This window comes from Schistocerca americana, chromosome 1 (assembly GCF_021461395.2).
Source record: "Schistocerca americana isolate TAMUIC-IGC-003095 chromosome 1, iqSchAmer2.1, whole genome shotgun sequence".
Taxonomy (NCBI): domain Eukaryota; kingdom Metazoa; phylum Arthropoda; class Insecta; order Orthoptera; family Acrididae; genus Schistocerca; species Schistocerca americana.
This window is the reverse complement of record NC_060119.1, coordinates 1035767494-1036055587: the sequence shown is the minus strand read 5'-3', so window position 1 is coordinate 1036055587 and position 288094 is coordinate 1035767494. Positions and strand designations below refer to the sequence as shown.

At 41.7% G+C, this 288094-nt stretch overlaps 2 protein-coding genes across 7 annotated transcripts; one reads left to right on the top strand and one right to left on the bottom strand.

The window, feature by feature from the left end:
- Positions 1 to 121719: 121719 nt before the first annotated feature.
- LOC124616789 lies at positions 121720 to 247491 on the bottom strand. 6 transcript variants are annotated; one of them, XM_047145208.1, is made up of 8 exons: positions 247136 to 247490; positions 219265 to 219463; positions 194477 to 194668; positions 186212 to 186329; positions 162390 to 162538; positions 148004 to 148886; positions 132618 to 132729; positions 121720 to 122753 (listed from the first exon to the last, which is right to left on the bottom strand). In XM_047145208.1, the coding sequence occupies exons 1-8, from the start codon at positions 247167 to 247169 to the stop codon at positions 122566 to 122568; spliced, it is 1875 nt and encodes a 624-aa protein (XP_047001164.1). In that variant the 5' UTR covers positions 247170 to 247490; the 3' UTR covers positions 121720 to 122565. The 6 variants fall into 6 exon arrangements, with proteins under 6 accessions (XP_047001164.1, XP_047001168.1, XP_047001171.1 ...); XM_047145212.1 differs by having other exon boundaries at positions 162390 to 162535; positions 247136 to 247489; XM_047145215.1 differs by lacking the exon at positions 219265 to 219463 and adding an exon at positions 220843 to 220944 and having other exon boundaries at positions 247136 to 247487.
- A 69-nt stretch (positions 247492 to 247560) lies between these two features.
- LOC124616853 (GTP-binding protein SAR1b) lies at positions 247561 to 266664 on the top strand. Its single transcript, XM_047145217.1, has 6 exons — positions 247561 to 247713; positions 248079 to 248129; positions 252982 to 253101; positions 255148 to 255213; positions 265241 to 265476; positions 265581 to 266664. The coding sequence occupies exons 2-6, from the start codon at positions 248087 to 248089 to the stop codon at positions 265695 to 265697; spliced, it is 582 nt and encodes a 193-aa protein (XP_047001173.1). The 5' UTR covers positions 247561 to 247713; positions 248079 to 248086; the 3' UTR covers positions 265698 to 266664.
- The last annotated feature ends 21430 nt before the right edge of the window (positions 266665 to 288094 follow it).

Below are 288094 nucleotides of genomic sequence, written 5' to 3'. Positions count from 1 at the left end.
TTATTTTCATGTTATTTATGTTTACTATCTTCGATGGTGTCTTCATTCTGTTTTAGTTTTCCAGGCTTGATTAACTATGACTGTTCGCACATTGATATCTATATAAATAAAAAAAAATAAAAATAAAAATAAGAGAGCAGGAGACCTGCGTCCGAATCCAAATAAATACACAAGAACAAAATGAGCAACAAATAAAATATACTAAAGTATTATACCCTTTCCTTTCTCCTTTTATTTTTTAATAAAATGTTCAGAGGCATAAAAAAACTGGTAAGCGGGACGGAATGCAATGCAAAGGGGCCCGGGTTCGATTCCCGGCTGGGTCGGAGATTTTCTCCGCTCAGGGACTGGGTGTTGTGTTGTCCTAATCATCATCATATCATCCTCATCGACACGCAAGTCGCCGAAGTGGCGTCAAATCGAAAGACTTGCACCCGGCGAACGGTCTACCCGACGGGAGGCCCTAGCCACGCGGCATTTCATTTCATTTTTCCTTTTTCGTATGACAAGCTCCTGACTTCAAAAAGAATATAATAATTCCAATCCCAAAGAAAGCAGCTACTGACAGGTGTGAAAATTACCGAACTATCAGTTTAGTAAGTCACGGCTGCAAAATACCAACGCGAATTCTTTACAGACGAATGGAAAAACTAGTAGAAGCCGACCTCGGGGAAGATCAGTTTGGATTCCGTAGAAATGTTGGAACACGTGAGGCAATACTGACCCTACGACTTGAAATGTCTCTGTGAAGTCGTTTCATAAGACGCTTGTCGAATTCGGTACAACCTATTCATTTTACTACCTGATTTTAGCTCAATGTATGAATTCTTCCAGAATGACTGAGCACTCAAATAAGGCCCATTGATTATTATATGCGTGAATGAAGGTTCGCAGGAGAGCTTCTGTGTAGTTTGGAAAGTGGGAGGCGAGGTACTGGCACAAGTACAGCTGTGAGGACGGGGCGGGCGTGAGTCGTGCTTGGGAAGCTCAGTTGGTAGAGTACTTGCCCGCGAAAGGCAAAGGTCCCGAGTTAGAGTCTCGGTCCGGCACACAGTTTTAATCTACCAGGAAGTTTCTTTATTATATGTGTGTTTTAATGTGGGTTTCGGTTTTGTTTTGTGGGAATCGCTGAATTGGTCATCGTCTGCTGGCAGCAGACGATGTTGCTTCTCGTTCAAAGGATGACCAACTTAGGTTTCCAATACCTGGAACAGAGGGGCATACCCATCTTAGTCGAAGGCTGTGTCGAAGGCTGTTTTTGTGTGTGAGGTTGGTGACGGAGGGTTACCCCTCTGGTAGCTTCCGCTGCACGGGGAGCTAGGTAATCTCTAGAGAGAAAGGGGCACTCTTCGGTGAACACTTGGCGAGTATGGATCGTAGCTCTTAAGGGGGTTTCAGGTGATACGAATCAGGTTGAGTTAGGACTTCGTTATGTTTAACTGGTGAAATACTTAAGAACGTTAGCTTATCTGAAGCGTGTGAAGCGAGTTTTTTTAATGATTTTTAATATTATATTCGGTGGAAATTGCTTTTGTCTTTGTGAGTCGATTTTGTGCCACGTGTTTGGTAATCAATGACCGCGGCACCACAATAGTCTTTATTTTAACAGTTTGCTTGTTTAATGAGCTACAATTTCTGCAAGAATATCTGTTCTTTCGTGCGCTTTCTACAAAGCAGCACAACAATTTGAGTCACAATGCACCACGTGCTCTAGTTCGTCCGTTTGCAAGCATTAGACGCAGTTAGTATGTCAAATAATTATCTCACAGCTTTGTGTATTGGTTAAACCTCTGTCCAGAATAGAGCATGCGTAGAATCGTAATGCAAATCTCACTTAGATATTTTTATGGTATTAATGCAAAGGAGATGATAGTATAATTGTCTCCCATGCCCGTCTGCTCTGTTTCTTCTTGCTGTAGTTAAATTGTGCTCTGTTTCAGTCTCACGTAATTCTTCCTTAACTATTTCGAGTCAGGCACCAGTTATGTGTAGTTAGGATGAGCAACCAAATATTTAGTTACAATAAATAATTTACGTGAAAGACAAATTCTTTGGTGTCGAACTTACCCCCTTTCCATTCCTGAATTAATCAAGTTGTTCATGCACGACATGGAGTGCTATTTATCTGACTGCTTAAAGAAATTTGCGTACTTGTAATTAAATTATTAAAGTAATTAAACTAATAATTTTCCAGCTCTGTTTTTTCTAAATGGTTAGGAAGGGCTTGGGCTGGTGGCGACCCTGAATTTCCGAATTTTTATCATTATTTGTGAGAGAGAAGCCTATAAATGCGAGAGAAGCCTATAAATGCGAGATAACGTAAATGGCTCTACGAGAAACCATAAACATAGTAATACGTTACAGACTTATCTTAGAAGCTAGATTAAGGAAAGCCAAACCTACGTTTCTAGCATTTGTAGACTTGGAGAAAGCTTTTGACAATGTGACTGGAATACTCTCTTTCAAATTCTGAAGGTAGCAGGGATAAATGTATGGAGCAAGAGGCTATTTACAATTTGTACAGAAACCAGGTGGCAGTTATAAATTCGAGGGACATGAAAGGGAAGCAGTGGTTGGGAAGGGAGTGAGACAAGATTGTAGCAACTCCCCGATGTTATTCAATCTGTATATTGAGCAAGCAGTAAAGGAAACAAAAGAAACACTCGGAGTACGTATTAAAATCCATGGAGAAGAAAAACTTTGAGGTTCGCCGATGACATTGTAATACTGTCAGAGACAGCAAAGGACCTGGAAGAGCAGTTGAACGGAATGGACAGTCTCTTGAAAGGAGGATATAAGATGAACATCAACAAAATCAAAACGAGGATAATGGAATGTAGTCGAATTAAGTCGCGTGATGCTGTGGGAATTAGATTAGGAAATGAGACACTTAAAGTAGTAAAGGAGTTTTGCTATTTGGGGAGCAAGAAACTGATCATGGTCGAAGTAGAGAGGATATAAAATGCAGACTGGCAACGGCAAGGAAAGAGTTTCTGAAGAAGAGAAATTTGTTAACATCGAGTATAGATTTAAGTGTCAGGAAGTCGTTTCTAAAAGTATTCGTATGGAGTGTAGCCTTGTATGGAAGTGAAGCATGGACGATAAATAGTTTGGACAAGAAGAGAATAGAAGCTTTTGAAATGTGGTGCTACAGAAGAATGCCGAAGATTAGATGGGTAGATCACATAACTAATGAGAAGGTATTGAATAGGATTGGGGAGAGGAGGAGTTTGTGGCACAACTTGACTAGAAGAGGGGATCGGTTGGTAGGACACATTCTGAGGCATCAAGGGATCACCAATTTAGTATTGGAGGGCAGCGTGGGGAGGGTAAAAATCGTAGAGGGAGACCAAGAGATGAATACACTAAGCAGATTCAGAAGGATGTAGGTTGCAGTAGGTACTGGGAGATGAAGAAGCTTGCACAGGATAGAGTAGCATGGAGAGCTGCATCAAACCAGTATCTGGACTGAAGACCACAACAACAACAAATGACAAGCTCCTAGTCCAAGCCTTGAAGACCCAAGAGATGTCAACCACAGAGATGGGGAAAATCGACCGGTTAAAACCGATACTGGTATTTTAGTTCTGAATAACCGGTAACTTTCGGTATTTCTTTAGTCTCGGTTATAACAGTATTTTTTATTTTTTGGTAATAACTGGGTAAAAAAAGCCGTAATGTCAAGTAGCTATGCCTGTAGTGTCAAAATTTTTGGCTTTCAGATAAACCTTTTTTAAAAACGAGTAACTTTTAGTCGTAAAATTTCCATCGCTTTGAGTTTTTTAAATAACGATTCCGACAGAAACTAGCAACAAACACATGGTATAAGAACTGATATACCTAACCGGTTAGCGCCATGGTTACCGCACTGGACTCGCATTCGGGAGCAAGACGCTTCAAACCGGTGTCCGATCATCTTGATTTTAGTTTCTGGTGATTTTCCTAAATTGCTTCAGGCAAATGCCAGGATGGCTCCTTGTAAAGGGCAACATGCCCGCTTTTGCTCTCTTTATCCTTCCCCAATCCATTCTTGTGGTCCGTCTCTAATGACCTCGTTATCGACGGGACGTTATACATCAATCTCCTTTTCCTCCTCTTCCTTTTCCAAGAATTGGTACAGCATTGCTGAATCAATAATGTGCCTGTTACGATGAGGCAATGCCCATTCGATGGTACGCTTGTACATGCGGTGTGCGAGACTCGCCGCATCTGGTCTGTACGTTACTTTCACGCTGTCGTCGACGGACATTAGTTGTGTTACCTTCCCCAGTCTGGAAATATTTTGCGAAGTGAGGTATCAATGGAGTACAATGCTCCACTTGCTTTAGAAGATTAAGAACGGCTGGAGCTTACAACAAGCTTGCAACATGAGTAAAGAAAAAACTTAAAACTTAACAATTAATTCATTGTTTACAATAACAATCGGAAGTAGCTGATGTGTTGTCCACGTCTACATAATATCCACTTGTCTGCTTGTAGCCCTTGCAAACGGACAACTTAACACGAAAAATAGCGTTCTACAGCCTCAGTTTTCGCGTTTCAGCATTGACTATTCACAATACCCAAATACTGGTATGATCCTCGCTTACAACATGATTTTTTAGCAAAGTTTCAAAAAATTGAAGAATATCGGTGATTTTCTGTAATATTCAGCCACTTATCACTTTTCGAGAAAAGCAGTGAATGGTGAACGAACTTTCTTTTATTTGTCTGTATAATATTTTGATTCTATGTATCTTTAAACTGAGAGTCAAAATATTTGAATCGCTGCTCGATTCCTGCGTTTATTACAGAAAATAATGGAAATAATGCCCGCCCCGATAGCTGAATGGTCAGAGTGACGGACTGCCGCACTAAGGGGCCCGGGTTCGATTCCCGGCTTGGTCGGGGATTTTCTCCGCTCAGGGACTGGGTGTTGTGTTGTCTTCATCATCATTTCATCCCCATCCGGCGCACAGGTCGCCCAGTGTGGCGTAGAATGTAATATGACCTGCACCAAGGCGGCCGGACCTGCCCCGGAAGGGGCCTCCCGGCCAATGACGCCAAACGTTCATTTCCATTTCCATGGGAATAAAAAACCGAAAATCGGTTGTTTCAGAACCAGTTATTTTGTCCGGTTTAAACACTCAGGTTAAGGTGGCGTTAAAAATAACGATATAACCGAAAACTGGTCGTTTCAGAGATAACCGCCATTCCTAGTCGACCAGCTGCCGAGTCATCCTGTGCCTTGTGGTATCATGCCGACGCATGAGCCACGTGATCAGCGCTTCGTTCTTCCAACAGTTCTGCCGACTTACCAGACCGTGGAGCCGCTACTTTTCATGCATGTAATTCCTCATTTGGCATCACGAGTCTAAGTGCGCCCCGTACCAGTACTCCCATCAATTTAAACCCTTGCTAGTACTGGGGATCGAACCCGAGGTCTCTGCATGGCAGCCGCCTACGATGACCACTAACCTACGGAGGTGGACTACAATAATGTGACAAAAGTGATGGGATACCTCCTAAAATCGTGTCTGACCTCCCATTGCCCAGCACAGTGCAGCAACTCGACGTGGTATAGACTCAAACATATCCCTGGATGTCCCCATGGTACTCAAAACACGTCAGAACACTGTTGCAGAAGCAACGAAAAAAGCATGCCAAATTCAGAAGAACGCAAAATCCCGAAGACTGGCTAAGTTTCACGGAGGCTCGAAATTTAGTGCGGACGTCAATGCGAGCAGCTTTTAATAGTTTCCACAGTGAAACATTGTCTCAAATATGGTAGAAAACTCAAAGAGATTCTGGTCATATAGAAAGTACACCAGTGGCAAAAAACAGTCAATACCGTCACTGCGCGAAAGCGATGGAAATGTTACCGATGATGGTGTCACTAAAGCGGAGTTACTAAACACAGTTTTCCGTAATTTCTTCACGAAAGAAGACGAAGCAAATATTCCAGAATTCGAAACCAGAACTTCTGTTAGCATGAGTGACATAAAAGTAGATATCTTAGGTGTTGCGAAACAACTCAAATCACTTGGAAAAGAAAAATCTTGCGGTCCAGGTGGTATACCAATCAGGTTCCTTTCAGAGTATACAGACACAATAGCGCCTTTCTTAGCAATCATATACAACAGCTGAATTGACGAAAGGTCTGTTCCTAAAGGCTGGAAAGTAGCACAGGTCACACCAATATTCAAGAAAGGAAATGGGAGTAACCCATTGAACTACAGACCCATATCACTGACCTCAATTTCCAGTAGAAATTTGGAGCATATACTGTGCTCCAACGTTATGAATCACCTTGAAGAAAATGACTTACTGATACATAACCAACACGGATTCAGAAAAAATCGTTCTTGTGCAAGAAAGCTAACTCTTTATTCCCACGAAATAATGAGTGCTGTTGACAAGGGATCTCAGACCGATTCCATATTCCTAGATTTCCAGAAGGCTTTTGATACCGTTCCTCACAAGCGACTATTAATCAAATTATGTGCATATGGAGTATCGTCTCATTTGTGTAACTGGATCCGTGATTTCCTCTCAGAGGGGTCAGTGGTATCTGGCGTTCCGCAAGGTAGTGTCATGGGCCCGCTGCTGTTCCTGATTTACATAAATGATCTGTGATAATCTGAGCAGCCCCTTAGATTGTTTGAAGATGACACTATAATTTACCATCTAGTAAAATCATCAGACGATCAGTTCCAATTACAAAATGATCTAGAGAGAATATCTGTGTGTTGCGAAAAGTGGCAATTGGCACTAAACAAAGAATAGTGCATGTCATCCACATGGGTATTAAAAGAACTCCAATAAATTTTGGTTATACGATAAATTTCACAAATCTAAGGGCTGTCAATTCGACTAAATACCTAGGAACTACAATTAAGAGCAACTTAAATTGGAAAGACCACGTAGATAATATTGTGGGGAAGGCGAAACAAAGACCGTGCTTTGTTGGCAGAACACTTAGAAGATGCGACAAACTCACTAAAGAGACAGCCTACATTATACTTGTCCGTCTTCTGCTGGAATATTGCTGCGCGGTATGGGATCCTTACCAGGTAGGATTGACAGAGGACGTCGAAAAAGTGCAAAGAAGGGCAGCTCGTTTCGTGTTATCGCGCAATAGGGGTAAGAGTGTCACTGATATGATACGCGAGTTGGGGTGGCAGTCACTGAAACAAAGGCGGATTTCTTTGCGGCGAGATCTATTTACGAAATTTCAATCAACAACTTTCTCTTCCGAATGCGAAAACAATTTGTTGACACCCACCTAAGTAGGGAGAAATGATCATCATAATAAAAGAAGAGAAATCAGGGCTCGAACGGAAAGATTTAGGTATTCCTTTTTCCCACGCGCCCTTCGAGAGTGGAATGATGGAGAAGTAGTATGAAAATGGTTCGATGAACCCTCTACCAGGAACTTAAGTGTGAATTGCAGAGTAACCATGTAGATGTAGATGTAGATGTAGAAATATTGATCCATGCTGTACCTATAGCCGTCCATAATTGCGAAAGTGTTGCCTGTGCAGGTTTTTGTGCACGAAATGTCCTCTCAATTATGTCCCGTAAATCCTCGATAGGATTCATGTCGGGCGATTTGGGTGCCCAAATCACTCATTCGGATAGTCGAGAATGTTCTTCAAACAAATCGCAAACAATTGTGCCCGGTGACATGACATCGTTGTTTTGGAACATGAGGTCCATGAATGGCTGCAAATGAACTCCAAGTCAATGATCGATTCAGCTGGACCAGCGGACCCAGTCTAATCTATGTAAACACAGTCGACACCATTATGAAGCCACCGCCATCTCGCACAGTGTCTTGTTGACAGCTTGGATCCATGGCTTCATGGGGTCTGCACCACATTCAGGTCTTACCATCAGGTCTTACCAACTGAAATCGGGATTCATCTGACCAGGCCATGTTTTTCGAGTCGTTTGTGGCCTAACCGATATGATCACGAGTCCAGAAGAGGCGCTACAGGTGACGTCGTGCTGTTAGCACAGGCACTCGCATCAGTTCATCGTATGTCCCACATTGATTTCTGCAGTTATTTCATGCAGTGTTGCTTGTCTCTTAGCACTGACAAATGTACAGGCAGCTTCTCAACCATCTGACCACAAATAAAATATTATCAAGAAAACAGTTTGGATTTCTGAAGGGTTCTGATATCGAGAAGGCTATTTACACATACAGTGGAAATGTACTTAATTCATTAAATAACAAATTACAAGCAGCAGGTATTTTCTGTGATTTGTCTAAGGCATTAGATTGTGTGAACCACAACATCCTTTTAAATAAATTAGAGTTCTATGGTGTCACAGGCAGTGCTGCAAAATGGTTCAAGTCTTACCTCGCTAACGGGAAACAAAGGGTGTCAGTGCACGGGACTAGTGAATTAAGTCATCAGTCATCATCAGAATGGGAAGAAATTACATGTGGTGTCCCACAAGGATCCATCTTAGGGCCATTGCTTTTTCTTGTGTACATTAATGATCTCTCATCAGTTGCACTGCCAGAAGCAGAGTTCGTTTTGTTTGCAGATGACACAGGTATTGCAATAAATAGTATGTCAAGTGTAGTTCTAGAAAGATCTGCTAATGATATTTTCATGGGTAAATGATTTAAAGCCAACTCACTGACATTAAACTTCGAAAAGACTCGCTAGATGCAATTCAGAACCTGTAAGAGGTTTCCATCCAGCATATGCATAAAGTATGAAGTAGAGCAGATAGAAGAGGTTGACAGTCTTTAGTTCCTGGGATTCAACGTGATAATAAATTCAGTTGTGAGGAGCACACCACACAACTGCAGAAACGCCTTAACAAATCTGGATTTGTAATTCGAGTGTTAGCAGACATAGGCGACACAGAAAAAGCTTGCATACTTTGCCTACTTTCATTCCATAATGTCATATGGTATAATATTTTGGGGTAACTCTTCAAGTCAAACAAAAGTTTTCAGACCCCAAAAACGTGTAATACGTATTATTGGTGGAGTAAATTCACAGACGTCCTGTAGAAACCTCTTCAAAGAACTGGGTATACTAACTACTGCCTCTCAGTATATTTACTCTTTAATGAAATTTGTCCTAAATAATATATCTCTTTTTCCAGCTCAGTTCATACATACAATACCAGGAACAAAAATAAGCTGCACAAGGACTTAAAAGCACTTACTTTAGTTCAAAAGGGGTCCACTACTCACGAACACTCATCTTCTATAATTGGCCAGCAAACATAAAAAATTTAGTTACAAATAAAGATCAGTTTAAACGGATCCTGAAAGACTCACTAGTGGCCAACTCCTTCTACTCCATTGACGAATTTTTTAATAGAAACAAATGACGTATTGTATATACTCATACTATTAGTATTGTTATTTCAGCTTTAAAAAAATGATGTTTTGTATATACTCATACTATTAGTATTGTTATTTCAGCTTAAAAAAAAATAATTTGACATGTTCCACATTCACGAGGATCTCCTCAGCACGGATCTGTGGAACGAAAAACTAATCTAATCTAATCTACGCAAACGCCGCTATGCTCGTTGTCCTCGACCGACGTCCACTGCGTTGCCCATGGTGGGAGGTAATGTTTGCAATTTGGTATTCTCGGCACTCTTTTGACACTGTGGATCTCGGAATATTGATTTCTCTAAAGATTTCCGAAATGGAATGTTCCGTGCATCTAGCTCCAGCAACCAATCCACTTTCAAAGTCTGCTAATTCTCGTCGTGCGGCCATGATCACGTCAACACGTTTTCACATCAAACACCTGAGTACAAATGACAGCTCCGCCAGTGCATTGCCCTTAATGCATTGTCTACGCGTTACAAACGCCATCAATATATGTGCATAACGCTGTCCCATGATTTCTCTCACCTCAATGTGATCAGCCTTCCATCCTCCCGGCAGTTTTTCCCACTCTCCAGATCGCGCAGCCACTACTTCTCGTGCAATTGGCATCATGAGGCTCATACAGTTGGCATCGCCAGGCTAAGCGCACACGTATCAGTCCTTACACCAAGTAAAAACCCTTCATTGTACCAGAAATCGAACCCAGGTTCTCCACATGGCAGCCATCCATGCTGACCACTCAGCTAGGAGGCGGACTATTTATCGTATGGTTTAATTACTGGGTTGTTATAATTAAAGTCGACCTACCCACGGAGGTTTAGTGTCGGTTCAACTATCGTATGGCAGCAAAACCTGGTAGACACTCTGATGCATTACTGTGGAACCGATTTACGCTGGGAAAAAAATTGTTCGAATTTTGGCCACCAGGTGCAAATCTGGCGTTATACAGCATCTCGTCGACGTCTCCGGTGGTCATACTAAACAAAGTGTATAAACGACAGTTAATAATAAAATCCACTGCATCCGTTTCTCACTTGATTGACTTTTACTGCCCACATCCGGTTACTAAACCATTACATAGGGAAACACTTCTATACGTCTCCAGAATGAGATTTTCACTCTGCAGCGGAGTGTGCGCTGATATGAAACTTCCTGGCAGATTAAAACTGTGTGCCCGACCGAGACTCGAACTCGGGACCTTTGCCTTTCGCGGGCAAGTGCTCTACCAACTGAGCTACCGAAGTACGACTCACGTCCGGTACCCACAGCCTTACTTCTGCCAGTATCTCGTCTCCTACCTTCCAAACTTTACAGAAGCTCTTCTGCGAACCATGCAGAACTAGCGCTCCTGAAAGAAAGGATATAGCGGAGACATGGCTTAGCCACAGCCTGGGGGATGTTTCCAGAATGAGATTTTCACTCTGCAGCGGAGTGTGCGCTGATATGAAACTTCCTGGCAGATTAAAACTGTGTGCCCGACCGAGACTCGAACTCGGGACCTTTGCCTTTCGCGGGCAAGTGCTCTACCAACTGAGCTACCGAAGCACGACTCACGTCCGGTACCCACAGCCTTACTTCTGCCAGTATCTCGTCTCCTACCTTCCAAACTTTACAGAAGCTCTTCTGCGAACCATGCAGAACTAGCACTCCTGAAAGAAAGGATATAGCGGAGACATGGCTTAGCCACAGCCTGGGGGATGTTTCCAGAATGAGATTTTCACTCTGCAGCGGAGTGTGCGCTGATATGAAACTTCCTGGCAGATTAAAACTGTGTGCCCGACCGAGACTCGAACTCGGGACCTTTGCCTTTCGCGGGCAAGTGCTCTACCAACTGAGCTACCGAAGCACGACTCACGTCCGGTACCCACAGCCTTACTTCTGCCAGTATCTCGTCTCCTACCTTCCAAACTTTACAGAAGCTCTTCTGCGAACCATGCAGAACTAGCACTCCTGAAAGAAAGGATATAGCGGAGACATGGCTTAGCCACAGCCTGGGGGATGTTTCCAGAATGAGATTTTCACTCTGCAGCGGAGTGTGCGCTGATATGAAACTTCCTGGCAGATTAAAACTGTGTGCCCGACCGAGACTCGAACTCGGGACCTTTGCCTTTCGCGGGCAAGTGCTCTACCAACTGAGCTACCGAAGCACGACTCACGTCCGGTACCCACAGCCTTACTTCTGCCAGTATCGGTAGCTCAGTTGGTAGAGCACTTGCCCGCGAAAGGCAAAGGTCCCGAGTTCGAGTCTCGGTCGGGCACACAGTTTTAATCTGCCAGGAAGTTTCATATCAGCGCACACTCCGCTGCAGAGTGAAAATCTCATTCTGGAAACATCCCCCAGGCTGTGGCTAAACCATGTCTCCGCTATATCCTTTCTTTCAGGAGTGCTAGTTCTGCATGGTTCGCAGAAGAGCTTCTGTAAAGTTTGGAAGGTAGGAGACGAGATACTGGCAGAAGTAAGGCTGTGGGTACCGGACGTGAGTCGTGCTTCGGTAGCTCAGTTGGTAGAGCACTTGCCCGCGAAAGGCAAAGGTCCAGAGTTCGAGTCTCGGTCGGGCACACAGTTTTAATCTGCCAGGAAGTTTCACTTCTATACGTCTTTCTAGCATTCACAGCGACAGGTTTGCTCCCGGTGGCCAAAACTGGAACTAATTTGTTTTTCGCGTTATTCGGTTCTGCATGAACGCATTAGAATATCTACCATGTTTCGCTGCATACAATAATTAACAGTCCACACAGGTCTCTATGAGTAGCTGCAATTTCATTCTAACCACCTGGTACATTAACAAACATAAACTGAGAACCCATACATACTATAGAAATGTTTTTACGTATGTATGTACTACATACATACATTATCTTAGAAGAAAGGTAAGGAAAGGCAAACCTACGTTTCTACATTTGTAGACTTAGAGAAAGCTTTTGACAATGTTGATTGGAATACTCTCTTTCAAATTCTGAAGGTGGCAGGGGTAAAATGCAGAAAGCGAAAGGCTATTTACAATTTGCACAGAAAGCAGACGGCAGTTATAAGAGTCGAGGGGTATGAAAGGGAAGCAGTGGTTGGGAAGGGAGTGAGACAGGGTTGTAACCTCTCCCCGATGAAATTCAATCTGTATATTGAGCAAGCAATAAAGGAAACAAAAGAAAAGTTCGGAGTAGGTATTAAAATCCATGGAGAGAAATAAAAACTTGGAGGTTCGCCGATGACATTGTAATTCTGTCAGAGACAGCAAAGGACTTGGAAGAGCAGTTGAACGGAATGGATAGTGTCTTGAAAGGAGGATATAAGATGAACATCAACAAAAGCAAAACGAGGATAATGGAATGTAATCGAATTAAGTCGGGTGATGCTGAGGGAATTAGATTAGGAAATCAGACGCTGAAAGTAGGAAAGGAGTTTTGCTATTTGGGGAGCAAAATAATTGATCATGGTCGAAGTAGAGAGGATATAAAATGCAGACTGGCAATGGCAAGGAAAACGCTTCTGAAGAAGAGAAATTTGTTAACATCGAGTATAGATTTAAGTGTCAGGAAGTCGTTTCTGAAAGTATTTGTATGGAGTGTAGCCTTGTATGAAAGTGAAACATGGACGATAAATAGTTTGGACAAGAAGAGAATAGAAGATTTCGAAATGTGGTGCTACAGAAGAATGCCAAAGATTAGATGGGTAGATCACGTAACTAATGAGGAGGTATTGAATAGAATTGGGGAGAAGAGGAGTTGTGGCACAACTTGACTAGAAGAAGGGATCGGTTGGTAGGACATGTTCTGAGACATCGAGGGATCACTAATTTAGTATTGGAGGGCAGCGTGGAGGGTAAAAATCGTAGAGGGAGACCAAGAGATGAATACACTAAGCAGATTCAGAAGGATGTAGGCTGCAGTAGGTACTGGGAGATGAAGAAGCTTGCACAGGATAGAGTAGCATGGAGAGCTGCATCAAACCATTCTCAGGACTGAAGACCACAACAACAACAACATGTACTACATGTCCTCCTAAACCACTGGATCGACTTCAACCAAAATTGGCACACGTATCACTTACTGTCTGGAACGAACCACTGTGGCGGTAAGAACCACCTATATATCATAGGGGTGGGCTGAGGGTGAAAAAGAAGCATGGCTCACGATAGGCAAACCGCCAGAGCATATACATCCAGTATTTGACAATTATACCGCTTAGTGACTTGCAGCAAACTTTACACATAACTTCAAACCTTTATGAGACTTTTTCTCGCTGACACCCCACACAAAATTATAAAAAAAAGTTTACCACTCACTACATTTTTGCTGTTCAAGCACTAAAACTTCTGTGTCAGACATGACGTTTTAAGAGTAATTTATTCCTTTTTTACTACTAACTCTATCCGCAACAAATTTTGCAGACAGTATTCATATATAGCACTGAATGTACCTGTAAAAATAATCATTGTACGACACATAGTTCAGGAGGCAGAACGTCATAAACACTGACATGCGAGAAAAACCACCGCGTCATGACGGATGCCTTAATTAATTACTTCTTTACAACTAATTCTAGTCATTACACATTTCGCAGACAGTATCTGCATATACACTGAATGTACAAACAGAATTATACCACTGTACGACAAATGGTTCAAATGGCTCTGAGCACTATGGGACTTAATATCTGAGGTCATCAGTCCCCTAGAAGTTATAACTACTTAAACCTAACTAACCTAGGGACATCACACACATGCATGCCCGAGGCAGGATCCGAATCTGCGACCGTAGCGGTCGCGCTGTTCCAGACTGAAGCACCTAGAACCGCTCGGCCACTACGGCCGGCACTGTACAACACATAAGTCAGAAAATATGACGTCATGAATATTGAACACGAAAATGAAGCTTCAAGGCGAAATTCGCTACAGACACCGGTGAAAATGTGTAAGATATGAGTGAAATACACTTCTGGCCATTAAAATTGCTACACCATGAAGATGACGTGCTACAGACTCGAAATTTAACCGACAGGAAGAAGATGCTGTGATATGCAAATGATTAGCTTTTCAGAGCATTCTCACAATGTTGGCGCTGGTGGTGACATCGACAACGCGCTGACATGAGGAAAGTTTCCAACCGATTTCCCATACACAAACGGCAGTTGACCGGCGTTGCCTGGTGAAACGTTGTTGTGATGCCTCGTGTAAGGAGGAGAAATGCGTACCATCAAGTTTCCGACTTTGATAAAAGTCGGATTGTAGCCTATCGCAATTGTGGTTTATCGTATCGCGACATTGCTGCTCGGGTTGGTCGAGATCCAATGACTGTAAGCAGAATATGGAATCTGTGTGTTCAAGAGGGTAATACGGAGCGCCGTGCTGGATCCCAACGGCCTCGTATCACTAGCAGTCGAGATGACAGGTATCTTATCCACATGGCTGTAGCGGATCGTGCAGCCACGTCTCGATCCCAGAGTCAACAGATGGGAAAGTTTGCAAGACAACAACCATCTGCACGACCAGTTCGACGTCGTTTGCAGCAGCATGGACTGTCAGCTCGGAGACCATGGCTGCGGTTACCCTTGACGCTGCATCACAGACAGGAGCGCTTGCGATGGTGTACTCAAAGACGAACCTGGGTGCACGAATGGCAAAATGTCATTTTTTCGAATGAATCCAAGTTCTGTTTACAGCGTCACAATGGTCGCATTCGTGTTTGGCGACATCGTGGTGAACGCACATTGGAAGAATGTATTCGTATCACCTGGTGTGATGGTATGGGGTGCCATTGGTTACAAATCTCGTTCACCTCTTGTTCGCATTGACGGCACTTTGAACAGTGGACGTTACATTTCAGATGTGTTACGACCCGTGGCTCTACCCTTCATTCGATCGCTGCGAAACCCTACATTTCAGCAGGATAATGCACGACCATATGTTGCACGTTATGTACGGGCCTTTCTGGATGCAGAAAATGTTCGATTGCTGCCCTGGTCAGCACATTTTCCAGATCTCTCACCAATTGAAAACGTCTGGTCAATGGTGGCGAGCAACTGGCTCGTCACAATACGCCAGTCACTACTCTTGATGAACTGTGGTATCGTATTTAAGCTTCATGGGCAGCTGTACCTGTACACGCCGTCCAAGCTCTGTTTGACTCAATGCCCATGCGTATGAAGGCCGTTATTACGGCCAGAGGTGGTTGTTCTGGGTGCTGATTTCTCAGGATCTATGCAGCCAAATTGGTTGATTGGTTGTTTCGGGGAAGGAGACCAGACAGCGAGGTCATCGGTCTCATCGGATTAGGGAAGGACGGGGAAGGAAGTCGGCCGTGCCCTTTGAAAGGAACCATCCCGGCATTTGCCTGGAGCGATTTAGGGAAATCACGGAAAATCTAAATCAGGATGGCCGGACGCGGGATTGAACCGTCGTCCTCCCGAATGTGCAGCCAAATTGCGTGAAAATGTAACATGTCAGTTCTAGTATAATATATTTGTCCAATGAATACCCGTTTATCATCTGCATTTCTTCTAGGTGTTGCAATTTTAATGGCGAGTAGTGTACATGTACAAACTGGACAAAGGTGTGGGTGAAAAGCTTCTCCTAAAGGCTTTGATCGATTTCAGCCGAACTTGGCAAACATCTTACTTCCTGCCAGGAAAGAAATACTGTTGTGGTGAGAAACTCCGGCTCCCTTTGGGTGGTGGGAATGATAATGTGGTGATGGAAAGAGAAGGGAGAGGGAGGAAAAGGACATGCAGAGAGGAAAGAGGAGATGGAAAGTGAAAGGGAGGAGGAAATGGGGAGAGAGAGGGGAAAGGAAGAGAAGGAGGGAGAGGAGAGAGGAAGAGATGGACAGAGAGATGAAGGAGGAGGTGAAATGAGAGAAAGTAGAGGAGCTGATGGACAGAGAGGAGAGAGAAGCCGACGGACAGAATGAGGGCAAAGGAAGAAATAGACAAAGAGACGGGGGAGGAGCTGGTGGACAGAGAGGGAGGGAACAGCAGATGGATAGAGAGATGGTGAAGAACAGATGGACAGCACTTAAATGTGATTTGTAGAGTATCCATGTAGACAGAGAGAGCTGTGGGAGGTGATGGTCAGAGAGGCGAGGAGGAAATTGACAGAGAAGAGATGGGCAGAGAAAGGGAGATAGAAAGACATGGAATAAAAAGAGTTTGGAATAAATTCATATCCGGGCAACTCCGGGCACTCAGCCAGAAACATTCAAAAAGAATCATCTAGCGTACAAATACAGTTAAATGAACTACTACTCATACACAGAAACTCTTCAGGTTGACTCTCGGAGACTGTGCGTAAATACGCTTAACATTAATAAGCGACGATTTTCACCGAAGAAATATGAGGGAACAGTAAGAGTGGAAGACCAAGAACGAAGTGCTCGGATTAAAAAGGGTGTAAGTTAGGGGTGGTTCAATCAAAAAAATGGTTCAAATGGCTCTGAGCACTATGGGACTTAACATCTATGGTCATCAGTCCCCTAGAACTTAGAACTACTTAAACCTAACTAACCTAAGGACATCACACAACACCCAGCCATCACGAGGCAGAGAAAATCCCTGACCCCGCCGGGAATCAGGTGGTTCAATCTATACATTGAAAAAGCAATGACGGAAATAAAAGAAAGATTTAAGGGTGGGTTTAAAATTCAAGGTGAAAGATATCAGTGGTAAGTTCGCTGATGTGGAAGTGAAGAAGAATTACAGGATGTGCTGAAGTAATGAACAATCTAATGAGTACAGAAGAGTAACTCGAAGAAGACAAAGATAATGAGAAGTAGCAGAAATGAGAACAGTGAGAAACTTAACATCGGTGTTGGTCGATCACGAAGTAGATGAAGTTTTGGAATTCTACTACCTAAACAACAAAATAACCCATGACGGACGGAGCAAGGAGATAAAAAGCAGACTAGCGCTTGCAAAAAAGGCATTCCTGGTCAAGAGAAGTCTATTAGTCTCAATCATAAGACTTAATTTGAGGAAAAAATTTCTGAGAATGTATGTTTGGAGCACAGTATTGTATGGTAGTGAAACAAAAACTGCAGGGAAACCGGAACAGAAGAGAATCGAAGCGTATGAGATATGGTGCTACAGATGAATGTTGAAAATTCGGTGAACTGATAAGGTAAGTAATAAGAACATTGTCTACAGAATCGGCGAGGAAAAAAATATACGGAAAACACTGACAGGATGATGGGACATGTGTTAAGACATCACGGAGTACCTTCCATGGTACTACAGGGAGCTATAGGGAGTAAAAACTGTAGAGGAAGACAGAGACTGGAATACATCCAGCAAATAATTGAGGACATAGGTTGCAAGTGCTACCTAAAGTTTACTGTTTGTGCTAAGGTTCAAGTTCTGTAACACCTTTACAAAGAATATAAAAATAATGATAATATTTATGAGTAAAGTGATCCAAATATGGTTCCTATGTATTAAAAGCACGCAAAACTTTGAAAGTTGGTAATAAACTCGCAAAACACATAAGAACTTAAAAGATATAGTTTTCAAACGAAGACTGCAATTAAATGTAGTTTAACGTGAAATTCGTTTATTCCATGTTTCATAGCTCCTCAAAAAGCACTCTTATGCACCGAATCCATTTTTGTCCTTTGTTGTCCTGCGAATACAGTATATTGCACACTAGGCATTTTGCATCTTCACCGCCGTCACTTTCGTCACCAACATCTGTTTCATCAGAATTTGAATCGAAGTCTTCATTCAAGGGAAGAAACTTTTCTTTTCCTCCGGTTATCACAGCCTGCGTTCTTTCCTGCAGCTGATTCCTTCTTGTCTTGCTTCGTCTGATGTGACTCAACAATAACATTTTTGTGAGGTGAGCCTTTGATAAGGGTATCTGAAATTCGCAGGGTGGAAGTGCTTGGTTCAGTAGCAGGCATAGATCGAATTTCCTGAGCAGATATGCAATGACTGTCAGCTTCAGGACTGAGCTCTGTTTACATAAAAAATGCGTCGATGATATTTTCGCCCAAGGGAAAAATTCCGATGGGTGTGAACTCAGTGATGACTGTTGACGTATTTCCATTTCTTGTGTAAGCACAACCCACCAGAGCACCTATTTGATAATAAGTAACAAACCTATTTTCGTCCGTATCCGACCATCTTCCAAGTTTTTGGGCATAGTACGATTTTAGCGAGAACATAAAAGAAACGGCCAATGGTTGTATTTTATTAGGCTGGTGAGGCACGCAAACTATGGAAATACAACTATCACGGCCAAGCTGAATGATCTCGATGGTGTGGATGTGTGTCATGCGGCCATCTAAAATCAGCAGCACGGGGTCGTCGTTGGATGGTTTGACAGTGTTGAAGGGTTAGGACCATTTTGTGTACGACTCCAGATGTATCCACTAAGAAGGATGGGCTGCTTCGATTTTATCTGGAGGACTTCCGCCGAATAATTCACCCTTGAAGTTCTTACGTGGAAAAATCATCACAGGTGGAATAAACTGAGGGGCGGATATGCACGCTACAAGAGAACCGCATTCAGCCAAATTCAATCGGTGAACTTGAAGTTTGCCTTTTACAGCAACAATTTTCTGGCTTGATGCTGAACTGAAGCAAAGCCTGTTGCATCAGTAGTAACGATTTTCATGGGATTATGTTTTATTTTTGGAATCGAACAAAATTTGTCCACGTCCTCCTTTGCGAATCCCTGGATTCCAGCTTTAGAGAGCAGCTGTGATTTTCTGAAGCATATAACAGGATGGTGTCTCATGAATATTGCAAGCATTTCTTACCTGCAAGTCCTTATTGAGAATTAAAACGATGCTCAATATTATTTCTAATGCCTAGCTGAAAAGTCATTCTGTTAACGTTATCTGCATCTAAACCATGATCATTTCCCTCCATTGTATTATAGTACTTGATGAGCTGAGCCTCCATCTTGAGAGTGTTATAAGGTAGCGCAGCATTCAAAACGTCTGCAGATTCAGCATTTTGTGCCCACAGAGTCTTAAACATGTCCGCAATGTTGTTCTCGGTATCTAAATTTACATACCGCTTGTTTAACAAGCACATTTTCCTCCTGATCATCACTAATTGCACTGAACATTGCATTTTGATCCCAGTTTCGTCTTTCTACCACCTGAAAAAAGGAAGAGAAACTGCTTTAAGACACGCTAAGATATTTACTCAAATATGAACCCAGGGCCATACAGAGCCAACATATTAGGGAACTGTCTGCATTCCACATGGCGCTTAGTTGCCAAATGTACAGTTGATGTACAAAATAATCAAATCAAAGATAAAGCAAAGAATGCCAACTTTCTGTGATTAAAAACTGGTCTTCTAATATTCATATTTCACAGTGAAACACGTTCTGTAACTAAAAAGTTCCAAAAACTCAACTTTTCTCTGCAACGAAAAAACAAGATTCATGACTCTCACAGAGAAAACTTCTTGTTTCGCGCACTCTGGTTGACTTTCCAGCGCCCTCTGAAGACGTTCACGCTAATACTGCAGTTGTGCACCACTTGCTCGAGGGCTTAGAAAGGGTAGCTGTATTTGGATAAGGGGTCATATTTGGCTCCTTTACCTTGCTGAAAGTAGCAATAAAAAAAGCTAAAATCAGTTATTTGAGGAACTGATTATTCTGAGCGGTTTTAATAGTCAGTTTAAACCGGAGACGAAAAGAATCGATGTAACCGAAAACCGGCTATTTCAGCGATTACCGCCGTCGCTGCTTGCGATCACTACTGATTTCTGCCGACTGAGGACTGGATCGAGACAGGACGGAGGAGGAAGCACAAACAAAAAAATGAGGGAAGTATAACTGCTCCTTCCTCCTCGCATATTTCGTTAGTTTATATCGGTTCTTTTACTAAGAAGGGATGATATGAAAAAATGGCAATGATTTTTACCCTAAGATCACGTAGCAATTTTAGTGGTTGCATATTGGATTTCGGAATTAGTGATTGCCATCAAATTTATCTCGAGTGGGAGGATCAGTTATAAAGAAGCATCTAACTTAGGCAACGGGGTAAGCGCGTGGGACTGGCTGGAAGACCTGTAACCGTATTAAGAAAATATTAGCAGCTGTGTCATTACATGTTTAACAACGGGATGCCTTGACCGTGTTATCTGAAACTGAAATAATGACAGAATATTTTGAAGCCATCGGACTTTGAAATCCCTGAACTAAACGTTCGAGAAAACGTACACTACTGGTCATTAAAATTGCTACACCAAGAAGAAATGCAGATGATAAACGGGTATTCATTGGACAAATATATTATACTAGAACTGACATGTGATTACATTTTCACGCAATTTGGCTGCATAGATCCTGAGAAATCAGTACCCAGAACAACCAGCTCTGGCTGTAATTACGGCCTTGATACGCCCGAGCATTGGTCAAACAGAGTTTGGATGGCGTTTACATTTACAGCTGCACATGCAGCTTCAACACGATACCACTGTTCATCAAGAGTAGTGACTGGCGTATTGTGAGGAGCCAGTTGCTCGGCCACCATTGACCAGACGTTTTCAGTTGGTGAGAGATCTGGAGGATGTGCTGGCCAGAGCAGCAGTCGAACATTTTCTGTATCCAGAAAGGCCCGTACAGGACCTGAAACATGCGGTCGTGCATTATCCTTCTGAAATGTAGGGTTTCGCAGGGATCGAATGAAGGGTAGAGCCACGGGTCGTAACACATCTGAAATGTAACGTCCACTGTTCAAAGAGCCGTCAATGCGAACAAGAGGTGACCGAGACTTGTAACCAATGGCACCCCATACCATCACGTCGGGTGATACGCCAGTATGGCGATGACGAATACACGCTTCCAATGTGCGCTCACCGCGAAGTCGCCAAACACGGATGCGACCATCGTGATGCTGTAAGCAGAACCTGGATTCATCCGAAAAAATGACGTTTTGCCATTCGTGCTCTCAGGTTCGTCGTTGAGTACACTATCGCAGGCGCTCCTGTCTGTGATGCAGCGTCAAGGGTAACCACAGCCATGGTCTCCGAGCTGATAGTCCATGCTGCTGCAAACGTCGCCGAACTGTTCGTGCTGATGGTTGTTGTCTTGCAAACCTCCCCATCTGTTGGCTCAGGGATCGAGAAGTGGCTGCACGATCCGTTACAGTGATGCGGATAAGATACCTGTCATCTCGACTGCTAGTGATGCGAGGCCGTTGGGATCCAGCACGGCGTTCCGTATTACGCTCCCGATTCCATATTCTGCTAACAGTCATTTGATCTCGACAAATGCGAGCAGCAATGTCGCGATACGATAAACCGCAATCGCGATAGGCTACAATCCGACCTTTATCAAAGTCGGAAACGTGATGGTACGCATTTCTCCACCTTACACGAGGCATCACAACAACGTTCCACCAGGCAACGCCGGTCAACTGCTGTTTGTGTATGAGAAATCGGTTGGAAAGTTTCCTTATGTCAGCACGTTGTAGGTTCCGCCACCGGCTCCAACGTTGTGTGAATGCTCTGAAAAGCTAATCATTTGCATATCACAGCATCTTCTTCCTGTCGGTTAAATTTCGCGTCTGCAGCACGTCATCTTCGTGGTGTAGTAATTTTAATGGCCAGTAGTGTCGTTGTTAGATATTTTGGTCGTTCGATCTGCACTAACAGCACTGACAATTTCCGCTGGCCAAATGCATCTCTTTGTTGCTGGCATATGGCGATAGCCCCACAGAAAATTTAAAGCTGTAATAAGAAACAAGAATAATTTTTTAATATAGTGGTGATTAATGTTAACTAATTACTAGAACAACTGATTGAATTAACTTAAATATATTTTACGGTATTTACTTAAATGTTACAGATTACAAAAGGGTTACCGCACCTATAATGGAAAAGGCGTCTCGTCGTAACTAGACGTAAAAGAGAAGTGTGTCTCCCAAGTGAAAGCGAGGGAGACGTGGTTCTTAAACGCAGCTCATTCCTGTTCTATTGATATGGGGGTGTTACGAAACGATATGTAATTTACCTGCCGCTCTAGTAAGTGCCTTTGCTGCTCTCAGGTTACGATTGGTACAATCTGCTGCGTAAATAAAAAAGAATTCACGAATAACTCATTTGTGGCTGATTAATAATAATGCAGAAATTGTCAGTTACTGCGCCTATAAATAACACTCAGTCCATCCACGCTGAACCCTCGTATAAAGAAATGTGTGCTTTGGCATTGGACATCAGTCGCGTTGCTCATTACAGGGAGCCATAAGATCACTGGCAGTAGGCTTTACTTATGATAAACCAGGGAAATATCGCTCTTCCACCTAGGGCCACCATATCATAGTTGCGAGCTCTTCTGCTTAAATTATCAGGCTTTCGGACTTAACACATTCAGTCATGCCACCATTCTCTCCGTGCCACCAGTGTCCGAGAGAATGGTAGTCTCAGTTTCAGTGAAACCATGAAAAGCTAATTGATGATGGTCTGTCCGCTATCTGCTTGCTGACTTCGACGCCAAGACTCATTCAATACAAGCCACGCTATGGTCAGCCTTTGGAGCCTACTTGGACATTGCGAATTATGAGAAGACTGATGTTCTACCAGCCACCAACCTACTGAGGAGCATTCGTAGATGATCTGCAAGCTGTCAGCTCCACACTGTCCAGGCATGATGCGACCACACAGCCTCCTGGACATTCCGTGAGCATCTGCTGCAGTCTTGGTCATTCCATGGTGAAAGACCTTGGAGTGTCCTTCATAAAAGTCGTCCTGGACCGTGCAGTCAACTACATTCACCTAAGAACACAGCATGCTGGCTATTCATCAGAGCTCTGAGGTGTAGAGTCGCCATGTGCTGCAAAACCTCCAGCATCAGACAACGCCTGTTCAATTCCCCCGCTGTAGCCTGCACTCCATCATGACAGTCATTGTTCACTGACGTACAGCATCAGCATCACAGCTTGCTGATGAGGCGCGTCAGCAGTTCTCCCCATCGCATCGCTGAAGACCATGCATGGGTGATCCTATGAAGAAGCTATGTTACTTGCGTGTATTCATCCTGTCAGTAATACGTCATTTCCAATATCACTGCGTAACTGACGACTCTAGGTATAGTACTTGACGACTCCCACACCACCGCTCGGCTCCCTGACCCATAGTGTCCTTGGCCAACCTGGATCACTATATTTGGCTATTTGGCGACAGGAAGTGGTCGCCAGATACTCTGATGACCCTGCGTCTGGTGGCACCGGTAGCTGTCATTTCAATGGTTTTTAGGTATCATGTCTGCAACATCGACTGTCGTCTTCCAGTACTGGCACAATGTGGTGCGATGTTTGAAAGTTTTTCTTTATTGTTGGCCTCTTGATTGTACAAATCAAGAGGCCAACAATAAAGAAAAACTTTCAAACATCGCACCACATTGTGCCAGTACTGGAAGACGACAGTCGATGTTTTTGTTTCGCCATGGTAGTACGTAAGGACATTCGTTGTAACGTTAAAGTTACTCTTGGCGGGCCGCAGGAACCTGCAGATTTATCGCAGTTTGGAAGTAATTGTAAAGAGGCATTTCTAACGCCAGTGTGATGCAAGTTTTGTAACCTGTTAGGCGTGAGTTGCCATGTACCAGTTCTGTGGCAGCCAACTGCAGCCTCTGTAGGCGATTTGGACATTTGGCACAAGACTGTTTTAAGTCCCACTGGGCAATGATATGGTGAAACGATATTTGTTTGTGGTGTTACACCACAGTTTCAGGTTAAGCAAAATACCGGGCACACATGTTGTTACTATGGGTGATGTCGCCACTTTGACAGATCAAGCACACGCATCGTTAAATGTGAATTCCCAGCAAGAGCAGTATAATGAAGAGTTACGAGGCAGGATGAGGTTGTACAAGCTACTCAGCAATCTAAAAGTTAGCACAACAACGCCTTTCTTTGGAAAAATAATTGGAGATGTAATTATATTCATAAACTATTTTACCGTTGGAAGATATTCACTATAGGACGCAACACTGCACGAATAGAAGCGTAGACGAATGCTGCTTGGCATGCTTGGCGGAGGGCAAGGAACATAAGTTTCGACTAGACAGGGATGTGCACATGTCAGTCATCAGTTTGGACCTCACTGACAGGAGAAGAGTTAGGTCTCTGCACCGTAAGTTATCTGGGGTTTGTGACAATGATGCAGAGCCGTTAGGTATAACACTGCTCAGTTTTAGTCTTGAAATTAAAAATTTTTGTGATCATGTGGAAGTGCTACTGTACATAGGTGAAGGGTATTCAGCGATCATTGGGCTAGATTTTCTTGAAAGCATCATATTAAATCCATATTTTGCGAAATACAATAGAACTCAGTGTGGCTTCATTTTCATTGGGGTTATATTTGCAAGTGAGGAAAAGTCATAAAGCACACCTCTCATGAAGATGTTGCCACCTAAACTGCAAATATGTATGCTAAAGGTTGTTTCCCAAGATAGTACACTGACAGGCATTGGGAAGTTAGTATGGGTTTCCACTGACACCGATTTAGCATGTGAATCACTGTATCTGGCAGAGTCACTGATGGATAACGAAGAATTAGACAAAATGCATTACTTTGTGTGCAGAAGCGTAATATGTTTCAGCAGTATTAATAGTGAATTGATGGTTCCTAGAATCTTCGATAACCTCGGCATGGAAATGTTTAATCTGCCAAAAGGATTGGTAATGGAAATGCTGGACAAATTAGGACAGTGTCAGTACTTTACAGTGATGAAACTAAGAAGTGGGCACCAAAAGCTATAAGTAGCTGCGGAGGATAGACCAGAGACAGTTTACAGTTTTTAAGGAACCATGGGGTCATTACCAGTACCATAGGATGCCGTTTGGGCTAAAAAAAACGAGCCAGCCACATTTCAGAAGTTATTAGACAGAAGCCTAAAACATGTATGGTATATATGGATGACATTTCTTGAAATATATGCAGGAACATGTGAAACGTTTGGGAGGTATATACAACAGACTACAATCAATGCGTCTGACTCTCAGCATAAGTAAAAGCCAGTCTTATGCAGACACTGGTGAACTACCTTGGAAACGTGATTAGCAGGAAAAATATTCAAACCAATCGTCATCTAACAGCGGCAATCAAGAACTTTGAAATGCCCCAGACAACGAAGCAACTACAGTCATTTTTGGTCTTATACAGTTAGTATCGAAAGTTTGTAAAAAATTTGGACAGATCACAAATTGATTGAATTGGTCATTAAGGAAGGGTCTGAAATTCCAATGGTCAGTGGAATGCCAAACGACATTTGATTCTGATCCAGTACTGACCTTTCCTGATTTTAAGAGGAATGCATACTCTCATGCGATACCAGCAATGGGGTGGTTGGTTGTATTCTGAGCCAGAATATTATTCTGAGCCAGACTACCAATGGGCAGGAACATCCGGTAGCATATGCTTAAAGTCAGATGAACAATGATGATGAAGTCCCATATTCCTTGACAGCGTAGGGGAACGATGTGGGTCCTAGTAGAGGTGGTTTGCCATTGCCAGCCTCCGACCGTAATGGGAATGAATGATGATGATGAAGATGACACAACAACACCCAGTCATCTCGAGGCAGGTGAAAATCCCTGACCGCGCCGGAAATCGAACCTGGGACCCCGTGCTCGGGAAACGAGAATGCTACCGCGAGACCGCGAGCTGCGGACCAGATGAACAAAGCAGAGTGTAATTATTCCCCTACATAAAAGGAAATGCTAGCAGATATATACGGAATCACTTATTTTCATTGCTATATATATGTCCAGAAATTTAAGCTAATAACAGACCACCCAACATCGAATTGGTTGTCAGGGGAGAAAGATCCTTTGAGTAGATTAACTTGGTTGGCACTCAAACTCAGTGAGCTTTATTATGATGTTACTCATAAACCATGTAGAAAGTACACAAATGCAAATACATTGAGTAGAACAGGTATTGGATTGTACGCATTAAGGGAGTAGTGTAACCCAGTGGCAGAGAGAGAGTGCAGACATCTGGCAAAGACCGTCAGTCATTCAGCTAGCCATGAGGAAAACAGACACCAGATTGAGATTTATTTTGAAAGCGTGACCTCCTTTATTTAACTTTAACTTCAGAGTTATTAAGAGATTATGACCCTGGTTTTATGTCCTGAAATGTTACTCCTTTCTATTAGTATGACTCTCATTTAGTAAATGCAAATTGACTAAGATGGCTTCATTTTCAGAGTGCAATGACTTTTACAAAACGCAACAGAAGAAATAGGGTTAACCGAAGTTTACCAAGATAAAACTTAAATGATAGTCCTCGCTGCAGACCTCATGCATCTACTGACTGTGTCTGTAGAGAGGCTGTATCTTATAGATAGAACTTGTGCAAGACAAATGTTTTTGCCGTCTGTGCACTGCACTACCCTATGATCTGAAAAACCCTGAGCTTGTGCGGTAACATAAATTATCTCAATGATTCCAGCATAGGCCACAAAGTTCCACAGTGACTCAGAATTACCTATATATCTGAAAATACTTACATCATATTAAGGTGGGCATTGCTTAATTCAGGCTGCTTCATCCCACCTTTAAATGTAATTTCAAATAATGAGGTACATTTCGAAAATTTAGTTCTCGAGTGAACTTGAATGCATGTGGAGGTCTGGAACATGTGGGAAGATTAACCGAAGAAAGACCACAGGAGAGACTAATAAATTTCTAAGAATCCTAACTGTACTAAGATGCAATATATACCGATCAAAGTTCATGCAAGGAGTGACATGCTTCATGCAGAAACCCAATTCAACAGAGTATGTGATTAATATCCTCGCAGGATATGATAGACAAAAAGAAAATTACGAAACATTGCCACAAGCTCTGATGCCATCACTATAGTGCAGTGTTTCTCGTCATTGCCTAGTGGGCTGAGGAACGCCTGTTCAAAACCGACCACCATCACTTATTTGCTATTTCATATTTACCGTTTCTAGAATGTTCGTGAAATATCTTGTGTTTGTACGTCTGGCATATTTGATGGCTGTATAAGTATTAATTTTATACAACATTCGTTTTTTGTACAAATATCTACAGTCTCCTTCCAGGAAATCAGATCTATTCCAGCTGGACATTTCTCATGTGGATTTGATTGTGGTTTCGACGTGACACTGTTCGGTGGAGACGCCATATATCATCAAGGAATCTACATACATAAAAAAAAGTTTTGCATCACCCCGATTCCCAGTATTCCTCACGATAGACGTTGACTGTGGATATTGTATCACAGACACAATCCCTTTGACTACGGTATGTTGATGATTTTCACTTATGGACCGTCTGACAGCAACTGAATAAAACACAATTTTAGTGCCATACGCGTTTCGCCTTTATTTTCTGCAAGGCATCATCAGTGGCCTGTAATATGTACATATGTTAGCTATTTTATTTACATTTTTGTCATTGTGCCTATAGGTTATAAACAGTTCTGGTGGTTGGTATTTCCTATTAAGTAGTAATGTTTTGAACTGTACTTACAGGTTGCGTAGACAGTTTCTTACATATTACGCTCCTGTTGCATTTTTGGTCTTGTTCGTCTTCCTACGAGAGCCAATTTGCTGTTTTTTCTTCATTCCACAGCACTATGCACTGAACGCTTTTTTTAATGCAATGTTTTGGTTTCTGTTGCCGACTGTCAAATGTTTTTGCCAAAGATCGAATATTACTGCCAAACTTATGAGTGTAACTATCGAAGTATCTGTGGTCTGTTCGTGTATGCATTTGTATGCTTGTGTGTGTGTGTGTGTGTGTGTGTTTTGGTGTGATATATATATATATATATATATATATATATATATATATATATATATATATATATATATATATATATTGTGCTGTGTATGTGTGTCTGTATTTTGGTGTTTTGCATTTTTTTTTTTTTTTTTTTGGAGGGGGGGCTGTGTATGTGTGTGTGTATTTTGGTGTTATATACTTTTTTTATGTTATCATTTCCTTTATTAAGTGTAGTAAGGAGCCTGTGCTGATGTGTGTTTGTTCATTTATCACATGTTTGTTTTCTGCTATGGCTTTCTGGATGTGGAAGTTTTCTTGCATTTGTATAAGATGTTTGTCATGGTTGCTTATTCTCATTATTTTCATTTCTTGTTCCATGTTTGTAGGATGATGGTTGTAGTGTTTTAAATGCTCTGCAAATGTGGAATGGTTTGTTTCATACTTCCAACATCTGATATGTTCTTTGTATCTTGTTTCAAAATTCCTGCATGTCATGCCTATGTATACTGCATCACAACTTTGACATTCAAGTTTATATATTCCTGATTGTTGGAATTTGTCCCTCTTGGTAGCTGGCTGGCTTAGGTGTGATTGAAGGGTTTGCCCAGGCTTATATGCTATTTTGAAGCCCTGTCCCTTTAGGATGTTTGCAACTCTGTGTGTTAGTTTATGTGTGTAGGTCATGGTGTACCATCTGGTTCTTTTCTGTGTGGTGTTGTCTTTGTGTGTGTTTGTTGAGTGTGTTTGTAAGTTTTCAGCTTGTGAGTTCTTTTGTATTGTGGAAATGTTGTGTCTGTTTTTTATTTGTGTTTTTATTTTTTGATTGAGCCTGTGTACCACATGTGTGTCATACCCGTTGTTCCTAGCTATTTGTATGATCGTGTTCATTTCTTGTTCATAGTTTCTCTTACTGAGTGGGATTCTGTTTAATCTATGTAACATGTGTCTTAGTGCTGCAAATTTCTGGCTTTGGGGGTGGTTGGATGTGGAATGTATTATTGTGTCCGTGGCTGTTGGTTTTCTAAAGATGTTAAATGTATGTTTTCCATTTTCTTTTTTAATTGTAATGTCAAGAAAATTTATTTGATTTTCTTTTTCTTTTTCAAGTGTGAATTTTATGTTCTTATGAGCTTTGTTTATTTCTGAATGGAGTTCATCTATTTTTTCACTTGGCTCGTCTACCAAACAAATAATGTCATCCACGTATCTGTACCAATATATGATTTTGAAACTTTCATTTGTGGTTATCTTATCAAATATCTGATTTTCAAGGTGACTGATGAAAATGTTTGCTAGTGTTCCTGATATTGGGGATCCCATGGGCAGTCCATCAGTTTGTGGATAATATTCTTCCTCAAACTGAAAGTAGTTTTGTTCAGTTGTCAGTCTGAGCATATCTGTTATTTCTTTTATTGCGTCTGTGGTGAGGTTGCTGTGGGATGAGAGATTTTGTTCTATGATTTCTATTGTTTCTGTGATAGGGATGGAGGTATACATATTTTCTATATCGAATGAAATCAGTGATGCTGTGTGTGGTACCTGTATGTTATGTATATTTTCTATTAGGTTTCCTGTGTTTATCACTGTTCTGTTGTTCTCTACTTTGTAGTGTTTTGTAACTAACTTTTGGAGGTGTTTGGCTATGCGGTATGTTGGGGCTTTCTTGAAGTTGATAACAGGTCTCATTGGCATTCCGTCTTTATGTACTTTCGGTTGACTGCGGAGTGTTGGTGCTTGTGGGTTTTTCTGTGTTAAGTAGTATTTTTGTTTGTCTGTGAGTGTGTGTTCAATGTTTTTCAGTGTTTGTTTCACATTTGCCTGGAATCGTGTAGTTGGATCTGACTTCAGTTTTTGTATTGCGTTGGTGTTTATGTATTCCTTGGTTTTTGTGATGTATTGCTCTTTATCCATGAGTACTGTTACATTTCCCTTGTCTGCTCTTGTTATTAATACGTTGTTGTTTGTTAACTTTTGTTTTAACCTTTTCATAGTAGCTGCTTCTGTTTGGTTGTTCTTATTGTGTGTCTGCTGTGTTTGTTTTATTATGCCTTTTATTTCTTCTTTTACTAGTTCTCTTGTCAGTCCTATGTTTATTTCACAATTATTTTGTTGTTCTTCACGTGTAAGGATGTGTTCGGTTTCTACTATGAGATTTTCTATGTATTGATTGTTCACCTTGCTATTGGTGCAGTGTTTCAAACCTTTTTCCAAGAGCATTTTTTCGTTTTCGTGTAGTTCTGTCTCTGTTAGGTTAACTAAGCGTGGATGGAATGAGTGTTGGTGTTCATGTGGTTTCACATTTAAAATGTAAATGTATTTTTGCGTCTTTTCTACTGTTAGTTTCATTATCTTGTGTTTATGTTTGTTTTGTAAATGTTTCATTGCTATGTGTGTGTTGTGCTCAGTTTTTTCTACTAGTGCCATGAAAACTGCGGCGTTTCCTACGTTTTTTGCCAATTCTAGAGTGGAACGGTAGAGAGACAGCTTGAAGGTGGTTCATTGAACCCATCCATATACAATCATAAACTACGAGATCGAGTAACTCCGCCTACAGTCTCATGGCACCTGCCTCGCCGAAATACCTCGCCGCGCTAGGCCCGCTTTCATTCCAAATGCATTCTGTTCCTCTAAAAGTGTAGCGACCCTAATCGCTACGAAGCACCGCCGTCACAGCCCCACAACGCCTCGTGTTCCCAGACTTCGTTTGACGTTACGCAATACTCTCCAGCAGGGCTGGACGAGAGCCACCGTTCAGCGTTCGATTATTATTTAGTTAACATCAACTTCGCTCCTATAATAAAGCAAACATTTCCGACCACAATAAATGTCCTATTTTTCACGAAAACAGACAAAGTCCATTTTTATGAGGAAAAAATCTATATAAGAAACTTATCACATCTGCGAACACATTTACGTCTAAACCGATATTTCCACTCACGAATACAGATTTCCGTCATTTAGCAGATTCCAAATCATTTCCTATAATTTACAAAGTCAAATAACGTCTTTCTCGTATATAGACAACCATCAAACGTGTCTTTCACCTGCTAGATGCACACACCATAATCGACCGCCTCTCATCAAAATAAGAAGTCAAATGCGAAGAAGCAGTCGACCAAACAATTTACATGATAACCGAATAATGACCCAGCGCAAATACACAGCCATATGCAATCTTGTAACATTTCCAATTGATCACGAAAGCTCTCCAACACATACTAAGTATTAGTTCGTTATTCGGTCGTCTAGACGATTACACGGTTAAGTCAAATACATTCCCACATTGCAACAGCCCTCTCCATTTGGATGGCCCTCCGCCATTAGCGGGAACTTGAATCATTCCCACCACAGGCCACGCATAGACAGAATCATCCTACCAAAAACGAACACATGTATATTTGACCGCTGTACTTACAACTGAATGACATTCGACAATGAGCAAAGTATCTGAAATACACCCTGCGTACGGCTCTGGAAATAGAAATACCTGTACCATTCTTATCACTTGACATACTCTCTCCCTTGCTATCACAGTATTCCAAGTCTAATCCAAACCTTCCTTACCACTGGACATAGTTATCTCCTTTACACATCTCAGAACACAAACAAATACTTTATGAACCAGATGTTTCCAATTCAGAAAATTATTCTGCTAAGGAACGTGTTGTGAAACCGTAATTTTCAACCCCCTCAAGCCCAGATATTTGTCCAATATTTGTAAAGCATTCTCTCTCTATGCCATGTCAGAGGTTTGGTGAAATATCGACTGGGCTATGGGCGATGCTTGATTGAGAAGTCCTTTATTACAGCCACTAATGGATCATATTTCTAGCATTCTCTTATCTCGAAACGACTCACCTTTCTCGACCCAATCTGCTACAGTAAAATTCCAACCTCGTTTTAGGAAGGTTCCCAGGGCCCGCATTAGAGCCGAGTTAGCGTTCGAGTGTGGACCCACCGCGTGTTATATCCAGATCGATGTTGGGATGTGGAATCACAATATGGGTTTGAAGGTAGATCCGCCTGCGATCATCGGTGTGCGGCAGATCCACACTCGAACGCTAACTCTACTCTACTGTGGGTCCTGGGTGCCTTCTGTGACACATGCATATACACAGTCATACAGAAAACAGGGCAAACGTTCTCCAAATATGCGGATGACTGGATTCAATAGAGTACCGTGCTATAAAACGCCCCGCCCCCTCCCCCCCACAAACACACCCAATCAGTGTTGGCAGCTGTACTAAATTTAAAACCAATTTTAGAAAACATAACTAGAAGTTATTACACGATCGCATGGATAGAACTGACATAAAATAGATAGAATTGCGAAAATTGATTGGGAGGATAGGTATAAATTGACTGAATATAAATGCCGCAAAATTGAGCAAGTACTTGCATATCTTCTGGTTGGTGCAGAATAATTTGTACATGGGGACAAGTACGAGGCAGCAAGAGGAATCCAAGAAAACGTCGACATGGAAGCAAAGGGAATGAGGGAAGAAGTCAATTTTTGTCCGTTGATGTAGCATTATACTGTATGTCTATTGAGGTATTAGTGATACACGCGAGTTGACTACTGTATCTGACACTTTTCAGGAAGACACAGAACAGGGTAAAGTTTGAGTGTTTATGTCTGTTTTCGAGTGGTACAATTATTTTTCCAAACAGGATAACACAAGTTGTCAGTTTTTGCTGACTACTGCCGTTCTTGTGCAGTGCTGTACATATAGTTGTGTAATTAAAGCAGGATGAGTTGTATAGTTAGTTTTTGCGATTTTAAGCCGTCCTTATGCAGCACTGTGTATATAGTTGTGTATTTAGGACCGATCTTTGTGATTAGATTTATAATTGGGATGGATATTTGGGTCAGTTTCCCGAGAAAAATAAATAAAGTACGCTAACCTGACCTTCCTCTCCTGCATCTGGAGAGTTTCCATGCGTTAGGAAGGGTGCACTTAGGCTTTCCATCCAGTAGAATCAGGGAGTGGTTGATAAGTTGGGTTTTTTACTTGCAGCGAGTGTTAGTGCATTGAATTATTTTGTGGTGATTAAGCGTTGCGAGCATGTTTGCATACATTATTTCAGTGATCTACGAGTAAATTGCACGTCTGCATGGTATGTATTGGATTATTTTCGTAATTTAGAAGTTGGGTTGTTTGAGGGAGGAGACCAGACAGCGAGGTCATCAGTCTCATTGGATTAGGTAAGTCGGCCGTGCCCTTTCAAAGGAACAATCCCGGCATTTGCCTGGAGCGTTTTAGGGAAATCATGGAATACCTCAATCAGGATGGGGCCGAACGTGGGATTGAACCGTCGTCCTTCTGGATGCGAGTCCAGTGTGCCAGCCACTGCGCAATTTCGTAATTTAGGAGTTGTTTCCGTCTCGGCACATCAGTGTAATGTCTTATTATTTAGGAGTAGCTTCGAGGTCTGTAAGCTGTATATTGTGACTCTAAGCACAGGATGAGTGTTTTGCATCAGCGTAATAAATAAATTAGGTGAAATCCGTAGCTAAATAAATTGTTCAAAAAATAAATAAAGTACACTCCCTCCTCTCTCCAGCAGCCCAGAACAGGCTGATTCCTTTTTTCACACCAATTTTCCTCCCCTGCAGACCGTTGGCATGGTGAGTGTTTTGTATCCGCGTAATAAGTTAGGTGAGATCCGTAATTCGACATATGTAGGAAATGTGGTTGGATGACCTTGAAAAGTAGTTGAAACTAAGTATTTGGAAGCGAAGCGAACACCTTTTCTTGCCTATATGAACGTGCAGCCTGTAGTGGGGCCAACACCATACTAACGCCCCTCAGTAAAATTCATGCACATTTTCCAAGAGGATAGTAAACACATTTGATGGTGGTAGTGGCTCTAATTGTTTAAATAAAGACTTATGTCCTGTGCCTGGAATACAGCTATCGATATCTCAACCTATTGTGGTGGTAACATGAAACTAATGCTGTAGATACAAAATAAGTTTATAAAAATTTAAACAAATTATGTTCGAATTGAATGGAAACACCATACTAACTCCCATCAGCTGCAGGAGTAAGCTGTTAGAGCAAATTTCGTGAACATTCTCAAAGAGGTAGGCGAACACACTTGATGGTTGTAGTGGCTCTAATTGTTTAAATAAGGACTTACGTGCAGTGCAAGTAATACAGCTATCGATATCTCAGCCTCTTATGGCGGTAACACGACACCAATGTTGTAGGTAGATAATAAATTTAAACAAATTATATTCGAATTGAATGAGCAGGCTCTAGTGGAGGCAACACAATACTAACTTGCCTCAGCTGCAGGAATAAGCTCTTAGAGGAAAATTCGAAATTCGAAGAGGATGGCGAACACACTTGATGGTGGTACTGCCTCTAATTGTTTGAATAAAGACTTATGCCCAGTTCCTAGGAAGAGGTGACTTAGGTTAATGGAGGTAGTCCTTTCTTTCCCGCCATTTTCTTAGGTTAGTAGAGGTAGCGTAATTGAGCTATCTTCCCTCCAAAATTCAAACTTGCTACCAGGGGGGCGTGGCACTTTCTTAAGTTAGTAGAGGTAGTGCAATTGAGCTATCTTCCCACGAAAAGCCGCCGTATTGGGTAACAGTACTCGCATCATCAGCTGATGTCAATTGTGTCATCAGCTGACGTCACGTACTTGCGTCACGGCCGCCATCTTGGATAATGGTACTTGGAGTGACGCCAGCTCTTGGGGTGACAGCCGTCATCTTGTATAACGGTGCTCAGAGTGACGCTCTCCTTGCCCTAGTACTATAAAATAGTTTTCTTTTTTACTGAAACTGGTGTAAATACTTATTGCTGTCAGTTTGACTAAAGTCAGACTTATTAAATTTCCCACCTAAAACGAGTGCTAAATTCAGGTTCAAAATGGTCATTGTTGGCTGTCGACGATCTTGGCGTTGAATAATTACGTACATCGATAAAATGCATACAAAGGAAATTACCTTCTAAAAAGTTAATGGGAGCTTGAATAAAGATGCAGGCTCGACTTTCACGCGATAAAAGAGTTAACGATGAAGAGCTTATGGCGCTCAATCATTGCATCACCAAGCAAGTCACTTCCTACTGAAATTAAGCGGCCAGAAATATTTGCTTCATATAATTAAAAAAGGAAAACTGACGGCTTGATCATTTCACAAAACAAAACATATTTTTGAAACATCTTGGTCCAATTATCGAACAGTCCACAAGTGTACTGCCAATCCATAGTGATCAACAGGGACAATACAAGGTGATGGGATAGCGATATGCACATATGCAGATGATGGTAGTATAGCGTACACAAGGTACAAAGGCCAGTGCGTGGTAAAACTATCATTTGTACTCAGGTGATTCGTGTGAAAACATTTCTAACATGATTATGGTCACATGGCAGGAATTAGCAAATTTTAAATGCAGAATGGTAGCTGGAGTTAGACGCGTGGGACGTTCCTTTTGACAAATCGTTAGGCAATTCAATACTCCAAGATCCACAGTGTTAAGAGTGTGCAGAGAATACCAAATTTCAGGCATTACCTCTCACCACAGACAATCCAGTTGCTGGCGACCTTCATTTAACGAGCGAGAGCACTGCTACGGACAAGCAGCACTGAGCGAAATAACTACAGAATTCAATGTGGGTCATATGACGATCATATCAGTTAGAACAGTGCGGCGAAATTTGGCGTTTTTGGGCTGTGGCGGCAGACTACCGACATGAGCACCTTTGCTAACAGTAGATCTCCTACAGTTACTCTACTGGGCTCGTGAACATATTGATTGGATCCTACACACTGGACGACAGTGACCTGGTCAGAAGAGTCCCGATTTCAGTTGGTAAGAGCTGATGGTAGAGTTCGAGTTTAACACAGACTCCACGAAGCCATGGACCCAAGTTGTTAACAAAGCACTGTGCAAGTTGGTAGTGGCTCCATAAAGGTGTGGGCTGTGTTGACGTGGAATAGACTGGGTCCTACGGTCCAACTAAGCCGATCATTTGTGATATCTCCCAATAATGCCTGTGTTTTACTGCGCAGGCAAGAGACAGTTCTTACACTCTGCTTTTTCAGTATGCGCCCGAATTACCCCAATTATTTGCCGGTGTGTGGTATAAAGGCTATGACTACTTCTTCCTCCGTCATTTCTTCTGTGTCCACAGGTTGTACTATAATGATGGGATGAAGAGCGCGCTTAATCTGCCATCCGTTTTTTTGGAATACAGTTCTGAGATGTTCTAGTTCTGGTTGCGGACTATATGTGTCTAAGATGTTGCACACCCTGTGTAGTAGTGTTTTTAATTGCCCATTCCTCTACAAGAGTGGTGGCATCTATCTTTGTGCAAACACAGGTCAGCGTGCGGTTTTGTCCAATATACACTGGGGCCCAGGGTGCCATCAGCTCTTCTCTTGACCATGATGTTCAGGAAGGGTAATCTTCCTTCTTCTTTGGACTCCATAGTGAATTGATGCACGGACTTCAGATGTACAAGGAAGTCAAGGAGTTTATCCCTTCCATGGAGCCAGATGACAAAAGTGTCATCCACATAACGATGAAAGCAGCTGGGTTTCCACTTAGATGGTGTCAGGACCTCTCCCTCAAAGAGCTCCACACACAAATTCGCAACCACTTGTGAGTGGGCTGCCCATTGCGAGTCCCTCCTTTAGCACATGGTATTGTCGTTTAAATAGAAAATACATGGAGGTCAGGATGTACCATAAAAGGTTGAGGGCCATCTTGTCAAATTTCTGACCAATGAGTTCTAGTGACTTGCAGAGGCATCCAGGTGAATAACCAAACGTCATCAAAGCTCACCATGATATCTGAGTCCTCCAGCCTGAACTTGTTGAGGTGTTTCACAAAACCCACAGAACTGTGGATGTGTTGAAGGCATTTACCCACATAAGCACTTAGTATCTCTGTCAGGTATTTTGCCAGCAAATACAGGTGACACCGCTTAAAGCGACTTCGCTTTTAACGACGTATTGCCGGCCGGAGTGGCCGTGTGGTTCTAGGCGCTACAGTCTGGAACCGAGCGACCGCTACGGTCGTAGGTTCGAATCCTGCCTCGGGTATGGATGTGTGTGATGTCCTTAGGTTAGTTAGATTTAATTAGTTCTACGTTCTAGGCGACTGATGACCTCAGAAGTTAAGGCGTATAGTGCTCAGAGCCATTTGAACCATTTTTTAACGACGTATTGGCTGTAACAGCGAAATCTAATGCTCTCGTCTAAATGCTATGTAAACGATGTACGAGCATTTTAAAGATGGCTTAGTACATCGCTTATTGCGACTTATCTTATAAAACGACGTATTTTTATCAGATTTTCGGAGAACTGTATCGGCTATAGCTTCCAATGTTCATTTTTGTTTGTTATTTATTTGAAGTTTACTGTTGTCGAGAGTTTTCACAGCATAGGCGGTACGATAGTGAATTATTACCAACCCGCTGCATTCTGTACACACTGTTTTATTTCCACTTTGTACAACACATAGCGTCCATTCGACATGAAAGCACAGAGTGTACTAACTATGGCTCACAAAGAGAGTATGCACATCGTCCGTCAGTGGTATTGTTGTTCAGAGTCCCTACAAAGCCACCCCGTGAAGTGCAGAGCACACATGGAAGCATTATCACTGTGATGAATGATTGCTGTTGCTTATGAGAGTTCGTAATCCCTGAGGTGTCATGGAAGGCATCGTGATCAGCCGAACACCAAGGCGGGAAGTGGTGCTTTGTACCCACTGTCGTCAGCCATTGTGTGGGTGAAGCCGGTCATTCACGTTCTGCTGATGTAGGTGGCGATGACAAAAGTGGTGTGGAGTTGGTGGAGAGATATCCCAGGGTCCACAATGCCTTCAAAAGGTTGATGGCCAACGTTGTTGGTTTGCTATTGACTTTGATTCAGAAGGTGTTTTCACTGCAGCTGATGAATTAATATGGTCTCTTATAGGTGGGTGTTATTGCAGGTTGGACCGTGTCATAATACAGCGTGACGTATTGCGCCTGGTGTATGAAGGTAGTCAGTGCTGAGTGTGGCCATGGCGATGGGACGGCAATGTGCTGAATTCTTCTCCATACTGCTTGTAGTAGTTCGGGTAATGGTTGTGGCTTGTCGACCTTCGGTGGCACAAAAAGGTCCGCTGTTAGTTGCAGTCTCTCTATAAAGAACTTTGGCAAGCAATGCCTGTAGACCCTCTTTTGTGGGCGTGTGCATCCCTAGCAAGACCCAAGGGAGCACTTCTGCCCATTAGCCACTGTTATACATGAGCCTTGCTGTCATTGTTCTGTGCCACGTCTCGAGAAGACTATTACTCTGTGGGTGGTATGCTGTCATATGCCAGTGGTCGATGCCACACATGTTGCATAATGCTTCAAACAGAAAGGCCTCAAACTGTTGCCCTTGGTCCATCATTATCACGAGTGGGCAGTCGAACCGGGCAATCCATGTAGCTTTGGCTTTCGCCCTCATGTTGAGCACCAGTGTCATCTCAACCCATTTTGTCACATGATCAGTCATGGGAAGTATTTATTTTTATCCTAGTGATTCCGGTAAAGGGCAGACAAAGTGCAAACGAATGTGGCAAAATTGTTCCCACACAACTGTGAAGTAGTCTAGTGGCGGTTGCACGTGACGGTCGACTTTGCTTTGTTGACAGGCAGTGCACTAGTGTGTCCAAACTTTGCAGTCTCTTTTAACGTTTGGCCACACAAGCTTCATTGTGGGCTGTATTCCTGGATGGAAGAGATTGTGCAATGGTCGAAAAATGGCTTCGTAAAAGGATGCTGGAACCAGTAACCTCCGTTTCCCAAGTGACATATCGCAGACTAGAACTGTGTCCATCTCTGGTAGCTGACATTGTTCAGTCTTCAGACTGGTCGCTGGGTCAGAAGCCAGCGCCATAATCGATGACTCCAACGTCTGTTCCTGTACCATTTGGAGATAGTTCAGTTGAAGTGATATGCTATTTACCCCTGAAATGTAGTCGTCCACCACAATGTTATCCAGACGTCCATAGTAAAATGGGAAATATTTTCGAAGTATCTGAATCGTCTCGGAGTAACTCATGTCGACGGATGTCGAATCCCGTCTGTGACCAGTTTATGATATGTATAAATCTCAATCGGTCGCCCATTAATATCTTCATTGAAATAGCGGATGGCTCCGTAGATTGCTAAAAGTTGTCGGTCATATGCGGAATACTGCATTTTGGCTTTTAAGTACTTTTTGGAGATAAAACGAAGCAGCTGTACTTGCTCGGCGATGATTTATTTAAGTACAGCTCCTATTTGCTATATCACTGGCATTGTTAGCGATTGTAAGACGCACCAGGCACCCGATGGATTAAAGCCACTGCTGAAACTAAATTGTCGACTCAGCATGCGAAAGTCACTTGCATGTCTTCGGTCCACCAGCAATGTTCGAGATTGTTTGGTCCTTTTAATGCATCAGTGAAGGGAGTCTGGATGTTCACTGATGTGAGCTGTTTCTCTGATAAAATTTAGGATGCTGAGATACCGCTGGAGGTCGTAGAATGTTTTGTGGTCGCGGAAGAATTTGTAGGAGCGCCAACTGGTCATCCGTTGGACGTATTCATGAAGCAGAGATGGTGTATCCTAGAAATGTGACTTGTTTCAGTGAAGCTGTAGTTTGTCCTCATTGATGTCGACCCCCACTTCGTCTAACGCACCGAGAACTTGTTTGAAATGTCTGTCATGTGCTTCATTGTCTTTGGAGAACACTAATATATCGTCTACACAGGCATAGAAATTTGGGACGTTAAAAAGCACACTTTTGATAAAACGCAGCCACGTCTACATGGCCTGCCGGGGTGGCCGAGCGGTTCTAGGCGCTAGTCTGGAACCGCGCGACCGCTACGGTCGCAGGTTCGAAACCTGCCTCGGGCATGGATGTGTGTGATGTCCTTGGGTTGGTTAGGTTTAAGTAGTTCTAAGTTCTAGGGGACTGATGACCTCAGAAGTTAAGTCCCATAGTGCTCAGACCCATTTGAACCACGTCTACATGGCGTTTGAGTGCCTGTGACATTACCAAGAACTCAAACAAACCAAAAGGCGTGAGGATGGCAGTTTTTTGTATATCGTCCAGATGCATGGGAACCTGGTAGTATGCTTTGTTACAATCAATGATGGAACACACAGCAGCCCCTGCTAGTTTGTGGGTAAAGTCTTGAATGTTCAGTTCTGGGTAGGAATCAAGCACGGTTCGAGCATTAAATGTACCAAAATCACCGCACACGCGGAGCTATCAGTCTTTCTTCAGAACCACTTCTATTTATGAGTCCCACAGGATATCAGATTGTTAAAGCACACCACCCAACATCATTTAATCGACTACATTTTTTACAGTGTAGAGTTTTAGAGGATCTAGTCTACATGCCTTGTGTTGTACCACGAGTCCCAGTGTAGTAATAATCCTATGGACCATTATATTCCATATGGTACACGAATACACTACCGAGGGGACACTGGCACTTGCCAGGGAGGCAGGTGAGACAGAGAACAAAGTGCATATCTGTCCAACTTATCCATCCAGGTTGGCTATGAGCATGGTTCTGGTGCAGCCGACTAGGAAGCTGTGGGTCCCGAACATTGGCGTGTGCATTACTGTTTTAATGCATAGATTGTAGCGTGTGCTGTTTTGAACTCCTGTGTAAGTGACTGAAGGCATAGGCAAAATGAGTAGTTTTCTTCGTGTGCATCCAGGAGCTGTAAGTGGTTTATAGTCAGTTTGTCAAGTGCAGTGAAGGTTTTTTGCATTAGGTGGCAGTGGTGTGGGGGATGGATCAGTGGGCCTTCGGCAGTACATCCCAATGTTGTAGTAACAGTAGGTGTAGCCCCAATGATGATGTGTGTCGTAGTGATTCATTGTGCTGCAAGTCATGGAAAGTTTTAAGTGTCGCAAGAAGCCCACCATGAGGTTATGCATGATATCAGCTATGTAGAAAGTCTATGTGTGATGTACCCCATCAGCGAAAGTCACTGTTCTGGTCATACTGCCACATACCCATATGGGAATGTCATTGGTGCCCAAGAGGTGGAGGGTTCTGGGTGGATCATGCCAAGGTGAGGTGCTGCAGTAGTATACTGACATCAGGCACTGCGTCAGTCAGGAAGTGGGTGTTCTCTCTGACATCTGTGACGAACATGCATCCACCTCCTGTTGGGGTGATCATGGCAGGAAGGTGATTTGTTGTTGTGTGTTGGGCGAGTGCACCTATTCCTGGCCGCCAGTGGTGTTTGGGTGCCGGCACGGGGAACGGCATTTTTGTACCTTATCACTGAATTTTCAGTGGCACCATCACACACCGTCAGCAGTGTCAAGTTCAACTGTGGTTGTTCAGTGCGACGGCTGAACATTGATAGTGCTGGGGCGTTTCAGACGTCGTGTTGTAATGCGTTGTGGTGAACCGACACTGCAGTCTGGTGTGCTGTCTTGAGGCAGTTCATCTCGGTGGTGGTCATCGCAACACATGAGGACATATATTCTGTCACCCAGTGTAAGTCTTCTATCGGTTGCTGCTCGTGGGCTATCCGTGCTGTCTGGACCGTAGTCGGCAAGTTTTCAAGTGAGATGGTCCACAACGTGCGATCGTCAATGAGCTCTGTATCAGTTGAATGCCAGAGGTGGTGCCATAGCTGTGACAGAGTGCCATCGTCAAGGCATGCTTCATAGGAGATTGATATAGTTGTTCTTCCAGTCGGTGTGTGTCTTCTCAGAATCACTCGTTTCGCCATCTCATATTTATTGGAGGGCGGCGGTGACAGGATGACGTGACTCGCTAGTTCAGCATGCTTGCCTTAGCAAAAAAGCATTCAGCTGTAGCAAATGATAACAATGCATCGTCCGCGAAGAATGGCGGCAGCTTAACGTTCAGCCTGGTGAAGGAGCGTGGTATGCTGACAATTACATGCACGTAGCATGTTGCAGTTTGTAGTTGTTACGCTGTCTGCTGGATGGCGACTTTGGTGGGGGAAGGCAACATGGTGCCACGGTTGTTTGCCAGTTGCTGTTGTTCTGTCTTGGTATGGAATGCCATCTGAGATGAGTCTGTAGAAGCTTGAAATTCAAGACAATCGCCACGGCTGCCAGGAGAAATTATGCCGTTGAGATCGGCGATAGTGGCAGTCGCCGCCGGAAGGAGACGAGTTGACAATGTGGGGGAGGAAGGCCATTGTTGTTGTTTTGTGGCATGCTTTGGTGATGCAGTGGTCGGTCGAGTTGCGGTTTGTTACTTGAAATTTTCTATACAGTGAGGGCACTGCGTCGATGCATACGTGGAGCACTGATGTAGTGTTCCGATTGCCAGATCTGTTGAGTAACTATTGTTGCAAGTTCTCACTGTCAACACACAACATACACTAGTACTTTGAGGTTGATCAAGATTTACACTCTGTCCACTATGTCAGTAATCACTGTCACTTCACACAACGTCGAATATTCAGAGAGACGACGTTGTAGTAAGCGTGGCACGAGTGATCACGACCGCGAACGCAAATCCCATTTTTACGACTCGGATTCACCAATGCAAAGAGTTTTCACAGTCTACGCGATATGATAGTGAATTATCACAACCACGCTGTGTTCCGTACACACCATTTTATTTCCACTTAGTAGAATACACAGTATCCGTTCGATACGAAAGCACAAAGTGTACAAACTATGGGTCCTGAAGAGAATGTATACATTGTCTGTCAGCAGTATTATTGTTCGGACTCCCTACACTATCAATAATGTAATACTTATTTTCCAAGTCTCGTTTTCAGTAGACTGTTGGTTTCAAATCAGATGTTAAAATGGATACATCGCCAAATGCAAAATGTGTTCGCACAACTTAAATTCAAAAAGCAATCGAAGGTAGCTGTTTACCTTTGGTAATGCAGTATACTATAGTGAGCATTACTCTGTTGCATTTTAAAGTTAAGGTAACAGGTTAAAAACGAACCAACACTGTCTTTGCTGTGACTGTAGAAAAATAGAAAGTTAAACTTCAATATGTGTTAGTTGTTCAAAGTACACAAATGGAATATCAGTTTATTTGTTACTGATGTTTCGTGGTTATCTGTGTTAGCCTCTGAGAACTGTGGGACTTAACATCTGAGGTCATCAGTCCCCTAGAACGTAGAACTACTTAAACCTAACTAACCTAAGGACATCACACACATCCATGCCCGAGGCAGGATTCGAACCTGCGACCGTAGCGGTCGCGCGGTTCCAGACTAAAGCGCCTAGAACCCCTCGTCCACACCGGCCGGCCACTATCTGTATTAGATATTTTCAGTGTGGTAGGTTAGTGCAACACATTTGTACAACGTTTTAAAGAGAAGTATAGGCCTCCGTGTAATTATGTATATAATACTGTCTTTTCGTTTTGGTGCTGTTGATTAATTTTTATAATACAGTAACTGGAAGAAAGTTGTGTCATTCATCACTATTGTACTATACAGCACTTACAGTAAGTTTCAAGCTTGCTCAGCTACTACCTCATTCACTAACCAAGACCATGTTTGACATTACTGAACAGTTAACATTTTTGCTACTTGTTTCTACACTTATTAAATGTTTTCACATTTTGCTGGCATTTTATTGCTATACGTACTGAATGACCATGAAAAAACATTCCGCTTCAGTCCCTCTCCACAAATACTGTAGTGTAAATACTGTAGGTGAAATGGATTTCTGCTACTTTTTGAAGTGTCAGCTCTATGGTAGCCTAAAATTCACAAATACAAAATTTTTATCAAAAAACAAAGCAAAAACCCGATTTGTGCAACTATCGGCTGTAGGGACAGTAAACCCTCGGTCCCTTCGACGTCGTTATGACCGATTTCAACAGTATGATGTTGCTGAGAATGGGGCGTAATTGCACCTTTTCTTTTTGGAGCTTGGGGAATCCATAAAATCTTGGGGGTACAGGTCCTTGTGGCGACAAAATAACTTTGTCACTACCCACATGTTTACATTGGCCTTGGACATCGTCAGTGCAGTTGAACAGGTTCCCATGCGACTACCGCATGAAGCAGCAGAAGAAAGAAATGGTTCAAATGGCTCCAAGCACTAAGGGACTTAACACCTGAGGTCATCAGTCCCCTTGACTCAGAAGTACTTAAACCTAACAAACCTAAGGACATCACACATATCCATACCCAAGGCAGGATTCGAATCTGCGACCGTAGCAGCAGCGCGGTTCCGGACTGAAGCGCCTAGAACCACTCGGCCACAGCGGCCGGCGCAGTGGAAGAAGTGCATCATGAAATTTGTTATGTTCTGATGAGAACTGAAACTAATATGCAGTAAAATATTACCAGCAAAATCAGAGTGGCCATTTGGAACCTGAGAGCGCGCCTTGAGATGGTTATCTTGTATGCTGACAAAGGCAGTGCCACTGTTGTTCTCTCCCATAAGGACTACACTGAGAAGATTCAAAGCCTGCTTAATGATGACTCCTACATGAAGATCCACCAAGAATGCAGTAAACAAGACCAGGGCGCTTCTCAAAACATCGGAGTAACCGGAGGGGTCATCAAGAAATTGTCACCAGAAGTGTGTGTATCACTAAGACTTCATGGATTCCCCAAGGTCCTGAAAGATGCAATCTCGTTACATCCCACTGTGAGCAACATCAGAGCTTCTACATATTTGCTATCAAAATACTTGACAGACAGTGGCGGCGCTAGGCGAAAACTGAACGTCGCCGACGAATAGTCGGAAAGAAAATGTTAAATTAAATGACGTTGATTATAATAATTATACACAAACTTTATTATTATAATATACAGGGATTATTGCAATGACAAAAATTACATTAAACAAACACACATTAAAATAAATTAAACCTCCGACTTTTCGCCTCACTGAACTTTTTTTTTTTTTTTTTTAAGATTACGTCGTAGTTAGTGCCCGCCGTTGTTTCTGCATCTGTTGATAGTACTGACAACGCAGTTAGTCTTTCTTGGCACATTGTGCTTCTTAAGTATGTCTTAATCAATTTTAACTTTGAGGAACTTCTCTCGGGAGCATTATTCTGACTATTATGTGTAGATTTGGATATACTTCTTCCCAATTATTTTCTAGTGTGTACTGAATAAGTTGTTTTGCTTCTTTGTTTGGGTCCTGTAGGTTGGATTTTTAAAAGTTGGAGTCCCTCATTACATTAGATTAGATTAACTTTCATTCCAATTGATCCGTAGTGAGGAGGTCCTCCAGAATGTGGAACGTGGAACATGTCAGAAAAACAACAATACATGACAAATATTTACAACTAAAACAAATAAGCTTAACGTATCATTCCACAGGTCCCAAGAGGAATGATCGTCATTTTTTAATGAACACTATATGAAAGAGTCATTTTTCAAATTCTAATGCACTGAATTTAAAATAAAATTTTTTATTTATTTATAAGGTAATTAACATGTAATACAGCTACTATAATACTTATTTACAATGGACACATTACTGCACTGAAATGGTGCTGAAGTTAGATGGTGTACGCACACACACACACACACACACACACACACACACATATTTACAATGAACACATAACTGCACTGAAATCGTGCAGAAGTTATATATATATATATATATATATATATATATATATATATATATGTTGGTTTTACTGAGAAATTCGTCAGTGGAGTAGGAGTCGATTATTGTAGCTTCTAACATTGTGTTAAAAAGCTAATTCTGTACGGCATTTCAGCAGATTGTATAGGTTCATCAATTTGTTCATAACCGAACATTCGTTTTGTCTCTGCTATACTCAATTTCGTAACTACTTTTTCTACAAACAATGGAGCTTCGGCAACGCTTATTTCAAATCCTGTGTTACGGAATTCTTGAATACAGTCACAAAGTCAACGTAAAGTATCAATAGCGACTTTCGTTCACTTCAACCGATTGCCATAGTTTACTTATGTTGCTGACACGTAGTAAAATCTCATACCACACGTGTATTGCAACAATAAACTCAAAAGTTAACATTTCCTTCAAGACTGCTTCACAGTCGCTAAGAGCTTCAGAGTCATCAGTTCTATTTTTCAAGTCACTCACACTTTCGATGACATCATCAAATTGCAAAGATATCGCTTTTACTGCTCCTATTCTACTTTCCCATGTTTCAGACAGAGGTTTCAACGTCAGTTTCAATTAGATCGCAACGCCAGCTTTATTTTGTAAACAGCACATAAACTTTATTGATGAAGTCGTAAAACGTTTCAGCTGTTGTACAAGTGTTAGCGGTACCTAGCAAAAGCAAATTCTAACAATGGCATACGCATGGCGAGAAGAAAGCTCGTGGATTAATATTGATTATTCTTGTTCTAGCACCTGTATTAATGCAAACTATATTTGCACCGTTGTCATTCCCTGTCCTCGACAGCTTTGGATGTCTAGGTCGTTATTTCCAGTTCCGTTAAAATAACATATATTAAATACTCTCCCATTGTTTCTGTGACGGCAATAAACCCAATGAAATGTTTCTCTCTCTCTCCAGTTTAGGAATTACAAAATCTTTATATTATTGACATTTGTTCAACACGGCTCGAATCCCTGGTACAATTGAGCATGAAGGCATAATATTTTGCTTGTTTGACTCCGTTTATAATTTCGTTGATAACGGATTTGAACAGTAAGTAATTAGTTCATTTTGTATGTCGTGGCTCAGATAATGCTGACAAATCTGCTTTCGTTAATATCTTGCAATTTAAATACGTCTACAAAATTTCCACTGTTACCGCTACCCTTCAGGTAAAAGGATTCTCGATGCCCTCTAAACGCCAGATTGTGAGAAGCCAAATACAAGGTGTTTCAAAATGAATATATGAGTTTTAAGGCTTTGTAGCATTTATTACTTTTAACTTACAATTATAAATAACACATGAAATGAAAGAGCAACTATAACAGTTTTTCGTAAAAGTGTTCAATGTGAGCACCATCGTCACACATCGTGTCGATAGGAGAGTTTTTCCAAAACCTAGATCACTATGCCTACAGTAATTGTTGCAACAGTGCTGTTTCTTAAGTCGGACAGATCACCTGGTAGCGGAGACATATACACATCATCCTTTATGAACCCCCAAAGCAAAACTCGCATTGGGTAGATCATGTGTGAACATGAAGATCATATAAAACTAGCTCTGTCATCCGGCACCTTGCGGCCAATCCAGCGGTCGGGTACTACGTCGCTTAACCAGTCGCGTGCTGGGTTATGCCAGCGATATGGCGCCCCATTTTCCTGCTGACAAACACCAGTCACAGTTGTTTCACCGAAAAATTCGAGAGGAGTCTCGTTGCAACTGTACCATCTCGTGGGGATTTGCTTATCCCAAGATACACACTCTACGTGTGCTCACATTTCCAGTTAGGTGAAATGTCGATTCACCACTGAGGATGACCCAATCCAGAAAATCTTCATCTCATGCAGATTCGTTTGCTAAGCTGGCACGTAAACCGCAGAATGTAGGTTTTAGAGCTTGTAACAACTGCGAACGACAAGGACGAACTGATTTCTTGGGACTACGCATGATAGACTCTCATCCGTTCAAGATGTTTTTCATTCATTCTTGGTCGTTCCATACTCTTCCCTTTGCGCACGGGTATACAAACAAATGTTTGAGTTGCTCTTTCATTTGATGTGTTACGTATAAGTTGATTGTAATAAATGCTACCAAGCCTTAAAACCCGTATATTCATTTTGAAATAACCTGTAATTTATAATGTCGATCAATCTTTCAAACAAGTTATAACATTACATTTGTGATTCCCTAAACAGTCTCTCGTTTTCCTTAAGTATTGTTTTTCCGTATTTGATTCCTTTACAGAATTCAATCGATCTATCATGCACTCCATGTGTCCTTGACTTTGTTAATGCCTTTGCAATTTCCTACTCAGATCTTTCCAGTCACAACATCCTTCTTTTACCATCTGTGTCTGCAAATTTTAAAAAGGTCGACATGGAAAGCAATAAATTTTGTCTTGAGATATGGAGTAAGCTAACCATCTGTGATGTTGCCTTTCGCCGTTACTCAATTTTCTAGTAAAAGGAAATTTAGTAAAATGTTTTTTATTTGCATCTTTGGGGTAACTTTCATCAGGTTTCTCTAGGTTTTGTTGGGGATCATTTTGAATTAAATCATGATGCTTCGAATCTGTTACTGGAAATACCCACTTTCCTGGATCTAGTTCTTTAAATGACTCTCTTATATGAACGGTTTGCTCTTGATCATCATTTTTGAAGTTTTTATTTGGATCACAATCTCAGTTCACAGCAGTTTCACCCAACTCTGATGCTGTATCAGAAAGGGTAACAGATTCGATCGACCCTGAAGCTGGTTCTGTTTCAGAAACTAAAGACACTTGGATACGAGCTTCACCAGAGGCCTCTGCAGCAGTTACCCCTGAAGTTTTCTTTAAAAATTTCATCATACTCAAACTCATAGCTTAGTTGAATATAATCGTCTCACCCTTCCTTTTTCTTTTTGGTGCACCGTATTTTCATTTTCTCCCTATGTCTCTGTCTCTTGAGGGTCAAGAGACATGATGATCTAAAAAAAATTTTGTGGTAAGTAAGCTGATAAGTACATAGGGTACTTAAAGTGCTGGTACTCAGTGTCATAGTATAGAGCAAACAGGCTGTGCGATTATCATACATGGCAGAGTATTTTTATTTTATTTTATTCTGTCATGTATGATAGCAGCCAAATAAATACACCAAGAAATGTATTTGTATACAGACTACGATAGGGTGGAGTGCCTTTAGTATGTATGGCTGAAATTGGTACCACCACACTTTCACAGATAAAAGACTTGTTCACTTGTACTGGTTCAATAACTTGAAGAAAAGAAAAAAAAAAGCGAAGTGTCACTTGGTAGGATTGGTTTCAGAGAGCTGGCATTACTGGCCAAGATAATGTTCCTGTCTGTACTGTCTCTTCCACAGTGCATTATTGCATTTACTTGTTGGATCGAAGTGTCAGTTAGGAAAAACCATGCATACCAAGCGGGCTGTGAACATGGTATAAAGAAAAGCAAATGTATCCGTTTAACATGCATCTTTCTTTAATGTGTCGATCAGTGTTCTCTCTAAGTACATAATTTAATAATTTATTTTACAAAATTTTTTTAGTCTGTATGAACGACTTTACAACAAAACAAGTCTCCTTCGAGTTCCATGCATTACTGCCGTTCAGTGCGCATGCGCTGATTCGCGACAAGTATATCCCGGGCAAATCGTGTAGTGTTATAGGCCTACCAGAACAAGTCTGCAGTCCCAAACATGTACGCTTGGCGTGCTGCCGCATAGGTGTACACCTTAGGTGACCTTGTAATGGGGCGTAACTGTCATGATGTTGCCAGACGACCCTACACAAATACTGCTACATTCGTGCGGAAATAGAGACAGACAACTAAGTAGTTAAAATTTTAACAGCTTCAACAACTTTTATGCGAGGCCCCCACAGGCGCAAGGCCGTCAGAGATCGTCGACGCCCAATGCCGCCACTGATGACAGAGATAATAAGTTCCTATGTGGATAAATGCCCACATCACATCCGCACTTCTGCGGATTTTGTGAAACGCTTCAACAGTTTCAGGTTGAATGATTCAGGTATCATGGTGAGCTTTGATGACGTTTGGTTATTCATCAGGGAGCCTCTAAATGAGTCACTAGAACTCACTGGTCAGAACTTTGATGAGAAGACCACCGACCTTTTCAGGCATGTCCTAACCTCCACGTATTTTCTATTTACCCGAGATTGTTATGTGCAAATGGAGGGAGTTGCAATGGGCAGTCAATTGTCGCGAGTAGTTGGGAATTTTCGTGTAGATAGCTTTGAGGAAGAGGTCCTGATGTCATCCAAATGGAAACCCACCAGCTTTTATCTATATGGCTGACACAATCGTCATCTGGCCCCATCGAAGGGACCAACTCCTTCACTTCCTTGTACATCTGAACTCCATATATCCCAACATCAGTTCACTATGAAGTACAAAGAAGAGCGGCCACCAGTCTTGGAAGTCATGACAAGAGAAGAGTTGATGGCCCCCTGGACCATGGTGAGCGCCAGAAGAAAATGCACATTGTCCTATGTTTGCACGCAGATAGCTGCCACGACCCTTGCACAGGGATGGAATGGATTGGAAAACACGTGTACACAAAGTGCACAACATCTTAGGCACATATATTCTGTCCCCAGAATTAGAACATCTCAGAACTGTATTCCAAAGAAATGGATAGCAGATTAATCGCCCTCTTCACCCCGTCATTATAGTACAACCTGTGGACACGGAAGAAATCATGGAGGGAGAAGTAGCCATAGCCATAGTCCTTATATCATACACCAGCAAGCAGTTGGGGAAAGTCGGGTGCATACTGAAAAAGCACAGTGTAAGCACTGTCTTTTGCCTGTCCAGTAAAGCATGGACATTATTGGGAAGTGTCATAAATGACCTTGGTTTGCAGAAGGCTGGGGTATACTAGATTCTGTGACAATGTGGCAAGATGTATATTGGACAAACAGACACAACCAGAGATCAATGCTGAGAACACCAGCAGCTCACTCAACTAATGAATCCCAGCAAGTCGATAGTCACAGTGTTCTGTTTGTCAGAGGAACATGCAATGGAATATGAATGTACCAGCATTTTAGTGCAGACTTTCAAACACTGGAAAAGTTTTCTCTAGAGAAGCCATCAGAATTCGCACCATGGATAATCTTATCAATCCGTACTGTGGCTATAATCTCAGCAAGGCTTGGGAACTAGCACTGGGTCTAATTAAGAAGACACTCAGCAACCACAATGAGCCGGAGAGCAGGACGAACAAAGCAACCACATCAGAGCTACAACAGAAGCCAATGAATGTCTCTCCATGACTGCTGACTGACATGCATCCTTCAGTGTGGACCACAGAGGGAAAGGCTTGCAGTTGGTGCACTCTCAGGAGCTCGGTTTGTCAGTGCACCTGCCGATGGCAACTTGTCTGATCGCCAAAATATTGTGGCCTTTGGACACTATCGACAGGCAGTACATGCATGGAATGTTCGATCAGCAAATATGATGGAAGAATCTGGAGAATCATGTACTCGTCAATTATTATTGGTAAAACTTTACAATGGATGGGAAGAAACAAATGCCCTCATGTTGCTTTTTTGGTAGATGACATAATTACGTGTTTGTAAAACAAAGATTGGTACAGTGTCAGTAGTTCACAAATACAAATTTTCGGAAAGACTAACCCTCCTTGTAAGACAACTATAAGAAACCTATCATCTCAGCATAGGTATCATAAGTCCTTAAATCTCTTAATTGAAAAGACATATGGAATTATTACATAGGAGTCCATAAGCAGAACTATTACTTTGTGTTATCATTATAACCATGTCTCTCAAGGAGTATTCAGTCACACACAGGAGTTCACATTTGTGGTTTCATCAATTGATGTGTTATAACTAGCTGCAGGCTTGCTGCCTGACTAAATTCGAATGCTGTTGACTTGGTGCCTACTGATCATTGATTGCCACCTACTTTCAGAGCCCTTGGATTGAGCTAGTATCATCTAGCCATGGAGGTATCATTAACTGTGCGGATAAACACTGTTCCAGCTGCATCACCTGAGCATGCATCACCTTGCCTGGCTGCTGCTCGCTGTCCAGTAGGACACCACAATGCCGATATGACAACAAGCCATTGCTGAGCTAAGCACGCTTTGCCAACCAAGCCCAATCTGTGTCAGGGCATTAGCCACTATCCAGCACTACCAAAGCTGCTGTATTTTCATATGGAATAAAAAGAATATTTAACAATGCTATTTTTATGGCGTGACATAGGGCAATTTTCTGGTGTCTTCACACCAAGCCACTGCAGTCATACTTAGGTTGGTGAACTGCGTACCTTCCTGACTGCTAGCAGTGCATTTCCGCCATCCCCATTTGAGGTCATCCAGCCCAACTTCTACATTCTGGACTTGCATCTGGTTGGGAAACATATGAAATCCCCATCATACCATCCAGATTTAGGTTTTCAGTGAATTCCCTAAATTGTTGTGGGCAAATGTCATAGTGGCTTCTTTGAAAAGTGCACAGCCAATTTTCTTTTCCATCCTTTCCTAATCTGAGCTCTTGCTCTGTCCCCTATGGCCTCATTTTCAACAGAATGTTAAACTGTAACCTAACTTCTTTTTCCACATTCTGAACATTTATTGGTGATATCTTAATTGTAGAATGAACAGTACTGTTATTTTTTGTTGCTGATGTCAAAATTATGTATGATCTGTGGAGGTCTTCCACCAGGTAGTTTTATAACTGCTGCCAATCACTGGAGTGGTTGTAGTGGCAAACAGTACAATTTTTTGCCAGTATTCTACAGTTATGTGAATTAATAGGTTGGTCCAATCTTCCTATCAATATGGAGAGTAGTATAGCTGTGCTATTTCAAGTGCAGTCTGCACTGTTACCAAATTTTCTCCTCTTCTATGATGTCATGCAACATCGCCAAATAAATTTCTACCAGCTGCCACTCCATGCCCCTCTGACATCAAAGGCTAATTTCCCATGTATAAATGGGAGAAAATTCACAGATTTGTGGGAAATTCAAAGTAGCCAGTCGCCCTCCTACTGCCTCTAGGTGGGGGCAAACAATGCCAGGGCAGAAGATTTTTGGGGCTGGCAAAATTTTAAATTTTAATCTGGCTCCAAAAGGATGAACTAAATAAGACAGTGAAGGTTTTTCGTAAATGGAGAAGTATCAGAATAAATTAGAACTACAAATAATCTAGTGTCTTACCATAAATTCTTTTTGGGGTTGTGAAACAGGTGACAAAGAGCTGGAGTTGGTCACCTCGAGTGCATCTTTCAAAATTGCAAAGTTTGTTAATGGCAGTGCTGCGAACTCAATTTCTATCATGCACCTACACAACACTTGGCATTTATATGCATCGGCTTGAAATCCCCTGAAGAAACAAAAAACTTTATAATAAAGAAATAAAGATAAATGTCAGCAAATAATACTGCTATATAGCTACCTTAAACACTTATAGTAGTACAAAAACACTTCATAAGTATGAACTGGCCCTGACATGCCATAGTTTTTTCAACTCATCAGTTCTGATTAAGCAGCATTTACACGTGGGAAAATGGATGGCATCCCTCCCACACCACTCCCACTCCTGTGGATCTTCCATTAATGCCATTTACATCTCTTTCTTCTTGACAAACTCCTCTAAACTATTTTTTTTCTGCTTTTTCTGTAACTTAAGTTTTCCCTCATTTTCTTTCTTTCTCAGTGTTTAAGGGGCTCCGGAAAGGCTCAAAATCATGAAAAGTTCAACTTTTACTTTTTTGCGTTTTCTGAATCTGCAGACTATTACCTTTTAATAGATATATAATTTATTCAATTCCGAAGACTACAACTATTTTTAAATTTTTTTTTAAATGTGTTCTACATGGGCGTGACCCACTGTGGCGCTGTTAAACTGCTGTCAAATGGTGTTATTATTAACGTCCGTGTTCATCAGGTACATTTTAGTGATGTGAGATAAAGTATGTGTTGTGGCTAACCTGTGATGGTTCAATATATATCGCTGGTGTGATTGTCGATTGTTTCATGTTTATTTACTCTGTCTTTATCTCGAAAATATTCGTAATTAATTCTGTTTCTTGAGTCTCTGTTTTGTTGAAGTATAATAATGAGTAAAAATAAAGTTATTAGAAATCCTCTGAAGGCTTTTAAGAAAAGGAGAAATGTTGGAAAGCCAAAGGTATGTGTTATTACTGTAAACAATAAAGACGATAACCAAGTGAGTGAACCTAACCTCTCAAGTACACCTGCCCATAGCAGTCAAAGTGGGAAAGAAAATACTTCACAGAAGAAGCTTGGTTCAATGAGTGAAAACTATGAATGTTTTATGGGTGAATCGGATGTGAATGAAATATTTGATATGTCAGTTCTCAAAGGAATTTTTTCAAACTGTGTAAGATGTATTCATTGTGGTGAAGTTGGTCTGGAACTCTCCATAATAAAGCACGTAGGACTTGCTAGTGAAATACAACTGAAATGTGATAAGTGTTCATACATGACCACCTTTTGGAACAGCGTTGCAGTAACTGCAACTGAAGAAAATGGTAGCAAAATCTACGAACACAACAACGAGCGATGCTTGCTTTAGACAAGGAACGCCTTCGGGCTGCAGACAGGGCTGTAAAGAGTCTAGAAATACAAGCAAGAGTAAACAGGAGGAGGAACAAGAGGAAGCTGGAGGAGGAGTTTGCAGAGGATGAAGATAATCCATCCTATGGACCTGGAATGCACTAAAAAGTTAATCCAATCTTTGTCGCTCGATTCCCAAAACTTTTATTTTCTCATACTAATTACATGTTTTCTAAGGATCTTCCAAACATATTTGTTTCAAACTTTCAGTAAATGTTGCACAGTACCTTCTGCATAATTTAACACAGCCATTTTCCAAAAAACTGTATATTTTTGAATATATAAATAAAAAATTGCAAAAAAATGTTGTGAATTTTCATTACAATTGAAAAAAAAATCATCTTTAATAACTGAACTAAAATTTTGTAAAATCCCTGTGTTAAGTTGTAGCCCATATTCCAATAAATAATCTGTAAAAAGTTCAACTTCCTACCTCAAATACTTTGTGAGGAAAGATGTAATTTATAAGCGTTATTTTTACATTGCAAGTATAGGGCGTTCTGGAGCCCCTTAAGTCGTAATCAATAGACACTAAAACCATACAGAAAAAATCTAGCAAACCTTTTGTTTGGAACTGAAACAATTAAACTGCACTGCACAAGCTGTTTATCCGTTTTTGACATATTCAAACTGCTTGTATTACAATAACTTTCTTTACAATTTGGCCATTACTTTTCGCTACAATAAATGAAAGTACCGGTACTTTCAAAACTGCTTGTTTTGAGCCATAAGTCATGGTCATAATCATATTCATATTATGTCAGAAAGTAAGCCTTCTCAATATCTGACCACAGCTGTTCTTTCTTTAAGTGTTATGGATACACTTAATAGTTACTGGCTATGTATACACATTTTTCCAACAAATAAAGCATTTACATGTAAGTCACACAATGTCCTATGACCTTCCATCTTGTACAGCAGAAGCGTCGACGATACAGCCAACAATGCAGTAATCAGCTGTGCTGGTTGATACAGGTCTCATGTCGCAATTGTTGTCTAGGTACTGCCACTCCATCTCCACAGTGGTGTTGCAAACTCTCACCTTCTGGTTGCCAGCAGCCAACAGTTGGCAGTTTTGGTGTAGAGAAACAGTGTTTGTTAATGGACTACATCTAATAGTTCAATACTTGAAATGTATTCAAAAATTGCAAATACAATTATACATTATTACTAAAAAAAACATGAAAATTTGTGCTGGATCAGCCTTGAAACCGGATTTCCCGCTTTTTGTGAGTGGTCACCTTACCCATTTCAGCTATCTGAGCCCCCTCCAGGACCAATCCAAACTTCCATATGTTCTAGTGTCTTGTCACTTTATGTCATTTTGCACAGTGAGAAACAATATTTTACTCAACAGTTCGCCTGTGCTATGGCATGAAATACAAGTATTGCAGCGTCTGTATTTTACAGTGTCAGTGTAATTTGATGGAAATATTCTTCGGACATGCATGCCTGTCTGAAGGACATTTGCATTGAACTACAGTGGCACTCCAAAATAGACACACTACAATACCTGTATTTCATGCCATAGCAAAGGCAAACTGATGAGCAAAATATTGTCTCCCCCTGTGCAGGGATCACATAAAGAGTGAGCAGTCTGGGATGAGACACTAGAATATATGGAAGTTTTGATTGGTCCTGGACATGTCTTAGATGGCCAAAGTGGTTAAAGCAACCATTCATAATAAGCGCAGGAAATCCGGGTTCGAGACCATGTCCAGAAAAAAAGTTTCATGTGTATCTAATAAATGGTACAGCTGATGTATAATCGTATTCACAATTTGTGAATACATTTCAAGTGTTTAATGTGGCTGTAAACTATTGAAAGTATCTGTTCCTTCAGACATCCAGGCATTTTCGGTTAATGCGGGTTCTACTAATGTTGACATTTGTGATTTAAATGTAAGTCACATTTTCTTGGCTTTGTACCTATAACAGGTACATCTGGTTTGGGCTTACAGAGGTAGAATTAAAACAGTTAGAGAAAATTAAAATACTTATGGGGGATATGAGGGGCAATGCTATGACAATGGTTCTAATAAGAAAGGCAAGAACACAGGAATATAAAAGCAGATTTTAGATACAAATCATAAGATGTTTTATGTTTGCTGTCACAGCCACTCCCTACATCTAGTTATGAATGATGCAGCAAAGGCATTATAATATCCGGGTGCATTCTTTTTTTGTTATGGTGAGAAAAATTTATTATTTCTTTTTCGCATCTTTGGGACGTTGGGCAGTCTCGATTGCTCTTATATCTACCCTAATGTTGAAGCCACTGAGTACAACAAGATGGGAAAACAGGACTGATGCATTTGCCACTCTTAAGGATAACATAGGAGAGGCCTTTGATCCACCGGCTGAAAAAAGTGAAGACAAAATACAAACAGAATAGTTGCACATGAGGCTGGAAGTTTGGCAGACCTTATCCATAATTTTAGGTTCTTTTGTTCAGTGGCAATACATTATTCCGTATTAATTTTGTCAGCAAAAACCTACTTAGTACTGCCATAGATATATCGAAAGGTATTGACTTACTTGAAAAGACAACAGTTTTTTTCACAAACTACAAGGAAGACCTTAAATTCTAAGATTATCTACTACATGAAAAGGAACTGGCAACCCACTCAATATAGAACACCCAACAGTAAGTGTACAGTGCAAATACAAAAGATATGGAACAAGCAACAGTTCCAGTATGTGGGAGAAAATTGAAGATCCAGAAATCCAGCACAAAATACATTTTTACTTTAAAGTACTGGGAGTTGTACCATGTGCTCTCAGTGAGAGATTGTAACAGCTTGAAAGTCACAGTGAGCTTTTTGATTTTTTTATATGAAGTTACTGAAATTAAAGATGTATCACAGGATGTTCTAAGTGTCAGATGTTCCAAGCTGTGTGACAATTTTAGTAAATGGCAGGCTAAGGAGATCAATCTCGTCAATAGTAACAATGAATTTAAGTTGGTCTCGAGGTTGGTAAAGCCTGGCAACACACCACCTCAAACTTTGAAACTCATACATGAGTATGGCTTTGCATCTGACGTAAGTGTAGCCTTATGAATTCTGCTAATGCAAGGGGTGACAGTGGCAGCTGGAGAAAGAAGTTTTTCAAAGCCTAAACTGATTAAAAAGTATGTAAAGTCACAAATGGGCCAGACACAAATGTATGGTCTGGCAACAGCGTCAACTGAAGATGAGCTAGTTGAATGTGTGGATTTAAATGAGGTCATACAAGGGTTCACTGACACCAAAACAAAAAACAAAAAAAAGTATCAGTAATAAAAGGTAAGTGTTTAAATGTATGCTTATCATTAATTTTTGTTATTATTTATTTATGTATATCATACTTTTTCATTCATTTACTTAATAAATATTTGTTGTTCAAGAGATCTACATGTGTTTTGTCTAACAACTAAATAGGTTGCAAAATGTCATATGCCTTTGCAATGCCACTGTTGGAGATGCTATTTCACATACTACAGTCTGTTTACTTTGTCTTATTACCCGAAACCCACAGTTCTGCTTGGATTTTGTTGACTTAATTTGCAATGTTTCATGCCTTTTGCAGCTTCTGCTAATGTACGCAATCTACCACTGTTCAGCACTGCAGTGAACAGGTATGCATTTGTTTCTTTGTTTTTGTCGTGTGCTATGAATAAATACCACATATAAAGACAAACATCTATGCAAATATGTGTTTTCATGAAACCTGTCTCTCCCATGCATCATTTAAACCAGAGTAAGCATTTGGTATGAAGCACAAAATGTGAGCGTTGGAAATACTGTGAGAACTATACTTGCCTCTATTCTCCATTTGTTACTCTCCCTGTGGCAATCATGATGCTTCTCTCTCCACACCATGTGCCCCCCTCTGCTCAGGGAATGATAAAAATTGGACAGATTTTAGTTATATACTCTGCAAGCTACATAACTTAATTCTGGAGTTAAAACTCAAAAAGTATTACACTGTAAACATATAATTTCTGTATCCCTGACTGGTGCCCTATCCTGGCTCTGATCTTAATGACGTATTCAAATCAAAAAATATGAATAAGTATGTATGTGAAAAGAAGACATCATGGATGAATGACATTGTGAAAAAGTTTGAATATTTTTGAAAATGCATGGAGGGTGGGGGGGGGGGGGCAGGGGGGGGGGGATTGGCGTTTGAAATTTTGAGATGGGATGGCAAAATCCCTGAAGCTGGCCCTACTACAACACACATCCTCCATGTTTTACCTGCACATACTTTGGTGCCAGTCTGTTTGATACTTACAATTAATCATGACTACACATTTTGCTTTGTCTAACAAGAAGAAAAAAAATATGAGTCAATTCACAAAGTAATTGCACAGAATTTTCCTGCTGCATGGCACCTGTTGGTCCATGGAAACATGTGGCCCATGATTGTAGCCATTTCCATACATGTATTAATGGAAATGGAAATGAAGTCCCATGCTTCTTTACAGAGCATAGGGGAACGATGCGGGAGACCCGCACCGTTTTACTAGGCAAGGTCCTAATGGAGGTGGTTTGCCGTTGCCTTCCTCCGACCGTAATGGGAATGAATGATGATGATGAAGACGACACAACAACACCCAGTCATCTCGAGGCAGGAAAAATTCCTGACCCCGCCGGGAATCGAACCCGGGACCCCGCGCTCGAGAAGCGAGAACGCTACCGCGAGACCATGAGGGGCGGACATACATGTATTAAAGACATGTGCAAAATTCTCTCACCTGTACTGGGTGAATGCCATATACATCATAAAAATTATGTGAATGAAAGTTTATGAAAAACATAATGAAATGAAAGTAGGTGTTTGTGTTGAGTCAACTGTTACACCTCAAAGTGTGTTCGTATGATGCTTTATAGCCAGTGCAGAATGTAAATACAACTCCTGGTCTAATGGTGTACAGTTCAACACACAACATGCACGACATCCCCACCTGCAACGTGTTAGCTCATCCTACATATAATACATATGTGATATGTCTAGCATCGTTCTATGTTTGGTTATTAGCTAATGAGCAGTGCACAGACAAACTAAGTAAATGTGAATTCTTTTATACCTGAAACAAATGTCAAATTGTGTGTTTCCATTGTGCTGGAGGCTTGAAAGGTCACCATAGTGTGAGTCTCATCCATGGTGATCCATGCTCTCTGGGTTTCCAAGTATTTCTTTGTGATTCTTGTGAAGAGTATAGATTTTATAGATACTGCATGTCAGAACAATACATATTAATTAGAACAAGGTATGCAGCCAATATTAAACTTGCTCTACTGGTTGTTAGTCCTAAAGCATCAAGTGCACAATCACTGAACAGCATGTGACTATGAGGGTTATTGACAGCATTCACATGTCTAAAATTTGTTCCTCGAAGAGGTGGGAGCGCTACACTTTCTATGCAGAAACTTTGCTAATTGTGTTAAATGTAAGCCTTTGATTTTGTTATGTGCTGCAAGCTGGAATCCTATTTTACATAGAGTAAGAGCATTTTTGTCTAAATAAATTCAGTATCAGTGATAGTTGGCCATTACAAAAGTTTAGGTGCATTATTTTCATTTGTCATTTTGTCTATTCTAATAGTGAACTACTAAGTCCAAAAACAACTGAAAAATATACGAACTGCTCTCTGACACTGAAAAAGTTGAATTAAGTTTCACCTCATGAAAAAATGTGTGAAGTCTCTTCAATATAATGACAACTGGACTGTAAATAAAAATGTATGAACTACTGACACTGTCTCTCCAACAATCAAACCATTAAGCTTCATTGAACATATGTAAGGTGGATTGTAATTTATTATAACTGGTAAAAATATTATTTATTATAATATATGTATATACATTATATACTTTTATACATTGTTGATGTACATTTTTTCACTTTGTTAACTGCAGAAAATACATCATAGTCTTTAAAACATTGCCACTCTTTTTTTTCTGCATCAACTCCATTCATCACTCTGCAATGTTTTCCAAAGAACTGGTTTATGCGTGCCTTAAATTCAGCTTGTATTGCATTCAAACCAATTGGAGCACTAATAGACTTAGGTATGCCAACTGTAAACTCTGCTTGTGTGGAATTTCTGTTTATAGGAATAACACTAACAGACTTGGGTATAACACACTTACCTCCCCTTATACACTTGTCTAACTCCTGCCCACGAACTTTACTTTCCAACACATACTTTCAACATCATCGAAGAGTACTTCATCATGTGGTCACCATAGTGTGTCTTATCCATGGTGATCCATATTGCAGTATACAAACCGCGCAGGTTTATGACATTTGGTTGCTTCAGATATAAGCACTGTGCTAACTTTGATACATCACACTCAAACATGAATGCATTGATGCTGCTGAGAATATCAATGCCTTGAGAGAATAGTTGTTGTCAGTTGTCATGCAGTCCTCGACATTTATCAGCTTGCAGCACAGGTGAGCCAACTCCACATCGGTGAACTGTACTGCTGTACCTTGCCAGACTTTCTCCACCTTTACCATAGCTTAAAAGTCTTTGTTGGGTGCTAAAGTGACATTAACAAGTTTCATTCACTGCCAGTCAGTTGGAGTAGTTCTGAACAGCAACAGCATTCTGAAATGACTTTGCTGCAACTCAGTGAATAGTTTACATGTTGGATACAGTGGAAACTCAAAGTCTGGAAACAATTTTGTGTCCTGCTTTGATATATCATACGCTGCATCAGGCAGCTTCCTAGGAAACAGTTCTGCATGGTAATTTGATTCCCATTCCAACATGTCTGGAGCTGCAGCATGTTGTGTGTTCTGTATGTTTACTTGATTTCTGCTGTTGTTCAAATGTATGTGTATCTGGTATGCTTGATCTATGTTAGTTAGCTGTTGTTCCGATGATGAAGTAAATAAATACCATGAAAACACACACACACACACACACACACACACAATGAATAATAATGTGTGTGTGTGTGTGTGTTAGTGGTGCTCAACAACAAGGTTATCAGCACCCATACAAAATTAGTAGAAACAAATGTGGTTAAAATGGAGAATATGTAAGAAAAGAGATAAAAAGCAACCTCAGATAAAACTGCACTCAATCTCTCCTGATCCCACTCATGATCACCAGCACAATCACACTAGCTCACTTTAGGGAACACTTGACAAACTCATTATTCAAGGTAATTTTTGGGAAACATATTAAAAGGTATTTCAGAAGACTATCTGTCCATACCACCAACAGTGAATCCATAGACATTCCGAAGTCGCCTCCAGCTAATATGGCATGATTTGGGTACTGTCTCACTACTGAGCATACGCTTTCTTTGAATGATTCTAAAACTATTAAGGCAGAATCAGGTGGATGATGAAAACATCTGTTAATTACCCTAGGCCTGCTCTCCCACATGCAAATAATTTCAGAGTCAGACTCAACACTGACCTCAATAAACACAATATTTTTCCCAGCAGTGAACACTCCCTCTCCTATGGTGTCTAATCTGTCTTTTCCATACAGTTCCATGCCTCATTAAATATTTTGGAGCTTTCTGCTTCGGGTTTCAGCTAGCTATTAGTTCCAAGAATAATTTGAGTGTGACAAATTTCCCAGAGGGCAGTGAGTCAGAAACTTTGTTATGAATATTTCACCAATTTCTTGCTAAAATTTTGATAGTCAAACTGCCTCTACTTTGTACATGATACGATTTTGCTCTGTGCATATCAATTGGCAAGCATTCTTCAGAGGACCTCAAACTACTGCCTAGCCTAAACAAAAAACCATGTGCACTCCACAAGTACTCTGGTATGCGAGTAATTGCTTCCTTCATGTAGTGTACACCTGACCTATCAATGAAAGTCCCACAATGCTCCATCCCATAATGCAGGTCCGATATCTGCAACCAAGACCATAACGGAATCAACAGAGCTTTTGGTTGAGACCCTCCTCTCTGCTCTAAATTAAAAGACCTCAATCAATTCTGGGAGTGCTACTGCAAATTATGAGCTCTGCTTGCATCATGTACACAAGGCCAGCAGTCATCATTTTTGCCAGCCATCCACATGAACTGAGGATGGCCTCAGAAACCAAGTGATAGGCGACACAGTTGCTGACGTGAGCCACAACTTGCAGACGACTGCACCCTGCACACTCAATAGCCAACTGAAGGACCCCAATCAACTCTGGGTACAATGCTGCAAATTGTCAGCTCTGCTTGCACCCCTTGAGCGAGGTCTTCACTGTTTCTGCCAGTCACCTGTGGGAACTGAGGATGGCCTCAGAGCCCGAGTGACAGGTGTCAATGATGCCACCATGAGCAACAATTTGCAGACTGCTGCACCCTGGATAGTAACAGGCTAGGTCCTCCATACTCTGATGAGGCCTCAGGCAGACACACTAGATGCACATTGGATTTATTTTCCAGCCCTAAAGGGTAACATTGGCACTCCCGATAACTAATAAAACTCTTCCCCCCGCATGCCTGCTTGGCTATTGCTAAAGGAGAGACCACCTGTCCATTCACAGAGTGAATGGGCAAGGACAGATGGCCAATCTCCACATTGACTTTCTGCCCCAAGCAACACAAACCACGTAACAACCCACCACTCATTCTGCAGCAAGTGCAAATTCCTCATGTTAGGTATAGTGGAAGGTTCCTTGACAGCAGAGTCCTTGAGAAAAACAAGTGACACCTGAGGTGTCCCGTGCAGTGCACCAGGTTCTCCATTGCTACGGCTCCCTGAGATAGCAGACAGCTGACTGCGGCGATAAGCATCTTCAACTATTCGCAAATTGCAGCCAGCTCCCCTTACATCTACATGCAGCATGCACACATCCATCCATCCTACCACTAACTTAAGAATTAAACTATGGAAACAAACAGAAAAAGCTAAATATGTAGCTTTCTAATCTCCTGGTCCTTCAGCAATGGAAGTTGGCCGCTGACTGAGTCAATGGTCACTAGCCAGCCAAAACATACAAACAAAGGACTACTGCACTACAGACTGTGTGAATGTACATGTACCATCACGAAAATGCAATACTACCCTTCTCAAATACAAGTATATGCAATGAATTTAAGAATTAAACTACTCAAGCACAAAAAAAAACACACACACACACACACACAGAATTTATGAATTAAGCTATAAACGCAAACAGAAAAGCTAAATATGTGACTTCCTAGTCTCCTGGTGCTTCACCAATGAAGGCTGATGACTGACTGACCTGTAATCAGTGGTTACCAGCCATTCAAGACATACAAACAAATGACTATTGTGCTACAGACTGTGCCAATGTACATGTTACAATTGTTAAAATGCAATATTAAAACTCTCAAATATGAGGGTTGAATGAAAAGTAATGCTTCCACCTTCATTAATTGGGTTTGGAAAGGAATATTTTAATAAATCAAATGCAGAAATAATCCTTAGAATGTGATCTTTAATTACCAATATTCACTTTTCCACATAATCACCAGCCAACTGGATACATTTCTGCCAATGATGAAAATGTTTTCTGAAGCCGTCACGGAGGAAGTCAACACAGTGTTTCCACAACCACATCCTCACAGTTCTCTCTGCGTCTTCATCAGAAGCATAATGATGACATGCAGATCATCTTTCATTATCTGGAAAAGATGGAAGTCAGACGGTGCTAACTCTGGACTATATGGTGGATGCCATTCAGTTTCTGAAGTTCTGCTGAAGTGGCACGTGAAGTGTGCGGTTTGGCATTTTGCAATAATGTGACCCACATGTTCTTGTGAACTGCCAATTGTGCTTGCAGTTTCTCTCTGAACAATATGACAATCATCCTGAATCAATCTGTCAATATTTTTCTTGTGAAACTCGGTGGATGCTGTCGCAAGAGTCCAACTCTTTGTTTGTCACGCAGGTAAGATGTTCCCGCCTCAACATCTTTAAACTTACTCACCCAATGATGCACAGTACTCACATCAACACAATCACCATAAACTGCTTTCATTCTCTGATGAATCTCCTTTGGTGTGACACCTTCTGGTGTCAAGAATGCAATGACTGCACATTGCTTAAATCGCATTGACCGACCATCTGCGTAGGGTTCCATACTTGACACTGTAACAACACAACAGTTCAATGCTAAGGCTTCCCACCAACTGGAGTTGTAGAGATGAGGCTACGGAACAAGCCAGTACGTGCCGCATACCAATGCTACCAACTGTTGAAGAGCTACAAAGGTGGAGACATTACTTTTCAGTCAACCCTCACACTAAAATATGGAATGAACTTACGAATTAAACTATTAGAACACACAAAAACACAATTTCAAAGGTAGTTTCATGAATACATGTAAATTAATTTTTTTTGATATTGTACTACAAACACCATTCATTTTTTGTTTTCATTTCTAACAGAAAATTGGCAAAATGAATATCTGTGCAATGGCAGATTTGTCAGTTGTCTTTTTACAAATCAGCCTTAAAAATGTATGTGTATTTCAAACCAAACAGAACAAAATGTATTATATAATTGTTAAAATAATTAAGGAGCCAATAAGCATTTAAAACTGGGATTGCACAGAGTGGGGAAGGGGAGGGGGAGGGGGGGATTTGAGGCAGATGCACAGTGTACAAAGAAAAGTTCCCAGATCTTCCTTACCCACAAAATAGCAAGTGAAGCTTCTCAGAATGATGAACAGCGACCCCTGTGATCCCATATCTATTGTATTCAATTAATACATGGATGAGGGCACAAATCAGTTACTTAGCTTAAGGAATTAAAATAATGCTTAAGAGAGTATCCCACATATAAGCACACACAGGGCAGGGAAAATAAAACTGGCCCTGAATATATTTATAAGACTTACATAGAACAGACTCTAGTTAATATACAGGAGAACTGCCCATCACAGAAAATGTTGGGAACAGTGCTTTCAATGCACTACTCAGTTAATGTCACATATCTGTGCATATGCATCTCCCACATACTTTGTCCTGAGTATTTCACTGTGTCATTACTTTTGAATGAGTCAGATGAGCAGATGTGTTTAGGGACCAGTGGAATGCAGCACAAAAATGATAACTCATGATAAAAAACATGTTCTTTGTCAAGTGTAATGCTAATGTGTGAGGAACTGTTTGTAAAAAGAGTTTAAGATTTGAACTGTTTTGACAAAACCTCAAGCAAAATCCTGCATTGCAAAACTTAGTGGCAAAATGGCTTGGGACAGGGTCTGTAGTGAATGTGAACTGTAACCATCCAAAAAGTGTCTGAACTCCAGAAAATATTGCTTGAATGAAGAAAAGACTTGAACAAAGTCTGACAAAATCTTAACACCATTTATCTGTGTAAGTAGGAATTACGAAACCATTGAGCAAAACACTATTAAAAATTATCTGCTTCTGTATCCTCACAAATGTAATGCCACACACAAGTTACTGTATCCAGTTGAACTTTTAAACGTTGAGTTCTTCTGGTGACTTCTAAGTGATGTAGAATAAGAACTTACGAACTCTCAGTTTTTCATTTCTTTAGATGTGACGTTTTTCAGCCTGTCAGGGTACGTGAACCCACTGAACACGTACTGTTATGCATTAGAAAATATTTATCTTAGTGTAAATATTTTCCAGGACAGGTCTATATGGATCACCTTGTGTAATGAGTGCATATTTAAAATGTAAAGTTTCAGATGTTACATTGCAATGGAATAGTAAATATAGGTATATAACATTTTATGTGGCTGTACAGTGTGATCCTATGTCATTATTGTAAATTTATATTTGTTGTAACTAAGCCCTGATACAATGTCAAAAGATAAAGTACACAGGCAAAGAGTGAGTGAATGAATGAATAAATAAATCTATATAAAAATAGCCTCTTTCAAAACAATAAATTAGGCTGCAGACTAATATACTATACATAAACTCAGGCCAAGAAGTATTAAAACTTTAGATACATAAAATTACTGGCAGTAAATGTTTCAAGGGGAATTTCAGAACCAGAACCAAATATTAAAAAACATTCTCAAACAGGGAAATGAGACAAAACATTATGACCATCTGCTTAATAGTGTCTTAGTTTCTCTTTGAAATGCAATACAGCAGTAATTCTAACAATGGAAAATGCAGGATGGAATAAAAGGATAGGTTGCTACTCACCATATAACAGATGTTGAGTCGCAGACAGGCACAACAATAAGATTAAACATGTAAGCTTTCCATCAGAAGGCCTTCTTCTGAAATAGACAACATAAAAACACATACTCATGCAAAAAAAAAAGCTTACACACACACACACACACACACACACACACACACACACACACACGACCACTGTGTCTGGCTGCTGAGGCCAGACTGTGAGCAACTGCGCATGATGGTAGAAGCAGTCTGGGTGGGGGGGTAAGGAGAGGCTGGGGCAGGAAGGGGAAGGAAGAGCAGGGTAAGTATGAAGGAAGGTAAAGTGCTGTTTATCAGAGCATGCAAGGATGAGATGGAGAGAGGGTAGGGCAGATAGGTACAGTCAGGAGGTTAGATGGAGGCCAGGATGGGAGTGGGAAAGGAGAGAAGTAAAAAGAAAGTGGGTGCACTTGTCGAATAGAAGGCTGTGGAATGGAGACAGAAGGGATAGGTGAGTGACGGTCAATGACTAACGTAGGTTGAGACCTGGAGGGTAACAGCAACATAGGATAAACATCAGTGAGAGACCTCACCTGTGCAATTCAGAAAAGCTGGTGCTGGCGGCAAGGATCAGACAGCACAGGCTGTGCAGCAATCATTAAAATGAACCCTACCTTCTGGCCAAAAACTTATGTGTTTAGTAGTATTTTAGTTGTGCCTGTCTGTGATTCAAAATCTCCACTACTTTCTGAATTGTGCAGTTGGGAACTCTCCCTGTAATTCATCCTGTGTTGACAGTAATTCTGTATGATATGGCTTCCACAAGTCCTTATTAGGTTTCTGGAGGAACAAGGCACCAGACATCTATGTACAGGTCACAAAATTCCCAAAAATTACTGGCTGATGGTTTGTGCTCTGAAGCTGGTACCTGAGACTGCCATAGATGTGTTCTATTGGGTTCAGATCAGGTGAATTCAGTGACCAAGACATCAGGGGAATTGCACCATCATGCTCATGGCCTTGTGAAATGGACAGTTACCCTGCTGAGACTTGTGGCTGCCCTTGGGGAATACAGCAAGTATAAAGGGCTCCAGGTGGTCTGCAGTACTGCTCACACTCCGCAACTTTCATAGTGCCTTTTATTACTACCCTGTATTCTGCAGAAGCCCGTGTGAATATCCTCTATAGCATAATATTCCCTCCCACTGCCCCTGTCCCAGTAGCCTGTGTCCACAGTATAATGCGTGTTTTGAGTAGCTGTTTGACTGGATAACAGTGTACAGGAACATGATCATGACGTAAAACGAAATGTGACTAATCCTATCAGATGATACGAATTCACAATCCAATTCTGATGGTCCCATGCCTACTGCACATTGCCACTGGGTTAACACTGGAAGACCCTGGAGTCATGTGTTGCAGAGCCTCGTGTTCTACAAAGGTTGTGAATGGAGCTTGAAACTACTTGTGCCTGCACCAGTATTGTACTTTGTCAGATCTGCCTATGATCACTGCCTCCACATTACAGGATGAGGCATGGATATCCTTCAGCAACTTTCCATAGGTGCTCAAAGCAGCAGCATAGGAGCATCCAACCAACTCTATAGTTTCCGAGATGCTCATTCCTAGATGCTGAGCCACAACAATCTGCTCTTTGTCAGTCTCTTATGTCAGTGGATTTCCACATTTGGAGCCCATGTCATCAATAGAATGATTCCCCATTTCTCTCTGCTCAGCTTGTATACTCTCTTTTCCACATCATGTGCCTGCAACGCCACCCAACAACACGAGATGGCATTCAGTCTGGCAGTGGGCAGTGGTCATAATGTTTTGGCGCATCAATGTAAGTTACATATCCAATAACAATGTTGATCAGAATCTACTCCAAACAAAAAACAAACTTTTTCGTTTGGGCATCCCAAAAGACTTGGGTATACGAGGCTCAGTTTACAGTAAACCATTGTTGTTGTGGTCTTCAGTCCTGAGACTGATTTGATGCAGCTCTCCATGCTAATCTATCCTGTGCAAGCTTCTTCATCTCCCAGTACCTACTGCAACCTACATCCTGAATCTGCTTAGTGTATTGATCTCTTGGTCTCCCTCTATGATTTTTACCCTCCACGCTGTCCTCCAATGCTAAATTTGTGATCCCTTGATGCCTCAAAACATGTCCTACCAACCGATCCCTTCTTCTAGTCAAGTTGTGCCACAAACTTCTCTTCTCCCCAATCCTATTCAATACCTCCTCATTAGTTACGTGATCTACCCACCTTATCTTCAGCATTCTTCTGTAGCACCACATTTCGAAAGCTTCTATTCTCTTCTTGTCCAAACTGGTTATCGTCCATGTTTCACTTCCATACATGGCTACACTCCATATAAATACTTTCAGAATCGACTTCCTGACACTTAAATCTATACTCGATGTTAACAAATTTCTCTTCTTCAGAAACTTGCCATTGCCAGTCTACATTTTATATCCTCTCTACTTCGACCATCATCAGTTATTTTACTCCCTAAATAGCAAAACTCCTTTACTACTTTAAGTGTCTCATTTCCTAATCTAATCCCCTCAGCATCACCCGATTTAATTTGACTACATTCCATTATCCTCGTTTTGCTTTTGTTGATGTTCATCTTATATCCTCCTTTCAAGACACTGTCCATTCCGTTCAACTGCTCTTCCAAGTCCTTTGCTGTCTCTGACAGAATTACAATGTCATCGGCGAACCTCAAAGTTTTTATTTCTTCTCCATGGATTTTAATACCTACTCTGAATTTTTCTTCTGTTTCCTTTACTGCTTGCTCAATATACAGATTGAATAACATCGGGGAGAGGCTACAACCCTGTCTCACTCCTTTCCCAACCACTGCTTCCCTTTCATGCCCCTCGACTCTTATAACTGCCATCTGGTTTCTGTACAAATTGTAAATAGCCTTTCGCTCCCTGTATTTTACCCCTGCCACCTTCAGAATTTGAAAGAGAGTATTCCAGTTAACGTTGTCAAAAGCTTTCTCTAAGTCTACAAATGCTAGAAACGTAGGTTGCCTTTTCTTAATCTTTCATCTAAGATAAGTCGTAAGGTTAGTATTGCCTCACGTGTTCCAACATTTCTACGGAATCCAAACTGAAGTAAACCATTATTATTCCTTATTTATCCCACCTTTCCTTTGTATTTACTAAAATTCAATTTAATGTTAAACATGTATACATTAGTGAGCAACTAGTACATATTTATGTTGGAGGGTGTAACTCCTCATTTTGCAATGACATAGTAGTGTGATGTGGACCACATAAAATACCATAAATTCCAGGAAACCTTCATAAATCAATGATATCTCAGCAGTTCTCTGAGACTGAACACCAAAATTGCACATATTCCTCAAAATTGCATCTGTATGTGTTTAATGCCACTGTAAAATAATTCAGAAGTGATGATGTGATGCACTGTCTCACAAAATATACAAATCTCTTACAGGGTACTAATTGAGATCAAACTGGTGCCCTCCATTCTCCTGTGAATTCCTGTGTCTTTCATCTATGAAGAGTAACAGCAGATTTATGTAAGGGTATAATTTGTTTAATAATACCACAAAAAGGACATAAATTTACCAAGCTTTCAAGAGAAATTCAACAACTTGTGTACATTTTCAACAAATTGATACATTGTATTGGTGTATATGAACACAGGCCATTGGTCTAGGGGCCCTTCTTACTTGCTTTGGGCACCCATTGGCAGGATTCTTGCACTAATATCAGTGCCCTCAAACATGCAACCAACTGAGGTGTTTGTGTAGTATGGTCTTCTCAGTATCCATAACAGAGAAAATTTTCTTTATGGTGTAGCTGCTAACGTTTCACAGAGCTAAAGATCACCATGCATTTGGCCTCAAGAATCTGGCCACAGCTACTATACACCTTTTGGATGTCTGGCCAGTTGCAAGGTCAGAACTAAGTCTGACAGTTGCACATTGTACCAAAGCACTCAATTTAGGACAAAAGAAATGCACTTTGACATGACAACTACTGGAAATTCCATCACTCACCAGTGTATATTGTTACTAATAAATACGTAAAAAAAAATGTTGAAGATAAACTTATACAAATACAGTGGTTTCAACTGTGGTGACACATTCCTCAATGTAGCTCCTGCCACTCATTTTCCTTAGCAGATGACACAAAAGCTTCAGCAGAAGTCATGTGGCTGACACCAAATATTAAATGTGTAGCAAGTGCCTTGGCAGCATAGATTCTCTCCCTGCCTGCCTTTTTGTGGCTCACACACTACTTATGGACAACAAGCAAGTGATTCTGGATGCTACTGCTGAGTGATATGTAGTATTTAATCACACAACAGAAAACTTAACAACTTGCCATACAGTGCTACTAGGCAGGCGCACGAGCAGCCAGAAGACTACATACCAGTAAGTCAGCCTCGTGTGACTATGCAGCATGAGCATTGCAAGCTATTTGAGTAAACAGTGAGAACCAGTGAACCCACCCTCTGTAACTATGCCTTTGTTTCAGCTCATTAATGGTGTTTTTTTTCCTGGCTGAGACATGGTAGCTTGGCCATAATACATGTGTCTTCTCCTAAATTTTGTATAACTCTCACCAACACTGTGGGTTGCATGCCCACATGTTAATTCATTAAATATCCCCTGTGGTAGATGTACCTCGTTCAGTAAATATGTCATGCCTGTCATTGCATTTAGTTTCATTTTCCTCCTTTCCTAGGATATGCTCATCCTTCAGCAAATCTGCTTATAGGATATTTCTAGCTCTGCTAGTGAGTAGAAAACCATTTCTTACACTGATGACCCCAGTGAATGGCCTACATTCAGTGAAAGCAACCCCTCCCCCCTGCTGCATGCTCCACACATGTCATGTCTTGCGTCTTGCTTGTTGACGTACATGGGGTGCTGTTAGTCAGCACTGACAAAGTTTCACTTCCATTCACTTCCCAAGCCAAGGCTAAGCACCATGGCCAACCGCCAACCACCCTTCTCACCCCATATCTGTACTCATCTGTGTCATGCTTCTGCTGATGTCATGTGCGCAGCACACCACCAAGCCACTGACCTGCTCCACTGACTCGACTGCATAGTACGGCCCGCAATTCAATGCTTCTATACCTGAAGCACTAATTATGGATGTGATGGCAACACCAATGTACCATGCCCTTTCAGTAAGGTTCCAGCTGATCGCCAACAACCTCTCACTCCTCCACAACTCCTGACCTGCAAGCACAAATGGCTGGGTTTCAGGTGTTTATCACTCACTGTACAGAACTCACAGGGGGCACCACTGCTCAGATGCAGGCCACCCCTTCAAAACTCCATACAGGCCGAGCCTCCACCCATCTGCTGTTGTTCAATGCTCATGACCTCGTGCTGCAGTTTTCATCCACTGAAGGAATATTTGCAGGTTTCCACATTATCAGTGACTCTGTAAAGTTTACATTAGTGGTCTTGCAACTCGAGCCTACAGATGCTGTGGAGGCTTGTGACATCACATCAAACCAACCACAGACCAACCACAGCCCAACCATTTTGGCACAGTGGAAGACCATTTTATACCACAACTAGGATCATCCAAGTTGCAGCACACATGCACTGTTTTCATCTGAAGAATGTACTGACACGTACTGAGTACATCATAATGCCCGAACAGCTAATATCCCTGAAATGGCTAAAACATCTGCTGCCACAATCTGGCCACGCACGATGATGCGAACACTGGTGCGGTGGTCATTTTAGAGGACAGAGACTTCAACATGCTTGACCCCTCACTAACCACTTCCACCATCACCCAGAGCCTCCACGCATGCCCATATTCACTGACCATGGCCCAGGACCGCAGCAGTCATTTGCAGGGCTGTCCAAACATGCAGCAAACCCAGGCACTTCTCCCTTCCCCACAGGCACGGCTCCATTAGTGACTCACATGAATGGCAAACTCGTACACCCATCCACCCATGCATCAGGCCTGATTCAGTCATGCAACACCCAAGAGCACTGTGGGTATGACATGTGACTTTTGTGCCACATGTACACCTGATGGACGCCAGTCTGATAGCCGCTAGTGCAAATATCCATGCATGCACACCCATCTCCCCCCAGCCACCTGGTGACTACCACAACTTTCAGGACCACGGTGGTCTCTGCTGGCACCATGAACGTTTTGGCAGCAATCCTGCAAATTGTCATGCAGCATGCCCATGGGACCCAAACGTCAGTGCCGACCAGCAGTAAGTAACCATGACTGCAACATGATCTTGCAGAACTGGTTTGTACATGACAACAGCAACATTTCCTTCTCTGTGGTGTATGTAGTCAATGCCAGATCTGACATATCCTGTTTTCCTCATAAGCTGTTACCAGTTTCCAGCTGCCATCCACATTCCCCCTTACCCCTCACTGCAGCTAATGGCTCAGTCATTGTCACCTGCTGCTCCCACAACCAATCTGTTGACCTAGGCCACAATCAAGATTTCCCATGGACTTTCTCCACTGTCAACATCACAGATCCAATCCTTGGTGCCAGTTTAATTTGCCACTACAGCCTGCTCCTTGACCTGGCGAATTGCTGTATTTTTTATGGCACATCCCACAATCACATCCCCTGCAAATCCTGCGTAGCCCTCACTTTGCTGTCAAGCAGCTATCCTATTCTGCCTCTTTTGCTGACCTCCTCATGGAACTCCCTCTCCTCATCTGTTCTTCCAGCACCCTCCAGGAGGAGCACCATGATACTATGAGGTGCACTACATAGTGATGAAGCTGGACCCTGAGGTTTCCTGCCACCTGCCATTGGGGATGGTGGTTATCACTGAAACAACGGGTTTTCGGTTATATCGGTATTTTCCAATGGCAGATGAACCTGACAGTTAAAACTCCTCAAAATAACCAATTTATAAGATAACTGATTTTCAGTTTTTTATTCCCATTATTTCCAGTAATAAATATATAACTCAAACAAAGTTTAAAAATTTTGACTCCCTCACTTTCAAGATACATGAAATCAAAATATTAAATTAAATAAGCAAATGAAAGAAAACTCAGGCCATACACTGTTTGTTGCTTTTTTCAAAAATGGTTAGTGGTCAGATACAACAACAAATCACCAGTATGCTACTGCTGATTCCAATTCTTTGAAACTGTGCTCAAAAATCAAGTTGTAATCATGGATCATACCACTATTTGGGCAATATGAATAGTCAGTGCTAAAGATGAAAGCTGAGTTTGAAGAACTCTATTTTGTCACGCTAATTTGTCTGTTTTCAATGGCTACAAGAAGATAGAGACATACTATGTAAGCACAGGCTGCAGGTCAGCTACTTTCTACTTTTATTTTAAACTATTAATGAATTATGTAAGTCTGCAAGCCTTTGAGGCCACTGTCACTGAAGCTAAAATCTTCTGGGTTGTTAGGTCACATTATACTTTTTATAAACAATCAACACTTTGATCCCTCTGCTTGGATCTTCTTCAGGATGTTTTCAATTATCTTGTCACTGATGACAGCAATATTATAGACACTTAGAAAACAGGAGAACTCCTTGCAGAGAAAGCAAATGAAACTCTCAAGGAAGCTTATGATTGGTCAATAAGCAATAAAGTGACATTGAACATAAAGAAAATTAATGCTGTGAATTTCAGTTTGAAGAGGAAAAATGACAATGTTAAATTAGCCCTTTAATTGGTCTGGATGTGTTAACACGCATGCCTTTGTACCTGTCCCTGTGTGCGTAGACACATTCAGAGTACTAGATAGAAGGACTGGTGGCGCGCGTAAACACGTTCAGAGCACACAGGGACAGGTACAAAGGCACGCACGTTAACACGTCCAGAGCAGTTAAAGGGTTAAATGTAGTTGGCACCTCTCTAAACTGTGTAACAAATGCAAAATTTCTAGGAATGAATATTGATTCTCATTTGAAGTGGTGTGAACACACAAAGGTACTTGCAAACAGAATGTCATCAGTCTGTTATGCCCTTAGAATCATATCATCAGTGTGTAACATGCAGTGTCTTTTAGTTACATACTATTCATACGTACACTCAGTTCTTAGCTATAGCATTCTTTTTTGGGGAACAAATGCACAAAATATGAACACAATTTTCACACTCCAGAAAAGATCCATAAGAATTGCAACCAAAAATAGTAGTAAAACTCATTGTAAAGATCTGTTTGAAACACTGGAGATTTTACTGCTCCATGTGAATACATTTACCAGTCAGTTGTACATATCAAAAATGACATTGGTAATTACTGCACAAACAGTTCTGTCCATGACCATGGAACAAGAGCTGGACTGAACTAACATTTACCAAGAAAAAGACACATGATGTCATCACCATTCCCACGAGCATATAGCACATGGAAGTGCCAACATAAATACCTTGTCCTTAACAAATAACCAATTGCTGAATGCTGATTGCCAACTGCACAGCAGTCTCAGCCCTTGTCAGCTGCAGCTGTACACTGACAGTGGAGTCTATGGAGGTTGACCCTCGGCACGCCTAGCTACCAATCATCTACGGAATCACATGTATGGCTTGAAGGATGCTGCTGCTGCCAGCTGCACTGCCAGCTTCCGACGCAAGGCTGATGGGGCACAGAGGCCACCATCACCCTGGAGATCTGCTGGGGGCTTGACCTGCCTGACCTGGAGACTGTCCATCATCTGCCTTCAAGTGTGTGTGCATCACTACTGCTCATCCTGTTGCTATGGTAGACACTGATGCTGTTGGCTTCTGTTCCCCAAAGGGGGGCTGAGAGCTGACCCCTGCGAGCCGGTGAATAGTTCAGGTGGACCTGGAGCGAGACTCCTGAGTGCAAATCTTCCATGTCCACAAGAAAACTTTGGAGACTGATATGCAGAACTGAAGGCTGTTGGATTCCACAGTCGATAGCTGTCCATGACACAGGAGCTGGCACCCAATGCTTCGCTGTGCTGGGGATACTGCACGACGAGCGCAAGCCGGCCTTCCAACATTGAAGAGGCACTACTCCACTGGCCCAGCTTCAGTGCAGTGCTTTGGAAGACAATCCTGTATTACTACCTAAAAATTGTGTTATTGTCAATTATGTTTCTTTGGTGCTCTGCAGCATAACTGGTATCTCATCATTGCCCAGCTTCGGTGCAGTGCTTTGGAAGACAATACTGTACTACTACCTAAAAAATGTGTTATTGTCAATTATGTTTCTTTGGTGCTCTGCAGCATAACTGGTATCTCATCATTGCCCAGCTTCGGTGCAGTGCTTTGGAAGACAATTACTACTACCTAAAAAATGTGTTATTGTCAATTATGTTTGTTTGGTGCTCTGCAGCATGACTAGTATCTCATCACTGCATCTTGCCCCGCTCTCACCCAATGACTGTACAAGTCTGGGACCAGATCCCTACAGTACTATTTTGTTTCCAATAATATCAGAAGGCCTTTGGAATATTATGGCTGTGGACCTTTTTAGTTCACTGCCTTGTGACTACAGAGGAATGGCATGCATTTTTGTGATAGTTGAATGTTGGTGTATATTGGTGAAACTATATCCTTTGAAAAGGACTACTCCAAATATTGTAAAACATAAATTGAGGGTCATTATTTAAAGAATATAGGTAAACCAACATTTTATTGCTGTAGAACGAGATGACAAAAGTCATCAGATAACACATAAACCGATGGTGGTAGTATAGTGTATAGAAGGCAATTCACTATAATTATAGTCACACAATGGGAATTAACAGCCTCTGAATGCAGAATGGTAGTTAGAGCTAGACGCATGTAATGTTCCCTTTTGGAGATCATTAGGGAATTCAATATTCCACAATCCACAGTGTCAACAGCATGCCGAAAGTACCAAATTTCTGGTATTACCTCTCACCATGTACAGCGCAGTGCCCAATGGCCTTCACTTAACAGCTGAGGCCAGCAGTGTTGGCATGGAGTTGTCGGTGCTAACAGAAAGCAACACGGAGTTTTTTTTTTTTTAATAAAAATACAAAATAAAAAAAATAAAAACACATAAATCAATGTAGGATTTATGACGAGCGTATTCATTAGGGTGGTGCAGTGAAACCTGGTATTAATGGGCTATGGCAGCAGATGACCGACACCAGTGTCTTTGCTAACAACATGACATTGCCTGCAGTGCATCTCCTGGACTCATGACCATTATCAGTTGGACCCTACATGACTGGTAAACCACTACCTCATCAGATGTCCCGATTTCAATTGGTAAGAGATGATGACAGGGTTCAAGCACAGGTCACACAAAGCCATAGACCCCAGTTATCAACAAGGCACTATGCAAGTTGGTGGTGGGTCTATAATGGTGTGGAATGTGTTTAGAAGGAATGGAGTGGGTCCTCTGGTCCAGCTGACCCAAACACTGACTGTTTCAGCTACTTGGAGACCACTTGCAGTTCTTGTATTAAAAACCACAGGCACAGTACAGGCAGTGATAAAGTAATTGAAACATTCTATCAGTTATATGATGGAGCCTTTGAAGTTATCAGTATATGAAAATCCAAGGTTACGGTGCTAGCCAATCTCACTACTGGAAAGGTCAAGGGAATGTTTAGCACACAAGATATATGATAGAAACAATCTCGAAATTTTGGTCACTGAAGTAACGTTATCATCTCTGGAATGTGGTTGGGTACTTGGATGCAATAAATGTTTGACAAGTAATGATTTGGGAGTGCATTTTTTGGGAAAGTTTCACAGGTAATGATAATGTGATTGAATTTGTACAATTTTTAATAGTTTAATAGTGGCTAGTTTCACTTAGTATGAACAGTCAACTTATTCTCATTTTTGCCATGCCTAGAGAATTTCTTATTCTCATTTTTGCTACACCTAACAAATTTAAGAATGGACTAAATGTACGGTTAAACAGTCAGTCTACCTTTGTAGTCTGGTTTGGATAATGGATCGGAGCCACCATGCACCTTGCATCACTCTCCATAGGCTTTCCATAAAAGGGTAGTCAAGCAGTAATAGTTGACTGCAACAGACGCAGCAACAGATAAGTAAACCACTTTTGTGACATTTACGAGTTTCTAACCAGGTGTGAATTTTATTATATCAATGGTGTGCTTTAATAGTTTAGTTTCTTGAGTTTCTGCGTGTAAATTTAAAATCTAATAGCCAAAGTTCTCACATTTTCATTTGCGTCAGAAAGTAAACCGATTTTGTGATATGTTACAAGTTCCCTAACAAGGGCAAATTATTTAGTTTCACCCGAGTGCTTCGGTAGTTAGGTTTTTGAATATCTGTGATTACTTCACACAGTTCGTGTGTTTTCGTCAGGGTCTACATTAGAGTTGCGCAGCACATGCCAATAGTCTGTTTATCTGCATTGTTTAGTTTTCCATGGTCTTTGGTATGGACAAGGACTGTGATTGTTGTGTATGGATGTGAGCCTGGTTGGTGACACTCCTCTCTCAGCTTCAGGCTGTAATGGCTTCGGTTACACAGATTGAGGCTGCAGTGGGTGGGCACCACTGTTGTGGGCCGGCCATACGGATCCAACGGACGTCCAGCACGTCAGAGTCCTCCGAACGGTCCTCACCAGTGGTCAACCCAGTTACTGCTCGCACTGAGGCTGACCCCCCACCTGCGGTCAAGTGGAAGGTCGCCCCAGGGCGAAGCAGGCAGCTAAAGACTTCCCAGGTGGCTGCACGTAAGGCTCCCCGGTTTGTCGGACAAACAAGTTCCAGTTGCTGTCTGTGGCTAACACTGTCACTGAGCCGGATGCTGTCACCTGTCCTGTTTAAGAGGAAACCTCTCAGCCTGCAAGATCCGGGCAATCGCAGAGGGTGGGACTATTGGTAGTTGGGAGCACCAAAGTTAGGCGCGTTATGGGGCCCCTCAGGGACTTGGCTGACAAGGAGGGTAAGAAAACCAATGTGGGGGTTGGGTTGTTTTGGGGAAGGAGACCAGACAGCGAGCTCATCGGTCTCATCGGATTAGGAAAGGACGGGGAAGGAAGGCGGCCGTGCCCTTTGAAAGGAATCATCCCGGCATTTGCCTGGAGCGATTTAGGGAAATCACAGAAAACCTAAATCAGGATGGCCGGACGCGGGATTGAACCGTCGTCCTCTCGAATGCGAGTCCAGTGGAAAACCAATGTGCACTCCTTGTGCATACCGGGTGGAGTCATTCCAGATGTGGAAAGGGTCCTCCTGGATGCCATGAAGAGCACAGGGAGCAGCCAACTGCAGGTGGTTGCTCACATCGGTATCAATTATATGTGTCACTTTGGATCAGAAGAGATTCTCTCTGGTTTCGAGCGGCTAACAGAAATTGTAAAGGCTGCCAGTCTTGCTTGCAAGATGACAGCAGAGCTGACCATTTGCAGCATAGTCGACAGGACCGATTGCGGACCTCTGGTACAGAGCCAAGTGGAGGGTCTGAATCAGAGGCTCAGACAGTTCTGCGACTGTGTAAGCTGCAGATTCCTCGCCTTGTGCCAAAGGGTGGTTGGGTTTCGGGTTCCGCTAAATAGGTCAGGTATCCACTAAGCGCAGGAGGTGGCTACACGGGTAGCAGGGGCTGTGTGGCGTGGACTGGGCGGTTTTTTAGGTTAGAAGGTTTCGGGAAAACATAAGATGGGCTTCAGTCACAAAAGGTGCAGGCTGAACACAGGAAGAACATAGGTACAGGAACCACTTGTATAACAGTTGTAAATTGTCATAGCTGTGTTGGGAAAGTACCAGAGCTCGAAGTGGTAACAGAAAGCACTGATGCTCAAATCGTTATAAGCACTGAAAGCTGGCTAAAGCCGGATATAAGCTCAGCTGAAATTTTTGCGAAGAACCTAACGGTGTTCCGAAAAGATAGGCTAAACATGGTTGGCGGTGGCGTGTTTGTTGCTGTTAGAAGTGGTTAAACTTGTCGCGAAATTGAAGTAGATACTTCCTGTGAGTTAGTATGGGCAGAGGTCATTGTTGGTAACTGGAATAAAATAATAATTGGATCCTTTTACCGACCTCCCAGTTCAGATGATACAGTTGCTGAGAGGTTCAAAGAAAACTTGAGTTTGATTTCAAACATGTAACTGATTCATACGATAATAGTTGCTGGTGACTTTAATTTACCCTCGATATGTTGGCAAAAATACATGTTTAATTCCGGAGGTGCGCATAAAATATCATCCGAAATTGTGCTAAACGCATTCTCTGAAAATTATTTCGAGCAGTTAGTTCATGAGCCCACGTGAAATGGTTGTAAAAACACACTTGATCTGTTAGCAACAAATAATCCTGAGTTAATAACCTGCATCAAAACCGAAATAGGGATTAGTGAACACAGTGTTGTCGTAGCGAGATTGAATATTGTAATCTCCAAATCCTCAAAAAATAAGCGAAAAATATACCTATTCAAAGAAGCAGATAAAAATTCACTTGATGCCTTCCTGAGAGACAATCTCCACTCATTTCAAATTAATAATATGAGTGTAGACCAGATGTGGCTTAAATTCAAAGACATAGTATCGGCAGCAACTGAGAGGTCTATACCAAATAACTAACAAATAAAGGAGCTGATCCTCCTTGGTACACAAAACGGGTTAGAACACTGTTGCAGAAACAATGAAACAAACATGCTAAATTTAAAGATACGCAAAATCCCCAAGATTTGCGATCCTTTACAGAAGCTCGAAACTTAGCGTGGAGTTCAGTGCGAGACGCCTATAACAGTTTCCAAAATGAAACTTTGTCTCGAAACCTGGCAGAAAATTCAAAGAGATTCTGGTCGTATATGGAGTATGTTAATGGCAAGAAACAATCAATGCCATCTCTGCGTGATAACAATAGAGATTATATCGAAGACAGTGCTGCCAAAGCAGATTTACTAAACACAGCCATCCAAAATGCCTTCACAAAGGAAGATGAATTCGAATCGAGAACAGCTGCCAACATGTGTAATGTAGAAGTAAATATCCTCGGAGTAGTGCAGAAACTCAAATCACTTAATAAAAGCAAGTCTTCTGGTCCAGACTGTACACCAATTAGGTTCCTTTTAGAGTATGCTGATGCTTTAGCTTCATACTTAACAATCATGTACAACCGTTCGCTTGACGAAAGATCCGTACCCAAAGACTGGAAAGTTGCAGGTCACATCAATATTCAAAAAAGGTAGTAGGAGTAATCCACTAAATTACAGGCCCATATCGTTAACGTCGATATGCAGCAGGATTTTAGAATAAACAGGGTGTCCCAGCTATCTTGTCCACCCAAAATATCTCTGGAACAATAACAGCTATTGGAAAACGACTCATTACATTCATCTTCTATGTCCTACCTGAACTTCCCAAATCAAAACATTTTTACCTAGATAATGGTAAAACTTCTAGTCCACTTGCTCGTTTCACTAAAACAATCAACATGAATTTCACTATTACGAGTGAATGATTAACTGTCACTTGCGCTAGATCTACAGTAAAGTAAAGTTTTAACATTGAACGGCATTACCTTTTTAGTAACGGATTAATGATAAGCGAAGTTAACTTTGTGACTAACGTTGCGGTACACAGATATGTTACAGAACCGCATCACCCCTAGCCTATGGGATAAATACCTGCTGGAATGTACGACGTTAATGCAGGATGGCAGCAGACCGTATTATTAGTTTCGGACCTCTTGATAAGTATGGAGGTGTGATTACACATGTCAATCACATTGCGATCACGGGCAGCATGGTGTTCACGCCTGAGCCTCAGGACGTGCGCTATCAGCGCATGTCGGGTGTTTCAAGCGTCAACTTCGCGTCTTAATATCTCGGGATGTAATGGGAATATTGCGATGCAATCAACGCCATTGTGCATGTGCTTTGTCATGCTATGGATTGCTGAAAAAAAATATAGGCGGTCCATTTAAAAAAAAAAAACATAATTTTGTGTTAAAAAAAACATATGCTTTCGTTTAAGAATGTTTCCAAATATGTACACTCTTTGACATAAAACTCGACCGGCGGCCGGCCGCTTCAGAGGCTAAGTCCGCGCCGATCGCGACATGGGACAATAAAACTGGCCAACTCGCTAATTCTCAATGTCCGGTTATCTGCACAATCTGGCAACACTGCAGACTGCGGCACTTCCTGGAGGAAAACTTGTCCCATGATAGAACACACTAGGCTGATTACGCCTGTGGTCTAGCGGTAGCGTGCGTTGTTTCTGTTCGTAATGTCAGTGGATCGAGAGCAGCTGGCATAAAATATTTTTATAGTCTCTTCTGTCTGAATGCTGAAGACGTGAATGTAATGGTAGCGCAGATTCAATCTATTTCGCTTTCTGACTCACCGATATCAAAATTTTATCCAGTAACGATTTTGCAGCAGATTTCCTGCAGACTGTCCTCCTCTGGACGCCGTATGCGGCAAAGCTCCGGGATCCATTTGCTGGCTACCGGCAGCGGCCGTGGCGACAGTAGCGGCGCTGCACTCCCCCCTTCTTTATCGAAAGCGCCTGCTCCCGCTCATCGCTTTTGATTATTTAAAACGCTTTATTATTAAATGTTGCTCCACAGAAAATTTCTACGATTTCCATTCACGCTCAAAAGCAACGGAGACAGACGCCCTGATTAGTAGGCGGGCATTATATTACATTAATCGGCAATAGCTGAGTATGGCCCGAAATTAATTTTATAGACTGGGACGAAATTAAACCACCTCGCTACATTCGATGAATTTATAAATGCTTCATACCTCCTTTCTTTTCCTTTCAAACTCAATTATTTGTGCAACTTTTGGTCAATGTTCGGATGTTTTCGTCAAGCCGGGGTGAGCGTCTGTGGTGTAAAGTGTATTACAGTTCTTGCTTCATTCCTTATGGTAACTCTATGCGATAAACTGTGTGAATACCTTGCAATGCATGCTCTGTAGCAGTGCAGGAACACTGCACATTTGGAGTTCCATGTATGGGTTCATGAAGTGTTTAATGTTGATCGGAGGTGATAGTTAAGGTCATCAGATTTAGACCAGAAAAATTTGTCGTTTTGGAGGTTTCAGAGAACGAAAAGGAATTGCTAACGCCGGTGTTAGAAAACGTCTACAGTTAAATGCTATTGCAAAAATTTAGAAGAGGGGAACTATATTAATCAACATGTGCACTTCATAAACAACCTTCTGAAATGTTAGACCAATATGACGAACAAAACTCAAATTTATATCGTTGACAGTCGCTTTGAATCTTTTCAGGATCTATTTTACAGTGAAGCACCTTGGCATTTGCAAAGCAGACATCCATGATATTAACTTAATTTACTAAGTCGAATCGGACGAAGATTGATGTTTAAAGGCATTCTTCAGATTTCGTATGAGGAATTTTTACTAGCCGTTTGCAACTCCATTAATTAAAATGGAAAATAAAAGGTTGTAGTCAGCGGCTTCCACCGAGATTGGAACTGCTATGTCATACAGTACGACCACCGCAACGCACAAGGGAACCTCTTTTTTTTTAATTTTGCTTTTTTTCTTTTACTTTTTTTGACGATTACCCCTTTTTTTCTCTCTTATTTTAAAGCCCCCTAGGAAAATGGAAATAAAAATAGAAACTAAGTGCCACCGCCACTTTTCATCCTATAACAAAAAAAAAAAATCTTGTCCACTTCAGGCGTTGGCTCCTGACTAAACCTACCCCAAGAGCTGCCTATATACCAGGGGAAATATGGGAATTCAAGGTTAGGGCTATCATTACAAACAAAACAAAATCTTCCTTTTTCTGAATTTTATTTTTATTTTTATTTTTGTTTTGTTTATTTTTGTTGTGTAATTGATCAGACGCCTTCTGCGCCCCGCTGGTAATATGTTGAGTCACGTCTTCTCGAAATTGGTGTGTTCCGTTCAGTAGTTCAGAAATGTTCATTGGTTCAAACTGGAAACCTTTATCACTCTTGGCTTAACACATTCCAGCTGCGAGGCGGGTCGTGGAAAGCACTCCCAAGGAAGTTCGAGAAAAATTGTCTGTATTTTGGGTGGCGGACAACGACATAATGACGGTCGTCGAGGTATGTCCAAAAATCGAGTACAGAGTCTACAGTTTGTCCAACTAGGTAGTGAATGGCATGTCCACGAATCCAATTCACAGCATTGGTCTTTGTCCGAGGAAAATAGTCACGTCCCGGAACTAATAATGAAAGGGGAGTATTCCGATTCAGAATGTCCCGCGTTAGAAAAGCCACAATATGACGAATAACCTCTGAGCTAACGACACACTGGCGACCACAGACGGACTATAGTCACTGCGATGTTGCCTGAGCCTCAAAACGCAACCTTAAAACACACAAACAGGTGTTACTTATGTGAAGAACGCCGTTCTTGGAGTCCAGAAATTAATTATACTTTCTAAGTGTCTCATCTTACAGTGGATTCTATCGTACGAGTCTTCGATGTGGAAAACGAATGTCAAGTGAATTTAGCGAGGTAACGCCGGCCTACACCCGGAAGTAAATGCACTATCAGAGTGTTGACAAATACTTGCTACGGCGCTGCCATTTCTCGGTTCTCTTACGAGGCAGCTCTTCAGCGAAATGCTTCCCGTGATTCTCCGATACGGTCCTTCAGAGTGGAGATGCGCGCGCACGTTTGGTTTTTATGCGGCGTTCTCCCTTGATGGTTTCTGACGTCGCCTTGTGGGCTATGTCTACATTTGAGACATTCAATTATCATTAATCCAGAATGATACAAGTTTCAGCTTCCGGCGTGGAAGAAGGCTGTTGACGCCGACATTATATCATTTCAACGTAGGGAAAGCAAAACGGGTCATTCAATGTTTCTCATTCAACATAAAGCACGTGAGATAATTTTCCGTAACGTTCATAATCATATAAAAATACAAACGAAGTAAAAATACATTTGAAGCTTATTTGAATTCAATATAATGTAAGATACCAAACGCTTTGCACCTCGATGTCGAATTTGTCCACGCGCAATCTTTTGCGGCATACAAAAAGAATGTCATGATTACCACGAGAATGAAGAAATATGTTGGTATGGATGGAAGCAAGGAGAGACGCAGTCAACAAATATTCGATTCCTCATGGCATTCATTTCATTTGAGACGTAAGAAGAGTTAAAGCGGGATATTACTTTCGTTAACACGAAAGATATGCCGCACATATTGATAACGAGGAAGTCTGCGTCTTCATACGTTTCCTTCTTGAAATCTGTATGCTCTCTTATATACTAAGTAGCTTGATAATTGTTTCAGTAATGTTACCCTCTTGTTTGACCTCGTAACGATGAACAGATTCCAAATGCATGTCTCTGCATGAAAGTAGCTGTTCGAACCCTTCCTGGGTTGCTTTTTGTGTTTTATTGCTTGGAATTCCTGAAGCAGACCACTGTGCCTTCTCCCCTTGTGGGTTAGGTCTCAAAACTAAACCGCTTTTTATCCAATGACATAATTTATTCAGACAGCATCAGCACAAGACTGTCAAACAAAGCCTTCCATTTACAGTTGCAACACTCTAACCAGCACTGACCGAAGTGTAATCCACGGTCATGGTCCGAAATTAGCAGCTGTCTGCTACTGTGGGAAAGTCCGTACTACACTTTCGATTCCGCAGCATCATTTTATCTGGTAACACTGTGTAGTTGCAGAGTTGTGCCAGCATGTCTGTCCTCACACTGTCAACTTTATGTATCTCACTTCTCCTGTAGCGTTGATCACAAGGAGCAGAAGTAAATGAGTGTATTCTGCATGACGTAACATTCAGTATTCCCTTATTTCATAGCCACTCTTCATGTGCATCGATACCAAATAGGAATGTGAAAACTCTTGCGAGTGAGAGAATGACAATAACAATCGTAACAAGAACAATCAAATAATGAATAATGTTTATTCCAACGCAGAACGAGAATGGCTTTAAATATAAAAATCTATATCTATATCCGTATCTATTGATTTTTGAGTTGGCACAATGCAAATATATTCTTAGCATTTAGTTACTGAATTTAGTTCGGGATGTTTGCAGAGAAAAGGAAAAGTCGGTACTTCTCGCTAGTGTAATATAATGTGAACCAGCAACTACCCTTTCCTTAGAACACGACTCAAGCAGATCCCCAAGTAGGTACCAAGGCACTGCTGCATTCTGTTCCTGACATTGCTCTGATGACGGTTAATGCAGATAGTTCCGATTATGAAATACAAAACGTATTGCAGGTTAGTTCCTAGGATAGTAACATTAAATATGCGTTGTAGACGGCACATGAACGTGACGACTATCCATATTACTCATCAATATAAAAAGACCATATTATGGGAATTTAGCAGGATTACTCAACATGAATTCTGAAATTGGTTGACTGACCGCACAGGTGCTAAACGTCGTCAAGAGTATACGATGTCCTAATCGCATTAGGAATATGAAGTTCGTCTTCGACAGCTCGCAACTTTCACATTGCTATCTCCACCCTACTCCAGACAGCCCTCAGTGGAGTTGCACTAAGTTGCCGATGCAATGTAATGCCTTCAAACCGACAACAGACCACATATTGAAAAATACAAGCGAGTTCTCTTGCAGCATAAGCTTATTGTAACTAATCTAAAAATTATTGGACAGGAACATCGTCCTATTCAAAAAAAGCTGTCCAGCAGGTCCTCTAATCGCTCCTTGGTACAGTCGTTTGACTATTGAAAATGGTTCCAACAAGTCACCACTAGAAAACACTGCTCTGTACCGCAATAACTCAAGATGTAAAGTAATACCACGATACTACAAATATCAGGAAACACCTTATCACAGATAACACTGTCCTTAAGGCTTGTAAGCTCACATTTATTACAATAAATGACATACCTGAAATGTTACCACTCTCATTATTACGTCAGATTGGTAATGCACGTAGTAAGTTCGTCGTATTCATGATTTCCTCTTCAAAGTAAAATACCGTACTTATTATTTAACACAAAATGACATTAAAAATTGAAGTTATTCACGAGCAGCTAGTTGAGAATGTGTATGAAATTCAAATGACACGACGAACCGTCTTGTTCCGCATCTGGATTCAAACCCAGCTCATGCAGACTAAGCAAAGATTTCGTTACTGACGGAAACTAACAGTCATTCCTGATTAAGCATACAGAGAGTGATATACCTCGATTTTAGACAGTATCAGTTAGCAAATATCAACTTTAAATTGCATAACGCAAACATGTTTAACAGACGCGAATTCCTACCCATCATCTATTGTCCCTGTTAACGAACTACGAGAGATGTTAAATATTGCTTCTTCACAAGTAACTTACTTGAAATGCCGTGAGGTAAAGCTTTGTGTTGGACACGGATTCGAACCCAGAACCTAATCGGATTGCTATCGAAGCACAGTCAAATGTGACATATCGGAGTTTCGCGGCAGTAGCTAGATGTTTTAACTGAAATGACGAGAAGAAACATTAATTTTTTCCTTCCCAGGATTCCTACCCGGCACCTGTCGCTGTTATATTCTAGAGAAAACGAACGTTAAATATGGGTTTGTTGCGCCAGCAGTGATATGTGAGCATATTTGAACTAGAAATAATATGACGAAGAGTTCAGCGCTCACTGGGAATAGAGCCCCACGTATATCGTTGTTGACTACACACAAAGAGACGTCAGCTACCGAATTTTTCTCCACCAGCTGCTCAGAATAACATCTTGAACTTACAGTCATCTCGCAAATACACTCCTGGAAATTGAAATAAGAACACCGTGAATTCATTGTCCCAGGAAGGGGAAACTTTATTGGCACATTCCTGGGGTCAGATACATCACATGATCACACTGACAGAACCACAGGCACATAGACACAGACAACAGAGCATGCACAATGTCGGCATTAGTACAGTGTATATCCACCTTTCGCAGCAATGCCGGCTGCTATTCTCCCATGGAGACGATCGTAGAGATGCTGGATGTAGTCCTGTGGAACGGCTTGCCATGCCATTTCCACCTGGCGCCTCAGTTGGACCAGCGTTCGTGCTGGACGTGCAGACCGCGTGAGACGACGCTTCATCCAGTCCCAAACACGCTCAATGGGGGACAGATCTGGAGATCTTGCTGGCCAGGGTAGTTGACTTACACCTTCTAGAGCACGTTGGGTGGCACGGGATACATGCGGACGTGCATTGTCCTGTTGGAACAGCAAGTTCCCTTGCCGGTCTAGGAATGGTAGAACGATGGGTTCGATGACGGTTTGGATGTACCGTGCACTATTCAGTGTCCCCTCGACGATCACCAGTGGTGTACGGCCAGTGTAGGAGATCGCTCCCCACACCATGATACCGGGTGTTGGCCCTGTGTGCCTCGGTCGTATGCAGTCCTGATTGTGGCGCTCACCTGCACGGCGCCAAACACGCATACGACCATCATTGGCACCAAGGCAGAAGCGACTCTCATCGCTGAAGACGACACGTCTCCATTCGTCCCTCCATTGACGCCTGTCGCGACACCACTGGAGGCGGGCTGCACGATGTTGGGGCGTGAGCGGAAGACGGCCTAACGGTGTGCGGGACCATAGCCCAGCTTCATGGAGACGGTTGCGAATGGTCCTCGCCGATACCCCAGGAGCAACAGTGTCCCTAATTTGCTGGGAAGTGGCGGTGCGGTCCCCTACGGCACTGCGTAGGATCCTACGGTCTTGGCGTGCATCCGTGCGTCGCTGCGGTCCGGTCCCAGGTCGACGGGCACGTGCACCTTCCGCCGACCACTGGCGACAACATCGATGTACTGTGGAGACCTCACGCCCCACGTGTTGAGCAATTCGGCGGTACGTCCACCCGGCCTCCCGCATGCCCACTATACGCCCTCGCTCAAAGTCCGTCAACTGCACATACGGTTCACGTCCACGCTGTCGCGGCATGCTACCAGTGTTAAAGACTGCGATGGAGCTCCGTATGCCACGGCAAACTGGCTGACACTGACGGCGGCGGTGCACAAATGCTGCGCAGCTAGCGCCATTCGACGGCCAACACCGCGGTTCCTGGTGTGTCCGCTGTGCCGTGCGTGTGATCATTGCTTGTACAGCCCTCTCGCAGTGTCCGGAGCAAGTATGGTGGGTCTGACACACCGGTGTCAATGTGTTCTTTTTTCCATTTCCAGGAGTGTAGTTCTGTGTCTCACTGGGAGTTAAAAACGTCAGATATCGTTAGTGTTGGCAACGAATGAAAATACATTAAAAATCAAAATTCTTATCCACCAGCAGATAGGTGTTCTCATGCTAGAGCTTGATAATACATAATTAAATCTTTAGTGCCGGGCCAGGATTCGATCCCATTCACGCGTAATATGTGGAGATGTTGAGGAATCTGCAGTTTTGAACAAACAACAAATTGTAGCCGAGCTGTATTGTCACGAAGGGATCAAATTCCGCGTTAAGGGCGGTCTGAGTTGCATTCCCAGTTCAGAACCAATCTTATCGACATACAGAAGCTCAGATAAAAGATGGAATAAGTGTCCTGTGACCATACATAGCGTTTGTTTCGTCGCTTGAAATAAATAACTAGTATAAGAAAGGTTACTGGCGATAGAGTTTCTACATGTCGCCACTCCAGACTTTATTGTGGTTCAACCTACCGTCTACTTGGTAGAGAAGGAAAATCATCTTTCATGTGAATTTTCAGACCACACTGCCATTACACCTTCTTCACTTGGTGTAGCCAGGAGAGAATGGACTCTGTCCCTCCCTATCTAAAATCATTGACAGAAGTGGGAATCCAACCCAGACCGTAGGTATAACAACCTACCATCCGTCCAACAGACCACGAAATCCTCTTCTCTCATTTTTCTATTGTAACGCCATTGCGCCACACTGGATGAGAATTCTGACACACAGGCGTCCTATAGTAATTTGCACAATGTTCAGTAAATTCATTTACTTGGTTGACCGAATCACCATGAACTAGCTGCCTCAGCTACCCAGTGCATACATTCCACTCTATATTTTGTAATCACCGAAATAAAATCACGTAACTGCCACCTACACAGAACTGCCAACAGTGTAGGATGCAGAAGTTTAAATAGGAAGTGTTATTGCGCTATCTGTTTGTAGAAAACGTCGTTCAGTAAAAAAAAAAAAAAAGCTGTAACTGTTTGTCTCTCAGAAGTCAAGACCTGGCCATATGCATAATCTCACAGTGCTGTGGAATCAAAAAGTTCTGGAGGAATAGTTGTCGAGCTCTGGAGCTATTGTAGCTACGTGTCAGCTAGTAGCGTAGATAAGATGTCGCGAGTTCGAATACATTCAGTGCTACATTTTTTTAAACGCAATTCTGCTGTCAGCTGAAGTTGTCAATCTAATGGAACTTTGAACATACTTCCCTTCACTTCTCAACCCAAAGTAGTTGCATGTGGAAAAAGGGCTAACTACTGTGATATTTTGTTCTGTTCAGGTTTAATAGACAGCAGGCAGCAGATGCATCTCGAAGATGTGTAGGGAGAGTGCATCATGCCATAATGTGTCAGAAAAGTATTTTCTACATTAGCTGTCGTGTGGTAGTAAGATTTTATTCTTCTTCAAACTTTGTTTGACAGCTTTGACTCAGAACAAGTTTTCTACATGCATGTAATCAATAAACTGCACGTGCATTGTCATACTGTCATAGATAACATCAGAGAATTCGCATATATCGTTGATGATTAATTTCTCTCTCATGATTACTATTGTTTTAACAACACTAAAGGAAACCTTACGAAAATTGTGCACTGTATTATAAGAAATGAAATAAAACTAACCACGATAACCTTACGACGAAAGTATGTTTTAATAAAACCGAGTATCTGTACACAAATGTGCCTCTATCGACACGAATTAGTAAAATACTACCCACTTGGATTTTGATTGGGTCTGTGTTTCATTGGTATGCTGTGTTGTACTCAAGAGGTATGCAAATGTGGCATTTCATAAATATAGTTACGTATTCCTAGAAACCCAAAATTCGCTTGTCAGCAGCGGAAAGAGGCGTTGCCTGTTGTGCAGCATAGTAAGTTTTTCAACATTGCACTATGAGCCGAAAGTATTTTCTTGCGATTTCCTTATTGATGCTTAATCCGACTCCTTGTAGCTCTTTCATAGAAGGGATAAAAACGTTGCAGTCAGTGAGACTGGAACTGCAAACCACAACAGACGCTTTTCCACAGGTCAGCACGTTACCACAGAGCTGGCGCAGAGGTATGGGTCTGAGCTTCCTCTTACGACGGCAATAGCGCCTAGAACTCGTAAACCGCTATTTAAAGGTCGAGATTAGTTGCGATTTCCACCTGCAACGACTTTCCTGGGCTGAAAACCGTAAATTTACAATCTTTTGTTACCCTTGAAGCGATAATAACTCAGATTATTCAGTGGAAATGACAGGTAAAATCAAGTGAACTTTGAGGCTTAATTCCGTGCACACCAGGAAGTAACTCGTCGATCACAGAGTTGCCAAACATACGTTGCCTTGTTGCCAAATCTCAGTTACAGTACCAGCAGGAAGAAGACGAACTGATGTGATCCTACAGCGGGCTGGGAAGTGACCATAGCTGGTGTCTCCAAGTCGCGGCTGCTACGGCCTGGAATACGTAATGCGTCTGACTCGCTTACTGTAACTAGGTTTAGGGACTGGAGCGTAGTTACTAATAATACTCAGAACTGACTGCAAACTAAGCATCATAAATCAGTAACTCTCATTGTTGTTTTTATATTTCTTTAGTAAGTGTACCCAAAACTAAGAAACTCATTCACAGGCGTTTTCGTGCCTCGCCGATAGTCGAGCACAACAAACAAATAAAAATTAAAAAAGAATGTGTGTGTGTGTTTGTGTGTGTGTGTGTGTGTGTGTGTGTGTGTGTGTGAGAGAGAGAGAGAGAGAGAGAGAGAGAGAGAGAGAGAGAGAGAGAGAGAAAAAAGAATGAGAGTGTAAAAAATTGTTGTCAAGAAATTGAATCATGGTATTTAAAGAAATCTTTCATTGTAATGACACGTTCCACATCATTACGAAATGTCGTATTCATGATCTATGGAACAAGAAGTAATCTAATGTAATGTAATCTAATCTAATCACATCATATTGATGATTAGCCATAAAGAGTCATGAATTACCGAAATTTTTGCCAATACCAGTAACCAAATCTAAACTTGAAAATAAAAGACGACAAGTTTTGTAATAAACCGTAACTCCTATCAAGACCCTTTCGTCCCTGTTATCTAACCATGAAAGATGTCTGATATACCTCCATTCTGAAGTAACAAAGTGTGCATGCATTTAAAGATGAAGTGCATGATGTGAAGTTCTGTGACGGAGATACAAACCCAACATGTAATCGGATTGTTAACTAAGAAAAATCAAATGTTACGTATCGGTTTTTCTTACGAGCCGCTAGGTGTCTGAATCTAAAATAAGGATACAAACTTTTGTGCCTAAGAGACAATCGAACTGCATACCTACCGTGCATCCACGAATGTAGCTTAAGTATCAGTTTCTTACTCACGAACAGTAAGATGTGTGCGTGTTTGACCAGAAATAACGACACGTGTTGCGATTGTTGGCAACACATGAACAGACATTAAAAATGCGCGTTAATATTCACTAGCAGGTGGGTGTGCACTTGATAGAGCTGGAAATCAAATTATGAATATTTTTGTACTGGATCAGGATTCGGACCCACATATTTACCTTTGGAGGAGACCTAGAGAAGACTGCAGTCTTGGGAAAAGGAACGAAATGATTGAACTATACTGTTCCGAGAGATTCAGATCCTCGAAAGAGGAGATACGAATCCGAATCACAGTCCAGCACCAAATTTTTCAACGTCTCTAGTTCAATCAAGTACAAGTAAACTAAGAGCCCTGTCCCTTTAAATGGCTATCGGTTCATCAAATAAAATAAAATTTGCTAATGTAAGTAAGCTTACTGGCGACTGCATTTCTGTTTACAATGACTTCCGCTATGTCATTTCCCAACGTAAACTGGCTCTGCCCAGTTGGTAATGAAGGAACGTCATGCTTAATGCTGATTCTGGATTATAACGTCTTTCTCTTGAGGTTACCAGAGGTAAAATAAATCTGTTTGTGCCTCTTAAAAGCAAATGCCTGAACCCACGCATTGCACCTGTGATAGTTCGTTCTACCAGACCATTGTGGCCACATTTCCCAGCCCCTGGAGTGTGCTGTAACGGATGATGTGCTTAGCTTACAAAATTAATCACGGTGGAAAAAATGCGAGTCTATTAAAAGGTTAAGTAGAAGCAAGCTTCTGACGCAAGGATTATGCTATTCTCATGTCAGCAGGATGTAAAGACTCTTCTAGGCATCATAGGCTGGATGTGAAGCCATTTTAATTTTTCACAAATTCAGCAAATTTCTTAGTTCGAGAAAATCCACTGTGAAGTGTGAAGTTGCCGGATAATTCGATTATTACTGTTATTATTACTATCATTTTATTCATACCGTTGCTGTCAGTAAGCTTTTGCCTCCCAACCGGCGAAATACGGCAGAGTGCGGCCGGTAAACAATTCACAAATCACTAGTTAGTGGCGATAAGACGATTTCTTTAAACATTATCGAAGCTGAGGGGATTTAGTTTCTGCTTAAGTCGTCTTAAGCAGCAACGTTCACAGATATCTCAAATAGGAAAAAGCTCATTATCCAGGTACGAAGGTTGTGAAACAAACTTCCACAGTTTGTGTCAGGTTTATCTTTTCGTCTGATAACACTGCTTAAGTATTTTGTCTAAGAGGTATCACAAGTAGTGTTCCTGTAGCTATGGGAATCATTGGTTGAAAACGAGTTTAACACCAATTGGTACAGTGCTGGTAAATATTCAAAATTATTATGAACCTATGTCTGCGTTCATACACAAACTGAGGCGTATTTATAATATTGAAGCTAGACTGTGTATCCTTGTCTTCCTTGAGTGGTCATTGGGAGGCGTTTACACACACGTATACAGTACTATGAATACTTCGAACGCTATGGTTAACGTTGCTCTCATAAACTACTTTTGTTTTTTTAATTCTTCTGGGTCTTCAGCGTGCAATATGTGTTGTAGATACAGTCTTAGACCAAAAAATTGACCGCCGAGTCGTTCACGTAAGGTGGACAATACAGTCGTGCTCCTCTCAGAATTCTATGTCTGGCAACACGCTCGATCTGGCAACATGTAGACTGCGGCACTTCCCAGAAGAAGTCTTGACTCCAGTCTTAGTACATTACTCTTCACTACGACCGTAGCCTTGAGGTAAAACGCGAGACCAGATAATATTATATAGTAGATTCGCTTGAATTACACTCATAGCTTCAGCACCGAGAGAAAAGGGGCGATAAAAATTTTGTCGATATGTGCTTTCGGTCGCCAGACGTCATATTAGCTGGTCTCGCGTTTTACCTCAAGACTACGGTCGTGTTCCAGCAGCGGTATGAATAAAATGATAGTAATAATAACAGTAACAATCGAATTATCCGGCAACTTCACACTTCACAGTGGATTTTCTCGAACTAAGAAATTTGCTGAAATTGTGAAAAATCAAAATGGCTTCACATCCAGCCTATGATGCCTAGAAGAGTCTTTACATCCTGCTGACATGAGAATAGCATAATCTCTGCGTCAGAAGCTTGCTTCTAATTAACCTTTTAATAGACTCGCATTTTTTCCACCGTGATTAATTTTGTAAGCTAAGCACATCATCCGTTACAGCACACTCCAGGGGCTGGGAAATGTGGCCACAATGGTCTGGTGGAACAAACTATCACTGGTGCAATGCGTGGGTTCAGGCATTTGCTTTTAAGAGGCACAAACAGATTTATTTTACCTCTGGTAACCTCAAGAGAAAGACGTTATAATCCAGAATCAGCATTAAGCATGACGTTCCTTCATTACCAACTGGGCAGAGCCAGTTTACGTTGGGAAATGGCATAGCGGAAGTCATTGTAAACAGAAATACAGTCGCCAGTAAGCTTACTTACATTAGCAAATTTTATTTTATTTGATGAACCGATAGCCATTTAAAGGGACAGGGCTCTTAGTTTACTTGTACTTGATTGAACTAGAGACGTTGAAAAATTTGGTGCTGGACTGTGATTCGGATTCGTATCTCCTCTTTCGAGGATCTGAATCTCTCGGAACAGTATAGTTCAATCATTTCGTTCCTTTTCCCAAGACTGCAGTCTTCTCTAGGTCTCCTCCAAAGGTAAATATGTGGGTCCGAATCCTGATCCAGTACAAAAATATTCATAATTTGATTTCCAGCTCTATCAAGTGCACACCCACCTGCTAGTGAATATTAACGCGCATTTTTAATGTCTGTTCATGTGTTGCCAACAATCGCAACACGTGTCGTTATTTCTGGTCAAACACGCACACATCTTACTGTTCGTGAGTAAGAAACTGATACTTAAGCTACATTCATGGATGCACGGTAGGTGTGCAGTTCGATTGTCTCTTAGGCACAAAAGTTTGTATCCTTATTTTAGATTCAGACACCTAGCGGCTCGTAAGAAAAACCGATACGTAACATTTGATTTTTCTTAGTTAACAATCCGATTACGTGTTGGGTTTGTATCTCCGTCACAGAACTTCACATCATGCACTTCATCTTTAAATGCATGCACACTTTGTTACTTCAGAATGGAGGTATATCAGACATCTTTCATGGTTAGATAACAGGGACGAAAGGGTCTTGATAGGAGTTACGGTTTATTACAAAACTTGTCGTCTTTTATTTTCAAGTTTAGATTTGGTTACTGGTATTGGCAAAAATTTCGGTAATTCATGACTCTTTATGGCTAATCATCAATATGATGTGATTAGATTAGATTACATTACATTAGATTACTTCTTGTTCCATAGATCATGAATACGACATTTCGTAATGATGTGGAACGTGTCATTACAATGAAAGATTTCTTTAAATACCATGATTCAATTTCTTGACAACAATTTTTTACACTCTCATTCTTTTTTCTCTCTCTCTCTCTCTCTCTCTCTCTCTCTCTCTCTCTCTCTCTCTCACACACACACACACACACACACACACACACACACACACACACACACACAAACACACACACACATTCTTTTTTAATTTTTATTTGTTTGTTGTGCTCGACTATCGGCGAGGCACGAAAACGCCTGTGAATGAGTTTCTTAGTTTTGGGTACACTTACTAAAGAAATATAAAAACAACAATGAGAGTTACTGATTTATGATGCTTAGTTTGCAGTCAGTTCTGAGTATTATTAGTAACTACGCTCCAGTCCCTAAACCTAGTTACAGTAAGCGAGTCAGACGCATTACGTATTCCAGGCCGTAGCAGCCGCGACTTGGAGACACCAGCTATGGTCACTTCCCAGCCCGCTGTAGGATCACATCAGTTCGTCTTCTTCCTGCTGGTACTGTAACTGAGATTTGGCAACAAGGCAACGTATGTTTGGCAACTCTGTGATCGACGAGTTACTTCCTGGTGTGCACGGAATTAAGCCTCAAAGTTCACTTGATTTTACCTGTCATTTCCACTGAATAATCTGAGTTATTATCGCTTCAAGGGTAACAAAAGATTGTAAATTTACGGTTTTCAGCCCAGGAAAGTCGTTGCAGGTGGAAATCGCAACTAATCTCGACCTTTAAATAGCGGTTTACGAGTTCTAGGCGCTATTGCCGTCGTAAGAGGAAGCTCAGACCCATACCTCTGCGCCAGCTCTGTGGTAACGTGCTGACCTGTGGAAAAGCGTCTGTTGTGGTTTGCAGTTCCAGTCTCACTGACTGCAACGTTTTTATCCCTTCTATGAAAGAGCTACAAGGAGTCGGATTAAGCATCAATAAGGAAATCGCAAGAAAATACTTTCGGCTCATAGTGCAATGTTGAAAAACTTACTATGCTGCACAACAGGTAACGCCTCTTTCCGCTGCTGACAAGCGAATTTTGGGTTTCTAGGAATACGTAACTATATTTATGAAATGCCACATTTGCATACCTCTTGAGTACAACACAGCATACCAATGAAACACAGACCCAATCAAAATCCAAGTGGGTAGTATTTTACTAATTCGTGTCGATAGAGGCACATTTGTGTACAGATACTCGGTTTTATTAAAACATACTTTCGTCGTAAGGTTATCGTGGTTAGTTTTATTTCATTTCTTATAATACAGTGCACAATTTTCGTAAGGTTTCCTTTAGTGTTGTTAAAACAATAGTAATCATGAGAGAGAAATTAATCATCAACGATATATGCGAATTCTCTGATGTTATCTATGACAGTATGACAATGCACGTGCAGTTTATTGATTACATGCACGTAGAAAACTTGTTCTGAGTCAAAGCTGTCAAACAAAGTTTGAAGAAGAATAAAATCTTACTACCACACGACAGCTAATGTAGAAAATACTTTTCTGACACATTATGGCATGATGCACTCTCCCTACACATCTTCGAGATGCATCTGCTGCCTGCTGTCTATTAAACCTGAACAGAACAAAATATCACAGTAGTTAGCCCTTTTTCCACATGCAACTACTTTGGGTTGAGAAGTGAAGGGAAGTATGTTCAAAGTTCCATTAGATTGACAACTTCAGCTGACAGCAGAATTGCGTTTAAAAAAATGTAGCACTGAATGTATTCGAACTCGCGACATCTTATCTACGCTACTAGCTGACACGTAGCTACAATAGCTCCAGAGCTCGACAACTATTCCTCCAGAACTTTTTGATTCCACAGCACTGTGAGATTATGCATATGGCCAGGTCTTGACTTCTGAGAGACAAACAGTTACAGCTTTTTTTTTTTTTTTTACTGAACGACGTTTTCTACAAACAGATAGCGCAATAACACTTCCTATTTAAACTTCTGCATCCTACACTGTTGGCAGTTCTGTGTAGGTGGCAGTTACGTGATTTTATTTCGGTGATTACAAAATATAGAGTGGAATGTATGCACTGGGTAGCTGAGGCAGCTAGTTCATGGTGATTCGGTCAACCAAGTAAATGAATTTACTGAACATTGTGCAAATTACTATAGGACGCCTGTGTGTCAGAATTCTCATCCAGTGTGGCGCAATGGCGTTACAATAGAAAAATGAGAGAAGAGGATTTCGTGGTCTGTTGGACGGATGGTAGGTTGTTATACCTACGGTCTGGGTTGGATTCCCACTTCTGTCAATGATTTTAGATAGGGAGGGACAGAGTCCATTCTCTCCTGGCTACACCAAGTGAAGAAGGTGTAATGGCAGTGTGGTCTGAAAATTCACATGAAAGATGATTTTCCTTCTCTACCAAGTAGACGGTAGGTTGAACCACAATAAAGTCTGGAGTGGCGACATGTAGAAACTCTATCGCCAGTAACCTTTCTTATACTAGTTATTTATTTCAAGCGACGAAACAAACGCTATGTATGGTCACAGGACACTTATTCCATCTTTTATCTGAGCTTCTGTATGTCGATAAGATTGGTTCTGAACTGGGAATGCAACTCAGACCGCCCTTAACGCGGAATTTGATCCCTTCGTGACAATACAGCTCGGCTACAATTTGTTGTTTGTTCAAAACTGCAGATTCCTCAACATCTCCACATATTACGCGTGAATGGGATCGAATCCTGGCCCGGCACTAAAGATTTAATTATGTATTATCAAGCTCTAGCATGAGAACACCTATCTGCTGGTGGATAAGAATTTTGATTTTTAATGTATTTTCATTCGTTGCCAACACTAACGATATCTGACGTTTTTAACTCCCAGTGAGACACAGAACTACACTCCTGGAAATGGAAAAAAGAACACATTGACACCGGTGTGTCAGACCCACCATACTTGCTCCGGACACTGCGAGAGGGCTGTACAAGCAATGATCACACGCACGGCACAGCGGACACACCAGGAACCGCGGTGTTGGCCGTCGAATGGCGCTAGCTGCGCAGCATTTGTGCACCGCCGCCGTCAGTGTCAGCCAGTTTGCCGTGGCATACGGAGCTCCATCGCAGTCTTTAACACTGGTAGCATGCCGCGACAGCGTGGACGTGAACCGTATGTGCAGTTGACGGACTTTGAGCGAGGGCGTATAGTGGGCATGCGGGAGGCCGGGTGGACGTACCGCCGAATTGCTCAACACGTGGGGCGTGAGGTCTCCACAGTACATCGATGTTGTCGCCAGTGGTCGGCGGAAGGTGCACGTGCCCGTCGACCTGGGACCGGACCGCAGCGACGCACGGATGCACGCCAAGACCGTAGGATCCTACGCAGTGCCGTAGGGGACCGCACCGCCACTTCCCAGCAAATTAGGGACACTGTTGCTCCTGGGGTATCGGCGAGGACCATTCGCAACCGTCTCCATGAAGCTGGGCTATGGTCCCGCACACCGTTAGGCCGTCTTCCGCTCACGCCCCAACATCGTGCAGCCCGCCTCCAGTGGTGTCGCGACAGGCGTCAATGGAGGGACGAATGGAGACGTGTCGTCTTCAGCGATGAGAGTCGCTTCTGCCTTGGTGCCAATGATGGTCGTATGCGTGTTTGGCGCCGTGCAGGTGAGCGCCACAATCAGGACTGCATACGACCGAGGCACACAGGGCCAACACCCGGTATCATGGTGTGGGGAGCGATCTCCTACACTGGCCGTACACCACTGGTGATCGTCGAGGGGACACTGAATAGTGCACGGTACATCCAAACCGTCATCGAACCCATCGTTCTACCATTCCTAGACCGGCAAGGGAACTTGCTGTTCCAACAGGACAATGCACGTCCGCATGTATCCCGTGCCACCCAACGTGCTCTAGAAGGTGTAAGTCAACTACCCTGGCCAGCAAGATCTCCAGATCTGTCCCCCATTGAGCGTGTTTGGGACTGGATGAAGCGTCGTCTCACGCGGTCTGCACGTCCAGCACGAACGCTGGTCCAACTGAGGCGCCAGGTGGAAATGGCATGGCAAGCCGTTCCACAGGACTACATCCAGCATCTCTACGATCGTCTCCATGGGAGAATAGCAGCCGGCATTGCTGCGAAAGGTGGATATACACTGTACTAATGCCGACATTGTGCATGCTCTGTTGTCTGTGTCTATGTGCCTGTGGTTCTGTCAGTGTGATCATGTGATGTATCTGACCCCAGGAATGTGCCAATAAAGTTTCCCCTTCCTGGGACAATGAATTCACGGTGTTCTTATTTCAATTTCCAGGAGTGTATTTGCGAGATGACTGTAAGTTCAAGATGTTATTCTGAGCAGCTGGTGGAGAAAAATTCGGTAGCTGACGTCTCTTTGTGTGTAGTCAACAACGATATACGTGGGGCTCTATTCCCAGTGAGCGCTGAACTCTTCGTCATATTATTTCTAGTTCAAATATGCTCACATATCACTGCTGGCGCAACAAACCCATATTTAACGTTCGTTTTCTCTAGAACATAACAGCGACAGGTGCCGGGTAGGAATCCTGGGAAGGAAAAAATTAATGTTTCTTCTCGTCATTTCAGTTAAAACATCTAGCTACTGCCGCGAAACTCCGATATGTCACATTTGACTGTGCTTCGATAGCAATCCGATTAGGTTCTGGGTTCGAATCCGTGTCCAACACAAAGCTTTACCTCACGGCATTTCAAGTAAGTTACTTGTGAAGAAGCAATATTTAACATCTCTCGTAGTTCGTTAACAGGGACAATAGATGATGGGTAGGAATTCGCGTCTGTTAAACATGTTTGCGTTATGCAATTTAAAGTTGATATTTGCTAACTGATACTGTCTAAAATCGAGGTATATCACTCTCTGTATGCTTAATCAGGAATGACTGTTAGTTTCCGTCAGTAACGAAATCTTTGCTTAGTCTGCATGAGCTGGGTTTGAATCCAGATGCGGAACAAGACGGTTCGTCGTGTCATTTGAATTTCATACACATTCTCAACTAGCTGCTCGTGAATAACTTCAATTTTTAATGTCATTTTGTGTTAAATAATAAGTACGGTATTTTACTTTGAAGAGGAAATCATGAATACGACGAACTTACTACGTGCATTACCAATCTGACGTAATAATGAGAGTGGTAACATTTCAGGTATGTCATTTATTGTAATAAATGTGAGCTTACAAGCCTTAAGGACAGTGTTATCTGTGATAAGGTGTTTCCTGATATTTGTAGTATCGTGGTATTACTTTACATCTTGAGTTATTGCGGTACAGAGCAGTGTTTTCTAGTGGTGACTTGTTGGAACCATTTTCAATAGTCAAACGACTGTACCAAGGAGCGATTAGAGGACCTGCTGGACAGCTTTTTTTGAATAGGACGATGTTCCTGTCCAATAATTTTTAGATTAGTTACAATAAGCTTATGCTGCAAGAGAACTCGCTTGTATTTTTCAATATGTGGTCTGTTGTCGGTTTGAAGGCATTACATTGCATCGGCAACTTAGTGCAACTCCACTGAGGGCTGTCTGGAGTAGGGTGGAGATAGCAATGTGAAAGTTGCGAGCTGTCGAAGACGAACTTCATATTCCTAATGCGATTAGGACATCGTATACTCTTGACGACGTTTAGCACCTGTGCGGTCAGTCAACCAATTTCAGAATTCATGTTGAGTAATCCTGCTAAATTCCCATAATATGGTCTTTTTATATTGATGAGTAATATGGATAGTCGTCACGTTCATGTGCCGTCTACAACGCATATTTAATGTTACTATCCTAGGAACTAACCTGCAATACGTTTTGTATTTCATAATCGGAACTATCTGCATTAACCGTCATCAGAGCAATGTCAGGAACAGAATGCAGCAGTGCCTTGGTACCTACTTGGGGATCTGCTTGAGTCGTGTTCTAAGGAAAGGGTAGTTGCTGGTTCACATTATATTACACTAGCGAGAAGTACCGACTTTTCCTTTTCTCTGCAAACATCCCGAACTAAATTCAGTAACTAAATGCTAAGAATATATTTGCATTGTGCCAACTCAAAAATCAATAGATACGGATATAGATATAGATTTTTATATTTAAAGCCATTCTCGTTCTGCGTTGGAATAAACATTATTCATTATTTGATTGTTCTTGTTACGATTGTTATTGTCATTCTCTCACTCGCAAGAGTTTTCACATTCCTATTTGGTATCGATGCACATGAAGAGTGGCTATGAAATAAGGGAATACTGAATGTTACGTCATGCAGAATACACTCATTTACTTCTGCTCCTTGTGATCAACGCTACAGGAGAAGTGAGATACATAAAGTTGACAGTGTGAGGACAGACATGCTGGCACAACTCTGCAACTACACAGTGTTACCAGATAAAATGATGCTGCGGAGTCGAAAGTGTAGTACGGACTTTCCCACAGTAGCAGACAGCTGCTAATTTCGGACCATGACCGTGGATTACACTTCGGTCAGTGCTGGTTAGAGTGTTGCAACTGTAAATGGAAGGCTTTGTTTGACAGTCTTGTGCTGATGCTGTCTGAATAAATTATGTCATTGGATAAAAAGCGGTTTAGTTTTGAGACCTAACCCACAAGGGGAGAAGGCACAGTGGTCTGCTTCAGGAATTCCAAGCAATAAAACACAAAAAGCAACCCAGGAAGGGTTCGAACAGCTACTTTCATGCAGAGACATGCGTTTGGAATCTGTTCATCGTTACGAGGTCAAACAAGAGGGTAACATTACTGAAACAATTATCAAGCTACTTAATATATAAGAGAGCATACAGATTTCAAGAAGGAAACGTATGAAGACGCAGACTTCCTCGTTATCAATATGTGCGGCATATCTTTCGTGTTAACGAAAGTAATATCCCGCTTTAACTCTTCTTACGTCTCAAATGAAATGAATGCCATGAGGAATCGAATATTTGTTGACTGCGTCTCTCCTTGCTTCCATCCATACCAACATATTTCTTCATTCTCGTGGTAATCATGACATTCTTTTTGTATGCTGCAAAAGATTGCGCGTGGACAAATTCGACATCGAGGTGCAAAGCGTTTGGTATCTTACATTATATTGAATTCAAATAAGCTTCAAATGTATTTTTACTTCGTTTGTATTTTTATATGATTATGAACGTTACGGAAAATTATCTCACGTGCTTTATGTTGAATGAGAAACATTGAATGACCCGTTTTGCTTTCCCTACGTTGAAATGATATAATGTCGGCGTCAACAGCCTTCTTCCACGCCGGAAGCTGAAACTTGTATCATTCTGGATTAATGATAATTGAATGTCTCAAATGTAGACATAGCCCACAAGGCGACGTCAGAAACCATCAAGGGAGAACGCCGCATAAAAACCAAACGTGCACGCGCATCTCCACTCTGAAGGACCGTATCGGAGAATCACGGGAAGCATTTCGCTGAAGAGCTGCCTCGTAAGAGAACCGAGAAATGGCAGCGCCGTAGCAAGTATTTGTCAACACTCTGATAGTGCATTTACTTCCGGGTGTAGGCCGGCGTTACCTCGCTAAATTCACTTGACATTCGTTTTCCACATCGAAGACTCGTACGATAGAATCCACTGTAAGATGAGACACTTAGAAAGTATAATTAATTTCTGGACTCCAAGAACGGCGTTCTTCACATAAGTAACACCTGTTTGTGTGTTTTAAGGTTGCGTTTTGAGGCTCAGGCAACATCGCAGTGACTATAGTCCGTCTGTGGTCGCCAGTGTGTCGTTAGCTCAGAGGTTATTCGTCATATTGTGGCTTTTCTAACGCGGGACATTCTGAATCGGAATACTCCCCTTTCATTATTAGTTCCGGGACGTGACTATTTTCCTCGGACAAAGACCAATGCTGTGAATTGGATTCGTGGACATGCCATTCACTACCTAGTTGGACAAACTGTAGACTCTGTACTCGATTTTTGGACATATCTCAACGACCGTCATTATGTCGTTGTTCGCCACCCAAAATACAGACAATTTTTCTCGAACTTCCTTGGGAGTGCTTTCCACGACCCGCCTCGCAGCTGGAATGTGTTAAGCCAAGAGTGAAGAAGGTTTCCAGTTTGAACCAATGAACATTTCTGAACTACTGAACGGAACACACCAATTTCGAGAAGACGTGACTCAACATATTACCAGCGGGGCGCAGAAGGCGTCTGATCAATTACACAACAAAAATAAATAAAACAAAAATAAAATTAAAAATAAAATTCAGAAAAAGGAAGATTTTGTTTTGTTTGTAATGATAGCCCTAACCTTGAATTCCCATATTTCCCCTGGTATATAGGCAGCTCTTGGGGTAGGTTTAGTCAGGAGCCAACTCCTGAAGTGGACAAGATTTTTTTTTTTTGTTATAGGATGAAAAGTGGCGGTGGCACTTAGTTTCTATTTTTATTTCCATTTTACTAGGGGGCTTTAAAATAAGAGAGAAAAAAGGGGTAATCGTCAAAAAAAAGTAAAAGAAAAAAAGCAAAATTAAAAAAAAAAGAGGTTCCCTTGTGCGTTGCGGTGGTCGTACTGTATGACATAGCAGTTCCAATCTCGGTGGAAGCCGCTGACTACAACCTTTTATTTTCCATTTTAATTAATGGAGTTGCAAACGGCTAGTAAAAATTCTTTATACGAAATCTGAAGAATGCCTTTAAACATCAATCTTCGTCCGATTCGACTTAGTAAATTAAGTTAATATCATGGATGTCTGCTTTGCAAATGCCAAGGTGCTTCACTGTAAAATAGATCCTGAAAAGATTCAAAGTGACTGTCAACGATATAAATTTGAGTTTTGTTCGTCATATTGGTCTAACATGTCAGAAGGTTGTTTATGAAGTGCACATGTTGATTAATATAGTTCCCCTCTTCTAAATTTTTGCAATAGCATTTAACTGTAGACGTTTTCTAACACCGGCGTTAGCAATTCCTTTTCGTTCTCTGAAACCTCCAAAACGACAAATTTTTCTGGTCTAAATCTGATGACCTTAACTATCACCTCCGATCAACATTAAACACTTCATGAACCCATACATGGAACTCCAAATGTGCAGTGTTACTGCACTGCTACAGAGCATGCATTGCAAGGTATTCACACAGTTTATCGCATAGAGTTACCATAAGGAATGAAGCAAGAACTGTAATACACTTTACACCACAGACGCTCACCCCGGCTTGACGAAAACATCCGAACATTGACCAAAAGTTGCACAAATAATTGAGTTTGAAAGGAAAAGAAAGGAGGTATGAAGCATTTATAAATTCATCGAATGTAGCGAGGTGGTTTAATTTCGTCCCAGTCTATAAAATTAATTTCGGGCCATACTCAGCTATTGCCGATTAATGTAATATAATGCCCGCCTACTAATCAGGGCGTCTGTCTCCGTTGCTTTTGAGCGTGAATGGAAATCGTAGAAATTTTCTGTGGAGCAACATTTAATAATAAAGCGTTTTAAATAATCAAAAGCGATGAGCGGGAGCAGGCGCTTTCGATAAAGAACGGGGAAGTGCAGCGCCGCTACTGTCGCCACGGCCGCTGCCGGTAGCCAGCAAATGGATCCCGGAGCTTTGAAGCATACGGCGTCCAGAGGAGGACAGTCTGCAGGAAATCTGCTGCAAAATCGTTACTGGATAAAATTTTGATATCGGTGAGTCAGAAAGCGAAATAGATTGAATCTGCGCTACCATTACATTCACGTCTTCAGCATTCAGACAGAAGAGACTATAAAAATATTTTATGCCAGCTGCTCTCGATCCACTGACATTACGAACAGAAACAACGCACGCTACCGCTAGACCACAGGCGTAATCAGCCTAGTGTTTTCTATCATGGGACAAGTTTTCCTCCAGGAAGTGCCGCAGTCTGCAGTGTTGCCAGATTGTGCAGATAACCGGACATTGAGAATTAGCGAGTTGGCCAGTTTTATTGTCCCATGTCGCGATCGGCGCGGAATTAGCCTCTGAAGCGGCCAGCCGCCGGTCGAGTTTTATGTCAAAGAGTGTACATTCATGGGCCCCAGCCCTACATTGATACCGGTGAAAGTCATTTTCCAATAGCTGTTATTGTTCCAGAGATATTTTGGGTGGACAAGATAGCTGGGACACCCTGTATATTGTGTTCAAACATTATGAATTACCTCGAACGACAAGATAGACAAGTAAAGTGGAACTAGTTTACTATGGGATATGTTATGCATTCTGCATCTTCTGGCAGTAGTACACCATCCTTAGCACTCTTTCCATTCAACAATTTTTATATCATCATTCTAACCTCGAACGAAATGGCCTATTGACACACAGTCAACATGGGTTTAGAAAACATCGTTCCTGTGAAACAAAACTAGCTCTTTATTCACATGAAGTGCTGAGTGCTATTGACAAGGGATTTCAGGTCAATTCCGTATTCCTGGATTTCTGGAAGGCTTTTGACACTGTACCACACAAGCGGCTCGTAGTAAAATTGCGTGCTTATGGAATATCGTCTCAGTTGTTGTTGTTGTTGTTGTTGTTGTTGTTGTTGTTGTGGTCTTCAGTCCTGAGTCTGGTTTGGTGCAGCTCTCCATGCTACTCTATCCTGTGCAAGCTTCAGGCTGCAGCACGTACTGGGAGATCGTTTCAGTTATGTTACTGGATTTGCTATTTCCTGTCAGAGAGGTCACAGTTCATAGTAACAGACGGAAAGTCATCGAGTAAAACAGAAGTGATTTCAGGCGTTCCCCAAGGTAGTGTTATAGGCCCTTTGCTGTTCCTTATCTATATAAACGATTTGGGAGACAATCTGACGAGCCGTCTTTGGTTGTTTGCAGATGATGCTGTCGTTTATCGACTAAAAAAGTCATCAGAAGATCAAAACACACTGCAAAACAATTTAGAAAAAATATCTGAATGGTGCAAAAAGTGGCAGTTGACCCTGAACAACGAAAAGTGTGTGGTCATCCACGAGTGCTAAAAGGAATTCATTAAACTTCGGTAGTATGATAAATCAGTCTAATCTAAAACCCGTAAATTCAACTAAATACCTAGGTATTACAATTACGAACAACTTAAATTGGAAAGAACACGTAGAAAATGTTATGGGGATGGCTGACCAAAGACTGCGTTTTATTGGCAGGACACTTAGGAAATGTAACAGACCTACTAAGGAGACTGCCTACACAACGCTTGTCTGTCCTATTTTAGAATACTGCTGTGCGGTGTGGGATCCTTATCACATAGGACTGACGGAGTACATCGAAAAAGTTCAAAGAAAGGCAACATGTTTTGTACTATCGCAAATATCCAGGAATGTTTCTTCTGGCCCTACGTCCAACAGGAATGTTGCACTTGGGCCCATGCATGCAACCTGTGTCAGCGCATTAAAGTGCGGACATCATGTCCACATGTCCTGTGTTCCATTTCTCGCTGTCAAGTACTGGTTCTCCCATGCTCACATCAACTTCATCAGCTCCCTTCCATCTTCAGACAGCTGCTGCAATCTTCTGATAGTGCTAGACTGGTTTACGATCTCTCCAGACGACGTCCCCATCTCGGAGATTTTGGCCGAAACGGTTGCTGTGGTGTTCATCAATGCCTGGGTTTCGCATTTCAGCTGCCCCTGCCACAAACATCAAACCACAGACACCAATTCACTTCCTGTTGATTCAAAACCCTGCTCAAGACTTGCAGGACGCTCAGTCATTTTACCTTCAGCTACTATACTGCAGCCAACAGCACGGTGAAACATTTCTATTGCACTTTAAAATCCCTTACCTACTATGACACAAAATGGTCTGCCACCCTGCCACTGATTCTGTTAGCTTTGTGGGTGGCCTGCAAGGCTAACTTGGAAGTGTTTGCAGCCAACCTGATATATGGGCAGCCTCCAGCCCCAAACCACTACTACCTGTGTCCCAGCTTATGTCCAGCAGCTTCAAAACTGTATGGACCAACTCCAATCGACACATCCATGGCATCATGCTGAGTGCTCGACTTCTGTGCACCATGACCTCACTTTGTGCACTCATGTAATGCTCCATGTTGACATCTGCCAATCCCCACTCTGCCCACAGTACCTGAGTTGTCACCTCATTTTACAATGAAACAAAAACAAACATTTAGCATGCATCTTCATGGCCGCCTTTCAGATGTGTCCACTGATGGGTTAAAAGTAGCTTATGTGCTCACCCTCAACAATGCCCATACACTGCTGATGGTCAAGGTCTTCTTGACCAGTGCTGACACCACTGATGCTACGGCCACTGCCGCCAGCAGCGCCGCTGCCCCCACCACCATACCCATCAGGGGTGCTGAATCACCAGCTGGCACATGAAACCCAGATGCAGCCACCTCACTCCCCTTCATTTTCCCTCCCATTTACACTTCTCAGCACATGGAGCCTGACACTGAGCACATGTCATACGATGTTGGATCTAACACCTCACTACTACTACTACTACTACTACTACTACTACCACCACCACCACCAGATATAGTCGCAGGTGACACTTCTCCAGCACCCCGAGTTACCACCGTACCCCGCTGACATGCCAGCATCTCATTAGCGTATCTGGCACACAGCAGCAGCAGCATTCACCAATGCACGCGCACTCCAGCGCACACTACCTCACTGTGCCATGTTGTATGTGCCCTGCCTGCCCAAGTGCCTCCTCCTCACCCCACACTCATTGAGACTCACCGCTTTACAGCTCCTCATCCTGCCAGATGCCCCCTCAGCATCTGTTGCTGTACTACACAGCACCTTGTTTCCTGAGTTGCAGTCCCAACTACATTGCATCTCACCAGCCACGGCTTCAGCCATGCGGTCCAGCTCACTGTTCTGCTGGTCATCTGACAGGTGTTCTAGACTGTCCCGCCCACCACCATGCTCAGCATGTTGTCATCACCATCATATCACTCCGACTGCCTGCAGCAGCCACCTGCTTCCCCCCCTTCACATGCTGCACCACCACGCCCCTCTGTCAACACAGTGCCTGGTAGGCACCATGGACCCCACCTGTCACCCGCACGTGCTACTGCAACCAATGCATATCACACTAGTGTTTGACACCCCGGAGCTACATTCAGTGTAGTTACCCCTGATGTCCACCTTTCACAGGAGAGGCCAAGGGGGGACGGGGAGTTGGTGACATAGCAGACCACTCTCCCCTCACAGTTGCACCTAGACACTGTCCAAAGCACCAGCACCTTAGTGGACAGTTACTGTCTGGAATGTCTTTCCCCCCACTACTGCAATCTGCCTACTGGTGCTTCCATGCAGAATTCCTATCCATATGTTAGTCAAGCATTCATGAGTGATGAACTGTCAATTCACCATATGCATGAATGCTCCTCCTTTTGCTGTGAATCGTGCTGCTTTTTGGGACCAGTGCTTTCAATGAGGACCTGAAGACTGCCACATGATGACTATTCAAGGACAGATAGCTTGCGACTGCCACAGCTTCCCAAGCAGGACAAAACCCAGCAGTTCATGACTCGCACACCATTTTCCCTTTAGTTTTCATGAGACACTCTGGAGAGCCACCTTCCACTTTCCTGAGCTGAAAATTCCACTTGCAGCAACACATAAACAGCACTGATAAACTGAGAACCTGCACTGCCAAATTATACCTTTACTGTGTACAGATCACATATTCCCTTTTTGTTTATGTTAAATGAAATGTAGTAGTGTCTACCTCAATAAATTGTTTGTACTGCTGAAAATTTGCCCCCCTTGGTTTTTCATTTCTTCACCGGAACATGTGTTCCATGGTGTTCCCCATCTCCTCCTTCTTTTCCCCATAATTTCCCTTGTCCAATAACTGTGATGTATGTTGTGCAGTGAAATATTTTTGGCACTGTCAGCATGATGACAGTATTGAACCTGAAAGAACTTAACATTTTTGTTGACAGAAAATGTCATTAATCCTTAAATTAGAAAATACTGTGTGTGTCAAATATGTAATAATGCGAAACAATTGGAAGATTGTGGTAAGACCATAGGACAGTCAAGAAGACTTCTTTTTAAAGCAGAACCTAGTTGCATGTGATACACATTAAGTTTCAGTTGTAAAGAAAAGATAATAATAAATGATTAAATAGTGATATTAAGACATCGGCACATTTCAAGGGAAAAATGCGGATTATCAATTAGAAGCTTTCAAAAGCAAACCAGGAATGATATGGATGTTTTGAGGGGATTAAAAATTAATTAGTGAGAAGGAAAACATGAGTAATAATCAGTTATTTGTTGTATAATTCAAAGAATGGCATTGTCTTATGGTATTTCATATTTGAATTAGATGGCTCAGAAAACAGAAACATGCATACGTTTTTAGTTGGGGCGGCATGTGTGAAGGTACAGAATTTGGATGAATATAAGATGTTTTTCTATTTCAGGATCTTACATCTATTACAGCATTCATGCAAAGATTTTCCTAGTGTGAAACAATTTAGGAAGGCGGAATGCAGTATTTCAGCATTCTCTCAGTCACCTTCTGTTTTGGTGTGAGTAAAGTCACTTATGACTGAACAGTTGATTTTGATCTGCATACTAACTTACAAAAGACCACAACTTTTAGAATATTTACTCGTGTATCGGCAAAATTTTGCTTTTGAATTCACTGAGGACTTCTTGCACTGCTCTCCTCACACTCATATTGGTTTCATTTAGCTACTGTTTGTAAACTATGCTTTAACTTTTCTTAATTCAGAGATACAGCATTCTCTGCTTTCATTGCAGATTTCTAACACAGCTACTGAACCACAGGGGTCATTTCCTGCTTTGCAGATACTTATCTAAGGCTTACTGTACAATGCTTTTGAGTTTTATCCACTTGCCCTTGACACATTCATCACCAGAACTGAATCTTTGATGATGACTACTCAAATACTCTGTGATCTGTATTATGTCCCTTTCTTAACATATCTTTAACACCTGTAGTCACACTGATACTGCCACAGCTTTATGATTACCAGTTTGGTTCTGTTAATTACTGGGAGGTTTAGTTACAACATGGTTTAGGTACTGGGAGTCTAAGACATTACCTTTACATGTTGTTTCTTCAAATATTTGGTAAGAGCAATCTTAAGACAGTAAGAACAATCTCACACAAATTCTTGTCTTTGGAATCAGTTTTAATCACATAACTCTCTGTTGTGACAGTGCCACGAGATTTAAAAGTGCCGCTACGTCAGTACGCGAACACGGCGACAGAGGCGCTCCGCAGCTCGGCCGAGCGCGGGAGCGCCACCTGGCTATGAACGGCGCCGGCCGCATGTCACGGCACGGGAGTCGAATGACAGATACGGAGATAATAACATGTAACCCACTATTATTTCTACTTTTGTATATCCACGCAATTTATTAGTGATTAAACGTTATAACACTTTTTGGCGACGAGGTCGGATATTTTTTTTCCTGCGTTGTGGAATTGTGTGTTCGTGTCGGGGCAGACATGGAACAGCTTATGCAAGCGCTCATTGAACAACAAACACAGCTGACGGCTGCTATTCAGGCACAACAAACATAGCTGACGGCTTCTATTCAGGCGTTGTCGACGTCGCTTACTCATCGTCTGTCTTCCTCTTCTCCGCCTCCGTTCCCTCCTTACGACGAGGCCACTGAAGACTGGGAGGATTACGAGAAGCGGTTGCGGCAACACTTCTTGGCTTTCGGCGTTGTCGACGCTCCTATGTGCAAGTCGTTATTTCTATCTTGGATTTCCCCACGGATCTATCAGCTGCTATCTCAGTTAGCCCCTCTGTGGGACCCTGCCTCTCTGCCCTTCCAAGAAATGTGTGAATTATTGTCTAACTATTACCGATAAAACACCCACGTCGTTGCCGCCCGCAAGGCGTTCTACCGGTGTCGTAAACAGCCCCATCAATCCTACCAGGCTTTGGCGGCGGAACTACACGGTCTGAGTAGGAAATGTCAGTTTGTCACGGACACTCATCATGAGTCTTATGCTGATTCAATGGTTCGGGACGCTATTCTACGTCTTGCTCCTGATAAAGTTCGGCAATGTGCCTTACAACTGCCAAACCCGTCGTTGTCGGAAGTTCTCAGCATCGCTCAATCTTTTGAAGTATCTCACGCTGCTGGTGGGCAAATAGACGCGTGGTGTGATGTGGGCGCTGTACAGACCACTTTCGACGCGGACAATGTGCCTGTTTCACAGGGGAACGACGATGTGGCGGCGGTTCATTCGCGTCAACAACGTCGCGTTGGGCCACCACGCTCGCAGCGAAAACAGCAACCACAGAAGCAGGTTCGTTCCGCACTTCCTTCTCGTCCACGTTGTTTCGTACAGCATGACAGGGCCGCGTGTCCAAAACGTTGGGCCACGTGTAATTCATGTAGGAAAAAAGGCCAAATTGCTTCTGTGTGTCAGTCCCCTAAAGTTCCTGTCGACGAGGACGAGGCATTGGACATGGATGTTAACTGTGTGCTTTCTTAAACAAATAAGTTTTTTGTTACTGTTCGTGTTCTGGATAAAGACATTTGCATGCAAGTGGACACTGGCTCTGCAGTAACTCTCATTAATTCTCGCACGTATTTGGAGTTGGGCTCCCCTCCCTTGTCTCCCGTTACGCGAAATCTGCGAACTTATTATAAGCAGAAAATTCCTATCGTTGGCCAGTTTGATGCTTCCACTGCCTACAAGTCTGTTGTTAGGCCCCTCACGTTTTATGTGGTGGATCATGCGGGCACGGAAAACCTGTTCGGTTAAGATGCTTTCCAGTTGTTCGGGTTCTCCATTGATGATGATGTGCACCTCATATCTGAGGATATTCCGTATCAACAGCTGGATGGATTGTGTTCTGAATTCTCGTCCATGTTCTCTGCTGGTCTGGGTCGGGCCAAGGATTTTGAAGCCCACATTACTCTTAAACCTACAGCTCGCCCTAAGTTTTTCCGGGCACGCCCTATTCCGATGGCGTTGCGTGCGCCTGTCAAGGCTGAGATAGACAGGTTAACAGCTTCAGGGATTCTCCTTCCTGTTACCTCCAGCGAATGGGCATCGCCAATCGTGGTGGTTTCTAAACCAAACGGGAGTCTGCGATTGTGCGGTGATTTTAAAGCCACTGTCAATGCTCAGAGCCTCATTGACACTTATCCTCTTCCCCGTCCTGAGGAGTTATTTACCAAGCTCGCTGGGGGCCAGTTCTTTTCCAAACTTGACTTATCGGAGGCGTACCATCAGTTGCCGTTGGATGCGCCTTCCCAGGAATTTCTCGTCATCAACACTCCTTGTGGGTTGTATCAGTACCAGCGGTTACCATTTGGCGTCGCTAGCGCGCCGGCCATTTTTCAGCGGTTTTTGGAACAGCTCACGGCTTCCGTTCCCGGCTGCATAAACTATCTGGATGACATTGTTGTCACGGGGGCCTCCACTGAGGAGCACCTTCGCAACTTGCGTTCACTGTTTCGGGTTCTGCATTCGGCTGGGTTGAAGTGCAATCTGGACAAGTCACCGTTCTTCCAACCCTCCATTGTTTATCTTGGTTTCCACTTGTCCCGTGAGGGTATACGTCCTCTACGACAGCACATTGCGGCCATTACCGCTCTACCCCGGCCGTCTACGGTCAAGGAACTTCAGGCGTTTCTAGGCAAGATTGCTTATTATCACAAATTCATTCCCTCCGCGGCGGCGGTGGCTCATCCTCTGCATCAGCTGTTATGCAAAAACGTTCCTTTCTGCTGGTCCGACAAGTGTGAGCGGGCTTTTGTCCGCCTGAAGGCTCATTTGCAGTCGGCGCCTTGTCTTGCCACATTCCGTCCGGGTCAGCACTTGGTTCTGGCGACTGACGCGTCACAGTATGGCCTAGGGGCTGTTCTCGCCCATCGGTATGAGGATGGGTCAGAACGACCCATCGCCTACGCTTCCAAGACCCTCAACGATGCCCAACGGCATTACTCTCAAATCGAAAAGCAGGCGCTCGCCATCATTTATGCTCTAAAAACGTTCAGCGTTTTTTTGTATGGTTCTAAGTTTCACCTCATCACCGACCACAAGCCGCTGGTCTTTCTGTTCAGCCCCTCGGCGTTGCTTCCAGATAAGGCAGCTCACCGCCTGCAACGTTGGGCCTTATACTTGTCCCGTTTTCACTACGAGATTCACTATCGCCCCACGGCCCAGCACGCCAATGCTGACACGTTGTCGCGTTTTCCAATGGGCCCCGACCCGGTTTTCGATCGAGATGAACTACTCTTGTTTCCACATTGATGAGGAAGAACGTCGTGCGGTCGAGGGTTTTCGACTTACCGGTTCGCACGTCGCGTCGGCTACTGCGCGGGACCCGGTCCTGCGTCAGGTGATCGGTTTTGTTCAACGGGGTTGGCCGGACAGGACCAAGGGCCGGGCATCGGATCCCCTTCGCAACTACCATGCCTTGCGCCTTCATCTGTCTGTTCGTGAGGGTGTTGTTCTTCTGGCCACGGATGGCGCATCTCCACGGGTCGTGGTACCAGCCTCTCTTCGCACAGATGTTCTCAAACTATTGCATGAAGGCCATTGGGGGATTTCTCGGACTAAGTCCCTGGCCCGCAGGCACGTTTATTGGCCCGGTATCGATTCGGACATCACCCACATGGTCGCTGCATGTTGTCAGTGTGCTCAACAACTGGCTGCACCTCGTACTATGCCCTCTCTGTGGCCTGATCCGGCGCAGCCGTGGGAACGGGTGCACGCTGACTTTGCCGGCCCCTTCCTCGGCACTTATTGGCTACTGTTGATTGACGCCTTCTCGAAGTTTCCGTTTGTTGTTCGATGTCCGTCACCCACCACTGCAGCGACGACACTGGCTTTGTCCAAAATCTTTGCACTAGAAGGTCTTCCATCCACGATTGTCACGGACAATGGCCCTCAGTTCTCTTCGCAGGCTTTCCGTGATTTTTGTACTGGACAAGGGATTCATCATGTTACAGCACTGCCCTTCCATCCGCAATCGAATGGGGAGGTCGAGCGCCTTGTCCGCACTTTCAAAAGCCAGATGAAAAAATTCCTTAGTGATTTTTCCACAGATGACGCTCTGTTGCAATTTCTGAGTTCTTATTGCTTCACGCCTCTGGGTGATCGCAGCCCTGCTGAACTCTTGCATGGCCGCCAACCGTGCACTCTACTGCACCTGCTTCACCCTGTCAGGCCTTGTACTGTGTCCCCTAGTGCGGGAAAATACTCGGTGGGCGCCGACGTGTGGGCACGGGGGTATGGATCTCGCCCTAAATGGATTCCAGGGGTGGTCCAGGCTCTTCGCAGCCGCCGGCTTTGTGAAATACGTATGGACGACGGCATGGTTGTTCGCCATTATGACCAGATGCGCCCACGAGTGGTGGCCACGCCGGTGCCGCCGCCCCTTCTTTCGTCTCCACCAGCCCGAGAAGCCAGTCCTGTCGCTGCTGCCGATCTTCCAAGCATGTTGCTGCAGCCAAAGTCGCTACCGCTTCAGAGTATACTGGAACCGGCCCCAGTCGCGACACCGCCTTCTCCGGGACCCATCTCGCTGGGGCACACCCCCAGGTCCACGACACCTATGGATGCTGCTCCGGAGTTTTCACCGATCATCTCGTCCAGGAGGCGCGTTCCACGCGCAAGCTTCCGTCCTGGACATTTTCGACCATACTCTCGTGTTGCTCCGCGGGATCTTCTCGGGGCCTCCCAAGAGGCAATGGATGTCTCCGCACTGTCCGTGTCTCCAAGGAAGTGAGTGTTTTTTTTTTTTTTCAAGGGGGGAAAAGTGTTGTGACAGTGCCACGAGATTTAAAAGTGCCACTACGTCAGTACGCGAACACGGTGATAGAGGCGCTCCGCAGCTCGGCCGAGCGCGGGAGCGCCACCTGGCTATGAACGGCGCCGGCTGCATGTCACGGCACGGGAGTCGAATGACAGATACGGAGTTAATTAACATGTAATCCGCTATTATTTCTACTTTTGTATATCCACGCAATTTATTTGTGATCAAAGGTTACAACACTCTCCCATTCTATAGTATTATGATCAGGAAACACAATATTCTCCAAAATACATTGTCTATAAAAGAGTCTTGTTATAACAGTTGACCCATTTTTGGCGTAACTTCAACCTTATTATTTTACTATTTGTAATAACGTCATTCCTTATATTGGTTAACAGACACTACAGCTACTTACAGCTATAAACATGCTGCCACCACTAGTCTACCATTGGGATATGAGCACTGAGGTGACAAAAGTCAGGGAATACCTCCTAATATTGTGTGAGACTGATTTTCGCCCAGTGTAGAACAGCCACTCAATGTGGGATGGAACCAACAAGTCTTTGGAAGAAATATTGAACCACACTGCCTCTACAGATGTCCACAACTGCAAAAGTGTTGCCGGTGCAGAACTTTATGTACAAACTGACCTCTTGATTATGTCGCATAAATGTTTGATGGGATTCGTGTCTGGTGATCAAATCATCTGCAAACCAATAGTGAACAATTGTGGCCCAGTGACATGATGCATTGCCATCCATAAAAATTCCATCATTGCTTGGGAACGTAAAGTCCATGAATGGCTGCAAAAGGTCTCCAAACCACTGGACATAACCATCTCCAGTCAATGATCCATGTAAAAACAATCCACACCATTATGCAGTCTCCACCAGCTTGCACAGTGCCTTGTTGACAACTTGGAACCACGGCTTCATGGTGTCTGTACCACACCTGAACCTCACCAACAGCTCTTATCAACTGAAATCAGGAATCATCTTACCAGACCATGGTTTTCCAGTCATCTAGGGTCCAACAGATATGGTCGCAAGCCTAGGAGAAGCGCTGCAGGTGATGATGTACTGTTAGCAAGGGAACTCGCATCTGCTGCCATGCACATTATAGCCAAATTTTGCTGCACTGTCCTAACGGATATGTTCATAATCCATCCCACACTGATTTCTGCGGTTATTTCATGCAGTGTTACTTGTCTGTTCCCACTGATAAATCTATGCAAACACCGTTGCTCTCAGTTGTTAAGTGAAGGCCATCAACCACTGCGTTGTCCATGGTGAGAGGTAATGCCAGAAATTTGGTATCCTCGGCACACTCTTGACACTGAGGATCTCAGAATATTGAACTCCCAAACGATTTCAAAAATGGAGTGTCCCATGTGTCTAGCTCCAACTACCATTCCAGGTACAAAGTCTGTTAATTCCGGTCAGGGAGCCATAATTACATTGGATGCCTTTTCACATGAATCACATAAGTACAAATGACAGCTCTGCCAATGAATTCCCCCATTATATCTTGTGTACACAATACTAACACCATCGGTATATGTGCCTATTGTTATCCCATGACTTTTGTCACCTCAGTGTATTTCAGCCTCAATTTAGAATTTTGCTGCTATTCACTTTCACTTTCAGCCAACTTTCTGCATTTAATGCATTCTGGGAAGGAAAAAAATGGGGACAGAAATAGTAAAGGTCATGTACATGTACATACAAATAACTGATTACAGTTTCAGAAAAATTGGATTAATTATTCAAGAGAAAGAGTTTCACAAATTGAGCAAGTAAGTAACGCATTAGTCCACATCTGGCACTTATGCAAGCAGTTATTTGGCTCGGCACTGATTGATAAGAATTGTTGGATGTCCTCCAGATGGATATCATGTCCAATTCTGTTCAATTGGCAGATTAGGTAGTCAAAATCCTGAGCCAGTTGGGTGCTCTGCCCATGTCGCTCCAAATGTTCTCAATTGGGGAGAGATCTAGAGATCTTGCTGGCAAAGGTTTTGTTGACAAGCATGAAGACAGGCAGTAGAAACACTCGACGTTTGTTGGCAGGTATTATCTTGCTGAAATGTAAGCCCAAGATAGCATGCCATGAAGGGCAACAAAATGGATTGTAGAATATTGTCGACATACCGGTGTTTTGTAAAGGGGTCCTGCTATGAAAAGAAATGGCCCCCAGACCATCACTCCTGGTTGTTGAGCTGTATGGTGGGCAACAGTCAGGCTGGTATCATACCACTGTCAGGGGTGTCTCCAGACTTGTTTGCTGGTCATCAGTGCTCAATTTGAAGCAGAACTCATCACTGACAACAACTCTACTCCAATCAAAGAGATTCTGGGCCAAAGACATGCCTGGAGATAGGTGGGATATCAACCTGACTTTGACCACCATATGACCCAACAACTGGGAGTGATGGTCTTAAGGTGCCTTTTCTCTTCGTAGAAGGACCACTTTGGTTGCCATCCACGGCACTCTTACAGCCAAAGTTACATTGACGATATTCTACGCCCTGTTTTGTTGTCATTCATGACAATCCAGCCTGGGCTTACACTTCATTGCCAAACCCTACCTTTGCCAGCAAGGTCACTAGATCTCTACCCAACTGAGAATCTTGGGATCATTATGGGTAGGGCCTCCAACCAGCTACGGATTTTGACAATCTAACATGCCAGTTGAACAGAATTTTGCACGTATCCCTCAGGAGAACATTCAACAACTCAATCAATCAATGCCAAACTGAATGACTGCTCATAAAATAGTCAGAGGTGAACCAATACATTATTCATTTGTTCAATTTGTAGCACTTTTTTTATCAACGTATACTGTGTGGGAATTATCATCATTAATAAGAGATAGTAACAGTAGGAAATCAACGGAAATGAGTTTACATAAACTGTAACCAAGAAAGTCTAAAAACAGACTGTGGCAAAATGTGGCACCTCTTGTCGCTTCTGAGGAAAAGAATCTTCCATTAGCTGAAAGATGAAGGATGTTCCATTTGCATACAGTTCATTCTGGGCTGTGACAGCAGAAACTCGTCAGCGTAAGATCATTTACGCTGTGTGATATTCACAGTTCTTTGTGAAAATGCTTTTCCATTGTTCATCAATTGTGAGCACTAATCATGAGTTTCTGTTTGAAACTACTCTTTGGTCATGACTTGCCATCATATGCACTGTCCATCATTCACATTATTGTTTTCTATCTATCTAACATACTACCAGTCTCTATTATACTACCTTCAACTGTCCAGTTATGAGGTGCATCCATAAACTAAGTTTCCCACTCATCTCACAACTAGCTAACCATATGCAGCATTGAGCAAGTGCATGCATGTGACAGAGTAATAAAATTGGAGGGCACATGTGCTAACAGAACTTTCCAAGGTCTCACAGTAGCTTCATGGCAGCAGTTGAAAACGGATTCTTGTATTGGCAGGTCGCCAAAATCTTCATGAGGATGAGTGCAGCATGAGGCCATCCATCATTACAGGCCAGCTTGTGGAGCTTGTGCAGGAAAGCATTATGGAGAATTGTTGAAACTTTCCTGCTGCATTACCATGACAACAGTGACAAGTTTCTGGACCAGATCATCATAGAACCAAAGCAGCAGTCAGTGTATTGGCATCACAATGGCTCTCCCTGCAATATGAAATTCAAGCCAACTGTGTTGGCACAGAAAGTGTTGTGTTCGGTACTCCGACTCAGAAGGGGACTTTTCCTAGTCGAATCTCTATCCAGAGATGGTGGAGGCTGAGCATTACTGCAAAACAACAAATAAATTGCACCAGGCCATTCAGAACAAGCAGCGCGAAAGGTTTAGTACCGATGTTGCCTTGCTCACAACAATGCTTGGCCATACATCATGGCTCTATGGACCAGACACGTTCTACAAGCAGCAGACTTCTCTGACACAGGGATACAAAAGTTCGTCCCTGTGGTATGACAAATGTCTGAATTCCAGTGGTAAATATGTTGAAAAATAGCTCAACACTTCACATATCTGTTTCAACAAATCTTTCAATTAAATTGTGTTTTGTTTCTGTTCACAACCCCATGGAAACTTACCTAATGGATGTGTCTTATACTTTATTCCCTCAGAAAAGTAGTTTCCAACTCTACACAATTTTCATTTAAAGCACATATAACCCATTTGTCTTCAGTTCATAAAAAATTTGATCCAACTATTGCTATTATGAACAGTTAGCTACAATTATATCATTTTCCAAATTATGATTATATTGTGCCTCATGTGAAAAAAGCCAGTTATATTTTCTCCCAAAGTTCTGAGTTCTTTCCGTGTCCTTAACTTTTTGCTAGCTTACTGTTTTCATTATCTACTTGTGTCTGGTATGTTATGATGGACCCACAGTGTGTACACTATCATTTATTAATGCCAAAACTCATTTGGATTAAGTTTTAATTTTTCCAAATACTGTTTCAAAATTTTCTTCACACCCAGTTATTGTATGGAGTTAATGAACACGATAACCTTTGTATGGTCAGTTTCTTCTTATGCAGATGTTCAGTCAAGATATCCATTAAGGAGGGAAACCACATTAGGAGGTTCAAAAAATCTGATTTTTTTTTTAATTGCATAAATCATTAGGTTAACCATTCAGGAATATGCTTTCAAAATTTCAAAGTGAAATTCGCATTCGTTTAGATGTTACGATCATCAAGTTTTAAAAAGCAAATGTATAGGTCACATCCAGAAGAGAATGGGGACTCGACTCTGAAACATTCGAAAAACTAAAAACCTTGGTGGAAAAGGCAAACTCACAGAGTCATTAGTGAAAAAGCTCAGCACTTATTACGGACTAGTGATTCGAAGACATACAGATAGTGTGCAAGACATGAAAAAAGTAATTATGGCGACATACTATCATATGATTTCCATGGATGAAAATCCTCGACACAAGTATTGCCCAGAGGGAGAAGACAGCTGGTGCGAGTGGCAGAACAAACAGCCCACGGAACGCAACATGAACCGCACCCTACTCCATTGCACCCCGACATACAGAAGGAAATTCTTCCAATATATGAAGATTTATCAAGGGATAAATTACTGGAGAGATGTTTAGGTGGCCATACACAAAATGTGAATGAAAGTTTTAATTCCACTATTTGGCGCTTAGCTCCTAAACACTTGCACTCTGGACTAAAAGCCGTTGAGTTGGAATCGTATTTAGCAGCAGGCTTATTCAGTGAAAGAAATTCATTCCTTCTGATGGTCATGAACAAGGCAGGAATTGTAGTAGGCACGCAAAGCTTCAACTACAGTGAACAAATGGATAACCAGGGCGTGAACCAGCAAAACTGACGTAGTTAACTGGAAAGCACAAAACGAAGCCTATGAGGAAGGAGGAGGTTTACAATATGATGCTGGAATTGCAGATTAATTGGTAAGTATTTTACATCATTGTTAACTTCCTTGAATTTCTAGTTTCCAAGAATTTATTTTTCAAACGCGTTTATCTCGAGATGATTTTTTTCACATTTCCGTGCAGTCTAACTCAAAAAGTATACAACCGATCATTATGAAAATTGATGGTATGATTCTTTATAAAATTACAAATTATATGAACCAACTCGTGAGATGATGATATGATTTTAAGGGTAATTTTCTTTGCATAATTAGAGAAAAAAATTGTGAAAATCCAAGTATATTGTTCCAACGCCTGCAAAATTTTTGATTTTCATTGTTTATACCTGCATTGAGGTTCATATTCTTAGAAAATAAGTTATTAATAGAAAATCAAAAACTGTTTGATTTCAGGTGATAATTGGAATGGCTACACTTCAGCAACTGGACGACTATAATCACAACCTTCAGCAGACATCACAGCATAACTTTGTTATTTTTGGCTGAAATTATTCAAAAAAATTCACAAAAACTGTTCAAAATATGAAAGAAATGATGTCAAAATTTAATTAAATTCTAATTAATTCTTCCCACAAAAAAAACCAAAAAAATCAGTGTCAAATAGCCTCCTTTTGTGGTTTGTCCCCTTAATATGACATGGCATTTTTATCTCAATCACAGTTCCCGTTTTTAAAATAAAAAGAACTTATACCTGCTCAACAGTTGTTCTTATTCATTCCTATGAAACACGACACAGGTAATCAAAATAAACTGTCAGCTAACAACTGTATGTGGCACCTGTTTGAAGTGTGAGCATAATGATTCCAAGAGCCATACTCGTAGATATGCATTCCCACTTCCTTCTACAAATTTATCAGATTTGTCAATCCAAACCATAATTACTTTTTTGATGAATTCATTTGTGATGAAATTAAAATCATGTTGTCTGTGTTACGTACTAAAAGAGAAAAAAAAAAAATGAGCATACAAGAAGAACTGCCTTGTTTTGAGCTTTCTGGTAGAGATGCTTCAACAGCAACATCTGCTGCTTAACCTGACTTAATAAAGGAAAAGATGTTCAGACTAATACTTCATTTAAAGTTGGAAGAAGTTATGTCCTCAGATGGGAGCTGTTCTGGATGTTAAGAGAGCAGTAAAATGTCACGTCCATTAATTATCCTGCTTATTTTATTTCATTTTATACAATTAAAATTTACTTCATTACCGTGAAATATTTAAACATATCTTCAAATGTATGTAATTTTACTCATCGTAAAGCACACAAATCTACTCAGAGCATTAATGTAAAAATATTTTAGGTGTAGCTTTTATGAATTCATTCAAGTCCATAATTAGAGCATGTTATTAGCACACATTTGTTGGTGGTATATTATAAATAAAGTGGTGGTTATTTTTGTTCATGTGAAACACAAGCAAATGTGTTAACACTATGAGTTCCAGAACATATGGAAATTATTGATTGCTACTCACCATATGAAGGAGGCACTAAGTGCCAGACAGGCACAATGAAAAACAACACTAGGAAGCCTGCGATTCAATCTCTCCTCTATGTGGTGAGTAGCAGTTCACCCCTTCCATACTGTTGTTATTCCATCCCAGACTTTTCACTGTATCAGTTTCAGACAACTTAATTTAATTCTATAACATTATTATCTCAATTACGATATGGGGTAATAACAGTTTTTAATTTTCTGTAGAGCTTTCATGAACATTTGAAACAGCATCCATCAATTTATTTTACCTCTGTGAGTGCTTCATTTACAACACTTTGTATGATTCCATGTTATATTTTTAAGTCTGTGAAATGCAGTGTCTTTTTTCTTTCTTTTAGAGGATCACAGGTGCACCAGTAACTTATGACGACTCATAGTTGTCTTTTTCTACATTCAAAATACATCCCACACCAGAATCGTCTGTCACAGTTGAGAAATCATCTAATCTGCGAATTTCAGTAAGGGCATTTTTAGTATATACCATTAGGAATTTGTTGTCAAGTATCATTGTCCAACAAAATATGCCTCAATTGTAGCACTTTAAGATTAATAACAATATGCAACACTTTTATCAAGAATATGTTTCTTGCCTATTTTACCTTGACTTTCTACATTTGGCCAGTGTCATCATCACTGCATATCTACTACAAGTAGCCTATGTAATCCTAATACACAATGCTTCAATACATAATTCCCTGCTTCAATACAAAATCCCCAATCACAATAGACATCTGTTTTTGTGTCACAAAGAATGCCACATAAATCTGGTAATAAATACCAAGTAAAACCTTTTCAATGGTGTATATTTAATTACTGGCAGAGATACTGTTAGATTTGGAATCAAATTAAGACTTCTCCGGAGCCACATCACATCTGCACTGACATTATCATGGATACTAAACTTTCTTAAGCTGCTGTTCATTCTTACACCTACCTGAAAAAAAGAAAAAACTCTGACGTTAAATGCATTATATTTTCAGTTGCAAAGGATTTATATTTTAATCTCATTTGCTTTGAACACGAATCCAACGTCAACATTTAGAACAACATTCCACAAATGTTTTTTATATAGAGCTGACATAGACTACGGGTAAGAGGCATTCTTTCACAAGTGGCTATGTCTCCAACAGCAAGAACCAAGAGTTAGCAACAGTGAAGTAATAAGATCCCTGTCATCTTACTGACATGGGAAACTCCCCATTGCAGCCCCCACTCAGATTTAGAGGTAAGATGGTCCAGCGGATAGCTCCTCAAAAACAGAACACAGATCAAGCACTAAAACAAGATGAAGGCGCACGAGGGGAGGGGGGTGGGGGCGGGCGGGGGAATGAACTCTCCAAACTCAAGATGTGTAACATCAAGAGTATTTGAATAGCCGTGGCATTGTGGTTGTGTGGTCACAGTTTGGGACTAGTGCCACATTTTTATTACCCCCCGCCCCACACAGTCACTTACGTGTCTATTTGCTGTATTCAAATTGGAGTGTGTCATGGAGTAACATTCATTTGCAACAGTGAGGTGTACAGAAGGGACCTTCAGACGCACATATTTCCTATTTGTTCTACACAAATACCACATGTTATGATTCTTGCGTTTCATTCTGAATATTTTGACTCTTGAATTTATTTGTTGTAACACAGTGCACACCTGCTTATTTGTTGTTTTCATTTCTGTGAGATTTCTATGCACTCTCTCTCCTGCTATCACTATCCATCACGTTTAGTTGCGATGGTTATATATTTTTACACACAACTCATACTCTACAACCAGTGTATAGTATGACAATTGCAAAGACTACAGAAGGCAAACATTTATAGCAATGACCAGATGGAAAGTTCATAATCTTGTGAAAAGAAAGGGGTACATGGGGGATTTGAATATGCATCTCCCACTTTGAAGTGCAACACAATGACCACACAACCATGACACAGTGGTTCTTGCAATTTGCACAATGTAGCATACCTTGAGCTTGTTAGAATTTGCTCGATGTTGCATATCTTGAGCTTGGAGTATTCACTGTTTCTATTTTGTTTCTTTTTTCACATTTCAGTACATCTTCCCATTTTCTACGGGCTATCCATTGGGCCATTTTACCACTACATTTGAAGGAGAGATTTTTTTTGGGGGGGGGGGGGGGGTGTAATGGGAAGCTTCTTTTGAGAGGTGTAAACTGCCAGGATTGTCTAACAGATTAGAATAAGTGTTCTGTTTAATATTGATTATTCGAAAGTGCTGTGCTAATACCTACAGGATAACAGTTATTATACGAGGGCAGTTCAATAAGTAATGCAACACTTTTTTTTCTGAAACAGGGGTTGTTTTATTCAGCATTGAAATACACCAGGTTATTCCCCAATCTTTTAGCTACACAACACTATTTTTCAACTTAATCTCCATTCAATGCTACGGCCTTACGCCACCTTGAAATGAGGGCCTGTATGCCTGCACGGTACCATTCCACTGGTCGATGTCGGAGCCAACGTCGTACTGCATCAATAACTTCTTCATCATCCGCGTAGTGCCTCCCATGGATTACGTCCTTCATTGGGCCAAACATATGGAAATCCGACGGCGTGAGATCGGGGCTGTAGGGTGCATGAGGAAGAACAGTCCACTGAAGTTTTGTGAGCTCCTCTCGAGTGCGAAGACTTGTGTGAGGTCTTGCGTTGTCATGAAGAAGGAGAAGTTCGTTCAGATTTTTGTGCCTACGAACACGCTGAAGTCGTTTCTTCAATTTCTGAAGAGTAGCACAATACACTTCAGAGTTGATCGTTTGACCATGGGGAAGGACATCGAACAGAATAACCCCTTCAGCGTCCCAGAAGACTGTAACCATGACTTTACCGGCTGAGGGTATGGCTTTAAACTTTTTCTTGGTAGGGGAGTGGGTGTGGCGCCACTCCATTGATTGCCGTTTTGTTTCAGGTTCGAAGTGATGAACCCATGTTTCATCGCCTGTAACAATCTTTGACAAGAAATTGTCACCCTCAGCCACATGACGAGCAAGCAATTCCGCACAGATGGTTCTCCTTTGCTCTTTATGGTGTTCGGTGAGACAACGAGGGACCCAGCGGGAACAAACCTTTGAATATCCCAACTGGTGAACAATTGTGACAGCACTACCAACAGAGATGTCAAGTTGAGCACTGAGTTGTTTGATGGTGATCCGTTGATCATCTCGAACGAGTGTGTTCGCACGCTCCGCCATTGCAGGAGTCACAGCTGTGCACGGCCGGCCCGCACGCGGGAGATCAGACAGTCTTGCTTGACCTAGCGGCGATGATGACACACGCTTTGCCCAACGACTCACCGTGCTTTTGTCCACTGCCAGATCACCGTAGACATTCTGCAAGTGCCTATGAATATCTGAGATGCCCTGGTTTTCCGCCAAAAGAAACTCGATCACTGCCCGTTGTTTGCAACGCACATCCGTTACAGACGCCATTTTAACAGCTCCGTACAGCGTTGCCACCTGTCGGAAGTCAATGAAACTATACAAGACGAAGCGGGAATGTTTGAAAATATTCCACAAGATATCTCTGGTATTTTCAACCAAAATTGGCCGAGAAAAAAAATGTGTTGCATTACTTATTGAACTGCCCTCGTATTTGCTGGGTAATGGCAGATTTATGAAAATTAAATGAAAGCAAAACCAAATACAGTGCATGGACTTTTATAATATGGGCCAAAAACTTATGGTCCAAGAACTCCCTTAAATGAGGTCAACTCTGGCACCCTTTTTACCTTGCTTTAATGAATGTTGCTTCAATCAAAGAAAAGATAAGTTTTGCCCCCTCTTAATTTATTTAATGTCATATTTAAATTAACATAAGGTAAATTTCTTAATTAGAGTACTTTTAATGAGCTTGACTTGATTACTAGGAGTATCAAAGGACATTAAACCAGGAACTGCAGAACATTGTGAGATCCAAAGCTGATAATGTCTGTCTTTTTTCTTCCCTCTCCTCTCTCCCAATCAGTCATAAATAATGTTCAGATTACTAAGCAAAACAAAATTTTTTCCACACTTTTAGGGATAAGAAGAAAGGTTATGCTTCGTAAGACACACCTAGATAAGCAATTTTAATTATGTCTATTTGTGCTTATTTATGCTTATTTTACAAGAAAACATTTTTGCTTACTTATTTTATCATTTCTAAATAAAACAGCACATTATACCAAAAACTGTGATTTTAAAAGTGCTTATATTATTCCAGTCCAACTTGTTATTTCTCAAGCAGTGATTCTATTTCTATCAGCTTATAAAAATTAACTTCTGTCAAATGCATAAGAAAGCAAAGCTACAGTATAGCCAGGATGTTATGAAACACTGCTAAAAGGAGAAAAACTTGCTATGATTGGGCAGATGGGTGGGTCATCATTTGGTTATCGCGTTGGAACGATGTCACTGGAACTGTAAGTGAATCCCCTAGTTCCTAGCTGCAGCATGTTGTGCAATGCTTGTTAGTTTAAGTGTGCATGATTCTTTGCTGTCATAATAGGGAATGCCACCTACAAAAACCTCTCAATCAGCATTCTTACCCAAATACGTAAATGAGTTTGGTAGAAATGTATTCAATGAAGACAAATATGTTTAATTGTATTTGGTGCGTGAAAAACTTGTTTCTGTGAAGGAAAAAATACGTCCTTGTGCACCACATTAACACCACACACCATTAGAAGAGGTTTAAGAATAAATCTAAATTAAACTAGCAGCTGATTAGAAGCAATGTTGGTGAACAATCGAGTTGTAGTGATACATTTTTTCAAAGACTTGTGCTAGGCATTAGTGGGTTCCTACATTTTGTAGTAGAAACTGAATAATGTGCAGCTTCATGTATTTTTAGAAAAATACACAAACAAATGGTACCTGACAAATCTACACTGCACAAAACCTGCACTGAAGAGTCAAAGAAACTAGTACACCTGCCTAATATCATGTAGTGCCCCCAGGAACATGTAGATGTGCCGCAACACGACATGGTGTGGACTCAACTAATGTCTGAAGTAGTGCTGGAGGGAACTGACACCATGAATCCTGCTGGGCTGTCCATGAATCCGTAAGAGTAGAGGGGGTGGGGATTTCTCCTGAATGGCACGTTGCAAGGCATCCCAGGTATGCTCAATAATGTTGATGTCTGGGGAGTTTGGTGATCAGCAGAAGTGTTTCAATTCAGAAGAGTGTCCCTAGAGCCACTCTGTAGCAATTCTGGGTATGTGGGGTGTCACACTGTCCTGTTGGCATTTCCCAAGTCCATCGGAATGCACAATAGATATGAATGGATGCAGGTGATCAGACAGGATGTTTACGTACGTTTCGACGGTCAAGAGACATATTTAGAGGTATCAGGGATCCCATATCATGCCAATTGCAGGTGCCCCACACTATTACAGAGCCTCTACCAGCTTGAACAGCCCCCTGCTGACATGCGGGGCACTTGGATTCATGGGGGTTTCTCCATATCTGTACACGTCCATCCACTAGATACAATTTGAAATGAGACTCATCCAACCAGGTAACTTGTTTCCTGTCGTCAACAGTCCAATGTTGGTGTCGGCGGGTCCAGGTGAGGCATAAAGCTTTGTGTTGCACAGTCATCAAGGGCATATGAGTGGGCCTTCGACTCTGAAAGCCCATATCAATGATGTTTCATTGAATGGTCCACACGCTGACACTTGCTGATGACCCAGCATTGAAATCTGCAGCAATTTGTGAAAGTGTTGGACTTCTGTCATGCTGAATGTTTCTCTTCAGTCATCATTGGTCCCATTCTTGCAGGATTTTTTTCTGGCCACAGCGATGTCAGAAATTTGATGTTTGACTGGATTCCTGATATTCACAGTACACGCACCTCAAAGATGCAGTATCCCATCGCTTGTGCACCGACTACACAGCGGTAGCCAATCTAACAACTGCATCAGACACTTGTTGCCTTATATAGCTGTTACTGACTGCAGCACCATATTCTGTCTGTTTACATCTCTCTGTATTTGAATATACATGACTATACCAGTTTTTTTGGCGCTTTGGTGTATATGCCATAGTGTTTTCAAGATGTAATTTGTGATATTTGAAATATACTGAAGCACAAAAACATATAGATTTCTATTGATAAAATCACAGATGCATCAAGATGGTGTGTATTAGTGCTGTAGTTGCTGCTATGAAAGCAGGGAGCAGATCATTTCTTCTTAATACAAAAATACTCAACCAAGTAAACATCCCACTGTTGCTAAATTTGTCAATAACTCGTAAGCTTTCTTTTAGCTAGAAGGGATATGGTACGACAGTGTACTGTTATTTCTCAGTGCTGTTCCACGTATCATTAAAGAAAGAACTGGATTAAAGGTTCTTCACTCTAAATCAGTTAATGTGGCATGCCTTGCTCACAGTTTATATTGTGTTGCTCAAACTGACAGAAGTCAGTATAACGACATGGATCATCTCTTTCTAGTGTCAAGAAAGTGTTTATCAAGCCATCAATCAGAATTCAAAACTTCCATGAACTACTTCCAAATTTGGCTTTACCTCCTCAGCCAACTTAAGTCGGTGGGGAAGTGGTTACAGGCTGTCGTACTATGTGAAACATTTCACTGAAGTGAAAAATGTTATCAATTCCCTAAATGTACAAGGTGCAGTCAATATTGCTGCAGCCCAAGAACGTTTTTCTAAAAGTGACATCCAAGAAAAGATACAGGATATTCATAATCATTTCTCCACAACACCTGACATTTTAAAGCAGCTGGAAGCTCGAAATAATTCCATGAAACGTTCACTTTCTCTGATAGATTAGATTTTAGTAACACTGTTGTCAGAAACAAAAGAGGATACAAGACTTCCATTTGAGACACTGAATCAGTTGCTAGACAAAAATTCCAGTTACAAAACACAGTGAAAAAAATTTTGAAAAAGCTTTCTGGTGAAGAGGAATTCACTGAAGAAGAACTGTGTTTTTCACGTGCACTGTGACATCATACAATGTCGAAAGAACATTTTCACTACACAGTCATTCTTCACTGATAGAAGCAGAAGTTTTACATAAGAAAATCTCAGGATGATCTCCCTTGTGTACTGTAACACCCTTCAATAATGGAAGAGCTCTGTGAAGCTATCATATTTGCATGTATTCATTTTTGCTCATTTTGGTGTTTATTTTCACCTTTCTTCTGCCGATTTTACTATTTTATAGCACTTAGAAATCCAGATTTTAGTCATACTAATGACCCACACAGTGAAAACGATTTAAAATTGTCAGTTACAACATGGCCAGCCCCTTTACCAATTTATCATTTGCAAAACTGCTGTGATAAAAATTTTCAAAATGTTCCAAAAATCTTGTTTGCATCTTTCAAAACCTTAAGGTTTCTTCAACATTTCATCAAGATTTACAGATCCCATCCCTTTTTTCCAGAAGACCTGCAAGACCTACTGCCTCCAGGTGCGAACATGTAACTGTGACTTTTATGGAAGGATTTTGTCTGAAAACTTAAGTATTTATAGTTTTTGTCATTCCTGTCAGTAACCAAACGCCTCTCTGTGTGGCAATCTATGCTTGTCTGTCATTTCAGATAAGTGAAGGTGTTTTACAAAAAGAATGACAGCTATGTGGCTCCTCAGCATACATTTTTTGCTCATTACAATCTTGCACGTCATTCCCCTGTCCAGTTGGCACGTGTTATCAAAATGTGAATATGGAACTTTGAGGGAAGGAGTGGTACAGTGCGAAAGAGAGGTGGAAGGGCAAAACTTGAGTAGACATCTGAAATGTTGCAAGAGTGGAATAAGCCTTCAGCTGAAGTCCCTGGCATTCTGCACACAAGCATGTGCTGCAACCTGATATATTGTATCATAGTGTACAGAAAATATTGCACAAAGGGCTGCAACACTATCCATACAAAATTCAGATAATGCAAAAACTGAATGCAGATGGCCTCTCAAAGAGACTATGCTTTTGCCCAGGCCTGAGCAACAATCTGATCATGAACTATAAGGCCAGTTTTTGTGTGTCAGGCATTGTTAATAAGCTAAACTTTATAGAACTTCGGACGGAATGCCTAACATGACACAGCACAGTAACAGAACGTCCTAATTCACAGAAGGACTCAAATAACGACAATCAGAAGATAAAACGTCTAGCACAGCTTGGACACCATTATGAACTTAACTCAGCTATACTGACAAAAGATAATAACCACAAAGTATACGCACAGCATTCGGAACAGCTGCAGCTAGAAGAAAATTCTACAGCCATTGCTATTGGTTGGCACACACCACGGACAGAGCGCCAGACACAGCGCGGACGGCAGAGGGAACGCCTAGCACAACGTAGGCATAAATACCGGACTCGTTCCACACTGGAATCAGTATCAGACAGCACCTGAAGAAGACTGCGAGTCACGCAGTTGAAATACCGTGCATGAAGGACACGAACAACTGGCAGAAACCCAATTAATCAACTTGAGAACCCCTCGCCGGGAAAGCTTGAAGAATTACAAAAGACAAATTGCTGCTTACCGTAAAGAAAACATGTCAAGTTGCAGACAGGCAGAATTAAATGACACTTACAGGAAGTTTTTGTTCATCAGTAAAAGAGAGACACACATGTTTCACACACACACACACATACACATACGACTACCAAACCAACTCCAGCATCTCGGACCAGAATGCCCAGCCCAAGATGCTGGAGTTGGCAGTCATTTTTGTGTGAGGTGTGCTTGCTTGTGTGTTGTGAATAGTGTGTGTGTGTGTGTGTGTGTGTGTGTGTGTGTGTGTGTGTGTGTGTGTGTGATTTACTGAAGAATAAAAGCTTTATATAAGCATCTTTTAATTGTGTCCATCTGCAAAATGACAGGTCTTCTTTACAGTACGTAGCAATCTGTCTTTTCCTAGTTTGTTAAGAATTAATTTGTTTCCTGTAAATGTATACTATTGCTGAGTATTTGTCCATTTGCAATGTCCATTCAGTTCCACCTAAGTTTAGATTCAGGTGAACTGCAGTTCAAACATCATAGATGTTCAAGGGCACAAGTTATGCGGGATGCAATCCCGTGGGTCGTAGCATAATAAAATTTGCTGCCTGTTCACTTCTAACCTGCCCACATTCAGCCAGGCTGGAGCCACTGCAACTCATCCCTCCTTTCTGAAACCTTTACATGATATCTGCTCGTGACCTCAATTATCAAATTTTCATCTGCAAATGAATGGCAACCCCTCCTTGACCTCAGTAACCAAAGCTTTGTCTGCAAATGTAAGACGATTCTACATTTTTCAAATGATGAATTTTGGGAGCGAACATCGTCTTATACACTAAGGTGATAAAAGTCATGGGATAGCAATATACACATATACAGATGGCATTGGTATTGTATGCACAAGGTGTAAAAGAGCAGTGCACTGGCCGTATTGTCATTTGTACACAAGTGATTCATGGAATTAACAGACTTTAGATGCTGAATTATAGTTGGAGATACATGCAGGGGACATTCCATTTCAGATATTGTAAGGGAATTCAATATTCCAAGATCTACAGTGTGAAGAGTGTGCCAAGAATACCAAATTTCTGGCATTACGTCTCACCAAGGATAATGCAGTGGCCGACAGCCTTTGCTTAGCGATCAAGAGCAGCAGTATTTCCATAGAGTTGTCAGAGCTAACAGACAAGCAATACTCTGTGAAATAACTGCAGAAATCAATGTAGGATGTACAACGAATATATCTTGTTAGGGCAGAGTGGCAAAATGTGGCATTAATGGGCTATGACAACAGACGACCAATGTGGGTGCCAATGCTAACAGCACAACATTGCCTGCAGCACCTGTCCTGGGCTTGTGACCACATCAATTGGACCCTACATAACTGGAAAACCATGGCCTGGACAGACGAGCACTGATTTCAGTTGCTAAGAGCTGACGGTAGGATTCGAGTGCACGCAGACCCCACAAAGTCATGGAACCAAGCTGTCAACAAGGCACTGTGAAGGTGGTGATGGCTCCATAATGATGTGGACTGCGTTTACATGTAATGAACTGGGTCCTCTAGTCCAACCGAACCAATCATTGACTGAAAATGGTTCTGTTTAGCTACGTGAAGACCATTTGCAACCATTCATGGATGTCATGTTCCTAAATGAGGGAATTTTTACAGATCATAACGCACCACGTCATTGGGTCACAATTGTTCGCTACTGGTTTGAAAAACATTCTGGACAATTCGAGTGGATGGTATGGCCACTCACATCACCCAACAGGAATGCCATAACACATACATGGGACATAATTGAGAGCTCAGTTTGTGCACAAAATCCTGCACAGGCAACACATTCACAGTTATGGATGGCACGGCTCAATATTTCTGCAGGGTACTTCCAACAGCTTGTTGAGTCCATGCCACATCAAGTTGCTGCACTATACCGGGCAAAAGGAGGTCTGACACAACATTAGGAAGCATTCCATAACTTCTGTCACTTCAGTGTAGTCAGGTGAATATGGAATTCGGTTAAAACAGGGCTCAAGTATTGTTTCTGGACACAAAACAACTTGACACTTAGAACTGTAACAAAAACAAGCGAGGTCATTATATTCTAAAAGATATTAAAGATTTTGTCACATACACACACAATCTCACACACAAAATATCAATCTCTCTCTCTCTCTCTCTCTCTCTCTCTCTCTCACACACACACACACACACACACACACACACACACACACAAACAAACAACAACCACAACCATTCTCTATCTGTTCCCTTCTCCCTCAATTCCAAATTTCCTCACGGTGATTTTTATTTACCAAATTTACTAATTCCAGGATGCTGAGCTACTGATGGTTTAATAAATTCTGATCTTGAAAATCCAAACCCATGAACACTGAGAGTTTTATTTGGCCCATGGGATGCCGACATCTGAAAACAGAAATTACAAAGTATATGTGACACAACAATTGAGCAACACAAATATTTTGTTACCTACATCTGCACAACTACTCTGCAACTCACACTAAAATGCACAGCAGAGGTTCATCGAACCACCTTCAAGCTAGTTTTCTACCCAGCCATTCTCCAACAGCATGCATGAAAAATGAACACTTAGAGCTTTCCGTGCAAGCTTAGATTTCTTTTATTTTACTACAGTGACCATTTCTTCCTATGTTGGTGGGCATGAATAAAATATTAGAGTATCCAAATGGGAAAGTTGATGACTGAAAATTTGGGACAAGATCCTGCCGCAAAGAAAAACAGCTTTCTTTTAATGATTGCCATATCAACTCTTGTATCATATCTGCGACATTCTCTCCCCATTTTGCATCAGTGCAAAATCAGCTGTGCTCCTTTGAACTTTTTCAGTGTCCTCTATCAATCCTATCTGATGCAGATTCCACATCACGCAGCAACACTCCAAAACAGGACGGACAAGTGTAGTGTACATTGTCTCTTTAGAAGACCTGTTGCATCTTCTCAGCGTTCTACCAATAAATCACTGTCTTTGCTTAGCTTTCCCCTCAACATTATCTATGTGAGCATCCCAACTTAAGTTATCTGTAACTGTAATCCCTAATATAATAGCGGAATGGTCAGGGAAGAAGGCCAGTATTCACTCTGTCTGCTTGCCGGGGGCAATAGAGAGCACTGGGTGCACCCAGCTGCAAATTGTTGCTCATGTCGGCACCAATGACTCCTGCTGTCTGGGTTCAGAGGTCAACCTCAGTTCATACAGGTGGTTGGTGAAGGCAGAAAGCCTTGCTCATGGGGTGGAATCTGAGCTAACTATTTGTAGCGCCATTTCCAGAACCGATCGCGGTCCCTGTTTGCAGCCGAGTGGAAGGCTTAAACCAGAGGCTCAGACAATTCTGCAGAGATCTGGGGTGCAAATTTCTCTACCTCCGCTATCAGGTGGAGAATTGTAGGGTGCCCCTGAATAGGTCAGGCGTGCACTAAACGCAGGATGCGACTACAAGGGTAGCGGAGTACGTGTGGAGTGCACATGTGGGTTTTTTAGGTTAGAGAATTCCCTCCCTAGGCCCAACAAGATGCCTCCTGAGATACGACAAGCTAGCAGTAGGCAATACACAACAGGGAATGACAATACTAACGTGGTAATAGTAAACTGCAGGAGCGTCCAAAGAAAGGTCCCAGAAATGCTCTCATTAATGAGCGGTCACAATGCCCACATAGTACTAGGGACGGAAAGTTGGCTGAAACCAGATGTCAACAGTAATGAAATTCTAAATTCAGATTGGAATGTATACTGCAGAGACGGGCTGGACAGTGAAGGGGGAGGCATGTTTATAGCAATAAAAAGTGCAATAGTATCGAAGGAAATTGACGGAGGTCCGAAATGTGAAATAATTTGGGTGAAGGTCATGGTTAAAGCAGGCTCAAACATGGTAATTTGATGTCTCTATAGGCCTCCTGGCTCAGTGGCTGTTGTGGGAGAACACCTGAAGGATAATTTGGAAAACATTTTGAGTAGATTTCCTGAACATGTTATAGTTCTGGGTGAAGATTTTAATTTACCAGATATAGACTGGGAGACTCAAACGTTTATAATGGGTGGCAGGGACAAAGAATCCAGTGAAATTTTTTAAAGTGCATTATCTGAAAACTTCCTTGAGCAGTTAAACAGTGAACCAAATTGTGGTGATAACATATTAGACCTTCTGGTGACAAACAGACTCGAACTATTTGAAACAGTTAATGTAGAACAGGGAATCAGTGATCATAAAGTAGTTACTGCATCAATGATTTCGGCCGTAAATAGAAATATTAAAAAAGGTAGGAAGATTTTTCTGTTTAGCAAAAGTGCCAAAAAGCAGATTTCAGAGTACTTGACAGCGCAACACAAAAGTTTTGTCTCAAGTACAAATAGTGTTGAGGATCAGTGGACAAAGTTCAAAACCATCGTACAATATGCATTAGATGAGTATGTGCCAAGCAAGACCATAAGGGATGGAAAAAGAGCCACTGTGGTACAACAACCAAGTTAGAAAACTGCTATGGAAGCAACAGGAACTTCAGAGCAAACATAAACATAGCCAAAGCCTTGCAGACAAACAAAAATTACACGAAGCGAAATGTAGTGTGAGGAGGGCTATGCAAGAGGCGTTCAACAAATTTGAAAGTAAAGTTCTATGTACTGACTTGGCGGAAAATCCTAATAAATTCTGCTCGTATGTCAAGGCGGTAGGTAAATCAAAACAAAATGTCCAGACACTCTGTGACCAAAATGGTACTGAAAAAGAGGATGACAGACTATAAGCCAAAATACTAAATGTCTTTTTCCAAAGCTGTTTCACAGAGGAAGACTGCACTTTACTTCCTTCTCTAGATTGTCGCACAGATGACAAAATGGTAGATATCGAAATAGGTGACAGGGGGATAGAAAAACAATTAAAATCGCTCAATACAGGAAAGGCTGATGGGATACCAGTTCGATTTTACACAGAGTACACAAACGAACTTTCGCCCCTTGTTGCAGCAGTGTACTGTAGGTCTCTAGAAGAGTGCAGCATTCCAAAAGATTGGAAAAGGGCACAGGTCATCCGCGTTTTCAAGAAGGGACGTCGAACAGATGTGCAGAACTATAGACTTATATCTCTAATGTCAACCGGTTGTAGAATGTTGGAACATGTATCGTGTTCGAGTATAATGACCTTTCTGGAGACTAGAAATCTACTCTGTAGTAATCAGCACGGGTTTCAAAAGACGATCGTGTGAAACCCAGCTTGCGGTATTCATCTACGAGACTCAGAGGACCATAGACATGGGTTCCCACGTAGATGCCGTGTTTCTTGACTACCGCAAGGCGTCTGATACTGTTCCCCACAGTCATTTAATGGACAAAGTAAGAGTTAATGGACAAAGTAAGAGCATATGGACTATCAGACCAATTGTGTGATTGGATTGAAGAGTTCCTAGATAACAGAATGCAGTATGTCATTCTCAATGGAAAGAAGTCTTCCGAAGTAAGAGTGATTTCATGTGTGCCGCAGGGGAGTGTCGTAGAACCGTTGCTATTCAAAATATATATAAATGACCTTGTGGATAACACTGGAAGTTTACTGAAGCTTTTTGCGGATGATGCTGTAGTATATCGAGAGTTTGTAACAATGGAAAATTGTACTGAAATGCAGGGGGATCTGCAACAAATTGACGCATGGTGCTGGGAATGGCAATTGAATCTCAATGTAGACAAGTGTAATGTGCTGCGAATACATAGAAAGAAAGATCCTTTATCATTTAGCTACAATATAGCACGTCAGCAACTGGAAGCAGTTAATTCCATAAATTATCTGGGAGTAGGCATTAGGAGTGATTTAAAATGGAATGACCATATAAAATTAATCGTCGGTAAAGCAGATGCCAGACTGAGATTCATTGGAAGAATCCTAAGGAAATGCAGTCGGAAAACAAAGGAAATAGGTTACAGTACACTTGTTCGCCCACTGCTTGAATACTGCTCACTGATGTGGGATCTGTACCAGATAGCGTTGATAGAAGAGATAGAGAAGATCCAACGGAGAGCAGTGTGATTCATTACAGGATCATTTAGGAATCACGAAAGCATTACGGAGATGATAGACAAACTCCAGTCGAAGACTGTGCAAGAGAGATGCTCAGTAGCCCAGTACGGGCTTTTGTTCAAGTTTCGAGAACGTAACTTCACCGAGGAGTCAAGCCGTATATTGCTCCCTCCTATGGTTATCTCGCGAAGAGACCATGAGGATAAAATCAGAGAGATTTAGAGCCCACACAGAGGCATACCAACAATCTTTCTTTCCACGAACAATACAAGACTGGAATAGAAGGGAGAACTGATAGAGGTACTCAAGGTACCCTCCGCCACACACTCTCAGGTGGCTTGCGGAGTATGGATGTAGATGTGGATGTAGATGTAGTTGACAGATTTAGACAGATAAACTTGTCTAAATCATTTTGTAGTTTGTTTTGATCACCTGGCGACTTTGCAAGATGGTAAAAGACAGCATCATCTGCAAACAATCTAAAGGGCTGCTTAGATTTTCTCTTAAATTTTTCACATAGATTAGGAAAAGCATTCCGTGGGAATGCCAGGTATTAATTTTGTTTTACTCAATGACTTTCCGTCAATTGCTATGAACTGTGACCTTTGAAATCATGAATCCACTTGCACAAATGAGACAATACTGGGTAGGCATGCAATTTGATTAGTAGCAGCTTGTGAGGAACATTGTCAAAAGCCTTCTGCAAATCTAGACACAGGGAATGAATTTGAGAACCCCTGTCAAAAGCACTCATTATTTTGTGTGAATAAAGAGCTAGTTGTGTTTCACAACAATGATATTTTCCGAATTTATGCTGACTGTTTGTCAATAAATTGTTTCCTTTGAGATAATTCATAATGTTCAAACATAGTATATGTTCCAAAATTATTCTGCAAACTGACTTTAGTGATATGTGCACTGGATCGGAAGCTGTGGCTGCAGGGGACTACTGAGTAGTATTCAATGAACTGTGGATGAAGCCCGACGAACAGGCATTACATGCATTGATCAAAAATGATAGTGCATCGAGAATGGCTAGTTTCTAGCTGAAATCTAGATCTGCCAATAAAATTTAAAAAGGACACTTTGCACGTCAGCATAGCTTCACTATACACAAAAGAGTGATTCTTGTTCAAAATGACAGTGGACAGTCAAGTGTGTTGATCCATAAAGCTTTGCATAAAGAAGTGTTGCAGTTACTTCACCAAGGACACTGGCGGATTGTTCATACAAAACAGTTAGTGTGTCGACACTTATCTTGACAGGGTGTGTACACTCAAATAGAACGGATGACATCACAGTGTCACGCATGTGTGGAAAACCAGTCCGCTTCATCACAAATATTCTCTGCTTGGCCTAAGTTGCAGCCACCATGGCAATGTGTGCACATCGACTTTGTTAGAAGACCTTTTTGGAACACTCTTTGGTTGATTGTGGTTGACTCATATAGCAAGTTCCCTTTTGTTGTGCCAATGAACTCGACAATGCCACATAGCACAATTGAGGTGTTGTCTTCTACTTTTTGCATTCTGTGAACGCGACGGCATACACAATCTAGCAAGTGCACCGCTTCATCCACAGTCAAACGGAACATTTTGTCAGAAACTTCAGGCAACAGATGGCCAAACTTCGCTCCACAGACACGAGATGGACCATCACCAGTGGAATTGCTTCACGGCCACCACCATCGGACACTGCTCCACCTTCCTCAGCAGCCGGAGCCACAGGAGAGCTGCAAGTATCACTTCGCGTCGCATGATATTGTCTTTTACGGGGTTTTGAGCGGCAGCAAATGGTGGGCATGAGGTGAGATCCTCCATCAACTTGACGCTTGCATGTATCTTATTTCAGCCCATAAGACTTGCAGTGCCAACATCACAATCAACTTCAGTCACTTCCATGTGCCAGGTGATCCCTCTGTGTCTCTTTCCCCAGATTCATGGATCCAGAGGACAGCGCCACCCCAGCAGCTGCCAGAAGGTGTCATGACACCACAGGATGACCCCATTCAGATGGAGCCTTCACCTCCTCTTGTCCTACCAATGCAGCTGGACCCACCCACACCACAGCAGCCGATGTCTTACACATCTTGTTATTGACCTCCAGGGGTGGGCGTGTACCCTACTGGTCATTTGGCAGGGGACATTTCCACCAGAGCGTAGGCTGGATGGTGGGGTACATCCGGAAGCTTGATGCCCCTGTAGCCACAGCTTCCGACCCAGTGCAGCATCCACCCTCCGGCCTCACCTGCCATTGTTGCACTCCCTAGACGATGACTGTCCATCACTTTGGGGGGAGGAATGTTCCGGCGTAACATCAAGTACCAGCATGTCAGACTGAAATGTAACAGCTGATAAGGCTTTGAGACGATGTCAGCCAATAATATGCTGACTAGGACCACACCACGACAGGAGCGGCCCCTATGCGGAGAGAATATAAGCGGCACTTCATTTAGCCTCGGCCACACTAGAAGAGGCACACTAGAAGACGAGGTGTGATATAAACTTGATAGCAGTGACTTATGAACTTATGTGATTTGCTTGCATGGAAACATCGAAGGACATTGATTATTTGCATGTTGCCAATTGCTTGCAACACCTTTTAGTAAAAAGGCTAAATTAAGTATTGTCAATTTACTTTACTGTAATAATCTCCATTAATAAGATCTGCTTGAATGTTGTCTGGCTATCTGAGAAAACAGCTTCCTAGGCACCCTATGTTATATGAGTGGGCAGGATCCCATGGTTTTGTTTATACATAATGTAAACTTCCAAGATTTTCAAGTCACACACACTGGTCTAATCATCTATAACAAAACTGAAATTGAATATTAAAGTGATACACATATACACATGAAGATACAACCATTCGAGACAAAATGTAGCCATATGTATGTGTGCTAGCTTTTGAACAAAAGCAAAATGATATTGTTTTCACTCAGACATATGACTAAAGTGCTGTCAGTGAGAGAAGCAGGAAACAGAGGTGAACATGAGAGGGAAGCATTTACAGACAAGAATGGAGATAGATATTGCTCCGCAACACAAAGTATTCTCCCCCATTGGTGGACAACACCGGCAACTCATCAGCAATACGTCACCAACTACCTGCAACATGAACAATATTGCTCAGCCATACTGTAAAATTGCCATCCATTTCAGCCACATTGCAGCAATGGTGATGGCAACGCTACAGCAGCCCAATATTGCCAAAAAATATGGTCCATCTAAACGCATCTTAACTGTCTTTATAGCTGCCAAAGAAAACTTTGAATGTGTAAAAATGGTTGACAAACGATACCCCCTTCAGGAACCTTTTATCACCGAGAGAATTTGATAATCTCTTTATTTTGTTTGTCTCAGTTGCCAGAATGTAAAGGCTTGCTGCAGTGGTTATTATTAACCATAACTAGTCTACGATATGGTTCCAAAAGGCACAAATAACTTCTATACAAAAGTCAAACTCTGGGTAATAACTATTCTCATCAATATTAATTTATATGTCTACTGTTGTACCTGACTGACACAACCAAACCAGGTGTTGTGGCTTGAGAATAGGCATGTCAACCTGAAACCAGTAACAACTGCAGCAAAAATTATACACTGAGGTGACGAAAGTCATGGGATACATCCTAAAATTGTGTCATCAGCTTTTGCACAGCGTAGTACAGTAACTCGAAGTGGCATGGACTCAACAAATTCTTAGAAGCCCCTAAAGAAATAATGAGTAGTGCTGCCTCTATAGCCATCCACAATTGCGAAAGTGTTGCCAGTCCAGGATTTTGTGCACAAACACACTTCTTAATCATGTTCCATAAATGTTCAGTGGGATTCTGTGTTGGGTGATCTGGGTGGCCAAATCATTTGCTTGACTTCTCCATTACGTTCTTCAAACCAATCATGAACAATTGTTACCTGATGACATGAAGCATTATCATCCACAAATATTCCATCATTGTTTGGGAACATAATGTACATGAATCACTGCAAATGATCTCCAAGTAGCCAAACGTCAAGAGGACCCAATCCATTCCATGTAAACATGGCCCACACCATTAAGGAGCCACCACCAGCTTGCATAGTGCCTTGTTTACAAGCTAGGTCCATGGCTTCATGGGGTCTGTGACACATTTGAATCCTACCATCAGCTTTTGTCAAATGAAATCAGGACTCATCTGACAATGCAAAGGTTTTCCAGTCATCTAGGGTACAACTGCTACCATCATGAACCCAGGAGAGGTGCTGCAGGCAATGTCGTGCTGGTAGCAAAGGCACTCATGCCAGTTGTCTGCTGCCATAGCCCATTAACGCCAAATTTTGCCATACTGTCCTAACAAATACATTTGTCACACATCTCTCATTGATTTCTGTGGTCATTTCAAATAGTGTTGCTTGTGCATTAGCACTGGCAACCCCACAGAAACACTGCTGCTCTTGGTCATTAATTGAAAGCCGTCACTGCCAATGTGTTGTCCACAGGGAGAAGAAATGCCTTAAATGTGTTACTCTTGGCACACTTTTGACATTGTGGATCTCTGAATACAGATTCCCAAAATGGAAAGTCCCATGCATCTAGCTCCAACTACAATTCTGTTTTCAAAGTGAGTGCAGCCTTCATCATGTTGGAAACCTTCTCATCTACATCTACATCTACATCTACACCTATAGCTACATCTACACCTATAGCTACATCTACACCTATATCTACATCTACATGATTAGCAATTCACAATTCAGCACCTGGCAGAAAGTTCATAAAAGCACCTTCAAGCTATTTCTCTAACATTCCATTCTTGAACAGTGCACAGCAAAAACAAACACTTAAGTTTTTCTGTGCAGTTCAGATTTCTCTTATTTTATTATGACGATCATTCATGTAAGTGGGCGCCAACAAAATATTTTCACATTCTGAGGATAAAGATGGTGATTGAAATTTCATGACAAGATGCCACTATAATGAAGAATGCCTGGGTTTTAATGATTGCCACCATAATCCATGTACCCTATCTTTGGCCCTCTCTCTTTCACATGAATCACTTGAATACAAATGACAGTTTTGCCTATGCACTGCCCCTTTATACCTTGTGTTAGCGATCTACCACCACCTGTATATGTGCTATTGCTGTCCCATGACTTTTGTCACCTCAATGTATACTTACACAATTGAGATGGACAAAATAAAGAAATTATCAAATTTCCTCAGTACTGAACAGTTTCGGATCTACCATCCTGTGGCAGCATGCCTCGAATCAGCAACATTTTTATGAGTCACTTGAGGAGGCTGAACCCTTTCATGATTCATATAATGAGCTGCCTTTTAGAGATGGGTGCGGGAAACAATGTCCTATGCCAACATTGGAGCAAAAAGATGGCTGCAGTTCTATAGAGGCCTGGACAGACCTGATATATTTCTGAAAAGAAAGCTCTCCAGTGGTTTGTTTACTATATATTTGGCAAAACTGCAATTTTTTTACACTATAAAGCAATCGATCCTGTATAATACAATGATGTACAATTGCGAGAACACTTGAGAAATGACCCATAATCAAGGGAGATATCTTCTTATCTATTCTTATTATCTCACACCACTCACCAAGTTGCAAGCTGGTGTACAGAGTAATGTCACAAGCTATTGAGAAGAAGGGTAGCTGGAGATGATGGACAATACACTGTGACTAGAGAAACAAATTGATTGGCAGTGATGTTCCTGCTACAGTTTGAAAACTGCCTGTTAAACATGTGGTATACATATTTCAATATTGCACATATTAATGAAATGTTTTCTATATTCATATCACACAGTAAAAATTAACTGCTTTCGTATTCAGACAATGATAACTCTACGTTGAAATATCAACTATGTAAGGATAGATAGCTGCTACCATAAAGATGCCACATTAAGTTGCAGACAGCAACAGCTAAAAGACACTTACACAATAGCTTCGAGCCACAGCCTTCATCAGAAGAGGAAACACGCGCACATTCATTCACAAAATCAACCACACCCCAGGCACACATGACCACCATCTCTGGCAACTCGGACCGGCATTTCAAGGCCTGCATGTACAGAGAGTTCTATGGTAAGTAGTAATATATCTTTTCCTTACATTGATGGTTTTTGTCTTCACTATTTTTTTGTTAGTGACGTGAATGGTGAAGATAGTACTGATGGTTTAATGCCTGAAAGATTTTTCTAGCTTCAATATAAGAAGTGCAATTTATGATCTACACATCCTCAATTTTTTTTCTCTTCTATGAAAGCTGCACTTCAAGAAGTCCACACAGCATGAATTCCAGAGCAATTAACACAGACTATGGGTCATTAATGTGGAGCCATCAATGTGGAGTTCCCGACTCCATATTTACCACAGACTGCTTTGCTACTATGTAGCTCTTTTCTCTAGTTCACCAGAGTAACATCTTCATGATAGTTTCAGTGTCTGGTAAAATTACTTACTGCCATTCCTCCATCAGTTCTTCTGTCTACTCCCATAAGAATTCTATAGAAACCAATACTCTTCCTGAAATTCAGGTTGTTGTGGAGCAATTTTACAGTGTGGTACTCATGAAACATGCTTGTGTTTTGATCTCTGCTGAGTTCACAGTGAATAAATGTTTCTTGAAGTAATTTACAGTTTACAAGCTTTTTAATATATAGCAGAATGTCAGTGACATATTGTAAAGCTTCGTATGTGTAAAAACCTTTTTAAGAGTTATTATTTTAACTACAATAAAAATATTCTGTTATTGCTCTGTTCTTATTCATCACTTACTTGAAACTTTAGTTCTTTGAGGACTATTCTCTGAAGGTCATTAGGTTGGTTAGGTCTGAGTATTGCTCAAACACCTACGCCACTGGGATTGGTTGCGGCTGAAACAATAAACTTCCCACAAGTAGATGGGGATATATACGTTGATCAAGGCATAGCCCTACATACCTGGAGCAAAACAATAAAACTGATGCATGGCAGATGTCTCCAATGTTACCTTCTAACAACTGTTTTGCCTCTACATCCATCCACTATTAACAACACAAAGCCTACATTGAGGTTGAGTGTTGCTCTCATGTGAAGCTACCACCATCATCATAGAGTAGTTAGGCCAAGATACGCACACTCTACAGCAGTTGTCATCAAACTGTGGCTGAATCATGTACTCAGTGTGACCTGTGATTCTCAGCCGTATTCATGCAGGACTTTGCCAGAAATAAATGTGACAGAAATTTAAAGAAATTAACATTTTTGACATGTGTCGGCTGACACATGAGCCATTTGTGTTAGCATAGTTACCAGGCAGCACTTGGCACAATGGAAATAATACTGGTAGAGAACAATAATCCAAGGTTCGTGAGATCAAATCCCTAGGCGGACACTTTTTATTTTTATGTCACTTAAAAATGAATAATCTAAAATAATATTCAATATTGTGTGTTCATGAATGTTTCAGGAATGGAAAAGGAAAATTTTGGACTGAGGATTCAAAAATAGTCCATAGTATGTGGCAAAGTATAGGAATGTCACCATAACTTCATCAAAATTTGGGGAAACTCACAACAGTCTTATACAATCATTTCTGTTAACTGCCTTGTGGGGAGGACAAAAAACAAATCCACAATTTACAACAAGATTTGTCAAGATGAAGAAATGCAGTATAAAGTGTTTTCCCCCATATGCACTCTGCTAGTGCAGCTCTGTGATATCTATCTTTATCATCAAGTGAAAATTTGATCAGAAATCTTCAAAACTGCTCAAATCTTCAAAACTGCTCTTATATATATATATCTCTCTCTCTCTCTCTCTCTCTCTCACACACACACACACACACACACACACACACACACACACACAGAGAGAGAGAGAGAGAGAGAGAGAGAGAGAGAGAGAGAGAGAGAGAGATCACATCCCAAGAAGAATGAATAAAAATACATTCTGTTGTACATCACCAGTTATCCTCATCAGTATTTGGCAAAATGATGCATTATGCTTGGTCTGCTGCCAAACTGACTGATGAGAGAACACCTTTTATGAATATAAACCACATTTGCTTTTCTACAGAAATTTTAAAACAACCATGTAGTTGTAAAAAGCAACATTTCTAGCATGCACAAGATGCCGAGAAAATTACTGCTCCCCTGTTTTTACAATGAATATCATCTCAGCACATGTATATCATCAACTGTAAAATAATAAAAATGGCTAATTTTATACATGAAGTTCTCATGTATGCCTTACAGTTTCTTCCTGGAAATTTATTTATGATCCCAAATTTTCCCTTAACTTTCCTTTTCATGCCTTCTCGAGAATATTAATACATACAATACACCAACAATTAGTTTGGTTTATTTGCAGTCTAACATAAAAATAAAAGAAGTTTCCACATAGGGACCGACACCACGACCCTCACTCTGCCATCCTGCACCGTTTCAGCTGCGCCAACTGCTGCCTGAAAACTACATGAATGCCTCGCCCGATCCACACCAAAAATGATACTTTTTTTTCTAGATGCTTTGCCATTCACAGGTCTCACTGCCGTTACTTTCATTTCTAGCCACTCCCTGCGTATACCATAAATTTGGGCAAAATCAGTGATGACAAATAAGCATGGTCCCTCTTGTAAAAAAAGTTGGCCACTTACCTCAGCATGGCCACTGCAGGGTTAGAGGATCAGAGAAGGTAAATACTCCATTGTTTGTCTTCCAGTACTGTCAAGTCATAGGGCATGAGTGACTCATGCCAATCAACTGCTGTGATATAAATTTTGAAATGGAAGTAACACGGACTCTTGAATGCGTGTTACAGAGGTGGTCATCTTCAAATGTGGTATTTATTTGTAGCAAGCAATATGAAACTAAATTATAACTATTGTAATATTATGAAAATACATTTGTGGCTTTGTCTTTTATTGCACAAAGCATTTAAAAAGAAGTGCTTTTACTGTTCATCAATTAATGATCTGCTGTCACACACAGCATAACAGCACTTGGTCTGGTTTGTCACACCTTTGAGGTTGCTGAGAGTATCAGCACTCTCAAACAAAGAACAGTCTACACAAAGTGTTTTGAAAGGTACCAACTTTCTAACAATCAGCGCTTGGGGACCGCCAGCCAACTTATGGTGCTCTTACTATAGCTAATCTACTGGGGACTCATAACAAACTAAATTACGTAGGTTATCAATTAATAATACGATGGGTACATACGTGGCCCGAGATGACAGCCCACAATGTCGGTATTGGTTCTTCTGCGTAAAAGTTTGACAACCACTGCCCTACAGCACACAATGTCATGTCTGATGAAATATTCCAAAAGCTCGTCGTTACAAAGGATTGATGGCATTGACTTGCCTCCAACATAAGAAAACCACGTTTGCCAAATTGGTACTCTGCCAAGATTTCCATAGCTTTCTGAGGTATTTGCCATCTAACATCATTTTTTCAGCTCAACACAGGCGCATGTGTAGCTAACTAAATGTGATGGGTACTCACAGTAGGCACCACCACGATGTGAGCTAACAGTTCTATGAATATTGTTACATATATTATGATGATGAAAGCACAGAATGCCATTGTTTTAATATCTAGGTTTCTTCAGGCCCATTTTAGCATCTAAGTATTTGTTATTAGATAAGGTTTTTTAAGAAAAACCCCTAAGCACTTTTGTCTGGACTTAAATACGTGTTGCCCCGGGCGGTAAACACTGACAAGGGAACCTCCCCATCGCACCCCCTTCAGATTTAGTTATAAGTTTGCACAGTGGATAGTCCTTGAAAACCTGAACACAGATAAATTGAGAAAACAGGAAGAAGTTGTGTGGAACTATGAAACAAATAAGCAAAATATACAAACTGAGTAGTCCATGCACAAGATAGGCAACATCAAGGATAAAGTGAGCTCAGGAGCGCCGTGGTCCTGTGGTTAGCGTGAGCAGCTGCGGAACGAGAGGTCCTTGGTTCAAGTCTTCTCTCGAGTGAAAAGTTTATTTTCTTTATTTTTGCAAAGTTATGATCTGTTTGTTCGTTCATTGACGTCTCTGTTCACTGTAATAAGTTTAGTGTATGTGGTTTGCGACCGCACCGCAAAACCGTGCGATTAATAGATGAAAGGGCGTGCCTCTCCAATGGGAACTGAAAACATTTGATCGCAAGATCATAGGTCAACCGATTCCTCCACAGGAAAACGCGTCTGATATATTCTATACGACACTGGTGACAGCATGTGCGTCACATGACAGGAATATGTTGTCAACCCACCTAACTTGTACACTTGGCGAATGGGTAAAAAGATTCTACCACCTTGCCCCATTTAGGTTTTCTTGTGGATGTGATAATCACTCCCAAAAAAGTGATGAAAACATAAGAGTTTGTCACATAAACCGCAACAAATGAATGCAAGTTTCACAGTCGCACAGTTTTCCCTGTGCTCTGTCAAAACATATGTTTTTAACGTTTTCAAATTTTTCCATGTGTAGACCGTCAAATCCTGCATATGTCCAAGCAAATCTAAACATGTCCTGGAATTTTGGAGAGCGAAGTTGATTATATAAAAAAATTAAACTTTTCACTCGAGGGAAGACTTGAACCAAGGACCTCTTGTTCCGCAGCTGCTCACGCTAACCAGGGGACCACGGTGCTCCTGAGCTCACTTTATCCTTGATGTTGCCTATCTTGCGCATGGACTACTCAGTTTGTATGTATTGCTTATTTTTTTCATAGTTCCACACAACTTCTTCCTGTTTTCTCGATTGATCTGTGTTCAGTTTTTCAAGGCCTATCCACTGTGCCAACTTATAACTAAATCTGAGGGGGGTGCGATGGGGAGGTTCCCTTGTGAGTATTAATATATTGGTTACAAATGTCTATACATAAATACATCGCAACTGACTCAATGTAAGAGGCATTGAAAAGTACATAGTTACATACAAGATGACTATCACTAAGTGATGCAGATGCTTGTGTGTGGTTGAATGGATAGTGAGTGCAGATGGAATGTATGGTTGGGACACACTACAGAAATGGTGTAGGAACCAGAAACAAGCAAGGATAGAAAAATTTGTTTTGAATTTCAGATTATGAACGCAAAAATTGTGGTCAAAAAATTTCAGTCTGGAGAGACCATATTCAGTTATGCAGAAAATCAATAGCCTCCACAATTTTTATGACCGTAAACTGCATTTAATGAAATAAATTCTATGCACCACAGATCACTAAATGTCACAGCTTCTAAGGGGGCAGAGGTTTTTGGGTCAGGCTTAAGGATTTCAAAATTATTGTTGTGCAAACTTGAGGTGTCCCTGTACAAGAGTGCAAAGAACACAGCTGTCACAGAAGTTTCAGTATACTGCTCTGATACCAGTATTGTACTTCACAAACAGTAACTGACACTACAGTGTAAGAGTCTGACAAGAAAGAAGCTGTAATAGTGAATGGCTGCTTGCTCTCAATAGTATTTTGGAAGGCAGGCAGCAGACTGATGTTGGGAACGAAAGCCTAAAAATGTTTACATAATATCATTTATAAAAAAGCTGTTAACTCTTCAAGGAATATTACTGAATAATCTACAATTAAATTAACAAAGAACAGTAGAATAATTTCATTTCAGATTTGGCTGCAGCCACGATTTACATAAAACAGACATAAAATAAATTGGGTAATTGAGGTTTACCTTCTGAGTTTCCACTTTGTCAATTGGAGGCAATACTAAACGTTTATTTAATTTATCCTGTGGATTTGGTGGTAAGAATTGCTTTCGATTATTGCTGTTGTAAAGCAATGCCTTATATTTTTGGTTCTTTTCATCTGCTTCTTGGACTTGGTGTGAAGATCTCTCTCGAGCTGTAAATCCACAACTGAATCGTCTGTCAGCATATTGTCTTTTGTTTCTTTCTGCTGCACTATGAAATGATCGTGCCTCATGTACTGATGAACTAGCAGTCCTAGGTGGTGGCAAGCTCACTGGTGCTGAACCAATAACAGAGAATGATGGATATTCTGCAGTGTAATTCCCAACATCAAACATACGTGGTGTGGAAAATGCATTATTATTCTGCACACGAAGTTCTGATCTTGATGAACTGCTAATTAGCACCTCCCTAGTACGTGATGATTTAGACAAAACTGTCCGAGCTGAATTTGTGTCGTCAGATTCTGAATCACTTAGCACAGATACCACAGTTTGTGGAGAAGCGGAATTTTGGAAACATACTTCTGGTAATTTGTCACACTTTTTACCTGAACTACATTCACTACTCTGTACATCACACGTAAGTTTTTTAATAACTTCTGACTGTATATATGAAGCAAGTTGTTGTAACACATAGTTTTCCACCATATTCTCAAGCTGGCAAGATTTAGACTCTTCTCTTATAGGAACTTCCTTACAATGGGCAGCAGAGTTATCAGTCGATGACTCCCTTCTTTTTAAAGAACTGCTCTCTTTGGCATCATTTACAACTCCATCAACAGCAAAAACCTCTTCTTGAATAATGCTTTCATGAGATTCCTCTTCTTGAGGCACTGCAATCATCTTGATTCCATGTCCCCTAACTCTGCAAGAGAAAAGATGATTAAATTACCAGATCTCATATTATTAGTGCTTTTGATGTATGATGTCCTCCCAGGAATGCCACCAGTTTCTTCAGTTTTCTTAGCACAATATCTCGACAATGCAGCAAAAATGGCTCTGAGCACTATGGGACTTAACATCTCAGGTCATCAGTCCCCTAGAACTTAGAACTACTTAAACCTAACTAACCTAAGGACATCACACACACCCATGCCCGAAGCAGGATTTGAACCTGCGACCGTAGCGGTCGCGCGGTTCCAGGCTGCAGCGCCTAGAACCATTCAGCCACTGCGGCCGGCGACAATGCAGCAACTCATTATCACAACCAGGTGCTATATGATGTAATTAATTGCCCAGGCAACTCATCTCACAAACATGCTAAAGTAACACATTATAAATTAGTTAAAATGCCAATCAAGTAGTTCATGATGAATCAGCAAGCTCCAGACTGTTTTCTTCTTTTTCCCCTCTATTTTTATGATATACATAGGAAAATTGATACACCCTTATTGCTACACATTTCATTCACTTCTATGTGTTGTGTTAGAGTATGTAAAACTGAAGTAGAGTGGTCCATTGACATTGATGCAGATGAGTTAATGAAAAATCTGATTGTAATTATTAACGCTCACTTAGCTAAGTACTCTTACACCTGTATGGCCAATATCTTTCACAGTGACAGTGATTGAAGCAGGGAAGGAAGGTATGGAAAAGGCAGGACTATTAATCAACAGTCCATTACAGACAAAAGAAGCCCATACTGATCAAGGAAGGCACATAAAATCAGTTGCATCCAAATATTCACTCCAAGTGATTCAGAGAACATCTACATTTCCACCCTTACATTGCAACCCACTTTAAGCTGTTCAACAAAGGCTACTTTTGTGAGCTACTTGAGATATAATTGAAGTAATCAATTATCACCTATTGAAGAAAAGTTGATTGTGACACCTCTCAAGAGACTCTGTGATCCTTACCTAAACTGATATCACATGACTTCTATTTTTTTTTAATCATACGGCATGTTTTTAACAACAGTACAACACTGCTGACTGCTTGCTGATTCCTAAGTACCGTACAATCCTTCTGGAATTGTATTTTAGAATACCTGTATGAAATCCATCTTAAGATGTTGAAACAAGTTAAATTCATTACCTCAGCTTTTGCTACCACACATGGGGTATCTATAACAACTGAAGATCGTATCAGGTTTCATGGGGATCTACTCCTTTGGCTAATTCCAAAACTGTGTCACATGTTGACAATGAAATATGCTCTGAAATACCGAAATTCAATGTAATTATGCTTTCAAGATTTCTTCCAACTAATGTTAGAGACCAAAAGATCATATTTTACACATACAACTGGAACCGAAATGCACTGGATGAATTAACATTAATAAAATATTAATCACAATATTAAATACGCCTTGTTTTTGGAAATACTACAGACTCAATAAATCTAAGCCCAGCACAATTCCTTTAAAATGAAACACTTTACACATCTCTGGATGCCAAGATGACCGCTGAGTGAGATCACAGGTATTTTCTTTGTCCGCTAAAAGAACTTATTTAAGAGGGAATAGTGTCAAATTTAAATTTTCTTTGTTTTTTATACTTGCTGTAGAGTCCGTTCTTGTCACACAACTGAATATTAGCGTCCCAACAGCACTTGTTCTTGAAACAACTTGTTCTTTAGCTGAAGCCCCAATAATCGCAACATAACCGAAATTTTGCGTGACATAAACACGAAAAATTCTATTCAAGTTTTCTTGATAGTGCAAGATTCGTTTAAAAAAGACTGCAGCTAGTTTCACCAGTGTCTATTATCGCAATAAAATGTAATTAAACATTTCTAAATTGTATTTAACTAACACATTTCATACTGTTAACTAGTTAGATAGATTCGATCTAGGCCTAAATTTTCTGAGTTATAAACGTTTAAAAACCTGGCTAAACATGCCTGACAACATAAATTCTCTAAAAGCAAATTAATTACAAATTCATTCTTCTGTCATTGTATCTCTATAAATCAGTACAAAAAAAAACAACCACTGCACATAAGACCTTTGTGTCGTTTTTTGTTTACACTCAGCCAATCTCGCGTCCTTGGCAAATTTAAATCATTCTTTAAACTTAATTATTCTTTCAAAAATGACACCATGAGTGAGAAATGTGGGAGCTGTTATAGGGCAGTGAGTAGAGGGATTTGTTGCCAGTCTTGTAGGAAATATTTTCAATGGTGGGGTGCAATGGGGAGAATGTTGGGAGAACAGAAGAGGCTCTCTCCCAGAACTGCAGAGTATGCAGTAGGAACATTTTCATTGGGAACAGGAATGGAAAATCTGTGTCCTTCAGGCACGGTTGGAGGAAGCAAGGAAGGAACTCATAAGGATCAAGGGTGATAAGGGGGAAGAGGGTGGTTGGGAACTGGCAGCTGGTAGGAGGATAGGAAGAAAGAGAATGCGATCTGACAGTTTTATCATCAACACCAAAAACAGGTATCAACACCAAAAACAGGTATCTACCACTGAGAGAGTTAAGTGTAGAAAAGCCTCAGGTAGAATGAGGAGCAGGAAATGTGCAGCACACTTCAACCGAGGCCGAGAAGCCTAGGAATGTACAGAGTGTTATGAAGAAGAAAGTGCTGCTGCTAGGTGGTAGCCATGCGAGGTGTAGGCCCTCAGTTACAGGAAAGTTTAGGAGCAGTGTACCAGGCCACCAGTATCTTCAAGCCAAATGCAGGGCTAAGTCATGTAATAGAGGACCTAGGGTCCTTATGTAAGGACTTTACAAAAGAGGACCATGTAGTGATAAAGGGTGGGGTGGGAAACAGTTGGGACAGGGATGGGGCATTTGACATAGGTGGCAACCTGTACAAGATAGCTTCCCTGACTCATAGCACCAGCGTACACTTTGTTCAGCTGTTCTGGCGTCATGATCAACCACACCTTGATGGAGCTGTGAGGCGAATCAATGTGGGGTTAGGGATGGCTCTGAGGACAGCCAACTTTGCTCATGTTTATCTGGTGCCCGGCGGGACTATCAACAGATGAGGTTTCACTAGGCATGGACTACACCTAAACAGGACTGGGAAGGGAAGACTGGTACAGCTGATTCGTGAAAGTATAGGGGATGGATCTCGGGCCACACATGGTCAAATACCTGTTGTCATAGATAGGAAAAGTAGGTCTTTTTTAGGATAAATCTATACAACAGGTTCCCCTGCCTAAAGAGTATCTCCAGCACTTTAAAAAATACTGAAACAATCACTCACAAGACAGATTTTAACACCTCAAATATCACATATACCAGATGTCACAAAGAAAAACAAACCATTGGAAAAAGTAACATGGGGCATTTCACAGACTTAATAATCCTCCATCAAAACATGCAATCAATAAAAAATAAAATACAATTATTAGAAGTTGAGCTCCAATCTTTGAACTGCACAGTAGTTTGTATTACTGAGCACTGGTGTAGAGACACATAAATCCAACATGTAGTATTATCATTGTATGAAAAGGCAAACACTTACTGAAGAACTACTTCAAGGGGAGGAGGATCATGCATTTATATCAAAAAAGAAACACAATTCAAATCAAGACATGACCTCACTACCGTAAGTGAAGAAAAACACTTTGAAATATCAGCTATTGAATTAACAGGGCTTGATATCACCAAGAAATTAATCATTTTGTGTGTGTATAGATCTCCCAGTGGTAGTGTGGACACTTTTTTCAATAAGTTAAAAGAAGTTCTAGATAAAGTCTCAAGCACAAAGGTCAATATAATTCTGCGTGGGGACATTAACATCAACACTAACATCATAAATGAGTCCAGCAGCACCTTCATGAACAGCCTTCAAAGTTTTGGCATGTCCCTGTTGGCCAATAGTGCAACAATGGTAACCACAATAACTTCATCAGTAATTGACCATGTGGCCACAAATATGGACAGGGAAAAATGTGATGTAGCTGTAAAAGATATCGGACTATCAGACCTTCTATATCAAATAACAACAGTAAAGTCAGGCATCGAATCATTCCTTAAACTACAATCCTACAAACGACATCTATCAGAAATCAAAATAAAAGATTTTTCAAAAGAACTGGAAAAACAAAGCAGGGATGAAGTGTATAAGGAAACTAATGTGAATATGAAATTCTCTAAATTCTCCACATTGTTTAGATTGAACTTTGAAAAGACATTTCCAAAAGTATGCATGTCTATATCAACATCTCACAAAATCAGACAGTTAACAGCAGGTATTAAGAAGTTCTCCGAAACACTTAAACACCTCAGTCCAATGAAAAAGATTTGCAATGATCCAGAATTCTTAAATTTCTATCATAGATACAAAAAGATCTATATGAAGATGCTGATTGCTGCAAATAAGTCATTTAATGACAAAATAATATAATATAATGTAGAGAATAAAAGCAAAACAGTCTGGGATGTTATAAAAAAGAAAGTGGGAAGAGGCAAACAAACGCAGAATAACATACTGCTAAGGGAGGGGGGAAAGTTAATACATGATTCACAGCACTTAGCAAACTATGTAGATGAGCATTTTTCAAGTATTGCAGAGAAGTTACAGCAAAAATTCCCCCAAACATATATAACACCATAAATAATGTTGCACTAAATACAATGATGTTACTTCCAACCACAGAGAATGAAGTCAGTAAAACAATTCAACAACTAAAAAATAAAGTCAGTAGGCTTAGATGAAGTACCAATGTGTGTACTGAAACAATGTATAGGGATTATACAAGGTCCCTTGACAAATATAATAAATGAATCCTTCACATCAGGGACATTTCCAGAGCAGTTAAAACAGGCAAGAGTTGTACCTTTGCTTAAGAAAGGTAATGAGAAGATATAGAAAATTACTGACCCATTTCCCTGCTGTCAGTATTATCAAAAATAATAGAAGCAATTGCAAAAGAGAGATTAATGAATTACCTGAATAAATACAATCTTTTAAGCGAATCACAGTTTGGTTTCCAAAGTGGCAAAAATACGGAGTCAGCCATAGTAGAATTCACAAAAACTGTACTTGATGCTCTTGATAAAGATGAGTGTGTCACAGGCATATTTTTTGATCTTTCTAAGGTGTTTGATACAGTCGACCACAAGATTCTATTAAATAAATTAGAAGCATCAGGAAGAAGAGGGGTAGCTAATGATTGGTTTCGATCATACCTACCAGATAGGGTACAAAGAGTAGAGATAACACATACTTCAAATAGATCTAAACATTTAGTAAAACACTTATCAGAACCAAAATACAATAAATATAGGGGTTCCACAAGGTAGCATATTAGGAACAATACTGCTCCTGATATACATCAGTGACTTTTCCAGTAGTGTTACTCATGGTGAAAAACCCTTTTCGCTGATGACAGCAATATTATAGTCACTGATAAAACATGAGAACTCCTTGCTGAGAAAGCAAATGAAACTCTCAAGGAAGTTTATGATTGGTCAATAAGCAATAAAGCGACATTGAACATAAAGAAAACTAATGCCATGAATTTCAGTTTGAAGAGGAAAAATGACAACGTTAAATTAAATGTAGATGGCACCTTTATAGAATGTGTAAAAAATGCAAAACTTCTAGGAATAAATATTGATTCTCAGTTGAAGTGGTGTGAACGCACAAAAGTACTTGCAAACACAATGTCATCAGCATGTTACGCCCTTAGAATCCTATCATCAGTGTGTAACATGCAGTGTCTTTTAGTTACATATTATTCATATGTCCACTCAATTCTTAGCTATGCCATTCTTTTTTGAGAATCAAATACACAAAATATGAACACAATTTTCAAACGCCAGAAAAGAGTCATAAGAATAATAACCAAAAATACTAGTCAAGCTCATTTTAAAGATCTGTTCAGAACACTGGGGATTTTAACTGCACCATGTGAATAAAGTTACCAGTCATTTGTACACATCAAAAATAACATTAGTAATTACTGCACAAACAGCTCTGTCCATGGCCATGCAACAAGAGACAGACTCAACTTACATTCACCAAGAGAAAATAAACATAAAACTCAAAGCAGCATTTTCTACAGAGGAATAAAACTGTACAATAAATTACCAAAAGAGATTAAAGAAATTGCAAAAATACACTTATTTAAAAAGGCAGCTAAAAAGTACCTGTTGTGCAATACATTTTATACATTGAAGGATTACTTAGATAAAACAGAGTAGGGGTTTGATAAAAAATGTTATACAAAATAAGAATAATAATAATAATTATTATTATAAAATATCCAACATTCCATGTAACACCTTCACTTTATGTTTTTTTCCTTCTTTTATCCTTTCTAGAAATACTTACCCCCAAGCTATGCAAAGCACAATACTAACACCTCGTTCTCTTATTCATTATGGAGGGATGCTGACTCAGTTTTTCAGGATGACAAATGGGAAGTTGTGGTACAGAAAATGGCCCAGAGATCACCAGTGTGTGTGTGTGTGTGTGTGTGTGTGTGTGTGTGTATGTAGTGTTTGTAACAATGTGTGTATAGTGAGTGCAGTGACTGATAGTGAGATCTGAGTGAACAATGTGGCATTACATTATTTAATAAGTTATTTGTAAAAAAAAGTATTGTTTACCACGAGAAAATGTAATGATTGTCTCTAACTAGAAGTCTGCAAACATATGTGAATACAAATTAGCTTATTTTAAATTGTTCTAAATTTGTAAATACTTTGACATGTCCAATATCCTTGTAAAAAGAGATCTGTGGATGAATAAAGCTGCTACTACTACTACTACTACTACTACTACTACTACTACATCATTTTGTCTGTATTTTGCCCAATTACTAAGCCACAGCAATGTGGTCTATCATGGAATCAATCAATCCTCCTTTCCCTTCCAAGGTTTTCCCATCATCGAGATTTTTCCCTTTCTTAACTGATTTCAACCTTCTCAGCCTGACACCATTCTCTTCTGCAGATGTCCTGTATATTCAAGTTTGCTTATATTTACACTGTTCCCATATGGTTTGCTTTCCAAGACTTCTTAGAAATATGTTAAGAGTCACTATCTCCAGATATTGGACATAGCGAACATTATACCACTCAGAAGAGCGATAATCCCCCCCCCCCCCCATGGGAGCAATCTCCATGCCTCCACTACTACCATAATAATTAGCAACACAGTGTTCAACCTGTTCATTTTTCATCCTATCTATGCATTACAGTATTTGGTCATTACTGCAACATCATTTTCTTTCACTGCTTCTTCCAAAGCTTCCTGAATCAACTTCCATCCTACATCTTCAACTGCAGAGCCAAGCACATAATTGTAAACTGGGGAGATTTAGAATACCATATAGCATATCACCTACTGCTCTGCCCTTACCAACTGCTCACAACCTATAGACTAACCTCACATTTACGCTACAAAGAGTCGCAGATAGGCACAACAAAAAGACTGTCACAAATGTAGCTTTCGGTCATTAACGGCTTTGCCAACAATAGACTTACACTTACACACACACACACACACACACACACACACACACACACACACACACACACACACAACTGCAGTCTCAGGCAACTGAAACCACACAGCGAGCAGCAGCACCAGTGCATGATGGGAGTGGTAACTGGATGGGCATAAGGAGGAGGATGGGGTGGGGAGGGGGAGGGATAGTATGGTGGGGATGACAGACAGTGAAGTGCTGCAGGTTAGACGGAGGGCAGAGAAGAAGTGGGGAGGGGGAGAGGGGGGGGGGGGAGTACTGGAAAAGGAGAGCTGTAAAAATACAGAGTGTGATGGTGGAATGAAGGCTGTGTAGTGCTGGAATGGGAACAGGGAAGGGGCTGGACGGGTGAGGACATTATCTAATGAAGATCAAGCCCAGGAGGGTTAAGGGAATGTAGGATGCATTGCAGGGAGAGTTCCCACCTGCGCAATTCAGAAAAAGCTGGTGTTGGTGGGAAGGATACATATGGCACAGGCTGTGAAGCAGTCACTGAAGTGAAGGATGTCATGTTTGGCAGCATGTTCATCAATAGAGTGGTCCACTTGTTTCTTGGCCACAGTTTGCCAGTGGCCATTCATGCAGACAGACAGCTTGTTGGTTGTCATGCCCACATAGAATGCAGCACAGTGGTTGCAGCTTCGTTTGTAGATCACATGACAGGTTTCACACATAGCCCTGCCTTTGATGGGATAGGTGATGTTTGTGACTGGACTGGAGTAGGCGGTGGTGGGAGGATGTATGGGACAGGTCTTGCATCTAGGTATATTACAGGGGTATGAGCCATGAGGTAAGGGATTGGGAGCAGAGGTTGTGTAAGGATGGACGAGTATATTGTGTAGGTTCGGTGGGTGGTGAAATACCACTGTGGGAGGGGTGGGAAGGATAGTGGGCAGGACATTTCTCATTTCAGGGCATGACGAAAAGTAGTCAAAGTGGTCAAAACCTAGCAGAGAATGTAAGTCAGTCGCTCCAGTCCTGAGTGGTACTGAGTAACAAGGGAAATGTTCCTCTGTGGCCAGACGGTGGGACTTATGGAGGTGGTGGAAGACTGGAAATATACAACACGGGAGATTTGTTTTTGTACACAAGACCTGTCGCATACATCCTCCCACCACCACCTACTCCAGTCCAGTCACAAACATAACCTATCCCATCAAAGGCAGGGCTACCTGTGAAACCTGTCATGTGATCTACAAGCTAAGCTGCAACCACTGTGCTGCATTCTATGTGGGCATGACAGCCAACAAGCTGTCTGCATGAATGACCACTGGCAAACTGTGGCCAAGAAACAAGTGGACCACTCTATTGATGAACACGCTGCCAAACATGACATCCTTCACTTCAGTGACTGCTTCACAGCCTGTGCCATATGTATCCTTCCCACCAACAACAGCATTTCTGAATTGCACAGATGGGAACTCTCCCTCCATTACATCCTACATTCCCATAACCCTCCTGGCCTCAACCTTCGTTAGTCACTCTCCTCACCCATCCAGCCCCTTCCCTGGTCCCATTCTAGCACTATACAGCCTTCATTCCACTATCACACTCCATCCTTTTGCTTCTTTCCTTTTCCGGTACTCCCCTCCCCCCCCCCCCCCTCCCCCTCCTTTCTCTGCCCTCCAAGTAACCTGTAGCACTTCATTGTCTGCGACTCCCACAATACTATTCCTCCCCCTCCCTGCCCCAGCCTAATCCTTATGCCCACCCAGTCACCACTCCCATCATGCACTGGTGCTGCTGCTCGCTGTGTGGTTTCAGTTGCCTGAGAGTGCAAGTGTGTGTGTGTCTATTGTTGGCGAAGGCATTAATGGCCGAAAGCTATATTTGTGATAGTCTTTTTGTCGTGCCTATCTGTGACTCAGCATCTCAACTACATGGTGAGTATAAACTTTCCTTTTCATAACATTGTTACATTCCATCCTGGATTTTCCATTATTTGATTTACAGTATAAAGTTCAGTTTTCTTGTATCCATTATTGGTGGTTACTGAAACAGAGCTTGGAAACTTACAGCTGTATTTACAAACACTGCGTATTAAATTAAACTGGGCAGCCAGACCACATGGGATTCTACTGTCAGAGAAATCTTTCCATGACAACATGACAAGCAGTTTTCAAGAGCTTTGCTCAGTAGACGCGTATGAATAGTTCAAAAAATTACTTCCCTTTATCAAATAAATTATATTTCTCTTCCAAATCTCTGAGTTTTTTTATGAGAAGAACTGTTTTCATTTGGAGGAATTCGTTCTGCATTAAAAGTAAGTGGACTCACATTTTCCACCAACAATGATGAAGAAATCATTGTTACTAGTGAATCATCGTTTTCTTTTCTTTTGCCAGTTCACACGCTTTTTAAACACTTTTGCCCTAGCTCTAGGCATTTCCACTGCGGAAAATGAAGCACAAAATACGAAAAAACTCAACACAACAACAAGCAATCCAAAGTCAAAAAATCAAAGAGTAACTTCATGAAAGAAGAGACAAACAATTTCACACAAGTGGTGTATAAAGAGCCGCTGGAAAGTGGGATATTTGAATTCAAGTCACATGGATATACAGCCAAAAAGTTTATGGTCAGCCATGACAGAGACATATAAAAAAAGCACAAAACCCAATCTCACAAATCTATAAAAATAAAATATTTATATTCTTGAAGAGCCATGTACAATGTGTCATTTGAAAGAGGAAACTTGGAGGAATCTAATAAACCAATGAAACGAAAATCAATTTTTTCACCCAAAATCCGATTCCGTGTCCTCTCAATCCCATTATGAAGTACATATTTGTACTTTGTTCTTGTGACCTGACAGCCATTGAAACTGGTGGGAACAGGCAAACCAGAGGCAGTTCTGATTGAGTCAATTTTGAGATAAGCTGTTAAGACTTTCAGTACTTTTTTTGTGTGGAGGCCGGTAAAAATTAAATGGGCAGCCATGAAAAACCAATATCATGGAATGGACTACAAGAAGTGTAATTCATCATTGTTATTGATGAAATCCATAAGATGGATTTGTCGTGTAATTCGTGCGTGTGTGTGTGTGGGGGGGGGGGGGGGGGGGGGGGTTAGAATTTAATTGCTTTTAGACCTTAAGTGATAGGTGAAGCCACGCATTATCATTTCTTCCTCTCCTCATCCAGGAAGAATGACTCTAGAAATAGTCAAAAGAAGGTATTGTTAACTACCTCTTTCATGAAATAAATTTCCTTATGATTTTCCTACGCAATTTCAGCCTGGCATCTCTTGTTAGTGACAGGGACTAATTTTATGTCTCGCTGCAGTTTACGTTGTTCTGAATGCATAATATTACATACTTTATAGTTGTCGCTGTTTCCACTGATCATCAACTGAGTAATCTAACAATAATGGGACTTCCAACATACTTAAGCACAACCTCTAGAAAACTCGGCAGGATGGCTGCATTTGAAACCTGTTCTTCTCAAGTAAATGGCTAATGTTTTACCACTGTGCCACCTCATACAATGAAAGTAGGATGTGACACACTAACAGCTTTAAGATGTGTCGACTGAGATCAGTTTGTGTGAGGCTGCAGTAAGGCTACTGTGCCTTTTAAAAAATCATCACATCATTTAGGGTACAGAAAGTGGCTTAGAGTAGATGGTAAAACTCTAGTACTGAATCATCATACTGTTGAAATAGCCCAACACGAAGAGGAAGTCTCACAGAGGGTGAATGTAAGAAAGACCACATTACTAGCCTCTAGACCTTCAAATGGATACAACGAAATTTTGGCAGTGGAGAGACCCATTGAGTTGACATGTACTTGCCTCTTCTACTTCAGATATAGTTGCTCTGTCAATGCTTGATAAGTAACATCCTGGAAGAGGGATAAAAGCAACATATACTCAAATTCATTAAATGAAGAGGGAATATGGTGACAAATCTACCCCAATGTGTGAAGCAAACTTTGCTGAAAGGCTTGGCACTTACTGTGATTATAAACTGCAGTCAGCTGCAACAGCAGCACCCATGAAATCTCTAGACAGACATCTGAGGGGTCTTTAACAGCACACAACAGGTGTCTGATGTTATGCCCTGATCTATATGAAACACCCTGCAAAAATTTAACTTCCATTCTGTCACTTATTATTCCTTTCACCTCTAACAATGTTTGTTAACATGGAAAATTTCAAACTGCATCACGGTTAAGAGAACATGAAAAATTGAAAGGTTCCCCTATTACTCACTGGGTAAGTTAGTTCAAAGGTTGGAGGACGGCAAGGCCATACCATGTCCAATAGAAGCATGCCTAGCAAAACACAGTGGCATTCAGACTTGTTTTACATTCTTTTCAATCATCCTTCCCAGACCCCTCAACAAGGTCTGAAACAAGGGAAATGTACTGCTTTTAATACATACATATCAACAAAAGTTTCACATCACCCCTTTAATTTGAAATCCATGGCACAGAAAACAAAAATTGGCTCTTGAAGTGTGTGTTTATATTCATTTGCAATGTGTCCAGATGACAAAAAAGTGTAATGACAAATTTATATGTTTCCCATTCAGGCAGGGGGTTGGGGCGGAGGTTCGCAGCACTCCTGGACAATGTCAATAGGTCGTGAAACTTCCCCTTGTTCAGATGCAAGCTTGAATTTGTCATGGCATACCGTCAATGAAACCATAAAGCCAGCTTTGTACCAAATTGTCCCACCCTTCAATGGCAATTGTTCATAAATCACGTGTCCATTCTGGATGACTTCTTGCCCAGTGTACAAATGCAGCTCATTTCAATCAATCCCCTATATGTTTGATTGGGTTCACATCTAGGGAATAGGCAGGGCACCCCATTCTGGTGATCCTAGCATGCTGAAGAAAAGTATTCATGAGAACACCATGATGAGCATTTGACTTATCATCCATCAAGATAAAATTGTCACCAAAATGTTGGTGATACAGTTCCACTATTGGCTGTAAAATCTCATCTGCCTGCTACAGAGCAGCAAGACTGCCCTCAAAAACTGGAAGAGGTGTACGGTGGCTCCATGAAATGCCACCACAGAACATTACACCACCACTACCACCACCACCACCACCACCACCACCACAACCTCCATGTTGCACATGTGGGGCACAGTGTTGGAGGTGTTCAATGTTAGCAGGCTGTCTCCAAACACACTGTCTGTGATTATCAGGGTACAAACAGACCAAGATTTTCTATAAACAACGCCTGACACCTTTCCTCAGGTGTCCATTCAGATGACTCCTTGCCCATTTGTAACGGAATCCACAGTGCTGTGGCATTCATCCTGATCAGTGGGAATGGAGATTCACGTCATGTGAGCATCTCTTAGCAGTTTGATGTGATAAATAACATCCTGTAGCCATTTCAAATGCCAAATTCAGTTCTGGAGCACTCAGCCCAAAGCTTTTTCAACTCAAAAGTAGTAGATATTAATCATCCCATGCTCCTGACAAAAAGGATGGCCTGTGCAGTGTAAGTTCTCAACACTACCTGTCAACTGGAACTGATGCCATATCTGCAACACACCACTTCCGTTCCAGTCCACACACTGAGCAGCTTTCCTGACCAACAAGCCTTAGACAATGTGTTGATGTCGACCTGAACATTGGTCACAACTGTCCTTCATTGCATGGTGGATGTTCACTCTACTGTACAGCAGACTTCTATAATGGCTCCCTAATGATGCTTTATTTTCAACTGAAACTCTGCAGCCCATTTGAGTGGAGTGTTCAACCCACAGGTAACGCTCATGATAACTGTGTATGTGTTTATAAACAACATCAGGGGTGACTTTCCAACTAGTACATGAACAGTCGCAATAACAAAAGACCTGCACAATATATTTGGGTGATGTGCACTGGGACAGCAATGAAATGAAAGAAAACATGTGAGAACTAGAGATTTCACGACTGCAATCAGAAATAAAGATACAAAATTATTGGCGCACTGTTCATTATGCAGTGAAACTTCTCAATTGTGTTTACCTCATATGTGGAAATGCCTCCTTCCACATTCGGCATTCATCAATAATTTCCTTGCTAGGTGGCATTTCCAAAGGTTCATCGTATAAGATGCATTCAATATCATCCATGAGTTTCTGAATTCTTTCTGTTGTAGCTGATTCAAATTCCTGCTGGAAACCCAAATTAATGTAATATAAAAAATAACAACAACAACAACAACATTTACCAGGTAAAGAAAATTCAAATGAGAATAGCTGATTTAAAATAACATTTCTCAATGAAACAGGAAACAATATAAATTGAACAAAATGGTCTATATGAGACGTGATGGTTAAAGATGACAGTGAGTATTGCAAGAGAACAGTCACCAGCCCCTCCATCCTCCCAGTACACAGCTAATAATAATAAAGCAGGAGGAAAAAAAGTGTGGATGTTCTCTTCATCATAGTCTAGGTGTCATGAAAAATTAGTGCAACAATAGAAGATAGTACGCTAGTACAAGCAACACTAATTTGTTGAGGCTAAAGAAAGAGTAAAAGGCCAAAAAGGTGGTAGTGTTTGAAACTGTTCAGTGAGGATACAGATTAGCTGGTTGCCAAACCACACTGATATTGCAGGGACAGACAGTACCACACACCGACTTGACAATCAAGTGTGTGTAATAATCTGTTGCAATCATATATGCAAATTGTTTTTGATTGTTTTCCTAAACAGTTGTGTTGATGGCAATGTTATAAGCGAGTCATAAGCAAAGACAGTCACAGCATAAATGCAAAGATTTGTAGGAGATACAAAAGGTTAAATGCTAAGACAGCTAAAGTGCTTTTCAGGGGAAGAACCTGGCTGGAGGCCACAGCCAGAAAATTGACATAGCACTAAAGGAGTCATTACAGTACACAGTGAAAGCCAGTTTCTTTAATAAATAGCACAATTTAGCAGGCAGTTTTGTAGGGTGAGTAAGTAATTCTGATGCAACATCCTTCAAGGTGAGAGCAAAATCAGTCAAAGTGTGAATAGTGTAGTTAAGGATGTGATTGTCATGTAGCAAATAGATGTTCCAGGCAGGAAAGCTGGTTGACTATGTGTATGCCAAGTCAGCATTAAGTCTCTATTACAGCAATGAATACATCTAAACTGGCAAAGAAAGCAGTCAATTCTGTTAAGATGCAAAGAATACTTATACAGACATGCCAACTTTCAAAAGTGAAAAATCGGGAGAATTTTAACGGTGTACTATTGTGAATTACAACACATCCCTGGCGATTAAAGTTGCAATAATTCAATAACTGTAACAATTCAATTACATTTGCTTTATTATTTACATGTAAATACTAAATAATGGACATACCTGAGCCTTTGGACTGTATAATTTATCATTCAACATGCTGAACAATATGAATGATGAGCTCTGCAGGTTTCTTTGGATTCACACACATTCAAATGAAGCACTCTTGAGAGAACTACAGTTCGAAATTACGATCCAAGGAAACAAATTAACGTATATTAGATTTCTGTTTTGACATTAGCACAGTTTTTGCATGAATAAATCATTCTTAAATGATCACGAAGCACGAGCTATGCCTACTGCCACTCCCAACAGCCACCGCACCAATCTACCAAGTTAACATAGACAAGTAGCAGCTATACCTTGTCATCCACCAACATATCGAAGGTGCAGGATTTTCACATAGTAAGTAAAGTATTGAAACTGCTCTGAAAATCGGGAGATCGGTCTTCACTGTCGGGAAATCGGGAGGAAGAAGGAAAAATCAGGAGTCTCCCGCTTAAATCAGAAGAGTTGGCACGTCTGCATATACTCTTTCTAAATGAGCCTTCAAAGATGAAGTTGTTGCTGCAACAAGCTGAGTTTTATGGCAACTGGTAATAAAGTTGTCTGCAATAGTAAAGCACTAATCAATAAAAGTACCTAATTCACAATACCAGACAACTACAAGTGAGATACCTATGGGCAGAAACTACAATCCGTCTTTTTGTAATTATAATAGCGAGACACAGATAACGAATAAAATAACCAATTCCCAGACAGATCTTAAATGGAAACAAACACGTTAGACTAAGGCATTCTTAACACATGAGACTATAGAATTGTTAATTTCACATAAATCAGTGTTAATTATGCCAATACAATTAAGAAGAATGGTATAGGGCACAATAATTCAAATGCCACCACATGAAAGGAAATGTAAAATCATTTGTTGCATTTATGTTGTGCATAAAATTTAAGGACATTTCTTTTGCTTATCAAAGTATGCATCATATACTAGTACTTTAATTAACCATTTATGTAAGAAACAATGAAGCAACAGTATGTATGAGGTACACATTTAATCTAAATCCTTTGTAATTTTAATACCATACATTTTATAATTGTGCTAGTGTGTCTGAAATGACAGATGTGGGTCAAGTGATGCAAGAAAATCAACCACTGGTTTATAATGCAGACAAGAGGATGGGGACAATCAAGATTTTCCTGTTGTCAGATGCAGAAACTTTGTCAAGTTTGGGTTTGGGTGACAAAACAGCTGCATACTTTACTTGGAATTGTAAAATTTTTTTTGTCAACTCAATATTAGGACTGATATTAATTACGCGAATTGTCTGATTTGGTCAAATTATGGTGCATAGAGAGTTGGACTTATAATAATTCTGGCAAAAGTTATGGGACTTTATTTCTTTTACATGTGAGGTTACTAGTAATTTACTTAACACCAGTAAGGTGCAGTGACACGGAAGAGGATAGGCTTGATTCTTGCTACTTACACTCTCAATAAGTTGGTATACAAAACTGACTCGTCTGAAGTATGTTATGTAAGACTGTTTACACGTTTTCGGTTAAAAATTAACTGGGTTTTATAGACCTCTACACATCTTGTGTATGAAAAACTATTAAAAACATGAGTATGGAACAGATTGCTACTCCCCACATAGAGAAGGCATGGAACAGCACACACATTGAATTGCAGACTGTTAAACGGTTCAGCAAAGTCTTTCATCAGACAGACAAAGAAAAAAACTGCACACACACGTGCACACATGCATGCACACTGCTATCTCCAGGTGTTGTGACCCAACTGGGTCTAGCAGCCATTATTTGAGGATACAGATGATGCAGGAAGGGGAAGGAATAACTGGGTTTTGTGTGTGTGTGTGTGTGTGTGTGTGTGTGTGTGTGTGTGTGTGAGAGAGAGAGAGAGAGAGAGAGAGAGAGAGAGAGAGAGAGTTGGAGGGGAGGGGGAGAGGCTGGAGTGAGATCAGGGAAGAGGATAGAGACATGTGGAGAACAGGAACTACGGAAGGTTGTGACTGTGTGATTTCAGCAATGAAAGGTATGAGGCCTCCTGTGTGGATGGGTTTTACGAAGCATATACAAAGTGAGAGTCATGTGAGCTGTGGGGGTTAGGAGGGAGACAGACTCAGAGACGAGATTCCAGGATGGATCTACAATAAACTCAACCATCCATTGTTAATGGACACTGCATCCATATAGAAAGAATCTCTGCCCTTGTAGGCCAACAGCTTCAGCCTGTTGCCTGCAACCCATTATTCTATACGAAAAACACTAACCATTTCCTCTACTAATTCTCCACAATTCCTGTCTCTTTACCACCTAGAACCTTGCTCATCACAATCACTGGCATCTCCTTCTACACTAACATCCCCAATGCCCATTTCCTGGCTGCCAGTGTACACTACTTTTCCCAACATCTACCCTTCCAGCACATATCTTCTGATGCTAAATCTTGCAGACCATTATCCTATCCTATCCTTGTAAATTCCCAGATGCAACTAAGATGGTACCTCTCCCCTTCCTGTCCCCATGCCTCTTCTTCAACTACCTCCCTCCTCCACACACACACACACACACACACACACACACACACTTCTCTCAGTTACCAAACTGACTATTTCTTGATGCTTTAGGATGTACCCTATCAACCAATCCCTTCTTTTAGCCATACCATACAAAACATACCACTTAGATTCAGTACCTCCTCATTAGTTATGCAATCTACCCATCTAATCTTTAGCATTCTCCTGTAGTGCCACATTTCAAAAACTTCTAGTTTCTTTTTATCTGAACTGTTTGTAGTCCATGCTTCACTTACAGTGGATGGCAAAAATATGGAAACACCAAAAACACAACTCATTACCATGTTTAATATGGCGTAGGAAAACTGTTGGTAATCAAAGCAGCTTCCAGTCATCTCGGATGGATAAATATGGGTACTGTTTGGTTTTCAAGAAAATACTATGCCAAACTTCCGCAAAATAGTGGCAAATGTAGTTAATGAGGACTGAGTTGGATAGCGATCACACACCCCTCTCTCCAAAGCAGACCACAAAGTCTCTCAGTAACACTAAGATATGTTGACTGGTGGTCAGGAGAGACGCAACAATTCATCTTCATGCTCACAAACCAGTCCTGAAAGATCCAAGCTGTATGAGTACGAGCACTGTCATATTGAAACATCACCGTTGAGGAACAAATATTGTGCCATGGGAGGGACATGATTAGCCAAACCTTCCACAAATTTTTTGGCAGGAATGTGACCTTGCAGAATACAATTATATGACTGCCCAAACCATCACTGAACCCCCACCATGTTCTATTCTTGGCAGCAAGCAGACTGTATTATAGGCTTCGGACAGTGTACGGCAGACATAAATTCAGCCAGAAGTTGGAGACAGTGAGAAACAAGACTCATCTGGCCAAATAACTTTCTTCCATTGCTCCATAGTCCAGGTTTTACGGCTTCTGCACTGCTTTTGTGGTCATTCACATCACTGATGCGTGGTTTGGAAATTCCAGCTTCCCTGCAATTCTGTGTGTTTGGATCTCTCTTCATGTTGTTTGATGCTGACAGGGTTCGCCTGTGTGCTACCCAGTTCTGCAGTGACTGTTTACATAATTTTATTTTTGTTACTATCCTCTTCAATGACCGTCACTCAAGGTCACTCAACATACACCTTTGTCCATGTTCTGGCTTAATGGATGACATTTTTCCACTTTCCCTGTACACAGCATACACCTTCACTACAGTGCCTCTTGAAAACCAAACACTTTGGCTACCTTGATTACAGAAGCACCCACCATACGAGCACCAAAAATTTGCCCACTTTCGAATTCACTTGGCTCTAACATAATGCACTCACAACTACAAAGAACACTGTTTTGACTACAACTGACACTTGATACAACAGTGCCACCAACAGATTTGGCCAACATCTACATTTATGTTCAAACATGCATTTCTCACAGTGTTTCCACATTTTTGTCCAACCCCTGTACACAGAATAAATACCATCAAAACCAACTTTCTGACACAAGTTTATATTCAATACAACCAAAATTTCTCATTCAGAAATGATTTTATCACTAGTGCCAGTTCACATTTTATATCCTCTTTACTTTGTCCAACACCGCTTATTTTGCTGCTCAACCAACAAAACCTAACAACTGCTTTCAGTGTATAATTTCCTTAATCTAATTCTGTCAGCATCACCCAATTAAATTCAACAACATTCCATTGTCTTTCTGGTATTTTTGTTGATGTTCGCCTTCTAACCTCTTTCCAAGGTACTACTCAAGCAGGTCATGAAATTTTATTGTTCATAGAGCAATTTGCCAAGCACTGAGCAGCAATAGTGCACTTGGTTTTTATAATGAAATATTTCTAATTTAAGTTTCATCAGGAACATGTTAGGATGAAATTTGCAGTGAGAACACATGATGAAATTAGCAGTGAGCTAATAGATTTTTCTGGCTAAATTGGTGTAGCTAATTTTTAAGCAGTCACTTCCCTTATCTCCACAAACATTTTGTTTTTTCCAAAAACTTCCTGTTTCAAAAACTATTCATATAGTAGTTGCCAAGTACCAGAATGTTCAAATTTTAATTGACAAATACTTCTGAAATTCAGTCTCATACTTATGTAATCCTAATTTTTCGGATTCCACAAATGTCCACTTCTACTAGAAGAACTCGTTCGCTAATTATTCAGTGTGGAAAACTTTTCCATTGTTATCCATTTTTGGTATGCTCTGGGAATCCTCACAGAAGCAGAAATTATTTACATGAAATACACTACGTGATCAAAAGTAACTGAACAGCCCCAAAAACATACGTTTTTCATATTAGGTGCATTGCGCTGCCACCTACTGCCAGGTACGTCATATCAGCGACCTCAGTGGTCATTACACATCATGAGAGAGAGAGCAGAATGGGGTTCTCCGTGAAACTCACGGACTTCAAACGTGGTCAGGTGATTGGGTGTCACTTGAGTCATATGACTGTACATGAGATTTCCACACTCCTGAACATTCGTAGGTCCACTGTTTTCAATGTGATATTGAAGTGGAAATGTGAATGGACACGTACAACACAAAAGCATACAGGCTGACCTCATCTGTTGACTGACAGACCACCGACAGTTGAAGAGGGTCATAACATGTAATAGGCAGCATCTATCCAGACCATCACACAGGCATTCCAAACTGCATCAGGGTCCACTGCAAGTTCTATAAAAGTTAGGTGGGAGGTGAGAAAACTCAGATTTCACAGTTGAGCGGCTGCTCATAAGCCACACATCACGCCAGTAAATGCCAAATGAGCCTCACTTGGTGCACGGAGCATACGATTGAACAGTGGAATAACATTGTGTGGAGTGATGAATCACGGTACACAATGTGGCAATCTGATGGCAGGGTGAAGGTATGGCGAATGCCCGGTGAACGCCATCTGCCAGCGTTTGTAGTGCCATAAGTATAATTCGGAGGCAGTGGTGTTATGGTGTGGTCGTGTTTTTCATGGAGCAGGCTTGCACCCCTTGTTGTTCTGCATGGCACTATCACAACACAGGCCTACATTGATGTTTTAAGCACCTTCTCGCTTCCCACTGTTGAAGAGCAATTCGGGGATGACGACTGCATCTTTCAAGACGATCGAGCACCTGTTCATAACGCACGGCCGTGGCGGAGTGGTTACATGACAATAACATCCCTGTTATGGAGATGGCCGCACAGAGCCCTGACCTGAATCCTATAGAACACCTTTGGAATGTTTTGGAACACCTACTTCGTGCCAGACCTCACCAACTGACATTGATACCTCTCCTCAGTGCAGCACTCCATGAAGAATGGGCTGCCATTCCTCAAGAAACCTTCCAGCACCTGGCTGAACGTATGCCTGCGAGAGTGGAAGCTGTCATCAAAGCTAAGGGTGGGCCAACACCTTATTGAATCCCAGTATTACTGATGGAAGGCACCACAAACTTGTAAGTCATTTTCAGCCAGGTGTATGGATACTTTTGATCACATGGTGAACTATGTACAAATTTGTCTTTTTTCTGGCAATACAGCTCAGAGTGAAACCAAATTGCTCTTTTGCTTGTTATAATTCTGGGTTATCTGATTTTGATTTTTTTCACATTATTAATTAATATATGAAACCAAATTTGAATCTACTCTATTAGTAAGTGTGCAGGATAACGATCCAGTCAGTTGCAGGAACATGATCCAATCAGTTGCAGGATATCTTTCATTAAGATAATGACATGTAGCTGGTACTGAGTTAAAGTGTAAACTACGGTCCTCAGTTATCAAAATGAACAGACAGTTGTGTAAGTCAGTCAGCCAACACTTATCATTATCAGTGAGTCAGATACTATTATTTATTTAGTTAAATACTTTGTTGGAAGGCATACAATGTTGCTGACAATCTATATCGACGCTCCAGCCGTTGACCACCAAAAAGATTCTGTCTGTCCTCACAGCACTGCAGGATGCCAATAAGAAAGAGGAAAAAGGCCCCCTCCCCACAACCTGTCCTCCCACCCCTTTGAGAGCTGCGAGGTGCCACCAGCTGACACAGCCCGTGCAAACGAGGAAGCCTTGTTCGCATTGTTTCGGTGCACATGACAGGGCACAGTACATGACAGCAGGCAAAGTGTTTCACTTACAGCAAAAGGGACCACGTACAGACAGTGTGTCTTCAGCAACTGGATGCCAGTCAGTTTTCCATGTCTCTGTTGAACTCTGTCCCAACAAAAGTGAATATTGTTTCTGCTGCATCCGTGCACGAATATCAGTTCATAGCTCAATTTGCTTACCAGGACAAACATTCTACAGTGATAGACAGCTGATCTAATATACTGTTCTTACACTTGCATGTGGCAAATAAAAATGTGAAATTTCAATTAGAGACAGGGGTGACTGTTACAATACTTAATATTGCCACGTATGAAGTCATGTAGCCCTCCACTACAGCAGCCAGTACCACACTTTCAGCATTTAATGGGCAGAACAATCCTGTTTTAGATGTGTGTAGTTTGCCTGCCACTTTCGGTGGTTCTACAAATACAGTTTTGTTTCGTGTTCTATGTTCACGTGACTGAAAAAATGTTTTTGGTGTGAATAAGTTGACTTGTTTGGATCAACAATTCATGACAATGTGCTGCAAGCAAATGCAGCTGTGCCACTTGCCTCTGTCAGTGCCTTGTTTGATAAATATAGTTCTTTGTTTGGTGGTAGTTGAACAAGACACAAGGGTCTGAGACCCTCATCACTTTACAAGACAATGTACAGCCAAAGTTTTCGTTTGCCCATCCTGTACCCCACAATTCACGGGACTGGTGGCAACTGAGCTGCAGAGGTTGCAGGATTATTATGTCATTAAACCAGTGTCTGCCAGCCAATGGGCGTTCACTTTGGTTGTTCTTTTGAAGCCATCGGGTCTGTAGATTTCAATGTTAATATTAACCCGAAAACTGTGGTTGATTCTTTTCCTTTTCCCCACCCAGAAGATTTAATGGTTAAGCTAGGGCAAGATTTCCCCCCCTCCCTCCCCTCCAAAGATTGACTTACAAGAGGCATACCTGCAACTGCATTTGGAAAGGGATCTAAACACAATTTTGTAACTAACATATATCTGGATCTTTTCCAATTTCAGTATTTATCATTCGGCAGCACACTGGACCCAGCAATTTTTCAGAGGTAGTAGGAGCAACTTACATTGCAAGCACCATGTGTACTAATTACTTGTATGACACAGTCATCTCTGGCCACATGTCAGTTCAAAATTTGCAGAACGTGGAGGCACCGTTCAAAGTGTTATCGGAGGCAGGTTTAAAGTGTAACAATTCAAAGTTTTCATTTTTCAACACAGAAATGGAGTATCTGGGTAACGTGGTTGATGTGCACAACACTCATACATCACAGTCACATTTAGCAGTCATTCGTGACTTGACTGCTCCCTCAAATGTATCAGAACTGCAAGCAGTCAGGGGAAAGTTGACATACTGCATTCATTTCATACCACATGCCACTCAGATCATGGCTCCTTTGAATCGTAGGTGCCACAGGGGTGTTCCGTTTGGTTGGGCCACTGATTGTCAGACCACTTTTCAGGATTTAAAGGTGAACTTCTAAGTGATCGATGTCTTGTACACTTTGACTGTACCAAGCCTGCTGGTCTTGCAGTGTATGAAGGTAACACTACATGCTGATATACATTTTTATTCCCCTTTTGGACTGAGACAAACCACTAACTACAGTGTTCTAATCAGTGATGTAAAAATTCTTTACATAGAAAAAACAATAAATTTTCTTAGTCATTCATTTTACATAATTGTAAATTGTAATACTGTTCAGCTTTATCTTCAAAAACATTCACAATAGTTAAAACTTAGTTTCATTCAATTAATTATTTCTTTTCACAGCCATATAAACTTTGCAATCCCATTACTTTCCGACAAACAATAGTAACTAATACTAATGAGACAAGAGTTAAACAGTTTTGGTTTCTTTTCATTTGCTTTTAGTTGCCTGTGTTTCTTTGTTTATGTAGTCTGTAAGTGTTTACCTATATTTTCATGTTTTTCTGTTCTACATTTAATCTTTTACGAATTAGTGTGCTCTGTTGATTAATTTTATGCATTGTGTGTTAACCACCATTGCATTTGTAGGTAAAAACACGCCACAAGTTGTGCAGCTTGTTTAGAATATTTCATCACTGGTAATCTACTTGATTTGGTTTCATGGGTGATCATTCGTATTGTTATAGTTTTTGGGTAATTACTTACATGAGTGAATGATATGTTCAGCCAATTTGAAGAAAGGTTGATTATTCTTGGTTCATTTAGCTTAAAATTTCTTGGCATGGTAAATTTATAGGAGACAGATCGGAGTATTGTCAGTCCGAGTAGTCGAACATGTTTGGCTCTGGCCCAGTCGAGGTTCGGATGATACAGTTATATTTCGTGATGCCATATGATCTGTTATCAAAACAAGGTTCCACCCCCCCCCCCCCCCTCTACCCATATAGTCTGTTGTGTTTGGTCTGGGCAGACGTCACAAGACAACCGTTCAAGTTGATCGTTGATTCCTTGCCTCAGTTTTTTTTTTTTTATTACAGAGCACGCAGCACTCTGACCGAACAAGCTGAGCTACCGTGCCGGCATTTGACGTCTTCTCCTATGGAATCAGAGAGGTGCTGTCACATTGGGTGGACTCCACTACAGGCCAATCACATTTGGCTCCAAAACTTTGAACAAGGTGCAATGCAATTATAGGCAATTGGAAAATGAAGCTTTAGCTATTGTGTACAGGGTCATTCACTTCCACTAGTACTTGTATGGGTGCCATTTGTACTTGGTTACAGACCACAGGCTGTTAACGGGCCTATTCAGTTCTTCTTAGCCCGTACCAGCCTGGACAGCAAAGACATGTTGGGCCTTACTGTTGTCTAATTATTAATGTGATTTGTTGTATCGGTCCAATACTAAGGTCTCAATGTAGACCTCCTGTCCCAGCTACCAGTGGGCTCCAATGCCAAGTTTTGTACGTCAGAGGACTCCTGCTTGCATATAGAATCTGAGGAGATTCATCTGTTGGAAGGCTTCCCTGTGGCTTTAAACTGTGTACTAAATGAAACAGCACTGGAACCAGCTTGAGCATAGCTCTGGACTTTGTTCACCATGGGTGGCCTCATAGCATTAAAAGGACATCTGCAATCCTGTAGCACCCCGCAATTTTGGGCACCGTTGAGCCATCTCAGTGAAGATGGGCGCCCTTCTCAAGCATTCAGAAAGCGACACTGCTCACTTAATGGTTCCTCAGTCCCTCCAGTAGGAAGTACTCAAACTGTTGCACCAGGGGAGGGGGGGAGGTCATGTGGATCAAACAGTTACTGAGGCGCATTTTACTTGGCCGGGATGGACTCGCAACAGACTATATGGGGAGGGGCTGGGCGATCAGGTGTGGCTCCTCTGCTGGCTGCAGTGCTGGAGTAAAGGATTACGACAATATACCAGCAGCAATAGATGACCTACATCGTAGCAGTGCAACTACACAATACCCCTACCTTCTGACTACAAAGTGCGCATAAACATGGAGGCAAGTGACCTCAAATAAAACTAATCAACTCATATCACGTCACATGAGAATATAAACGACATCATTTCCACATAATCGTAAAGAGATAAGCACGGCGTAATGCAAAAACTTTTGCATTACGAACACAAAGCTACACGTAAACAATTATAAGCAACACAATGGTATATAGTACACGAGTCGTTAACATGTTTCGGTTCCATGAAAAGGGAGTCCCTGATAAATGATTTAAGAAAGGATGAATAGCATTTCCTTAGTAATCCATAAATGAGTAGAATAGTATTCCTTATTCCCTCCCCAATGCAGGAAGCGGCGCCAAAGTGCAGTTAAGTCAGCAATGCATAATGTAAAATCCTGATTAAATTGTTTTTCTCTGTTTCTCCTTGTGAAAATATTAAACTCTCATAACTGATGTACGCATGACTGGAAAATAAAAAATGCGGATGCATTAAATGCACATATAGTAACACAATGTAAAGGAATGTAAATAAACTACTTGTTAATTTTTTTGAAGTTAACAAACAACCAGTAACTGTAATTGGTAAAGGAATTTTGTAATGTTTTAGTATTTAAGAATTTTCTACGTTTGATACAAATAATGGGTGAAGTGTCAGCCTTAGATGTAAGCGATTGTAATATGCATTGTTATGTCAAAATGTTTATGTGAATTTTAAGTGTATATCGAGCCATATGTAAAAGATAAAGTTGAAAAATTAACAGAAAGGGAAAAAAACTCAAGGACTATGCCAAATTGAACAACGAAATAGTTAGTGGTATCCTAACACTTGTGCAATAGTGCAACAAATCATTTATGGTAATGTCATGCTACACAATGTCTGATATATTAATCAGCAAACTACAATTGTGCTAGCACCACTTACCTAGATGTCAGGTGTTGATGTGCCGTATTCACCCCACAGAAAATGTGGATACAACGGAGAAGATCCTTCCCAGGCCGTAAGAAAGGTGAATTATCTTCCACAGCATTGGTTCTTGAAAAGTAAACGCACATGCATCGCACTCACGTTTGAAAACTACGTCCCAACGACCTATTCGACGGATAATACGGCACTCAGAGTGAAAACGACACTAAAAGTGCGAGTGGAATCGCAGACGACCGTACCCAATGATATGTGGAACATTTAAAGGTTGTTGCGCAGTCAACAAACATATTTAGCGCACATGCGCACAGAGACGAGCAATGTTGGCAAAGAGACGAGTAACCGCTCTTGGAGTGCCCTCATGTAAATACTTGGTAAATTATAATTCCATATGTAATTTGTCCTCCCTGCATGATTGACTGATCTGGCCATGTAACACTAACCAAAGCGGCCTTGCTGTTTTGGTACTGCGAACGGCTGAAAGCAAGGGCATGCAGCTTTACGGTATGATTAAATGATGATGGCATCCTCTTGGGTAAAATATTCCAGAGGTAAAATAGTCCCCCATTCGGATCTCCAGACGGTGACTACTCAAGAGGGAGTCATTGTCAAGAGAAAGAAAACTGGCGTTCTACGGATCGGAGCGTGGAATGTCAGATCCCTTAATCGGGCAGGTAGGTTCGAAAATTTAAAAAGGGAAATGGATGGGTTAAAGTTCGATATGGTGGGAATTAGTGAAGTTCGGTGGCAGGAGGAACAAGACTTTTGGTCAGGTGAATACAGGGTTATAAATACAAAATCAAATAGGGGTAATGCAGGAGTAGGTTTAATAATGAATAAAAAAATAGGAATGCGGGTAAGCTACTACAAACAGCATAGTGAACGCATTATTGTGGCCAAGATAGACACGAAGCCCATGCCAACTACAGTAGTACAAGTTTATATGCCAACTAGCTCTGCAGATGCCCAAGAAATTGAGGAAATGTATGATGAGATAAAAGAAATTATTCAGGTAGTGAAGGGAGACGAAAATTTAATAGTCATGGGTGACTGGAATTCGAGTGTAGGAAAAGGGAGAGAAGGAAACATAGTAGGTGAATATGGATTGGGGGACAGAAATGAAAGAGGAAGCCGCCTGGTCGAATTTTGCACAGAGCACAACATAATCATAACTAACACTTGGTTTAAGAATCATGAAAGAAGGTTGTATACATGGAAGAACCCAGGAGATACTAAAAGGTTTCAAATAGATTATATAATGGTAAGACAGAGATTTAGGAACCAGGTTTTAAATTGTAAGACATTTCCAGGGGCAGATGTGGACTCTGACCACAATCTATTGGTTATGAACTGTAGATTAAAACTGAAGAAACAGCAAAAAGGTGGGAATTTAAGGAGGTGGGACCTGGATAAACTGAAAGAACCAGAGGTTACATACAGAGTTTCAGGGACAGCATAAGGGAACAATTGACAGGAATGGGGGGAAAGAAATACAGTACAAGAAGAATGGGTAGCTTTGAGGAATGAAATAGTGAAGGCAGCAGAGGATCAAGTAGGTAAAAAGACGAAGGCTGGTAGAAATCCTTGGGTAACAGAAGAGATACTGAATTTACTTGATGAAAGGAGAAAATACTAAAATGCAGTAAGTGAAGCAGGCAAAAAGGAATACAAACGTCTCAAAAAAGATACTGACAGGAAGTGCAAAATGGCTAAGCAGGGATGGCTAGAGGACAAATGTAAGGATGTAGAGGCTTATCTCATGAGGGTTAAGATATACTGCCTACAGGAAAATTAAAGAGACCTTTGGAGAAAAGAGAACCACTTGTATCAATATCAAGAGCTCAGATGGAAACCCAGTTCTAAGCAAAGAAGGGAAAGCAGAAAGGTGGAAGGAGTATATAGAGGGTCTATACAGGGGTGATGTTCTTGAGGACAATATTTTGGAAATGGAAGAGGAGGTAGATGAAGATGAAATGGGAGATGTGATACTGCTTGAAGAGTTTGATAGAGCACTGAAAGACCTAAGTCGAAACAAGGCCCCGGGAGTAGACAACATTCCATTAGAACTACTGACAGCCTTGGGAGAGCCAGGACTAACAAAACTCTACCATCTGGTGAGCAAGATGTATGAGACAGGCGAAATTCCCTCAGACTTCAAGAGAATGTAGTAATTCCAATCCCAAAGAAAGCAGGTGTTGACAGATGTGAAAATTGCCGAACTATCAGTTTCATAAGTCATAGCTGCAAAATACTAACACGAATTCTTTACAGACGAATGGAAAAACTGGTAGAAGCTGGCCTCGGTGAAGATCAGTTTGGATCCCGTAGAAATGTTGGAACACGTGAGGCAATACTGACCCTACGACTTATCTTAGAAGAAAGATTAAGGAACGGCAAACCTACATTTCTAGCATTTGTAGACTTAGAGAAAGATTTTGACAATGTTGACTGGAATACTCTCTTTCAAATTCTGAAGGTGGCAGGGGTAAAATACAGGGAGCGAAAGGCTATTTACATTTAGGCTTTTGACAATGTTGACTGGAATACTCTCTTTCAAATTCTGAATGTGGCAGGGGTAAAATACAGGGAGCAAAAGGCTATTTACAATTTGTACAGAAACCAGATGGTAATTATAAGAGTCGAGGGGCATGAAAGGGAAGCAGTGGTTGGGAAGGGAGTGAGACAGGGTTGTAGCCTCTCCCCGATGCTATTCAATCTGTATTTGAGCAAGCAGCAAACGAAAAAAAGAAAAGTTCGGAGTACGTATTAAAATCCCTGGAGAAGAAATAAAAACTTTGAGGTTCGCTGATGACATTGTAATTCTGTCAGAGACAGCAAAGGACTTGGAAGAGCAGTTGAACGGAATGGACAGTGTCTTGGAAGGAGGGTATAAAATGAACATCAACAAAAGCAAAGCGAGGATAATGGAATGTAGTAGAATTAAATCGGGTGTTGCTGAGGGAATTAGATTAGGAAATGAGACGCTTAAAGTACTAAAGGAGTTTTGCTATTTGGGGAGCATAATAACTGATGATGGTCGAAGTAGAGAGGATATAAAATGTAGACTGGCAATGGGAAGGAAAGCGTTTCTGAAGAAGAGAAATTTGTTAACATCGAGTATTGATTTAAGTGTCAGGAAGTCGTTTCTGAAAGTACGAGGGCTATCCACAAAGTAAATTACATTTTGGAATTAAAAATATATAAAGTATTGGAAATTTTTTTTATTATATACAGATGAAAGCCACACTTAAATACTACTTTTCTACATAGTTGCCACTTAAATTAAGGCACTTATCGTAGCGATTGACAAGCTTGGAAATTCCTTCGTCGTAAAATTCGGCCGCCTGTGCCTTCAACCACGTGGCGACTGTCTTTTGGGACAGAAAAGGTGTGATTTTTGTGGATTTTCTGGAAAGAGGCACTACAATAAACTCTCAAAGGTATTGCCAAACTCTGCACAACCTCAGAAGAGCAATACAAAACAAGCGTAGGGGAAAGTTGGGCTCAAAGATCTTGCTGATTCACGACAATGCCCGGGCCCACACGTCAAATGCCACTCGTGAAGTTCTCGAATCTTTTAAGTGGGAGTTGTTTCCTCATCCGCCGTACAGTCCTGACCTGTCACCGAGCGACTTCCACTTATTCCCAGCAATGAAGAAGTGGTTGGCTATGCAGCGTTTTGATGACGACGCACAGCTTCAAGAAGAGGTAACCACGTGGTTGAAGGTGCAGGCGGCCGAATTTTACGACGAAGGAATTTCCAAGCTCGTCCATCGCTATGATAAGTGCCTTAATTTAAATGGCAACTATGTAGAAAAGTAGTATATAAGTGTGGGTTTCATTTGTATATAATAAAAAAATTTCCAATACTTTATTTATTTTTAATTCCAAAACGTAATGTACTTAGTGGATAGCCCTCGTATTTGTATGGAGTGTAGCCATGTATGGAAGTGAAACATGGACGATAAATAGTTTAGACAAGAAGAGAATAGAAGCTTTCGAAATGTGGTGGTACAGAAGAATGCTGGAGATTAGATGGGTAGATCACATAACTAATGAGGAGGTAGTAAACAGAATTGGGGAGAAGAGGAGTTTGTGCCACAACTTGACTAGAAGAAGTGATCAGTTGGTAGGACATGTTCTGAGGTATCAAGGGATCACCAATTTGGTACTGGAGGGCAGCGTGGAGGGTAATAATCGTACAGGGAGACCAAGAGATGAATACACTAAGCAGATTCAGAAGGATGCAGGCTGCAGTAGGTACTGGGAGATGAAGAAGCTTGCACAGGATAGAGTAGCATGGAGAGCTGCATCACACCAGTCTCAGAACTGAAGACCACAACAACAACAACATGTAAATTATGTATTTCCTGTAAGATAATGTGTAAGCAAGACAAGCTGACATATCCAACCCAAAAATACAAAGAGAAATGCACTGACAAATAAAGGTCATTGTACCCCTTCGGCACAAACTTAAATAAGCTGTACGAGTTTATACAAAACACTGTGCATCTCCATTACATGTCACAGTGTGGGGGCAATTGTATAGGTACATAAGGAAAAGTCCCACCAAACTATAACAAAAATTTAAAACCATGCGCCCGCTGCATGTTTTTTTTTTTTTTTTTTTTTTATGCAAAACCACGAAAGTTTTCCTTTCTTCCGTGCAATACGTAAATGTCATGTCACCAATGCAGCCTGCATGTATATAGAAGAAGTCCGATACATGAAATTTACATTACCTACACAGTCAAGAAGAATAAGCTTTGCGGCATCAGAAGAAGAAGCATCTAACATGGAGTGTGTAGATCTCTACTACAAGGAAGTTAAGTTCAGCTTAATATGGACTCAAAGGAGAGAAACTCTAAAAACTAAAATTTGGGCATTAATTGAAAATAATTGATTTCTATTACTCTCTTTAGTTATGTACCCTTTCTTATTATTCCTACTTATATGTACACATATATAAATTTGCAAAAGTTGCCAGAGAGTGCCAGATAAGAGGCGTCACTGCGCTTGTGCAGCAACAGTGACGTAGGAAGCCCATTTGTTCATATGTGTAAAACATTAAAAGATCTTACATTATGTCATAAAAGAAACACAAGGCACCACAGTATACTCCAAGAGCGTCGGAATTTCGTGAACCATACTAAAATTCATAGTTCGCCTTACAGTGCACGTTCATATGTCCAGATTCCCAATGATGTACGCCTCGACCTGATATGAAGCTTTTCAGTGTGGCTTTCAGGATGTCAATTTTCTTGAAGTACTAGTACTGTATTATCTCATGTTTGGTTCTTTATTATGGCATAATGCCACATGAAAACGTGCACTTGAAATGCAGCAAACAGTTGAAACTAGTCAACTCAGCAGGAAAGCTTAATAAAAGCCGAATTTCTTTAGCAAACCAACAAAAATAACTTTATTGTTTTGCAATGCAATTAATGCTTGACTGTCAGAAAGGTGGAAATAAAACAAAATCTGAAACTAGTAACATATTTTAGGCTTTCGTAATTATGTGAATGTATTTTAATTAATTTGATAGCTTCTAGCCACAGAAATTCATCTAGTTTTCGTTTAATGTGAGAATAGTAAATGAAGAGGAAACAGAAAAATCGCTAAATGTAACCACGGGTCACGTGGAGACTCTTCTCCCCCCCCCTTCCTCCCCACCACTATAACTCAGACTGCTCTGCCCATCAGAACGTCAAAAATTAAAAAAAACTTTTCAAAAATAAGTTCATTTTGTAGCGCCCATCTTTCTGAAGAGTCAGATACATAAAACGTATATCTCCGAGGAAATGTATGACACATTATTTGGTCTTAAGTGTGCAGTGCAATGCCACGCCTCTTCAAACACCATTCTCATACGCATGTCACTGTATTTCGCTCTGTGGAACTCAAACTTGTGTATATTTTGTAATGGATGCCATCAAACTATTTCAGGACAGTGGAATTTAAAATGTCCTGTAGTGCCTCTCCTGCTTCCAGTCAGCCGGTTTGACATCCTGCCCCACTTTTTTTTTATATACTAAAAACCTCGCAATTAATACTGGATAGGATTATTTGTAACTGGGAGAACAAGAACTCTTCAGAAAATCTGGACTCTTTATTGCCTATTAGCAAATAACTTGCTCTTCTGTGTGACATAAAATTAAATATAGGATACCTAAAACCAGTAAAGACAAGAGACAGGCATGACAGTACACATTTCTTCAATCCTTAGGTCCTAGTGATTTTTAACTCTAATCTCGCTACAGTTTTACATGATGTGCTTTCCTTTCTGCGAAAGAACTATTACCTTATCAAAGTTTGTCAAATGTTTCGCTACATGAAAAAATAGAAATGTCGTCTAATAATGAAAAAGCTCTTAGTACAAATAGTACCCAAGACTGGGGTGGTTTCTCGATCTGATTACGTCTATTTTGTCACTATGTACTGGAGAAAACAAATTAGGTCTTTCTAATATTTCAGCAATTGTAACACACACCAAATAAGTGAGACTGTTTTGGCAATAATGATCATTTTTATAATACGTCAGAATATAATTCAAGTACCAATATGAAATAACCATTTGGCCTACTACAAGCAAAACGCTTTACGTTAGGAAACAGTTTCACATTTCATTCATATGCTACAGTTTCTCATCGACGAGACCACCGAAAAGTAGTAGAACGAAATTTTTGTATAAATTTGGAATCATCATATTCTTCCATAATTTGTGTGATGTCCCCGTTCTTCTCCTTCCTCGTTCTAACAAACAGTCTTGTCATCACTAATTCTGTAACTATTCCTACCACTGTCAAAACTCATTCTCCGGTTTAAACCCTGGCACAATCTCCAGTTTAGTTATCCAGCGATTATTCTCCGATTAGGCGTAATTACGTGTTAGTACAATGCATTTTCCGCACTACTCCCAGAATGGAACTTACGCGGTTGCTAGCCAGGGACTATGACTGGCCCTGTCTAGTGTAGCAATCTAGCCAGAAATTTTCTGTCAAAATTTCACTTTCTTGGATACACCGAGAAGAAGATACGTAATCTTTCTTACCTGTTGTTCCTGTTAGTCGTTTATTTCCACTCTGGTGGTCTGAATCTATGGATTTCTCTAGTAATTAGAACAACTCTGAACATTCACAAACCGAATCAACCACATTAACAAGCAGCGGTTAGCATTCACCGGTTCGGCTTTATTGTGCTCAGCTCGTATAGCCCAGTCCCGTTTTGTCTGCAGGAAAGTTTATTTCTAGATGCGATGAGGATTCCCCTGGCAGAGACATCACATACACTATGCACACATTCAAAAATCAACTTATAATTCATTCAGAAATCAACTTAGAATGTGTTCAAAAACCAGCAGAGGTGCGTTTCAAAATCATATGAATAATCGATAGATCGACGTGTGCTGGATGCTAGGTGCTTTGTGAAACAAGGTTTTTTTCCTCAAGAATATGAATTTTGCCCCTCCCCCAAAACTGCTGCCCATTTCAGATACCCCAGTTTGCCTCCCCCCCCCCCCCCCCCACTAGATCCGGGCCTGCTGTGCACGCATGAATCTGGCGGCTTGGGTGACCCCAATAAAACTTTTCCGGGTAGCATGTGGGTGGTTGCTGCTACTGCTGCTTACACAGCCAATAGCCACATTTCTGTAGCCAGAAGTGGAAGAAGGTGCGACTCAACTGTGCATGTGCATGAGCCTGCTCGTAACTGTTTAAATGAGTCTAATGTAAACAATTGTGACGTCACGCTCATCGGAGGCAATTTGTTGTTATGAAGCACTGCGTAGTCTTCCGAAAGCCTTTGACACATTTTGCTGTTGGTCAGACGCTTGTACGTGTTATTTTATATGGCAAATTTCCTTTGCAATTTAAGTTTCATTTTCATTTTTTCTCTCGTTCATGTTTTAATGCGGCAGTATTATTCTGCAGTAGTAGGATACAATAATAGCCTTTATTAGCGTATCGGTTCTTACCATTCAAAATTACAAAAATTTAACTGAAAACTAAATCCTGGAATTCTAAAAAAACTCCCAGGTTTTTCCCAGTTTCCTCCCAGATGAAAAAATTCCCAAGTTTTTCCCAGATCACCCAGTTGTCCCCAGTTATATAAACCCTGTTTTGACACATATTGCTGTCAGTGCACATGTGTGTGTGCACGCTGTGTTTTGTTGTTGTAAATAAAGCATTTTCTTTGCAGCTGATGTATTCTAGTGTTATTCCCTCGTTTATGTTTTATTGCTGCAGTAGCAAGTTGAACTATAATTCTTCATTACGGTATCAGTTCTTACCATTCAAAATTACAAAAATTTAACAGAAAATTAAAGCAATGAAAAAAATTTCTGAGTTTTTCCTGGATTTCATGGTCGTTCCAGGACGCATACAACCTGTTTAACACTTTGTGGTAAATTTCCATGAAAGAATGAAACATTTTTGATGTGTCTCCATGGTTGGAAAGCTTGATTATTCCAAGGATCATATAAAGAATTTCACCACTGTACAGTGTACAGCTGTCCATATTGGTTAGCGTATCAACTGCAACTAGAAATGGAAAAAAAATCGAGTTTTGTGCTGTTATGAAACATTGTCATTTGAAGGGCTGGACTGCAGCACATATCAAAACAGAACTGGATTAAGTTCATGAAGGCTCTGCAATATCATTGAAGACCATTTTTTTTATATTAATGAATTTAAACATGGTCTGGTAAGCACGTAAGATGAACCACACTCTGGTCGTCCATTTGAGGTCACCCCAAAAGAAATCATTGACAAAATCCACGAAATGGTAATGCAAGACTGCAGAATAAAAATTCATGAGACTTTACACATCTCAACTTACCAAGTACATAGCATCCTGCATAGAGAACTGACTACAAAGAAGCTGTGTGCAAGTTGGGTGCCCTGATTGCTCACAGTTGACCAAAAGTACAACAGGCACAACATTTCAACACAATGTCTAGCAAACTTTAATCACAATCTACAAGACTTTTTGCTCCAGTTTGTGACTGCTAATGAAACCTGGATCCATCACTACTCACCAGAATCAAAATGGCACAAAATAATTGACAAATGCTGATGAAAGTGCATCAAAAAAGTCAAAGACCATTTTCTCTGTTGATTAGGAGATGGCCAGTATTTTTTGGGATTCTCACGGAATAATTCTCAGAGATTATTGGAAACAGACAGAATCCTAATTGGACCCTATTATGCTTCATTTCGGATTTTTTGAAAATTGTGTTGGCTGAAAAAAAGACCAAGGTTGGCATGCAAAAAAGTGCTCTTTCACCAGGATAATGCACCATCTCACACATCAGCAATAAGAATGGCAAAAGTGCATGAACTGGGCTTTGAATTGGTTCCTCATCCACTCTACTCATCAGACTTAGCTCCAAATGACTTCTTCCTCTTCCCTAACTTGAAACTTTGGCTTGCTGGGAAGAAATTTTCATCAAATGTTAAAGTGATAACTGCACTCAATGAGTATGTTGCGGAGTTTGACAAAACCTACTTTTCCAATGGAACAAAAAAGCAGCAGGATTGCTGGACCAAGCATATATCTCTCACAGGGACTCTGTCGAGAAATAAGGTTAGTTGTTTACAAAACAAAAAATTTTTCCTGCTTTTTTTACTGACTTATAAAACCATCCTCCTACTTACTATTCAAAAGTTGTTATAAAATGCCAAGAACAGCTAAATGTTACACAGTTCATTTTGTGTGGCCTGTAACTGATGAGAGACACAATTGTGTTTTAGATGTTGTAAAGAATCTGCAGATTTATCAGAACAATGCAGGATTTTTTTTTCCTTTTTGTCGACATGTAATTCAGTGAACAGTAAATGTTTTTGTGGGTGTTTCTTTGGAATTTCAGAAAGCAATTCTTTTGTTCTTAAACTTTCATTGAATGTTATTCTGAAATTAGTATTAAAATTTAATTATTATGCCATATTTATGTTTCAATTACTGATGAAGTTTCAGAACAACTAAAGTCACCTTGCAAACCATAATCATCACATAACAGATAATCAGAGCACATGTACTGAGCTGTAGTAATAAAACTTCTGGTCTTTACCACCTTGTCATGTGACAAATTGGAAAATTAGAGATCTGTGTTGGTCAGCTTCACCCCATGTCAATATTCCCTGTTCGTAAAAGTTTGTTTGGTTAGAGTATTGGCATCGGTGTACTGCTGACTTCACTTCTGCATCTATCGCAAAGCGTCGGGCGGTCAGGAATTTCTTCATGGAACCAAACAGATGAAAGTCCAATGGTGCAAGATCCGGATTGTATGGTGGATGTTGGAGCACTTCCCATCCAAATTTTCTCATGAACAGGAGCAACAACATGGTAGCGGGCATAGTCATGATGAAGTCTGACACCGTCAGCATTAAAGTTGTGTCATTTGTCAAGTTAAGCACGTTTTAATGTAGACAGTAGTATTTACAGCGGAGCTGCGTTGAGCCAAGTCCACCAATAACACACCATCACAACATGCACATCCCGGAAGACTGTCACAAGCACTTTCCTAACAGACTGAATCACTTTGAATTCTTTTGATACTTGGGAACCGGCATGTTTCCACTCCATAGAAGCCTGCTTGTTTAAGGGCATGCAGTGGTATGCCCACAACTCATCACCAGTGACAATTCCTTTCATAACATCATGCCCATTTGTAGGGAATGCATTAAGTGATCCACATTTATCATCACTCGCCAAACGTTGTGGTTGTCTGTCAGGTTCTTAGGTATCCAGCAAGAAACAACTTTACAAAATTTCAATGTGTCATGACCAATTTTGTACACTGCATCATAGGAAATGTTGAACTTTTGCAATAATATTCGCAGCTGCACATGCCAGTCTTTCAAAATTGCTGTCTCAATGGGTCTGACACTTTGTGGAGTTGCAGCTGTTACCAGCTGCCCAGCGAGTGATTAATCACTAAGGTTCACATGGCCCTCTTGGAAGAATGGACACCATCTGGAGACATCTTTTTTGTCCACACAGTCATCCCCGTGCATGTTACACATGTCCCTCTGAATTTCACTTGGTTTATGCCCTTTGGCCCACAAATATTCAACTACACTGTGCAGCTCTTCACAAGTTGACAAAGGTAACATGTGCGCCATTTTTGTTTTGTAGCTCAGGCTTCTCCTGCTAGAGCAGCATGTGAAAACAAGATTCCCTCTATAGTGCAAACTTCAAACTATATTCTCAGGAAATTTCAACATGCCAGCTGCAGTACCAGGGGATAAAAAATTATTGTTTATTACTTTCCGATCCTCCCTCAATTAATTTTATGGTTGAAGTTCCTTGTGTCATAAAACCTGAGTTCAACTAATGCTGGCCAAGTATTTCAGGAATTAAGTCATATCCCATTATCTAGTACACTACAATATATTGGGATTCCAATTAGTTGTATTCAACCTGGAAAGCTTATGCACAAAAACCTACATTATCACTAACAATTTAAGTGTATAAAACATTAAATTTATTAGTTATCTTCCTACCTAAGGTAAGTACAAAATTACCAAAAAAGAAATGCAAACAATAACAACTTACATCAGACCAAGACATGAAGCTAGCTGCACTTTGATCCCAGCTAGATGAATCAGTATCAAAATACTCCAAATCTTGCAATTTGCTGAAAGAGTCCCTAAAAGGATCATCTGATGAAGCACTGAAAAAAAGTAGTAAAGGTATTAGCTACAGTACTCACTGTACATTCGTCAATAAACCCGAGATTGCACATATTAATATACCATTCCCACGAAGTATCTCAGCAAGAACCAAATGCTTGAGGTGGAGAGCAAGGGGGAAACAGCGAGGAGTAGGGCAAGGAGACAGGTCAAGGGGTAAGAGCTGTGGGAGAGTTGGGAATAGCCAAAGGGGAGGGGACGCAAGCACCAACAGTGAGGGGCACTCAGGGGCCAAAGAGAGGGGGACACACGGGGCGAGGGAGGGAGGGGGGAGTGCCGAAGGAGGGAGGAAGAAGGGAGGGGGGAGGCAGGAAGAAGGGAGGGGGGAGGGCCGATAGGAGGGAGGGGGGAGGGCCGAAGGAGGGAGGGGGGAGGGCCGAAGGAGGGAGGGGGGAGGGCCGAAGGAGGGAGGGGGGAGGGCCAAAGGAGGGAGGGGGAGGGCCGAAGGAGGGAGTAAGAAGGGAGGGGGGAGGGCCGAAGGAGGGAGTAAGAAGGGAGGGGGGAGGGCCGAAGGAGGGAGTAAGAAGGGAGGGGGGAGGGCCGAAGGAGGGAGGAAGAAGGGAGGGGGGAGGGCCGAAGGAGGGAGGAAGAAAGGAGGGGGGAGGGCCGAAGGAGGGAGGAAGAAAGGAGGGGGGAGGGCCGAAGGAGGGAGGAAGAAAGGAGGGGGGAGGGCCGAAGGAGGGAGGAAGGAGGGAGGGGGGAGGGCCGAAGGAGGGAGGAAGGAGGGAGGGGGGAGGGCCGAAGGAGGGAGGAAGGAGGGAGGGGGGAGGGCCGAAGGAGGGAGGAAGGAGGGAGGGGGGAGGGCCGAAGGAGGGAGGCAGGAGGGAGGAAGAAGGGAAGGGGGAAGGCCGAAGGAGGGAGGAAGAAGGGAGGGGGAGGGCCGAAGGAGGGAGGAAGAAGGGAGGGGGGAGGGCCGAAGGAGGGAGGAAGAAGGGAGGGGGGAGGGCCGAAGGAGGGAGGAAGAAGGGAGGGGGGAGGGCCGAAGGAGGGAGGGGCGAGGGCCGAAGGAGGGAGGAAGAAGGGAGGGGGGACGGCCGGAGGAGGGAGGAAGAGGGGAGGGGGGAGGGCCAGAGGAGGGAGGAAGAGGGGAGGGGGGAGGGCCAGAGGAGGGAGGAAGAGGGGAGGGGGGAGGGCCAGAGGAGGGAGGAAGAAGGGAGGGGGGAGGGCCGAAGGAGGGAGGAAGAAGGGAGGGGGGAGGGCCGAAAGAGGGAGGGGCGAGGGCCGAAGGAGGGAGGAAGAAGGGAGGGGCGAGGGCCGAAGGAGGGAGGAAGAAGGGAGGGGCGAGGGCCGAAGGAGGGAGGAAGAAGGGAGGGGCGAGGGCCGAAGGAGGGAGGAAGAAGGGAGGGGCGAGGGCCGAAGGAGGGAGGAAGAAGGGAGGGGCGAGGGCCGAAGGAGGGAGGAAGAAGGGAGGGGCGAGGGCCGAAGGAGGGAGGAAGAAGGGAGGGGCGAGGGCCGAAGGAGGGAGGAAGAAGGGAGGGCCGAAGGAGGGAGGAAGAAGGGAGGGGCGAGGGCTGAAGGAGGGAGGAAGAAGGGAGGGGCGAGGGCTGAAGGAGGGAGGAAGAAGGGAGGGCCGAAGGAGGGAGGAAGAAGGGAGGGGCGAGGGCCGAAGAAGGGAGGGGCGAGGGCCGAAGAAGGGAGGGGCGAGGGCCGAAGGAGGGAGGAAGAAGGGAGGGGCTTAGGAGGGAGGAAGAAGGGAGGGGGGAGGAAGAAGGGAGGGGGGAGGAAGAAGGGAGGGGGGAGGGCCAGAGGAGGGAGGAAGGGGGGAGGGGGAAGGGCCAGAGGAGGGAGGAAGAGGGGAGGGGGGAGGGCCAGAGGAGGGAGGAAGAGGGGAGGGGGTAGGGCCAGAGGAGGGAGGAAGAGGGGAGGGGGGACGGCCAGAGGAGGGAGGAAGAGGGGAGGGGGGACGGCCAGAGGAGGGAGGAAGAGGGGAGGGGGGACGGCCGGAGGAGGGAGGAAGAGGGGAGGGGGGACGGCCGGAGGAGGGAGGAAGAGGGGAGGGGGGACGGCCGGAGGAGGGAGGAAGAAGGGAGGGGGGACAGCCGGAGGAGGGAGGAAGAAGGGAGGGGGAGGGTCGAAGGAGGGAGGAAGAAGGGAGGGGGGAGGGCCGAAGGAGGAAGGAAGAAGGGAGGGGTGAGGGCCGAAGGAGGGAGGTAGAAGGGAGGGGGGATGGCCGAAGGAGGAAGGAAGAAGGGAGGGGGAGGGTCGAAGGAGGGAGGAAGAAGGGAGGGGGAGGGTCGAAGGAGGGAGGAAGAAGGGAGGGGAGGGTCGAAGGAGGGAGGAAGAAGGGAGGGGGGACGGCCGGAGGAGGGAGGAAGAAGGGAGGGGGGACGGCCGGAGGAGGGAAGAAGAAGGGAGGGGGGGCGGCCGGAGGAGGGAGGAAGAAGGGAGGGGGGGCGGCCGGAGGAGGGAGGAAGAAGGGAGGGGGGAGGGTCGGAGTAGGGAGGGGGAGGGTCGGAGGAGGGAGGAAGTAGGGAGGGGGAGGGTCAAAGGAGGGAGGGGTAGGGAGGGGGAGGGTTAAAGGAGGGAGGGGGTAGGGAGAGGTGAGGGTCAAAGGAGGGAGGGGGGTAGGGAGGAGGTAGTGTCGAAGGAGGGAAGGGGTAGGGAGGGGGTAAGGTCCAAGGAGGGAGAGGGGTACGGAGGGCGTAGGGTCGAAGGAGGGAGGGGGGAGGGTCGAAGGAGGGAGGGGGGAGGGTCGAAGGAGGGAGGGGGGAGGGTCGAAGGAGGGAGGGGGGAGGGTTGAAGGAGAGAGGGCTGAAGGAGGAAGGGGGTAGGGAGAGGGAGGGCTGAAGGAGGGAGGGGGGTATGGTGGGGGAATGCAGGAGGGGCAGGGTTGGGGTAGGGGAGGGCCGAAAGAGGGAGGGGGTGGGGTGGGGTGGGTGAGGGCCGAAAGATGGCGGGGTAGGGAGGGGAGGGCGGAAAGAGGGAGGTGATAGGGAGGGGAGTGCGGAAAGAGGGAGGTGATAGGGAGGGGAGGGCGGAACGAGGGAGGGGGTAGGGAGGGGAGGGCCGAAAGAGGGAGGGAGTAGGGAGGGGAGGGCCGAAAGAGGGAGGGGGCAGTGAGGAGAGGGCGGAAAGAGGGAGGGAGTAGGGAGGGGAGGGCGGTAAGAGGGAGGGCGGTAAGAGGGAGGGGGTAGGGAGGGGAGAGCGGAAAGGGGGACGGGCAGAGGGCCGAAAGGGGGACGGGCAGAGGGCCGAAAGGGGGACGGGCAGAGGGCCGAAAGGGGGACGGGCAGAGGGCCGAAAGGGGGACGGGCAGAGGGCCGAAAGGGGGACGGGCAGAGGGCCGAAAGGGGGACGGGCAGAGGGCCGAAAGGGGGACGGGCAGAGGGCCGAAAGGGGGACGGGCAGAGGGCCGAAAGGGGGACGGGCAGAGGGCCGAAAGGGGGACGGGCAGAGGGCCGAAAGGGGGACGGGCAGAGGGCCGAAAGGGGGACGGGGAGAGAGGGAGGGACGAAAGAGGGAAGGGGAAGTGGAGGGATGGAGGGGAAGGGAAGTGGAGGGACGGAGGGGAAGGGAAGTTGAGGGACGGAGGGGAAGGGAAGTTGAGGGATGGAGGGGAAGGGAAGTGGAGGGACAGAAGAGGAGGGACGAAAGGGAAGGGTCGGGGGAGGGACATAAGGGAAGGGTAGGGGAAGGGACAAAAGGGAAGGGTAGGGGAAGGGACAAAAGGGAAGGGTAGGGGAAGGGACAAAAGGGAAGGGTAGGGGAAGGGACAAAAGGGAAGGGGAAGGGGAGGGACAAAAGGGAAGGGGAGTGGAAGGGACAGAAGGAAAGGGGAAGGGGAGGGACTAAGGGGTGATGGGGAGGGGAGGGACTAAGGGGTGAGGGGTGAGGGGAGGGACTAAGGGGTGAGGGGTGAGGGGAGGGACTAAGGGGTGAGGGGTGAGGGGAGGGACTAAGGGGTGAGGGTGAGGGGAGGGACTAACGGGTGAGGGTGAGGGGAGGGACTAACGGGTGAGGGGGAGGGGAGGGACTAACGGGTGAGGGGGAGGGGAGGGACTAACGGGTGAGGGGGAGGGGAGGGACTAACGGGTGAGGGGGAGGGGAGGGACTAACGGGTGAGGGGGAGGGGAGGGACTAACGGGTGAGGGGGAGGGGAGGGACTAAGAGGTGAGGGGGAGGGGAGGGACAAGGGGAGAGTGGGAGGGACAAGGGGAGAGTGGGAGGGACAAGGGGAGAGTGGGAGGGACAAGGGGAGAGTGGGAGGGACAAGGGGAGAGTGGGAGGGACAAGGGGAGAGTGGGAGGGACGAAGGGGAGAGTGGGAGGGACGAAGGGGAGAGGGAGACGGGGAGGGACGAAGGGCAGACGGCAACAGGGAGGGACGAAGGGCAGAGGGCGACGGGGAGGCACGAAGGGAAGAGGGTGATGGGGAGGAACGAAGTGGGGAGGGGGGGCACGAAGGAGAGGGGCAGGAAGGGCAGGGAGGAAGGGGAGAGGGTGAGGTGGAGGGACGAGGTGTGGAGGGGGCAGGAAGAGGAGGGGGAGGGATGAAGGGAAGAGGGACGAAGGGAAGAGGGACGAAGGGAAGAGGGACGAAGGGAAGAGGGACGAAGGGAAGAGGGACGAAGGGAAGAGGGACGAAGGGAAGAGGGACGAAGGGAAGAGGGACGAAGGGAAGAGGGACGAAGGGAAGAGGGACGAAGGGAAGAGGGATGAAGGGAAGAGGGACGAAGGGTAGGGGGACGAAAGAGCAGGGGGCGTGGCAAGGGGACGGGGTGCAAGAAAAAGGAGGGGGGAGGGACAATGGGGAAAGCATAGGGGGAGGGGCAAAGGGGAGAGGCGGGGGACGAAGGGGAGTGGGGGAGAGGCGGGGGACGAAGGGGAGTGGGGGAGTGACGAAGGAGATGGTGGGAGAGAGGGAGGCACAGGGGGGAGAGAGGGAGGCACCGCGGGGAGAGAGGGAGGGACGGGGGGAGAGAGGGAGGGACGGGGGGAGAGAGGGAGGGACGGGGGGAGAGAGGGACAGGGTGAGGGACGAAGAGAAGAAGGGGAGAGGGTGAGGGACGAAGAGAAGAAGAGCGAGGGGGGAGGGCAGGCAACTAGGGGGGGACGGGCCGACAACGAGTGGGGGACGGGCCGACAACGAGTGGGGGACGGGCCGACAACGAGGGGGGGACGGGCCGACAACGAGGGGGGGACGGGCCGACAACGAGGGGGGGACGGGCAGACAACGAGGGGGGGACGGGCAGACAACGAGGGGGGGACGGGCAGACAACGAGGGGGGGACGGGCAGACAACGAGGGGGGGACGGGCAGACAACGAGGGGGGGACGGGCAGACAACGAGGGGGGGAAGGGCAGACAACGAGGGGGGGAAGGGCAGAGAACGAGGGGGGGAAGGGCAGAGAACGAGGGGGGGAAGGGCAGAGAACGAGGGGGGGAAGGGCAGAGAACGAGGGGGGGAAGGGCAGAGAACGAGGGGGGGAAGGGCAGAGAACGAGGGGGGGAAGGGCAGAGAACGAGGGGGGGAAGGGCAGAGAACGAGGGGGGGAAGGGCAGAGAACGAGGGGGGGAAGGGCAGAGAACGAGGGGAAGGGCAGAGGACGAGGGGAAGGGCAGAGGACGAGGGGGAAGGGCAGAGGACGAGGGGGAAGGGCAGAGGACGAGGGGGAAGGGACAAAGGAAGAGGGGGGGACGGGTAGAGAACGAGGGGGAAGGGACAAAGGAAGAGGGGGGGACGGGTAGAGAACGAGGGGGAAGGGACAAAGGAAGAGGGGGGGACGGGTAGAGAACGAGGGGGAAGGGACAAAGGAAGAGGGGGGGACGGGTAGAGAACGAGGGGGAAGGGACAAAGGAAGAGGGTGGGGAAGGGCAGAGGGTCAGAGGGGAAGGGTCAAAGGAAGATAGAAGGTAAGGTCCAAAGGTAGAGAGAGGGGAAGAGCCAAAGGTAGAGAGGAGAAGAGCCAAAGGTAGAGAGGAGAAGAGCCAAAGGTAGAGAGGGGAAGAGCAAAAGGTAGAGAGGGGAAGAGCCAAAGGTAGAGAGGGGAAAAGGGCTGAAGAAGAGAGGGGGCAGGGAAGAGGGTGAAAGGGGAAGGTCTGAAGGAAGAGAGGGGGGCAGGTCAAAGGGTGAAAGGGGGTCAGGGCAAAGGGTGAAAGGGGGTCAGGGCAAAGGGTGAAAGGGGGTCAGGGCAAAGGGTGAAAGGGGGTCAGGGCAAAGGGTGAAAGGGGGTCAGGGCAAAGGGTGAAAGGGGGTCAGGGCAAAGGGTGAAAGGGGGTCAGGGCAAAGGGTGAAAGGGGGTCAGGGCAAAGGGTGAGAGGGGGTCAGGGCAAAGGGTGAGAGGGGAAGGGCCAAAGGAAGAGGGGGGAGAGCAGAGGATGAGAGGGGAAGGGCCAAGGGAAGAGTGGGGAGGGGAAGAGTCAACAAGGCGTGTGCATGTGAGTGCAGAGTTAAGCAACAATTGACGTGCTTATGGACAGGGGCAGGGGCAGATGCTCTATTGTGGGTAGTGGCTATGGTGACGACAGGAGGAGGAGGAGGAGGAGGAGGAGGAGGAGGAGGAGCAGGGTGGGGGGGGAGGGGGAGGGGACACAGTGCTCCTATGCAGGCTGTTAATGAAGGTACAAGCATATGGAGTAATTCTCAAATATGTGAGTGTCTTGAAGACTTCTTATATAATAGAACCCAGCATGTTACCCTTGATGGTGAGTGTTCATCAGAAACAAGGGTAGCATCAGGAGTTCCCTGGTGAAGTGTGACAGGACTGCTGCTGTACTCTATATCCATAAACGATTTAGTGGACAGAGTGGGCAGCAGTCTGCTGTAGTTTGCTGATGATGCCGTGGTGTACGGTAAGAAGTCAAACTTGAGTGAATGTAGGAAGATGCAAGACAAAGTGGACGTTTGTCGAATGGCAGCTAGCCCTAAATGTGGAAAAATGTAAGTTAATGTGGATGAGAAGGAAGAACAAACCTGTAATGTCCTGTTGACACAATCAAATCAGTTTAAATATCTGTGCGAAATGCTGCAAAGCAATATGAGGTGGAACAAGCATATGAAAATTGTGATAGGGAAGGCAAATGGTTGACTTCCATTTATTGGGCGAATTGTAGGAAGGAGTGGTTCATCTGTAAAGAAGACCACATATAGGACGCTGGTGCGACCTGTTCTTGAGTACTGCTCAAGGGTTTGGAATCCGCGCCAAGTCGGATGAAGGAAGACATTGAAGAAATTCAGAGGAGGGCTGCTAGTTTTGTTCCTGGTAGGTTTCAACAAAATGTAAGTGTTAAGGAGATGTTTCGGTTACTCAAATGGGAATCCTTGGAGGGAAGGCGCCCTTCTTTTCGAGAAACACTATTGAGTAAATTTAGAGAACCAGCATTTGAAGCTGACTGCCAAACGATTCTGCTGCCACCAACACACATTCTGCGTAAGGACCATGAAGATAAGATACAAGAAATTAGGGCTCATACAAAGTCATTAAAGACAATTGTTTTTCCCTTGTTCTATTTGCGAGTGGTACAGGAGGGTAAATGACAAACAGAGGTACAGGGTACATCCGCCACGCACTTTACAGTGACTTGAGGAGTATCTATGTAGATGTAGAGGCAATGGGGTGGGATAGGATCTATGGTGGCAGGGGTAGGACCTACACTGGGGGTGTAGAGGCTATGGTGGTGGGAGTTAGGGGTGAGGGGGTTAGACGTAAGACAGTAGCTAGGAGTAGAGGGACAGGGACAGTATGTGCAGGGGCAGAGTGGCAGAAGCCAAGGGTCAGGAGGTGTAGGTGTAGGTGTGGGTGTGGGTGTGGGTGTGGTTGGGGCAAGGGGGGGGGGGGGATGCAAGTTTGAATGTTAGGCTTCTATGTTCAACTTCAATGAATTACAGTGCAAGTAGCTATTTCATTCATTCCATTATTAGTCAGACGTATTTGTATGGTCAAATTACGAAAATACAAATTAAGTTAAAAGTAGAAAACGGTGCAATTATGACCTGTCAGGAGTGCAACTATGACAGTCACAAATACCCACTCTTTTCATAAAATAATGTGAGGTCTTCAGTAATATAACAACTTAAAACTATCATCAGATCACATAGAAAATGTGTACTTACTTGCTCCATGCCACAATGTCTCAGGTAAAATAATTTGATTTAATACTTAATTATTTAAAGAAAGCAGATAAAACTCACGAGTTGTCACTGTCTTCTTGTTTAGCACCAGCTGTACTTCCATAATGAATATTTACTGGCATTGACAATGCCATATGAGAGAGATTGAAAGGATCCTTTGAATCCGAGGCATAATGCATAACATCAGCTGTCATTTCATCAACTGGTTCTGGAAGTTGCTGTCTGTGTCTAAGCTGAATTTTTTCACTTGTTCTGTAAAGGGCAAAAAATATTTTCATCAGTAATTCCTTTCCACTATAAGTGCCCAACAGAATGTTTTTTAATCCAACTTTAAACTATTTACAAAAACGAATGATGGTAAACCAAATGCCAGAACATTCAAACAATAATAAATTACAACAAAAAACCCTACAAGACATATATACTTCAGCAAATTATTGAATACGTGTATCTGATTTTTCTCTCTTAATGTTAGCCTCTTTGAAGTCCTAGTACTACAATCACGGTTTTACACTATTTTTTGAGAAAATATAAATATTGGTAACTATAAATGGCATTAATGAATACATACACTGATGAGCCAAAACCTTATGACCATTGCAACCACAACATCGGATGCCGCTTGGTGGCTTTGCAGGAACGAGACGCAGTAACAAAAGTTTGTAAGTGGATCAGACATGGACAGGTGATAACCCTAGCGAAGATATGGGCATCAAATGGGGAAATTCACTGAGCTAAGCTATTATGCAGAGCCTCTGAATGAGTATCTTGAAAACAGTGAAGCTCGTCAAATGTGGCATCTACTGCGAGAGGTAGGAGGAACTGAAACTACCACCGGACGCTAAATCATTGCATGTGCACGGCTCTTCATAGAATGTGAGGTTCGGAGACTTGTCTGCTCTATAAAGTATGATATTGGTGATCTGTGGCTTCTCTGCTGAAAGAGCACAATGCTGGTGCACACAGAAGTGTTTCAGAGCACATCATTATTTGTACATTGTTGAACATGGACCTCTGCAGCAGACAACCTGTATGTGTTGACATGTTGACCCAACGACAAAGTCAATTATGATTGCAGTCAGCATGGGACCATCAGGATTCAACCACCTATCAATGGAAACATGTCGGCTCTTCAAGCAAATCACATTTTTGCTACACTAGGTTGGTGGTTGTCTACACAAAAGTCATCATCAAGGTGAACCGCAGATCGAAATGTGCAGCACATCATCGATGCAGGCTGGTGTGACCAATATAGTGCTATGGGAGAAATTCTCCTGCACTTGTATGGGACCTGTGGTAGTAATCGAAGACACGCTGACAGCTGCGAATCATCTGCATCCCTTCATGCTTTATGTCTTTCCTGATGGCAATATCACCTTTCAGGAGTATAATTGTCCATGTCTCGAAAATAGAACCATGCTACAGTTGTCAGAGGAGCATTATAGTGAACTGACATTGATGTCTCGGCTACCAAATTCACCTGATGTAAGTCATATTGAAGCCATCTGGGTCACTACCAGGTGCCATCACCATATATGCAAATCAGCAGCCTGTTATTTATTCAAGTTACACGACTTGTGCATGGACATCTAATGCCACATACCTCCAAAAACCTACCAACAAACCGTCAGATCCCTGATACACAGAACTGGTGAAGTTTTTCATTCCAAAGACGTACAAACAAGCTATTAGGCAGGTGGTTATACTGTTTTAGTTCATTAGTGTATACTGTTAAGCAGCAGTCAAAAAACTAGAATTTGTTTTTTGACTCACAGGAGAGCTTCACAGAAAAGATCACAAATCTGAATTGGTAGATGCTTGAAGGTACACGGCAATTATCCCACTAAAGTACTTACAAAGTTTCAAGAACTGGCTTTCAATGATCTATTTATTGCTGCAGTAGAGATTGTGATGGCAAGATTAGGATTAATAACAGCATTAATTACAGAGGCATTTCAACAATCATTCTTCCTGTGCTCCATCACAAATGGAACAGGAAGAAGCCTTAATAACTTGCTGGGACAATGGGAAGTACCCACTGTCATGCTCTTCACAGTGGTTTGCACAGTGTGGATGAAGAAGTTCAATACTATCCACACAATTCTGAAAATAAATAATAGAAGAATCAAGGAATATAGTAGAGCCCCCACCCCCTCATATTCCTCCTGGTATGCATCGTTTGCTCCCACTGTGACTTTGCAGACAAAATTAGATTAATTTACAGAGCACACAAATGCATTTCAACTATCTTTCCCCACACACTCCAAATAAAATTGGAATATGAAGAAGCCCTAGTATTTGATATGATGGATGCTTTCTATTGACATAATCTTCAGTGGTTAGCAGAGTATGTATATCAATTATTGACTTGAACCATTTGCAGATTTTTTTTTTTTTTTTTCAAATACTTTGCTGCCTTTTCAGCACAAGGACTGGCACTACTATTTACTCCTACACTTGTGTCATCTTCAAGAACGAAACATCTATCTTATGATAAGCCAAGTGGCAGGTCATTTATTTACATAAGAACAACAGAAGATACATAAGAACAACAGAAGATACATATGAACAACAGAAGATACATATGAACAACAGAAGAGGCAAAATAAAATACTGCGATAAACCACAGCTGACTTGTTCAAATTCTGATTGCCTACTTCCGTTTGATTGATATCGTACAGTTAATACAGATAATGGAATGGGCAAGTGGTTCTCTGCTGGAGGTGGGTGAAGGGTCCAGATGTCAAAAGCTCTTCATTGTTAACTAGCACGCATGCAGTAAGCAGGCAACAAGCATTTAACTTTGCACTCAGGAACACCAGTGCGGATGTATCCCTGTAAGCGCTTCTCAAAGAGTAAGTCTAGTAGCCAGCAACTTCGGTTATCAGTGCATGCTGAGCAGCTGGCTGTTACCAAGTCAGGATGGCATGACAGGGTCTTGCCTTGGGTGTCCTGAGTGAGGTAGGCCAGTGGCTAGCCTAGTTGAGACAGCAGTAACATCCAGACGACAAACCCTGGACCGATCTCTGGGGTGATGCATCTGGCATCATAGGACCCCAGTGGCATGGAACTGGGATGATCTCCATCCATACTTTGGACCTGTGGCGGACGGAGGACCTCCAGCTGACAGTGTCATGGAGATGGCAGCCAAGTGAAGGTGACATGATGGCTAGGCCCTTAGGCAGCAGTCAGTTTGCAGACCAGCAGCATCAATGACAAATGCATCAGAAGAATGTCAGTGACACCATAGCAGAGACTGACACAAGATGGATGTCACTGGATAGCCCAACTGTATCAGTGATCTACTAGGCTAGCCTAGAAGTATATATACATGAAAAGGGGGTTGTTAATGGGGAAGAAAAGTACTCGTGAATACTTCAGTGCCTTTGAACCTTCTTGAAGGCTGGATATAACCAGAGAAATGGGTTGGTACTGAGGAATTTGTCAATATGTTGAAATGCTGCTTCGGTTGACTGCAACCAACGCCTTGAATTTGGCAATGGGCTCCTGCCTGGACCTGTCCCATTACAATATGGAACTCATACAGGTCATCACTTCAGTCCAGATGCAGTGCCAAGGCAATGCAATGACTCAAGACCTTCCTGCACACAGGTGGGCAAACATCTGGCACACAGTCAGACAGCCAGGCTGCAGCCTACACGACTGCAATTCAGAAATGTTTAATGCCACTACACTACAATACTGGTGATGATGAAATGCTATTATTGGAACTGGAAGAAACCTGAGATAAGTGATTTGTGAGACACAAATGTCTGCCAATAATAATGATTAAAGTCACAACGTGTCTGAGAGCATTGCTGTAATTATGAAATCTGAGACTTGTACATATGTGACAGCCCAAACTAAAACAGTCTGTTGTAAACCAGTTGTTGGTCTCTCTAGCTGTCACTGAGCTGTCTGGTAGAGCTGATTTTGCACTGTTGATTAGTGTTTTTGTCATAAACAAAATTTTTAAACCAACCTTAAGGCCACTGAAAGATAATTTATGCACATTAAGATCAATACTAGGCCCTGTACCAACTCTCTTGGGACCCCACTTTACATTTACCCATTCTGAGGTTCAGTTCATCCCTGTGACACAAAATCAGTGAGATTCTCTGTTATGAAGGTAAGACTTCAAACTTTGTCGATAGCACTACATTTCAGAAGCATCTATTTTCTTCTTGGACTTTGCATTCTACTTATCTGTGCTGTTTAACATCCATTTTTTCATTTCTGTACAAATGCTACACTCCACACAAAAAATTTCCAAAATTAATTCCTTTATGGTGTGTGTTAAAAGTCTCTTTCTTTTTTGGAAACCTGATCTTACTATTCGAAATTATCTTTTGTATCATCTTTACCTCTGCCATCAATCATTTTGCTTTCAGCAGATCAGAACTCATCTACTACTTTCTGCATCTCATTTCCCAATCTAATGCTCTCGCCCACTACATTTCATTACTCTTATTGATTTTCATCTCACAACCCCTTTGGAAGATGCTATACATGTCATTGAACTGCTCGTCCAAGTCCTATGGTGTTAGTGGCAAACCCCAAGTTTATTTCCCTCCGTCTAAACCAGGACGGCTCAACCCGTTGATCGCAATGAACCAGTCAATTTGCTTGGCTTCATGACCTGATCTTTCATGATCTTTGTCCAAACTCTGTTTACAGAAGCTACTTCTGTAAAATATGTGTTTTTTGAAAATAAGTATTTTGCACATGTTATGAGAAGATAAATCTTTCATATCCAGAGTATTTTAGTGCCTTTAACACTCACACCAAGCAACAGCCTTTCCTTCAGCTTGGTAAGATTGCTACTCACAAACTTGGCACTTTGTGAGTGAGGGTTGCAGGGAAAGCATTCAGCGTTTGCTGTGTCATGAAGTGCAGTGTGCAGGAAGGTGGTCTGGTGGGAGAGGGCAGGGTGGGGTGGGGTGGGGAGGGGAGGGAGGGGGGTGGAGGAAAGGAAGTAGCTCTGCCTCCAGTAGGCAACACAAACTTCTATGTTTGATCTTACATGAACGAACAATATGAATGACGGAGGTGGTGATGCGTAAAATACTTTGTGTTGTGGAAATAGATATTGCTGTTCGTATTGACATGTCAAATAACCGCCTCATCAGTCATTTTCAAAACAACTGTGATCAAAATAGTACAATACACATCACAATGCTAGCACAGCTCAGCGACACTACAATCAATACCAGCAAATAGTATGCTGTACAACTGGCAACGAACATCTCCAAACCATTACAGCATGAAGTCTCCTGACCGTTGCCGAATGCTAATGACTGGAAATAGAGTCTACGCTTTAAGGAGTACTGCTATCTTTGATGGCACAACATATTGATATTCTACTTACTTACCACTGGCTTCCGGAACTTTCGAAGCGGAATACACCTTTTCTCTGTGAAAGCACTGTCTTGCTAGATCAAGACAAAGCCTCAGCACTAAGGGTCACGTGCCATCTTTTATGGAGAGAAGAGATAGTATCGAACTTCTGTATGGAGTGGTCATGCATTGTCATGCCATAGATAAGTAACATGTAGAACCTGGTAGAATTTGGAATTTATATTTGAAAGTATACGCGATTGCAGTCTTTCTCGGCGTATTCCACTGACGAATTCTTCTCAGGTTATCAGCTGAGTGGTGGCGTCGTCTTGTCACAACGTTTCAATGACTTTCGTACCCATCGTCTTCTGGCGAAGTGATGGGCGGAAAACTCATTGAAACGTTACAACAAGACGACGCCACCACCCAGCTGATAACCAGAGATGAATTCATCAGTATATTTGAAAGTGTTACATCGGTTTATAGAAGCAAAGTATTTCAATAATTTCATGGAAAAGCACATGGGAATAATTTAGAGATTTATGGTTGATACAGCGTCACATTTGAGGATCAGTCATTGTTATGGAGAAACACAGCCATCATGGTAGAGAAACACATTGATAACGAAATGTAAATGAATAAGCTTCTATGTTTCATTAATGTGGAAATGCAATGCAGCAATTAATGGTTTAGAGTGAATGCAAAATAAACATAACTGTTAAATGAGACTTTATCAGTGTAGGCATTGTTAAGGAAATGTGTTAAGTGCAAAAGAAACCAGAAACTAATTTGACTTGTTTTGTTGTTATTTCAAAGCGACATTCTTTCTTCTTTAATTAAGTAACTATAAAATTTGAAAAGTATAAGTGACACATTTTCATTTAAGGCACATGGTCATGTTATTTTCGTGTGATCTCTATTTAAACCTTCCATACTTTAGTCTGACAGTCAGACAGTGCAAAAATAAACAGAAAAGTCATTAATGAGAAAAGTGAGGAGCTTTACAATGTGCCAAGTTATACTTCTCACTTAGTAATGTGTTACTGGCAAGAAAATGCAGTTAAACACAGAAAAGTTTACCACTTCTCTGAGGAATGAGAACAGTTTTTTGTTATAGTGCATAAAGATACGTAATGCTGCTTTAGTCATATCTAAAATGGGAAATACTGAATGACATTTTAGAACACTTCACAAAAGCTCCAAACTGGAAGCAGCGGCTGGTAGTGAGTTGAGGATGAAGAAACTTTCTAATATTATAAGTAAATTACAATCACAACAATCACTTTTTGTAAAGCCTATAAGTATGACTGTGCGTGCTTTGTAGAGACATTTTGAAAATGGCACACATTATGAGTATTCTTGCAAAAATTGTACATTCAATTTGATCAAAATCATTGCTGAGAAGAAAGTTTAGAATGCTACTAGAAGAGATGGTTAGCCTATGTGGAGACCTGCTATTCTGCACCAAAGTTTAATGGCTGAGTAGAGGTAACAGATTTAGAGAACTTCTGCCAGCAATAAAATCTTTTGTGTCTGAAAGAGAGGGAGATTACTTGTAACTGTACAAGTTGAGCTGCTTGTTGGACCTGCCATCTGTAACTGATACAACATTTTAGCTAAATGAGTTAAACAAAGAACTACAAGGAAAAACTAAACCATCATAATTCTAAATGTAAGGCGATTCATGCAAAAAGTTGACCTTCGAATAGTACAGTTACAGAAAATAAAACGTACACACTTTCTTTAAATATATTCACACCTGAAGGATCAACAAAAATCATTAGAGCAAAAGTCTGCGAAGTAGTATATGGCCAACCTGACAGCACTGAAGACAGAGTCTGAAAATAAATTTTGAGATTTCGAGACAGTGGAATCTGTTCTAGCTTTCACAACTCAACCTTTCCAAAAACTGGATGTGGAAGATATTTCAAGTGAAATGAGTACTCTTTTCTCATGCAGTGAGACTGAACCTTAAGGAAATAAATCAGTTCAAAATGACTTTTCCTAAAAGTCACGATACAATGAAGATATCTTCTGGAAATTAGTGAATGTAGAAACCTACCCTAACATTTTAAAAGTGCCATCATACATTTTATTGTTTTCTGGATGAGAGGCAACAATTTACACAGCAAGAAATAAACAGACCTGTCCTCGTCTTTCAGACTGTGCAACGCTTTATCTGACAAATTATTCACGAAATTATTGTAAACTTGCCAATGACATGCATAGCCAAGTATCTCACTAAACATTTTTCAACATTTATGATGGTATGCATTTTAATTTTTTTTTCACATGCGTAATACCCTGAAAATTGAGTAGCAGGCCTACAACCTTTGATGAAGAGAAAATTAACTTACGTATTTTGTGCAATTAAAATTGTTAATTTTGTCTATGGTGTTGGTTTGTGCTTAAACATTAACAAACTTTTAAGTCAGCTGATCACTAAATGAACAGATTGCATGCAGTACATCTCAAGCCTGAAAAGGTCGAGCACCCCTTCTCTAATCCATCCTTACTCCTCTCTGTCACCACCACTGAACAATAGTCGACAATGTTCACACCAACGTACTATCTACAACCTGCTACACTCATTAATCTCTCCCCCTTCTTCGTCTCCCATGGTCCTCACAACAACTAGATTCCTCTCATTCTGCAGTCTGAGTGACATGGCTTTTCTTTTTAACCTTTCCTAAACTACTATTTTCTCCTCAACAATGAAGGGAAGTAGTTTAGAAGGCTAACAATGTGTGTACTTATACGTGTGTGTCTAACAGCAGTATAGGTCAAACAGGATATGGTGGCCAATGCGCAGTACCCAGTTTTCGCCCAAAATGCTGGGCACGTTCATTCATTTGTTCATAAGGTGAGGCCGACACGTGTTTGCCACCTTTCGGCCAGTCAAAGACGACAGAATCAATGTGCACGCCCTGCACTCCTCAAACGATTTTACGGAAACTACTGGGTAAAAAAAAAAAAATTACTTTTTGCTTTACTTGTAGCTTTAAATGTCAGGTTCCCTATGATGTGCCCATCATTTCATTAATGGTCATAGTTAGTGTGATATTTATGTGGAAGTAAGACACTGCAAGTAATTAAAAAAAGTTTGCAATGAAAAGTAGGTGTCAGTATGATTTTGCATTTGGTATGTATTACATAATGTGTTCCAGCATATTAAATTTAGCGAACATATTGAATTTTTCTTTAGATCTGTGTGGAGGTCTCTCACAATTCTCGATAAAGTTGATTTGACGTAGCACAATCATTTGCAATCAGACTGCACCAGCAATAAAGCCAGACTGAAATATCAACAACATTCCTCATATTTCACAAACAGTTTGAGATACTGAAATGAGATTTTGGCAAATTATAGCACACAAACAGGACAGTACTTTGTCGTATAGTTATTATGCAAAACTTCATTATCTAATGTGCTATTCCACTAACTACTGACTTTTCCAATGAAAGAGTTAATTTTTAAAGGCCATCGGTACCTGGTGATATGAGAAATGCTATGGGTTTTGGAACAAAATAAGTGAAGTCATTAAATGTTTATTCTGTACTGAGGATGCGCTTTTTCATAAGATGCTGACCTAACTTTTCCTCAGTTCTTTCTTTCGCTTACGCCATAGTCCCACAGCGATTGCAGGGTCGGCGTGGTTACAACAGATTTGGCAATGGTAGTTTTAGGGATGGCCGGATGCCCCTCCTGCCGCCAGCCCGAACCCCCCAGGACAGAATCAGTGCATCCCAACTGTCTGCGTCTAGCGTAAATCATGAAATAGTGCAGACGTTTTTCAAATGTCTGCGACGCGTGTAACTGAGGCGGAACGTGGGGACCAGCCCGGTATTCACCTAGCAGGATGTGGAAAACCGCCTAAACACCACATCCAGGCTGGTCAGCACACCGGCCCTCAGCGTTAATCCGCCAGGCGGATTCGATTCGGGGCCGGTGCGCCCGAGTCCAGGAAGCAGCACATTAGCGCTCTCGGCTAACCTGGCGGGTCTTATTTTTCCTCAGTTCCTCACGTAATAAGACACTGTTTCAGAATTCTCTTGCAATTGCATCTGTGCAACATGTTAGTGAGGTGAGGCTGTGTAAACTCCACTAAAATAAGCAAATTTTAACATTGCAACAACAGAAATGCATAGGTTTTACTTAAAGATTCCCCACTTGTGACAAATCTCTGGAGATTACAAATGGCACTGCTCTGGAAGTTGCAAATGGTTAATGAACCAGGTGAAAATAAATAGCCACATTTACAGTGGAATTCTTTTTAGATACTAACCAAAGACTATGTGACAGATCTTTCTGAATGGTCACCATGCAAATGTGGTTGTGCATGGGACCCGTGTAATATTTACAAAAAATGTGAGTGTAGGCTTCTGATTAGAAAAGCACTTCCCTTCCAGCACTCAGCATTTCCCCTACAATGCCTACTTGCAGCCCCCACCACTACCACTCTCCCCACACATGCCCTGTTATCTGCACATCTACCAGCCATGGTGTTTTGCATGCACTATACTAAATTTTTTGCCTCCTGAAGGGAAGTGCTAGCCAGAAATTGTGTCCCATGTTTTTTTAATGTAAGGGTTCCTCAGCGCAGCATATAAGAAGCAACGTTAACTGTGATAAGAGATCAATCCACTTCCCAAACAGTCTTAGTCACAAGGCAATAACTCTCTCTGCTGATTACAGGACATCATCACAACCACTGGAGGGGAAAAAATCAACTCCTAGAACAAAAAACACATTAAATAATCAAGGAAGTTTGCTCTGTTGTACATTACACATAAAAACAAAATATGCCACGAATTTCAGTTATAAGAGGAAAATTACATTTGAATGAGATGCCGTTGCTACCCATAGTGTAACAAATGCAAAATTACCAAGAATGAATATTGTCAACTAAAGTTGTGAGACACACGTATTAGAAACATAATTTCATCAGCATTGTGTTTAAAGACATGGCCACCTCCAACTAATTGGCTGGAATGTTTGGTTGGGAAATGCTGTGCTCGCTGCTTTTTGTTGGCCAATTACTGTGGCCAGAAAACATCACTGTGGGAATTTGCCAAATAAAAATAAACTTGCTGTGGTATATGGGTCATTTGAATAGAGTTAAATATAGTTTCACAGTACTTATAGCTACTTATTCAAATGTCCCTTCAGCTGAATATTTATTGAATTTTAGTATCTGTAATTTAAAACATATTCATATGTTAAAAGAATTAACTGCCAATTTCAACACCCCTCTACCACCATCAAGCATAAATGGAGTTCTAATTAATGTTCATTAGTCTCAAAATTGTACAATTAGGCTGAAAAATACCAAGCAGTGTTTTTCATAACCAGTGCCAACCTCTTTCTTCAAAATAATTTTTCCAATCCCACATTTTCACCGACTTATTGTGTGTGTGTAATTATGCCAGCAGTAAAGCAGAAACTAACAGCTTTACAGCTTTGTACCACTTTTGTCTTTTTCAGTTCACATCACAGTATTCATTGCCACTAATCTAATTTAAGCATTACTACGCCACTTGTCATGATCGTCAGTAGAGAAGCCAATACGTGAAAGTACAATGCTGAGAAATTCTTAAACTTGACAAGACAAATTAGACCCTCTGGAAACAATACGGCAGTAGTTAAAAGGTAATAGTGTCCAGCACTTTTTATTCATTTATACGCATTGGTAATGCCCATCATTTTGAGAAAAATATTTCAAAACTGGCTGCTCTGGTACTTCCTGAAACACATTCTTTAAGATGTAGCTCCACTGACCTACACTCAACAATGAGGGAAGCAATACATATTTTACATGTGCGTGTGTGTGTTTTCTATTTCTTCACTTTATGTTTGCTGTTTTATACCAGTTGTGAGAAAGAGAAAAATAATAGAAATTTTATCCTAGCAGTGTAAAAATCTACCAGACTATAGAGTTCCTTGTTACTTGAGTCTACATCAAAAGCATTAAGTTATGACACCTAAACTAATAGTGTGAGGAGAGAAGTGTTTTGAAGTTTTCCTGTGCAACAGACTGCAAGTAAGGGTGTGAACTAGAGTTAAAAGATGAAACAGCCCAGCATCACCAAAATAAGCACGGAATCCACCAGCAATTCCACAGACAATATTTGTAAATTGTAAAATACCCATAAAGCACTTAACAGACAAACATCATATGGCTGCAGTGCAGTTTGCACTGGGCAAAAACATTTCTAGCTCTAAATTACAGCACTAGTCACATAATATTAAGGGAACAGTAGAAGGGATATATATATATATATATATATATATATATATATATATATATATTACAATGCTATGGGTAACATTTGTTTTTATTTTAGTACTGTACATCAAAAACATTGCACACTACATCAGATTGAAAAGCTTCCTCTTATTTCCTAAGTTTTTATTCCTGCAACTGTCATTCATTACCTTAAGGTAATTTGAGATAAAAATACTGTTGAAATATGGTAACATCACATTGAGAACACTGAAAGATGAGTTATGGAAAATACATTCAGTATCATTTTGTATAGCCTCTTCCACTTTTATAAGTTCACAACACATGCTCAGAATACTTTACGATTATTTTGCTGTAGAACTGGGCATTTAAAAAGTAGTCTAACCAATACTCTGAATACTTTAAATATATAAAACTCCAATGTCACTTCTGATAGCTCACAGCACAAACCACTTCTATTAAGACAACTGAAACAGCTGGCAGTAGTTTTACAACTAGCAATGTACAACCTTATGTGCAACACAACAACTCATACAAATAACATCAGACATATCAAAAAACATCAAAATCTGTTGTGAAATATTCAGTTACAGTTGACTCCAAAAAACCTTGCTCTATGGTAACAAATTCACTAGGTTCCCCTGTGTTTACAAATTCTATTAAGGTGACTTCAAACTTCAATCTACCATACTCTGCAGAATGAATTCCTAAATGCTTTTTTTTACCTTAATTTTCTTTTCAGAGTCCAAAATCTGTTCAACTGAAACACTGTAATTCACACCTGACAGCTGTCAATACTGTCACATAGAAGAAGGTGCAAGTAGATAAATTACGAACACTAACTTCACTCAACAAAGGTTTATTCAGCACTTGCACATACAAGAGGACGGAGCGAACTGCCTCCGGCCAGAACACATACAGTATATATACAGCTACAGGACATTCCAGTACAATGATTCTTGACATTTGTGGATACTTCTAGAATATACTCGAACCAAATATAAAAATTAAAATTGTACAGTCCAAGAGCTACTCAGCTTCTGCTACACTGCTCCCTCCTCAAGAGAATAGCATCTCGGTGTTACATCATCATAGTCCAGGAACGAGTCATCGGTCCTGCATACTCCGACTCCCGATGACCGATTCTCACCCTGGCAGTAATCTTAGAACTTCTTTTGCCGCTACACTCTTCATCACGTTTCCATTTGTTGCCTGTCGCTGGAGCTTCAAATTTACCCTGGGTTGCAGGATCCTTATAGGGTTTCATTCTAAGGATGTGGACTACATCTCTGATTTTTCAGCATCTTATGTCAGGGTCGAAATCTTCAGTTCCATACATAACATCAGACCACTGTCTTACAACCCTATAAAGGCCGAAGTAGTGCCTGAGGAGCTTCTCAGAGAGACCAACCTTCTGAACAGGAGTGAAGATCCAGACAAGGTCGCCAAGCTGGTGGACAACAGGGTGGTGGCTCGTGTCATACCTTTGGCGATCATTTTCTTGAGCCTGCAGCATGCGGAGTAGAGCTAACTGCCAATCTTCCTCAGCTCTGGTTAACACGTGGCCGATGTAGACGTCGCCCACGTCATCAGGACGTAACAGAAACAGTGTCCATCATGGTAGTCGCCTCCCGCCCATGCACCAGGAAAAATGACGTAAATCCTGTGGTGTCTTGTTTGGTGGTGTAGGCAAACATCACAAAAGGTAGCACCTCATCCCAGTTGCTCTGCTCAACATTGACAAACATTGATAGCATGTCAGCCAAGGTCTTACGAAGGCATTCAGTAAGCCTGTTAGTTTGCAGACGGTAGGCAGTCATCATGTGATGAGTAATGTTGCACCGACGGTTTATCTCTGTCACAAGATTCAATTGAAAATTTTTCCCACGATACGTAATTAATTACCTTGGGGTACCGTGTTTTAATTTGAGGCATGTTTTTGAAGTAAGTGCCGTTTTGAAATTAAAAGAAGACATGCTAAGATATCTCAATAATTTTATTTTTACATTAAAGCCTTTACCTTAATCTACTTTTCTACATATTTTCCGTCAATATTGAGGCATCTGTCATAACGTTGTACCAGTTTTTGAATACCCTCCTCATAGAAGTCTGCCACCTGACTTGTTAACCACTGCATCACCACTGTTTTGACTTCGTCATCGTCTTGAAGACGCTGACCGCCCAGGTGTTTCTTCAAGTGCAGAATTAGATGTTAGTCACTGGGCGCAAGATCGGGGCAGTACGGAAGATGATAAAGAGTTTCCCCTCAAAAAGATGTGATGAAATCTTTGGTCTGATTCACCACTTGTGGACGGGCATTGTCTTGCAGCAAAACGATGGCCTTGCTCAACTACCATGGACTGTTGCTTTGATTCTGGTGTGACGTAGGCCAATCATGTATCATCGCCCGTAACAATTTGGCTTAAGAAATCATCACCGTCATTGTGGTACCGCTCAAGGAAAGTCAATGCACTGTCTAAACATTTGGTTTTGTGCACATCCGTCAACATTTTCGGTAACCCACGTGCGCACAATTTTCGGTAATTCAAGTGCTTGGTCACAATGCCATACAAAACACTACGAGAAACATTAGGAAAGTCATCCCGCAAGGAGGAAATCATGAAGCGTCTGTTTTCTCTCACCATATTGTACACTTCCTGCACCAAACTTTCATTAACGACTGAAGGATGCCCACTCCGTTGTTCATCAAGCACATTTGTGCGGCCATCTTTAAATGCTTTTCTTACCATTCCATCACTCATAATGTTTTCTCCGTAAACTGCACAGGCCTCACAATGAATATCGATCGCTTTTAGGCCTTTAGCACTAAGAAATCTTATAACAACCTCTACTTCACAGTCGGCGAAGAATCAGACTGTGATGGTGTCAGTACGTAGATTAAGATACAAGCTTTCATGTAAAAATAAAATTATTGAGATATCTTAGCACGTCTTTTTTTTTTTAATTCCAAAACTGTACTTACTTAAAAAACACCTCGTACAATGTCTTCCATGGTGAATTTGGCTACCTCAGATGCTTCGGCTGTTTTCACAGCTTTTGTGTCAGATAATCAGTGCAAACAATAATCCATCTATTACCACTAGCATACATTGGAAATGGTCCAAGGAGGTCAATCCCAACATGCTGGAAATGCGTTTCAGCTGGTGGAATTGGTATGAGTCAGCCAGGCGGTTTCTGAGGAACTGTCTTTCTCCTCTGACACTCTCGACAGTGCGACATGTAGTGATGGACACTCCTAAATAAACCTGGCCAGAAAAATCTCTTGTGGATCCTATCATATGTCTTAATAAATCCTAGTTGTCCGGCCTCAGGTGTGTCATGGAATTTCTGTAGAACATCTAAGCGCATGTGTTTAGGAATCCCTGGTAGCCACCTCTTTCCAAACGGATCAAGTTTTTCTTGCAAAGTAATCCATTAACTACCTTAAATTGTCTTTTCACATCCTCTGACCAATTTAAGGCAAGCCTAATTTATATCTTGGCATCCTTCTTCTGCACAGCAGAGATATCCTGGAGTGCTGCGAGACTGTCACTATCTTCATCAAAGTCTTGATGGTCTTGCACAGGGTTTCTTGAGAGACAGTCAGCATCTTTGTGTTTTCTTCCACTTTTGTACACTATGGTAATGTCATACTCTTGAAGACATAGTGTCCACCTGGCAAGTCGTCCTGTTGGATCCTCAAGACCTGTTCACCAGCTAAGTGAATGACGGTCTGTAAAAACTGTGAATGGTCTTCCATAGAGATACTGTTGAAATCTGCACATGACCCATATCACAGCTAGACATTCTCTTTCTGTAGTTGGGTAGTTTATCCTGGCTTTTGTAAGTGTCCTAGAAGCATAGGCTATAACCTTCTCTTTTCCACCTGAAATTTGCACCAGAACAGCACTAATCCCTTACCCGCTAGCACCTGTGTGTAGTTCTGTAGGTGCTCACTCATCATACAGATCAAGTACAGGTTCAGTCGTCAAAGCTTTTCGCAGCACATCAAAAGAATCTTGTTGAGCACCACCCCAGATAAATTTAGCATCAGCTTTTAACAACTCTTGGTGTGGTCTGGCTTTGATACAAAAGTGTTTGATAAAACGACGGTAACAAGAACATAATCCGAGGAAGCTTCTCACAACTCTGATACTTTTAGGAATAGGAAATTCCGTTATAGATCTCACCTTTTCTGGGTCTGGCAGCACACCTTCGTTTGACACAAGGTGTCCAAGAATTTTGATTTCTTTTGCTCCAAAAGAGACACTTTCCTGGATTGAGTTTCAGTCTGCCTGTTTGGAGACACTTAAGAACGGCCCTCAGTCTTTTTATATGTTCATCAAATGTCTCTGAGAACACTATAATGTCATCTAAACAACAAAGACACATCGTCCACTTCAGGTGCCTTAGAAGATTATCCATCATCCATTCAAAAGGTGCTGGTGCATTACACAAACCAAACGGCATTACCTTATACTCATACAGGCCCTCAGGGGTGATGAATGCAGTTTTCTCACGATCAGCCTCATCTACTCCGATTTGCCAGTATCCCGAGTACACGTCCATGGTTGAGAAAAACTTAGCCCTCTTCAGACAATCTAGTGTATCATCAGTTCGTGGAAGAGGGTAAACGTCCTTTTTAGTTATCTTATTAAGCTTCCTGTAATCAACACAAAAGCGGCAGCTGCCATCCTTCTTCCCGACGAAGACCACTGGTGATGACCATGGGCTCTGCGAAGGCTGAGTGCAGTCATTCTTCATCATTTTCTCTACCTCGTCGCAAATTATTCGTTTCGTTGCTGACAAACGGTATGCTCTCTGGCTTATTGGTTGAGTGCTAATATGGTGCTTCACAATCAATTTGTCTAATTTGCTCTCCACCTGTAGATTGAAGCATTCAGAGAACTTGAAGAATGGGAAGTAGCTGCTTCTATTGTTCCTTAGTGAGATCTGATGATAGTTGACCTAGAAGATCTTGTCTCGTAGTGGTAGCACTAATTTCACCCACAGACTCAGCATGGAAGGTTTCTATGACACTCAGCTGTTCTTCAATTAACAGCTCAGCATTTGCTACGCACATGCGTCTTGGAAGGATCTGTGTTTCTCGTCGACAGTTAACTATCCACAATTCACCGAATCCATTCTCAAACGAGATGACAGAAGCTGGGATGACCAAGTTATTTTTCAGTGGTGTGTTCCTCTTACATTCCACTACAAGATCCATGGGCTGATACATGGCATGACACATGACAGTTATCTTTCTAGCGCTGACTGCACGAATGATCACTTCATCCAGCACACATAGTCTCCACACACTCAGATGCGCATCTTCCTGTCAATAGTATCTCATCTCGTCTAGCATAATCTTCAAACGACCACAGTCTATAATTAACTGAGCAGCTTTCAAAAAGCCCCATCCGAGAATGACAGTCATGACTACACTCTTGTAAGACGATGAATTCTAAGGGCTGTGTATGGCCACTTATACCCACACGAATGGTACATCTTCCTGTAGGTTTTACATATTTCGCATTGGCCACTTTCAGCAGAGATGTTTTGTTGTCGACAAATACGGTTTCTTGTAACTGGCGATGGTACTTCTCCGAAATGACTGAATATGATGCTCCAGAGTCCACAAGAGCTTGGGCTGGTTTTTTTTTTTTTTTTTTTTTTTTTTTGCGGCCTCACCTCCAAGGAAGGTCGCACCCTTTAGTTGCGGCGGCTAGGAGATCAGCTGGAGCTTCTAAACAGTGGAGAATAATGTCACGTAGAGGAAGGTGTAATTAGATGAATGATGAACACTAACTTCACTTAACAAAGGTTTATTCAGCACTTGCACATACAAGAGCGCGGAGTGAACTGCCTCCGGCCAGAACACATACAGTATATATATACAGCTACAGAACATTCCAGTACAATGATTCTTGACATTTGTGGATACTTCTAGAATGTACTCGAACCAAATATAGAAATTAAAACTATACAGTCCAAGTGAGTTTTGGACTCACGACCCTCCATGCAACAGTTTAGTATCACAACCACTATACCACAGTGCTACTCAGCTTCTTATGCAGCAATATGAACTGCTGATGTTTTCTAATCCATCAATTTTAAATCCACATGGTAGAACGCACGATATTTTCAGTTCAATTGAAAAGTGTATAATTGCTTCTCTAATTGTTTTAGCTGCATCATGCATTGCAAAAAATGTGTCCCTTGTCAAGAATCTTCTTAGCAATTATTTGCAACACTCATTTTGTTCCACACATCTGGCCACTTTAGGAAACTGTTGGTGAATTTGAAACTTTCATCATCTGCAGATGAAAATGGCAGTTCCAGCAGGTTCCTCTTTAATGCTCATTTCATTGGACTGCAAAGCAAGTAAGTCAAAAAAATTATCCGGACATTTCATAAAACACTTTATTTACTTCAAAAACACAGTTTGACTCTCACACTTTTCAATATAGTCTTCCTGCTTTGAAATGTACTTGGTCCAGCAGTTCACATGCTTGTGTATTCCACTGAAATGAAGGTTTTCAAATGGTTGCAGCAACCACCGATGCACCGCATATTGCACTTCTGCCACTGAAGAAAATTTGTGACTTCGCAAAGCATCTTTCAGCAGTTCAAACAAACAAACATCTGATGGAGCAAGATCTGGACTGTAAGTCGGAAGTTGCAGAAGCTTCAAACTCAATTTCGGGATGGTTTCAAGCACAAAGCAAGCCATGTGAGGACAAGTGTTATCATACAACAACAACACTTTCCATGACAAAAAACACCACCGTTTGCTGTGAATTGCTGGTTTAAGTTCGTTAGTCAATGATTCACAGTAGTCATCTTTTCTTATGGTTTTTCCCTTCTTTCAGTATAAGCCCTTTGTGTCCCAAAGTACAGTCAGCATAACCTTTCCCGCGGGGCCGCAGACTTAAATTTTTTCTTCAATGGTGATTTGGGGTACTTCCACTAAAAACTCTGGCGTTTTGATTTTGGCTCATTGTGATGAGCCCACGTTTCATCATAGGTCGTTATTCTTTCCAAAAATGATTTGCCTTCTCTTTTGTAATCACCTAGTAAGCACTGGCAGATCTCAAGACGTTTGAGTGTGTTCTTCAGTGAACTGATGTGGCACTCATCATGCACAAATTTAACGAAATTCATTATGGATGATGGTACAGGCAGAACCAACGCAGATGCTACGCCACTGATGGTAACCTGTTCATTTGGCAAAACCATAAATTGAGCTTGCTCCATTTTGTAAGTTGTTGAAGGGACCCTGCTTCCTGTTTGCGTCAAATTTGTCTGGCCACTTTTGAACTTTCTTATCTACTTGAAATGTCTGACCATGGCAATGTAAGTAAGTCCCTGAGCTGCGCTAACAGTCTGCAATAAATTTCTGCCCCTTTGACTCCTTCTGACAAAAGAAATCTTATCACTGCCCTTTGCTCTTCCTTTGTGTGAACTGCTAGCAGGGTGGACATGTTTACACTGCCACTGCTGACTCACTTGTTGTGATGAAGGTCAAGTGAGGCGCACAGTCACCATAGTAGTACCAACTGTAAGCACCCATTTGCAGGATGCAGTATGACTACTGCAAAAATTGTTTTTTTCAATGAAGTCCAGATAATTTTTGTGTTACCCTCGTATTAAAATTTTCCCACCATTTGTGAATTATTTATAGGAATATCATTGTACCTGAGTCATCATTACTTAATTTCAGTGCAGAGAGGTTAGTTTCATGAAAAATATTATCTACTAAAATAACTTTTTGTATCTCTGTATTTTGGAATAAAGTTTTCTGACAAAATTTTTGTGCAGGTCTAAGTAATTTATTCCTTTCACTTGGGGGTCCAATGTTGCTCATGTCGTGTAGGTCTAACCTTAACGTAACCTACATGTGACCCCTGGGTGGTGCTAAGGGAGCAACAACAAATATGCGATCAGACGTAAAGTCTCTTTTAACCTCCTGATCAAGATACATCACGGAATTATGACGATTACGAATGATTTCTCAAAGGGTCCTTCTACCACTAGGATCCTGGGATCTGTCCTACGTGTGCGACAACTAAATATTGAAGGTATTAGTCATGCTAAAAGTGAAGCCTTATCTAAACTGCTACTCTCTCATGAAGTTGATCTGGTAGCCATACAAGAAACGCACACCAGTGAGGAACAGCAGCTGCAATCCAGAGGAAAAATACCAGGCTGCGATCTTCTAGGAGCAACATATCATCATGCCTATGGTAATGCTACATATGTGCGAAATACTATAGATAGAGCCTTTCTTCTGTCTACTAGCACTGAGGAGGACATCCACTCCATTGTCATTAGAGTAGGCGACACTAAGGTTTCAAACATCTACAAACCTCCGAACTCCAAGTGGCCCAATCATGTTGCAGACATCTGACCACACCCAGGAGTCTACATTGGAGATTTCAACCATCACCACCAGAATTGTAAATACAAAACTAATGATGAAAATGGTGAAGCAGTAGCGGAATGAATGGACAGAAACAACCTCTTCCACGTCTTTGATGCCAAAGACCGAAGCACGTTTAACTCAGCAGCCTGGAAAAAGAGGGTACTGTCCTGATCTATGCTTTGTGTCCAGAGACGAAGGAAACAAACCTCTACCAACTACTTGAAAGGTGCTCAATGACTTCCCTCATAGCCAGCACAGACCTGTGATACACGAAATTGGCACCCAAATCCCCCTGATCACATTGGAATTTCAATAAGGCAAATTGGCCTGGTTTCACGAAAGAACTTGACAATTGCATATGTTGGATACCACCTACAAATGATGCTTATGAATGATCCATAGCAGCTATGATATCTGCAGCAAAGAAACATGTCCCTAGAGGGTATCGCAAAGAATATATTCCTGGATGGAGTGAAGAAAGTGAAAAGGTTTACCAGCGATTTACTGAGAGCAATGACCATGAAATAGCTGATCAGCCTTGTGGCTGGATTGAAGAGTTTTTAGCAAACAGCACACAGCATGTTGTTCTCACTGGAGAGACGTCTACAGACATTAAAGTAACCTCTGGCATGCCACAGGGGAGTGTTATGGGACCATTGCTTTTCACAATATATATAAATGACCTAGTAGATAGTGTCGGAAGTTCCATGTGGCTTTTCGCAGATGATGCTGTAGTACACAAAGAAGTTGCAGCATCAGAAAATAGCAACGAAATGCAGGAAGATCTGCAGCGGATAGGCACTCGGTGCAGGGAGTGGCAACTGACCCTTAACATTGACAAATGTAATCTATTACGAATACATAGAAAGAGGGATCCTTTATTGTATGATTATATGATAGCGGAACAAACACTGGTAGCAGTTACTTCTGTAAAATATCTGGGGGTATGCATACGGAACGATTTGAAGTGGAATCATCATATAAAACTAATTGTTGGTAAGGCGAGTTCCAGGTTGAGATTCATTGGGAGAGTCCTTACAAAATGTAGTCCATCAACAAAGGAGATGGCTTACAAAACACTCATTCAACCTATACTTGAGTACTGCTCATCAGTGTGGGATCCGTACCAGGTCGGGTTGACACAGGAGATAGAGAAGATCCAAAGAAAAGCGGTGCGTTCCGTCACAGGTTATTTGGTAAGCGTGATAGCGTTACGGAGATGTTTAGCAAACTCAAGTGGCAGACTGCAAGAGAGGCATTCTGCATCATGGTGTAGCTTGCTGTCCAGGTTTCGAGAGTGTGCGTTTCCGGATGAGGTATAGAATATATTGCTTCCCCCTACTTATACCTCCCAAGGAGATCACGAATGTAAAATTAGAGATTCGAGCGTGCATGGAGGCTTTCCGGCAGTTGTTCTTCCTGCGAACCATACGCAACTGGAACAGGGAAGGGAAGTAATGACAGTGGCACATCAAGTGCCCTCCGGCACACACTGTTGGGTGGCTTGTGGAGTATAAATGTAGATGTAGATGTACACAGCCTAGATGCAGCCAGGAGGAAAAAAATGGGAAGGTAAAGTTAGCTCACTTGACTACACAAAATCAAGCAGAGAAGCTTGGTCTCTTCTAAGGAAGCTTGGAGATGGAAAAACAACTGCACGGACATCAGAAATCCATCCAAACAAACTTGCCTCGTATATAGTCATAATTTCCAAAAGCAAAAGGAGCAAAAATCTTACTGAGGATATAAAGAAAGAAATGAAACTCCTTAAATGTAGCTCTCCAACGACACAACCCAAACCATTCAACCTGGAAGAAATAAACACCGCCATCAGTAACACTAAATTAGGTAAAGCCCCTGGTGAGGACGGCCTACACCCAGAGTTCTTTGCTCACTGTGGAAAACAGGTTCATGCCTGGTTCGCCAAATTCTACACTGTTATTCTTGAAAGACACCATATACCAATGCTCTTCAAACTGACAAAGATTATTGCTATATTGAAGAAAAATAAACCAAGTGAAAAGCCAGAAAGCTACCGACCTATTGCCTTGCTCAGCATTGCATATGAACTCCTGGAAATACTTTTACTGAACAGAATTAGTCCTGATATACTCAAGATAATTCCAGTGTAACAGGTGGGCTTTAGACCATACAGGAATATAACAAATCAAGTTATGTCTCTTACAACTTACATAGGAGCAGGCTATCAATGAAAACTCAAAACTTCAGTGGCATTCATAGATTTAACAGCGGCCTAGATACAGTATGGAAAGACGGAGTACTCTACACACTCCTTAAAGTTATCTCATGTAGAAGAACTGCACGAATTTTAAATCCATGTTGAGCCAAAGACAATTGTGTGTATAAGGGGGTTGATGTAAGCAATAAAAGATCGTAGAACAATGGGCTGCCTCAAGGGTCTGTTCTTGCTCCCTTGTTGTTTAGTCTGTACATTTCAGACATGCCAGAGAAGCTTTCAAGGAAATTCGGATATGCAGATGACTGGGCATTTGCTACCGGAAAACAAAACATTGAACAAACGAAAGAGATCCTGACAGAAGACCTCAAGAAGCTGACTCAGTACATCAAAAAGTGGGGACTCGAACCAAACACCAGTAACACTGAAGTTTGTTGCTTTCATCTCAACAACAAAATGGGTAATAGGGAGTTAAAGATGTGCATGGACAACCAGAAATTGAGACACAACAGATACCCTGAATACCTAGGGGTCATATTGGATAGAATGCTGTCTTTCAATCATCATCTTCAAAATGTTGCTACAAAAATAAGAACTCGCAACAACATAATTCATAAACTATGTGGAACAACTTGGGGATCTACAGCCGCAATTCTGTGGTGCTCTGCTCTAGGGTTAGTGTACTCAACTGCTGAATACTGTGCTGCTTACCAGCTCAATAGTGCCCATACAAATATCACAGATACCCAACTAAATGCCACAATGCGTCTTATCACTGGCACAATCAAATCTACTCACATACACTGGCTACCAGTACTAAGTCATACCCCTCTGCAAGATCTCAGACATAAAGATATTCTCTTAAGATAATTCAACAAAATAATGGACAATCCAGAACTACCGATACATTCTGACATCAGCAACGCAAATGCTAGTCGGCTGCGTTTGAGGAAACCACCAACAATAGATGGCATGAACTTGAGGAACAGCAATTACCAAACTACCATTGAGTGGCAGAAGAAACTTAACGACAAATGCTGCCTGTGAACAAGACGCCGCCACCTGGTTTCAGCCTCCCTCGCAGACAATAGTCAACACTAAACAGAATCCAAACTAACCATGTGAATTGTGCAGCCTCCCACTTCAAGTGGAACTTTTTGTTCAATGCCTGAGTGTGACTGTGGGGCTACACAACAGATGATCCAGCACATCATCACCGAATGTAGGACAAGAAAGGATAATGGCAGTGTTGGTGACTTTGCTCTCGCGACTCCACAAACTATAGACTACATTAGTAATCTAGACATACAAGAGTAGTTTTCAATCATGACAGATGCTGTATCTCTAGCCATATGCTAAATAAATAAATACTTTCACTTTTGTATAGGTCTTTAATAGCAGGAAACTTTGCATATAGATGTAAATTTTTTTACTGGATTCTGTTTGTCAATATCTTTCATAACCAGATGTTTCTAATATACCTGAATATATGTACAAAATCAAAAGCATACGGACCTAAACTGATGGTTCATTGTTCAAGATGACAAACATGTTTCGTTCAAGCAATTATCAGAAACAACAGCTTGAAATGAGAGTCAGTACTTTCAATGTAAGCTGCAGTAACTCACAATGTGTGAGGTATCTTACTGGAATTAAACTAACAATTTCTTTCAAATGACCAAAGTTCTTGTGCTACAAACAGGCTGACTTTCAGCTAACCCCATTATAGAGCCATTACAAAATGAAAGCTTCTAATGAACATAGATTTCATCCATCTGGACAACAACATGCTAATCTCTGTCACTTAGCATTAGAAAGTTGGTTCTAAATTCCTGTTTTCATTTGCAACATCAGCAGACAAACAAAGCTTTCTTTGCAGACTTTGCATGTATTTGGGATGTTGTAAAGTGTACTTGGGACGTGGCAAAACTAATACGGTATGCCTTAAAACATTACAAGGCTGACTGTTCATACAAAAGGAATGCGAGGATATTGTTTCACAAGTGTAATTTCTCTTCTTTTTGAGGATAAGCACTATTTGACCCACTAGAAAAAGTAGTTCCTTCCACAGTTTTTCTTCTGTTGTTTGTATACAAATGCCACCCCTTCCAAGTCAGATATTAAATTATTAGAGGCAAAATTTTTTGTGTCAAACATACCTAATCAACCAGGTCTGCAACTGGACCATCGCTGTTGTTTCTGGCCAGGAAGTATTCAAGACAGCTGTGATACTCTAAGAATTTAATTTTTAATACAAATTTGAACTTTTAAATTCTCTTGTATACCACCACTAACAGGAATTGGGGAGGGAGGGGGAGGGGGGGGTGGTATCACTTTTACACCGTAAAACCCAAAAGCACACAAAAGAATTTTCTACATGCAGTTTTCACTTGGAACTATTTTCACTGCTGTCATTTATCTTACTGCTAATTTGAATCCTTTTTCAACCACTGGTTCAGTTTTTCTTCCAATATTTTAAGTTATCTCTCTCTTCTCATACCATGACATCATAAGATGAAGTACTGGCATTATTAAAACATTTTGGTAAACCTGAGAATATCCTTGGCACTGCGCTGGGTTACAATAGTTTCCTATTACTACCAACTTCTTGAATATTTCCTTCCTCATTGCAAGATACACCTACATAATTGAAATCACTTTCTCCAAAATGTTTGATGCAAACAACTGCATATTTTGAAGGTTTCCAGTCTTTTTGTGGAATAGCTTTATACAATGTAGCTGCCCTGTCCCGATCAGTTGGAAATCAGAATACAGTAGCCTGTTTCTTTCATGGAGTTTCCATAGTTGCTGAAACGTCCTGGGATGCAGTATTTTGGAGCCATCTGCAAAATGAAAAATACAATATACACCATGATACATCAGATCAGCCAATGTATTACGTTAAAGCTACAAGCATGTGCAATAAAAATAGTCTGATAGTAAATGTTAACAGCTAACACATCATTTTGTTAATTCAATTATTTTAGTTTAATTTCAATAAATATACTTACACTTCATTGTTAATAAAGAGTTGTTATAATTCCAAAGTTCGCAGAAGAAATATGTCATCAGTACGAGCTATTTCATGAAAGGCAACTTCTCATTTCTCAGCTAATAAACAAGACAACAACGAAACACACAAGTAATCCAGCATGTGCTTTGAGGCAGCCAACAAAACAGTGTTGCCTTTTTGTAAGCACTTCAGCCTGGTTTTTAAAAGGCCATACGGTACAGGCCAAAGCCTTTTAGTTACAAGTGATTCATATGTACAACTAGTTCTTAGCTACAGAATTCTTTTCTAGGGAAGGAATACACAAAACACGAAAATAGTTTTCAAGCAACAGAAAAGGACTGAAAGAATAAAAAAAATGAAATAAATAGATAGCAATCAGGCTCTATGTCAAGGTAGGTCAATACACTGGAGATTTTAACTACACTACGGAATGACATCTACGAATCAGTTAAACACAACAAAAATATTGATCTTGCAGGAATTGGAAATTCCTGTTGACATTTTCCTTTTTAAAAAAAAAACACAACAACAACAACAGCAACAACAACAACACAGTTCTCGCCATGTTCATGAATCAAGATCTAGACTGAAAATACATTTATCATTTAAGTATGAACACAAACAACACTTTCTTCAAGAGAATAAAATTTTACACTAAAATGTCTACAGAGATGAAAGTAATTACTGAAACAATTTTATTTAAATAAGCAGGTAAAAGTACCTGCTAAGCAATACATGCTACACAATGAAGAATTAGTAAAATAACAAAATGGTAGGGGGTTTGACACAAAAATTTAAACCCAGTAAATGACAGTCAAACAATTGTTATTACACAGTGAATTTACACACCATTATTTCCCCCGAATTTCACAGTGTATTTACACACTATTATTTCCCCCTTGGAAAAATCATATATTGAAGTTCTGCTTCGTATTTTCTTCATGAACTCAACATCTTACTCGTAATAGAAGGATAACAACTCAATTTGTCACACAAGCAAATGGTTAATTTTCATACATTAAATGGAAACTAAACGTCACAATTCTGACAGTTGATGGTGGGCACAGTGACTGGCACAGAGAAATTCGTTAACAGTGTAGCATTAGCCTTTTACACAACGAGATACTTGTTCTGTAAGAATCCATAAAGGAGACCAACTACTCACTAGGTATAAACTGACCAAGGCGGCGCTGTTGTTAACAGACTGACCTTGTATTTGGAAGTATGGAGGCCCTAATCCACATCCGGCCATTGCAATTTAGTTCTTTCATGGACTCCATAAATTACTTCAGGTAAATATTGAGCTGACATCTGCAACACCATTGTTAAAGCGGTACAGATGGAAACAACAACAGCTGCTGCTGCTGCCGCCACAACTCCACAGTAGGTGAGACCATAGTAACCATAGTGTAATCGTGAAGTACTGGTGGTGCAGTGATAAAACGCCAGATTAAAAATCCAAAAGTCTGAGAAAATTGTTCAATATGGATTAACCAAATGAGGCAGTGCAATTGTTAAGAGACTGATCTCATATATGGGAGGTGTTTTCTCTATCCAGTCATCCTGATTTATGTTTTCCATCATTTTCCTACACCATTTTAGGCAAATGCTTCATCAAGGTCACATCAAAACCCCTGTATCATCCTCATAAAAGCATGCTTATATACACTGTGTGTGTGTGTGTGTGTGTGTGTGTGTGTGTGTGTGTGTAGAGCTATTTATTTTCATTGTACTAGGATGACAAATCGTATGTCACTAAAACGATCCCTGCGTAAATACATCAATCAATCAAGAATCAATCAACACTCAGTCCTAGCAATTCTTTCCATCATTTAACATTCCTTTTGCTTCCATAAATGTTTGTTCATGTGAAAAATGCCAAGTTGCAACATGGCTCAGAACACATGTCAAACTGTAGGCTCCCCTTTAACACACTGGGCAAGTCAATTCAGTTTAAAAGGTGGAAGTAGCCAACTTCACACCTCCACCAATAGGACAAAGCCTAATAAAGCACTGTGGTGTTCAAATCAACTTTCAGGCTGATTACTGTTTTACCTTTAGTGGTTACAATCAGGCAGTTATCACTGCTTTTAGTAAAGGCTGGACAAGTACCAAGATCCAGTTTGTCAACAGAAAGTGAACCACAATACACCAAAAGTTTCTGTCGATACAGACACAAGACAGGAAACAGAATTAGTTAACACTGACAGACTGATGGCGTCACTGGTATGGCAGTGGTAGGAGCCTTGCTGAAAACACTCAACACAAAGCAGTATTAACATAGGCTCCAACAAACTAATGGGACCTCCACAGTAATACGGGTTTTTGGGCTAGGCAAGTTCTTGTTGTAAATGCCTTTAAAAAATTGAAAATAATAACTAAATGCTTGGGGAAACAGGAGTTCTCATTAGGGATGTAAATTTAACTACAATGCGCAATGTATGTAAAAGATTGTCCAGACTCATTTGCTGGTCTTATGAACGCGCAATCAATCTGTCACCTTCCAACCTAATCTAGGCCTCTGTCTACAAAACACGTCTCTCACCACAAACTGCGTTTAGCAAAAAATAGCTTTATCTTGCGACAATATGCAATGGCTTCATCATCCCACAACCAAACTGACACCTTCGTACCTAACCTAGGCTACCGGCTATGCTACAGTTCAGTCTATCACTGTGACATGACGATTAGGTTTAGTGAATTTTTTCCATAATGGACACAGTTGAACTAAGTGGCTGTTTCTTTATAGATTGGGTGGTTGTTTCGGGGAAGGAGACCAGACAGCGAGGTCATCGGTCTCATCGGATTAGGGAAGGACGGGGAAGGAAGTCGGCCGTGCCTTTTGAAAGGAACCATCCCGGCATTTGCCTGGGGCGATTTAGGGAAATCACGGAAAACCTAAATCAGGATGGCCGGACGCGGGATTGAACCGTCGTCCTCCCGAATGCGAGTCCAGTGTCTAACCACTGCGCCACCTCGCTCGGTGTTTCTTTATAGAGTTCAGAATAATAACCACTACCACTCACAATAGAAGGTAATTTTATCTAATTCACAACCAGTTTCGGGCTTGTGCCCATCTTCGTGTGGATTTACATTAAATGCATCTGAAGATAAACACAAGCCTGAAACTGGTCATGCATTAAATGAGATCATCTTCTATGATGACTGGCTGCTGTTATTGTTCTAAATCTTATACTCCGGCTCTTGATCCAGATGTGAGGAAATAAAGTATCTCTCAAACTCGCTCCACAAAAAACTAACAAATACATGACAAATCTGCACTTACATTTTCTTGGTCAGCACAAACTGTTATACTTAGAGAATGCCAGATATTAATATCACATCCTCTACACTGAACCCAATATTACCTTACATTTCAATTTGAAGTTATATTCTAAAAACAAAGATTCTGTAACTTCCCAAACGAAAGGGTTGGTACGTTGATAGAGACAATAACAAACACACACACAATTTTCAAGCTTTCGCAACCCACGGTTGCTTCATCAGGAACGAGGGAAAGACGAAAAGATGTGGGTTTTAAGGGAGAGGGTAAGGAGTCATTCCAATCCCAGGAGCGGGGGGAAAAAAGGGACAGGTATACACTCGCGTGCGCACACACGCACACACATGTAAAGGCAAAGAGTTTGGGCAGAGATGTCCGCCTCGACTGACATCTCTGCCCAAACTCTTTGCCTTTACATATGTCTGCTTGTGTCTGTATATGTGCGGATGGATATGAAAGATATTGTGTGTGTGTGGGGAGGGGGGGGGGGCTGGTTTATACCTGTTTATAAGTTTGTTTACATTAGTGTTTTAGTTATGTATTAGTATGGGTTATGAAACTATTGTGTTGTTGAAGTTATTTTCTGCTTTTGTGTTACGTCTTACTATCAAACCATGTGTGACAAGTGTGGTGGTTGCTGTAGAAATTTGAAAGAGGGGGTGTTCTGTATAGACTGTAGGTTGTGGTTTCATTGGGGCGAGTGCAGCGGAGAGGAAACAAGGGTAGATAATTAGGCTCTTCCATAGCAGTGTAGGTTATGTAGAAAGGACAGAAAAATTGCGGATCAGGAGGCAAAGATTTGTGCCCTTAAGGCTGAATTAGAAATTGCGAATTTGGAATTATGTAAGTTAAGGGAGTAAAAGGACTCTGGGTGCTGGGAAAAGGTAGCAAGCAAAGGGCGAAAAGGGAAACAATTGATAAAACTTCTGAAATTCAGTTAGCACATCAGTTTGGCTCGCTATCTGAAGGAGTACAGGAAGGGCCTCGTCCAGATGTAGTTGAATGTCGGTTGAAGCAGAATACTAGCTTAAAGAAAAAAAGACAGGTTGGGATCAAATGAGAATAGGAAAAAAAATTCTGTTTATAGGTAGTAGTCATGGGAGGGGTTTGGGCCAACAGCTTCAGGAGAAATTAGGGACAGAGTACCAGGTCACAAGTTCTGTGAAACCAAGTGCTAGCCTTAGCCAGGTTACAGAAAACTTAGGTCAGCTATGCAAGGACTCTGAGAAGGAAGATCAGGTAATTATAGTTGGGGGAGCAGGAAACAGCCTGGCTAGGAATCCAAGACATAGTATTAGGAGTGACCTGTATAAAATAGGAGCAGAAACTGGGCACACAAATGTGGGGTTTGTGGAGGTCTTTCAGCGCCATGATCAGCCCTGGGTAAACACTGCTGTAAGGTGTGTTAACACTGACCTGAACGGGATGCACCAGACACCGGCAAAGTCTCACATGAGTGTTGGAGTGTTGTTCCAGTTGCTATTGGCAGGTGGGGTTACACTACACATGGCCTGCACCTTAATAGGAAGGGAAAGAAAAGTTAGCTTCTCTAGTAGCAGATACTGTAAAGGGGGGGGGGGGGGGGCATAGTCACACAAGGGGTGATCCCTTTGGCTATAGGGACCAGGCAGACAGGCTTTTTAGGTTAAAGCCAAATTCCAGACAGACAACAACCAAGGAAAATAGAAGAAAAGAAACTTCATGCACAACAAGTAGGGATAACGCTAAGGGTGGTATCAACTTATTTCACCAGAATTCAGGGGAATAAAAAAAAAAAAAAAAAAAGGAGGGGTTGATAATGTGTTTAGATGATCTCAAAAATAAGAATGAGATCGATATACTTTGTCTGTGTGAGCACCATGTAACTGTGGGGATGGAAAATGTCAGTATAAATGGGTATAATTTAGCATCTTACACTTTTAGATCTAGTATGGATAAAGGATGAGTTGCCATTTTCATAAAACAAGGGTATAAATACAGAACTGTTGAAGTAAGCAAATTTTGTGTTGATCAGCACTTTGAGGTTTGTGCATGTGAACTTCAGCTAGATAATGTTGTGTTGATATTAGCAACAGTGTACAGGTCTCCACTAGGAGATTGGAAGCTATTCATAAAAAAAGTTTGACTCCCTATTATGCTGTCTGTCAGACAAAAAGAGGAAGTGGTGATTTCAATGTTAACTTCCTAAGCAATTCTGATAGGAAAAGTGAACTAGAAGTGTTGTTAACAACATATAACTTAGAATCAGTTTTCAATTTCCCTACACGTATAGCTCAGGACTGTAGTACTCTAATAGATAATGCAATTGTACAGCAAGAGGATGCAGAACAAACACATGTTTTCCCTGTGGTAAATGGATTATCTGACCATGATGCACAACTGATTAACCTAGCAGGGTATACACTTCAGAAACCATTAAGTAAAAGTGTGAGGGTGCTCAACGCGGTATCTACAGATTACTTCAGAGAAAATTTAGGAAATGTAAACTGGGAAGATGTATATAATGAGCCAAATGTTAATGATAAGTGAAGCATATTTCTTGATAAATTTATATCCCTTTTTTAACATTGTTTCCAAAGAAACTTACTAAATGTAACACCAAAAACTTTCCACAGAAACCTTGGATTACTACAGGTATTAAAGTGTCTTCAGAAAGAAAAATAAAACTGTATGAGACAGCAAGAACTAGTAAAGATCTAGAAGTAGTTTTACACTATAAAAATTATTGTAACATACTGAGAAAAGTTGTAAGGAAATCAAGAAATATGTATGTTAGAAAAGAAATTAACAACTCCAGCAGTAAAATCAAATCAATGTGGAATGTTGTTAGAAGGGACACAGGAAAAGTAACCACTGGGGTAGTTAGTATTACTGTTAAAGAGAATGAGACCACCTTAACCAACAGTACACAGGTAGCCTATATATATAACAATCACTTCATAAGTGCTGGAGAAAAAATTGATGAGAATAGTTCAAAAGAAAAAGCCAGACAGTGCATGGAAGAGGCAGTTTTGAAAAATTTTAGATTAAGTTTCATCCAACAACCTCTTGTGAAATAAGGCAAATTATTAAATCTTTGAAAAATAAATGTTCTGTTGGAGTAGATGACATCTCAAACAAGTTATTAAAACGATGTGGAGCAATTACAGCTGATGTTTTAAGTCACATATGTAATGCATCACTGACTCAGGGTATTTTTCTGGACAGGTTAAAATATGCCATTGTCAGGCCTCTCTACAAAAAAGGGGGAAACCACAGATATCAATAATTACTGGCCAGTTTCCTTGCATTCTACGGATCGGAGCTTGGAATCTCATATCCCTTAATCGGGCAGGTAGGTTAGAAAATTTAAAAAGGGAAATGGATAGACTGGAGTTAGATATAGTGGGAATTAGTGAAGTTCGGCGGCAGGAGGAACAAGACTTCTGGTCAGGTGAATACAGGGTTATAAATACAAAATCAAATAGGGGTAATGCGGGAGTAGGTTTAATAATGAATAGGAAAATAGGAGTGCGGGTAAGCTACTACAAACAGCATAGTGAACGTATTGTAGTGACCACGATAGACACGAAGCCCATGCCTACTACAGTAGTACAAGTTTATATGCCAATTAACTCTGCAGATGACGAAGAAATTGAAGAAATGTATGATGAGATAAAAGAAATTATTCAGGTAGTGAAGGGAGACGAAAATTTAATAGTCATGGGTGACTGGAATTCGAGAGTAGGAAAAGGGAGAGAAGGAAACATAGTGGGTGAATATGGATTGGGAGAGAGAAATGAAAGAGGAAGCCGTCTGGTAGGATTTTGCACAGAGCATAACTTAATCATAACTAACACTTGGTTCAAGAATCATAAAAGAAGGTTGTATACATGGAAGAATCTTGGAGATACTAAAAGGTATCAGATAGATTATATAATGGTAAGACAGAGATTTAGGAACCAGGTCTTAAATTGTAAGACATTTCCAGGGGCAGATGTGGACTCTGACCACAATCTATTGGTTATGAACTGTAGATTAAAACTGAAGAAATTGCAAAAAGGTGGGAATTTAAGGAGATGGGACCTGGATAAACTGACTAAACCAGAGGTTGTACAGAGTTTCAGGGACAGCATAAGGGAACAATTGACAGGAATGGGGGAAAGAAATACAGTAGAAGACAAATGGGTAGCTCTGAGGGATGAAGTAGTGAAGGCAGCAGAGGATCAAGTAGGTAAAAAGACGAGGGCTAGTAGAAATTCTTGGGTAACAGAAGAAATATTGAATTTAACTGATGAAAGGAGAAAATATAAAAATGCAGTAAATGAAGCAGGCAAAAAGGGATACAAACGTCTCAAAAATGAGATCGACAGGAAGTGCAAAATGGCTAAGCAGGCATGGCTAGAGGACAAATGTCAGGATGTAGAGGCTTATCTCACTAGGGGTACGATAGATACAGCCTACAGGAAAATTAAAGAGACCTTTGGAGAAAAGAGAGCCACTTGTATGAATATCAAGAGCTCAGATGGAAACCCAGTTCTAAGCAAAGAGGGGAAAGCAGAAAGGTGGAAGGAGTATATAGAGGGTCTATACAAGGGCGATGTACTTGAGGACAATATTATGGAAATGGAAGAGAATGTAGATGAAGATGAAATGGGAGATACGATACTGCATGAAGAGTTTGACAGAGCACTGAAAGACCTAAGTCGAAACAAGGCCCCGGGAGTAGACAACATTCCATTGGAACTACTGACAGCCTTGGGAGAGCCAGTCCTGACAAAACTCTACCATCTGGTGAGGAAGATGTATGAGACAGGCGAAATACCCTCAGACTTCAAGAAGAATATAATAATTCCAATACCAAAGAAAGCAGGTGTTGACAGATGTGAAAATTACCGAACTATCAGTTTAATAAGTCACAGCTGCAAAATACTAATGCAAATTCTTTACAGACAAATGGAAAAACTGGTAGAAGCCGACCTCGGCGAAGATCAGTTTGGATTCCGTAGAAATATTGGAACACGTGAGGCAATACTGACCCTACGACTTATCTTAGAAAATAGATTAAGGAAAGGTAAACCTACATTTCTAGCATTTGTGGACTTAGAGAAAGCTTTTGACAATGTTGACTGGAATACTCTCTTTCAAATTCTGAAGTATATATATATATAAAAACAAAGATGAGGTGACTTACCGAACAAAAGCGCTGGCAGGTCGATAGACACACAAACAAACACAAACACACACACAAAATTCAAGCTTTCGCAACAAACTGTTGCCTCATCAGGAAAGAGGGAAGGAGAGGGGAAGACGAAAGGAAGTGGGTTTTAAGGGAGAGGGTAAGGAGTCATTCCAATCCCGGGAGCGGAAAGACTTACCTTAGGGGGAAAAAAGGACAGGTATACACTCGCACACACGCACATATCCATCCACACATACAGACACAAGCAGACATATTTAACCCTCTCCCTTAAAACCCACTTCCTTTCGTCTTCCCCTCTCCTTCCCTCTTTCCTGATGAGGCAACAGTTTGTTGCGAAAGCTTGAATTTTGTGTGTGTGTTTGTGTTTGTTTGTGTGTCTATCGACCTGCCAGCGCTTTTGTTCGGTAAGTCACCTCATCTTTGTTTTTATATATAATTTTTCCCACGTGGAATGTTTCCTTCCATTATATTGAAGTATATATATATATATATATATATATATATATATATATAAAAACAAAGATGATGTGACTTACCAAATGAAAGTGCCGGCAGGTCAACAGACACACAAACAAACACACAAAATTCAAGCTTTCGCAACAAACTGTTGCCTCATCAGGAAAGAAGGAAGGAGAGGGAAAGACGAAAGGATGTGGGTTTTAAGGGAGAGGGTAAGGAGTCATTCCTTAAAACCCACATCCTTTCGTCTTTCCCTCTCCTTCTTTCCTGATGAGGCAACAGTTTGTTGCGAAAGCTTGAATGTTGTGTGTATGTTTGTGTGTCTGTCGACCTGCCAGCACTTTCATTTGGTAAGTCACATTATCTTTGTTTTTAGATTTATTTTTCCTACGTGGAATGTTTCCCTCTATTATAACCATATATATATATATATATATATATATATATATATATATATAAAAAAATTGGTGATCCCTTGATGCCTCAGAACATGTCCTACCAACCGATCCCTTCTTCTGGTCAAGTTGTGCCACAAACTTCTCTTCTCCCCAATCCTATTCAATACTTCCTCATTAGTTATGTGATCTACCCATCTAATCTTCAGCATTCTTCTGTAACCACATTTCGAAAGCTTCTATTCTGTTCTTGTCCAAACTATTTATCGTCCATGTTTCACTTCCATACATGGCAACACTCCATACAAATACTTTCAGTGTAGCCATGTATGGAAGTGAAACATGGACGATAAATAGTTTAGACAAGAAGAGAATAGAAGCTTTTGAAATGTGGTGCTACAGAAGAATGCTGAAGATTTGATGGGTAGACCACGTAACTAATGAGGAGGTATTGAATAGGATTGGGGAGAAGAGAAGTTTGTGGCACAACTTGACTAGAAGAAGGGATCGGTTGGTAGGACATGTCCTGAGGCATCAAGGGATCACAAATTTAGCATTGGAGGGCAGCGTGGAGGGTAAAAATCGTAGAGGGAGACCAAGAGATGAATACACTAAGCAGATTCAGAAGGATGTAGGTTACAGTAGGTACTGGGAGATGAAGGAGCTTGCACAGGATAGATTACCATGGAGAGCTGCATCAAACCAGTCTCAGGACTGAAGACAACAACAACAACAACAACAACCTTGCTTACAGCATTTTCAAAAATCTTTGAGAAAGTAATGTACTCAAGAGTGGTTAACCATCTCAACAGTAATGGGATACTTAGTAAATCACAGTTCGGATTTCAGAAACGTTGTTCCACTGAGACAGCAATATACAATTTCACTGTCCACATAATAAGAGTCTTTAAATGGTAAAATGTCACCAGTAGGAATATTCTGTGACTTATCCAAAGCATTTGATTGTGTGAACCACGACATTATGTTAGAGAAATTACAATTCTCGGGTATAAATGGAACAGCTTATGAGTGGTTTACGTTATATCTACAGAACAGGAAGCAAAAAGTCTCTCTATATGCTTCAAGTGATTCAAAGGAGTTTGCCACCTCATCTAACTGGAGTGAAATTACATTAGGTGTTCCACAAGGTTCGATCATGGGTCCCCTCCAGTTCTTGATATATGTGAATAACCTCCCTTCTTATGTGAAACAAGATGCTGAACTGACACTGTTTGCTGATGATACAAGCATAATTATTAATCCAGTAAAAGAAAGTCCGATAGAAAATGATACAAATAAGGTCTTTGGAAAAGTTATTAATTGGTTTTCTGCAAATGGGCTTGCTCTGAACTTTGAAAAAACACAGTACATCCAATTTTCTGCTGCAAAAAGTATAATTCCTTCAACAAACATAACACATCAAAAGAAGTCAGTAGCTAGGGTAGAGCATATTAAGTTTTTGGGTGAACATATAAACGAGAATCTTAATTGGAAAATTCATATTTTGGATCTCCTATAGCAACTACGTTCATCAACTTTTGCAATCAGAATAATTGCCAATTTTGAGGATGTAGAAATTAGTAAGCTAAAATACTTTGCATCCTTCCACTCTCTGATGTCATACAGAATAATATTCTGGGGCAACTCAACACTTAGGCAAAAGGTATTCACTGCTCAAAAGAAGGTAGGTAGAATAATTTGTGGGGTTCATAGTCGCACATCTTGTAGGAATCTGTTTAAAAGGTTAGGAATTCTTACAACTGCATCACAGTACATTTACTCAGTAATGAAATTTTTTCTCAACAACATGGACCAGTTTAAAATCAACAGCGACAGTCATGATTACAATACCAGAAAAAAGAAAGAACTACACTATCCTTTACTTAACCTATCTTTGGCACAGAAAGGAGCAAAATATGCTGCTATAAAACTTTTTGATAAATTATCAGATGAAATAAAATGTCTGACAGACAGCAGTAGAAGTTTCAATAGATGAATTCTTGAATATGAGTAAATAAATCTGGAGATATAATATATGCATTTTGTGCCATTTAAGGGAATGGGATAGATAATAGAAATATTTAAGTATAACACTATAAATAAAAAAATAAATGAATAAAATTAAAAAAAACTTGTTTCCTGTGCACATTTCTTGTGCATTTGACACGTTCCACATCATAACGGTTTTTCCGTGCTACTGATCAATCGAACACGTAACTAACTAACTAGGGCCTAACTAACTAACTTTGTTTAGAAAAAAGTAGTCCCATGACAGATATAGATGGCACAATAAGTGTCAAAGGTGTAACTATCAAGTGGCTGTGATGATGACCATAATTATTAGAAAACCACCATGACCTGGGTTCACATTATATGTTTACCATCATTGTTCCTTAATTTTTCATAAATTTTTGAAATTTGAAAAATCTTTATTTTTTTGTAAAGCTCGGAGCTAGTTGTCTCTGGTGAGACTGAATATGAAAATTTGATTTTTGCACATTTTGTACATGTATATGATAGCAAATTACTGTAAAAATTCCAATGTTGATATTTGTCTGTGAAGATAGATATGAATTTTTCAAAATGAGAAAATAATTCACATTACACTACAACTGATCTTGTAACTGATCTTGTAACTGTTGCCTAATTCATGTGTGATTATTGGTTAGACGTGATCAATTATTACTGAAGTTAAGATACTGAATTATATGCAGAGACTTGAAAAATTACTCGACTAAACATTTATATTATTTTAACAAATTTAAAATAAATATTTTCTACTACTTCTTAGTGACACACAATAAGACCTCCCAGTTGCTGTTGTAAGTTCAAGCACTGAAAGCTTCCTTAATACATTTTTCATTGATATTTAGATTGTGTCACTAGTAGATTTCTTGAATGATGTTCTTTGACCAGCAGAGTGGGAAATATGCACAAAAACATCATTGTTTCCAAACTTATTCTTTCAACCTGTGCTAGCCAACATTGTCCATCATACACACACACACACACACACACACACACACACACACACACACACACACACACACACCACTATATCAATTATCAGTGTTACACAGAGAGGTAATTTTACAGACACAATGATCCTCATAAATTTTGGTTTCTGATGTTACACAGCATCGCACTAAGTTTCCTGCAATGTCAAGGAACTGGTAAAATTGCTTTGTTCCTTTCACTGCTGTATAGTTTTCAAATCTAGTTTGAAGGGTTATTTTGATATGAAGAACTACCTCTTCTTTCTTGACAAAAAAAAATAGGTGATGCCTGTAACATCATCCTTGCAAAAGACATACAACTCCTCTATTGTAAGAATTTGGTCTGTGGTCTTTCTTTGTAGGCTCGCTCTACTCACTTCACATTAGTTGTATTTCCTATTCCACCACATGCACTTTTACCGGTAAAGAGGCAAAAATAGAGCCATTCAGCCTACAACCTGAAACCTACTTTATGTTACAAAGATTTGAAAAATTGTATCTGTTCAGTGTGGTCCTAACTGCCGTCTGCTTCACGTCTGCTGTGCAGCGAGCTACCTTAATTTAAATATTAACTGCATTTTTCTTACTTGTCACTTCTTCTTCCGTGTGTTTTTGCTTTTAGGGAGCTTTAATTGTCGAGTGCTGGTAATAGTGTTCCATAGATTTTGTGTTTGTTTTGAATACAGTCAGAGAGCGTCCCTTTAGTCAACCATAGTGTAGTAGTGCTAGTGTTAAATCAATACAGTCCAGATACAGGTAGTGCTATTTTCATTGTTTTCTGCAAGAAGTGGCTAGCAATCACAGTTTAGTCAACAATCAGCCGCCTTTAGTGAATTAGCAGTCCAGTTAAAAGTTGATTAACTCTCCACAGTAAATTGATTTCTTAGGATGGATAGGACGTGTGACTCCTGTGTACGGACACAGGAGGAGCTGGCCACTGTTCGCGAACAGCTGAGCTGTGTTGATGGCCATGGTCAGCCTTCTTCAAGCTGCTGCCTCGGAGTGTAGCAGCAGTGGGGAGTCTGATGCGTCGCATGGTACACCCCAGGTGTTACATGCTTCACCCACTGTCCCTGCTGTCGAGACATCTTCGCGGGTATGGGGCGCGGTTGGGCCAAACTCTCCCCAAGGGGAGTGGCGGGTTCATCTACATCTACATCTACATTTATACTCCGCAAGCCACCCAACGGTGTGTGGCGGAGGGCACTTTACGTGCCACTGTCATTACCTCCCTTTTCTGTTCCAGTCGCGTATGGTTCGCAGGAAGAACGACTGTTTGAAAGCCTCCGTGCGCGCTCTAATCTCTCTAATTTTACATTCGTGATCTCCTCGGGAGGTATAAGTAGGGGGAAGCAATATATTCTATACCTCATCCAGAAACGCACACTCTCGAAACGTGGCGAGCAAACTACACCGCGATGCAGAGCGCCTCTCTTGCAGAGTCTGCCACTTGAGTTTGTTAAACATCTCCGTAACGCTATCACGGTTACCAAATAACCCTGTGACGAAACACACCGCTTTTCTTTGGATCTTCTCTATCTCCTGTGTCAACCCGATCTGGTACGGATCCCACACTGATGAGCAATACTCAAGTATAGGTCGAACGAGTGTTTTGTAAGCCACCTCCTTTGTTGATGGACTACATTTTCTAAGGACTCGCCCAATGAATCTCAACTTGGTACCCGCCTTACCAACAATTAATTTTATATGATGATTCCACTTCAAATCGTTCCGCACGCATACTCCCAGATATTTTACAGAAGTAACTGCTACCAGTGTTTGTTCCGCTATCATATAATCATACAATAAAGGATCCCTCTTCCTATGTATTCGCAATACGTTACATTTGTCAATGTTAAGTGTCAGTTGCCACTCCCTGCACCGAGTGCCTATCCGCTGCAGATCTTCCTGCATTTCATTGCTATTTTCTAATGCTGCAACTTCTCTGTGTACTACAGCATCATCTGCGAAAAGCCACATGGAACTTCCGACACTATCTACTAGGTCATTTATATATATTGTGAAAAGCAATGGTCCCCTAACACTCCCCTGTGGCACGCCAGAGGTTACTTTAATGTCTGTAGACGTCTCTCCATTGATAACAACATGCTGTGTTCTGTTTGCTAAAAACTCTTCAATGCAGCCACACAGCTGGTCTGATATTCCGTAGGCTCTTACTTTGTAAATCAGGCGACAGTGCGGAACTGTATCGAACGCCTTCCGGAAGTCAAGAAAAATAGCATCTACCTGGGAGCCTGTATCTAATATTTTCTGGGTCTCATGAACAAATAAAGCGAGTTGGGTCTCACACGATCGCTGTTTCCGGAATCCATGTTGATTCCTACATAGTAGATTCTGGGTTTCCAAAAACGACATGATACTGGAGCAAAAAACATGTTCTAAAATTCTACAACAGATCGGCGTCAGAGATATAGGTCTATAGTTTTGCGCATCTGCTCGACGACCCTCCTTGAAGACTGCGACTACCTGTGCTCTTTTCCAATCATTTGGAACCTTCCGTTCCTCTAGAGACTTGCGGTACACGGCTGTTAGAAGGGGGGCAAGTTCTTTCGCGTACTCTGTGTAGAATCGAATTGGTATCCCGTCAGCTCCAGTGGACTTTCCTCTGTTGAGTGATTCCAGTTGCTTTTCAGCGGCGTTCGTGGCGCACGAGGCGGAGGGTAAATGTGGAGGCTGGCCGTGTGGCATCGCCCGTTCTGCCTGTGAGTGGACATGTGGCTGCTTCTTCAGCAAGGTCCAAGCAGGCACATGGGGGGAGGGGTTTATTAGTTATTGGGAGCTCCAACGTTAGGCGGGTGATGGAGCCCCTTAGGAAAATAGCGGAAAGGTCGGGGAAGAAGGCCAGTGTTCACTCTGTCTGCTTGACAGGGGGTCTCATCCGAGATGTGGAGGAGGCCCTGCCGGCGGCGACAGAGAGCACTGGGTGCACCCGACTGCAAATTGTTGCCCATGTCAGCACCAATGACTCCTGCTGGCTGGGTTCAGAGGTAATCCTCAGTTCGTACAGGCGGTTGGCGGAAAGCCTTGCTTGCGGGGTGGAATCAGAGCTAACTATTTGTAGTATCGTTCCCAGAACCGATCACGGTCCCTTGGTTTGGAGCCAAGTGGAAGGCTTAAACCAGAGGCTCAGACGATTCTGCGGAGATCTGGGGTGCAAATTTCTCGACCTCCGCTATCGGGTGGAGAAATGTAGGGTCTACAAGGGTATCGGAGTACGTGTGGAGTGCACATGGGGGTTTTTTAGGTTAGAGAATTCCCTCCCTAGGCCCGACAAGACGTCTCCTGAGACGCGGCAAGGAAGGAGTAGGCAAAATGCAACAGGGAATAACAATATTAATGTGCTAATAGTAAACTGCAAGAGCGTCTATAGAAAGGTACCAGAACTGGTCGCATTAATAAACGGTCAAAACGCCCATATAGTACTAGGGACAGAAAGTTGGCTGAAATCAGACGTAAACAGTGATGAAATCCTAAACTCAGATTGGAATTTATACCGCAGAGACAGGCTGGACAGTGAAGGGGGAGGTGTGTTTATAGCGATAAGAAGTGCAATAGTATCGAAGGAAAGTGACGGAGATCTGAAATTTGAAATAATTTGGGTGAAGGTCACGGTTAAAGCAGGCTCAGACATGGCAATTGGATGTCTCTATAGGCCCCCTGGCTCAGCAGATGTTGTGGCTGAGCATCTGAAGGAAAATTTAGAAAATATTTCGAGTAGATTTCCCCACCATGTTATAGTTCTGGGTGGAGGTTTTAATCTGCCAGATATAGACTGGGAGACTCAAACATTCATAACGGGTGGCAGGGACAAAGAATCCAGTGAAATTTTTTTGGGTGCTTTATCTGAAAACTACCTTGAGCAGTTAAACAGAGAACCGACTTGTGGCGATAACATATTAGACCTTCTGGTGACAAACAGACCCAAACTATTTGAAACAGTTAACGTAGAACAGGGAATCAGCGATCATAAAGCGGTTACGGCATCGATGATTTCAGCTGTAAATAGAAATATTAAAAAAGATAGAAAGATTTTTCTGTTTAGCAAAAGTGACAAAAAACAGATTACAGAGTACCTGACGGCTCAACACAAAAGTTTTGTTTCAAGTACAGATAGTGTTGAGGATCAGTGGACAAAGTTCAAAACCATCGTACAATATGCGTTAGATGAGTATGTGCCAAGCAAGACCATAAGGGATGGAAAAGAGCCACCGTAGTACAACAACCGAGTTAGAAAACTGCTGCAGAAGGAAAGGGAACTTCACAGCAAACATAAACATAGCTAAAGCCTTGCAGACAAACAAAAACTACGCGAAGCGAAATGTAGTGTGAGGAGGGCTATGCGAGAGGTGTTCAATGAATTCGAAAGTACAGTTCTATGTACTGACTTGGCAGAAAATCCTAAGAAATTTTGGTCTTATGTCAACGCGGTAGGTGGAACAAAACAAAATGTCCAGACACTCTGTGACCAAAATGGTACTGAAAAAGAGGATGACAGACTAAAGGCCAAAATACTAAATGTCTTTTTCCAAAGCTGTTTCACAGAGGAAGACTGCACTGTACTTCCTTCTCTAGATTGTCGTACAGATGACAAAATGGTAGATATCGAAATAGATGACAGAGGGATAGAGATACAATTAAAATCGCTCAAAAGAGGAAAGGCCGCTGGACCTGATGGGATACCAGGTCGATTTTACACAGAGTACGCAAAGGAACTTGCCCCCCCCCTTCTTGCAGCGGTGCACCGTAGGTCTCTAGAAGAGCGTAGCGTTCCGAAGGATTGGAAAAGGGCACAGGTCATCCCCGTTTTCAAGAAGGGACGTCGAACAGATGTGCAGAACTATAGACCTATATCTCTAACGTCAATCAGTTGTAGAACTTTGGAACATGTGTTATGTTCGAATATAATGACTTTTCTGGAGGCTAGAAATCTACCCTGTAGGAATCAGCATGGGTTTCGAAAAAGACGGTCGTGTGAAACCCAGCTCGCGCTATTCGTCCACGAGACTCAGAGGGCCATAGACACGGGTTCGCAGGTAGATGCCGTGTTTCTTGACTTCCGCAAGGCGTTCGATACAGTTCCCCACAGTCGTTTAATGAACAAAGTAAGAGCATATGGACAATCAGACCAATTGTGTGATTGGATTGAAGAGTTCCTAGATAACAGAACGCAGCATGTCATTCTCAATGGAGAGAAGTCTTCCGAAGTAAGAGTGATTTCAGGTGTGCCGCAGGGGAGTGTCATAGGACCGTTGCTATTCACAATGCACATAAATGACCTTGTGGATGACATCAGAAGTTCACTGAGGCTTTTGCAGATGATGCTGTGGTGTATCAAGAGGTTGTAACAATGGAAAATTGTACTGAAATGCAGGAGGATATGCAGCGAATTGATGCATGGTGCAGGGATTGGCAATTCAATCTCAATGTAGACAAGTGTAATGTGCTGTGAATACGTAGAAAGATAGATCACTTATCATTTAGCTACAAAATAGCAGGTCTGCAACTGGAAGCAGTTAATTCCGTAAATTATCTGGGATTACACATTAGGAGTGATTTAAAATGGAATGATCATATCAAGTTGATCGTCGGTAAAGCAGATGCCAGACTAAGATTCATTGGAAGAATCCTAAGGAAATGCAATCCGAAAACAAAGGAAGTAGGTTACAGTATGCTTGTTCACCCACTGCTTGAATACTGCTCAGCAGTGTGGGATCCGTACCAGATAGGGTTGATAGAAGAGATAGAGAAGATCCAACGGAGAGCAGCGTGCTTCATTACAGGATCATTTAGTAATCGCGAAAGCGTTATGGAGATGATAAATAAACTCCAGTGGAAGACTCTGCAGGAGAGACGCTCAGTAGCTCGGCACGGGGTTTTGTTAAAGTTTCGAGAACATACCTTCACCAAAGAGTCAAGCAGTATATTGCTCCCTCCTACGTATATTTCGCGAAGAGACCATGAGGATAAAATCAGAGAGATTAGAGGCCACAGAGAAGCATACCGACAATCCTTATTGCCACGAACAATACGAGACTGGAATAGAAGGGAGAACCGATAGAGATACTCGGGGTACCCTCCGCCACACACCGTCAGGTGGCTTGCGGAGTGTGGATGTGGATGTAAATGTAGATTGACAACCAGTTCCATGTGAAAAGTATATGAGCTTCTCAACCTTGGGCAACTTTTCTTTTATGTAATTTGTTACATACTTTTGAAACACATGGACAACCGAAGTGCTGCGCTCCAAGTGGTCACTTAGAATGCAAGTTGAAGAACTGCAAACTTCATCTTTCTCATTTTTTAATTACAGAACAAATGGATGCACTGCTGCCTGGTCAAAGATCCAGTGGTACCCTCGTATTTCAGCCTTTAAGTTTTCTGAAAAATTTGTTAGGGCTATGCATTCACTTTCATAAAGTTGTGCCTTTTTGTCCTCCAAAAACGTATTTGGATGTTAGAAACATAGTAGTGATTTTGAAATTTTCAAAGATTCGAAATACTCTTCCTGACATTTAACCATTGATACCATTTCAGCCCCGTACATTGTGACCCACTGTTTGAAGGTAACACTGTCGGGCATTTCCTCCTCAGATTTGTTAAACCATTCAAGAGCAGTTTCTTTAGCATGACATTTATCATCACACTCATTGTGCAGTCATAATTGTTAGTGCAACAGACCATTAAATCTAGTAACTCTTTGTAGTTCACATCATCAAGTTTTGCACCTCCTGTCAACAGTCTTACATTTGGATATAAACAAAGACGATATAAACAAACACACATAGAGTGTGGGCTCCTGAGGAACCAGCCAAAACCACCACTTAGGAAGAAGGTCACAAAATTTGAGCCTTCCAATTTTGCATTCAGGATGAGCATTTTGAAAGCTACCTAAAATTCATTTAAATTTTTCAGCACTAGTAGTTTCTGCTTTGTTACTTTTACTCCATCTATAACAACTCTTTTGCTATCTTTGCACAGTCTACTGCTTTCATTGTCATGAAAAAACTGCTGGATCTTTTTAATTGTTTCTCCCCTTACATCTATTCCTTTCTGCTTTCTTAAAACTGGTAGACTGCCTTGCTCTTTCACTAACTATTGATTTAGCTAACCAAACAATCAGAAATTATGAACTTTTGAACTGTTTTTTTAACTTTTTCCTCAAATTGTTCAAATGGCTCTGAGCACTAAGGGACTTAAAATCTGAGGTCATCAGTCCCCTAGAACTTAGAACTACTTAAACCTAGTTAACCTAAGGACATCACACACATCCATGCCCGAGGCAGGATTCGAACCTGCGACCGTAGCGGTCGCACGGTTCCCGGCTGAAGCGTATAGAACCGCTCAGCCACACTTTTTCCTCTTTAGGTGTCACTGAACACTTATCACTGAACACTTACTTGAAGTACAATTGGTATCTGTGTTATTAAAGCGCGATTCTAAGCCTCTTCTAATTTTGTCTGAAATTCGATAACTACATTTCTTTTTCCGCTACTTATTTCCTATTTTTGAAGCAGAAGACACCTCTAAATTAGAACCAGCAAAATCCAATTTACTTATAGCTTCCTCATGACAAATCTACATGGCATTAACAAGGTTACATTAACATGGTTACATGATTCTGGTCCTGAATTCAAGACAAATATTTTTGAGTAACGATTTGGGCACAGGAAATTTCCAGGAATCAAATTAAGCTTTACTTGTTACTAGCAAGTACAAATGTTCAAGTTTTATTTCCCTCAAACTTTTAATAACTGGCTTTTTATGAACTTTGAGTGTATCCGAGAATTTTTTTCCAAAAATCTGATTGTACTTCAGAGTATATTTTTCTCATCCTACTCAAACTGATGAAACAGACGACACTGCTTGTAATTTTAACAAAGTTTGCCTATCTTCATCAAAGTCATTAACATTTTTTTTAACTGAACCATACACTGATTTGTGACACACTACAATTACCATATGTCCAATAGAGCACTTTTCATCCATTTTATCACATTCCAGTTAGTCTTTCAAATTTATTTATTATTAAATTTTAAAATTATTTTAGTTAATTAAAAATTACACTTACAACAAAAGCAGATAAAATATTCTGCACTGTCAATGGAGTATGTACATCCGCTATAAGAGAGGTTTCTCAACAAACTGCTTACAACAATGCCACACCCAGCCAATGTAGTGGTGCTGCACAATTCATATACAGACTTGTCACTGACTACTGGGCTCCTGTGCAGACTTTAAAATCTGTTAAGTCTGTCCACTGAGCTCCTGTTACTTTTGTCTTGAGGACTAAAGTCATGCACAAAACTGTAGCCTTTTTAACAACAGACCAATTTCACATTTTTATTATTTTACTTGCAACATTTTTGAACCTGTAATAATGTGCTAAACTGAGAATAAACCTAGATTTAAATGGGCAAATTTTTTTAACATAGAAATAAACCAAAAGCTCCTATTGTTTAATATTTTATTATTGAAATAAATAATGCTGACTAAACAAATGATCGTAGTATTAACTAAATGTATGTTACAACTAAATTTTGTTACAATGTTACAATAAACCACATAAATAGGCAACATCCGTAAGATCAATTGTTGCACAATGTGAATTATTTTGTCATTTTCAAAAATTCATGTGTTTGTTCACAGTCAAATATCAATGTTGGAAATTTTTACAGTACTTTGCTATCATATAGGTGCACAAATCAAATTTTTATATTCAGTCCCACTGGAGATAACTAGCTCTGAACATTACAAAAGATCAAGATTTTCAAATTCCAAAAATTTATAAAAAATTAAGGAAACGATTGTCAGCATTGTCACTCTATTTAAGACTAGTAATTTATGACATCTAACTACAGAAAAAGATACACACTGATAAATCACTCCTTGGTTGTTATTTTTGGGTCTAAATAGTGGATTTCATATCAGCGCACACTCCGCTGCAGAGAGAAAATCCCATTCTGGATTTTCTAAGTTTTCAGTGCCAAACTTTGGAGGTCATTTCAAATGTTATTTTTGAATTCATTGTAATAAACAATGTTGTAGAGGAGACTTTTCTAAAATCAATTACGTAAATTGCAATGTTGTAACTTAACCCGGCACAGAGATATTCAAATTAATGATAACATCTCCAAACTGAAAAACCGTCATGCACTTACAAATGACTTCTCAATTATAAGGCAATAACATACAAAAAATCAAAATATTTAAAAATGGTCAAGCAACCCTCATTGGATCACTTCATATGGACTGACTGCAACTGTGACTCATTGATGTTATAGTTGTAGCACACTATTTTTCTGTATTTCATTAAATGAACAATTTTAAATTTCTGAACTTGTAAAGCAAGTTTCCAGTCTTTGTGCCACTTTCTAATTAAGATCTGCTTTTCCAGATAGTACATCAATCATACACAACTGCATTATGTCCAAATTTACTATTAATAGTGGCCACTTGGCCATTAGCATACAACATGAACAGCAAAGGGTGCAAAATACTTCCCTGAGGCACAATTTGACGGCCCTGATCCACGGCTTTCAGTATGTGTTGTGAGAATAATGTGAGTTGGATGTTGAATGACCAACATTCTGCGTTGTTTACAGCCAATTGTTGTTTGTCTATAAACTAATGTTTCATAATTCAAGGCAAGACACTCATTACAATTATGGTGATAATTTAAATACTTCAAATGCACACAAGCCAGAATTGGTCAACAGTAGAAAATAAATAATAATCACAGTCTACGGAAGAAAATGATCAGGTTCAACACATTTTGCGCCACTGTGGTTCAAGCCCAAAGAAAAGCAATCAAGTTTCCTGTTTTTGAAGGTCTGTTGACTAAAGTGCACTTACATTGTCATAATCTCTTACATTGTGTACTGAGTGCTGATCTTGACAAATCATTAATGTTATCATAAATCTTATCACTTATTTCAGCAGAAGATATGATTTGATTAATTTGTTTTTGATACCGATAGTGTCAGGTAACTTTTAGTGATCTGGTTGTTTACTGCCTGTCGTGTTTATTTGATGCCTTTAAAAAATTTGTTGTGCTGATAAGACTGACTAATAGAGAAACCTGGAGTCCAGGTAACATTAGAATGAGAGTGTCTGGATGTGACTTGGTGAAACCAATCAATGAAAACTCCCACAGAACTACCCTCAAAAGAAAAATTCTTCATAATTCATGATGGGCAGGGTATCAAGCAACTAAATGTTGCCTAATACCTACATTTAATGTAGAGCCCAACATCTAAATTACTGTCACATGAGCTAGCAAAGTGTGGGTTCATGCAATTTTATCACACTTCCCATCACTTTCTGGCAGCTGAGTAACCACATTTTGATGGCTCATGAACTGTCAGCAAGTAATGTTTCCATACTGAGTGGCGAGACAATGCCCGTGAGCTACAAGATCATCATCTTAACCCAATTGTCCCAGTTTGGTGTTTCGCATCAACTTTTTTTAATTGACCCCCCTTCCTGAAGATACCGTAAACCATTGAGCTCTCTTACTTTCCTCAGAATATTAACTGAACATCTTAAATATTTCATTCAATGATAACAATCAATCTTTGAAAATATAATATAACTAAATGGATAAAAATATCTACTCATTAAGCGGTGGCAGGAAAAAGCATACATGAAAGGTATTAAAGTATGGCGTCAGTGGAAGTGCCCAATTCCACCTGTCGGGTTTGACCCATGTTGTGGTGTGTTACGTCACTACGGTGCAGTGATTTTGAGTTGGTTGTGTTTGTGGATGTCCGAGTTGTTGTATTTGGTGGTGTCCCCTGGTGGATGTGGACATGTTGAGTTTAACATGTGGTATTGGGTTCATTTGAGTTTTGGTTGCATTGTGCTACATGGTTTTGGGTTTAGATAACAGGTGCAATAACATGGGTTGTGGAAGAGTTTTCGGTGAGTTAATAAGGTTTTTGTTTGTGCATATGTGTGTGTGTGTGTGTGTGTGTGTTGGCCAACCTGGGTGATATCACCAGAGACTTTTTGGTAAATAATTTTTGTTTTTGTTTTATTCTATACTAATAGTGATGTTTTTCCCATTATATATTTATGGTAGGTTGGTTGCGTTTTAGCTGATGTATTTGGGTTTTTGAGTTGTTGGGGTTCTGGTTCCACTTTTTAAAGTTGTAGGTACTGGTTTTTTGGTACTGATAACTGCAGTTGGGCTATACAGGTCAAGGGAAATGTCAGAGTTCACTTTTTGGAGTTGTTGGTGTTGGTTTCTGTCTCAATTTCTGCGGTTGAGCTACATTAGTCAAGGGAAATGTCCGGTTCCCATGGTTTTGTTTTTGCAGCGGAATGTTGTAATTTAATTTTTTGTTACATGATTTGTTTTAGGATGGTGTGGTGTTTTTTTTATTGTCGTATATTTAGCTTGTGCCCACCACAAACCCTCAATTTTCTAACGTTGTCCATTAGTTTCATTTTATTTTTGGAGTGAGACATTATTGTGTCATTTTTTATTTTTATCCACATGTTGGTGTGCATATCTAGTGGCATCACTGTTACAATTTTGTATACGCTGGAAGTAGCCGTTTTTGCCTTACTGGTGACGTCATAGGTCAAAGCAGATGGATGGAATCGGACGCTTCTGTAATGCCAAATTTTTGCAAGCTTTTGGTGCTAGTGGCTCCTTCTCCTAGAAGAAGGGTTTAAGGGGAAGGAAGAGGGGCAACGGAAAAGGACTGGTGAGTTTTTGGAAAAGGGAAAGAATCCATAAGAGTCAACGAGAACCCCAGGTTGGGGAGACTTACGGGACACGATGAGAAGGAAAGACTGCACCAGATGAGATTTGAAAACTGAAAAGCTTGAAAATGGAAGATAGGGCATATGCAAGAAAGAGATTACTGTGACCATTCCTGCTATAAGATTTACCCTATGCACCCTCCTACCACCACCTATACCATTCATGTAACTGGCAACACATATACAATCAAAGGGAGAGCCACCTGTGAAATGACCCGTCATATACCAGCCGTTATACTGTTCGGCCTTTTACATTGGCATGACCACCATAAAGTTGCCAGTTAGGATGAATGGCCATAGGAGAGTATGCTGTATGCATTACCCTGTTGAGCTTGCTCTACAACATGACAGTCAGATCTTGGTGCCTGTGTCACCACACCTGCCATCTGGTTTCTCCCCCCCCCCCCCCCCCTCCCTTCCCTCTCAGACTTCAACTTCTCAGAATTCTGCATGTGGGAATTGGCACTATAACATGTTCTTGGCTCTTAGCAGCCAACTGGCCATAATTTACATTGATTTCTTCAGTCTCAGCATTCCTTCTCGGTAATTACTTCTTTCCTCTTTCCCTGTTAGTTTTCTATATCTTTTTTTTCTGACCTGTCTATTATTTTGCCGTCCCTCCCACCTGTATCACATGCAAAGCACTTAGCTTTTTGCATTTATTAACTTGTGCACAATGTTTTGGGAGAAATTTATTCTTTGCATATTAACCTCTATTCCACCTTTAAGGTGGCCCACAGATTTTCAAATCTCATCTGGCACAGCCCCAACTATCAGTCTTTCCTTCTCACCATATCTAGTAAGTCTCCCGACCTGGGGTTCTGGTTGACTTTTCCAGTTCTTTTCCTTTGCCCTTCTTCGTTCCCTTTTAACCCTTCTGCCAGAAGAAGCCATTAGCTCCAAAAGCTTGCAAATTTTAATATATTTTATGTGTGTGTTTTCCAGCTGCTGCTTGGCAAGTAGATTTTTATCTATCCTGAAATATTTAGTTATCACACTGAATATCATTCTTGTCACTTTTAGTGCCATAATACACAACACAAATATGAGGCATCTGTATGTCTTGGTGCTGAGCAAATGCCCCAGAATCCTTTTGGCAAACAGCCCAAGATGCATTTTCACTTTACTCCCACATCTTAATTATGACTGATAATTGATGACTTTTAAAGGACTATGGTAAAGAAAGTAAGCTTCAACCATGTGTCCAGACTCAATAATACACCTGTTGGCAATCTTGGAACTCTTTCTCATGCTTCCTTACCATCATAGTTCTTGTCCACGTTTAAGATGCATAACGAAGTGACGACTTGCAGTGGGTCCTGGTTAGGCTGTGGAAGGATGTGGGCATCTGAAGGGAGTCATACGTTTAAAGATAATGACTGTGTTTATTGTAAATTTGGATTACAAAGGAATTGTTTGGGGTTAACCTACATTCTGTATGTGTCAGCCTTATCATCAACATAAGTGGGTGGACAAGCACTCCTCTGCGGACAGATGCAGCAAACAGTCACATGGCCCCTCTCCAATGCCTCCTGACTGGACATTAAAAGAATGTGCAGGCTCTAAACTGCCCTTGGACTTCGATCTATTGATTCAGCATGCATGCAGCGGCACATGAAATAGGTTAGAATAACTGGGTACTGAATGTAAAATCTAGCAAAACAAAGGCAATAAAAATTATTAATTTCTTAGGTTCATACAAAAGCTTTGTTGTTTATCTTACAGCACCACACATTCCAGACTGCTCCACTGGCAAAACATACAAAATAACAGGGGGCAACAACAATGACATTCAATAAACTTGAAAGTTTTGTTTATATTATAGCAGCATACCACTCGGCCTGCCAATCTGTTATTCAGTGTGAATGACTGACAAACAAACTACTTCACCAATGCCAATCTCCAGTTTATTTTTTTTCTCCACCTCTCCAGTTAGTTTTCTTTCTAGCATGAGTACTTTCGAATTCTATTCTCTGAAATACTAGCATCATCTGTTTGTAATGGTCTACCTGGTCTTGATTTACTCATTTTTCTGCTCTGCTTCTCCATTCTCTTCCATATTTGTTCACTATTGGAATTTACTTTTAATCCTCAACTCACTTGGTGCGGTCTCTCAGACCATGCAAAAATTTTCAAATTCACTCTCCAAGGTTAGTTCTGGTGAATGCTTTTATATCCTCCTCCAACTGACAACCCTACAATGTTTTGTTACTGGCTGCATTATCCCCTTCTTTGTTTGTTGTTGACACATGTTAATGATGTGTTGGGGTCTCCTAGACTGCACCTCCCTGAACTAAGTGCCTATTTTCTTTGATATAAAGCAAAATATATTCGGAAGACGACGTCAGTGATATAGATCAAGAAATAGATGAATAAGTTGACAATTTTACTATAGCCAGTGATGCTAGCAAACATGACACTCATGCACAGAAAGAGCTTCAGGACAATTGAGATGTGGACCTTTCTGTTTCTATAGGAAAATATTTAAATATTAGTTACAACCAAATGTTAATCCCAGCATCGAATGTCAGTTTTGCACTTTCTTTTTGTACCTATCAAAAGCAATTTTATGTGAAACTTTAAAATTAATTTCAAGTGAAAATTTAGTCACTACAGAGATGATATGATTTTTTTAGAATGTAAAATTCAGTTCTCGAAAAATTAAATTTGTGCGTACAAAAAATGGGGGAGGGGGCACAAGATACTACGTGATTTTGTGTGACACAAAGTGAACTACTGCAGGCTTCATTTAGCGCAATAAAAGCAACAAGGAATATTTAGACAACACTTAACTAACTGTATAAATAAATGTTATACAAATTAAATTAAAAATTTCAAATGACTGCCGCTTTAAATCTAGATTCCAACATAGGGGTCCCAGAGACCACACCTCGCGGTATACGTTACAGAAAAGTTAGCCCCCATTTCTTTATTTCCATTCAATCGAAACAAGCAAAATTTTGCACTAAGCAGAAACTGAGTTAAACACGTAACTGAAATCATTTAAAATGGGGCACTTTTATTTTGGATGTTTGTTTCATAACTATCCACACAGTAACAATTCTCAGTACCTCCTACCTTCCAGTTCTCAACAAATCGGCACACGCAAATAATTTTTTTTTTTTTCAAATAATGGCAGAAATTAATACCCTGACGGACGGATATCACTTGACTTTCACGGGTTAGTAACTGGTTAACAGCATAGCAAACACAATATCAAACAATGCAAGCATTATTGATTGATCAAGCTATTTATTGAACGACACAAAATCCTGAAGTTTAATTTCGTGTTTATATAATACATCGCTTCATTCACGGTCATCGAATAATGTCAGCTCATTACCAATCTATATCAAAAGTTTAGCACCTTATTGTAGAAGTGAGAACAAATACTTACACAAAACGCCGCGTCGTCTTCTTGGACATTGCATTATTCACAGTTTAACAACTGATCGCAACAAGCTTGTTACAGTCTTCATTTCTTCTGAAACGACCAGATATTCACTACACCGACTTAATAACTGTCACTGCTGAAAAAGCTTTTGCATTAGTGTTTACTAACAATCTCTTCCGAACCTGGGCAAGCCGCGATAACACCTTCGCAGGATTTCATCGCAGGTGTTCAACTGGTAATTCATTTGTTCAAGCCGGAAGTACGAGCCAAATATCTGACTGGTTAAAATGTTATATTATACCGTTATCCATTAACAGTCATTCAGTTGAACCTTTTATAATTATCTAATTCTTTTAAAAATAGAACATTTAATAAACACGTTGTTTGTACAATCTGCGATCTGAATAATTTTATGTCGTCAGGAAGTGTACGTCATCCTCATGCCAACTGTTTCTGTGTGACATGCACCTTGTAGCATCACCTCTGGAGGTTGCTAGTCATCGTGATAGTGGTTATTCTGATTCGGATTAGTTACAAAATTATTGAAATTATTTCCCTGTACGTGTAAATAAACTGTCTAGGTAAGCCACGCCTGTGTTAGCAGTATTGCAACGAGTTATACCTCTACATTTTCTTTTTTTTATCGTGTTTAATTTAATTTTAATGACAATGCGTGAAAACTCTTCTCTTGACTTAGATGCCTGTGATTAAAGAACTTTTGTAATTCAAATTTTGACGCATTGTATTAATATATACCAAGATAATATTAATGACAGGGCGCTGACTGATTTTTTTCGCCTTTTTGTAAATCCTATTGATCATTGTAATAACGATATACTTAAAGAATCTGTGAGTAAGTAGTGTAACAGTGTTACCCGATTTAATGATTTTTATGGCGTTTAAATGAATGTTTCGTATAATTTACATCTGATATGCTCATTTTCAGGATTCGCGATGTTTCTCTGGGATTGGTTCACTGGTGTTCTGGGATATTTAGGTATGTTAAAAAAAAACCTTATATGTTGATAGTAGTCAGTTTCTGTAGTGTCGTTGCAAGGCCTGAGGCGAATCATCAGAACGGAGGACCACTGCATTGTCAGTTAAATCTCTTCGAATCCGATGATGTTAATGTTTTTTGTTAAGTCTCAAGTAGCAGCTGGTTCACTTGAAAACATTTAAATCTCTCAACATATGGTGTAATGCAATGACAGTTGCTTTCTTGTTTACATTAATGGTGTATACAAAAATTAAATGGCCCTGTTCCAAGCCATATGATTCCAAATGTTGACAAACATGGAAATTGACATTGGTAATAGATTATAGCAACATCATTCAAAGTGTCTGGATTTGTCAATCTACACTTGTTACTGTATTGTTTCAGTAATTCTTTTTAACCACATCACTTCACAGTTCCTAAGGTACCACGAAATCACTCATTGTGAATTCCACGATAGATTCTTGGATAACCCGTGGAAAATTTATTGCCTGTTCCTTGTCTCATTCAAATTTACACCAGAGTTTTAATGGCTTCACAGTCCATGGGATGTTAAATCATAACCTTCCTAAATTCGTTCCTGCTTTTTCTAGTAATGCTCTGATACTATTTCTTTGAAGGTAGATGACTACAAAATTTAAAAACTTTTAATAATCTGTTTCTGGTAATTAGATAAATTAGGACAGAACATTTACTTAGCGAATAACCACCAAAGAGTTTGATAAAATTGGTTAAGGCTTTTCATTGTGTGAACCATACAAAAGATACAAAATTTATGGGACACAGTATAAAAGATATAGAAATGCCCAAACTCTCAGACAAGTGGCTTCCTTGTGGCAGAATGTTTAAGGGAAAAGGAAGAAAGATGAAGAACAGGAGCTGGCTAGATTTATGAAATGGAGATAGCTATGGAAAAGTCATCTTAAATACCAGGTCAGGGAAGATTTACTGGACCTATGTAAGCCTCCTCTGACCTCAGGTTCTAAGTTGCTAAATCTCACCAGTCTTTTCCCTTCATGCCTCTTTCTTTTCCTTCTGCCACGAGGAGGAGCCACTAGGCATGTTTTCCCCACTGCATGCTGAATTGATTTTTTATGTATCCATATTGTACACTAAATTCACAGGTAGACCCATATATTAAAAGTTTTAACAAAAGTCTATGTATATTGTTCTGAAATTTTGTATATATTCCAGCAAGCTTTCACGAATAGGTGTTAAGAATGCACTTGAACTTGCATAGGTAAATGTTTGTCGTGTTGACACAGCAGTGAAGGCTCTTTCGTGACAATAGAAATCCGTGATTATGTTGTGACTATACACAATACTGGCACAGTTAAAATGCTATAAAAACAGTAGACGTAGTTTATTGTTAAGTTTCCCAACTGTATCACCCAATACACAAATTAAAAATTGAAAAAGATCCTGTCATATTAGAAATTGGAGTTAAATTTCATTTGCCATGGTCTTAATTTAAATGTTCCATTGCAAAAGGAAGGAATCAGTTTGAAATATCCTAACAGATGAAAAATACATACCAGACATAGATTTGAACCTGAGACCATTGCCTTTTGTGGCAAGTGTTCTGCCAGCTGAGTATCAAATCATTTGCCTGCGAAAGCCAAAGGTAGCAGGTTGGTTAGTTAATTAGTTTCATGTTCCATGAATCATATTGCACTATAAATTGTAATGATGTGGAACAGTTTGTTTTACATGATTCACATTGCACATTAACTTCTATGACTACCTCCTGTCAATTTTGTAGGTTTCGCACACACACACCATCTCGTACACGTTACAATAATAGAAATTCTTTGATGGAATAGGAGTTGTCAAGGAGACAGGAATTAACTTTTTCAGTTTCTTTACAAATGTTACTTTGCTCTGTCAGACATTTATATCACTGGATAAGTAAGAAAAATTTTACTTGCAGTATTATGCACCACTCTTTGTGTTAAAGATAACCTTAATGTGGACTAACAAATGTTGTTTTTCCTTGTGGTATTGTAATTATTACATCCTTGTTTCTTTTGCGCTGTAGTGGATTATTTACAACAAACTACATGAGGAAATAAATATACTGTGAAGTAGTAGTCAAAATGCCCAAATCTGTAACAGATGTCTACAAAATGATCATGACTAAGCACCACGTGTTATTCTACAGCATGTTTTGGAGCTATGAAGACTTTATTTCTTAAAAATTAATTACCCCAAAACATTATTCCATATGACATTATTGAATGAAAATATGCAAAATATGTCAACTTATTGGTTTATCTCTCCCCAACAGATGCAATGAATCTAAGTGCAAATGTGGAGGAACGAAATTCTAAACTGTTCACATTATCATCATTATGGGCACTTAACATTTTTCAAGTTTCCACCCTGTTTAGTATTTCTTCACTGTATGTTACACTTACCATTGGTGTACTACAATACGTCTACATATGCAGAACTTAATATTCTGCGTCTCATTAAAATTGAGTGAGACCGTTTACAGAAAACCAAGCAGTGACACTATCAAGAACTTTGTTTACAATTTCTTCTGCTGCCTTATGTATGCTTGAATTGATACAATACTAGTGTCATTCACAAAAAGAACTAATTCTGCTTGTTGTATACTAGACGTAAGGTAGTTTACATGTATAAGGAACAACAGCGAACCTAAGATTGCACCTTGGGGAACTCAGTATGTGATTTCTCCCTATTGAGCAAGGACAAGTTGCTGGTACATTCGTATGATTGAATTTTATGAGTTACTTTTTCAACATACTGATGTGATTTTTCTCTTGAACTGTTTGCCCTTATGCTTCCTACTAAAATTAAGAAATGATTATTAAATATAATTGCTATCTGGGACTCCTCATTTATAGCCATTCCATTCAGTTCAATAGTGATGTTTTCCTGTTCTGTGGCTGGTTGTCCTGTCTCTCGTTTCACAACATTGCATGTAGCCTTAAGTCTGTTGCCATAATTACTGATTTCTGGCACTGTGTGCATGTTCCTTGATTTTTGATAACCTTTCTTAGTAACTTTGAGTAGTTTTTGTCATGTGTAATAATTGCAGGATCTCTGCTTGTTCTCTACAACAGATACATTTCCCTTTTCCTTTCAGAAGATACTTTAATCCCTCCAGCGGTCCATTATTTTTTGCATGGATATTAAATGCCCTTTCTGATTAGCTTATGTGGATAGCTTTTTCAAATAATATTGTCATGGAATAGGTTAAATTTTCTTTTACCATTTTGTTCATTATAAATTTCAGCCCAGGTCATCTCTTGTAAACTATTCTTAAAAATATTTATCGTGGAGTCATTAATTATCTAATTTCCACCTAGGAGTACCCATACTGTAGGGCACTGTTATTTATCGTAACTAATTGTGCACCATGATCAGAGAGAGCATTTGCTACAGGGTAAACAGTAATTTTTTTGCTTTGGGCTTCACCAAAGAAAACAGTATCAAGTAGGGTTCTGTTTTCTTTACCCACTGTGCTGCAAAGTTAATTACTGAGATCAAATTGCAGGAACCAAATAAGGTTTCCAGATGATTTTTTTTTCTGTCAGAATCCTTCAGAAAATCGGACTATCAACTGCATGCTGCTACCTGACGGATAGCACATCAACGAATCCAGATTCCTCATCAACAATTTAAAATTTCCCACTGGGAGTCTGTATACGATTAAAATCAAAAGTGAATTATTTTTCAGCATGTATTAATTTGCAAGTGCACACATCTATGTGCTGATCATCACAAAATCTGTCTTCTGTCTGTGTTGTTGAGCTTTTGTTCTGTGTTAATATCTGTAACACCTCTTTTTTTCCCATATTCTGCGTAAGTATGCTGCTGGAGTGTAATCTTTTATAGGCAACTTATCTAACCCTGCAGTTATTTGTTGCTCAGATAGGCACAGGATGCTTTCAGAGCTGTCAGAGTTTTCCTCAGAGACAAGAAACTCATCTACCTTATTATTCAATCCTCTAATAATTTGATGAAACAACCTAACATTACTTTCCTGTGCAGTCTTAAGCATTTTCTTCAGCTCCTCTGTTGTTTTCACTTTTTTCAAAACAGTGTGTCAAAATCCTAATTCTAACCTAAAAACAGTCCCAGTCCAGCACACAGTTTTAATTATTCATGTAGTTACGAATCAGTGCATGCTCTGCTTTAGAGAGATGATTTATGCTGGAAATAATGTTTGTTTACTGAACAAAGATATTTCGGGGGAAGAAAGAACATACTGTCATTTTAAAATTTATACATAGTTTAACATGTACAATTAGTATATCTTTAACCTTAGATACACATTCCTCCTAATTTTTGAAATATATCTGTAGATGACAAAAAAAAAGATAATTGATTTTTTGTGTGATTAATGTTGTAATTAATTGATTAAATTCCAAAATGTTTCTTACAGTTGGGAGTTGGGCAAGGGAGTTATTACTGAGAAATATTTAAGAGAGCTGTCCATAAATTTAAAATTGTAGCTAATTGGTTTTCAAGTGCAGTTAAATAAGTTTGTCATCAAAGAAATTTATTGATTTTAGGGAGGCTCTTTGCTCCTGATTATTTAAAATGGAGTATGTCATTTATAACATTAATAAAATTTTAATGGTGTACATTTTGAAAATTACACTTGCAATTTTTATTTGGTGTGCTTTTTCATTTGTGTAATGGAAGGCCTAAACCGCCGTAAGGCTATATATGCAGTCTTAGGATTGGATAACTCTGGGAAATCAACATTAATGCAGCTGTTGTTGGAGGAAGATCTCGTCGATCCTGTTCCATTGACCTGTAAGTTGACTTATTGAAAATTTTTGTTAAGATGATGAGAGCTGCATGATTAACATTTTCACAGGATTATGGAAAAAGTCTGGCAAGCTGCTCTTCTTAGGATTGGACAATGCTGGTAAAACCACTCTTCTTCACATGCTGAAGGACGATCGTTTAGCTCAGCATGTTCCCACATTGCATCCAAGTAAGAACTTCCTTTATTTATTTGAAACTGTAGGAAAGACTGAAGTTTTGTTCAATAGAAATAAATTACTTCATTTTTTAAATGTTATGTTGGCTTTAGCACTTTCAAATACAGTAAAAAAGTAGTTAATGTGCTGGATTAAAATTCAGTAGGTCTACATAGTTATTGTGGCTTATTCTAATAAATATATATTTAACTCTTGTTCATAGTATTGACTGATGTTAAGACATTGATTAGTAAAAATTGTTTGTCATGTCATGAATTTTGTAGTGTCTACTGGACACCATGAAAGGATTTAGCGCATAGACTTACATGTTAATCTATCGGAGATGTAGTACAATTATTAAATCATTGAAAGGGAACAAATTGTAGAAGCTCCTCCTCTTTCCTGGACACCAACAGGTGTTACCAATTTTGGAACTGTCTAACACGTGTAAATTTGATACACTGTTATTGTAATCTTTGTCATGATAATTTGTAAAAAAACAGAAATAAAATAATAATATTCTAATAGTTGTACTGTTCCATTGCTATATACAGCTTTTGATGTAGTGCTTTCTGCTATGTGTTGAATGGCACGTGCATAAATGATGTTTCAAGGAACTGTCAGCTGCTCAAAAGAAGCCTACTGTGGAGTAAAACAAAGCTACAATAGCTGATCAGCAAGCCTTTAAGAAGCGAGAGGATAGAGAAATAAGTGAATAAGAGGAACCTGGAAAGGGGGGGGGGGGGGGGGACCACCACAGAAGGATAAGTAAAGTGAAAGAAAAAGAACAGGATAGGATGCATAGAAAGAAATGAGATAAGATTTATTCCTCTCATTACATACAGTTCTTAGATCATTTGATTTGATGCATGGGTATCATGTCAAGATTTACAGTGAACATGTTTTCAAGAGTAATGCAAATAGTTAATATTCTACATACATTCTTAAGTAAACACAAAAATACCAAAAAATATGATATGTAATTCCTGTGTTTGGACTGTGAAATTACCCTCCATGAATTGTTGAGATAGTGTGAATGCAATTCATAAAGATATGGGAGAAGAGGAGGATGATGTAACAGGCATTAAAGGACAAAGTGCAGGAGTAGCATCAGATGTTGACTTATATTAAGGTGCCATAGTTGAGAGATGAATATGTATCTGAGGACAGTTTACTTCTTGTAAGTGAAACACAAACTCACATTTGAGCCATTCTGCTAGATATGTAACAAAAGTTCATTTAAATGTAAACCAGACTTTTTTCTGCATTAACTAATGTATGGTGATGCTTTAAAATAGTGGTGAATGGAAGGCACACATAATTTGGTGGTGATTCTATCTCCCATTAATTATCTGTAGGGTAAAGACATGGAGAACCTTAATGTAAAAGCCTATTTTTGCATGTAAAAGTCTCATAGTCTTCCAAGACTGGAAAGTTATCGTTATTGTTGGTTTTATTTGTAAACATTCAGCTATGTTGTGGATTACAATCAACTCTAAGATAGTTGTTTTCTGGAACAAGAGAAGCATTTTAGCCCAGCTCACATGCCATTTTCTTACCAGCCATTATGAGTTTGCATGGAATTCAAAATGGTTACACAAGAGTACTTAATGAACACATTACTCATAGCATAGTGTCAGCTTCAGAAGACAACCGGAAAGGTCATATTAGTATCTGTTATTTATAGCGGTTGGTAGAGGGCTCTGATTACTGTAAATTGACAAGATTATTGTAAAGATAATAAAATACTTACAGCCATGTAAGTTATTGTATTCCATTGTTCAAAATTGAAATTAGCTCTGATATTTTTGTGTTTACTCCAGAATATATTTCATATATAACTAATCTCTCACTAAGTAACAGCATTTGTGTTTCATATAGCTGTTTGCTTGACTGTAGTTCTAGATTTCATAAGGCTTAATCGTGTTACAGCATTTTTCTTAGCTGCTGTTTTGGACTGAACTATTGCTAGATGTGTAACCTCTGTTTTTCTATGTGGGCAATTAGCAAATTCCTCATTGTGTATGCAACTTAGCTAATATAATTAAATTATTTTTCAGCTTCAGAAGAACTTTCCATAGGTAATATGAGATTTACAACATTTGATCTTGGTGGACATCATCAAGGTAAGTGAGCAGTTAAAAAATCCTGAATACATGTATTGGAGGAAAAATTCATAGTTATAGCAGAGATGTGTATCACTACTTAAAGTTTTATTTCAGTTGTTATGACTAATTGTTCAAGTATTGTACCTTTTCACACCTGTCGTTTACATCTACACTCTGTGGATGCTGCAAAGTACATCACAGGGGTACTTCTTGCACACTCTACATGAGATGTCTTTCTGTCATATTCAGAGATGGGCTGTGTAAAGAATGACTGCTTCTATGCCACTGTACATGCTGTTGTGTGCCTTAACATTAAAGTATGCCTTATAATGTAATTGGGTTGGTTAAAAATCTACTCACCAAGTGGCGGCAGAACACATATATAACAGGTATTGCATGTTAACTGAATTTTCCATGAATTTGTAGTTATTAGGGGCCATTGGCTTCTTCTTCTTCTTCTTCTGCCAGAAGGATTGAAGGGGAAGAAAGAGGATTGAAGAAAAAGGACTGGAGAGTTTTTAAAAAAAGAAGTAGAATTCAGAAAAATGGTCCAGAACACCGAGTCAGGGGAGACTTACTGGGTGGAATGAGAAGGAAAGTCTGATTGTTGGATATTGCACAGGATGAGATTTGAAAACCTGAGAGCTTAAATGTGGAAGATAGGGTTTTGTATTGAAAGTCACATTCTTCCTCCCCCATGAGGCATAAAAGTTGACAGTAAAACTGCTGTGTTCACTTTAATGTTCATTGTTGTGCCAGTATTATGAGCTTGTTCCAACAAAGCCAAAAGCTTGTCACAAGCAAGATGCTTAAAAATAAATTTTGTGGAGGTTGGATATTCCAAATTCCGGGCTTCTCGAGTGCTTAAAACCCATGGTACTTTACATATGGTTGATTTTAAATCTGTAAATTATCATGCGGGTGTATACACCCTGGGACAACCGGGAAAAACCGGGGAATTTTTTTCACCTGGGAAAAATCAGGGAATTTTTTAGAATTCCGGGAATTTTTCATTGTTTTGGTTTTCAGTTAAATTTTTGTAATTTTAACTGCTACAAACTGATACACTGACAAAAAAATAGTACTGTTGTCCACTACTGTAGAATAGTACAACAACAATAAAATATGCACGAGAAAAAAAATTAAACTCAAATCTCAAAGGAAATATGCCTTTTACAACAGCAAAATGCACTGCGTACACAGATGTCTGCCAACCAAATGTGTTGTAGGCTTTAGGACAAAGACTTCATAACAACAAACTGCTTCCGATGAGTGTTTCGTCATAACTGTTTACATTAGGTTTATTTGAGTTGCCAGTGGGCTCATGCGCATGCACAGTTGAGTTGTGTATGAACAGTATCTTCTCCCACTTCTGGCTACTTTCAGTGTGGCTGTTAGCTGTATCAGTAGTAACAACAAGCAGCCAGATGCTACCTGGAAAAACTTTTCTGGTGCATCCATGCTGCTAGATTTGCGCGTGCGCAGAGCAGTATCGGTTGTAGTGGGAAGGAAGGTACTGTCTACATGATCCTTGTTTACATTTAGTAATTTTTCTGTTTCACCTTAGTTTACAGCTCTCGCATCAAGTGAAAAGAAATCTGATGTCTGTGGCTGGGAGCTACAAGTGAATCAAAATACGTTCACATAATTACGTAAGGCTAAAATATGCGATTTTATTTTATTTCCACGTTTTTTGTAGTCAAGAATTAACTGCCTTGCAGAACAATGAAGTCATTTTTGTCAGTATGCTAAAGAAATTTGGCTTTTATTAATGTTTTCCACTTAGGCAGTCAATTTATTTGGCTAGTTTTCAACTGTTCGTTGAATTTCAAGTGCATGTTTTCATCTTCTAGCATGTATGGCGTTAGGCCGTAATAAAGAACCAAACATGAGATAACACAGTACTCGTACTCCCAAGAAAATTTACGTCCTGAAAACCTTAATACAAGTTGGGACATACTTCGTTGTGAATCTGAACATAATGAATGCGAACTTTAAGCCAAATTATGCATGTTACTATGGTTTATGAAGTTCGTGAAGTATCCTCTGATGTTCTGTTTCTTTTATAACGTGATGTAAGATCTCCTAATGCTTTATACATAACAACACACGGGCTTCCTACATAAAGTAGCTGCACATGGGCAGTAATGCCTGTTTTCTGGTGCTATCTAGCAACTGCTGAAAAGAATGTATTTTGAACCGGTTGTGGGAAAACATTGCGAATGGTGGTTTGAAAAGCATTACTTTCAATGCAAAATTCCTTTTAAGCAACATGAATTATGTTATGTGCGAGAATGCGCGATGACTTTCTTAACCACAGAATGTTTGACGCTCATTTAAAACTCAACACTCTGAGGACCAGCCCCTTAGAAGAATTTTGAGACCAGAAGACCAGACATTGTCATTATTTAGAATTTTATTCTCACCTTTTTGTGATGTATCTTGGTGTGTAACACACGCAGAAAAAAATCAATATATGTTAAAGCTTAGCTTGTCTTGTACCTTATTAATCTTAGAGAGCAGTATTATATGTAAAGCTTAGTTTATCTTGTAGCTTCACTGCATATATTAATTTAAACCATTAACATTTCCTATTTGTGTGTTCGCCCAACTTGACTGACGTTGCTATTGACCGACGTTGCTATTGACCGACTAATCACATGTCCTGTGCTCTGAAGATCTACTGGCAAAATCACGTGACATGACCATGATTGCTTACAAAAGCACATAACAATCTAGATTTCAGTGTTTCAGAAACTAACGTGTTGTGTTTCATGGCATTCAAATTTATACTTTTGTAATACGAAAGAAAATTGTAATTCAAAAATGTGCAGCTTATATGTTGCTGCACATAAAAAAAAATCTTCCCAAAACACGTTTTTCTCTGAAGTGCCGGAAAGTTCTGTGCCAGTGTATAAAACCTTAACCTATCAAAGGATTGATAGTTTTTACAGTTCTGAGAGAAAGTATTATGTCATTTAATACAAAAAAGTATTTTCATCGGGGAAAGAGTGTATTGTCATCAGGGAAAAAGTTGTCCTCCCCGCCCCCGGGAAAAATCCAGGAATTTGTTTTCCTTGTCGATGTATACACCCTATCAGTGTTCTCTGGTGAATGTAGTTCAACAAATTTGGGACCTATGCTGCTTGTTCATTGTGTTTTATTTGCTGAAAGGAGGAAGATTAGGACTTCACACCCTGTCAGTAAAGAAGTCATTAAACAGAGGTTGTCAAGAATGGGTAAGGAAATTGACTGTGTCATTTATAAAGGAACCTTCCTGACATCTGCATGTAGCATCTACTGAAGAAGGAAAGCTGAATCTGAATGGGCAGACAGATTTCAATCTCCATCCTCCCAAATGCAAGTCCACTATGTTAACCACTGTGCCACTTTGCATGACCAGTTAAGTTGTTAATTTTTTTCCAGTGTTAGTAAATCATATTCCAGATTACATCATGGAGTGAGAGGACCCCAGCGATGGAAGTGACTTTTAGAAATTGTCTGTACAGTGACATAGGTTAATATCCCAACTATCACATCCTCTTTTGTGAGTATGTGCTTGTCCACCTTTCGTGAGTACGTGCTTGGACCCCACAAGGCCCCAACCCTTGCATCACTACTTCCTTTCCATGCTGGAAGTCTCTTCCTCCAATTTTTTTTCCTCTCTACTCTTCATTGCCGAATGTGCTTGGATCTGGTTTGTGTTTAGGGCTCTCATTTTCCTGCCTTCCAGCCTTCTAAAACTTTTCATTTCTAATTATGTGGTCCTCTTGTTGGGTTTGACTTCTACTTTTCTTCTAAATTTTATGTAAGTGTGGATTGTGCAGGGAGGTGACCTAGTGTGGCCTATATTCCGACTTTTGACTTTCTCTCTTTGCATCTTTCTTTCTTGCAATGGTACTGTGCCAAAAACCCAGCATTCCATTGTGAGGGGGGAGGGGCAGTCAAATACCTGTGGAGTGGTAACCCTCTGTGACCACACAGAGATTGCACTGTTACTGCCTGGGCTGGAAACTTCCCATGCAATCCAAAAAGTATGTGCCCATCATGGCTGGGGCACAGGGGCTCCAGGCAATGGTTTACTGACCAGGTAACCATTGCTGTGGGTGGGAGGTGCCCAAGGGGAGAACCCCCGTTTAGAGTGGGTGGTACCAAGATGGAATATTTGCAGCTAAAGTGAATTAAACTTCCTTCCACTAGTGGCCGCACAGCTCCAGCATTCTCTTGAAACTAAGACATATTGCAATGTGTGAAGAAGTATGACCCCAAAATGTTCCCCTCCCAGGTTAAGCCACAGGCGAAACATAGGGCTCAGAGACAAGGCAAGAAATAATCCCCCCCCCCCTCCAAATACTGATTAGTTCTAGGACAGACAGGGATTTGACTACAGAGCCATTGTTCTGCATTGCATACCTTTTGGACCGGTTTGGGGAAGTGACCAAGCAATTTTAAAGAAGAAAAATGGCTTCATTCTGCTCAAAATGGCCTCTCTTGCTCAGTCACAGGCACTGTTTACCTGTGACAAGCTGGTAATATTCCTGTCAATATACCCCCCCCCCCCCCAACCTCCAATTGAAATCTGCGTATTGTAGAGGGTATTGACTTAAGCTACTACTATGATGACGACATCCTCTGTAGTGACTGTGCCATCGCCCTCCGCATCTCCTACACCTGGCCCTCCGGGCTACTTAACTAAGCCCGCTCTCTGGGATATGTACTGAAGACGGTCACACAGTGACCAAAATCGGTCTGTAAAATAAAGGTTTTCAGTCTTCATGACTGATGCGGCCATTTATCCAAACTATATTGCCGAATCATGGTGGACTATTAGAGATCACAGGCGGCCTCTCCAACACTATTAAGTGACATCTGTTGATGGAACACCTCATTGCTGTTAAACGACTCTGTGCCCAGGTCCACCATATCACTAAATGACAGAAACGAAAATGCTTTGATAGTTACGTTGCTACTATTGGACCGTATACCCCTCCTTCACAGGTTTGGAGGAAGATTTGACGCCTCTATGGACACCAGTATCCTGTAGCTGTACCTGGTATCTGTGTGAATGGTGATGTTTACACTGATCCAAACACTGTTGCCAGACATTTTGCTTTTTATAACACTTGAGGCTCTGCATCTGAGAATTATCAGCCCGCATTTTTCTGTCCGTGAACAGCAGGCATAAAGACTTCATTTACCATTTACTGCACGTCACCTGGAACCTTACAGTGCTCCTTTCAGTGAGTGGGAATTCCTCAGTGCCCTAGCCTGATGCCCTGACACGGCACCACAGCCATACCACACCAAATGCTCAGACATGCATCAGTGGATTGCCAACATCATATACTTGCCATTTTTAACTGTATCTGAACCGAGAGAGCATGATTGTACCAGAGTGAACACCCCTCTTGAGATCTACATCTACACCTACATGGATACTCTGCAAATCACATTTAAGTGCCTGGCAGAGGGTTCATCGAACCACCTTCACAATTCTCTATTATTCCGATCTTGTATAGCGCACGGAAAGAATAAACGCCTATCTCTTTCCGTACGAGCTCTGATTTCCCTTATTTTATCGTGGAGATTGTTTCTCCCGATGTAGGTCAGTCTCAACAAAATATTTTCGCATTCGGAGGAGAAAGTTGGTGATTGAAATTTTGTGAGAAGATTCCGTCACAATGAAAAACGCCTTTCTTTTAATGATGTCCAGCCCAAACCCTGTATCATTTCAGTGACTCTCTCTCCGATTTTCGTGATAATACAAAACGTGCTGCCCTTCTTTGAACTTTGTCAATGTACTCCGTCAGTCCTATCTGATAAGGATCCCACAGGGTACAGCAGTATTCTAAAAGAGGATGGATAAGTGTAGTGTAGGCAGTCTACTTAGTAGATCTGTTACATTTTCTAAGTGTCTTGTCAATAAAACACAGTCTTTGCTTAGCCTTCCCCACAACATTTTCTGTGTTCCTTCCAGTTTAAGTTGTTCGTAATTGTAATTCCTAGGTATTTAGTTGAATTTACGGCCTTTAGATTTGACTGAATCATTGTGTAACTGAAGTTTAACGAGTTTCTTTTTAGGGTCAACCGCCACTTTTCACACTATTCAGATATCTTTTTTAAATTGTTTTGCAATTTGTTTTGATCATCTGATGACTTAATTAGTCGATAAACAACAGCATCATCTGCAAACGACCTAAGATTGCTGCTCAGACTATCTCCCAAATTGTTTATATAGAAAAGGAACAGCAAAGGGCCTGTAACACTATCTTGGGGAATGCCAGAAATCACTTCTATTGTACTCGATGACTTTCCATCAATTACTACAAGCTGTGACCTCTCTGATAGAAAATCACAAATACAGTCACATAACTGAGATGATATTCCGTTAGCATTCAATTTCACTACAAGCCGCTTGTGTGTTACAGTATTAAAAGCCTTCCGGAAATCCAGAAATATGGAATCGATCAGAAATCCCTTGTCAGTAGCACTCAACACTTCAGGCGAATAAAGAGCTAGTTGTGTTTCACAAGAAGGATGTTTTCTAAACACATGTTGACTGTGTGTCAATAGACCATTTTCTTCGAGGTAATTCATAATGTTTGAACACAATATATGTTCCAAAATCCTGTTATATATCAACGTTAAATATATGGGCCTGTAATTAAGTGGATTACTCCTACTACTTTTCTTGAATATTGGTGTGACCTGTGCAACTTTCCAGTCTTTGGGTACAGATCTATTGTCGAGCAAATGGTTGTATGTGATTGTTAAGTATGGAGCTAATGCATCAGCATACTCTGAAAGGAACCTAATTGGTATACAGTCTGGACCAGAAGACTTGCTTTCATTAAGTGATTTAAGTTGCTTCACTACTCCGAGGATATTTACTTCTACGTTACTCATGTTGGCAGCTGTTCTTGATTCAAATTCTGGAATATTTACTTCGTTGTCTTTTGTGAAGGCATTTTGGAAAGCTGTGTGTAGTAACTCTGCTTTGGCAGCACTGTCTTCGATAGTATCTTCATTGCTATCGTGCAGAGAGGGCATTGATTGTTTCTTGCCGCTAACATACTTCACATATGACCAGAATCTCTTTGGATTTTCTGCCAGGTTCCGAAACAAAGTTTCGTTGTGGAAACTGTTTTAAGCATCTTGCATTGAAGCCTGCACTAAATTTCGAGCTATCGTCCAGTTACCCCACTAATATTATCTGCAAGTTGCTCGAATGCATGGTGAGTAAACAGCTGTGTTGGTACGTTCAGTTGGGGGACTTTTGGCTTATCAGATAGGACCGATGGAGTACATTGACAAAGTTCAAAGAAGGGCAGCATGTTTTGTATTATCACGAAAATGGGAGAGAGTGTCACTACTCCTGCCAATTTAGTCTGCCTGGAGTGTGCTATTCAGTCAGCTTTTGCCCAGCATCAACATCTTATTGATGTCTTCTTTGACTTGCATAGGGCTTAAGACACTTCATGGCATAACCACGTCCTCACTATCCCCCAATAGTGGGGTCTTCTGGGGCTGACTCCCGATTTTTGTGCGGAAGTTCTTGTCTTGCCGTACTTCCCAGTTTCAGGTTCCAACAGTACTACTCATATGCAAGAGAAACGGGTCCCACAGGGCTCTTTATTGAGTGAGTGTGCCCCTTTTTCCTGTGACTACCAATGGTTTAGCAGCAGCCTTGGGCTCTACAGCATCAACCTCCTGTATGCAGACGACTTCTGCGTCTACTATTGCTCTTAAACTGTGGGTTTTGATGAGCGCTGACTGCAGGGTGCCATACAAAAGGTGCAGACCTGGGCTCTATCACATGGCATCCAGATTTGTGCCGCCAAGACAGGACAAGCATTTTGTTACCTTCATACTGTTCATCCCCAACAGATCTATCTTGAGGACCAAATGCTGAATGTGGTAGAGTCTTATCATGTTTTGGAATTTGTCGTCAATGCCTGGTTGACATGGCAAACTTAAGCAAATATTATGGTCACATCTTAATACTTATTGCTGTCTATGTAATACTGGCTGGGGTGCAGAATGCTCTGCAAAGCTCTGATCATGTCACATCTTGCTTATGGGAGTGTAGTGCTTGGCTCAGTATTGCCTTCAGCATTGTGGATCCTGGCCCCAATACAACATTGTGAGGTCTGACTTGACATGTGCCTTTTGACCAGCACTGTGAACATCATACTTGTGGAGGATGGCATCCCTTCCCTACAGGTTATGTGCCAACAATTGCTGCTTCACTGTGCAATACACATTCGCTGCTCCCCTGAGCATCTGAATTATAGTGTCCTTTTTCCTGGTAGGATTCTCTCTCTCTCTCTCTCTCTCTCTCTCTCTCTCTCTCTCTCTCTCTCTCTCTCACACACACACACACACACACACACACACACACACACACACACACACACACACACACACCCAGGCCAAGATCTGGAGTCACTGTTGCAGTTCACGTGCAGAGTCTCTGCTCTGAATTTCATCTTTCCCTACTGTCATCTCTTGTCAGGAAGAAATTGCACATGCCCCCATGCTGTGTACCCCCATCCTCAGATCTGCTGCAATCTCTCCTTTGGATCAATAGACTCAGTAGACACTACTGTTTTTCGCAGTCTGTTCCTGGACATCGTTGTATTTCCAGGCTAGGATGTGGTACACACTGACAGCTATATGTTCAACGGATGAAATGGTTTGGATATAGTGAATGATGCTCCCTGCCAAAAGGATATAGTGCATTCATTGCAGAATTGATGGCATTGCTAGAGCCCTGGGCCACCTTCGTCCTTGGCACTGGCAGGTTGTTCTGAATCAGCTGTTATTCCTTGAGTAGTATTCAGGCTGTCGACCAGTGCTACACACGACACCTATTGGTTGTGACTATCTTGGATCTCCTGTATTACCTCCACCATGCTGGATGGTCAGTTGTCTTTGTATGGATGCCTGGTCATGTTGGGATCCTAGGGAATGAACATGCTGACCGGTTGTTCAAGTTGGCTACCAGGATGTTGACTTTGGATATGGTGGGGGTACCAGAACCGGACCTTTGATCCACTGTACGCTAATAATTGTTGGAGGCCATCGTTTGTACAAATAGATTGCAAACCATAACAGAGAGCAAGACCATTTGGCAGTCTTCCATTTGTGCTTCCTGCAGGAAATCTACTGTCTTGTCAGCTTCGCATTGGCCCCACTTGGTTGACCCACAGCCACATCCTCGGGCATGAAGATCCGTCACACTGCCGGCGTGGTGGCCGTCTAATGATGGCCAACTACCTACTGGGCTGCCCTAATTTGGTCACCTTACAGCAAAACCTTAATCTTGCAGATAAGCTAGTACCTCTGGTTGACACCAAAGTGGCTGATTTAGATTTTACATTTTACCCGTGAAAGTGTTCTTTTACTCTTCTCTGTGACACGAACATTAGCCTTGTTGGCCGCTTGAAGGATTGGAGGGGTACCCCCATCACCTGCTCTGACCCAAGGAGCGCAGACTGCCCTTGCTCGGTCATCCAACCTGCCTCCTACTCTTCTCACCTTTTTAATTCTTCTTATTCTTTTACATCCATCAATAGTTGACAGACTCATTGTCATTGTTATCTTTCCTGAAATGTTATCTTGTCTGTGTAGCTAGTTTTGTGATAGCAATGGTTGTGGAAGCACCGGTCAGATGCAAAGGGTGTGTTTCCAGTTGCGTAATGTGTCCCAGGGGCCTCCAGCTGCTTTCTGGGTGAGGCAACTCTCCCACTTTCACCCTTTTACCCGTTTCTCCCTTCTACTTCCTTCTGTTTCTTGATTTTCTTGGTTCTTGGATACAATTGAGTTAATTAGGATGTATCTTAAGTTTTCTTCCTCAAGGGAGAGATGACCTCGTAGTTTGGTCCCTTTAATCCAGCCATTACCTAGCCACTTCTTATGGTATCTTGTGTACCATAGTAGTGGAGTAACGTTCTGGAACAGTCATTCTAAAAACAAATTAGTCACTTGTAGTTAATACAAATGCCTACTAAAAAATTAATTTCTGCTTTACCTTTTTTTCCAGCAAGAAGAGTTTGGAAAGATTATTTCCCTGCTGTAGATGCTATTGTTTTTCTCATTGATGCCTGTGACCGAGATCGGTTCAATGAAAGTAAAAGAGAACTAGATTCACTACTGACTGATGAGCAGTTAAGCAACTGCCCAGTTCTCATTTTAGGGAATAAAATTGACCGACCTGGTGCTGCTTCGGAAGATGAGTTAAGAAACGTGTTTGCTCTTTATGGACAGACGACAGGAAAGGTAACTTTTAAAAACTGCTGATCTAATACTATAAATTTTTAATTGTTTATTTACAAATGTTATTTGTGATTTAAGAGTAATTGGTAATTTGGTGTTATTTACAGGCTAAGATTCCCAGATCAGAACTTCCTGGGCGCCCTTTGGAGCTTTTCATGTGCTCTGTATTGAAAAGACAAGGCTATGGAGAAGGCTTTAGATGGCTAGCTCAGTACATTGACTGAAAAATCAGCAGTTGCAGATAAGGAATGTTCATGCAAATTTTGTGATGGGGAAGTATAGTGATTTCATTTCTAAGATGAAACCGTGTGAAATTTTGTAATATATCAGTTGCATTAAAGTGGACAGTTGCTTCATTAAGGAATCTGCTGCTCAAAAAAAAAATCCATCTCAGTTATCATTTCTAAGCTGATGCTGATGTTTATTTGTTGTGAAATTGTTGATCCAAACCAATTTGTGTGATAGGATGGTAACTATTTGAGGTTACTTTGCATTAACTTGTAAAGGAAAAAGGGTGCGGGTGCACATGTGTGTGTGTGTGTGTGTGTGTGTGTGTGTGTGTGTGTGTGTTGTAACTATTTATGTGTAAAACTAATCAGTGTAGAGAATATGTGATGACTGATATACCAATTTTCTATTAACAGTTTTTATCATTTGCTGTAACTGGTAAATGTACTGTCAATGTGATTTTCATAGGATTGTTAATGACAAACTTAAATAAAAACCAGTCAGCTTGAAAACATTTAGTTGCACTAACTGTTTGACGTTTACTGACATTAGTATAGTATTAAAGTTTTTCAGACATGTTTTTGGGAAAAAAATGTACAGTATTTTACAGTGCAGTTCAGCTGTCAAGTGTATTGCGTCACAGTGCAAGTTAAATTTTTAGTTAGTTTATATAGTTCTCTTTTGTACCGAGCAAACCTGTGTGTTGTGGAGTGTTCTTTGAGCTTTCGTACTAAAACATTCATGTGTAGTTCGTACTTTGACACATACTTTTGCATTAAACAAGAACAAATGAGTTATCACTTTTTATACAGGCGTAACAATTGTGTAAAATGCCATAGTGTAGAGTTGGCCAAATCTCCATGTAGAACAGCTTTATCAGTGATAAAGTTCAAATTTTGTTGCAGTACTGATGTGTTGTGTGCATGTGTAAGATTCTGAATGATATTAAATTGTTTAATGTAACAAGTTGTTGTAAAATTCATTGAGGTGATGGAATATTTGTCTTGACTTTGAATGATTAGGTTAGAGTCTTATTAAAATAGTTGAGGTAAAATAACCCAAAAGAACTAATGTGTACTCTACTTTCTCAGTAAGGTAGAAACATTATTGCAAAAGGTAAAGGCTAGTGAATACAGCTGATAAAAATTTTGAGAAGCTACATAACAAAAAGCTTTGATGTATATACACTCCTGGAAATTGAAATAAGAGCACCGTGAATTCATTGTCCCAGGAAGGGGAAACTTTATTGACACATTCCTGGGGTCAGATACATCACATGATCACACTGACAGAACCACAGGCACATAGTCACAGGCAACAGAGCATGCACAATGTCGGCACTAGTACAGTGTATATCCACCTTTCGCAGCAATGCAGGCTGCTATTCTCCCATGGAGACGATCGTAGAGATGCTGGATGTAGTCCTGTGGAACGGCTTGCCATGCCATTTCCACCTGGCGCCTCAGTTGGACCAGCGTTCGTGCTGGACGTGCAGACCGCGTGAAACGACGCTTCATCCAGTCCCAAACATGCTCAATGGGGGGCAGATCCGGAGATCTTGCTGGCCAGGGTAGTTGACTTACACCTTCTAGAGCACGTTGGGTGGCACGGGATACATGCGGACGTGCATTGTCCTGTTGGAACAGCAAGTTCCCTTGCCGGTCTAGGAATGGTAGAACGATGGGTTCGATGACGGTTTGGATGTACCGTGCACTATTCAGTGTCCCCTCGACGATCACCAGTGGTGTACGGCCAGTGTAGGAGATCGCTCCCCACACCATGATGCCGGGTGTTGGCCCTGTGTGCCTCGGTCGTATGCAGTCCTGATTGTGGCGCTCACCTGCACGGCGCCAAACACGCATACGACCATCATTGGCACCAAGGCAGAAGCGACTCTCATCGCTGAAGACGACACGTCTCCATTCGTCCCTCCATTCACGCCTGTCGCGACATCACTGGAGGCGGGCTGCACGATGTTGGGGGGGGGGGGTGAAAATTGGTGAGGCTTCAACGTGGTTGACCTACACAACATTAGTAATTTTGGTTCCTCCTGGCATCAGCTATCCATGGTTAAAATTTCGTGACAATTTTTCTCCACCTGATTGTTCAGTCTTCCTATCACAGAAGGGACTGCTCCGAAAACTTCATGGAAATCACCACCACAGTCCAAGAATTGCCTTAACTGTGTCACAAAATGATGTGCCATAGATACTATTTAGGTATATCACTTCAAACTGTTTTTCTAACAAAATTTCAATCAATACTTTTGGGAGAATGTATGGGCTGTTATTCTCCAAAGTTATTTTGAGTTACCATCAGTCAATTTTCGGTTTAAGGAATTAATTGAAATACTGTCAAGGGATTGTTCAAATTTAGTCACTTTAAAGAAATTAAGGCCTTCCTCTTTCTGTTTTTCAGAATTATGATTCAAACACATTAGTTTTCATTTATTGTCCGTGGATGACTTTCAGTATAGGTTCCAGTGTTCCTAATATTTACAAAACAGACTGCTTGCTAATAACTTCCAAAGCAGTGTTAACAGGTCAACAAAAGTAAAAATTGAAGCCCTTTCCTTTAAATGTACATGATACAAAGGCTTTTCACTGTCATTCAGAAATCAGGAAAATTGAAAAATCTCTTCCATGCTTTTTGGTAGGATCACTGTGCTACTCAACACAAGTAGTTGACACACATTTAAATTAACACACTTTATTGATAACGCTTTAATACACATTGGTCATTACATGTTAAAGACCTCTTGTGAACTAATACATCCTCCATAAATCAATTTCAAACATCTATTTAATAAGAATGAAGAGCAGATGTGACAGTGGTAGCACAATGTTCTCGGCACACTTTCCTTTAGTGACTTGCATTTCCGAGAGCTGCATTGGTAGAACACCGCCTGTATCGCTTTGCTAGCATATTCCCCATGTGACATGTAACATACACACATTTTAGTACTCACATACACAAAATATATACAGCAACTGAATGATACACTTTCCTAGCCTACCTGATTTCACTCAACCAGAAACTAAGGATAGTGCTACTCATTAAAATCTGGAGCCACACAAATGACCTGCCAATCATGTTCCTTGGTAGCCTTCTCAAAGTTCATTTGTTGTTTGGAAGGATCTTTAATTTTTTAAATAACTGCATGCTACATTGGAACAGATTTTTTTTAGTTAATATATTTTCTAACATTGTCATAACGACAATGACAATGATGATCTTCATATTGAGTTTCATATATTTCACCCAACCGGCCAGTCAACTGTCATGTAAGTGGCGGCTATACTTTATCTCTACATTACTAATGCTTGCCACAGACTGACTGACAAACCTTTGCATGCTGAATACTGGATGGCTTAGAATTAGCCTAAATGAAATGGAACTTTACAAGATGAATTATGGCTGCTGGCTGCTTCTGGCATTGTGCACAATACCTACACAGAAAACAGCTGGACCATCGAGTTGCCGAGCAGGCTGCCCTACAATATATCCTGTGTTCCTGTTACCCTCCTGACCTCAACCTTCGTTAGTCGTTATCCTTTACCCACCTATCCCCTTTCCTGTTCCCATTCCAACACTAAACAATCCTCTATCCCACCAATGCACCCACAGTCTGTTTAATTCTCTTCTTTTTTACTCCCACCCTCCCCTCTGTCTAACCTCTTGAGTGCACCTAGCTGCCCTACCCTCTCCACACCTCATCCCTGTATGCTCCCACAAGCAGCACTTTACAGTCCTTCTGCCCTGCCATCCCTCCCCCTGCCCACCCAAGCGTCGTCCTTACCAACAGAGACTGTGGTCTTGTGTGTGTGTGTGTGTGTGTGTGTGTGTGTGTGTGTGTGTGTGTGTAATTCTGATGAAGGCTTATTTGGCCGAATTCTTTGTTTGACAGTCTTTCTGTTATGCTTATCTGCGACCCAGCATCTCTGCTATGTGGTCAGTAGCAACTACCCTTTTCATAATATTGTCATTATTCCATCCTGGATTTTCCATTGTTTGATTACACCTATTTAAAGACACGTTAAGAACAATTACCACAAAGTATACTATCAATAGTAATCTAAGGCAGGAGTAGAGAAGTTGGCATAAATGATGATTTCTTTTATATACAGAAGTATTGGTGCACCTGTGTGCATGTGGATCTACAAAAATGTGCCAAGAATTTTCACAAACTGGGAAATGTGAATACTTCAAGTAAAATGTTACTGAATGAGCTATTTATACTTATCTTGCAGACTGTAAATAACGCATTGATTAACGAAGTTTTGCAAAATACAGTTTGAATAAGAAATTGTGAAAGCATGTAAGTGTATGAAGTATGGAATAGAGTGTGAAAGAGAGGAAAAAATATTCATGTTGGTAGCATAGCAAGTGAATCTATTCCATCTTTCTAGGTTTGAAATAGTTCTCTTTATATCATTGTGCAATGCTGTAATACGTTGACACGAGGTCACCACCAGCCACAGCAGAGACTTACGCCTGATGCAATGTGCTCGTCGACACACACAGTAGAGCCTCACGCCTGATGCCATGGCTTGGTGGTAAAATATCCATGTGTGCAGCAGTCAGCATATTAAGCCTGAGAACTGTCATAATTGGCAAATGTTTGTGTACCTTATCCATTAGTCCCTTCATTTGATCATAAGATCCAGGCCTTGTATACTGTAACCTGCTTCATTTGCTGTTGCATTTTAGTACTGTGCAATTGTTTTGTATGTGACATGAGCATAGTAATTAAACATTTTGAATGCTATGCTGTCTTAACATTTCCTGCAGTTATCATGTTGACTTATGTATACAAACTGATTTTCATTATCTCAGATGTTCGTGTTTTTTTAACAATTCTTTTGAAACTGAACCTGAAAAATCAACTATTATAGGGCTAATTTGTATTTGGAGCAGTTAGAGAATAGCAAAAGAAACGTAATTGCCTGGAGTTTTTCAAAACTAAACTTATGGCAGTGAGACAACTTTTCATGTGAAAAATAAAAACACTAAACTGTGTAAACAAACAAGTGGATCAGGAAACAAACAGGAGTAGAAAAGACAATTATATCTGTAACAAAAATGAAATGAGACATATAATCAGGTGGACCACAGCAGTTATTTGCTAGATTCTCAATACTATTGGGTAGGTAGCATCAGAAGACATGTCAGAACAGTGTGGAGTTGTTCTTGAGAAAATCCAAAATTGTCTTCAGTTATGATACCAGAAGTCCCCACTGAAGAATGTTGGGTGCCTTGCTTTCACATTAAAATTTCTACATGATCCCTTTGTAGTGTGTTTTGCTGTCACATATTGGCTTTAGTAAGTCTTCCATCCATCCATTCATCAGAGGCAGAGCACATTGGTGAGATTTCTTATTTGTGTGAAGCCATTCCTTCGTAAATTCACCCTTACCCTTGAAGTAAATGTATAATCATGTAGTTACAGATGAACCAAAACATTATGACTACCTGCTGAACAATATGTTGCTCCAACTTTGGAACACTGCAATGGTGATAGTGTGTGGCATAGATTCAACAAGTCCTTGGTAGGTTTACAGAGATGTGTGTTCCCCAATGTACACAGAGCAACCATGCAGTTTCTGTAAATTAGGAACCAGTGGTTAAGTGGACATGGAGCTTGTGCCACATGTGGGCCATTCAGTTCAGATGTGGCAAATTTGTGGCCAAGACACTAACATGCTCCCCAAATCTCTGTATCTTTTCTGACATGGTCAGTTACGCTGCTGGTATTTGCCACCATGATTGAGGAGATGTTAAATAGCAGGGATTATAAACTACCATCATGTCCATGTAGAGTTAGCATTGAAAAAGGAGTTGCTACGTAAGTAAAAGTCAGATACAAAGTCAAAGATACTGAAATAAGTAGTTTTTGCATAAACCAGAACTTATAAACGTGCTTGTGAACTGTTACTGTAGAATAATTCTGTTGTAATTGTAAGTCTACTGATCGCCCCTCCAGAAAACTTTTATTTATGCTAAATCCAGGTGCGTTATTGAGTTACCTGTCAGGCAAGAAGGCTCAGTTTCTAGCTTCGAAAGATGCTGACAGGAAAAATGAACTAGAATCATTATTTGGCTGCTTCCGTCTGGTTTCAGTAGAAAATTTTTCAGCTCAATGCAGCAACATAGGCAGACCCTGATCGATAACATTTTCATAGACAATACTCATTCTCCAACAATGTGTATCACATTCTTAAAATAGTTGGCATGGAATGAGGTGTACGTGGAAAGATATGCTAATGTGAAATTCAATATATTCCATAGTAAGCTGTGTCAGTATCTGAAACTAGTTTTCCAAAATAGTTATCCAGAAAATACATTTAAAAAAAGGAAGTAAGACACATATAATCAGTATTCTGTCATGTTAACAGGTTTCTTGCATCTCCATTTCCTGCGATCCACTGCTTCCAGTTTAATGTTGCTGTATGCTATTGAATTAAAAGAGCTTGATCTCACTGAGAACTTAATGATTTTGTGTGTGTGTATAGATCTCCCAGTGGTAGTGTGGACACTTTTTTCAATAAATTAACAGAAGTTCTAGATAAAGCCCCAAGTATAAAGGTCAACATAATTCTGTGTGGGGACATTAACATCAACACTGTCATAAATGAATCCAGCAGCAGCTTCATAAATATCCTTCAAAGTTTTGGCATGTCCCTATTGGTCAATAGTGCAACAAGGGTTACCACAATGACTGCGTCAATAATTGACCATGTGGCTACAAATTTGGACAGGGAAAAATGTGATGTAGTTATAAAAGATCTCGGAGTATCAGACTATCTCTGTCAAATAACAACGGTAAAATCAGGCATAGGATCATACCCAAAACTTCAAGCCTACAAACGACATCTATCAGAAATCAAAATAAAAGATTTTTCAAAAGAACTAGAAAAACAAAGCTGGGATGAAGTGTATAAGGAAACCAATGTGAATACGAAATTCTTTAAATTGTCCACATTGTTTAAATTGAACTTTGAAAAGGCATTTCCAAAAGTATTCATGTCTGTATCAACATCTCACAAAAAAAGATGGATATCAGCAGGCATTAAGAAGTCCTCCCAAACACTTAAACACCTCAGTTCCATGAAAAAGATTCACAATGATCCAGAAATCTTAAGTTTCTATCAAAGATACAAAAAGATCTACATGAAGATGCTGATTGCTGCAAAAAAGAAATTTAATGACAAAATAATATATAATGCAGAGAATAAAAGCAAAGCAGTCTGGGACGTTTTATATAAAAAAAAAAAGGAAACGGGGAGAGGCGAACAAACACAGAATAACATACTGCTAAGGGAGGGGGATAAGTTAATAAATGATCCACAACACTTAGCTAACTATGTAAGTGAGTATTTTTCAAGTATTGCAGAGAAGTTACAGCAAAAATTCCCCAAAACAAATATAACACCGTAAATAACGTTGCACTAAATACAATGATGTTACTTCCAACCACAGATAATGAAGTCAATAAAACTGAGTGTAGTGAGTGAAGTGTTACGAAACAATGTGTGAATAGTGTGTGCAGTGACTAATAGTGAGATATGAGTGAACAGTGTGGCGGTACATTATGTAATAAGTTATTTGTAAAAAAGTATTGTATACCAGCAGTAAATCTAATGATTGCCTCTAACTGAAAGTCTGAAAATGTGTGGGTATACGAATTAGCTTATTTTAAATTAGTCTAAACTTGTAAATACTTTAATATGGCCTATATCCACATAAAAAGATATCTATGGATGAATAAAGCTGCTGCTGCTGCTGCTGCTGCTGCTGCTACTACTACTACTACTACTACTACTACTACGTGCTGCCATTCATCATATCATCTGAGATCTGAAATATCTTCCTCTCGCACCATATGTGCAAAACAGGAGATGAAAAGGAACAGATTAGGTGCCCTTGGTTTGTTTGAAATGAGATGGGGGAGAGAATGGGGTGATAGAAAGTGGAGATTATAAGCTCTTTCACTCGGGGGAAATCAAGAATGGTGAAAACTGAGTAGGAATATTGATAGGGAAAAAGCTGAAACATAAGGTAATGAAGGTACAATATATTGATGGAAGACTGATAATGATACGACTGAAGGGTAATTCAAAAGATTTGGTGTTAATACAAGTATATATGCCAACCAGCCAGTGTAGAGATGAGGAAGTGGAGGAATATTATGAGAAAATACAAGAACTCATTGAGAAAGAAAATATAAATGCTTGCATTATCATCATGGGCGATAGGAATGCAATGGTGGCGAAGGAAGAGATAAAGAAACAGTAGGAAAATTTGGATTAGGAATAAGAAATGAGAGAGATGAACAACTAATTAGTTTCTGTAAGGAAAATTCATTAGCAGTGGGTAACACATAATTTGAACACCACAAAAGGAGACGTTACACATGGATATCGAATTTTAATGGGGAAAGATATCAGTTGGACTACATCCTGATACAAAAAAGGTTTAGGAACTGTTTTAAAATGCCAAAGCTTATCCAGGAGCAGACATAAATTCAGACCACAAGCTAGCAGCAGAAGAAATGCAAGTCTGGAGAGGTAAAAGATTAAAAATAGAAAGACTCAAAGAGGTAGGAAAGGCATCAGATTTGGAAAACAGATTTAAGGAAAAATGGGAAAGGGGTAGTGTTGATGAAAGTGTTAATGGCAAATGTCTAAAAATAAGGGAAGGACTCATGGACTCTGCCAAGGAAATGCAAGGAATTAGAGTATCCCAAAGTACCAGGAAAGAAAGGATAATAGAAAACTTGTTGAAAAAGATGGAAGAGTGGAGAATGTTGAAAAATGTAGAAACTGAAGATGTATAGTCTGGCTAGTGAGATAGTTTTTGAACATAAAAGAAAGAGGAATAATATGGAAACAGAAGTAGTGGATGGTACTCTAGCAGAAGAACCACAAGTGGTTTTGAACTGATGACAAGAATATATTGAATGTCTGTATAAGAGGGATGAAATGCAAAGCAAAATTAAGGTTGAAGAGGACCAATATGTACCATAATATGGACAGGGATTCACCATCTTGGAAGCAGAAGTAGAAAAGGAGATTAAGAATAGGAAGGCATGTGGAATTGATGATTTGCCAGCAGAACTTTTGAAGAGTCTGGGAAACAAGGCAAGAAAAGAAAGTCTAACTCTGTAATGAGATATATGACAAAGGAGAATGGCCTGAGGACTTCCTTGCAACAGTTATTATACCAATAGAGAAACACTAAAAATGTGAAGAGCATAGGACCATCATTTTCATTTCTCGTGCACCTAAATTGTTGCTTAGAGTGTTGAATAGAAGGCTATATGGCAAGCTGGATAGATGGATTGCTGAGGAGCAGTTCGTATTTAGAAGAAGAAAAGGAACAAGAGGCACTATTGGCCTGTTTAGAACCATAGGGGAAAGATATATGGAAAAGGATAGAGAAATCTTTGCTGTTTTTATAGATTTAGAAGAGGCTTTTGACAGAGTTCAGTAGAACAAGCTGATGGATATTTTGAAGAGGAAAGGAGTAGATTGGAAAGAGAGACAACTGATACAGAATCTATATTTACACCAGAAAGTAAGGATAAGGGCTGGGATTGAAATGTCAAAAGCAAGAAGCATTGGACGAGGTGTTGAGGTGTTAGACAAGGTTGTTGCCTTTCCCCACTGTTGTTTAGTGCATATCTTGAAGAGATGATTGCGAATGGCTTAGATGGGAAAAGAGGAATATGTATTGGTGGAAAGAGAATAGAATGTATAAGATTTGCTGATGACATGGTATTAGTGCAAGAAAGTGAGCGGCCAGTGAATAACATGCTGAAAGGTCTGAATGTAGCTTGTGTGGAATACGGGAAGCAAATAAACACAGCAAAAACAGAGAGAATGGTCATCATTACAAGATGCAGATTGTCCAGTATTAAAATAGGACAAGCTACCATTAGCCAAGTAAGTGCATTTAAATGCCTTGGAAGCACAATAACTGGAGACTTGAGATGTCACCAGGAGGTGAAAACTCGAATTGCCATAGCGAAGGAGGCATTCAACAGAAAGTTCAGACTCTTATGTGGCAAATTAGATAAAGGTCTAATGAAAAGGCTTGGCAAATGTTATGTCTGGAATGGGGCAGAAAAATGGATGCTGAGACAAGAGGATGAAAAAAGGTTAGAAGCATTTGATATGTGGATGTGGAGGAGAATGGAGAGGATAAGCTGGATGGAAAGAGTGTGTAATGAGAGAGTATTGGAAAGGGTTGGTGAGAGATGATGTCTGCTGAAAGTTACAAGAGAAAGGAAAAAGAACTGGTTGGGACATTCATTGAGAAGGGAGTGCTTGCTAGCAGATGCTTTGGAAGGACTGCTTTGTTGGAGAAGACGGAGAGGAAGAAGGAGATACACGATTATAGACGACATAAAGGGAAGAGGAAATAATGCGGACCTGAAGAGGATGGCAGAAGATTGGACAGCCTGGAGAGCTACCATGTGAAAACATGCCTTTTGGCAGAAAATTATCATCACCACATATTGCATTCCACATACCCCTCAGAGACTCACCTTTTTTATTATATGTCCAATCCAGTTTCTTTTCATTTTTGTTAATAGGGTGTGCTGAAAATTAATGCTTCTGTTTCTTTATGTGAAAATTCTTAAAGCTCTTTATTTAAAATAAAGTTTATTAATATTCTACATCTTTATTCTTCACATCTATGTATTTATTTCTCAACACAGTCACCTTTGCAAAGAACACATTTCTCCTAAGGAGAGGCCAGGTTGTTGATACCATTTTGTAGAAAGTTTGATTTTGTTGACAGTTGCAGCCTCACCTCTGCTTGCACCACTTCATCAGTCAAAGCAAATTCTTTGAAGGTATTCATTAAGTTTTGAAAACAGGTGAAGTCAAGACCTTATGGAAAATGATCAATGACAGTCAACCCAAGGTGTTTGATGTTGCAACACTTGAGTGTGGTCTGGCTTTGTCATGCTGAAGGAGAGAGTCTTTCACATGTAGATGAACTCTTTGAATTTGGGCTTTCAGTTTTCTGATGGTCTCACAGAACCTTCCAGAGATTATGGTGGTGCGTTCCACATGCACCACACCTTGAACATCCCAGACAACTGTGAACATGACTTTGCCTGCTGATGGCATTGTCTGAAACTTTTGTGGCAGACCTCCATTGAGACACTCTTGTTTTCGGGGTCAAAATGGTGAAACCAGCTTTCATCAGTTGTCAGACTGTTATTAGGAAACCCTTCACCCTCATGCTAAAAATGCTGTTTTGTGTCAGGAATGAGCATTTGAGGCACCCTACTGTACAAACAGGTGTCTGTACCACAGTATTTCAGTGATAGCATGTACACACTCTTGGGATGTTCCAATCTTACCTGTGTTATCCAAGTACTTTCTCTCCCCTCAGGGGGCTCGCCACTCATCGGCAGGTTCGTGCTTGGCTAACATGGGGCCCCAGCCTTTGCAGCATCTTTTCCCTTCTGTGCTGCATGTCTATCCTCTTGCTACTTTTTCCCCCCTCACCTGGGGAACAGGTCTGGGGTGTTATTGGGATGTTCCGCATTGTCTGTTGCTGACATAAGAATAGTCTCACCACTGTTTTTTGTTCCCTTTTCCTTTCTTTGTTTCCTTTCTCCTCTCGTTCCTCTGGTGGTGGTGGTTGTTGGGATGTTTAAGGGGGACTAAACAGCGAAGGTCATCAGTCCCCCATTCCAAAAACAGGCGAGCCGAAAATCGGCGGAGCAGGTAAAAACCAAAGGGGGGAGGAGACGACCCCCAGGCGCTAAAAGAACACAAATGCAGCAACAAACACTACAGACAAGAAGAGTACAGATGAACACCTGACAGAAAGAAAAGAAGATGGCCGGAGACTGGTTGACTGACCACAAGAACAAAAAAGGGAAAGAGTCAACCATCCGACGACACACCAAAACAGCAACAAATATTGAGAGACGCGAGGACAAAAGACACAGAAAGGGAAAGGTGCAGGACTTCCCTAAATGGAACCATAAAAAAGGACTACCACGGATAAAATTTAAAACATCGTCAGCCATGGAGGCATCGTCACATAAAACCAAAGGCAAAGTGCCTGGGAGATTAAAAGATTGCCAGAGGGTGCGCAGTCGGGGACACTCCAACAAAATGTGGGCGACCGTCAGCCGGGACCCACACCGACACGGGGGGATCCTCCTGACGCAAAAGATGGCTGTGCGTCAGGTAGGTATGGCCGATGCGGAGCCGACACAGGATTACAGAGTCCCTGCGAGAAGCCCGCAGGGAGGACCGCCACACATCGGTCGTCTCCTTAACAACCCACAGTTGATTCGGGGATGTCAGGCCACGCCACTCAGCAGTCCACATCCCAAGCACCTGACGGCACAACACCAACCGCTTATCACGAGCCGGGAGGCCGATCTCCAAAGCTGGGGCGTCGATCGCCCCTTTGGCCAGCCTGTCGACACGTTCGTTCCCTGGGATGCCAACACGACCTGGCATCCAAATAAAGACCACCGAACGACCAGAGCGGGTAATGGCGGAAACAGACTCCTGAATAGAGGACACCAGAGGAGAAGAGGTATAGCAGCGGTCGATGGCCTGGAGGCTGCTCAGGGAGTCACTGCAGATGACACTGGACGTACCTGAGCAGGAACGCATATGCTCAAGAGCGCGCAATGTGGCCACCAGCTCTGCAGTAAAAATACTGCAGCCAGCCGGCAAGGAGCACTGTTCAACATGGGCACCGTGTGCAAAAGCGTAGGCAGTGCGACCATCAACCAGGGAACCATCAGTGTAGACAGTCTCACAGCCCGAAAATGAGGCGAGGAGCGGAAGAAAACGGCGACGGAGGGCCACAGGCGGAACCGAGTCCTTGGGTCCCCGTGCCAAGTCCGGACGGACGGCCGGGGCAAACACCAGGGAGGCGTAGGTGCACCGACTCGGAAGGGAGGGAGAAGAGGGAATGACCCCAGTTCCGACAGCAGGGACTGGACGCGGACAGCTGTGGAAAGCCCAGACCTAGGTCGCCTTTCGGGCAGATGGAGGACCATGGCAGGAAAAAGCAGGCGACGATTGGGATGGCCCGGCGAGCAATGCACGTGGACAGCATAGTCGGCGAGTAGTCGATGGCGGCGAATCCGCAGCGGGGGAACCCCGGCCTCCACCAGTAGACTATCCACGGGGCTCGTACGAAAAGCGCCAGTTGCGAGCCGAACCCCACAGTGGTGTATGGGGTCTAACAACGTCAACACTGAGGGTGATGCAGACCCATAGGCCAGGCTCCCATAATCAAGCCTGGACTGCACAAGGGCCCTGTATAATCGCAACAGCGTGCAGCGATCCGCACCCCAACATGTGTGGCTCAGACAGCGGAGGGTGTTGAGGTGCCGCCAGCACTTTTGCTTCAGCTGAGTAATATGAGGAACCCATGTGAGCCGGGCATCAAAGACGAGTCCTAAGAAGCGGCAAGTCTCCACCACTTCAAGCAGGTGGCCGTCGAGGTAAATTTCAGGATGAGGGTGGACCTGCAGAAGTGCATAACTCGATTCTTGGCTGCAGAGAACTGAAAACCATGAGTCAGAGCCCACGATGCTGCCTTGCGAACGGCTACTTGCAGCCTGCGTTCGGCGACTCCCGTAGTTGTGGAGCTAAATGAGATGCAGAAGTCGTCGGCATACAAAGAAGGAGACACCGACGACCCCACGGCTGCAGCCAGACCATTAATGGCCACTAGAAATAAGGAGACACTCAACACCGAGCCCTGCGGGACCCCATGTTCCTGTGTATAAGATGAACTAGAGGCGTCACCGACTTGCACCCGGAAAGAGCGGCGCAATAAAAAGGTTTGAAGAAAAGCTGGGAGCCGACCACGAAGACCCCACTCATGCAACGTAGCAAGGATGTGATGCCTCCATGTGGTGTCATACGCCTTCCGCAGATCAAAAAATACAGCAACGAGATGCTGACGTCGGACAAAGGCCATACGGATAGCAGATTCCAGCCGCACAAAATAATTGTCCGTAGCAGACCGGCCCCGACGGAAGCCACCCAGGGGTGGAGCGAGGAGACCGCGCGACTCAAGGACCCAACACAAACGCCGCCCCACCATACATTCGAGCAATCTGCACAAAACGTTGGTGAGGGTAATGGGACGATAGCTGTCCACCACCAGTGGGTCCGCACCGGGCTTCAAGATGGGGACAATAACACCCTCTCGCCATTGCGATGGGAACACGCCCTCGCTCCAAATGCGGTTAAAGATGGTGAGGATGTGTCTCTGGCAGTCCCTAGAGAGATGCTTCAGCATCTGCGCGTGGATGCAGTCCAGTCCTGGTGCTGTATCAGGGCAATCGGCGAGGGCAGCGAGGAATTCCCTCTCGCTTGAAAGGAGCATTGTATTTTTCAGAACGACGCGTGTGGAATGATAACGGCGTCTGCTCGGCTCGCTCCTTTAGAGAGCGAAAGGAGGGGGGGTAAGTGGCAGTCGCAGAGCTCTTAGCAAAGTGCGCGGCAAGGTGTTCAGCAATGGCGGCAGCGTCCGTGCAAACAGCGCCGTCCAAGGAGATCCCAGGGACACCCATAGGGGTCTGGTATCCATAAATCCGCCGGATCCGGGACCACACGAGCGAGGGGGAGACATGGGAGCCCAAGGATGAGACATACCGCTCCCAGCACTCCTGCTTACGCCGTGCAATAAGACGACGGGCCAAGGCACGGAGCCTCTTAAAGGCAATGAGGGTCTCTAGAGACGGGTGCCGCCTATGTCGCCGGAGAGCCCGCCTACGGTCGCGAATAGCCTCAGCAATCTCCGGCGACCACCAGGGTACAGCCTTCCTCCAAGGGAGTCCAGAAGAGCGGGGGATGGCAGCCTCGGCCGCCGAAATGATTGACGTGGTTAAGACACGGACCACCTCGTCAATGTCACATTGTGGGGGAGTCTCAATGGTTGCAGCGGAAGTAAAAGCCGGCCAGTCAGCCCTGTAGAAAGCCCAGCGGGGCAGGCGCCCAAAAGAATGACAGTGGGGCAGTGACAAATAGATGGGAAAATGGTCACTACCACACAGGTCAGGATGCACTCTCCAGTGGACGGATGGGACAAGTCCGGGGCTGCAAAGAGAGAGATCGATGGCCGAGAACGAGCCATGGGCCACACTGAAATGCGTGGGAGCACCGGTATTCAAGAGGCTAAGGTCGAGCTGAGCCAACACATGCTCCACGGCCCGACCGCAGTCATCGGAGACAGTCCCACCCCATAGAGGGTTGTGGGCATTGAAATCGCCCAGAAGCAGCAATGGTGGCGGGAGTTGAGCCAGCAGCGCAGCCAAGACATGTCGGGGGAGCTCCCCATCCGGAGGAACGTAAACAGAGCAAACAGTAATAGCCGGCGAGAGCTCAACCGTGGCAGCAACTGCCTCTAAAGGCGTCAGAAGGGGTACTGGCGAGCTACAGACAGAGTGGTGAACAAAGAGGCAAACCCCACCTGACGCTCGTTGACAGGCAGCACGGTTCTTATAGTATCCCCGATAACCGCGAAGGGCGGGGGTCCGCATTGCTGGAAACCAAGTTTCCTGCAGAGCAATGCAGAGAACAGGGGAAACACTCAGAAGCATCCGGAGCTCAGGCAGGTGGCGGAAATAACCGCCGCAGTTCCACTGGAGAATGGAAGCAGGAAGGGACTGGGAGGGCGTGAATGCGACTAAGAGGCAGACGGCACCTCAGAGCCAACTTCTGCCAGCGGGGGAGAGTCAGCTGTGTCCATAGGAAAAGCCCCCAAGGGTTCCGTGAGGGCGAGATCCGCGGCAGAGGCGAGGATCTCCACCTCATCCCCGGAGCCAGGACTATGTACAGAAGGCGGTACTGAAACTGCCAGAACGTCCTTCTTCTTGGACACATTCCGTTCCTTCTTCTCACGTCGGCCCTTAGGGTGAGAGGGCTGGGAGAGCTTCTCTGAAGGAGAGTCGGAGGCTGACGACGACGCAGAAGCCCTACGACCAGCAGGTGACGGAACCTTCAGCCACTGGCTGACATCTGGCTGGGTAGGAGAAGAAACGGAGGAAGGGAGAGCCCCGAGGGACCCCTTCCGCGAGAGAGGGACCGGCAGAGGCAACGCCGGCGGAGAAGGAGGGGGAGGGATCGAGCCCCCCAGTTTTGGAGGAGATGTCACTCCCGAAGTAAGCGTGGGGGGAGCGACAGAAGAGGGAGTGCCCCCAACTGCTAAGGGGGCAACAGAGGAACGCTTGCCCCCAGACACGAGGGGGGCAGACAGAGATGCACGGCCCCGAGGGCCCACTGAAGGCGGCACAGATGAGGCGACAACCATCGCTCGCGTGGGTGACGATAACGTGGCTGCAGCATAAGATGTTCGAATGGAAGCAGGATACAACCTTTCATATTTCAGTTTTGCCTCTCGATAAGTAAGCCGGTCCAGGGTCTTAAATTCCATTATCTTCCGCTCCTTATGAAGAACGGGGCAATCCGGCGAGCATGGAGAGTGGTGCTCCCCACAGTTGACACATACAGGCGGAGGCGCACATGGAGATCGGGATGAGAGGGGCGTCCGCAATCTCGACATGTAGCGCTGGATGGGCAACGGGAGGACATATGCCCAAACTTCCAGCACTGGAAACACCACATCGGGGGAGGGACATATGGCTTGACATCACAACGGTAAACCATTACCTTGACCTTCTCGGGCAAGACATCACCCTCGAAGGGTGCGACCACCAGCTTGGTGTGATTTATTGTGCTTCATTGCGCCACATCCACCCAGATGCCACCTACTCCGAACGAGGGCTCTCCCCAAGGGCGCCACCCAGCCAAAGCAATGGATACCTGGCCGATATCCCGTTGCCCGGAGTCCCCGTGCCCCAGACAAGATGGGCACATACGCTTTGGCATGCATGGGGAGGAAACAGCTCTGGTATCTGTAGTGCGATCCCTGCGTGGTCAGGGGGCTACCACCAAGAGGGTACATGATGACCTCACCACAACGGACTGGCTACCGTGCTGGATTTTAGGTGTTGAAAGGGTCCACAGCTGTTGTGGGCGCTAAGAAGAGGATTTCGCACAAGACGAGAAGGAGACAACCCAGAAGATGTTGGGTGTAATCCCCCCCACACGACAATAGGTAACATGCAAGATGGTGGTGCATGATGGACCAATAGAAAAACACCACGTAAGGCGTCCTTCCCCAAATGGCACGCACTAACAACGGAAATTTGGAAAAAAAAGAAGGTCAAACCCAAGAGGGGACCATCACAGAAGGCCGAAACATTTGAGACTCCTTTTAGTCGCCTCTTACGACAGGCAGGAATACCGCGGGCCGATTCTTACCCCCGAACCCGCACGGGGCTCGTTCCTCTGCTTTGACGTTTGAGTTCCCTCTTTTTCTTCTTCCTCCCTGTGCACTACTGACAGCAGGCTCACACTTCTGATGCTTAACAGGTGACTGTGTAACGCTTGATTCCCAGCCCTGGGTAGACAGGTAGGGTTTGCATGTACTCCCTGGTACAGACCAGGCCCAGGGAAGGGTGATTGCCTGAGCTGCTACCTTCCCAAATTGCCAACTGGTCTCTGTCTCAGATGTTCGGAGGTGTGACATGAGGTGTGAACAATCACCTAAGGCGAATGCGCCCCTTGTGAAGGGGGCCCCCAGTTCGAAGGAGCGCTTCATTGGAGACATGCGATCAAGGGGGATTTTCTTGCAATGAGCCAATCATCTACACCATCAATATCGATAAAACATAAACTGAATGTGGCTAACGATTCAAAGACCCTTCTAGCTGCAACACGGTTCCTTATGGTTTTATGTACTGAAGATGGTCAGTCCTTTGCAACGGTAAATCCGTTTATTATTCAGAAAAGTGTTGATGCCATTGCCGGCTCTGTGAAATCCTGCTCTCGTTTCCGGAAAGGCACTTTGCTCTTGCCGACTACTTCTGATCTTCTGATTCTCAGGCACAACATCTGCTTGCCACCTCACTTCCCTACAGCTATCCTGTTCATGTCAAGGCCCATAGAACTTTGAATTCTTCCCGTGGTGTTATTTACACTAGGGTGCTCGATGGTCTAACCAAGGCTGAAATCCAATCTTACCTCTCTGCTCAGGGTGTCATTGCCATCCATCTGGTGATGAAAAAGGTAGAGATTCCTTTTTAGTGCCCGCCTGCACTCTTTTTCTTGCCTTTGATAGAGTGGTGCTTCTGTCCAAGATCAAAGCAGGTTATGAAATTATCACAGTCAGACCGTACATTCCGAACCTGATGTGCTGCTAACAGGGTCATCTTTTCAACCACACTCGAACGTCTTGTCGACACCCAGCCAAATGTGTAACCTGTGGTAGGGATGTGCATGAGTGTGATTGTCTGCCTCCTTCTCCAAACTGTATCAACTGCAATGACAGCCATGCTTCCACTTCACAGGATTGTCCCACGTATCTTGGTCAGTGGGCTATCCAGGAGATCCGGGTAAAGGAAAAAGTGCCTTACCCAGTTGCTCGCAAGTTACTGACTAGTCGCAAACCCTGTGTTCTCACCTCTGGCACTTATAGTTCTGGTCTTGTTACCTCTTGCTACATGGAGGACATGACCATGCAAACATGCGACCTCAGATTCAGCTCTGAGGTTATGAAATCGCTTAGTATGATGGTAGCATCATCATCCGCTTGTCCAGCTGTGCAGCAATCCATCAAACTCTCACCTGAAGGGACAAAGCCACCAGCTACACAACTGGTAGACCGGAAAGAACAGAAGGAGTGCTTCCATGAAGACTTCCTACATCCCTCCAGCCAACCATCACCTGAGTCTTTTCTACTAACTGGAAAGGCTAAAAGAAGTCCAACAAAGGCCAACGGTCTTCTCCTTCACTGACGCAAAGATCCTCTTCAACAGCACGTGATATCTTAGCGCGCCTGGCCTCCATGTTGCCAGCTTTTCTGCATTGAACACTACAGACCAACAGCACAAGCAAGCCAATGCTTCTGTGAACCTCATGGAACAGGTTCCTTGTGCTTCTGTGCCCTGTAGCAGCAAGTGTTCACAGACTGTCACTTGGCAGCTACCGGGGGACACCACTTTCATTTCTTCCTCATCAAGACACTCTTCCAATGGAATGTTCATGGCCTTCGGTCCCACAAAGAGGATTTATGGCTGCTTTTAGCGTCACAGTGTCCCCTTATACTCTGCCTTCAGGGAACAAAATTGCATCCTCATGACCGCTTTGAGCTTTCACATTTCTTCCCAGTATGTTTTGACTTCCCCCCCTGAGGTCGGATTCCATCTCATGGGGGCATCAAGCTGCTCATAAGGGATGACATTCATAGCTGACCCATCTCCCTGACTACCTGCCTCCAAGCTGTTGCAGTTGACTTTTCCTTCCTCACCTGACGTTTTTCCTCTGTACCATTTATGTTCCTCCATCATTCAATGTCACAATGGCAGACTTCCTTCAGCTTATTCGGTAGCTACGTCCTGCATTTCTGCTATTCAGTGACTTTAATGCGCATCATCCCCTTTAAGGTTCTCCTGGAACCTGTCAGAGAGGTGCCCTCTTGGCTGACCTTCTTAAACAATTCAACCTCTGATGCCTTAACACTGAAGCACCCACATTCTTTTTCAACTCCTCACACACCTATTCCATTTGGACCTATCTTTGTGCACTGCCCAGCTTGCCCATCATCTTGAGTGGTGCACCGTCATTTCTGACACCTACTTGAGCGACCATTTCCCATGTGCTATCCATTTGCTGACTCCTACCCCACCTGTGTGCACACCCAAATGGCAGCTTACTGAGGCTGACTGGCGGCTTTACTCTTCCCTGGCGACCTTTGAAGAACACGATTTCCCCAGTTGTGATGACCAGGTGGAATATCTCAAAAACCTTATCCTTACTGGTGCAGAACATTGCATTCCTTGCACTTCCTCTCTACCACGACGCCGTGCCCTAGTCCTTGGTGGACTGAGGCATGCTGCGATGCAATTTGTGCGTGGAAACATGATCTCCGCTTTTTTAACCACCATCCTACAATAGCAAACTACATTCATTATAAACAGGTGCGTGCAAAGTGTCATCACATTCTTCGGGATAGCAAAAAAGCTAGCTGGATTTCATGCACTGGTTCTTTTAATGGTTCCACCCATTCCACTGTTGTGTGGGCAAACCTTGGCTGGGTCTCTGGGACCACGATCCATTCCCCACTTTTGCAGCCTGACATTAGCAGATGATGTCATCACGCACCTTATTGCTATCTCCAACACTATGGGTTGTCATTTTGCAAAAATTTCGAACTCTTCCCACTATCACCCTGCCTTCCTCCATCGAAAACGAGCAGAGGAGGATCGAGCGATACTGTTCTCTTCTCAGAATCGAGAATGCTACAATGCCGCCTCTACTATGAGGGAGCTAGATCATGCTCTCAGTTCATCCCAACCCTCCACCCTAGGCCCAGACTCTGGCCACATTCAGATGTTGCAGCACCTTTCTCTTGCGGGCAAGCGCTTTTTGCTTAGCACATACAACCACATGTGGGCCGAGGGCAAGTTTCCCGGACATTGGCGTGAAGCCACCGTCATACCCATAGCTAATCCCGGTAAGGATAGAATCCTTCCTTCTAGCTACCGCCCCATCTCGCTCACCAGCTGTGTTTGCAAGGTGATGGAACATACAATTCATGCCCGGCTGGTATGGTGGCTTGAGTCTCACAATTTACTAACGACTGGACAGTGTGGATTTTGAGCATTTTGTCCACACGTCTTGAATGGTTTTCTATGGAAATACCAGATTGTGGCCATGTTTTTTGATTTGGACAAGGCCTATGACACCTGCTGGAGAACTGCTATCCTCCATACTCTTTGCTTATGGGGCTTTGGTGGCTGCCTGCCTGGTTTCCTTCAGGAAATTTAAAAGACTGAGTTTTCATGGTGTGTTTGGGTTCTGCCTTGTCGTACACATTTATCCAGGAAACCAGTGTACCTCAGGGTTCTGTCCTGAGCACCGTCCTCTTTGCTATCACCATTAACCCTATAATGGCCTGTCTCTCACCGGGCATCTGTGGCTCCCTTTTTGTTGACGATTTTGCCATCTACTGCAGTTCTCCACAGACCTGTCTCACTGACTGGCATCTTCAGTGATAGTCTTGATCTCCTTTACTCCTGGAGCATTGATAATGGCTTTCATTTTTCCACTGACAAAACCGTCTGTATGAATTTCTGGTGGCACAATTGGTTTCTCCCACCATCTTTACATCTTGGGCCTGTTGCTCTTACATTCATTGAAATGACGAAATTCCTGGAGCTCATGCTCGATAGGAAACACTCTTGGTCCTTCCATGTGTCTTACCTGGCAGCCCGCTGTACACAGTCCCTCAGTGTCCTCTGTTTTCTCAATGGTACTTCCTGGGGTGCAGATCGAACACACCCTTCTCCGTTTGTACCGCTCCCTTGGCCGTTTGAAACTAGACTGCGAGCTTTTTTTTTTTATGCATCTGCACATCCGTCCCTCTTATGCTGTCTCAACACTATCCACCATCATGGGAACTGTTTGGCCAATGGCACCTTTTACACTAGCCTGGCTGAGAGTGTATGCTGAAGCTGCTGAACTACCACTGTCCTACAGCCGTGACTTTCTCCTCGGTAGGTACGCATGCCATTTTTCTACCAAATGTGCCCACCCATCCTATGTGTACTACTTTGATCACCTGTATGGGGCATAGCCCTCTTCCCTGTTACCTCCTGGAGTTCACTTTCAGCTCTTGTTCTGCCAGCTTCATTTCGGACTACCTGCAACTTTCCCGGTGGGTGTGAGCCCTTCACCACCTTGGCCCGTGTTCACCTTGACCTTCATTTGCTGCCTAAGGACACTGCTCCAGCCTCACTCTATTGCCTGCAGTTTCATGACCTTTGCATGGAAATTTGTGATATTACCTTTGTGTACACTGATGGCTCTTGGACTGACCGTAGTTTTGGATGTGCCTTTGTCATTGGTGCCCACGTCTTTCGATATTGTCTTCCGGCACACTGCTCAGTATTTACAACTGAGCTCTTCACCCTATATCAGGCCACGGAGTACATCTGGTGACACAGACTTTTCAATTGTGTCCTCTGCCCAGACTCTCTCTGTGCCTTCAGAGTCCATGTACACTGTACACTGCCCACCCCTTAGTGCAACGGGTCCTGGAAAACTCACTTGCTCACTCCTTGGTGAAGCCACTGTGACGTTTATGTGGGTTCCTGGTCATGTCGGTCTGACAGGAAACGAGGCTGCTGACACTGCTGCAGAGGCTGCAGTCCTCGTACCTCAGCCCACTAGTTACTATAATCACTCCAATGATCTCTGTTCTTGCTGTCTGTCAAGAGGTGCTTGTGTTGACATGCGACTCATTGCTCTACAGTACTAGCATC

Coding starts and splice junctions, on each gene's coding strand:
- LOC124616789 (XM_047145208.1), bottom strand. CDS start 247,169: ATGCAATGTCCAAGAAGACGACGCGGCGTTTTGT. Junction 186,330..194,476: donor CAAGAAGACAGTGACAACTC/GTGAGTTTTATC, acceptor ACTTTTTTTCAG/TGCTTCATCAGATGATCCTT. Junction 132,730..148,003: donor ACAAAGTGGAAACTCAGAAG/GTAAACCTCAAT, acceptor TTCTGTTTTCAG/ATGTCGGCATCCCATGGGCC.
- LOC124616853 (XM_047145217.1), top strand. CDS start 248,087: ATGTTTCTCTGGGATTGGTTCACTGGTGTTCTGGGATATTTAG. Junction 253,102..255,147: donor TGTTCCCACATTGCATCCAA/GTAAGAACTTCC, acceptor ATTATTTTTCAG/CTTCAGAAGAACTTTCCATA. Junction 255,214..265,240: donor TCTTGGTGGACATCATCAAG/GTAAGTGAGCAG, acceptor CTTTTTTTCCAG/CAAGAAGAGTTTGGAAAGAT.